Consider the following 220774-nt stretch of genomic DNA (forward strand, 5'->3'; position numbering starts at 1 on the left):
AAATCGTATCTAAAAGTAATGTCCTCTTTAAATCTGCTAAGAATAGGTAGGTATATTTTTCCTTTTGGTTTGGTCGTATTATTTATTATAAACAATTTTCTGTTTTCTACGTCCATCAGTTTTGTCAATGAAGAATATTTTCAATCAGCTAATAGCAGCTAAAAAACTTATTATTTTGAAGTCTTGTCTTCTTTAAATCTGCTAGGAAAAGGTGGGTATATTTTTCCTTTGGTTTCCTCGTATTATTTATTATTAACAATTTTCTTTTTCGACTGTTTTCATATCACAAATGGTTATTTGTGCTTCCAAGTTCATCAGTTTTATGATAGCAGTTAAAAAACTTATCATTTTAAAATTTTGTCTTCTTTAAATCTGCTAAAAAAAGGTAAGTATATTTTTCTTTTTTGGTTTGCTCGCATTATTTACTATAAACAATTTTCTTTTTCAACTGTTTCCATATCACAAATGGTTATTTGTGCTTCTAAGTCCCATCGGTTTTGCCAATGAAGAATATTTTCAATCCGTTGATAGCAGCTAAAAAACTTATTATTTTAAAGTCTCGTTTTCTTTAAATATTTTAAGAAAAGGTGGGTATATTTTTTCCTTTATATTTGCTCGTTTTATTTATTATAAATAATTTTCTTTTTCAACTGTTCTCATGTTACAAACGGAAGTCCATCAGCTTTGCCATTGAAGAGTATTTACAATCGGCGGATAGCAGCTAAAAGAGTTCGTGTTTAAAAGCCTTGTCTTCTATTAATCTGCTAAGTAAAGGTGGGTATATTTTTCTTTATGGTTTGCTCGTATTATTTATTATAAACAAGTTTCTTTTTCGACTGTTTTCATATCACAAATATTTATTTGTGCTTCTAAGTCTATCAGTTTTGCCAATGAAGAATATTTTCAATCAGCTGATCAAAAATTGCGTCACCAGTCACTATTCTTGACAATTAGCAAAAAAAAAACGAACATTCCATTTTTTAGAAAATATATATATATATATATATATATATATATATATATATATATATATATATATATATATATATATATATATATATATATATATATATATATATATATATATATATATATATATATATATATATATATATATATATATATATATATATATATATATATATATATATAACTATATATATAACTAGAAAACTATGTTTTTGAGGTTAATTTTTTTTGTATGGCTCGTATTTAAGGTTTCGCAGGTTTCAAATTTGCCAGAGAAGTAGAACTTCATACCCACATCTGAATTGTAAAATTTGGGCGCAATTAAATCTCGCAAAGGGTTTAAAAAATATTTTTGAATCTTTTTGCTTAGAAAAAAAATGTTTTCTCGAAAACTGTTTAACCGATCGGCATAATTTTTAGACCAAGAAACGCGAAAGATCCGCTACCATAACCTTTACTTCAAGCATTTTCTCGATTTTAGACAGGGTTTTTCAATGGCAGACAAAAATCTAAAATTGGTGAAAACTAGGGCTGTTTCTTTGAAATATTTTAGAATTTTTGTATCTATATCATCTATCGCATACGTTGCCCGAGATATTTCAAAAAATCTATACGAAAATGACGCGATGACGTCATTTACTATCACGAAGTACCGCATAGTTTTGGTTAGTTAGTTTGAAAAAAAGTATTTTCTTGAAAACCATTTACTCTATTTAAAAAAATCATATTCCCGGAAACGTGGGAGATCCAGGGCTATAACTTCTACATTAGGCATTTTTTGGATTACGGGCTAGGTTATTGACACACATCTTCAGGGTTAATTTTGAAAGATATAAAAAAAAGTGTAAATGCAAAAGTTTGAAGATTTTTGCTCTATTATCTTATATAATATAATTAAATAATTTGAGGACCAAAATATTGTCACACGGAAGACCAGGACAATAGAAAGAAATTTGATATATTATTGTACTTTATTTTCAAAGTAAATTATTATACTATTCATGACTTCAATCAATCCAATCAAATCCTGAATATTCTATACCTGACGTTGAAAAGTTGTCCAGTTCCTTCCAGTGCAAAATTTAACCGATGAACAATATCAAGCAGCGTCGCATTTTTGAAAAACTGCTGCTAAAACAAGCCGTCTTTAATTTTTATGGAAGGGTCTAAAATGTGAGTTGACAAAATTACAAAAGAAACTGCTACGGATGAAATAATTACTGAAATGGGTCTTCAAGTTTTAAGATTGCCATAGAATTGGTGTGGGCTCAGTGCAAAATACGATGTTGCTGCTGCAGTATCTGTTTGGAAGGCAGCTCTCCAGACAGTTGCCAAAGAAAATTGGATCATTTTCTGGTGGTAACAGTTACAACTTTGACTCTGATGATGAAGATGTTTCATCGTAAATATAAATTAAGTGTAGAGAAGTATTTAAAAAAAAAATAAAAATCGCGTATGCAAAAAGACCATATTTCAAAAACCGTTTAGAAGACTGAAAAAATTCTTAAACCAGAAGACGCAGAGGATACAACTTCATAAACTGTTTTTTCTTAGCTATTTTTGAAAAATATACAGGGTGCGCCGCAAATTCAAAAAACTGAAAAATAGACGTCAGTTTTTTTTTACATGATGATATAGCTCGTATAGACAGGTTTTTAAGTGTGGCACAGGGTGTTAGCGATGTGCCGTGCAAAACGAAAAAACGTAATAAGTGCCCTAAATTTGCAGCTACCGACTTTAGACTTGGGAGAGAAGTAGAAGTAGAAAGTAGAAAATAACGCGAAGTATTTTCTTAAAATTTTTGAATATTTTTTTTTTGGTTATTTTGGCTTCCGGAACAACATCTTTTCCACCAAAACCATTCATCCGATGGGAAAAATTTTACAACCCTAATACGTTAGAGATCTGGCGCTATAACTTTGTTTCACTCATTTTTTCGATTACATACAAGGTGTTTCATTAAATTATTAACCTTAAATCAATATTCGTACAAAAAATAGCTAATGTGTTCAAACAGTGTTATAGGCTACAAGGGCTACAATTTTTGTATTTACGATTACGATACAAGTATTTTCTCGCAAACTATTTATCCTATTGAAAAAATTCATATACCGGAAAATGTGGGAGATCTAGGGCTATAACTTTTACTTTGGGCATTTTTTTGGATTATGTACAAGATACGTCGATTATTGGTAAACAAACAAAAAGATCCTGAAATTGCCGTTATCGTGGCTTAATAGCTTAACAATAGGGTGGTCGGACCAGAAATAGAACAGTTATTAGAAAATATGGCAATTATGCACATAATGTTCAATCGGTTACCGATTATCTAAATAATACATAAAAACTTTGGATAGGTAGGCAAGGAACCATCAAATGGCCTGCCAACAGCACCGACCTAAATCCTTGTGACATTTGTTTGTGTGGTGATAATTAAAATATAAGATTTATTATAGTAGACTTGAAAGTTAACAAGCGAGTTACAAGTGACAAGATTTAATTGAATAATATAAATTATTCGCCGTTTTTCTTCCTCAGTATAAGTTATTTAACTTAGGCTGCAGCAAAGAATATAAGATGGACGGGAAGGTCGCGTATACTGTTACGAATGCCATCTATTATTTGTGTCCAAGTACTAAAGTACCGTCATGGCGGTTTAAAGTAATGCGTCACACTGAAAATACTACAGTAACTTGTGATAACAGCACTTTATTTGTATTTTAATTAAAAAAAATTTAAAACTATTTCGACATTTTTTTTTCACATTTCACCTTTCAAACTTTAAATTGAATTGAACAGTACGTCCCGCGAGTTTTCGGTTTTCGAGACTGGACACACTCACTAGAGGGCGTTGAAACTTCGTGTTAAAATTGCCACTAATGGGAGCATTCCACTCTACCTTATACTCTTTGGGCTGCAGATCTTTAGCTTTGACTAGTTGTCAAAAGTAGAACATTGTCAAAAAAAACATAGATAATATGGTTGCAAAGCAGACTTGACCATTTTGTCCAGAAAGCGAACGATAATTATTTTTAAACTGAAAAATCTGAAAAACGGCTAAATGAAATTCAATAAACTATATGTTTTTGAAATCAGAAAATAAAGATGTATCGTCGTGTGTTTTTTCTGACATTTTCATAAGATAATAGAGCAAACATTTACACTTTTCAAAATTAAGCCTGTAAGTGGGTGTCAAAATGCAATGAATAAGCCTGCGCAAAGTGTGTCGAACGCAGACGAAAAATCTAATGAAAACTGTAAATTATTTCCGGTAAACGGAAAACTATAAAACGCGGTTGGTTTAAACAGTATCGTGAATTGTGTCCAGAAAGGGTTTCAGGTTTCGTATACCATACAGGGTGCGCGAGATATTTGTGGATATTTTGTAACTTTTTTGTAACTTTAAAGTGAGACGCTTTATACAGGGTGCAACGAAATTACATCGATTTTGCGAAAACCAAAACCAACCAAAACTTTGTGCGGGTCCGACTAGCTTTGACCTAAAAATCGGGACTTACTCGACCACACCCTGATGCTTTTCGATGAGACGCTCGACTTTTTCGAAAATGTCGGCGGAATCGTTTGCGCCGATATCCCGGAAACTAATCTGCAAGACCCTGAGCTGCGCCCCAGCGTAAGTTATGGTACTTACGAAGAAGACCTGCGCAGCGCTGTTGGTGAGGGCTGCGTTATACAGACAATACGCGTAGATGACGTTGGTGCCGGTCCTGTGTTCGTCCTTGTCGAACGGAAACCAGTTCCAGTACAGTTCGGGTTTCGCTATGGACTCGTTCATCTTCACATTCATCCGATCTATCTTGTCGCGGACAGCCAGATTAGCGACGAGCATCGATAAGGCCACCATGAACGACATGAAGAAGGCCATGACGTTGATGACGCGTGAGTATTTGATTTGAACGTTATAGACGGCTATGGATTCGGGGTTGCCCGACGAAAAGATGATTTTTTCACCGTTAATTGACTCGTTGACGAGCCGTTTCACCTTCGCGGTCTTGCAGATGGTCAGTTTCGCTAGGATTATCACCCAGATGATGGTAATGCCCATACTTTCCGACAAAGTGTTGATGTTTCCGCCGTTGGCGACGATGATCACCATTCCTACCGTCAACGAGGCGGTGAACGTGGCGAAATTGACCTGGTGATATACCGAGTACGCGTAATAGGCGGCCTTGAGCCCTGAACTTTCGGTGAACTCGAGTTGCCACATTCCCGTCGCTATCATGAGATACTTAGCGAATTTCATTAGTTTTTCTTCCGCCATCTTGGAGCGTCTGCGGTAAAACGTTCCGGTGTGGGGATGTCAATTATTAAATTCGTTTTTATCTTCGCGTTTTTGTTTTCAGTTAATTGGGGGCAATTTTCTAGAGAAAAAAACGTTTTTGGTGTACCGCGTGGAGTCAATTATTTTAATTGTCTGCTTAAATTTTTATTTCATTTTTGTGGGTTGATCCGACGTCATACGGACGATATTTGATATTTTCCACTTTGCCACACATGTAATGTATTCTTAAGTCCAACAAAATAAATAATTCCACAGCAAAAAAGTATTTTTTTTATGCTTGGGATAATATCGATGAAGTATAAATCAGTCATCGCACCAATTGCACCATTGTAGAAGTCCTAAACATATTCTGAAGGTTCATGCCCAAATTATAAACTTATGTCAAACTTGACTCCTGAGATTGGCATTTGGTGCATTCAGCGGATCCACCATTATGTCAGTTATGATCTCAAATTTGCTGGAATAACAAACAATAAAATTAAAATGTTTATACTGCACCTACTTATAATCTTGACGCTCTTTCCTCTATCTAATGGTATCGGAAAAGCGATGGTAGGTCATAACCTTCGCTGTGAAAATTTCAAAACAAAAATAATTGAAGCTAAATGGAATGAGGATATTTTGAAGTATCTACGGATAGACCTCAACTATCCCAGAACTAGGTAGGTATTTAAAATAAACATTTCCGGTTGAGGTCGATATTTTTTGGTCCACCTTATATTTGGCAAGAATTATCGGTTCATTAATTGAAAATTTCTTAGCCAGTGTTAAAATAAATATCGATACTATATCGACGTTTCCCCTCAACAAGTCTGGCCCTCGAAGTAGTAACTTCGAAGTATCTGCGGATAGACCTCAATGCCCTTCGATAAAGCAACGTAGGCACTTAAGAAAAAATAAAAACGGCAGCTGGATGCAAAATACAGCAATACGCAAATAAAGGCGTTTTGTCAATATTTACGACAGAAGAAGGCTTTAAAAAAACAATCTTCAGGCAAACTTTATCAAAATTTTGGTCCATAATATTGACCAAAGTGTCAGTCAAAGGCGTGTATCGTGTGGATGCTGAAAAATACGCGAGAGTATAATTGATTGCATAGACTCAGTACACATGCCAACAAAATTACGTCGCAACTGCAGCTTAAAGCCATTACGTAAAATAACCACTACCGTAAGCTAAGCAAAGAAATCTAAAGTGGTCAATAGGACACATTGCTGAAAGTTAATGGAATTGAATCGCCAAATCATATAATATTCAATAATTTAAGAAACCTATTTGTTTGACCCCCATGTTGTTACTCTTGAAAGTTCCTGAAACAATGTATAAGCATAAATAAATCAAACTAAATATTACCGTAAACTTTATATTTACAGAGATAAATTTACTTAAAACCTATAACTAACATATTAAGCTCGGTATTAGGAACGCAATCTTCTAAAAGGAAACTAAAGCAATAATTATAATTATATATTAGGGGGAATATAATTAGGACCATTACCAAAAAATGCACCTCAGAATTTGGGTACTTCGCATTGGTACTTCGATTTTTTGAAGTATTTTAATAAATCAGATAAATAATTACTTAAGTAAGAAATGAAAATGAAAGGTTTTTTTTTTAAGTGAAATTAAATTTCTTTAGAAATAATTGCAGTTTGTAAGAATAGTTTTTATTTTAAGAAAAATCAGTGGCGTGCCATCAATGTCTGTCAAAATAGGCAGGAGTATTTTTCAAAATAAATAAGAACTAAAAAATTATATATATTCACATGACAGTTGTTTCGACAACACCGTGTCTCTATCAAATGTAACGTACTTATTACTGTTATGTATGACTGTGTCCGTGTCTGTAGTATTTTTAAAAGATTTTAAAAAGATGTGTGCTAAATTTCATTAAAATACCTAAAATTACAATTGCAGTTCCTTTCTGGTGGCAAATATAAATATGTCTCAATTCTATGCAATCGAGATAACTGCATGTGGTTTCAAGACACCTCTGACTAAGTGTTTGGAAAAAGGTAATCCCCACTATCTACGAGAGTGTTTTGTTGTCACACGCTACTTGTCTATTTTTAAGTCACTTGTTTACGCTCGCATTGGGTCAACAATGAAACGAATCGATATAAACAAACAGAAAAGTTTAGATATTTTGTCACCTCCAAGTTTTCGTTTTTTTCTCCTTAAGAATACTACTCAAACCATCAAGTCGATTTATGTTTGACTCACTTTAACTAAATTTACCCGAATTTTGACGAAGCTTCTATTTATAATAATTATAGTTATTTATTAACATGTATTTAAAAAAAAATATTTTGGTTATTAAAATTAATTATGTTTCAGTTATAATAATATGCGATAGAGTTTTTTGGAATTTTTAAACGGCCCAAATAACCACAATTTATAATTAGAATCTTCTTCTTCTTCCAATGCGTATCCATTAATGGATGTTTGCGATAACATTTTCCATTGCTTCTCTGTTTCTTGCGATATGTATCAACGTCTGTACATCATGCAGGCCAGTCCACTGTCTGATGTTTCGAAGCCACGACATTTTTTTTCTTCCGATCCCCCTCCTGCCTTCGATCTTGCCTTCAATCAACAGTTGTAAAAATTGATATTTTTTGTTTCGCATGATATGCCCCAGATATGCCGTTTTCTTCTTCTTAATTGATTCAAAAAGTTCACGTGGTTTGTTAACACGTCTTAGAATTTCATCGTTGGTCAATCTAGCCGTCCAGGGTATCTTGAGAGTTCTGCGGTGTAGCCACATCTCAAAGGCCTCTAATTTGTTTATTGTAGTTGTCTTCAGTGTCCACCCCTCCATGCCGTAAAGGAGCACCGACCAAACGTAGCATTTCACGAATCTCATTCTTAGGTCAAGGTCAAAATCGGAGCAGGTTAGCACTCTTCTGAACCTCAAGAAAGCTTCTCGGGCCTGTTCTATACGGTATTTTATTTTGTTGTCCGATGTCCAGTCTTCGAAAAGCCAGGTACCCAAGTACTTGAATTTGTCCACTCTTTCTATGGGTCTAGCGTTAAATGTTATGGTGGAGTTTTGAAACGTGTTTAGATTCCTGGATATGATCATGAATTTTGTTTTTTTGGTATTAATAATAAGCCTGTAATCTTCACATTTTTTTGCATTGGTCTTCTTAGGCAGGGGGATAAAAGTAGAGGGCAGCCACTGTTTGGGATAATGACCTGTCTCATAGATAGTGTTAAATATTTTATGTAGTCCTGTGATGCCTCTTTCATCGAGTAGTTTAAGCATCTCTGAAGGAATTTCGTCTGGGCCAGCCGCTTTGTTGTTTTTTGAGTTACGTATAGCTTTTTCAATCTCGTCTTTAGTAATCGATAGACCAGTTAGGGTGTTATCAATACTAACTGGGGGTCTTTCATCGTCAAAAAGTTCTTCTATATACTTTTCCCAAACATTGATTTTCTCATTGGTATCGAGGGCTATATGGTTATTATTATCAACTGTTATATTTGGTCTCATTTTTTTATATATGCCAGCAGTCTCCTTCAGCTTTTTGTGCAGATTGAAATCGTCGTGCTGATTTTGTAGTTGTTCTATCTCAAGGCATTCCTGTTTGAGCCATTCGTTTTTTGCTATTCTAATCTTTGATCTTATAAGTCTTTGAATATCTTTGTACGTGCTGCCGTCTGTTTCGTTTTTATGTTTTCGACGTTCATCCATTAAAAACAAAATTTCATCGGTCATCCATCTTTGTTTTTTGTTCTTTGCTTTATAACCTAATCTGTTTTGCATTGAGTTTCTTACAATGTCCATCATCCCTGTCCAAGATTGCGTAGGCTCTTCCCCAATGTTTGTTGTTATTGTCTGGATTTGTGTGTTTATTTCGTCGCACATTTCAGCCTTTATTATTGGATCCTTAATTTTTTCTAGTGCTATTCGTCGATGTACGGCCGACTTTCTTTGATTCGACAAAGCAATCTTTATGACGGCTACTAGAAGGCTAATTAGAATACCAAAAAAAAATACAGTACTATCAGCCATTGCCGCTACCAATTAGCAGGTATTAAATATTTAATCTCGCAACCGTATGAAATGTAAATACTGGAACACGATAAGAATAAAACACGCACCATCTTGTAGTAGGTAATTACAAAATAAAAAGAGTTAAGCAAATGTAAAACGTCAAATTTTTGGCTTTCTGTAATAGATATTAATACCACTGGAAAAAAAAGGGATGTTACAAAAAAGAAAACTCCCAATCAGATTATTCGTACTCCAATTAGTAACTAATCTGTATAAAGAGCATTTCAATGTAAGTGCACCATCTATCATTGTGTACATACTTATTATTATACCAGGCGTTTGTTAAATAATAGGCCACAAGTTAAAGCATTGAAAACATGCTGTTAAGTTTGAAAGTTAAAATTAGAATTAGGTAGAAGTAAAATACTGTGCAAAGCACAATGGAATTAACAACAACACAATTAACAACAATCGACTTTTATTTGTGTTGTCTTGTTTACACCGAAAGCCAACACGATGAAGATTGAGGAAGGCTATACATTAAGATACTCCCATAGCTTGTCTCAATAAGTACGAAAATGAGGAAGAAAAATACACGCAAAAGGGGTTGCCCTAGTATATACGAGGAGGTACCCATAAAAAACAGGAATTGAATTGCCGCGCGCATAGCTTGTATAGTACACCTTCCTGCCGCTAGGTTGTGAATAGTACAACTTATTGCGGGTTCAACGCCACCTTCGTTTTAAATTTAACTTGTTTTGTTCACTTGCAGTGCCATTTTTTGTTAACGCTGTTTTTTTGTTACTTCGTTTTTTTCGATGGCAAGTTTAAAAGAACAACGTGCAGCTGTGAACTTTTGTTTTCTGCTCGGTAAAAGTGCTGCTGAAACTGTTTCAATGTTAAAAACAGCTTATAAAGACGATGCGATGGGAAAAACTCAAGTGTACCAGTGGTTTGTTCGCTTCAAAAATGGCGACGAGTCAATTGATGACCGACCTCGTTTTGGACGTCCATCAACAGCTCGAATCGACGAAAATATTGAGAAGATTCGAGAGTTTGTGCTCTCAGACCGTCGACAGACTATTGAACAATTATCAAAGATTAGTGGATTGTCTTGAAGCACGGTTCAGCGAATTTTAACCCAAGATTAGGGAATGAAAAGAGTTGCTGCCAAGTTTGTTCCTCGTGTTCTGACTGACATGCAAAAAGAACATCGAGTTGAAACATGTCGTGCTTTGAATCAACAGCTTGAAACGGATCCAGATTTTCTTTCAAAGTGACGAGTCATGGTGCTATGGTTACGATCCAGAAACGAAGCAACAGTCCAACCAATGGAAGACGTCACTGCCTCCCCGTCCAAAAAAATGTCATCAGGTCAAATCAAACATCAAAAGGATGCTGATTTGCTTTATCAACATCATCAGCAGGTGAGACCGTTAATCAAGCTTTTTATCTGGAAGTTTTAAGAAGATTGCGCAACAGTATTCGACAAAAAAGACCCGATTTGTGGCGGACAGGGGACTGGTTCTTTCACCACTTTAATGCACCTGCACACACACCCATTTCTGTTAAGCAGTTTTTGGCTAAAAATGCGATGGTTCCTCTGCCCATGCACCTTACTCGCCTGATCTCGCTCCGTGTGACTTCTTATTTCTACGTATGAAAAGGGACATGAAAGGACAGCGATTTGACAACATTAAAGAGGTCAAGAAAAAAACGAGGAATGAGCTGTCGGCTATAGCCAAAGATGGAACAAATGTATTAGTTGTAATGGAGAGTATTTTGAAGGGGATAAGGATAAGTGGTTGATAACTATGACTAAAATGTATTGAACATTTAAAACAAGTAAACAAAACAATTAAAAAACTCAGTTTTTTTTTAAATAGAAGATCTTGTATTTAGCACTTTCATTGTATTCATTTTGCTCAAAAACTACTGCAGACACGTTTTGCTCGCTTGTACTCGAATTTGTTGACCGTGTGGATTTCCCCTTGAATTCTCAGTAGTACATTGCGGAAATCAGTTAGTACAGGGTGGACCACTTTAGAGGGGCCTAAACCTTATCTCGAAACCTACGGGGGTTACAAAAAAAATTAAATACAAAAGTTGTTTCTTTTAAAATAACATTTATTTCGTTATTTTAATAACCGTCACTTTTTTATATACAGGGCGGTAAAACAAAGTTATATTTTTTAAATAGAACAGCCTACATTTTACTGAATTTTTGGATAGTCATTTGAATGACAAATCCAGCGATGTATGTATGGGTCTGCGATGCACCGTTTCGAATTTATTAGGGACCATATTTGCCCAAAAAAAGCATCATTTTCGTAAAAATATTAGATGGAAGAAAGTTTGCAAAGTTAATAAGCAACTCAACAATGATGGCTTAAACATAACCTGAATTCTGAAGATGATCGCTAATAAGATCGAAACGGCGCGTCACATATCCATATGCAACTTTTTTTACCACCCTTAATAAATTAATTATTTATTATTAATTAATTAAAATTAATTAATTAATAATCGGTCATTTTCTTTTGAATTTTTTTAGTATGCCAATACGCATCTTGTACTCTGGCTTGTATTTTCACTATTTCTTCGAGATTGGCATCTTCCCCATGATACATAAAAAAAAATTCTAGCCGCTTAACTGAATATAGGGCTCGTTGAATGGTTGGTGGTTGTCCCAGATCAACTTCTTGATCTTCTTCTTCCTCTTGGTGCTCTTCCTCACCCTTTCTTGTTTGTTGTAATACGGCTTCCTCTGTCAAGTCTGCTGTTGTAGGCAAATCCTCATCTATTACCATCAAATCTTGTAACTCCTCACTTGTAGATCCACTGGCAGATCCAAATGCTGTTCGCATTGTGTTTGCGTGAAGATAGGAGTGTTGAATTATTTCTGATGTCACCTTTTTCCCAGCTTTACTAACAAAGTTGACGGCATCTAGCATATTAATAGAAAATTTGTCTTCGAACTCGATCATTTCCATTAAAATGTTTTTCCTGTATCGACTGTCAGCCAATGTGCAGGGCAGTTATCTAAGAGAAGTAATATTTTCCTCCCCTTTAATTCTGCATCCAATTTCCGTATATTCTCTTCAAAAATTTGCGATGTCATCCATGCAGACTTCTTTGCCTTATAAGTGACCAGCAAATGTTCTTAAAGCATTGTGGATTAGTTGATTTTCCAATTACGACTAGTTTTCTTTTTTCTCTCCCACTCATATTGGCAGCTACTAACACTGTTATACGTTCGTTAGAAAATTTTCCACCCACACACTTTTCGCTTCCAAATTTAAGAGTTTTATCTGGAGTCATTTTGTAATAAATACCAGTTTCGTCAGCTTTAAAAATGTCGTCAGCAGGGTACTTTTCTGCTAGTTTTACATAGCTTTGTATGGAGACCTAATAGTACAACAAATTTTGTTCGTAATACAGAGTTTCGCTATAGGAAGTTTTCACTGTCTTTATATTTTTTTTGTAATCCCCGTAGGTATGAGCCCTTCTTAAAAGGGCCACCCTGTATTTACAAACCAATTGCATTTCGAAATACATAATGGCACTTGAAACTCTTTATCATTGCGACATTTGGGAAATGAAACACGAAGATCAAATAAAAGATATACTCGAAGTGTGGGTATATAAGTTCGAGAAATCGATTTTCTCAAGTATCGATCCGGTCTAACCGACGCAATCTTTATCGATATGTTGAGCAAAAGTGTGTTCCTTTTGGCGGCAGTTTTAATCTCTCAGGTGGGTTACGAAACCCCCTACGGTTTGTTGTGTTAAACGTCGTGCGTTTTTAGGGATTCGCCGTGGAAACTTCGTCGGCAGATGGTGCGAAAGATGAGGTCAAGAAGCTGTACAACGAACTTCTCGAATATATGGGTACTGCCATTAGCAACGCGAATTCCACATTGAACGAAGCCCTCGACTTGATCAAACAGGAAGCTACCCAGTTGGAAACGTCAGCCAAGGAAAGTATCCAGGGCGCGCTGGACAGTTTCCAGAAGGAAATCGACGAGATTAACGCCAAAGCCAAAGAAAAAGGTTCTTATCGTCGAGATTTTGATATTTTCAAACATTTTTATTATTAATATCAACGCCATAAGTTCGCAGTCAAGGCCAGTTGGTTTTCGTTGGTTACTTCCGTCGTCAGAAGATCAAGAGATCTCGAAAATTTTGAATCCCGCAACGACGAGAGTGTCTTTCTTCATATTCATCTCGTTTTCCTCTCATAATATGTCCCAAGCACTTCTTCATTTGTTGCACATCTCAAGTGCTTCTTATTAATTTTTAGAATTTACTTTTAACGCCTGGGCCTCTACACCATACAAAAGAACTGACCAAACAGAGTTTTAGTTTGAATTTGAGATTTGTGAGGTTTTTTTATAGTTTTGTTTTTTATTTAAAAAAATAAAAATTCGCGTTTTTTTTTTCATAAATGTACAGCATACGCATAATAAAAAAAACTGAAAAATTGGTCCCCTTAATTTTGAAAATTGGCTGTAACTAAAAGACTGTGTTTCAGATGTTAGTTTCTTTTACACGACGATATAGCCCGTATAGATGGCTAAAACATTTCACCTATTGTACAGGGAGTGCCCGATATTCCGTGCTAAATGAGAAATGTGTTAAGTGTCCTAACTTTGCAGATATCGACTTCAAATTTAGTAGAGAAGTAAAAGTCCCTGCCCCGCCCAGCGACGATTTTTCGAAAGCAATTTTGTCTGCTCTGTTCCATACCCAATCACTTTTTGTCGGTCCCAATTATGATGCAACATACAACCCAGATACTGCTTTCCTCGTTCAATATTCTCCTGATTTACTAGTATTGTCACACGTGGATATTAGTCCTACTCACCGACCATACACGTAGTTTTTTCTATTAATTTTCAATCCTAACCTTGTGAAATATTAATAATAAATGTATCCAATATACTGAGTAGCTAGATTAACCCCTGGAATTTTACATTCTTTTTCTTTAAGGTTTCCATTTGACCTCTGAAACACAGAACACGGTTTTTTTCAAAAAAAATTGATGTCAAAATTTTGTTTTTCATCGCTTTTTGCGCGGGAGTCAAACGCCTTTGCCGCCTAGGAGTCCAGATTTCAATCGCATTGATTTTCGTCTTTCGGAGCACATGTAGTGTATGAAGATGTAGCACAGGATTGAAAATGCTGTTTAAAAGTTCAGGGTGTTAAACCTATTGGTTTGATAGAATAAGAAGAAAATAGAGAAAAATTAATTAAAATAAATAATAATAAAATGACTTTATATAAGTGAAAACGTGGGAGCTACAGTAGATTTTTAAACCCACTGACCTGGTTAAATTTAAAAATTTGAAATAAAAAAAAAATTAAAAACTTTAACGGTTATTTCTAGGTTACCTGTTTTATATACCCATGTTTCTCTTATTCTACCTATTCTACTGAATATACCACTTTCCATAGAAAAGTTTGGAAGCTATTAACAAAATGAGATTATAATAATAATATATTTACCAAACAAATGTTAAATAATATACAGTTATTATACTTTCTTTATACTAGATAGTTCCAGTATATATAAACAATATATTAATTGAACCAAAAAGATTAAATCATCAGTTAAATAAGTTATTTAAAAAAATCTACCTAAAGAATAAATTAAATGCAGTTTTATACCTATTATTTTATTCTTTTTTCATATACTAACTAACAAATACATATTTCGAGAACCTACGAAGTCGTGCATAAGTTTACATTTTCTAAAATAAACTAAAAGAATTTAACTTTTTTATATCTTCAGGTTAGTTGGATTTAAGTATGTCGTCGTTGTTAAATTTAAATTTATAACACTACACCGGTAATTAAGAGTCTATTACTACCCTGTTTGTATACATAGATGTCCGAATATTGTCATATTTTGTAGTTGATACAGGCACGGTGTTGCCTGTATTAAATAACTACGAAAATCTGAACATTTTTTGTTCTAATTTAATTGTATCAAAATCATTTCTAGCTGAAAATGCTAGCGGGCCTTCATGAAGCTATAGAATATCCGTTAGGTACTTTAAAACCTATAGAGGTTTATAAACATCGCAACAGTAATAAAAGTTTTGTAACTATGTTTTTAAGCAGGCAACAAATTATACAGCATAGGTTTTACAGATAAAGTAGTCTTGCAGACGTCATTGCAAAACTGCTAGCCGAGGGTGGGGTGAAAAGTTTCCGGGCTGCCCGAGAGGTGGCGCCACTATGTCTACCTAATCGCTGACATTGGAAAAATTGGAATCATCAATTACTTCGATTTCAAGGGTGTTTCACCAAAACAAATTAAAGAAGCTCTACACTGGGACGTGTGAGCACCTCTGACGAGCCTCGCTCAAGGTTGAGGTCACAACTTCAAAAATGATTGAGAAAATCCACCAAATGGTATGTGAAGAATGCAGGTTGAGATAGCTCTGAGACCTGTAGGATATCAGCTGAACGTGTGCGAAATATTTTGCACAAGCATTGGAGCATGGATAAGCTGTGTGCAAGGTGAAACTTACGAAAAAACATGTCCACTGACGATTCATAACTGTTGATGCGACTTGTGTGCATCACTACACTCCTCAAAATAAGGTCAAAACAGCTGGTTGCTAGGTGCACTAACTACAAAGGAGTTATGGCTAGTGTTTTTTAGTTTGCGAGAGGAATTATAATCAATGATTACCTTGAAAAGGGTTAACACTATCACTGCTCAATACTACGCAGAGTTATTGAAGTACGAGGTGCAAATTAAATGACCTCATTTGTGAAGCGCATTTCCAAAGTTAACAAATTGAAGTTTGATACCGGAACCTCAATTCTCTCCACACTTGGCCCTCAGCGACTATTACCTGTTTCCTAACCTCAAAAAATGACTTAACAGTAAAAGTGCAAAATCAACATCTTGAGGGGCTTGAGGAATCTACGTTTAAAACTGATATAACCAAATTAGAACACCATTTCGAGAAATGTATCAATGTTGATTGAGGTTATGTTTATGTGTTTCCTGGTCACGCCGGAAACTTTTCACCGTACCCTCGTAAAAGCTATATTGGGGGTAGGCATAAAACCTTCTGTTTCAGGCATCAACTTGGAAAAGTGCGCGAAATACGAGACGCAATTCAAGGAACTGCCCGACACGTTGATGGACGAGCTGCTGCAGTGCGTCAATTCTCAAATCTCAACGGCACAGGGCTACATTACCGACGGCATGAACAGAGCTCAAGCGATCCAAACCGATCTCGCGTCCGTGGGCGACGAAATAGACAACTGCGGCAGCGGCCTGAAGCAGATCACTTGCCTGGCCAAGCTCAGCGCTAAGATCGAGAGCGATATCGTCGAAAGTCCGAAGAAAATCTCGGACGACGTGACCAAAACCAAGGAGCTGATCCAGAACCTGGGCCCCAACATCGAAAACTGCGCCACCGGCAGCGTCGAGAAGGTTCCGGGCCAAGCGGGCGACATAGTGAAGCAGTTCGCGCTATGCGCGGCTCTTTGAGGCGTGATCGTGATTGCTTGTGATAATAATTAATTTTGTGCCATGTATCGAAATAAAATAACGCCTGTAATGTACCTGTATTAGTTCGGAATGGTTTACCAAAGCCCACAAAGTGGATCCCAACGGTGTACATCCATTATTTCAGCACCACCACATTAGAATAGAATCAATCCCGAATAATGCTATAGTCCGTCTCAATCTTCATCGTGTTGGCTTTCGACCGACCATCCACAAGAAAATTTTAACGATGTTATTAATTATTATTATTGGGTAAAGCCATTAACAAAAAGCTATTCGAACTCTAGTGACAAATCAGGGGTGGGCCAGGTGTATTTATTACATTCTGATATTGTTCGGTGTTAACCATTTGTGGCACTGTTGAATATTATGCATTTCGAACAAACAACAACGACAAAAGGCACAGGCACACATTTGGAGATTTAATTACCTTCAAGAAATTAAAAGATATAGATTACACAACAGATCTATGATTTACATTGATAGAACATGGTTATGTAATGTAAAATGTTATGTAATGTAATTATGTATAGATATTCCTAGCTATGAATTTATTCTATATATTTAATATCATTGTTTTTTGTTAGTTCAATTAAATAAGTTTATAACCACCTCGGCTTTATTCAGAAGTATCAATGTACAAGCGATATAAATATATACAGGGTGAAATTTTGCCTAAGGATATTCAAACTTAACACTGGTAAACCCGTGTTGGGGCACTTTTATAAAAAATAATAATATAAATAATAACAATAAATAATAATAATCGAATTTGTTCATAAAAATTACAGTATAGATGTACAACAAACTCACAGATTAAGATAAATTGTGTGCCAAAAAGAAGGTAAACATATCATTACCTACTCTTCCCAATGCAATAACAAACCAATAATAAATAAGTAAATCATAAAGAAGAAGAAAAAAAAGACAAAATTATATCCGGCCCGTGAAAATTTTAATTTGTTCATGCATATCACAGTTCAGCTTGAATATATTTTTAATATTTTCTAAAATAAGAAGAGAGGGTTTTGCTAAACCATATAAAAAACGATCCAAATGACAAAACATGTTCAACCGCTGACGTTCATTAATCTTATGTGTTATATGATCCGATTTTTTCAGGTTTAAAGAGTAAATTGGAGTTAAGCAATTGCTGAGAAACATCCTTTAGTAGAATTATATCGGAAGTAATGGCTAACTAAGTGATGTTCTTGCCTGAGGTTGTACATTTAAGTGCAGATTATGAAAAACACCATCCACCAGAACTTGTTGTGACCTTTCACAAAAATAGGATCTGACAAGATTTAATGATTCATTCTCAAACTCAATACTTAAGTTTGGGTAATCGTATCGAATTCCTTGTAGTAATCGAGCAATACTTGGAAAAACGTTTATTTTCAAAAAAACAACAATTAAAGCATACGAAATATCACATTCGTCGGGCGTTTTATGGTTAAATTATAGAATAGTTGGCCCTGGACGCCGTCCGCATCACGGACGAATGACAGTCAGCATTCCGATCTGTGCACGCACTGACCCGTTTTCTCATTCAAAACGTAGCCCGGTTTGCACGCGCAGCCGATTTTGCAAATCAACACGCAGTAGTTTGTTTTTGGTCCGTGACAAGTTTCAGGACAGGCGGTGCCGCAAGTAGTGAACGCCTGGTTGGGACCGTCGCATTGCTGACTGGGCGGTGGGGCTGAAAAAAAGGTGAATTTTTTGTACGCCAGTTGTAGAGCTCTCCAAACCTTGTTTCAGAAATGTTCGTCGAATAACGAAACAGACGATATAGGATTTAAAAAAAATCTGTCTGGAAAAAAGCAATTAGTAAACCTATTGCAAACTTAGCAATATTTAGAAAACAATAATCTTATACTACTAGCACTAGTCGGCATTGTAAATTTTGATTATATTTTAGTATACTTATAAATTTATTTAAAATTTTTGTTATATGAAAAATTATGAACATTAATTTTATTTTAAAGAATACTGGAACTATTATATTAACACATAAAAATCTTGCAGTGACAAAATATTATTTACGATTATAAAAATAATGTATAATAACATAATTAATTAATTAAAATTATTATTTTATTAATTTTATCTGTAAACATAAATTTACAATATGCACATTTCGTAACATCTGGTGCCATTCTCAGAAAAACATAGTCTAAAAATTGTTCTTTTTTTGGATAGGGTCAAGCACAGTCTCCATGATACAACGAATCTGTCAATTTCTAACTGTCCTAGAAACCTGGATACTAACCTAAACTTTAGACAACTACAATCTAAAGAAAACATATCAAACTTTTGTTTCCACATCGTCATTTGTTAACAATACATCAAAAAACTCACTGAGTTTGACTGAGTATCTTGTTTTAGGCAATTTCAATTTTTCAGATGTAGTTTATGGTCCACGTTTGGATCAGAACGATAAAAGCAGAATCCAGACAGTTCAGAAATCCCGTTTGAGATTCATTTATGGCGCCAGATTGGCTTGACATGTACTTGCATTTTTATTTGGCGAATCGTATCAAATAAATATCATAATTAGTATTTAAAAAATTACTAATAATATTTTCAAAAGTTACCGGACAGTAGGTAGCTAAAATATCAGTACAAAGCTGGTCTAACTGTGAAAAACGAATAATAAAAGAAGAAAATATTTATCGAGAACGATTAGTGGTTGAGTTGATCATTGAACTAGGTGACGACAGTAGCGATAGTGACTATTTTTTCAGTGAATAATACTTTATTATTATATTTAATATTTTGTATATTAATAAAATGTAATGAAATAGAACGTAATAAATTGTTACTTTGTACTAATTTTTTCTCGGCGAAAAAGATTGAGAACATACTTATATCCCGCTTGTTAGAGTACATAGATAAATTCCTAAGACGGTCCAGGAGTGGTTAAGTGTAAGGGTCAGCTCGGCAGGGTGTTCCATAGGGGGCAAAGTTAATCGCAGGGTCGGTTGTAAAAACTATATTTTTGGTGGAACTATAATAATATTTTCTTCAATCTTGACAAAACAAGCACTAGATTAGCGATTGGATCAACCACTTACCTGCGAAAGCACTATACAAAACCAAAACTTTCCCCGTTTTCGAGGAAATCGATTTTTTTTTCTAAAGAGGTTCTAAATTTAGCGAAAGGAAGAGGTTTATCACTTACCGCAGCTGATTCCAGCCAAAAGGCAGCAAAAAAGAACCGCTGTTGCCGTCTTCATGTTGAACATGGCCGACATGGTCCGCGGACGCGATTTATATTGGAACCTCGCGCGTTAAACCGAATAAACAAATCGTTCAACAACAATCGAGACGCGTCAGGACGATACCGGGGACTTTTCTCCTTGCGTAACTGTTGCCTTGAACTGCCGGTATCTCGTCGGGATTTCCTTCCCTGGTCACATAATCATTTCATTTTTTTATTTCATTTAATTTATTAGCATGTTACAAACATATAAAATGTATACAACCAATTATAGAATCAGTCGTAGCGATAAAATATAACATGGAATTACAATTTTATAACATAACATTGAAAACATACAATGTTTATAAAACACTTAGACGTACCTTAGAGCTGCACGAAGATTATCACATCACCGAAAAATGACATTTTGAAAAAAGATAAACTCCTCCAAACTGTAAAAGGAATGCTTTGTTGAAAAGACTTTGACTAAGTTTTTGAAGCTGTTTATTGGGAGTTGTTTTGTCTCAGGCTCAACTTTGTTAAAAAAATTGATGCAGCAGTAATTTGAACCTAACCTAATTGCATTAAGACGGAAGAAATCATTTCTAAGGTTGTCCTCCTTAAGTGTATAAATGATTTAAGCTCCGAAAACTACGATCTAACATCGTCTATGTATTTTAGGTTTGTGATTATTCTAATTACCCTACGTTGTAGATCAAAAGCTCTTGCAGTACCTACCGACTGGCTTCAGTTTATCAGATCATAAAGCAAGTGAGAGCCAATTAGAGAGCCTGATATGCTGTCAATAATATGTTACAATTTACAGTGCCCTTTAGGCTACGTACTAGAAAGATATTTTTTGAAATTGTTTTAGCCATTTAGTCTAGAGTCTAAATGAATTGACAAGAATTTTGCACTTTATGTAGTGTCATCTGCAAACAACGCCAACCAACCATTCAAAAGCTCCTCAGGAAGGTCGTTGATATATCTGAGAATGAGGGTAGGTCCCATTGCTCTACGCTGCACAACTCCATTCCTCACTAACTAGACTTCGGCTGAAGATTTCAAAATTGTGATATTTAAATTTTTTTAGTAAAATCGCAGAATGTTGTACTCGTAAAGTTGTCTTCTTGTCCTTTAAGTATAGCTTTAACCAGCTTGGTGATAGCAGAGTCGGTTGATCTCCCTGCTGACCGAAATAAACACTAACATTCTCAAAATGTTTATTAATTCAGTTTTTTTATACTGACTCAACGATTTTTGATATACAACATACAATAGAAATTGGTCTAAAGTTGATTGCGGTAACTTCCCCACCCCAAGCACCCCAAAATATTTGGGTACACTCCCTCCTTTATTAGGGCATTTAACAAATGAATAAGAGGCTATATTAAATAATTCTTTATTTGCTTAGATATGCCAAAGTGATATTGGCTATTTTTACTTTTTAATTTATCAAAAACATCCCTAACGTGAGCATTTATTTTTTAATCCCCCTCTATCCCTACATAAAAATGAAGTCGGTGCTAAATTATAAAGTCAGCATTATGTCTCCCTTTAGGACCAGTAATTTAGGTCATAAGTCTGATCTTTTATACCCAACTCTACTGCCACCTTGAACGAATTATAGTTTTTGACATATTTAACGACAAAACACCTTCCAGGGAATTCTCTGGCGTCTTTTGACACTGATGAATAAAATACCGAGAATTTAAAATCTCAGGTTTGATTTATTTAAGCTAAGCGGCATCAAAGCACGAACACAATGAAATCATTGATTGATTTTTTATCTATAAAACAAGGTTTCACAGAAACAATACAAAACAATTTCTTATTATATTACACTAATATTAGAGATTTTATTTGCGACACAGTGAGCTCAGAACACATATTCCGGTGTCGTCTCTGACGTAGCCCGATTTGCACACGCAACCGACCACGCACCGCTTCTTTGGGCAGGCGATGCCACTGTTAAAGTTTGGTGCGCAAGTGTCTGGACAAGGCGACGCGCATTCAGAAACCACCTCGTCTTTCTCGCATCGCAATTTACCTTAAAAGAAAGGCGGATCTTTTAAAAATGGGTTTTGAAATAATGACAGCCGCAATCTACTCACTACTCGCGACTAGCACCGTCAAAGCGCATAACAGCCAGAAATACGTCGGTTTCATTTTTTTGAGGCGCCGCTTGAATTCGCTGATGATATTTGTATGTATTAATTGCGATAAAATTTCGATACGTAGCAAAAAAGGGGGGTCATTTGGGTCCCAGCCATAAGACGTTGATAAGGTTGTTGCCATTCACGTTATCGCATTTAAAGTATTTCGCAATCGTGGCTCAAACCATAGCAATTTCCGGTTCACGCCATAATTTGTAGTCGAGTGCGACATCTGGGTTGGATAAGAAAACTACGTAGTGTGCAAGTTGTGTTGTATAAGCGACTCTTCTTCTTTTTCGTTTCACGTAATGCGAGCAAAGCCATCAGAGTGATTTTAACCATGTTCGTTTAATTCAAGACTCTAGTGTCTGTGCTAGCAAATGGAAATTCTCAAAGTTATTGTATTAGTCAATTCTGTGTGTTTCAGATCTCCATTTTTCAATATAAACAGTTTACCGGTTTAATCGTGTTTGTAATGTATCTTTGAGTGTAAAAGTGTCGTACGACGCTGCTGGTTTTGCTGTTCTCGCCAGTTGGAGGCCCGATGGTCTAGAGAGCTGTTCTTTTAGCATTGGTTTGAGACTTGTTTTGTCGAAATATTCAAACGTTTTTTCTTTAATGCGTAATCTTCCATTTTGTTAAGTTTGCTTGGTGGTACTCTTACACATCAGCGCAATCGTAACAAACAAATTTACTATAAAAATAGCTACACCGAACCGTTAAGAAACACGATTCTAATCATCTAAAGTGTGGGTGGTTGCGAAAAATGCAAAACTTATGCTTTGATACGCGTATTAATTCGTAACTATTTTACAATGTGTAGTAATCGAAATACTTTTCTTATTAGTTGCTTTGTAACCAAGGTGACGCACGTGTGTAAATACCAAATATTATGTAGCGTTATTCTAGTGTTCTCGTTTAAAGAGGAAGTTTGTGTTATTTTTCTTTTGTACCCCGTGACGAAGGTTGATCTTTTTCAATTTTGGTTAGTTTTGGTTCGCCTTGACGATGCTAAACGGTACAGAATATCAAGCATTTACACACTTGCGTCACCCTGGTAACAAAGCAACCAGTAAAGAATTTCGATTACTACGCATTATAAAGCACGTATAAAAGTATAACTTTAGATGATTAGAATCGTGTTTCTTAACGGGTCAGTATAGTTGGGATTTCGCTAATGTGAACCAGCCGCAGGAATTTCGACATTTGACAGGTACCGAATGTTTCTGAAGTTGACGTGTTCTGGTTGAAAATTGCTTCAATTTTGTGTGTTACGTAGTAAGAAAAACCCGAATCGAAGCTCAACAAGTTTATTAAACTCTCAAATAGCAACAATTTTATCACAGATACGATGGAATAACCTCATGGCAAGGCAAGTTTAAATTTACATTTTAAGCGATTCAGTAAGTACTTCATATGCACCAAAATACTGTAAACATTAATACCGAATTTTTATAACCTTGAACAAGAATAAAGAAAACCAACGGTGGGATCTGACAACCCCAACTAAATCTTTAATATCCGCATGTGCAGGGAACACGCGTCGGCCTTTAAAACGCTGAAACATTCATACAACTCAGAAATGACATCTGTGCGCATGGACTTTTTGCTTTCCTCAATTAGCTGCCTGATATATTTCTCGCTTTTTATCCCGCAATCTTCAAAGTTACTAGACCGATCGACTATAGGTAAACTAGGTGGCCCGAGCGCCCTGACCATCTCGCTAAGCCTCTGTAATAAAATTGCACGTAAATTAAATAAAATGAATCGGTGATATGAAATTGCACCTCATTCTGATCCATATAAGTCGTGACGGCCACTCTTAAGTCGCTACACAGCCTCTGCAAAAAATACTTGTCGCTTTTCAATGATTTCATTTCGTTTTCGAAATGACGCAAGCGATCCTCCACCGACGGCCCAGGTTCTTGCAGGTCCGAAGGGAAGCCCTTAAAATAGCGTTAACTTACTTTTCGTTAATAGTTCAAATGAAGCAATCTTAAAAAATTAACGCAGGAAATTGTTCACCTTTTCATCGCTAACCGACCGTTCCCGCTTTATATCTATTTCAACGCTCTCCGACTTTTGACCTTCACTCTCGAACTCGCGTGGTTTACTATCGAACAGCCCATTAGTTAATTGCAACTTTTTAAGCTAGAAATAATCCAAGAGTTTTTACACTCACCCAAAGCTTTTCTCGTCAACATACCTCCGCACTAAGCCGCGAGTTTTCATCTTTTAAAAATTTAAATTGTGTTTGATAATATTTGAGCTCCTCTACCGAACATTCGCCCAGGGCCTGATATTCCAACTTTTCCACAGTCTCCTTCAGCCTTTTGTTGTCATTGTCGTAATCTTTCAGGAGTTTTTCAAATATCTCGAGCTGACACTCTTTGGACCTCAACGACAACCGCAAACAATCGTTCTCGTCAAACAAACGGCTCGAATGTTTCTCGACCGATTGCCTTTCTCTCAGATGCTCTTTCACCATGCCGAGCAGAGCCCGACTGACCGATTCGGCCCTAAAACAATACTCCGGGTGCTAAAAGTTACGTCTAGCAAAAAAACTGCCCCCGATATTTAGCGATCTTTTCAATTGCAAAAAAGGAGGAAATGTCCAATAAAATTGGTGGCTAAGTGAATGCGATAACGCCTTACATGCTTCTCTAATTCTCTATTCCGTTCAGATTGTACCACGAAGGCTTCAAAAATAGTCATGAAAATAAAACCACTTCTATTCTCCATTCAAGCCCACTGACATACAAGTTTTTCATAACGACTCCATTACGTTCATACGTTCAGAAAAATTGTTGCTTTGATTTTAATATATAAGGCCTATTTAAAAGATAAGTTAGTTCCCTAAATACGTAAATACTTTATCTTTCTTTTGTTATTTTATTTCTGTTTAAGCCGGATTCTCTTGTATCTTGGTATAATTTTTCAAAAAAACTTCAACAGGCTACTGTAATGCTATTTACAAATCTTCTGGATTCCTCCTGCGTCAGTTATTGTTGAATCGAACTTGTTGACGTTTCGCCCATCGTCCTCCTTTCTTCTTCAGAGCTTAAGTGAAACTGGTTCTGAATCCAATATGCTGACGTTTCGCCCATCATCCTGTTGGCTTCTTCAGAGCTTAACCGAACCTGTTTGAGAACTAGTTTAAGTTGAGCTCCGAAGAAGAAAACAGGATGATTGATGAAACGTCAGTAAATTCGACTCAACAACAACCAACGCAACATGAATGCAGAAGTTTTGTAAACAGCTTATTATTAAAAATCTGATTAGAGTAAAATGCATGGATTTCGTATTATTAAAAATCTGATTAGAGTAAAATGCATGTATTTCGTATTGCAAAAAAGTATAATAGACAAATGTATCAAGTTGAGTTAATGTTGAGACTTCACCCTTTGATAATAATGTACTGTATCCTGTGCATCATGTATATTTCTGAATGTATTTGGATTCTCAATAAAGACTAGACTATTATTATTATTTGTCTTTCACTTATAGATAGATTTATCGAGGTGGGTTGATGTTGAGTAGCTGACCGAGTCAGCTAGATTTCACGCTTTGATAATATTGTACTGTACCTTATGCATCCTGTATATTTTTGAATGTATTTTAATTCTCAATGAAGCCTTATTATTATTACTATTATTATTATTATTATTTATCTTTCACTTGTGTAGAATTCTCATACGATGTAAATATAAGGTTGAAAATTTAAAACCGCAGGCAGAAAATGATACTTTTAAGTATCCAGCATAAAAAAGTATATGTTTAGTGATAGTAGTGACAGCGACACATGAAATAATATAAATCTGTATATTATAATACATTAATGCAGACATACCAAGTAGACATAAGTAATATTTTAAAATTTGTTTTGTTAAACTTATTAAATTAATTAAACTCAGCTCTACACAACAAACCGGTACCTGCGTTTAAATAACCAAACCCATTTATATGTGAAAAAACCACCTTTTTGGCAATCGATTAGAAAATATCAAAATTGGCATGAAATTTTTGCAACTAATTTCACGCATTTGCAGTATCTCGCAATCGAAGACTCACTTTTTCAATTTGTTGTCCATTTTCCGTTCGTTAACTCTACGAGCAATTTCTTCCTTTTTCTTAATTGCCCATCGCTTCTCCAACCTAGCGATTTTACGTTCGCACCAAGCCAGTTTTTGATTAATCACCCCGGGCAAGGCTTCCAACTGGACGGATAATAACTCAAAAACTTTCAGGCAATTGAATCCGTTTCCCTTCCAAATACTCCCCTTATACAGTAACTTCACCTTCGTGTCGTCCGTACTACTTCCCAAGTAAGTCTCGTAGTCAGTATCAATTAGGTTGACATTATTCTGGAGTTTGGTTATGATCCCGTTCTTCTCCAACGTCTTGGTTAGCAGTTTTGAGTTTTCCAAAGACTGGTGCAACTGGACGTCTTTTCGTTTCAGCTCGGTCCGCAAAATTTCGACGTTGTCTTTAAGGTCGACTTCGGCTTCCTCCTTATCTTTAAGAGCCTTTTCCAGAGTGCCCAGTTTGCTTTCCATATCCCCAACCAAGTCCCTATACTGGGATAATGCGGCATCGTACCTTGCGATATCTCTGGTTTTCTCTAACAGCTCAACCTCCGTTTTCATCAATTTTCCGTTGCGTTCATCGATTTGCCGCTTCAAATTCTCGATCTGAATGTCTTTGTCCTTCGATTTTGCTAGTTCGCACACAGTCCAGTTATCCCTCATAAACGAATCTTGTTTCTCTTTCTCTAGCTGGAGGATGCGTTTGTTGGAAGCACGCAATTCCGATTTTACCTAGAACCCATTTTATACATAAAAACCCTTCCACCATTCCAGTATTTTCATATACTATGCCTATACTATTAATCAATATGGCTGTTTTGCCAATAAATTTTATGACAAGATCCGCATTTTAACGTGTAGACACTTGATTTTTGAGATTTTGGACATTACGTTTTATTGTTTTTTAAAAATTTTGCTATTGTGTTGTTAGTTCTGAAAGCTATTTTCAAACCACATTTTGACAAATGTTTTGAAACTTTCACTGGGTTCTCCCATGTATGTAATTGTTCGTGTTCTGTTTTAAGGTTCGGATAAATAGGGTTTACTGTTGTCTGGATTTGTTTTTTATTTAAAATTTTATCTATAATGGACGGATTGTAGCCGTTGTTGAGTGCAATTTGTTTAATGATATTAAGTTTTGTTGTAATTTTCTCTTGACAGTGGCATATTAAGAAGTCTGTGTGTACAAGAGTGAAATTCAGCCATTTTGTGCGTATAAGGGTGATTTGAGCTGTTATATATGACTGTGTCCGTGTGTGAAGGTTTATGATAAATGGAAAAATCTAATTTGTTTTGCGTTTTCGTAATAGTTAAATCTAAAAAATTAATAGAGTTATCCTGTTCAATCTCGATAGTGAATTTTATACGATTATACGTTCCAACAAATGTGATGATGTCTTTGCTTGCTTTGTTGGAACGGACAGACAATTGAATTCTTTTTTAAATTAGATTAACTCATTAGAACGCAAAACAAATTACATGTTTCCATTTATCATAAACCCTCACACACGGACACAGTCATACATAACAGCTAAAATCACCCTTACACATACAAAATGACTGCATTTCACTGTTTTATACACAGACTTCTTAATACGCCACTCTCAACAGAAGATTACAACACAGAACTTAATATCATTAAACAAATTGCACTCAACAACGGCTACAATCTGTCCATTATAGATAAAAAAACAAATCCAGACAACAGTAAACTCTATTTATCCGAAACCTAATACAGAACACGAACAATTTAAAACATTTACATAAATAGGAGAACCCAGTGAAAAAGTATCAAAACATTTGACAAAATGTGATTTAAAAATAACTTTCAGAACTAACACAATAGCAAAATTTTTAAAAAACAATAAAACGAAATGTCCAAAATCTCAAAAATCAGGTGTCTACAGGTTGAAATGCGGATCTTGTCCTAAAATTTATATTGGACAAACAGGTAGATCCTCCAAGAAACGCATTAACGAACATAAAAGAGCTTTTAAAAACAAAAGTCTAGATTCCAATTATGCTACACACTTAAAACACAGAAAAACACATTTTTGACGACAATTTTGATATTTTACATACAGCCACAAAAAGTAGAAAATTAAATTTATTGGAAACCATGGAGATTATAACAAAATGAGACATTCAAATGTATTGCTTAACGATCAGTTAGATTTAAATACCTCTCCTTTATAGAACTTAAATTCTCACAACCTTAGTTAAGACTTTATTGTCATTTTTCGGTATATATAGTACCGGCTAGTTTGTAAATATTTCATTTGATAAAGACACGGTGTTGTCGAAAAATTTCGTGAAAAACTGAACTTTTAGTTCTTATTTATTTTGTTAAATGGATTTTCATCAAGTAAAAGCCACTTCAGTTCAAATTAATTATTTTTTCGTGTAATTTAAATAAAAGTGTGGTGTTTGCTTCCCATAGAATAGTTTAATACAGCTTATTTATTATACTACATAGGTAAAGTTTAATTCTTGCAAAACAAACACTATTCCGAATCTTTGACGAACCAATTTGAGTTTGTGGACACTGACAATGGAACTTCTTTGTTTACACATATACTTAACATTTCTAACCTCACTTTATAATAAGATAAGTTGCAAACCTATACATGCGGCAAATAAAATATACCAAATTTTTACAGGTTTACATTTTAGAAAGAAGACACTCCTATTATCTCAATAATCCACAGGACAACACTTACCCGTTCATAACTTTGCTTAAAACCTCCCAGCTGGCTTCTGATAACTTCCACTGTACTCTCTATGAGTTGCTTCTCCTCAATTCCGCTTTTAATTTCCACCTTCAACTCATTCAAGTCATTTTTCAAATTTAACACTTCAATACACTTCTCGGAATTATCTTTTAGCACCTTGTCCAAATTAATAGCCAACTCTTTCTTAGACCTGTGCAGTTCATGATTAACACCTTCCTGCTCACTTAAACACTTTTGTTGCACCAAACACTTGGCCACTAACTCTGAATTTTCCAATTTTAACCTCTCCAACTGCCTTTCCAAATCTATTGTCCGCTCTTTTGCCATTGATAATTCAGCACTGAGATCTTCAGACTCGGAACAGTGTCGTTCAAAGTCAAGCGAGGTATCAGGCACTAGAAAAAAAACATTTTTTTTCTCCATTAACTGATCATCCTCTTTTGAATTATTTAAACTCATTTGAAGGTGCTGGTTTTGCATCTCAAGCAGTTTAATATTCAAAATTGAATTTTTCTTGTTTAATTCAACAATTTTTATGTTATACTCTGAAATTTTGCCCAATAGAACACCCTTCTCGGCATGGCCAGCTTTTAGCTGATCCTCATACCACTTTTGAAGTTTCCCAAGTTCATCCACTTTTAACAACGCTTTATCCAGATTTTTCTTAACCCTAACATAGTCACTCATGTAAGTCTGTTTGTCAACCTCCAGTTGCACAATTTTATCTTTAAGTTCTCCAATTAAGCCAGTTTTGACCCTCAAGTCGCATAAATATTCCTTTAACCTATTTTGCAAAGTCACATTTTCTGACTCGACCTTTTCATTGGTTTGTTTCAAGACATTACATTCACCAATCAAAGGACGTAAACCATACAATTCACTTTCCAATTTAAATGATCTGTTGGTTTTATTAGTGTCTAAAAGTCTACTGATTTGTTCATTGGCTTTAAGCAGTTGGTCTCCCAAGCTAAAGTTATTTTTGAGTAGGATATCTATTTTGTTGCGCAAATCTTGTATGTTCTCGGAATGACACCGGTCAAAGATGCCAGATCCATCGAGGCTCGAATCCTCGTGGCAAGTGCTCAACCCGGACGTGTTCGATGATGTTAAAGTTGATTTCAATTCAAAGTCTTCCATGATATAGATAATATGCTAAAAATAGAGCTTACGTCAAAAAATTAGCCTTGATTAAAAGGAAACTTGCGTACCATATGCCATTTGTTGCATGAGAAACCGCAATTAACGGTAAGTAATAAATCTTTTTTTTTTATTGAATGAGCTTAAACATTTCTCTTTAATGAATTATTGACGATCCAAGGTCAGTGTCATTGTCTTAGTGGCTAGAATGTCTATTTTCTTCTTTTTTTAGAGCACCCTAATTTTAATTGTAATAAGAAGAAGAAATCGTGTGAAATGTAATTTATGGCCAAGTTGCCTGTGTCAGTTCGCCATCATTGGTAAAAGGTGAAAGTTAGTATTCTGTGATCTAAACCGCACTTTGAAAATGTTAGGTCCCCGCGAATCTGGTGAATTAATCGCAGGTTTAGCAGAAAACGTAACAATTAATAACGCCGCAATCGAGAAGCTAGGCGATGTTTTAGTAGACCAAATAAGCGCTGGCCGATTGATACCGGATAATTTCAGCCAGGTAGAAGTGCACCCCAAGGCGGAGGATAACCACGCTCTTGCGTGGATTTTCATAGTCGACACCCTAAACTTTTGCTTTTGGCATCACGAACACGAAGAGGGTTGGAAAGTCGACGGCTACACGGGCTATTTTGCTCTATGCGCCGCCATAAACAGGGCCCTAAAAGAAAAAGTTGACATTTTAAACCCAATGTTTTTTTCGGTTATTACTGACCAACAGTTGAGAAAGGTACTACGGGGCGATACTGAAGTGGAAACGCCACTTCTGTTTGAGAGAGTGAAATGCCTCCGAGAAGTGGGATCAGTTTTGTTAGAGAAATTTGAGGGCTCTTTCCAGAATGTCGTGAAACAAGCCAACAATGATGCTAAGCAGTTATTGAAGCTGATTGTGGAAAACTTTAAATGCTTCCGAGACGAGGCGGAATATAGAGGGCGCAAAGTTGCATTTTACAAGAGGGCGCAGATCCTCGTCGCCGACATTTGGGCTTGTTTTCGAAATTTAAAAAATATCAATCAAATTACTATGTTCGCCGACTACAGGGTGCCGCAAACGTTGCTGTGGTTCGGAGTGTTTACTTATAGTGAGCGTTTGCACAAAAAACTATCGGAAAACGTGGTTTTGAATTGCGGCGAAAGTGACGAGGTTGAAATCAGAGGATGCTCAATCCACGCGGTCGAACTTCTCAAGAAATACGCAGTGGCGAAATTAGGTGCAGAGGGAAAAATCAATTCCGTATTGATCGACCACTTTCTTTGGGACTTTAGGCGAAAACACGCTGGCGATATTTTGAATAAAGGTCTGCCTTTCCATAAAACTTTCGGAATTTATTATTAATAAATACCAATGTGTTTTTACTGATTCTACATAATATATATCTTTTATTATTATTTATCGTTTTCCCATATGAAATCTACACTCGGACACTTTTACGCATGGACCGCCAATGGCGGAACGTATGTAACCATCTTCGCAGAAACACGCCGGGTTGCACTGCTGAGCGCAATTTCCAAAATGGCGGGCGTTGCATGTCGCCACGCAAAGGGACCCGCAAGCGTTATATACTTCGTTCGGCCCGCAATCTGCAAAAAGTGAGAACCTTTTAAATGTCTTCGAAAAAAAGTTACAACCTTCTCGTAGTACTCCTAATAATGCTTCTTATTAGTTGGGTCACGAGAGATATTGGAGAAATAAATTTAATTCCTGGTGGAACACGTCAAAAAAAGGTGACCGGCAATGGGCGAATGATCTAAGTGATCCTGCCCAAAGGTTTGTTAAAAGTATAAGAAGATATAAAAAGTTGAAAAACCGATAATGCCATGAAATATTGTTTTTTTCCCTGTTAAATAATTGAAATTGCTTGGTCGTGAAAAAATAACACTGAGCGACTCACCGACGCCATTGTTTACGCCATCAGATGCCACCGCGGAGACGATGGCACACACACACAAGACTGTTAGAAAACCTAGATTCATTACGCTCTTTATTTTTTGCCGGTAGCCAAGAGGTGTATGCGTCCAGATCGACAAAGTCACGGCTTTTTGTAGTGTCGTCTTTGCGGTTTCTTGTCTCGTCTATTAGCAATTATTTTCAGCGATTCGCGGTGTTTTCCGTACCGCTTAATAGATCTATTGCTCGTAAATCACGCGATTACGCGCGAACATGCATATTCATGAGTTTTGCGATTAATATCCAAGAATGTATGGAAATATATGCCCATTTTTATATAGAGTAATTGCGATTAACGCAATATTTTGGGTCGTCCGAAACAAGGATATTTACATATCTAACATGTCCGACAAATAACAGTCGTAATTAAAAATAACGCTCCGTACGGCGTCAAGCAATTCTATTTAAAAAAATTACCCTGCAAAGAGTTTGTTTTTTTAAACTTATAGGTTTAACATCGATGAACAAAGTAAATAAAGCCGCTATTACGAAAAATGGCGATTAAAATGACTTTAAAGTGCAAACATATTTGGTCTAAATAATTGATAGCTCATGGTGGGAAATTTCCTAGAAAAGCATTCAACTATCGCAGGATTAGCTTTGACCTTTTTTCACTCCACAGGCACGAGCATCAGCATATACAACGAACTTTGTTTTTCAGATGCAGGGGGAAGCAAAATGTCAAAATTGACACCTGACCAGATAATAAAAACAATTTCTACTTAGGCCCGAGGATTCACTGACTAATACTAATAATAGGCGTAGGTATATGTTTTTTCTCTTTTACAGAATGATGTTCACGGTGGTCATGTAAAGAAGTCTGCGATAATCGTCAGATATACACTGAATGTTACAATATCATCTGCATATTACATATCCAACCAGATATATCCATATCCATAAAATGATGTGCTGCAACCACCTCTTGGGTCGCTTTCTAGGCTAATCGCAAGCCTTAGATTTTGCAGGAAAAATGCTCGCTTACTGGTTATTTTGGCGATGGCAAACCTATCGAGCGTTTGATGTTTTTATTTGGTTGGAGTGCGTTCATTCGTGTAATGCATGTTGATTATTTCTTTGGGGCCTTAAATTGGAATTTGGAATTAGGTGGGCGCATAGTTTTTGTCAAGTGAGAGTTGTAAATTTGCCCGTTACACAAAAGAAGCCGATGTTCGTCAGTCTGTGATATAAATTCGAACTTTTCCAGAGTGGCATGGTGATCATAATATTTTTTCCCAATAGAAGCTAAGAAGAACTTTCCAAAGTTGTTCTGTGCACAAGCGAAACGCATCTGTATTAGATGCGATAAAACAAGGAAACTAGACAAAACATAAATTGATTTAATAGCTACAAAGCAGGCAATTCATTTCTTACCTATATCGTTAATTACGCAAAAAAATAAAAGACTCAAGATCTAATTGCTATATTGTTTACCGGATTACAATACACGATATTTGTAGAAATTTAGAACTATATGAGATATGTTAACCCTACACACCAGGGTGATGACGTAAGCGAAAGCGAGCCAAGGAATAGGCGCGAGAAACAAATTGGTTCCGTTTAAAAGTTGCATAGAATTATAACCTAAAAATGTTATGTAAATATAGTACACGGAAGCGGCGAGCCAGAATGTGTTCCCCAATAAAATAGAGACGAACCACTCGTGATTAATGTAGCCGTTGTAGAAAAACAACTGTATGCAATGTAAGAGAATAATAGGCGGAAAAAACGCGTTTAAGTGTATATCAAACGCCAGTCCCCATTCGACGTCCTGAGGAGTATTTTTCGGCTTTAGAAATCTATTCGTCAAGTACCATAATAGGGTCGCAATTAATACACCGAGCCCGACGCAATCAACGAAAATAACTAGCATTAAAAATTTCAAAAACTGTAAGAAACCGAGTCCTAACACTACTGCAAACCCGACCGATGTTAAAGCCAACGCACAGGAAAACAGTATTAAAAAAGCCGGGTCATCTCTCGCGTATTGCGACTTTGAGTTTTTTCTAGCTCGGAACAACTTGGTCAGCTTTTGGGGCGCCACGAACAAATAAAACATCTGCCACAACGCGAACTCAAAGTCCATTTGTTCAAATTTAAGTATCCGCCTTAAGTAGCGACTGGTTTTGTGATAGGCGGAACTTATCTCGTACTGGGACGATTGCAGAGGCACCATTTTATCCTCTAATACGCGGCGCCACACACTGATTGATGACTTTGATCAAATGGGGGTTTTCCAAAGCAGCAGCGACACGTTCCTTATCGGCCAACTGTTTGTTGACCTGCTGCTCCGCGTTGTGGGTACCTGGAGTAACCTCTACCTTAACTTTGAATCTGACCGGCAAGCACCTCAACAATTTCACACGTATAGATAGTCCTATCAAAGTTGCCATGCTACAGTGCGGAATTGTAGGGGTGAAGTGGACATGGACATCATTTTCATTGTTTTTCACGTGGATTAAATCTTCCTGGACAACGTGCAATTCTTCCAACGATAGTGGATGCTCTGGATCGTTTATGGAACGGATCAAATCTAAAAATATCCTGAAGGCTATATCAATATTTACCGGCACGTTACTCACCGAAAATTTCTCTGCGATCGAAGTCGTCTACGACCGAATCGTCTTCTTCTTCTAAGGTGGTGCTTCTATCCTCGCTTTTGCCAAACACCGAAGGATTCTGGTTTTCGAGCTGGTCACCTAAAGGCATTGGAGAAATTACACTGCTCTTGTCGACCAAAAATTATGTTATTAATGTCAGTTAACTAAATGTCAATTGACAAAATCTCTTCTTTTTTGATTTAAACGCTCTAGTCTGAACTGTTTGGCTATTTGTCGGAAGAAGAAGAACTCTGGATTTTTTGTTGCAGGGGGTTGTGTTGATGACGTAATCGGGTTACCCTGATTGAACGGACCTCACGCTGTTGAATTATTTTTATTGACTAGAATTTGTATATACTTATTATTTGCCAAGTTGTTGATTGACGTGTTTTTTGTTTTAAAAGTATTTTTTTACTTACTAATACTGAAATAATTAAAAATATAAATAATTATGTAATCGAAAATAATTCGGTCACACTTTTGCCATTTCTAGTTGTCGCCATTACGTAAAGCACTTCGTCTATTCCGGTTTCTGCCTCCCACTGGACCAACATAATAAATTATGGTTGTACGAAGGTCTTTTTTTTTGCGGCATTATTTTTATTTTATTTTTGCTCGCGTTCGAAAACAAAACCGCAGGTGGCTCTCGCTGACAGTAGAGCAACCTAAACGAATATTTTAATGGAGCGAAAATACGTATATAGTCTTCGTCTACAACTTAAAATTGCCATCGAAAACTTTATAGGAGGCGGTTGTCCGCTCTTGTGGTTGGCTCTGAAATAATTAATTTGCATAATTAATGGATGCAAATGGCATGCCAAATAAGAAACGTCCACGCTTATCGATAGTTGTTATTGACTTTTTAGCGATTTTGTTTGAAACGGATTTCAGGTAACGAGTGGGGATAATATTTGCAATAAAGTTTTAACGAATGTAAACAAAATCAGCCAGTCGCGTCTCGTGTGCTGGTGAGGTCGCGAAGTGTAGAACCGATTTTGAGATTTCTGTTGAAGGTATGACCTTTATATAAAGCAACCGCTTGCAGGATAGGGCTTTAATTTTATACACCTAAAGCTCCTCTTTATTGCTATTAACTTGATCTATGGGCAAGCTTTGGAACACCACACTATTTATAAATAAATACGTAAGTCTTTATTTTAAAGCACAACAAAATTCAAGAGAAAAGAAAACTAAAGAAAAATTTTTCGATTTTCATCTTAAGCGGAAAAAATTTATTAAAGTTATAATATCTTAAAAAACTAATAGACAATATAATTAGAAATATATAATAATTATGAATTAAACATGTAGGTTTGACTTAATGACTTTTATTGATATCTAAAGCATTCAAATCTCATTTTTAGTACTACATTTTATGTGTTTTTTTTTAATCGTTTAACGTTGAACTGTGCCAGAGTTCTTTGCTTAAGTGAGTAAGAATTGTTGTTGCACACTTTGAAACGAAAATAATTCAAAAAAAAAAATCTGTTTTGTATCTAAGACTGAACTTAAAATGGTGTCGTAATTGGGGGTTATTACGAGGCAAAATATCGTTATACAGATATGTTAGTTTTTTGTTTAATACAATTTTATGAACCATTTTACTGTCTCATAATTTATGAGAAAAATTGTTGTCTTTGTCTGATACCACAAATGGGTCTGAGACGTGAATTTCGTACTACCTGAATTCTCAAGTCCATACGTAACATCTGACATTATCAAAGTTTAACAATTTTTTTAAATTTTTAAGTTAAATATCGCTGTACTTGATATATTTGTTTCGAATTCATATATGTCATTTATGTCATTAAATTTATTTTCTACGAAACTAGTTTTAAAACCCATATCTTGTTCATCAGCTCTCATTTTAAGTGTTTATTGTTGGGATATCCGAAACAATTGAATTGGAAAAAATGTTGGAAATGTGGTATACTAATTATGAAAAATTTTATTTTATATTTTATACATTATTATTGTTATCTCTAGGGTCTATACTAATATATTTCTATGAGTATCTAGGCACTAAATATCGCGGATGAGTAAATTTTAGAACATATATTTTTGTAGGTTGGTACACTGGGTAAAGTTCGCCATATTCTACTGAGTATATACATAGTTTCAAGTATATAAGTATCGTCATTCCCAAACCATATGGCATTATGTCATTAATTATAACAAAACCCATTTTTAAACGTCAATTACGTTATTATCAGGTCAAAAAAAATTGTTAAAAATGCATCATTCGTTTGCAATATTTTGTATGTAATGTAATGTAAGTCTTGCTTTTTTCCTAGCAGCTGATTTTCAGTTTTACTGCGTTCGAAGTGTCTCAGGTTAGTTTCTCTATTACCTAATTAACAAGCGCAATTTTTTGAAAAGTGTAGCCTACAGCTCTACCGTTTGATAACCACGACCTCTCAGTAAGCAAAAACGATGCGTTAACATTGGATAATACTTGATTTAAAGGTTACCAGCTATGAAGCCGGTCTTGAATATGAGTCATTATATGTATTATATGGGTTCGCGGAATACCATATTCGGACATACGCCAAGACTTAAGAGTGTTGTTAATTGTATAAAAAATAACAATTGACTCGAAACGCAAACGTTCAACTTATACTTCGTGCTGTTGTGAGGAGTGTTGCCTACATTCGAATGATTGCTATGGTAACCACATAAGATAGGCAAATAATTATCAGACAACGGATCATTGTCGTAATTCAGAATTATATTACGAGGCTTTTGCTTTTGAGCGTTGTTTCTAAAACTACAAAGCATAATGCTAAGTTGAAATACACAATACAAGACAATAAATACGCCGAGTTAAATTTCCATGTTTTTAACGTAAAAAAACCCGGTGCTGCAAACATCGCCCAAATCTGTCAAGATATTTGAGTCACTTTAAAACGGAAACAGCGCTTAATCAATTGATTTGTGATTTCAGACGATGGACGCGTGGACTACAGTTTCATGGTCCCTTTTCCTCCTAGTTATAGCGCCGGCCACAGGTGAGCCCTCTTACTATCGCCAGTACAGAGTACTTACACCGAGATCCGGATACCAAACCTACACCGATTATTACTCTTACAACGTCAACCCGTACAGATATTACGGTGCCGTAAGCGACGACACCGTGTACATAACCGACAAATATGGCAACACTGTGCCGCAGGCCGCCGCCAGATACAGGAGCTACGGCAGAGGTTACCGTCCGAATCGCATTTGTCGCGTTAACTTTCGACCCCCATCGTCCGACTAACTACAATCGTTTGTTCAATTACTCGACTTTCTTGTCGTAACGCTCAAGGTCACGCCCACCTTAGTCCTCCATTATACAAAAACAAAACAAACATCACCTGTCAGGAAAAAATCTGTGTGGGAAGATTTAGGCTCCTTGGGTGTTGTGACGTCAGCAAAAAACGTTCAGAAAATGACGCCAGCTTGTAGCCATAACAAAAACATAGTTTTAGGTTAATGTGGTAACCATTTAGATGGTCCTTAACTGCATCTTCACCCTCTCTGGCTTCGAGTATCCCTAAGTTCTAGTGGTTGTTACCTTCTTGTGATCGAGCAGATCGTCTCAGAGATGTGAACTTATCATATTTGTAAATTGGTGGGTGGTTAGTTAGATACTGCCTCATCTGCTGCCTTAGAAATGCTGTGCAATATCGCTAGCCCAGTTACACTTGCCTAGGAGGTCAAGTTACGATTGGCATACAATATTTCATAACCTATAAGGTATATTTGCTGATTATATAGGAATCCCAACTATGTCTGACAATGTAGATAGGTTTTAGTCTTTAAAGCTGATCTATGACATAGTCGTCCTATAATGCACGTAACATGTGCGTGGGGTCAGCGTTGGCGCCAATGATTGACGTACGGTTACCAATTCATTTAAGGCAAACCTACACACATACGTACACAGCAAACACAAAGTAATGCTACAACATTAAGACTAAGAAAATCTATTAGTGATTAAAAGAAACCCGCTTAAGGGTTTCCCGAGAAATTTTTCCTCATAAACGACCATATTTATTTTTTAATTATGCATTGAAGTGAGAAGTTTCGCATCAGCTAGCCAACGTTTCGCTACCCATCAACAGACGGCAGCACCAAATTAATTTTTATAGTTTTGGTTAATTCTGTGAGTAAAGCGTACCTTAGGTATCTGGACCAAGACAATTTGTACTATACTACTAGAAAATCATGGGCTGCGGCAAATAAGCATTAAAGTCTTTGGTTTTCGAGTGTCTGTAATTCTGTAAATCTTCTTTTAGTCAGAGCAGATAGTCTTAGATATCCTTTTGTTTTATTCCCTTTTGTGTAATGAGGTGAGCAGAAACAGCAGTCTTCATAGAATGAATAATCACACTATAGTGGACTATATAATCCTGTATTACATGCGGATGAGACTCAAGAACCAATTCATTTTATTTAACGCATATCTAGACACACACATACACACATAATCACACTGCACATACGAACTAACGCTGTGAAGCATGATTTCTAGTTTCAGCAATATTCAGTATAAAATCTGTCAATAGTTAAAAGCTGCAGAAACCTAAGCAATTGTCGAGTCTCCCACAAACTAGTTATTTTATAAAGACTGCTTAAGAAATGACATTTTCCACTTAAGGGCACATGTTTTCTAACACGTTTCCTCTTATGTAAGTTTGCCATTGCAACTAAAATATCCACCTAAACTTACTTTATTTTTTTAAAATGTGTCTTAGTTTATGAGGCTTCAAATGAAAACAGGTAATTATTTTTTTATTACAAAGTACTCGTACTTGTAGTCATTCTGTATTTAAAAAAACTGGAAAAACTTCCCTTACGATGATTCCCACCTAACTGTTACTTTTTTACTCGAAATTTCTATGATTTTGTTTTCTATGTTTTCTATTTTACTGTCAAAAAAAAAGCCCTTCAGGCTTCAAAGCGTCAAGAACGGGATTTCAAATTTTCCGTTTCACGGTACTGACAAAATAAAATTGAGTTCCAAAACCATATAAACTGCACTATTCCATCAACTCAACGTTCTTAAACAGTACTCAGAAGACGTAGTTTCAAACGGTTCACTAGACGTTTCGCAAATCTCGAGATAGATGGCACTCCAGTCATATAAATTTAAATTCAAAAATATTGAACCAACATTCAGCGTTGACTTAAAACATTAATCAAAAAAAGTGTCCATTTTTTCAGTTTCAATGATTTATTTAAATAATTTATACCGACAAAAAAATTTTTTAGACAAATTTCAGAAATAGCTGATATATTGTAGGTTCTTTCTGAATGAGAAATTATATTATATAAAAAATATGGTTAAACATTGACAAATAAACAGTCACAGATTTCTAACTAACCAAAGAAATTGCACACTGCTAACCACAGTTTCATCACGACCAAGCGACGTCTCGCTACTCATCAGCAGATGGCAGCACGAAATTTCTTTGGTTGAATTTCTTTTAGCGTACTTAGTTGAGAACCTGAATGTAAAAAAAATGAAAATCGTGCTTTATGTACCTGGAGTAAATCAATTAATACTTCTACTAATAGAAAAAACATGATTGACCGCAATGTTGTGTGGAGAATATTTTAAATCCGCAAACGCGTTCCCCAAAACAAAGGTTACGTACTTAATTTTGAAAGACGCTCCATAAAATATGTCATTAGCTTGCGGGAACGGACAGTAGCGCTTTTCAACTTTTTAACTGCGATGTTTCCTGCTACTGTCGCTTGTCGCTGAGGCTATAAATCAGGTTTTAAGCATCCCAAAGTCCGAAAACGACGCAACCATAACCTCATTCTCACGTAGCGATGGAAGTGGGTTGTTCGACGGGAACTTGTACTTGCACGCCCTCTCCTTGCGGTACTAACGCTCACTGTTCGATTATCGGAGGACGTCCGGTGTGCTCCTGCTTCAAAGGATACTCCGGCGATCCCCTGTCGGTGTGCACGAGGTAAGAAGGCCTTGGCGGCGGCCGACCGCTGATATAACGAATTTTTGAAAATTCCAGGGCCGAATGTCTAGCGAACGACGAATGCAGACACTACCAGACTTGCAGTAACGGCAGGTGTATCGATCCGTGTGCCGGTAGTTGCGGCGTCAACGCGGATTGTGAGGTTAGGAACCACGTGCCGGTGTGCAGTTGCCCCCCGGGATATACCGGCAGTCCTTTCGTGTCTTGCCGTCGATTCGATCCGAGTAAGGAGATAAATACCCACGGAATTATAATTCGCACCGGAAATTTGAGTTAAACGAGGCTTTTGCACAAATCGGCCGCTTCGATAAAGTATCATCATCGTTTTAACGTGGCTTTATATCGATTTTGGTATACTTGAACCGGAAATATAGTGTTTTTATCGCAGCCCCTTATAGAACACCCTGCCGACCATACCCTTAGTTAATCAAATGGTATCCATAAACAATATTAGACATTTCTTATAAAGAGAGGTATGGGGTTTTCCCGACAGGCGAACTATGTCACCCGAGCCCGTGCGGTTCGAATACGAATTGCGAAGTTGTCAACGGGGTACCGACCTGCAAATGTCTGCCCGGGTTCCAAGGTTCGCCGCTCGCCGGGTGTCGTCACGAGTGCGAGAGTGACTCCGAATGCGGGAACAATCTGGCGTGCATCGACTTCAAATGTCAAAATCCCTGCAACAAGCAATGCGGCGAGAGTGCGGACTGCGAGATCGTGAGGAACCACCAAGCCGTGTGCAAATGCCCGAAGGTCAGAAAATTACGATAAGTATTTTAGGACCAAACTGCTACCGCTACGTTTTGCAATAAAAAAAAAACTGGGATTGGGATTTACGACTCCCGTCGCATCGTTTGGCTTACCGCAACAAGGGCAGAGCACAGAGTGTCCCTTTTTGTTGTGGTTCATTTATTTCATTCCCGTTCGGTGGCAGAGTTAAAAAAATCACACATTTCTTTTTTTTTATTAAGATTAAAGCTTGCGGGTTTAAAATAAATAGCGTTAAACTGAGACAGCATTAAGCATTGTCTTACTGTACGAAGACATCTTATAAAACTTCTGGATTCCACCTGCGTCGGTTTTTGTTGACTCGAACTTGCTGACGTTTGGTCAATCATCCTGTTGGCTTCTTCAGAGTTTGACTGAAACTGCCTCGTATTTTACTCTGTACCTGCCTTTATATCGGGTGGGTCGGAGCTAAATGAGGGACATAGACCTCGTCTCGGATGGCTGATTGCCATATTGGTGACAGGTACAGAGTAAAATGCGAGCCAGTTTCAGTCAAGCTCTGAAGAAGCCAACAGGACGATCTGCGAAACGTTAGCTATATCCACTCAACAAAAACCGACGCATTTGGAATCCAGAAGTTTTATAAAAAGTAAATTTTTGAGGTGTCGACAGTATAAATTAAAGATATCTCGCTGTACTGATAAATCAGCTTTTTGTTGGTTTATTCATTCTTTCAATTACTCGCAAATCCCGAACCAAGCGATTCGACAACAAAATATTCCGTTTTCGTTACTTGGCTGGCGCGTATAAACCTGCCTTTAGGATGCCTCGATATGCGATTTCAGAATTATTTCGGCGACCCGTACGTTTCATGCAAACCCGAGTGCTACGGTGACGTAGACTGTCCTCGGGGCAGGCCCGCGTGCTTCTACGGCATTTGCAAGAACCCGTGCGACGGAGTGTGCGGTGCCGGTGCCAACTGCGAACTCAGAGGCCTGACTCCCGTGTGCTCTTGTCCCAAAGACATGACGGGTGATCCGTTCGTGAGGTGTAGGCCCTTCACGCCTGAGGATTTGTGCGAACCCAATCCCTGCGGCGCCAATGCGAGGTGCGAGCCGGGATTCGAGACCCGAACGGGTAAAGAACGACCGGTCTGTTTCTGCCTCACGGGGTACACCGGGGACCCCGTCAGGGGCTGCCAGAGAGGCGAGTGTACCGAAGACTCCCATTGCCCTCCTAGTCAAGCTTGTATCGAATACAGGTACGATTTTTATCGGCGATTTTATTATTTATTTATTTTATTGCTTATAAAAGTAAGTTTATGCTATTATAATACTATACTATTATAAATTAATTTACTTTTTATGAACTTTATATCTATCTTGGAATACTCATCCACTGTATGTCGATAGAATAGATAGTGTCCAAAAAAAGTTTTTTAGAAACCATAATTTTAGATATAATAGAGACAGACACTACTTTTCATGTGAAAATAACCTACAGTGCAAAAAAGGTAGACTGTGGGCCGGGTATAATACAACCAAAAATATAGTGCATTTATTGCTTTGACGTTTTAAGTATTTTACAGTACCTTAACCGCAGACCTTCGCAGTACCGTGGTAAAACTCATCCCAACAGATTTCTTCATTTTTTTTAAACGTTATTTGAAACGTAAATTTGATTAAGCATTGAGCGCGGGGTATTTTCTAATAAGTAGAAGCGTTTATTTTAATATCAGGTGATATGTTTCGTTATTAAGAGTTTAATCTAAATTGCAATATGTTCGTATATATTACGGACGTATTTGACTGTGATCCTTCCAGTAAGTATTTATGTACCTGATTTTCGCGATTTGTTTTAATCAAATTCATATCGGATCAGGTTTTCTAAATAAAAATTACCGTTATTATCTTGGTGGCAGATCGTAGCAGATAAATGTTATATTTTCGTGGTCGTAATACTCCAGCAATTGTATTGAGATTATTGGTAAAACGAATCCTGTCAAATATAAAATTTTGTAACTACAAAAACTTAGATGTTGATATATTTTTACCCAACAAGACGACTTATTTGTATAAAAATGTCAAAAAGCAATTAATCAGTACTAGACAATCATATAACAAAAATATTTAGTAAAGTCAACATTTTATACTGGATTTTTTTATATTTGCTTTTCATTGGCATTTCATTTAAATAGTAGTAAAATTTTGAATTACACACACTAGTGCCAAAATTTCACTCATCTATTTTAGAGTTTTTTGTCTCTGATATTATACTAAGCCGCTCTTCTGTGCGCCGTTTGCATTTGATAAAAGGTTAAGTTTGCTTCAACTAGACCAAATTTGTTCAGTCCAGTGCGGTTCCAGGAGGATCCCTAATAAATAGTCGTAAACCAAAAAGCATTTTTAAAAATGCTTTCCATTGATACCAATTGTTATTAAAAAAACGCTTTTTTTTTATTAAAATCTATATCACAATTGATAATATTTTTTAATTCGAAGATGTCAGAACCCCTGCGTGGGCCAGTGCGGAACGAACGCCGAGTGCAACGCTAGGAACCATGTGGCCGTGTGCACGTGCCCTTCGGGTTACCAGGGCGACGCTTTGTACCAATGCAACCTTAATAGGGGCACGTCTGCTGCGAGGTATTTGAGGTACAAACGGACCTCCGAGGAAACTCAGGGGAACGCCACAACAACCATCGTCGTTTAAGTGACAACAATTTTTTGTTAATAACATTAATTAATAATAAAGTTAAATTTGAACTTCGTTTCTAATTCCTCCTTGCCCCACAAGCCGCTATAAGTAGCTCAGTCGCGAAAAGGTTGAATTGTATTAAAAATTGGTGACGCCGCGCCATCTAGTGATGAAATCACGGAAGCAATAACAATGGTACTCGGTTTACTATACTATGCTGTGACAGTTAAGTTATCACTCCATTCGCTGATGCCAAATTCGCGAAAAACCATTTTAACAATAATGAATTGGACAATAATTCAACCACCAACGTTGTTTACTAATATGTCGAATGTCAATATTTTTATTTGTCAAAAAAATTATATAAAAATTTCTCTTTTTTTGCCGACTTGTCAAAAACGAGTGGACTAAAATATAATGTGTGTTATATCATTGTAATCGGAATAGGATATTCTATTAAACACATATGTCATATACAGGGTGTTCCATTTAAACAATATCTTTTTATTTTTTTGTTTACCTTGATACCTCTAAAAACAACAGAAGTTACAGCCAATTAAAATGTTATCAAGATAAATTGAACCCACGGTACAATAGTAAGGTTAAGTAAGTCTGTTTCTTTAAAAAACTGTCTTGCTAAAAAGTTGTGAACGGGGAACTCTCGCGTCGATTTTTAATTTTTTTCTGTATTCCGTGACGTTTGAACTTCTGGGAATAGACAGTGAGTATCTTTAAGAGAATCGTGAATATTCAGAATACATTTCTGTCATATATTGAACACACGTCCGTGAATATATGACAAAAATCAGCAACATACATTTTCTTTGATAAATAATACATTCATAATGTAGGTATATATTAAAATACTCCACATTTTTCTGTAAAAATTTGTTGCGGTGGCATTGCTTTTATTTTGGTACTGCGCTTGAGGTGCGTAATATTCTTTTTTTTATTATTTTATAACCTAAATTGTCTCATAAATGTCATAATCGCCATAGACTGGCTTTTAAAATGTGTTGATCGGTTTCGGCAGAAATAACCAATGTTTTAAAAAAATGAAGTCCAAATACCACCCGCATTAATGTTCAGCGAAAACTGTTCGTTTAGTGTGCGCCATCTAATGAAACAATCACGGAAGTATTGTACTACCAAAAATATAGTGCATTTATTGCTTTGACGTTTTACATATTTTACGGTACCTCAACTGCAGACCTTCGCAGGACCGTGGTAAAACCCATGCCAACAGATGTTTATTCTGCATTAAGTAGATCTTGCCTGAGATGGACCGTAACGAATATTTGTAGACTAGAAATTTTTATTTGAAACGTAAATGCACCGTTTTAAATTTGATTAAGCATTGATGCTGCGGGGTATTTTCGAATAAGTAGAAGCGTTCATTTTAATATCAGGTGAAACATATCGTTCTTAAGAGTTTAATCTAAATTATAATATGTTCGTATGTATATATTACGGCGGTATTTGACTATGTACGTATTTATTCTACGTATTTATTCTCGAGCTTTGACCCTGCGAACTGCTTTCACTGGATAGTTCAACGGGTAAGTTTGAAAATAATCTTTATCTTGTGTGCCTATCGATTAGCAACATTTTTCTTCATGTATTTTTGTGTCTTCTACATAGTTTTTCGATTTGTAAACAACAGTCTTTTTTAAGACTATAGAGTATATTCGTGGTTCGATAACATTGAATGTTTAATCCGATCGATCCGATCCGATTTTTCCTGAGTTGAAAGCGCATATAAAATGAAATAACGACACCTAAATTTGGTGAGCAATAAAAGAAAAACATATTTAGGTGACGACAGTAGCGATAGTGACGATTTTTTAAGTGACTCATACTTTATTATTATTATATTTAATATTTTTTATATTAATAATGATACTATGTAGAAAGGTAATGAAATAGAACGTAATAAATTGTTACTTTGTACTAATTTTTTTATGTATATGTTTTTGGATTAATGGGCAAAGTTAATCAGAGCTGTAAAAATACTATATTTCTGGTCACGGTATAACAACTATTCGACACCCCATAGAACCTTTATCGGTCGAAAAGGAAAAATGAATTCGACTCCGTCAATTATTAATGTTTTATTAAAAACCGTATAAATTATTCGAGCGAAATTTGACGAATATACAACAAAGGCACTTGCTGTTCATGTACAAAAATGGCACGGGTTTAGTGCGAATATTAACAATGGATTTGACAGAATTAAAAAATGTATTATATATATATATATATATATATATATATATATATATATATATATATATATATATATATATATATATATATATATATATATATATATATATATATATATATATATATATATATATATATATGTATATATATATATTAACAATAAACCGAGTGTAGGGGATGACATTTCAACCGAGATTCAAACCACTACGAATTAAACCTTAAAAACAAATCAACTAAACGTTAAAAATAGCCTTTCCATAATAATATGTTGCTCATTCTCCGCGTATATATATATATAACTACGATAGGTATGTTTCTATAAAAAAAAATTAATGTATCACAGTCGACAAGGTCGGGCAAGAACATCTAGGATCGGCTCAAACTCTTCGCCCAAACTTTTTACGCCCACAATATTTACACAACGGTACAGGGTGGCCCCCCTTTTGCCAGGACCAGTTATAATATATAGGGTGTTACGAGATTTATGCACTAAATATACACCGATATTTTGTTCACCTGTTTCAAGCGATGCGATGCAAAATATTTTTCTGAAAAAATTACTGTCCTGTTTTAAAACAGGAGAATTTGTGTGGAATATTTTTTTTATTTTCATATATTTATCGCAAGTTGGTTCGAATATCTGACGAAAGAAATATCCGGACAACTAAAACAAAGTACGTAAAACTGGCACACACAGCACAAACGAAAAGAATACTTAGAACAGAAATGAGAACATTCAGATCAATGCCATAGAAAACACACCAGGAAGTTCCTTTAAAGGATTGAGAGTCTCAGGAAAAAAAAAAGGAATTGGCCAAAAAAGCCTAAGGCTTACTATGAAAAGTTTTCGGTTTTCGGTTCGGTTGGTCTTTGATTGTTACAGATGAGGTGATGGTAAACATTGGAACAGATAAAGCTGAAATAAAAAAATAAGCCGTAATCATCAAAATATTGTCATCTTGTTTGGACTAACAGACTAATAATGTCACTGGAGAGACCAGAAAGAAATTAATGGTAGAATGGCATATGAAAAAGTGTATATATAGCAACTACCTTCCTATAAGTTTAAGATCGAGGAAAAAGGAGATGAAATCTAATTTCTGTACATTGAATATTTTTGTTTTTTTGAAAATTATTTACTTTCATTTACTATTAGTTACCAGCCTCGAATAGAATAGTAGAATCGTTATTCCCCACAAATTTTGGCACGCACGTCACTAGTGGTATTTTAAAAAATATTTCGCATCAAAAAACGCTCGTTGCTTGAAAGTGTTGTGAGAAATGTGAGTCTATTGCGGTTTGAAAATTACGGTAAAAAAAAAGGACTTATTTTAATATTCCGAATTTTGATATGTGCTTATATGTGTAGCTAGTGCACCTTTTAAAAGTATTTTCGAATATACACGGTGTGCCATACTATCGGGGTCAATATCAAGTTTGTTATTTTAAATGGAACACCATGCATTTTTCGATTCTTAATAAAATTCTGAACAAGTTTTGTTTAGCATACGCCATATCTAAAACGAAGAGACACTCAATACCGGTAGAGAATTTGGAAGCAAGATTATACAGGAATTACTCACCAATAAAATATTTTGCCATGGGTAAGCAGTGTCTTTATCATATTTACGAAAACAATTTGGATCTTGCAGTCTAGTAGGGAGTTTTCACCGTTAAATTTGACTGTACGGGATAATTGGCCACCTAGATCGCCCGACCGCAATCCTTTGCATTTTTTTCTATTTTTTAGCGTGAAATGGAATACCGATAATTATCCCCGAAGAACTGTTAAATAAACAGTAATAAACCAAAGAAAAAATAAATGTTTTTTTTAGTTCAAAAAAGAATTGTGCTCAAATTTTCATAAGCATGTAAATTTTTGCTAGTGATGGTCCTCAATAATTATTACGGAAACAGTTATTCCGTTATTATATCTAAAAAATAATATTTTTTGCTCAGAATTGAATTTCGAACTTTTTAAAATGAAAAATCACATTAGATAAAAAATTATTCTCAACTAAACTTGGTGCACAGAAAAGTGCACGTATATACTCACACTAAAATTCGGATTATTGAAATACGTACGTCCAGTAGGCTAGTAGTCTATACTGTGGCGCATTTTAAAAAAATTGATGCATTTCGTCGACACGAGATAGTCAGACCACCCTGTATAAGAATAATAATGTATAATATGTACAAATATACGGGGTGTTTTTTTTAAGCGGCTTTGCGAAAATTGTATATATGCATGTCGTATAAAAAATACGCACTGTATAAAAAATATGTCAGAAATTTGATAAAAAAAAATTAAAAAAACACCCCTCTCAACGCATGCCATAAACAAACCGAATGGCACTCATCGTTATTGTCAACATTTGACAGGTCCTACGTATAAACCTAGTTAAGTAACGGATTAGTAATTCAGAAGGGAAATCACCACAGCCTTTGTCCAAAACAAGTACAAAAGGCCCTTTATGCGCTCATCCCTGTCCGCGCGTCAGTCAAACATTTTCCCCATATAGCTATTAGATAATATGGTTTTCGTATTTTTTATTGAATGAAAATAGGCGATAGGACTTAAAAAGTGTTCCGCCTAAGTATTTCGACTATAAGTGAAATATCAACGTCGTAGTAAATCACTGAACTGAACTGAGCTGTTGGTGAAGTCACGTGATACACCGCGTGCCAAATAAAACGACTATACGATCTAGGAAATACGAAAAAAAGTTTCTTACAAAAGTTTCTTGGACCCTCCTGAAGATTTAAAATACATAATTTGTTGATACAGGGTGTCCTAAAAGTGTCCCCCGCGACACCAAATTTTTGTAATCCTCGGTTAAAATAAAGGTCAGTCTCTTAAGAAATTCCTATTCGAATTTTGCATAGTTTAGGCCGAAAATGAGGTCATGTGTTTTTTTTTTTTCATATTTTGATTGCCTTATGTCCGAAACTGTGCAGTTTCACTCAAGTTCTGAAGAAGCCTCCCCGTTTTCTGCTACGTTCAATTGTTTTTCTTACTTTCTCTACTTGTACCTCACCGACGGCGAGTACTCAATTTAGATCGGTCTGTGCATATATATCTAGTAGCTATATGATCTTGCCCCCGGAAAAAAAGTCTCTGTACCACTCGGAAAAAACGATTGCTCACACTAAGGCCTCGTCGGCGCCCTTTTGAAGGGGCTGCAGCTCCCGTCTCAGTCTGTCGAAGTCGTTGTAGCACTCGTGGTCCGACTCCTCCTCCGAGCTGCGCTGAACACGCCTCCCGGAAGACTCCGGCACGCTGTTCTCGTACTCCGGGCAACTGGGCAGTCCGACAGTTTGACAAGGCACGTCGTTGTTCAAAAGGTACTCCGGGTTGTCGATGTTGCTCTTGAAGAACTCCGTCGAGTTCTTCACGTCTATGACGTCCAAGTAGGTGGAGGTGGGCTGGTTGCATTGGGGCGACGGCATCAGGTAATCTTCCTCGTCTACAGGCAACTCGAGCTTCAGAGTGCCCACTTGGGCCTGGGACTTGACGGAGGAATCGTACTCGTCCGAGCCGGTGTCCGTTTTCGCCTTGATCGAGTCCTCGCAGTAGCGGACACTCGAAAACTCGGACGCGGTGCTGGGCTCGAACGACCTCCTCCCCTGGGTGTACCTCAGGAGTCTCTGGTTGAAGTGGTTCTGGCTGTGGGGGTACATGGACACGCTCCCGTCCGACGTCATCTGTAAGCTCGAAGGCCAGTAGCGGTCCGGCGCGGGCGACGCCGACGTCAAACCAGTGCCGTGCAGCGGGGCCCTCGATTTGGGCTGCATGTGTTCCTCGATCTCGGATATCTCGATGGAGTCGGAAGCCAGACTTCTCATCATGTCCCTTTCGCTCTGCAAATGACGCGGGACGATCGTTCACAGCCGAAAAGTTACTCGCAATACGAAAATACTCTATTTAACGAAGCAGAAAACTTCATATCAACATACGTCCCAAGCGTCTTAGCTTTTGAGATTCATTTTAATGAAATTTGGCACACATGGCACAAAAGGCATTGAAAGGAAATATCGAGAGACATCATAAAACTGTACATTCTAATTTTGAAAAATCATTCCCGCTACATTCCGCCGCCAGAAACAGTTAAAAACGCAGTTAATTGGACAACAATCAATAGTTTTAAGAACAGTCAACAAAAATAAGGCTGCAACTGAAGCATCGTACCATGTGTCCCAGATAATTGCATAAAAGAAGAAAACTTATGAAATAATAAAACAGGCCGTTTTAGAAGCTGCTGATTCGTTATTTGCCAACTTTAGAAATGAAGATGAAAAAGTTTCAGCTATAAAATATATGCAACTTTCTGCTAATACAGTGATGAGACGTGTCGAAGTAATGAGCAATGATATTTTTTTTACAGTTAAGAAGTGACTTAGATAACTGTGTTAATTTTTCACTTGAACTGGATGAATCAACACATGTGGCTGACACCGCCCAGATGGCAGCGTCTCAACTACCAAATGGATCCGTTATTAATAATTTTTAACCAAATTTTCCTATATATAATTAATAACAACCTTTTTGAAAAAAAGTAGAACACAGAAACTAGATAATTTGTTGAAAGTGTCCTTCACCTTGAAGGATACACGCTTCAGTTCTTTTCCTTATGTTTGTTTACGATCCTTCAGCTCTTCTACGGCGTTGACTGGGGTATGATAAACCAGACTTTTAAGATGTCTCCATAAGAAAAAGTCCAAACTATTTAAATCTAGGGGGCCACGGTTGAGCTCCACCGCGATCTACCCATCGGTTATTAAATGTGTGATTCAAATATTCTTTTACTGAAACATTAAAGTGAGCAGCCGCGCCGTCATGCATGAACCACATTCTGTTCCTAATTCAATATGGTACTTCTAGCAAAATTGGCAAATCTTCTTCTAAAAACCGTTATTACCATTTAGCCGTTCTGGCAGGAAAAAGTGTCCAGTAAAGTAATTTCCAACAATTCCAGCCCAAACATTTGGATGTTTCAATTCTACAACTGCATTTCAGATTGCATTTCTGAAGTTTCATCTGTAAGTGCTATTTATTGGTCAAACAAGGGATAATGCGCAATTCTGTCCAAAAACCATTGACCAAAATTAACAAATGTTACTAATTTCTAAGTATTAGGTTCAAGATTTTCACCGATAGAATTTAAAACTGCTTCAATTTCTGTAGTTCTTGCAGTCCGAAGGGCCGCTTGAGTATTGGCGCTCAAAGTACCTGTTTCAGCCAATCTTCGATGTGTATTTGAAAATGTTCGCCTATCTGATATCACTATATTAGGAAAGCGCTCTTAATATAACCGCACTAACAAACCATACATAAAATGTATATCTGTGAAATCCTCATTAGAAAACCCGACCATTCTTTTGGAAAATAACGATGCCCTGTATTTAAAACACCAAATTAATCAGACGTGAATAACTAAATTTAGAAACTGATATCAAACAACTGTCAAAAAAAACACTCTGACAAAAGAATTAAGAATTCTTATAGACACAGCCTACTACAACAGCTGTCGCCGCTTCTCAAATCTTAGCTTCCAACGCTTGCGATCATTCCAATCATGTGTTTGTGGTCCTCTATCCACCATTGCACAGTTCACTTCTTGCTTCCACGATTTTTTTGGTCTACCTCTTTTTCTACGATTGCTGGGGATATATTGTAACAGTCGTCTTGGCCATCGCTGATCATTCATCTTTTCCATAGTTTTTAGGATGCCCATTTCATTATTTCTCACCAACAATTCATTTCCATAGCTTTTAAAAAATCACATGCCGCTTATTAAATTGGCATTTGCAGAGCTGATTTATCGAAATTAATACACAGTTCTCAAGAAAAAAATCGTATTTGCTTGTCAGCACTTAAACAACAAGGTAATTTTTGTAATTATAACTAGGACCAATTATTGTGTATTTTCTACTTCTTTGTCATCTTCGGTTAAGTCTACAAAGGTTTCCCAGAATAATTTTCGATTTTTTGGCAATATCCCACTGAATTTTTCTAAAATATTAGCTTTTTTTACGCTGATAATCCTCTGCATGCGGCTTAAGAAGTTCTTCTTTTTTAATAACTTTATTCACAAAGAAATAAAAACATATTTGAAGGTGTATTGGCCGGGTGCAATATCTGAAAGGTATGGCTGATTGTGTGAGCCTTTAATTTTGTTTAGGTCATCATATTTTTCCAAAGATAAAAGTCAATGACATTTATTTCTTTAAAATCGACATTGCCTTTGCAATAGCTTCCAACTACACCAAGAAAATCACCAAAATCATAATTCAGCTATCAGCTGACATAAATGTGCGTCGAGGTTAAGTTCTGTGTTACCAAATTAGCATTACCTAAGTTATTTTAAAATTGATGTCGTAAAAATATGAAATTTTAAATATTACGTACGTACGTATTGAAAATTTCAAATCAAAATTTCTCGACAACTTAAAAGGTATAAGAAGAAGAAAGAAATGATTTTTTATCAAAAATCGGCACACACTAGGTACAATTTGCCCCAAAATTATTATTATTAGAAATAATACCAATTTGACAATCTCGGTAAACTTTCGGACTAAAGCGACAATCCAGATCTTGCTCCCATTGACACATTTTTATGGTTTTATGGGAATTTCGAACATCTTTTGTTTTTTGATAACACTTAAGTATGTAATATTGTTATTTTTTTGTTATAAGTAGCAGGAAAGTAATATATAAAATCTCATAATAATCACCAATATTACACAACAGAAAAACTCGTAAATTTTATTTTCTAAACTATATTTACTGACTGAAAAAAAAACTAACAGTTACGTATGCATGTTTAAACAGTTTAAAAAAATGTCATCCTGTCAACATTTGACACGTAAAATTTTATATTTTCGATTGCACAATCCGAAAGCTACAAGTGTATGAATGCAGATGAATGATCGTCATTTCGAACCTGTTTTTTTTTGTTTTTTGATAACACTTAAGTGGGTAATATTTTTTAAATTTTTGTTATAAGCAGTAACTATAAATGTCATAATAATTACCAATATTATACAATAAAAAAAACCCGTAACAAATAAATTCTTTTAGTATATTGTAAAAAAAAGCAACTGATATGACTTCCTTACATCCAATATTAAATAAAATGTGCGATATTGCAAAATCCGCAAAAAAAAAACAATTTATATATACGCAAGGTTATTTCAGTTTAAGAAATGTCGACCTGTCAAAATTTGACATATCTAATTCTTATTTTATATTTTCGAACCTTTTTTTTTGTTTTTTGATCACATTTAAGTAGGTAATATGGTTTATTTTTTGTTATAAGTAGTAGGTAAGTAATATGTTAATAAATGAAAATATATTTAACTGAAAAACTCATAATAATTATCAATATTACAAATTAGAAAAATAACTGGAGTTTTCATGACTAATTTGATTTTTGAAATAATATTTACTGACTTCCTTACATCCAATATTAAATAAAATGTGCGATATTGCAAAATCCGCCAAAAAAAACAATTTATATATACGCAAGGTTATTTCAGTTTAAGAAATGTCGACCTGTCAAAATTTAACATGTCAAATTTTTGTTTTATATTATGAATGGTGGTCATTTCTAAACTTTTTTTTTTGTTTTTTAATAACACTTAAGTATTATTCTTTAATTTTTGTAGTTAAGTAATATATTAATAAATGAAAATATATTTAACTGAAAATCTCATAATAATTATTAATATTACAAAATAGAAAAACACGCAACAAAAAAACTCTTTGGATTTATTTAAAAAAGGCAGCTGATTTAGTTTTCATTTCTAATTTGACTTTTGAAACAATAGTTTCTGACTTCCTTACATCCGATATTAAATAAAATGAGCGATATTTCAACTATTGAGTTTTAAAAAAAATGTCAACATGTCAAAATTTGACACATAAAATTTTTATTTTATATTTTCGTTTGTACAATCAAAAAGCTACACGTGTATGCGTGCAGATTAATGGTGGTCATTTTGAACCTTCTTTTTTGTTTTTTGATAACACTAACAGTAATATTGTTCTATCTTTGTTATAAGTAGTAGGTAATTAATATGTTAATAAATGAAAAGATGAAAAACACGCAACATATAAACTCTTTTGGTATATTAAAAAAAAGCAACTGGTGTAGATTTCATGGTTAATTTCATTTTTGAAACAATAGTTACTGACAGATAAAATGTGGGATATTTCAAAATCCGGATTTAACAAAAAAGGCCCAACTGTCAAAATTTGACAGATAGAATTTTCATTTTATATTTTTGATTGCACAATCGGAAGGTTAGCTAAAACGCTCCAACTTCATGGTAGGATCGATATTAACAACGTTATCCATTTGGTATCCAACATACAAATATTCGTGTGCCAATTTATTTTCTCACCAAGCAACCAATTTTGTCATTTGATAGCAACCTGCTTATCGTTAAACAATAAATAAAAGCGTCATCGATAATTTTCGAAGGGCCCAAATCGACGTCTCACCTGCAAAGTCGCGTAATTCTGAAGACGCATGAACCGGTCTCCGGGTATGGCCAGATACCGTCCGGGATCGGTCGCCATCTTTGAAAAGTCGTCCTCCAACTCTTTGAAACAGGGCCTGCTCTCAGCGTCCAGCATCCAGCACTTGATCATGATCATGTAGACGTCGATGCTGGCTATCTGGGGCTGAGGTAACCGTTCCCCTTTCTCCAACAGTTCCGGCACGTCTCTGGCAGGCACGTTCTCGTAAGGCCTGCCACCGAAAGTCAGCAGTTCCCAAACGGTCACCCCGAACGCCCACACGTCCGACTTGTGGGTGAATATCCGATGTTGGATGCACTCCAACGCCAGCCATTTAATGGGCATTTTACCTCCCGCCGCTTTGTACTCCTCCTCGTTGAGGTCGAGGAGTTTAGCCAGACCGAAGTCGGTGATCTTGACGCAGCTCGGTTTTTGCACCAACACGTTCCGCGCGGCTAAGTCTCTGTGGACCAGTCTCTTCTCCTCCAGATAGGCCATGCCCCTGGCGATTTGGGTGCACCAGTTGAGGAGGGTTTTCGAACCGATCCTCTCGTGGTTTTTTCGCACAAAGTCCAGGAGACACCTGTAACGTTGGGCCCATTTATAAATCCAAATTGAAACCGAGAAATATTTAAGCAAGACTTCTGTTGAAGAGCTCTGCTGTACACTCAACAAAAAAATTGAAGGAGAAGGTAAAGTTTGTCATCTGTTATTGACATTGAATGAAGATTCTGAAGCAGTAATCAATGCAACGAGTACCAAAGGGTAAAAAAGGGCTCATTCGGGAGCAACGTTCAAGACGGCTCCATATAGTAGAGTAGATGGTGGGAACTCTGGGCGTTTCTGGTATTCTGAAGTTACAATTGGAACAACAAACAATGAAGAAGTTTGATACGCAAAAAGGCAAAGAACAATCAAGGGTCTGTGTTAGGGGAAAGACATTTCTATGGAAGCATAAAAAAGTTGAAAGTATGTTACTGAAAAAATATTTCAAAGTAATTTTCAATAATGAAAGATCTGCAATTGGTTCAAATAGAAATTGCAATGTCTATTGGGATTCATATAACGACATATTTTTCCCAAACATTGATTTTAAGCAAAGCAAAGAAAGTGAATGTAACTATTCTGCAATATTTGGTATGGGAGGTTAGGTCACGTGGATAGACATAGTCTAAAAACTATGAGAGATGGATAGACCATAAATGGAGGGTCCATAAAATATAATAGATTTTATTAAATTAATAAACGCGAGTCTAAAATACAAAGGATCAAGTTAAGTGGGGAATTGGTGTCAAGTTTCTTTAAAGATTTTTGCAGTTTGGGTATACGAAAAAATAGCATATCAGAGAGACTAGAAACCTATTAGATAATGTACGAACAAAATCGCCAAAAACTAATTTTCGGACGATAAAATAAATTGATCCCAAAATCATGATTTCTCAAAGCTATTTTTGGAAGTTTTTGGAATTATATAGATATTAGATTTAATTTACTTTAAGAAGAATTGTAAAAATAAATGAGCAGTAAATTATGGCCGCAGGCTGAAGATTCGATGAGCTATAGATTTGGTTGTTAAATGCACTCACCCAAGGGGCATCAGCTGCGTAATCAGCATCATCTCGGACGTCATGCAGACTGCCAGCAGCTTCAGCAGGTTCGGATGATCGATGCTGGCCATGATGTAGGCTTCGGACAAGAACTCCTTGCTCGTGTTGGCTCCGGTATCAGAGCGCAGCACTTTGATGGCCACCGGTATTTTGGCCGAGTGTTCCCCGTCCATGGCCCAAACGCCCTTGTAGACCGTACCGAATGCCCCGTAACCCAATATGCTTCCCTTCCTGATCTCCGTTTCCTTGATGATCTTCAGTTGAGCAACGTTGGGCAGCACGTTGCTAGGTCGTAAGGGCTCGTTATCCTCCAGTCCCGTCAGGGCCATCGTCATTTTATTGATCTCGTTCTCCTTCATCTTCTGCTTCCGCTGGCAGTAGAACAGCACCCCGATGATGAGCGTGATGAAGAATATACCGATGACGGTGCAGACTATGAGGATGACGACGTATGTCGGACTCCTGGATGATATCAGGCCGTCGTACGTGGGCTCGGGCTTGTCTGAGCAATAGGAATCGGATTTGTCCGGGTACACTCGGTGCGGAAATTCTGGCGGACATGTCGACACGCACGTGAAGGTGTTGTTGGGATCGAGCCAGCCGTCGTCGTACAGCTTGTAGTTTTGGCAAGTGATGCAGTTTTCTGGGCCTGGACCCGTGCACCCTCGACACTCGGCGTCGCAGGCCATGCAGATGTGAGTCGCGAAGTCCGGATAGTGATCCATAGCGCACTCATCCTCGCACTGCTCTCCCTTCTTGAAGTTCGTGCACTCCTGACAGATCAGCTCGTGGAATCCGTAACCGGAGCACTTCTTGCATCTGCACACGGATCGGAGAGTGAATAGATACGCCTCTCTCTTGCCATAAGGAACAAAAACTAGGCGTGCATTTTCTCGAAAAATCCTAACAAATGCTCAAATTGAAATGAATAAAACCTACGCTCGTATAAAAATTTTGTATCTCGGCAACGGTCTTTGCCTAGTTTTTGGAATAAGCTACGCTCCTCCATGAGGCACCTAAGCCCGAAACAAGAAAATTGTCCGAAATTTGAACCTACGGACTTGATATTAGGAACCTATTTGAAACTGGAGGGCTAGGGGGTCAGAAAGTATTAAAAAAAAAATAAAAACCTCGTTTACGGAAAAAATCAATTCACGAAAACTGTTTTTACAATCATAAAAATTCTTCATAATTTTCAAATATTGACGATTGAGCTTAACTAGAAGCCCGTGCGTCAGTTGTCAATTCCCGTAGGGACAGCTAAAGCTTCTCTATTTAAGGTTTTCACATATTGTACAGAGTGTTCGGGATATTTTGTGCTATAATAAAAAACGTAATAGATGTCTGGAATTGGCAGCTATCGACTTGATATTCGGCATACATATAGAGTTTAGATCCCTAACGGAACTTGGGGGATCTGGGCTGTCGGAACGTATTTTTAAAAAATTAAAAATTTCGTTGGCAAAGGTCCAAGAAAAAAATCAATTCTGTGCTATAATAAAAAATGTAATAGATGTCTGTAATTTGCAGCTATCGACTTCAAATTTGGGAAAGCAGTAGAAGTCCATATCCACACCTATATTGTAGAAAATAGGCGCAATCAAATCTCTCCAATTGGGTTATTTTGGCTTCAGGAAATAAAATATTTTCTCGAAAACTATTAAGCACATCGTCAAAATTTTTTAACCGAGAGACTCGAAATATCCGGTGCTATAACTTTTATTCCAAGCGTTTTTGTCGTAAAAGCAATTGTTGGTATATTTTCAAGCATGGACTATCCGTACATTTGCTTAGATTAGTTTTGTTGTGGTGTTTGTCCAGTTTCCATCCAAAAATTGGCTGAGCTTTTGAAACTCAATAAAGTACGCAAGGGATGTTCGGAAGAAAGTTAGCGAAAATTGGATTGTTTTTTTATTTTTTTTATATTTTTTATTATTTCTATTTTCGGGAAGAAAGGGGTGAAACACGTGGTGGTTCATTATTGGTTCATTTGGTTAGTTTGCAGTTGGTGAAGGAATTCGTGTTTATCAAACGTATGCGAGTTGTGTTCAAAAAGTAAGGCGGGCTATACATGTACACATGTCCCTAAAATATGTTCACAGTTTCAGCCAGTTTGCACGTTTACTTTTTTTGTGAGACGGAAGCGTTAGACGTATTTTGTGTACTTGGAAATTTTCTGCTGTCAGAAAAATGGGACAACAGCAAAACAATAAATAACAAAAATTAAATACAGTCATGCAAAACACTTCAATAACTGATGAAAGCGTTGAAGAAGTGAAACAAGTGGTGTTGAAAAATCGTCGAATCACTATTAGAGAACTGGCTGAAGACGTTGGCATGTCTATTGGCTCGTGTCATGAATTTTTTTCCGAAGTTTTGGGCATGACACCTGTAGCAGCAAAATTTGTTACGACACTGCTTAATTTTGAACCTGCTCGCTCATCGTTGCTTGTGTCTAACTTTTTGGCCAAAAATAAAACCAGAATCGTGCTTCAGCCACCATATTCACCGGTCATGGCCCCCTGCGAATTTTTCCTGTTCCGAAAACCCAAGAAACCCAGGAAAGGAAGGAAGTTTGGAGCAATTCAGGAAATAAAGAAAACTTCACTGGAACAACTCAATGATATACCAGAAAGTGCTTACAAAAAGTGCTTCTAGGATTGTCGGCACAAGTGTATTATACCTGGAGAGGATTACTTTGAAGGAGACAACATTAATTTTGATAAAAAAATAAATACTTTTTGATAGAACTTAAAAGTCCCCTTATTTTTTGGGGGGTGGGGCGATATTATAAAGGGTTGTTTGCAAATGAAGATTTAGCAGCAATTTAGCACTTTAGACCTCACTTACCTGGGGTGGCATTTCCTGCATATCGCCTTTCCGGAGAGCAGCCTCAGGAACGACTCTTCCTGTATCTGAGGCCCTACGTATTCTACGTAGTAGCCGTCCGGGCAGGAATCGTTCTTGTGCAGGCAAACGTCGACGGTGGCGTTTTCGTTCATGATTGCCAGTTCGCAGGACATGCAGCCGTTCGGTCCCACTGTGTTTCTGGGGCCCGTGCAGCCGTCCACGCAGGTGCTGTGACAAGGCTTGCATATGCCACGCTCGACGTACTTGTTGGAGGGGCACGATTCCACGCAGAAGGGACCGTCCTTGAAGTTCCTGCAGCTCGTGCAATTGTTCGCTCCCGGACCGTGGCAGGAATCGCCGCACTGCTCGTGGCAAGGCCTGCACTCGTTGTTTTCGGCGCGGTAGATGCTGCGCAGGAGACGTTTTGAATTAGTACGCGGCTTAATCGTAGTGGGGCGCAAGACACTCGGAATTGGAATCAGATGACACGCGGTCTCGATCATTTGCCACCAGGTGGCGCTCAGAGTCGCATTGCAGCTTACATCATGCGATTTCGTTTATTTGATGGCTTATTGAAGAAAGTCGATATAAAACACGCTTTTAAGCGCATCGGTTGGTTGTTTAATTGTTGGTTTCCGCAGTAAGTATTGACTACTTTACACATATATGGTTTGCATCTAACAGCAAATCAGGCGAATTTGTTTTTAAGCTATTAAAACGTTTCGACAATCAACAAAGTTACAGACTACAGAACATTGTATCGTGCATTCAATTAATTTATCTTGAGATATCAAAGTAAACAAAAAAAAAACAAAACGGGCTAGTAGCGAAGTTTTTTCCCGAGTGACGTAAAAAACAAAACACTATCAATTTTCTGACATCTTATTCCAATCACAATGATGTAACACACTTTGTATTTGAGTCCACTTGTTTTTGACAAATCGGAAAAAATAGAAAATTTTTTACTGACTGCAACAACAACAATTATTTATGAATTAAAGTTGAACAAAAACACTAAAAATGACAAGACACACTAAAGTAAAAAATTCTTTAACTATTTTTCCACATTTTCCTGAACACATTTCTCATACACTTTAATTGTATGACGTCTTGCATTTAGTAACATTTCCGGATTGTCTCTTAACTGATTGATTACCTCTGAAGTCCTTTGAAGAAGTTCCACGCCATTATTGCAAGGACTTCTGTGCACGTGATTTGTTACGTGCCCCAAAAAGAAAAAATCCGTTAAATTAAATCGGAGCTGTTGACTGGCCAATCCATAGTTCCGCCGTTCCTTATCCAACCCCTGGGATATTCCATGTTAAGAAAATTTTTAACTTGCACAACATTGTGAGGAGGGGCACCGTCTAGCCTGATACATTTAGGGGTAAATCTTCTACATATTGTTCTATTTGGAGCTCTAAATATCGGACCCACAATATGACCATCTACCATAGATTAAATGATTGGTACCCCTGGATTTTTATTTCGTGTATTTGTCTAGGATCATCGGCCTATAAAATGTTTTTCAAAAAATTTATTATTCTCATTATGTCTCTACATATACTCTAATAATAGAGGAAACTGGATGTGCTTGATATAAATTAAATTAACATTTGCCTACTTTTTTCATTTAAAACATTATGTTTCCGGCATACCTTTTTAGCATTTGATACGCTACCGTTTTCTGCAAATTTATTTGCCAGCCTTGGAAATATCTGTTTTGAAGGAGCTCGGCGCTCTGGATTAAGTCTAATATACTGACGACAAGCTGTCGTTGCACTTTTATTATTCAGAAAGTATACTTGAAGCATATTACTCCTAAATTCGCGAAAAACCATTTTAACAATAACGACATGGACAATAATTCAACCATCAACGTTGTTTACTAATATGTCACATATTTTTATTTGTCAGTCAGGGCACTCTCTGAAATTTATAAAAATTTCCTATTTTTGCCGACTTGTCAAAAACGAGTGGACTAAAATATAATGTGTGTTATATCATTGTAATATATATTATATACAGGGTGTTCCATTTTAAAAAATATGATGTACGCTGATATGTCAGAAAATTCATAGTGTTTTATATCTGTATATTGGTGACAGATAAAGATTGTCTGGTTGCCTATAGATTTCTACAGTTTCTCGGATTTTTTGTTGCTTGCATGATATGAGAGGCTGCAAACTCCTGGTATCTCAAACGGAATTTTGTCTTTGACGGATCGAAGATGTTAAGAGATTTTTGGATTTGGTTATGACGTTAGATTTCTTTTGAGATATGGTCTGCGATGTTTCGAATGTAAGGAAGGACAACAGTGGCAAATGCGGGGTTACTTTCAGACTCATTATTATTGGAAGGTTGTGGTGAAGTGTATTTTGTGATGGAACGCTTAATATCTTCAATGTGAAAATTATTATAGAGAAGAGCAAAGGTAAGGTGTTTTAATTCTGGATCCAATGACTCGGGCTAGGACAGTTTTACAACTCTGTAAACAAGAAAGTTGAAAACCGATGATTTTTTTACCGGATGGTGATGTGATAATGCCTTAAGATACACTTTATTGAAAAGAGACGATCAAAAGGACTCACCCAGGTTCGGAGGAGCAGTCTTTCAGGCACTTGTCCCCCAGCTTGTAGTGGGCGCACGACAGACACTGCGTAGGGCCCGAGCCCCAACATCCGTCCTTGCTGCACTGCTCGTCGCACACGAACCCCTTCTCCTTGCACGTCTTCATGTCGCTGTTGTTCGATACGACGAACGACGGCTTCTTGATGATCTTGTTCCAGTTTACGCCGCCCGCGAAACACAAGTGCTTGTTCTCTAAAATGGCAACGCTGCCCATGTCGATCTTCTTCAGCGATTTCAGCTCCAAGGATTCTAAGGACGTCTTGACGATGTATAGTGAGGACATCTCGTAGAGCGCCCGACCACGAATCACCTCCAGGTTCCTGAAGTACGACAGGTTCTTGAATCCCGGATGGTACGCCTGTATGTTCAGGTATCCCGTCACTTCTTTCAGCGTGCTGAACACCTCGAGCCTGTCCGGATGGATCGGCGTGTACCTCTCGCCGAACGTATAGTTCGGATAGACGTGCTGGTAACCTTTGAAAGTATTCTCGAGGATGCTGAGCGAGCCCTCGATCACCGTGCACCCCTGGAACTTGTCGATGTTGCCCGAATGGACGGTCGTGTCTCCTCGGCAACTTTTCGGACACGCGCCGTCGCACAACACGCACTCACCGTCTACCGCTTTCTTGTTTAACGGACACGTCCGCACGCACGCGCCGCTGTCCTTTAGCAAATGTTCGGGACACTTCTTCACGCACGTCGCGCCGTACGCGTACTTTCCGTTCGGGTTCACTTCCCACGAGTATGTCGTCGGGTTGTAGATCTGCATCGGCGGGCAGTCCATCGTGCACACGCCGTCGTCGTAGAAGTTCCTGCAGGCTGAAAACGCGCCGCAGTTATCAAAAATATCGATTGGGGGAAACGCCGCGCGATCCGGCAACGTCGCGCCGACTGGCCCGCCCGCGAGCTTCGCTCCCCGGATTCGCATTCGTACTACCTTCATATCTCGCATGGGAAACGACTGTACAATGCATGGGAATCTCGGGGGCCATTAGAGAAATGGGGACACTTTACAAAAATGTTTGTACGGATTGCCATTGAGGTGTGAGATCCAATCCAATAAATTCCTTACCTCCAATAAATTTGTAGCTAGGAATATCTATACATAATTACATTTTTTTCTAAATGTCTAAATCTAATTCTGTTTCACTGTCAGAATGATCACTGAGATAAATTATAATATAATTTTGGTATATTATTAATTACATTTTTTTGTCAAATTTATAATATTGTGAGTTAAAGTAGCAATAATATGGAGGAAGACGTAAAACAGTATGCCCAGCCTATTTTTTAAAATATAGTTTTGAAACCAATTTTTAAAAAGTTCGGACTTCTATTCCCATCATAATCCAACCTGAAATCCTTAACATTGTTTGCAGACAACAGCAAGCAGTTTGGGACAATTTGGATTTTTCTCAGAATTTTACAAACTTTTTTTCTTAGTTGGTTGGTTAGTTAGTTGCTTAGAATTCTATAAAATTTTGTCCATTTTGTCGTTTTTCTGTGTCGCGAGGTCTCAAAAAATTTGGACACACTGTATGCCTACAGCAATTTCCAATAATTAAATACAATCTGTAGACTTTCACCTTAAAAATGGCAGATATGTTTCGTTTGGTTAGTTAATTGCATAGCAACTAAAAAACAAAATCCTCTTCGAATGCTTATATACAAAAGTTATTTAAAAAACCTACTTTTAAATTTATTGAATCAGGGTTTTTAATTTTTTGTACTCCATCCATTTTTTCCATGTGAATTACAACTAGATACAATGTTACGATGTTGTAAAGGATTATGTTGTCGGTCTTTAATTTATGTGTCAGATAGTTGTGTAATAGTTACACTGGAATGATTTCCATCTGAAACCAACTTCAGGAAAACTTTCATTGGGAACATCTATTCACTGTCTTTTTATTTTTTTATATCTATCTTGACATACTGATCAACTGGATGGAATCCGATTTATCGGTAAGTCGATAGGATAGACAGTGTCCAAAAAAAGCTTTTTAGAAACCATAATTTTAGATATAATAACTACTTTTCGTGTAAAAATAACCTACAGTAGAAAAAAGGTATACTGGGGACAGGGTATAATACAACCAAAAGTATAGTGCATTTATTGCTTTGAGGTTTTAAGTATTTTACAGTACCTTAAACGCAGACCTTCGCAGTACCGTGGTAAAACCTATACCAACAGATGTTTATTCTTCATTAGGTATATCTTGCCTGAGATGGACCGTAACGAATATTTGTAGAAGCTTGAAATTTTTATTTGAAACGCAAATTTGATTACGTAAGACTATAGATAATATTCTCGGTAGATAAGGATAAGATAACTTAGGAGAAGAACTAACTCAGCCAATAAAAAAACCATTTGCCTTCGGAATCTCAAAGAATTTCGAGAGCAAAATAGGCCAATACTGTATTTAGACGAAACATGATTCAGATTGAGATTGATGATTGAGATTATCCCGGTATCATTGTATATTTAACCCATAAACGTAATTCGGCAAGAGGTTTGCTATAATATCAGTACAAAGATGGTAGAACTGTGAAAACGAGTAATATAAGAAAATATTTATCTGTGAACTAGGTGATGACAGTAGTGATAGTGACGATTTTTTAAGTGCCTGACATTTTATTATTATTATATTGAATATTTTGTATATTAATAATGATAATGATAAATTGTTACTTTGTACTAATTTTTTTATTGCTGATTGTTGGGCGAAAAAGATTGAAAACATACTTATATCCCGCTTGTTAGTGTAGGTAAATAAATTCCTAAGACCTAGGTGTCGTTGTCGGTTATAAAAGCACTATATTTCTGGTTCGAGTATACCTCCAAAACAAATGTACCGTACCTATGCAATCGTTTTGTCTGGGTCCGGTGCATCCTCCGGCGCAGAAAAGATGGCAACACTCTCTGGGATTGGGTCCGAAACACCTGCCCTGATCGCATTGCGGACTGCACGTTTGCTTGGAGAACTGCTGGCAGTTCTCGACCCCAGGACCCCAGCATCCACGCGGGCAATCCTTGTGGCACGCTGAGCATTCCCTCTCGTCGGAGGTGAAGTTGTAGACGTACATAGACTTTGCTTTCGGATCGCTGATGATCTCGTTCCAGTCGATGGTCTTGATGTGGCAGAGGTTGTAGTTGTTGATTATCCCCACGCTGCCGGTGAGGATGTCCCTCAACGCGGGCAGCTCCAAGTGGTACATCTTGTTCAGGGTGATCGCCAGGGCGAACTCGTCCTCGTTGAAGCTCATCTTGAACAGCGTCCTGCCGCGGATGATTTGAAGCCTTGGCAGCACTATGTTGATGTCCACGTGCGATATCAGCACGTAGCCGGTCACCTCGCGGATGTACTGCAGGAAACTGAGGTCTAGGTTCGCGTCCTGCAACCACGTGAGCTCGAGGTTGCCGTCGACGTACGTGCAGTTGGTGAAACGGTCCTTGAGGTTCCTGTAGTGGTGTTCGCGATTCGAAGGCACCGACATACGTCCGTTGGTCCCGATGCAGACTGAAACGAGGAAAAAATTGTTATTAATATCGAGAAGAAGAAAGAAACTCAAACTCAACAACATATTTTGATGTGCACATCAGACAGATCTGGTAGTCGAATCTTGGACCTCCTTTCTTTTTACTGATGATTGACGGTTTGCCAGACGTAGTTCAGAACTCTGGGCCTGCAGAGTATATTGCTCACCATTCAAAAATGAAGAATGCTTCTATATGTCAAGAACAAGGAAAAAGTAGAACGTTGATTCTTTATGTACAATTGACAACGAACCATTAACCATATAGACTGTTAGGATTTGTAATTAGAAGCTCATCCATGTTTACCACAATAAAAACACCAGATATGGTGTACAATGAAAACCAGTTGGGAAAAGCGCAAAAGTTCTTATAAAAAACACGGTGAATACATCTGTAATCTCTGTTATCCGACTGCCACAACTGAATTTGAATATGTTCCTCCGCACGCCAAAAAGTTAACGATCCTCAATTACTATTTCAAATAGTGTTGAACTGTGGTACGTATTTTAACGTTGGAAGAAGAAATGTATTTGTCCTTCGAAGAAAGCGTAACAACTTAGGCTTAACCAGAAACCAGAAACATCAAGAAAGGAATTAAAGGAAGGAAAAAAGTGGAATTACAAATTAATCAAAACCAAGAACTTTAATATAAGCAAAACAGTCATAATGTTGGCTTTGTGTTCTCCAATACCAGTATTTGGTCAACAAATCCATCTTCAAAAAGTGCCAGAAGAAAGGAAAAAGGTCACGTCTCTGAATGAAGCAAATACAACGCAGATGTTACGCGATTAAGTCAAATGGTGACGGTAATGACTTTTTATGATCCACTAATGTGAATCATCGATTTAACCATGTAGATTATAAGGAATGGACAGCAGCCATATTTAATATTTTTCGAAGAAACTTTCGCAGGCAATACTATTTACAAATATTCTGTTGCTGAATCGAACTGCAGAGCGTCTTGAAAGGGGAGATGTTATATCAGCGTTAAGTCAGTCTGAAGTTGATTTGAAGGAAAATTAGGGTTGTATCAAACAACAAGAGACAAATTCTTTCCTCTGGCTTTTGTCCTCATTCCTGGTAAAGGACAGAAGATTAGGGAAGCTATCTCAAAGTTTTGGTAATATATTTTTTTTGTTTATTTAGGTGGGTATTAAATTAACACTAAGAAAAAACAATGTCATTAAATATATATAATCTTTAACAGTAACTGTCGAGTTTTTATGTACGCGGACGACACGTCCGTGTTGGTCTCCGGGAATGACGCGCAGGAGCTGATAAATAATATCTCTGTTGCTGTTGAACAGTTTAATAAATTTTTCAAGCCAAATCATCTAATCATAAATTTTCAATTTACTGGCCAGTCCATTAGACCTTCACATGACTTATCCTTTAGATTCTCTGGAACATCCTTAGAAAAAAGTCAGAGCACAAGATTTCTTGGCTCCTACATCACCGCGGTGGGGATCAGGACATACATAGTGTTTGTAGCAAACTAAATAAAACATTTTTTGCAATATTAACAATTAGAGACTCATTTCTCGAGAGATCACTATTAGTCTTCTATTATGCTTCGGCATACTCCTCAATTTCTTACAACATTGTGAACTGGGGGCAAGCTAGTGATGCTGAAGGGGTGTTTGTACAGCACAAAGAATACTTAGGGTAATTTTTAAACCTTACTGAATCAGATATACTATTAAAAATTACAAGAGTGTTATAAGAAAATGATCTGCGGAACAAAGATAAACGATATCGTGGCAGTGAGAGTCTGTAGGGGTGGCTGAAACTCTCTGATTGAACATTACGAAAAAGTACTTGAAAGTACTGTCAATTTTTAGCCCGTTAAGTTTCTCGATTTTGTGGGAAATCCTATCAAATTTACGCAAGACGAAAATAAATCTCCAAAAGCCGTTTTGAATTTTTTGCAATCTATATTTATTAATACATGATCAATATCATTTTCTGACACAAATTCCTGGATTTCAGTTTTTGAACTTGATGAGGCTGACGCTTTTCATGACAATAACACTGTTCTATTTTCAAAAAGTTCGGCACATTACTACTCGTCTTTTGTCTATTTTGCGGTACATAATGAGGGTGGCACGGCTTATATTTAAATTGGTTTCGTCTTCTTCTAGCTTCTATTCCAGTTTATCCAAGGTGAGTTTGTAAATCACGTTTATTCATTTTCTTCAGTTCTTCACTATTAATCGACCTTATCTACGATATTTAAAGCTTCTGGTTGGATAAGTCCTCTGATGATTAAAGTTTCTTACACATTTTTCACAACCTGTTTTGGTCAGTTATGTTAGAAAGAAAGAAATATACCTTGCCCACCCCTGCCTTTTCACTCAAGGGAGAATATTTTTTTTGTTAATGGCTTTACCCAATGACAATAGGTAATAAGATCGATTAAATTTTATTGGTTCACCGCGATGAATATCTGGACAGAATATACCTTACGTACTGAATTGTTCCAAATAAATAAACGTTATTAATGCCTAGAAGCAGCTTTTGTTCAAAGAACCCCAGATTAAAACAAAAATGACGTAATGTAAGCACCATCGGACGGGTTATTAACATCGATCAGTTCGATGAATGACGGCGGACAGCCGAATTTAATAAAACGCGCGCGATGAGAGATGAAGGCGATAGCTTTCAAACATGGCCGGCGTAAAAAATTGTCGTGTTTCGCGCTAGATGCTATCGCGCAGTGACAGGTCCGCCGAAAAAATGTGTTTTTGGTGACGCGTCGGGAGACCGCTGTTTGAAAGCGCGAGACGACACGAGTGATTGCTCTATACAGGGCGAGTTAAAAGTTTAAATGTCTCCGAAGTTTTTTCTTTATTTGCCGGGGTAAATCTGACAACACCGCTGTTGCCAATTTTAATTTGCAACTAATTTTTTTACTAAATTCGATATGTGCAATTCATTGCATCAAAAATTGATAGGCCGTAACGAAATTACGACGTGTAACGTAAATCCGGTAAATATGACAACACTGTCGTTAGCATTTTTGAATTCTGCACGTTCGAAAACTACCACGTATTGAATTTAATCGTCCCAGCTTTGGCATTTTTGGAGACATTTAAACATTTGCAGTTTACTTTATTGTTACCTACACAGTTTGTTAATAGATGGCGGGCCTCGATTTGGAAAATAAAGCGCCAAGAACTATTCTGAATAAAGATGTGTTAGTAAGGTTAGATTAGACGGCAAGTGTAAAACCCTACAATTAGTTTAAAACCAAACATTAGCATAATTACAACGTTTTTATTTTAAATGGAACACGGGAAACGCTAAAGCACTCTGGAATACAGTAAATATAACAAACAAACAAACAATGTAATAGAAACAAAAAGTGCAGCACAAGTAACAACTAATAAAGATTTTAAAATCGAAGAAACTTTTAACAACTGAAAAGTGAGGACAAAAAACAAAACAATCCGCCTCCGAAAAAATAGTACAAATTACAGAATCGCTGAAATTAAAAAAAAAATCACCATGTTTTAAACGGAAACACTACAACCTAATAAACAAAATGTCCTGAAGAATTTAAAATCTCAATCGCAAAACCGATATATCAAAAAGGCGACAAAAATCTCAAAAAAAAACTATCGACCAGTATCACCTATAACCAAAAATTGTTGAGAAGGTTCTTAAAGAAAGATTAGAGGACAACATAACATTAAATAAACATCAATATACATTCAGGCAAGGTAAGTCTATAGAAAACACTTTAACGAACAGTTACAGCTTACTGGAATATAATATATAATATAAGTGCATTGCTTCTCGATCGCTCTAGATATTACAAATAAATTTAAAACACAAATAGGCCAAAGATCTTAAGATCATCTCATAAGTAAGTAACTTAATAATATAAATTCAAAAAGGACAAGACGTAAACAAATTATTATAAAAAAATATATATACAAGAATAAATAACAAGCAATATTTTTGTGTTTCAAAATGTTTATATTATTTAGTTTGCGTTTATTAGTATCACTTTCTGTAATATGTGGTAGCGAATGTGTTAAAATTATTACATATTATTATTATGTTGTAATATCTTACACCCAAATTTCAGTGTATCTGACATATGGAATATTATAAGTGGAAACTAAAGACCGAAGAATATTCAGTTCAATTCAATTATGCGTTTCACAAAAAATGTGGGCTTGACTTCTAGGATCATTCGCCCAATGCGGACTTCCGTCGAGGATCTTCGCTTTTGGTCATGGACCAACACGTACAAAGAAGACATATAATATTTGCTCAACTAGCAAAAAACAATTTTGACCGATGCCAAAAAACCGACACCCCCCGCTTCACTTTAAAATGTTCACTAAATACTGAGAACACTAAATCCACCTAGTTGAGACTGATTTAAAAATTTTTTTGGACGATTACAAAGGATTCTGTATGGAGCGAACGGCGGTTAAACGGCCGCGTGCAATGCTCCACCACAGAATCCACCGAAGAATATCTGTAATTTTTGTCAATAGATTGTTCTTCTGGGGTACGTCTACCATGGACACTCGCCCATCGCGGACCCCATAGATCCCTTATAGAATGATGATACTTCAATCAAATCGATTTTTGACGTGTGTTTGTTGATTTATGAAGATTTATTGAAGATATGTACGGAAAACCAGTACTATGATATTTGGTAAGTTTCTGCCTTTTATAAAAATTAAATTATTAATCGAATGAGAAAAGAAATTTTGTAGAAGAGCAATTAACTAAAATATTGGTTAGATGTTGTATCACTACAAGTGTTGTCTAATTCAGATGTGCACTTTTAAAATTGTTGTAGGTAGTTTATTGCTCCATATAAGTAATTAACTCCATAGGAAAACTACATTTGCAAATGGAGTTACGGGCGAAACAATCTTGATATTGATTAAATCTTACTTTTTTGTGGAAGCTATTCTAAGAATAGTGAAGTTTGTTGTTGCCCAAGAATCTTCGAGAATCTGGATAAAGAATCCTCCAATATGGATTTTAACCTTATCCAGATGACTTTGTTTTTGCCTAGTGAAGAAGTTGTTAAAAGTACATCTTATGTCCGTGTCAAGAGGTTATTCGGTGAAGAAGATGTCATTTTGTGAGGAACTTTAGCAAACTAGTGACAATATGTTTTACAAAATTATGTCAAAACGAGAAATAGTTCCGAATCATCAAAAAATATCGGTAGTAATATTGCAAGTGGGTTTATTGTTACTATAGTATAATGTAATTGAATGCCACAGACCATAAACAAATCAGGAGGGCTGAATCCTAGTCAGCGACAATTTCACTTCTTTTGTCTTGCTTGTGTTGGTGTTGGAGGTATTTAAGGAGATGCGTCAATTAACCAAAGCTAACGTCTTCATTTGGTACTGAGCTGAGGGTAAATGAAGGCTAGCGTAGAGGTCGGTACATTTGAACTACCGTACGTGCCTGACTTTTCAGATTATGCCTAAAATATATGGCGGTATAAGACAGGTATAATGACATGCACATATATAGTATATATAGTTCAAAACTACCGATCTGAATGATCCGAGCAACGCCATACGTACTGAGGTCTAAGTTTTTTTTTATTGTCATTTCCTTTGGAAGATAGCAATATGCTGAAGTGGGGTGCGAAGAAAAGAAATATGCCGGTTATTCTTTTAAACCCCTTCAGTCGTCTTAAATCCTCAAAAAAATTGATCTTAAATTCAAAAAATTGCATTGCAATTTTAATTACCGTAATTTTGATTAATTTCGGACCCTTACAAAAGTAAAGATGTCCATGCCCATGGACCCAGGACTTGACTCTTTATCAGCGATGCTTGTAGGTACCTTTTTAGATTTTTTTTTTGCATTAGATCCTTACTTTTGTACCTACTAGTGTTCTTTTCCCCGTACGAAAGCGTATAATAGGCAGGTGAAATTTCAGTCTGCCAAATGCCAACGTAATGAAGAGCCTTTTTTACGCGCTGTGGGAAGCGGCCAGTTCAGGTACAAAAATCCGTCGAGCAAAATTATCTTTTCACAAAACACCGGATTATCCGGATGTATTCACCCGTATGCACCGTCCATGATAAGTTTGAAGGTCGTAATTACTAACAAAATCTAAGGCTCCACAAAGCTGTTCCGCACGCTGCGGTCCTAAAAAACGCGCAGCTCTAAAAGTTGCTCTGAAAGCTACAAAAAATTTGATATATTAATTTTTTATTATATTTATATTTATATTATATATTTATATTTGTATTAATATTTATTATATTTTTTTATGACGCAGGACAATGTTTTGACGATGCCTAAGAATACGTAGGCCTAAATTTCTAAAAGGGGTCTGTCGGAGTGTAAAAATTCCAGAAACTGAAGAAACAGTTTTAAATTCTATTGATGGATTCTGAACTACAAAAATTGGAAATAATCTGAACATCTCGCACTTCTTGGTTTGGAAAATTTTGCACGATTTTCTCTACGAGTCCAGACGTTACTTTACTTACGTTACTTACGTTTGACCAAGAAATGCTATTTACAGATGAAGCTAATTTCCCCAGAAATGAAATCAATAAACAGTTTTCGATAAACGTATGGGCTGGAATTGTTGTAAATTACTCAATTGGACCCTTTTTCCAGCCAGAGCTTTCAACAACTTATCTAGTTGCTATGCTCTACTTTTTGTCAAAAAGGTTGTTATTAATTTATTAACAGACAATTTTGTTAAAAATTGTGAGGGCTACCTTCTATTTTTTTTATGAAGGATCCTTACCAAAACTACATCCATGTAGTGGCGACTTAATTAACCAAAATATTTTTCAAAGAAACTACGTAATGCTTTTTACAAAACTTCTGGATTCCTCCTGGGTCGGTTTTCGCTTAGTAGAAATCGCTGACGTTTCGCCAACATCCTGTTGGCTTCTTCAGAGCTTCTAGCTTCTTTATTAAAACTCCTTACAGGGAAAACTGACAGTTTCGTACTTAATTCCTTTCACTTTGTTGATCAATTAAAAAGCGTTACATTAGATAAACAAGATATTCTAGTTAGTTTCGCCGTAGAATCCCTCTTTACCAAAGTTCCTATTCCTGAAACTCTCGACATCATTTCAGATATATTAAAATCCGGGAATCTGGAACCAAACCTTCTCACCTTAATTGAAAAATGCTTATCGGAAAAATATTTTTCTTATAACGGTCAAATTTTTGAACAAACGTCGGGAACAGCTACGGGCTAATTGCCTTTGAGAAGAAAGCTCTCGACACACATCTTGATACACAGTGCATGTGCCAAATTTCATTAAAATATCAGCGGTGATACTACAGATATTAAAAGAATATATTTTATTTTTGATAATTTACCCGCCATGTATCTCAAAAGTTAAGACCTTTAGGGCATATGAAGTTTTCTTTTTAATACGACTTAAAAATCGCGCTCTTAATTATTAACTTAACTACCAACTTTCGTAATAAAAGCTTTATATACGAAATGATACAGAATTAAATTCCAAACCCAATAAAAGTGCTAAACACAGGATGTTCCGTTGAAAAAATATTTTTTATGGTCATTTGAAACCGCCCTGTATTATATATTCGCGCCAAAGATAGGTGAAAGCATTAAATATTAACGACTTACGGGGATCCATAGTAAAAAAATACTTAAAACAAAGAATTTTTAAAAATATTCATAGCATTCTATTAAAAAAATAAAGTTGCTTGGGAGCATCCGAGATGGACCTCCCGGTACGTTTTCTTTAATTAGAATGCCAAGAGAGAGAAATTTTGTAAGTTATTTGTTTTTATGTTTATTTTAAACAAATAGGTACGGTAACCTTATCCAGAGGACTTTGTTAGCCTAGTGTAGTTAAAATTACATCTTATGTCCGTGTCAAGAGGTTATTCGGTGAAGAAGATGAATTTTTAACAAGATTAACAAAGCGAAATTCTTCAAACATCATTTTTTGAGCAACTTCACCGTATGGCTCAGCGAAGATCAGAAACTAAAATTAATAATCAAACCAGTGACAAACATGGACAAAACGGGAAATAATAGGAAATATGGGTTGCTATAACAAACCAAACAGCCTCTTCAATCTCTTGGAGATCATCTGCAGAACCTTAGGCTTGCCGGTTATTCTTTTAAACCCCTTAAGTCGTCTTAATTCCTCTAAAAAAAATGACGTTAAATTAAAAAATTGCATCGCAGTTTTAATCACCATAATTTAGGCTTAGCATTGTTTTCATCAGGTCAGGTCAGGCACCGCACCAATCATAATAATAATAATAACATTTATTTTCCCGAAGACAACTACATAATTGTTTAGGAATAGTCAAAATACATAATAGATACAATATAAAAAAATATTTACTGAAAAAAATTCGTCTAGATTATAAATAGTTGGCCGAAAGCGTTTTATTGATTGAAACTTCAGCTTTTCAGAACGCGGCCATTTTAGTAGGAACCCACCGATCGCCTTAAATAGGCGAGAAAATACGCGCGAGCGGACCAACACCTCGCAATACCATCCCACGCACGGATCCCATGAATATTCAACGTTTTTACTTCCGTGACGTATACTGGACGGCGATTTTTCCATCGGCGGAGCTTTTTACAGAGTGAGGCCGGACCAGAAATATGATCGGGCCGTTATTAAAATGACCGTAAAAGTCAGTTTCTCGTTTAGATGTTTTTCTCTTTTGTTGTGTAGTCCGGGGTCCGAGGATTCGTGTTACCTGGGTTTTCGAGATGGGCCAGCGATAGGTGTACGTACAGGTAACAAATTTTTATACACCTCGTCGGACAAGGCGTTCGAAAAGTTTTTGGGGCGCGATCGCAAGAAATAATTTTCCCGACAAGGAATAAATTCAACGATATGACTTTTTTTTATTAGATAAAGGACTTAAGGCTAAAAGGAAAGTTGATTTCAGGCAAAAATTGCTGTCTGGCTGTTGTTATTAATGTCTATTATCCCGAATTTATAACACCGCTGATCATAAATTAGTTCATTGCATTTTGGATTTTCGGAAAAAGCTTTTGGAACACAAAATCGTTGTTTTAGAAGTGGCTCGGATTCATGGGAAACGACTGACATGGTAAAGTGACGCTTCCCGCTAGATCGGTGAGTAATTAGGTATTTTACAGACGGGAGTAGAAAAACATATTTTTGTTTGTCAGTCAGGGCACTCTTTGAAATTAATTAAACAATTCCTATTTTTGCCGATTTGGCAAAAACGAGGCGAATGCAATATAAAGTGTGCCAAAACAAAAAAGTTACAGCCAATTAAAACGTTAACAAGATGAATTGAACGCAATTCGATGAGAAAAGTAGAATGCTTAATAATTTTCTGTTTCATGCCTCAGTTAAAGAATCTCCTAGACGCAAATCAAAGGCTCCTTGCTCAGAAGCAAAAAGATACAGCTTTGCAAAGATTTAAAAATACTACGGATAACGATGATTGCCTTCTATTTAAAAGCCTGTGCAATTTAAACAACTCCAAACAAACTTGAGCTGCTCTAATAAACTTTAATATTAACGCAAAGACACTACACTTCCAAGTAGTTTGAATGACCCCAAAACCATTAATAAGTTTTTTGTGTAGTTTCTTCAAAACACATCCATTATACATATAATATTTTCATATATAATATTATTTGACGTTCTTAAATATAAATAGGAAATTAAATAAAATACCACTGGGCTTGACGAAATATGTCCACTTATGACGGACTATTGTAGCCCTATCATTGATGTCACTGGTATTATTAATTTCACCAGATAGCTGGAAAATGTCACTTTTAAAACAATTAGCTAAAAATAATACCCCGTCCAATTTTAATGACATCATTAAAAAGTATATTATTTCCTACGTTTTCTAAAATTTCTTAAATTAATAAATAAATAAGTATAAAATCAAGCCATGTCAACTGACAAAAAACTAATGAATGCCCTAATACTTTCGGATTTTTCGGCATTCGATACGGTTAATCAAATATTATTAATCTCCAAGCTAAATTTCTATGGTTCTTCATCTAATTCAGTGGCTCTCAACCTTTTTGGGATCACGGAACACTTTTAAGTGGTCTCGATTTTAGCGGAACACCATTATCATAAAATTTGTAAATCTAATGTAAATCACACAAAATAATTGGAAGATTAATATTTAATTGAAATAAAGATATATATTACATGGTAACTTATTTTAATGAGAAATTTGCGCTTGACGACCTTTACAAATTTCCTCAAGGTTGGGTCTTATGTAAGAGAGCGCTACTCTCATTTCTTCTTCTAAATTGGTAAGTCTTTATCTTTTTTTGCTTTTAATATTTGTTAGAGTTGAAAATCCAAGTTCGCACAGATAGGACGTCGAAAAGAGCAACAAGATATTCAACGCTCGTTTTGCAATAAATGGATGTTCATTCTCGATGGAAATCCAAAACCTTTCCACTCCTTCTTCTTTGAATTTTAGTTGTAACGTTCGATCCGTTAATATATTAATAAACTCATCTGCTTCCTGAATAGAAAAATCTTGGTTCATTATATCAAATTCACCAAATGGATTTCGCGCCCAATCAAAGTCTTCAATATTAAGAGATGGAAAGTAATGAGTTATTTTGTCTTGCAATATTGACAAATGCTCTGCCACATTTGAAATCATTTCGTTAATGTTAACAATATTTTCCGTTGCTAATAACGGAAACATATCAAATTTGCGATTTTGAGCAATACGATTTTTCCAAAGCAAAAGCTTTTTCTGGAAAGCTAGCAATTTGTCTGTGAATGTCAGAATATTTTCATTTTTTCCTTGAAGAGATGTATTGACTGAATTTAAGTAGCTGAAGATATCGGCTAAATATGCTAGCTTAGTACACCATGCATCATTTTCCAAATATTTTACGTATACATCATTACCCTCTTGTCTAAAAAAAACTAGCAATTCCTGTTTCAACTCATGAACTCGGGTTAGCACTTTTCCTCTTGAGAGCCACCTCACTTCAGAGTGCAAAAGCAAACATTCATATTTGGATTCCATGGTGTTACAAAGTTGTTTGAACATACGGGTTTTTAATGGTCTCGATTTAATATAATTCACCATATGTACGACTTGTTCCAAAACAGACTTTAAGTTTGCTGGTAGACTCTTCGAAATCAAAGATTCCCTGTGCAGAAAGCAGTGAGTAGAGACTATATTTGAATTTATTGCTTTAACTCGACTACAAAATCCCTTAATACTGCCACGCATGGCTGGAGCTCCATCAGTACAGATTCCTGCGCAATTTTCCCAGGATAATTTCCATTCTTCCAAATAAGATGATACTGAATTAAATATGTCTTCTCCAGTTGCGTGACCAATAAGTTCCTTGCAGAATAAAAACTGATTTATTATTTCAGTGTCGTCAACAAAGCGAATAAATCCGATTAATTGGGCTTTGCCACTTATGTCAGTGGATTCGTCAATTTGCAGCGCAAAATTTTTTGTACTTAATTTCGCCGTCACTGCGTTCTCTATAAAACCTGACATATCTATAATTCTTCTTTTTATCGTATCGTCCGAAACGGGAATTTTTAGGACGTCTCGCTGCGCTTCATTGCCAAACATAATCTTAACAATTTCTAAACATGCGGGCAAAATTAGCGATTCTGCGATATCATGCGGCTTTTGCTTCAATGCAATTAGTTCTGCCACTTTATAAGAAGCGATTTGCGCTTTATCCGAAATTGTAACGCTCTTTCGAAAGCATGTTGCTTGCACTTCTTGATTTTTCAGCAATCTTTCGAAATAATCTTTACGTTTCGAAGTTAGACAAGAATGTTTTGTTGAAAGGTGTCGCTGTAACTTAGCTGGGACCATTGCACTGTTAGCCAATTTTTCACCACATACAATACATCTCGGAATAGGAACATCTTGACTACCGCTCCATGTAAAACCAAACTTCAGATATTCTTCCGAATAATGCCGAACTGATTCGGATATCTTTTTACGTTTATTTTCGGCATTTTTGTTGCCTTGCATATCTCCTTCAATTGAAAAAGACCTGCTTGTACTCGCCCCAACATTAACCTCACTTTCAGTCTTTCTTTTCAAAAATTTGTCCATATTTCAGATTTAAAAGTCTTGTATAAATGCTAAAATAAGCAACTAAAAAAGATATGAATACTGTTAAAACTACACAACTTGCATTTCATCTTACCAATTTCCAACAATATAAAATATATATATACAATAAAAAACACACTCACGAAAACTCGATTATATATTAAATTATGGCTGAACCGCAGATCGAAATTGCGCTTTTGTTATTTACGTACGAAGAAAGAGAAACAGCACGAAATCAACACTACGTAGCGCTCCCTGCGTTATCGAGTACACTAGAAATTTAGTGGTATTCCCCGGAGTAACTCCAAACGACGTAACTGCGTCGTTCGATAATTACACTGTTAATATTATTGACTGTTCCGCGAAAATTTAGAATAATATTGAATATTTTTGCTAAATTTCAAATAATTAACAAAACTATGTAGTATTTATTTTATAGTAATAAAAAAATTTACTGTTTCTTATTATATTATATTCAAAATTTTCGCGGAACACCTGGGACAGCTTCGCGGAACACCAGTGTTCCGCGGAACGGCGGTTGAGAACCACTGATCTAATTCATGTAAACTGATTGAATTTTATCTTTCAAATCGATATTTAAAGCTACCCTGAGGGCAGATGTTCCAAGTGATCTACAATTTTGGGACGCGCAAAAAAGAACAGAAAAATAATCTGAATCGCGCCATCTATCGTCCTCAAGCGCGGTTCCTTAAATCACGGATTATGTTAACGCGGGGTCATAGCAGAAAAGAAGAAGAGAGCTGTCAAGTCTGTGGTGAAAATTCGGTCGATTGACATTTTAGAAGTAGAGTTTTTTTTTTGGAGTCGGAACTTACCAGTAGGAACAGCCGAGATGAAATAAAAGGAGGAATAAATAAGTCAAATCACGTGCTCTCTGAAGTCAATAATTTGAAGGATACATATGGAGAACAAGTATGATATTAATGTTGGAAACCGTGTTAAAAAAATTTAAATAAATCCGAATAAATATGACTGTTTTCAGATGCCTATTATTAACAACGATTAAGCGTTTGAGATATGGTTTAAGGAACTCCTCCGAACTTGATGCAACCAAATCTGCAACTTTGGCAGCAACGATTGGCAAGCATTGCAAATTAAATTATGAGTAATTCATTGGGTATAGATATGTTTACGCAACGCCTCTTACTATGCCATCTACAAGGTAGACCAATAAAGTAATAAAACGAAATAATATGGCTAATTAGTGTATTTATCAGGCATAAAGTGCTAAACAGTACAAAGTGACACTGTAACCTTACGCCTATAAGTAATATGCAAGATCGTAGAATGGTAGCAGAAAATTTTGCGAAAATTAGGTTAATAAAGGTCTCTAATGGAAGTTCATATGGAAATTGTTAATTTTATGGCACCAGATTAAACATTTCGCTTTCACTATAATGAACATAGTTGTATGTTCTCTAGGAGCAATCCGTTGAATAATACATTTATCAATTCGCGTCCAGGTGAGGAACGTTATGGTGAATATTTTGTTTCTATGCCTTGCGGAGCGTTTTTCCACTAAAATGTTATTCCTCTCTTTTGTATTTTAACCAATACATCAGTGCAACAAATTAGACTTCGCGTTTTATTACATCTCTGATGCTTCAGCACGGAAAATGTGTATCCTACCTTCATGCCTGTCACGTGGAAATGCGATTTAGAGATTTGCTCCACCCTGTATATTGAAACGCCTGCCGCGTATACACAAATCCATTAGTTCCGCCGAGAGAATGTGCGCGCCGGTCGTACCACGTACGACAGAAAGTGATCGGTTGTCAATGGATGAAAACAATCTTCAGAGGCTTTCGATAAAAATAAAAAACAAAAACATACCGTTTCCTAAGTTATAAGTCTTTGCATCTTACTCTTTGTGAAACTATAAGATGTCGCGCTAAGAAACATCGCCATAATCGATTGTTCACTTACGCGGATTATTTTTAGAACGTAAAAATAACCCGTTATCGTAAACCAAACAAGATTCGGCTGCTGGAGTAAAAAGATACGTGTGCCTGTCGAGTTTTAATAGCGTATATCACGATACAAAACATTCCCGCGCGTATATGTTTACGTTTATGCCGCCGGCGATGATTTCTAATCATAAAATTGCGTGTTTGGCCCAATACGCAGCTGCGCAGATTCGATTCGTTCCCACAGAACGTTGCAAATACTATACCGGCAGCATGGATTTATTCCACTACAGTTAATACGTGACGTAGCACTAAATAGCATTTTGATAGAGATCGATTGCCGGATGGTGCTGCCGTATCACGGCCGATCCCGTTTTTCTCAAAATTAAAACCCAACAGGTAAAGAATCCATCTTCAACATTCCGCCATCTGGCGTTACACCGCTAAATTAACAAATTGCAGTGGAAGTTCCTACGCACGTTAGATGGCGCGATTAAAGGAGACGGTATAATTTTCTGGTCGAAATGTTGCTCAAATTTTAATGACGAAACAAGCATAATCTTACTTGCGTCTGGTATTTTTATTTTACGAGGCTTTGCGTGTTGTTTAATGTGAGATAAAAAATGGATTCATCCAAGTCTTGAACATACATCCACGCATTGCAACCAAAATTTAACCACAGACTACTCAATCAGTTTGACAGATGCGTCTCAGCTTATACAAGGTGTCCCAAATAGGTGGTGCCGTTTTGGCGAATTCAATTAACAAAATCTCAAGATTTTCAAATGGAACACACTATATATTTATATTCAGGCATCAATTCTGGGCCAAAACATATTAGGTATTTTTTAATAGCAAAGACATGATACTACTTCTTTTAAAGCTATAATACTTCACACTTTTTATCTAGAAATAACAAAAACAACAAAAATAAACAGAAATGTAAAAGTTTGTCATGTCAAAATATATAATTTCGTGAAAATCTGAACTTTTAGTTATTATTTATTTTGATAAATGGATTTTCGTCAAGTAAAAGCCTCCTCAGTTCAACTAAAATTCTCACAACATTAATTAAAGTTTTATTGTCATTTTTCGGTATATATAGTAGCAGGTAATTTGTAAATATTACATTTGAAAAAGACACGATGTTGTCGAAAGCTTAAACATTTACTTATTTCGCCTGCTGTCGCGTAACTATTTGGTCTAATTAGTATGCGCCGATTGTATTTTCGGTCGGAAGGGGTTAAATGGGTCAAAGGAAGCAGAAATATTTATGAACGCCGTAAACAAAATCGAAATTGTTGACGTAGTAACAATAGAATTAACAGGAAGTTCATAAAAACGTCGAGTCAGCAACATACATAATTCTCGATCAAAACGCAATATAATGCTTAGTTCGGGCATAAATTTCAACAAAATAACCATAAGTTTGGGTAATAACGTTCGCGTGATACGTTAAAAACTAATGTTTTCAGTTTTGAAATCAGTGAACTACGAATATGTATTTTTTAGAGGTGCCCGTGTTTTAATAATTATCAAATCACTTGCAGCAGCCTCCAAAAAAATATACTTTTTAAACATTTATTCCTCCATAATAATAATTAAATTTAAGATAAGTTAATTTGTAGTAATAGGAATTAATTAATTATTTTTTCTGTGAATTTAAAATTTAAATTTTAAAAAAATTTAAAATTTAAAAAAATAATCATATAAATAAATAATCATATCTTATCACCAAATCACCAATAGGTTATTAAGCCATGGACTCTTATACTTTTTTGATAAATAGAACCAATTCAAAGATATTCGAGATCAACAATGGAATAATTTAAAGAAAAACAACTTTTTGTTCTGAAGTTCTTTATTGACTGAAAAATAATTATCGTGAAATGTCTTCCATTATCCTTATAGAAAATTTAATGCTCTACAAAAAAAGTCTTTTGTGGTTTATCGATTACTGGAAGCATTTTGAAGATATTTGTATTGGAATCCTAATGGTTAGTTTTTAATAAATATTTTTAATTTATTCATTAAATTGACGAGTTTTCACAACATTCATAAAAATTGGAGTTTATTTTGATAAAATGATTCATTTAAAATAGAACTCTTTTTTTTGCCACAAATTTAATGATTTAATTTTTCTTGTCTGGGGGTTTTATATGGTTTTATGTCACCTCATTTTTATTTTATATTTAATAAAATTTTATATATATTATAAATATAATATAGTCATTTTCCTTTCAAATCTTTGACCTGGAATATCTTTTTTCTTCTCCCGTCTGTAAAATACCTAATTGCACACCGATCTAGCGTGCGGGAAGCGTCACTTTACTAAGTCAGTTTCCTTTCTCACGAATCCGAGCCACTTCGGACATTTCCTAGATTTTACCGCACGGATTTGTGAGCAATCGGATGTTTTCGGAGATATTTCCCACGTTTTGAATTTTGACGTTTGTCAATTATGACGGTCATGTCAACCAAACCAAACCAAAACTAACCAAAACTAATGGTCGTAGAAAAAGTTCGGAAATCTTTTTAACTCACTCATTTATTAAAAACTCGTGAGTCGAATGCCGTTTACCGCACTTGTTGCGTAATATGCTATTAATTTATCAAAAAAGTATAAGTGACGATTTTTGCAAAGTGTTCAATTTCCTATTAAAATTGGCTTAATGGTGATGAGATATTATTTACATATGAGACCAAATTCAAATCCCTATCGAAGATTTTTTTATATGGTTGTTATATTGTCATATTTTACTGATTGATGATTGCAATATCGTATTAATTTAGTCCCTTTGATCTCAATATTGTTAAGAGTAAAAATAGGTATATGACACGCTTAATAAAAGTTGAAATTTTTATAAAATAAAAAAAAATCGAGATTGCAAATATTTTTCGAAATTTCGTGAAAATCTGAACTTTTAGTCCTTATTTATTTTGGTAAAAAAATGTCCTGGCATTTTAAACGGATAGATTCGTTATCTTTTATAAGAATGAAATATGTGTCTTGTAAATCGAAATGGAACCAATACCGCTAGTAACCTCAGTAAACTTTTTTGCGACCAGTCGAAGAATAAGCAAAAGAAAAAGAAGAAGAAGAAACCATGAACAACTAAAATCTACCGCAAAAAACATCCGCATTCACAATATTATTTAACCCCGTAACTTAGCAGAACCGACGTTTAAGCCAAGTTTAATAAGCGGTAAGCTAAACTGCGGTTATCTGCTGACTGAGTTCTATTAAAACCAGGCCTAAAAGGTAGACGTTCGAACGAAAGTACCTCCGCGTCAGATCTACAAACACCTGTACGATATGTCGAGCCGATTCGTTACGCCTGACCCAAATCGAAGCAATGTGCGACTGCTCGCAGCGGCAGAGAGGAAAATACCTATCCCAGGCATTGTTATTCTTCTGAAACGGCGCGACGTTGCCGTTTGACATTACGAGAGAACAAAAAGCGTCCAATTCGGATACGACCTCACGGCGCAACACCCACAGGCGTGAAAACAAACGTAAAACTATTGCGCCATCTAGCGCGAGACCAACAAACCATAGGTCGCCATTTTGTTAATCCGTTTTTAATTTCTTGATTTTGCGAAGTAATTTTCGTCAAGATAACTGTAATTATCAATTTGTAATTGTAAAGTAAGCTGACTTTTGTAATTGGGCGGACTACGTACATTCAATCTTCCAAATTTTTTGTTGTTATGTTGGTACACATGTCTTATGAAACAGAAGCGGGAATATTTTCTTACACAAGTTCGTTACATTTAGTTATCGGTATCGGCCTGTGTCGTGGTTCTGTTTGCGGGTCATAATCTTGTTAATCCATTTTGTCCCAGGGTGGCGTTAATTCTATGATTTTTTTTGTCACATCCAGGAAATATTTTTGCACATCCATTTAGAAATTTTATTATTATTACTTCTAAAGGACATATGACTGAATCATCCTCAAGGGCATGCAACCGTTATCTTTGACACAGAATTCATGTCAAGCATGTCTAGAGAATTCAAATTCAAATGCAAATATCCTCTATATATAAGCCAATATAATTAATTAATACTTTCCTGTAGGTTCAGACATAAATAAATAATAAGCTGTACCTATACTGTACGAAATTCGCTTCCTTGAGAAAAAAGATCACTTTGCTGACCGCTTCGAGTCGAATTGTTATTAAAGTTTGCTAGCAACTGTTTCGAAAAAAAAAAAAGAAAATCGATGGGGCTTGGTAAGAGTACGGAAACTTTTGGAGCAGCAGTTGCCAATCGGGTTTTGTAAAGAAGTCTCGCAAATAATGCAGCAGTAAAGAATATTTCTCGGAAATGCGAAAGCCCTTTAAACAAAGGAATCGGAATTATCAGGTGTGCAAACCTGGTGCATAGCGCGAACGCGCTTTCCGTTTCGTTTCGAGGAAATGCCAGTCAATATTTGAAGTAAATATTTAAATACGTTTTCGATTTAGTCGTTTCAATGGTCACGTCCTGAGCAACAGGGTGATTTTGAAAATTTCGCGCTTTGCGGCTAAATTTAAGATGACATAATTATGAGAAAGTTGTATATTTTAAATGGGGGCATCCTGTATGATAAGGGCTTTCCGAATATACAGGGTGTTTTGTGATTCAATGTTAGTTAAGAATGAAAAAAACGAATTAATTCACTGAAGCGTCATTTTTTCCTTTTTTGAATTTATTTAAAAGGAGGATCTAATTAGCAGTTTTTTAAACTAAATGATTATTAGGAAGAAGCGTATATAACATTTTATTGTTCCAAAAAGTTCCAAAAAGGCTGTTAAAAAGTAGTTATTAATGCAGACGACATGTTTCACCCTTCGGATGTTTTTAGTTTATAATAAGTGTAAATTGACCTAAAAAATGAACAAATCGACTCGACTAGTTCATTTGCTTGGTCAACCGCCTGAACGGGCAAATTTTCCATACATTATGCTGCCGTGTCCATTGCAAAATATAGCCTCCCAAATAACAGTAATCACGAACAATTTCGCGAGGTTCTAGTCACGCGAGTCGGTTCTTCGTGCACTTAAAAACCGAAATTGTGCTGCCAAAACTGCCCGCGAGTATATACGCACTCAAATTTCCCAAAAAAGAAGAAGAAAACGCTGGGTTTCGAGGTTGCTTCATTTATTAAATCTTAAAGTGACTATATACAGGGTGGTTCATAAAAATCTGGAGACTGAAGCTCGCCGTGCTTCATACAAATACCGCCTGATTTCAAAGTTTACTGTTTATTCTGAAAGGAAATAATTCGCATTCAAAGACATTTAAGACATTGTATTGCAAAATAAATTAAGATGGTGAAAAATTCAATTTTTTTGGTTTTATTAAGTTTCCATTAATCGGTAAATTGTAGTAAAAGGTTATATTTCTGTGTTTTTTTTTCTTCAAAATTTACTCCGGCCTGGAAAGATATTTAGAAAAAAAAAGACCACCTCTCTTTACATGTTGGCATTGTAGCTTTCTCCACATTTATAAGTAATAGCTTGTGTAACTAAAATATAATCTAAAATTCAGCTTTGAATATTTATTTATTTTTTTTATTAAATATAGTTCGTGAATAAGTTCAAAACAGATTAAAATCTTAACTTTTTGGTTGCGCCTAGCTTTCTTAAAACTAGAGATGAAATAATTCTGCTTTAATATAATACAATGTAACGTCCAACTAAACGAAAAGAAATAAAAATATACTTCAAAACAACGCAAGGTTTTCAAATATAAACTTACAACAACTTTTATTCTTAAATCTAATCCAATTATTTTTATAAAGTTCTTTTTGTAAATTAGTTATTGTTCTAGCGGTATATAGATGATTTTTTTCATCACTACTATAGAAATTTTTATTGTTAAATATTGTTTTTAATGCAAAATAAGAGAATATTTTCTAAAAAAAATCGAACCAAAGCCAAAAAGGCACCATTCAGCGTCTTCGTTAAAAAAGCTCCCTTCAAAAGTCGCCGATTATTCAAATACGAGAAATTTTCTAACGTTTTAAAATATACACGATATAAATGTCAAGTTTTTTACGAATCAATAAGATTGATTGAAAGATTTTAAGGATCGCTTTATTTTCAATAGACAGGTCGTTGAGACTACAAACAGAAACGGGTTTTCCTCATTTTGATAGAAACGTTGATCGTTAGTGCGTGGAAACAATTCTTTTTTGGTGAAAATAATGAAGTGACCCCTTGACTTTTAGCAAATTCAAAGGATATGTATTTGCGTTTTTTTTTAGCAATTACAAAATATTTTAAAGCCACTATAACACGCGTTTTTTGCAAGAAAATTTCTGTTTTTTAAAAATGTTCATTAAAAATTGTATAAATTTATAAATTATGTTTTTAATGTTTATATTTTCTTTTTAGGCGCTCGAATGTCAGAAAGAGAGCGAGAAAGCATTTTTACTGATTGATAATGCTAGAAGTCGTTCAGCAGAAGATCATTTGATCAGTGATGATGGAAATATCGTAGCTCAATATGCAATCCCGCTCATTAAAATATTTTACCTTAATACCTTATAAATTCATGTTTTGTCTTTTGATGAAACTGACATTTCCAGCACTCTAAAAAACATGAATTTAAGAGACGCATTATTCCTATTGGCTAGTTCATCGGATAGAGTAAGTCCTGATTCAATTCAGAGTTGTTGGAACAAAAAATTTTTTCATTCAGACCTTGATGAGTCAAACTCAGGTTGTGAGCCTGAAGATTTGATCCCATTGTCTTTACTTATCCAAAGATCTGAAAAGTAATCCTTTCCAACGAGTGGATCGATGCCGATGAACACCACTTACCGCTGTACAAAGAGAGTGGCAGTGAAGAGGGTGACGAGGAAGGTGTCAGAAATGAACTGACCACAAGAGAACGCGCGATGAAGTATGAAACAAACAAAACTTACAGGTTTTTTCTAAATCTTAGTTTCAGAAGTCCTAACACGTGAACACGTTAGATTTTACAATAATGTAAACCATTTAGTTAAAAAATAATGCAATTGCATTATTTTCGTTGTCGTTTTATGTCGGTAGGTGTAAGAAGTGCGCGTGGGTGTATTTTTTATTTTATTTTTTAATCCGGATGTTTCACTAATCCGGATTGCCTCGGTTTTTATTAATCCTGATTACCGAAGCTCTACTCCATATTCTAGAGAATCGATAGCAAAATAAATGAGAACTAAAAGTTCAGATTTTCACGAAATTATATATTTTTACATGACAATTGTTTCGACGACACCGTGTTTTTATCAAATGTAATATTTACAATCTACCTGCTACTATATATACCGAAAAATTAAAAGTTAAAGTTCGACAAATTAATTTCTAATACAAAAATATCTAACAGCAAGCCAGTTATCACAACAGGTTCATAAACCTAACAGACACAACAGTTTCTAAAAATGAAATTTAATTTCTGGAAAAAGGTTTCAACTTTAACTTACAGCACTCGTATACTAAAAGAGAATTAGACTGTTTCGGGATCGAGTGTGAATTAGGAATTAAGGACATTAACGATTCTAATTTAAACAAACATGTATTGGCGAATGTAATAAACTCTCAATTAATAGATAACAAACAAAGAAATTTCGCAAATGCCACTAGTAAAAGCTATCAAAAACAAAGCTCCTGAAAATTACTTAATATTTGCAGATAAAGGGAGACAGTCATAGCTATCGATCTCCCAGAATATATTTCAAACACAACAATTTCCTTAAACCAGAACTTTTCCAATGTATCAAACACGATCCTACCGAGTTATACCAAAGACAAGTCAAGCAAGTAATTACTAAACCCACACTATCTAGTGACAAAGACAAATATTTTTTAAAAAATATGAATCCACAACCGCCGAAATTTTATTCTTTAGTTAAATACTTGGAAACAGGTTAACCTATTGGTGAAACAAGATTTATTAGATTGCTTAATAGTATCTATAGACCAAAATTATTTTGAATTTAATGGACAGATTTACATGTCTAAGGAAGGTTTGATTATGGGAAACTCAGTTAGTTCTTTGTTAGCCGAGATTTTTATGGATAATTTAGAAAATGTCATACTAGAACATCCATTAAGTAAAAGTTTTCTATGGTGGTATAGATAGGTGGATGATGTCTTTGCTTGCTTTGTTGGAACGGACCGACAATTGAATTCTTTTATAAATTACATTGACTCATTACATAATCGCATAAAATTCGAAAACGAAAATCAAATTAGATTTTTCCATTTATCATAAATCACCCTTATACACAAAATGGCTGCATTTCACTCTTTTATACACAGACTTCTTAATACGCCACTCTCGACAGAAAATTACAACAAAGAACTTAATGTGAACCGCAGCAATCCGTCCATTATAGAAAAAATTATAAATAAAAAACAAATCCAGACGACAGTAAACTCTATTTATCCGAAACCTAATACAGAACACGAACAATTTAAAACAATTACATGCGTAGGAGAATCCAGTGAAAAATTTTCAAAACATTTGTCAAAATGTGGTTTAAAAATAGCTTTCAGAACTAACAACACAATAGCAAAATTTTTTGAAAAACAATAAAACGAAATGTCCAAAATCTCAAAAATCAGGTGTCTACAGGTTGAAATGCGGATCTTGTCCTAAAATTTATATTGGACAAACAGGTAGATCCTTCAAGATACGCATTATCGAACATAAAAGGGCATTTAAAAACAATAGTCTAGATTCTAATTATGCTACACACTTGAACACAGAAAAACACATTTTTGACGACAATTTTGATATTTTACATACAGCCACAAAAAGTAGAAAATTAAATTTATTAGAAGCCATGGAGATTAACCAAATGAGACATCCAAATGATTGCTTAACGACCAATTAGATTTAAATACCTCTCCTTTATTGAACTTAAATTCTCACAACAACATTATTAAGGTTTTATGGTCATTTTCGTCATGTAAAATAATTTCGTGAAAATCTTAACTTTTAATTCTTATTTATTTTGATAAATGGGTTTTTGAAGTAAAAGCCACCACAGTTAAAAAATCGATAGCAATGACTTCCTTTATATGCTCTTGTAAATAGTAAATGTATTTATTTCCGTCGCTGTTTAGGACTTCGAGAGTAGTTCCAATCCATAAGGCAGGTGATATAAATGATGCTAACACAACTACAGGTCGATTTCAATCGTGCCTTTGTTCGGAAAAGTTTTTGAGATCTTACTAAAAGATCAGCTAACTTCTTATATTAATAAGATCGAAGGTCTTTGTGCTGGTCAGTTTGGATTTAGGGGAGTGTGCTCGACGATCCAAGCAGTGTCTAAAGTTGTGAGTGGGATAGTTGAGGGCCTCGAGCGGGGTGAATTAGTTGGTTTGACCTTGTGTGATCTCTCCAGGGCCTTCGACTGTGTTTCTCACCAGCTTCTTATTAAAAAGCTATATAGATTTGGTATACGAGGTCTGCCCTTAGATCTTATAGCGTCCTACTTGCAGGGCCGACAGCAGTTTGTAGAATACCAGGATGACCGTTCATCACTTGAATCAGTAGTAAGCGGGGTGCCCCAGGGTTCCGTCCTGGGCCCGCTACTATTTACAATGTACATAAATGACCTTTATCATTTCTTGGCCCCCAATCACTGCGTGATGTTTGCCGACGATATATCCTTCACTACATCTGCTAAGAGTGTTGAGGAGTTGTCCGTTAGGGTTGGCATGTTGGAGGACAGGGCTAATTTCTGGTTCGAACATAATTATCTTAAATTAAATTTAGACAAGACCCAGAGTATTGTGTTTTCCTCCAATTGCTTGGTAAATAGTGGACAGTCCGTCGAGTTGCTTGGCATTAGGATCGATGATAGTCTAAATTGGAAACAACATATCTCAGACCTGAAAAATAGATTGTCCAGCAACATATTGGTTCTTCGACGACTGAGAGGCCTGATAGGAACAAAGACTCTGCTTATGGTCTATTTTTCTTTGTTGCATTCGCACTTATGCTGTGGCACGGTGCTGTGGGGTGATTCCTCAGCTGCTGTGGAGATTTTTAGACTGCAGAAAAGGGCCATTCAACCTTATTTTAAAAAATTTAAAGTGATGCCCCTTCCTTGCATCTATATATACTACCAGTTATTAGAGATACATATCGATGCGCTTTAAAACTGTGTAGTACTGTATAATTTTGTTTGTATTAGATGTGTGTTTTTATGTTATTTTTTAATGTGATTTTATTACACTTCAATATAACTTCTGACTTGCTACAATTGTACGTTCCTTTTGTACGAAACGTAGTCAATAAATGAATCTATTTATCTATCTATTATTTTAGGAAGCCTTATTTTTAAGTCACCTTAAAATAATGGCGAAGGTTGTATTTTGGCGAAGACTTTTCCTTATTCCGTCATCTTCTCGTTTTCGAACGTCCTTCTGGGTTACGCTGAGCGGTAAGAGATTGCATCTCCTTGTATAGCGAGTACAGGTAAAGTGAAGGTATTCAAGATTGTGGCGCCGCGTTGGCGAAGCCTGCGATCATAACGGTAAGTCCGTCGTCGAAGATCGCCAATAATCGGCTTTCGGCTCGTTCAAATATCTCCCAACTGATTTGAGAGCGTTCGATGCGATTCGGAATTGTTTGTTGATGTCTAATTAGAAGAAACTCATCGGAACACTTTGTAGGACTCCAGAATTCTTTGTTGAGATTGTTAAATTACAAAATAATAATAATAATAATAATCTTCATTTTCTAAATCGACAGATACAATGTTTTTATAGGTAATTGCCAAAAAATAATATAAAATAAGACTACAAACAGTAATCTATATACAAGAAGGGGAAAAAGACTAAGTAAAGTGCTCTTCTACTGAGTACAGGCATTTATTCATAAGATATTCCTTCAACATTTCGTTTTTTTTTTTGGATTGTTTGAGAATGTTTCTGGTTACTGTCTCATATAAGGATCTTCATTTTGTTATTATTACTCTCAAGTTGAACATTGAATATTTTGTATAAAACTTCTGGATTCCTCCTGCGTCGGTTTTTGTTGACTCGAACAAGCTAAATTTCGATTTGTGGTGTAATTCATGATTTTTTTTTTTGATAAATAAAAGATATATTGTTATTTTTCAAAGAAACTTCCACAAGGCTGCTGTAACACTTTTTATTAAACTTCTGGATTTCCATTGCGTTGGTCATCCCGAAAATTGTTTTCAGTTAAGCTCTGAAGAAGCCAACAGGATGATTGGCGAAACGTTTGCTAGTTCGAGTCAACAAAAACCGAGGCAGGAGGAATCCAGAAGTTTTGTAAAAAGTATATATTATTATTAATTATTTAACCACCGAATATATGAAATTGTCCCCAAAAATTTTGAAATCGGTCTCCACTGAGTAGATTTAATTTTTTTAGTGTTTAGTGCGTTTTTTGCTATCGGTCAAAGAACCTTTTTTTTGTTGAAATTCCATTTTGTATATATTAATCAACCTGGGGGATGATGGATTGGTCCAGACCCTTCTACTAGGAAAGCATCCTTTAGGATTTTTGCAATGAAGAGCGGAGCCCTTATGGAGGTGGATACTGAAGGGGCAATAAGTTTAACATGTGTTAGGTATGGTCTGTTCATAGATATAAGAAAGTGACCAATTGCTTTTGAATGGGATCATCCAAGGGTGGTCATTAACATACAATGCAACAAGATTATTACCTAAAGTTTCGAAATTTAAATTCAGGTAAAATTGTGGTCCGTAACAGAAAATAATTTCATTGAACGTGGCCACATTGACGAAAATTCCAACGTCAACTGTATGAAAAATTGTGAATAATCCCATTTCAGCGAGGAAAAAAAGAAGCGATGATGACATTTTCTCGAGTGTAGATGAAAGTGATCAAGATAAAATACGGCGTAAAATTTACATTAAACATTAAACCGGTGTTAAATGTGGCAGAAGTACCTTATGGAAGTGTATTCAACACATGGGTTTTAGATTAAAAAAAATTAACAAAAGGCAAGTTTTAATGGAATCTTTTAGAATACGGAACTGGCGACTGGAATATCTAGAAAAAATTAGGATTTACAGAGAACAACAAAGGTCAATTATTTACTTGGATGAATCCTGGTTCGACACTTATGATACCCCGGAAAATGGTTGGGTTGACTCAACTAATAAGTGTGAAATAAACGTGCCATCAAAAAGAGGTAAAAGAATAACTATTTTGCATGCTGGCTCTAAAGATGGTTGGAATCAAAATGGACTTTCTCTGTCTGCGAAAAATATTAAGAATTCTTCTCTGGATTACCATGAAGACACCACCGCTGGTTTATTTGAAAGTTGCTTGACTAAAACCCCTTCTATTCTAATTCTAAGCAAAGTACGGACCTGTTCGGCCATATTTCATGCGTACAGCTTGACCGCGTTTTTCCTTAATTCGTATCAGTTAGTCACTTTCTTATATCTATGAACAGACTTTACAGCGAGGATATTTTAACAGATCGCATTTTTATGCACGACAATGCTAGGCCGCACACCGCAAGGATCGTGCAAGAGTCATTTAGTGACCAGCATGCAGTCCCGACCTCAATCCGATCGAACATTTATGGGATGAGCTAAAACGGAGAATTCGAACTAGACTTCCTACCCCAACCTCAATCCTAAAGCTTATTGTTGCAGTAGAGGGAGAGTGACTTAAGATTACACAAGAAACAATAGCGAACTTGATCAGAAGATATGTTATTAGGGCAAGAGGGGTTCATTATTAAAAAATAAGTGTTGAGTTGCTAATTGTCGATAACCCTATTTGTTGTTAGTAATACAAAAAAGTTAAACTTAAACACATTTTTTGTTAATCTGATCAGTAGTTTCTAAAAGAAAGATCAAATTCAAGTCAAAAGCTCACAACGGGTCGATTTCTATGCCAGCAAGTTTATAATAAATAGGTGTCTTTCGGAAAAAATAATAATATACGAGTAGCGTCCACCTTTATATTGTTTTGGTTTGCGTGAAACGGACCCGTGGGCGAACTGGTCGCGTTCTACAGTACACTATACGTGACTGCGACACTACTACGGCACATTCCGCGGCTATAACATAATAGTAACGGGCGTTTTGGTTAAAAACGACTCGTTACGTCACGAATCGCGAAAGCTTCGTCCCGAAGGGCCTTAAAGATTCCGAAAATGCACGCGGAAGTAGTACCCGCGGTACCCACGCGTTCCGCAGGCTCTTACTTTTCTCTTTGGCACCCAAATCTGCCTCCTTGTCGGACACTATCGGCCTAATCCGCATGTTGTTTTGGTGATGGTAGGACGCGTTCTTCCTGCGCGCACCACCGCACCCACTAGTCCCGACTAGCACCAACACCAACGCGAAAACAATGGAGAATCCAGCGGGCATCAAACCGACACTGGGCGACATCTTCGACGCCTGCCTTAAGGGCCCGTCACATGGTAGCGCGAGCGCGATCTGACGTCCACGGTATACTACAGTCGACTGGCCTACGCGACAACACGGTTACCTTTTCTTACCTGAACCGTGGAGGAAAAATTACAGGTGGGAGATCGCGGTGGTACCGACGACGGTAACTATCGAGCGGCACGTGCGGTACCCGTTAAAGGGAACGCGCGTGGTTACATAAGTTTTTAGATCGGTACAGCGCCGCCATGAGGTTTTACGATCGATTAATCCACCCCCCTCCCCACCGACGGATGATTCGGGTTACCGTGGACTACCCCGGCCGTCGCGTTGCCTGAGTATACTTGACCAGAAATATAGTGCTTTTACAACCGACCCCGCGATCAACGTTGTCTACTCTTTATTACTGTGTATCTTGTGGTGCTGATAAAGTTCCTTGTTTCGTGCTTTGGTTAAACCCATGTCTCTTATTTTTAACTTCGCCCTAACAACAAACACCTTCCCAGATATCTGGAAGGAGGCCAGAATTACTCCCGTCCTAAAGAAAGGAAAAGCATCTGATATATGCAACTACAGGCCTGTATCGATAATATTTCCAACCCAAATGAAGCTAACCCACAAACAACATGGTTTCTTTGAAGGTGGCTTGCTTTGCTGAATTCACTGTTAAGGCTTTGGACGACGGGAGGCGCCCAGAGAGCACAAATATCCCCAGTATATCCGGTCAATGTCCCATTTAAGTCGCATGTTTAGTTGCTGATTTTCTATACACGATATACCACAGATATAAATAGATGGATAGAACATTAGAATAGAAATAAGGGAAAAAAGTGAAGAATCGTAAAACAAAATGAAATCTAAAAAGTTAACAACTGAGAAGGAAAATACTTAAATTTTTTACATTTGTGGTGTTTTGGGGACCTTTTATTGGCAACGTTTTTGTGCACATCTATATCGACGTCAGTGTTGGCAAGTCCTAAAAAAAACCGGAATCAGATGGTTAAAGTTGATATATGAATTTATGAAAACAAAAAATTATAATTATCATGTTTCCATAACATCGCCACAGAGTACACCATAGCCAAGAGCAACGTGAAGATGTTCAAGATTTTTTAGGTTTGTTCCAACCGAGCCTCAAATGCTAGAAGTGGAGAAATTCTGCTCAGAACATGAAAGACACGAAATACTCGGGTAGATATTGTTTAAATTCATGATTATATCGCATACTGGTTCTATTAAGTGGTTTTCACTCTGACTCTCTTCAAACTATCATCCAGAGAAAAAACTCTGGATTGTTCCAAAAATGTAAAGAAAAAAATTTTTAATTAAAAAAGAATTCTACAACTGCTCAACAGAACTTACATCAAGGAAGTTGCTCAAAGCAAAACCTAATCCCGACATAGTAATTCTAAAAATAACAGCTGAAAACCATTTCGAATTCCTCTTTACCAATGTCCCTAGTCCTGAAACTTTCAACATCTCAACAACAACCTGGAACCAAACCTCCCCATCTTAATTGAAAAATGCTTGTCTGGTTTTGGTTTTTTTTGCTTGTAACTCAAAACAGTGAAAATAGATATACCATCGTTTCGTACTTTCAGATGGTGAATTAATTGCTCAAAATTCCCACGTAACATGGATTTTTATATCTTGCCAATTGGCCTTATCTTACATATTCGCTTACATAAGTAACAAAGATTTTAGGTTATTGCCGCAAAATCATTCTCCATAAACGTCTAATAGGACACTGTATGTTGAAAAACAAAAACCTCAAGTAAAATACTGCATCTCCGAGCAAAGAGTATCGAAATTTGTTGCCCTCGAAGATGAACCGGCCATCGTATATTGCATGCCAAAGATCACGCTATAAGTACTGAGTACCTAGCAAATTACTACGTGGTTGCTGTCTCCGCCTCTCCTTCCCCACCGACCGCCGGTCGTCACGAGTCAGATTGCATTCTTCGCGGCGTCGGGTCAAATTTTCTTTGTTTCCAACTATATTAAAGGTACGTTTTGACCGCCCACGTATCCGAAATATCGAGTTCTGGCAAAATAACAGCCTTCTATTAATAAATAATAATACTAATAATACGGTATAGAGGTAGAGCGCGCTTGGTACAAAAACGAGCCCAAAAGCATGGGATACGCAAGTACAAACAGACAGAACTGTGATGCCAAATGAACCAGTTATGATAATAAAATATGTTAGGAATAATCTATGCCATACCATCAGATGTTACAACAAAAGAGAAGGAATTCGAAAAACTCAATAAAATACCAGGTAACAGTAATAAAATATGATTGCGACACAGCAAAAAGCTGCTCTGGATGATAATGCCTTTGTATTCCTTATTGAAGCCAATACCTGCACTTACTCATATCTCAGTACGGTTATTTGTCTTTGCCAACATAGCAGTACAAAAAAGAAGATAACAAACATATTTTTGAATACAAACGAATTTATATCGATTTGAGAAAATGGGTAGTGAGGGGTAAAGACAAGAAATGTTGGAAGAAGAATGAAAAAAGGAAAGCAAGCCCTTAACTTGGATTGTTTAGTTTTTTTTTCAAAGAAACTTCCACATGCCACTGCAATAGTGTTTACAAAACTTCTGGACTCCTTCTGATTCTCATATTGATGAAAGGTAAAGACTTGTTTGTGAACAAGAGAGTTGATAACCGATGATTTTTGGTAATTGTGGATTTTTTTGTTTTCACCTTTTTGAATTTTGGTTTTAAGTTTGTGCAATAGGTTTGTGAAAGTGGTAGATGAAGGGAAAATAATGCGTATATCGCTAAGCTAAATACAAATAGGCTCCTTGCACGGGACATTGGAAGAAGGGTGATCGGTTTTTTTTTTTTTTTAATTCATTTACGTCTTATGTCGTTCAAGTTATCGCAGTGTCAACACGGACGGCCCTGTACAAACACGGGAGATAACATTTTTATGTAAACAGTATATCAACGCAACGGTCGTTGTCGATCCACAGAAACGTCGGGAAAAAATACGTCTGGACTGGCATTGTGCAAGAGACGTGAATTTTACGCGATTGTTTTACGAATAACGAAATTACAACAGAAACACAATGCTGGAGTTACTATATTGATGATTTTTAGTTGTAGATCTTTGGACTGTAACTACGCCAAGCATCGATCGATCATGTACACTTGCCAGAATTGTCTACATTTTGCCTACTATAACACAAACCTCCAAAATAGTAAAAAAAAAATTGTCGTTTCATAGTCTCTTATTATTCTTAGAAACATTTAAGATATAATAATAATAATAATAATAATAAGTTCAAAATAAACCACTTGTTATTCATTAATGACTTAAAAATGTATGCAAAAACTCGATCAAAACTGAACAGTCTCATTGAAGTATCAAGAAAGTAAAAAATTGAACCATCAGGTGAAAAAGAATATTTTGTAGGCATGTAAACCTAGAACCCGGCTGTTTATACAAATATCTTGGTATACCACAAAACATGAAAGTAGACCATTCCCAACTTAAGCAGCAGTTCACTAAAGTGGCTTTATAAGGACTATCTTTCTTTATCTTCAAATTGAGGGCTTTATACTCGCAATACAAGACAAGGTAATTAGGACTAGAAATTATGAAAAACATATATTGAAAATCAACAAATATGAACCATAATCAAATCTCGAGCAGACCAAATATTCTCTTCATTAATAAACAGGAAACAAAGAGACATCGTTGATATTGCCATACCGCTGACCCACAGTTTGAGATCCACGGAAGCTGAGAAAGTTCAAAAATATGACGACCTGGCTATCCAGCTAAAACAAATATGGCGTCTTAACGAAGTAACCATTGGTTATGTCAATGAAGGGAATTGTTACAAAAGCTATAACACTTCAGACATGTCACATTGTCCGAATTTCTTTCAGCTTAGGCGAAGTAATAATAATAATACTAATAATAATAAGAATTCATACAACAAGCCATAAAACTTTTATTTCTTTTCTATTAGAACTAACTGTACGAAAGGCAATGATGTGCTACTTTTTTGCGAACCGAAAGGTCCCTTGTCGCTTTTGAGATGCAGCGCCTTTTAAAAATTGTAGTTTCTTATATCTTGTGTATTTCGTAACTTTTTCCATCTAATCTGAATACACTTCGTAAGCTTCCAAACTTTTGCTTGGCCTAGCTTTATTGTTTTCAGCTGTAAATTATTAAAAATGCAAAATTTTGAGTTCAATGAGAATAAAAAAATATACAGTGTGCTTACATTTACTCCGAATTCTGAAGAGTTGTGTTTTTTATTGAATACTGAGCAAAAATTGCAGCACCATCGAACCTCTTTACAGTTATTAATTTAGTTATTCTTAAGAAACCATTATTAATATACAGTGTATTATCCCAAATTAATAATACCTCCGAAATTATTTTAAGATCTAAATTTATTTTAGTGGCGGCATTTAAAGCTTCACTAGCAACAAAATACAAATATAACTGAGTATCATCGGCGTATTGATGAGATTTACAAAATTTAATAAAAGTAGAGAAATCAGCTGTATAAGCTGAGAACAGAATAGGTCCCAGAATACTCCCCTGGGGAACACCATTCTCCAAAGCAATGAAATCTGGTTCAATTGCTTTCTGCGCGAGCTTGTGTTCCGACGGTTTGCCGCTCGGTAGCGATGGTGGACCGAGCTCCGAATATCTCGAGGAACATACGCGCGAGGATGCTAGAAGGCGAGATGAGGCGAGACGAGGACGACGGCACGCGTTAAACGGAGACGGGACATAAATAACAAATAACTACGGGAGATTTCAACGTCCGAGCAAGAAACAAACCTCTCGCCTCTCGTGTTCCGTAAGCGATGACGTAGTACGCGCGTGCGCGTCTCAAAACAAATTCGTTTTCCCGCGTCCGGGCGAGCAAACAAGAAATGTTTTTGTTTATGTTTTTTTAAAGCCTTGCGCAAAATTCCACGACCAATTTCATGTTTAATGGCGCATTATTCCTGAGTTCATTTTAAGGAAAAAACTTCACGCAAACGTACGTCTTAAAAGGCTCAAATTTGCGATACAGGGTGCTAAAATATTTAGAAAAAAATTTCTTTCTGTGCACCAGGAGACACTCTGAGGGGCACTTTTCTTTATTTGTAAGACATTTAAAAAGCATATTTAGAGAATACTTCAATGAATCTCGTTATTTAATTCGATTTAACTCTTCCAAAGTTAAATATGAGATTTTTCATATCTTTACCTGTTTTACAGAAAATGGCATTTTTCCCAATTCGAATCTAAACCAAAAGACTGCTTAAAATATGACAGTTTGATTAAATAGACAGCACCGACCACGCACAGACAAATCTCACACTACATAGTGTGATATAGATAATATAATAGCACTTTATTTCTAGCAGATAACTTGACCCAATTACAGGAAATATTAAATATGAATCAGGATAGGAACCGTCCTCCCTGAACATTAGATACTTCAGTAACTTTCTATGCACATTCTCAATGGACTGAGTGTGGCAGTTATTTGTTATTGATCACACCAGCGAGCCATAGTCAAGCTTGGACCTAACGTAACAGTTAAAAGTAGCTGAGCTACTGCACTGGAAACCATTTTAATAAAGTGAGGCACAAAAGAGAACGTCTGGTCAAGTAAAATCCCAGATCCTTCGCAGTGGCAAGTCTCGTCAAGATAATAAAACATTATGGGAGAAGAAACCACATTACACTTGCTGATGTTAAGATGCAATTTATTTGTAGTACAGTAGTGCAGTGCAGTCCGTGCCGGTTTCAATGCATTCATTCATGGTTTTAGGTCATCTGCATAGGCAAGCGTGTCGCAGAGAGATCATCTATAAATGTATTGAACAGAAGTGGTCCAAGGTTAGAACCTTGAGACACACCAGAAGTTGGAACAAAAGGAACTGATCTAAACCCCTCAATCTCAACGCATTCTCAGACCTCAACACTGTAATCATCGAATCCGAGAAACCAAATTTTTGAAATGTTTTTGTAATCAGTAAGTGATGATCTATCTGGTCAAACTCTTTGTGGAAGTCAGGGATTATAAGTTGGTGATACAAGAACTTTTTAGTCAGTCAGCGGTCAGCTTGGTCAATAAATGAATAGAAAACACTGACGAGCTGTTTTTTGACATGTACCTGAAAAAGCGGCAAAGGTAGTCAAATCGGAATGTTTAAAGAAAAGAAGTCAAAAAGGTTTTATTAATATCCGCCCTCCGGGGTTTTAAATCATTGCCGCTGTCTGGTCTGGAGGACCGTCTGATGCCCCGACCCCCAGTCGAGAGGGTTTTTAGGGCTCTCGGTAACAGATCTCGTCCACAAAGGTATTATTTGCTTGTTTAATTTTAATTTTCTACCTACTTCGCGGCGCAAGGCCAGGCGAAGTGGTTCTACATTTTTTTTTCAATTTTGGGGTAAAGTTTGAAAACAAAAAATCTTTTATTTTATTTACAAGTCTTCTGGATCCCTTCTGCGTATCTCGACAATCTGCACAGGTCTATATTCAAAAAATTAGATATTTTTTTAATCGATTGTTATTATTTGCAAAGGAAAGGATATTTGCTGATAACCTGATAACCTATTCTGTTTCTAATTAGCGTTCATGGTTATTGGTTGCATTTTTTTTATTTGTTGTTGTTTTTATTAAGCACTTTCTGTTTAAAAGATAAAACAAGTGCGGCAAGTCATTTCATAATAGGTAAATGTAAAAGAGTGACAGTGACATACAAATAAGAAAAAGCGAGACTGTTACACTAACTAAAACTAACCAGAACATTTTTACATATTTTTTAAATTTCGTATTACTCAGTCAATTCACTTTTGATGGTAGTTTAGTTTTCTTTTTTCGAAGAAAGTGCGGTTGATAATCATGATAAAAGCAGTTGTGCATTTGTTAATAGATATACAAACATGATTTTTAATCTTTTGGTGAACATATTTGATAAAGACAAGGTGTTGTCGAAACAATTGTCATGTGAAAATATATAATTTTGTGAAAATCTGAACTTTTAGTTCTTTTTTATTTTGTTAAATGGATTTTCATCAAGTAAGTTCTTTGGTGAGAGTAAAATGGTGCTTTTATAAATTGGCCAATTGAAGCAAATTATTGGTAGCTAATGTTGACAATTGTAATGCATTTACAAAAGTTTTCTAGTAGAAGTGGGAAACATTTTTGAAAACTTACCTTTTTAACCAATGAAATCCCAAAAAAAAAACAGAAAACTAACAAGCGAATCCCAATCCAATGAGGTCTTACGTAAGGCATTTATTGGAGGCAATTTTGATGGTAATACTTTTTACAAAACTTCTGGATTCCTCCTGTGTCGGGTTTTGCTGAATCGAACTTGCTGACGTTTCGAAAATCATCCTGTTGGCTTCTTCAGAGCTTAATCCAGAAGTTTTGTAAACGGTATTACTGTAGCCTGTGGAAGTTTCTTTGAAAAATTATTTTGATGGTAGTTTAATATGCAAACATAGATATAAGGATTTTTTTTTGGCATTTAGTATACTTAATTTCTTGTTCCAAAGGAAGTCACCTTTTCCGGTGGGATAATCGTGATAAAAGTTGAGCATAAATGGTTATTTGCTCCCATGTAATTAAATAAGATGTTTATTTGCTTTCTTAGTTGCAATAATATATTATAAGGTTTTCTTATCCAAATTTACCGTAAAACTAAAGTAAATGGCACTTTTATAGGAACAAATGGCTCAGTCTTTCAATCATTCTTTGGGTAAACTTAGCAACTTAACAACGTCTATTAAAAATTATTTACACCTATACCGAACTAAATTTAGGAATAATAAAACTTAAAACAAATCCGTCCCTTTGGAAAAAAACAAAGCTTCCTTCTTAAAAAAAACTAACAGTAATCAAAATTTTCAAATAATTAACAAATATAGAGTCACTGTTTACTTTGGCCATGTTACTTATTCTTCGAATTCACTTTGGCCAGGTTAGCTTTTAGAGCTGCAAGCTTCTTGTTGTGTCCGCATCTATTACAGTAATCGCCGTATAGAGTGCAATCTTCGTGTAACCAGAGTTTACACATCAGGCACTGAATCCAGTCCGCCGTGGATTTGGTACTTGCATAGTCATCGAAACATTCTCTGCATTGAGTATTTTCTTTATCAGATTTAGTCTGGTCAGAATCTGATTCATCGAACTCTTGTTCGCTTTCAGAGCTAAACCTCGGTCTTTTCTTTTTAGGAACTGATTTTTGGTTGTTTTTTCTAGGTTTATCTGGTGTTTGCTTCTTAGCTTTACCTTTCAACTTAGATTTCTTAGAGTTAATATGTTCTTCTGAATTTAAAACGGCAGCACCTTGCTTGCCTCTTTTGTATAACGGAACAGGAATTTTCGGGATAGGTGAACATTCGTTAAGATATTTATTTGGAGCTTTGCAAAGGGCTTCTTCAGACCAAGCAGCACGAACGGGTGCCAATATTTTCCTTTTATATTTGCGCGGCATTTTGTCTAAAATAAAAAATGAAATTAGGCGATACGCTGCATTATTCTTTACAAGTACTGTGAAGTACGACATGTAAAAGTATAAACAGCTCATAAACCAACTGGAAAGTCAATTTTCCCACTAAGTTGCATATTAACTAGATAGGTTATTTAAGTCATAGAGTATATATGCCTCTAAGGGCGTCTATACTCAGTCAATAGTGGGGCCTCTATCCTGTTTAGTAGGGATAGACGCCCCAGCAAATAAATAAAAATACTTAAATAATTTCGTAATATTTCGTATATTTAAATAACAATACACACTTAAAACTTACCTTCGAAAACGAAAGTTCTGAACACGTCAAAATGTCACTGTCACAAGAATCATGCAAGCGCGGTAAAATTTTTTAACTCAAGCGGCGACACGTGCAGAACTGTCGAAACGCGTGCGCAGACTGCGCTGTGCGGGGCGAGGTTCGTCCGAGGAACTTGGTACTAGAGCGTGAACTTGGTTTTAAATTCTCCTTTTTTAAGGTGCGGCGTCTATCCTCTAAGGGCGTCTATCCCACTTTTATCCTACAAACATGGAGGTATCATGATTTTAAATCTTTTAAGGATATATGTACAATGCTCTAGATAACCTGCGTTCGCTATTACTCTAATTACATTCTTTTGAAGTTTGAATGCTTAATTAGCTGCAGAAAAGTTTCCTCACAAGACAACACCATATGTTAGGTGCAAATGAAAGAGCGAATGATCACCATCACCAAGCTATTATATCGATAAAGAGCTATCGGGAGGTCAGAAAGAAAAGAGGAAAAGAAAGATATATTATGTTCTTTGGTTAAAGTAAATTGGTGCTTTTATAAATTGGTCAATTCTAGCAAATTATTGGTAACTAGTGTTGACAATTTTAATGCATTTACAAAAGCTTTCTAGTAGAAGTAGGAAACATTTTTTAAAACTTATTTTTTTAACGAGGGATATCCCAAAAAAAAACAAAACAAAAAACTAATTAAAACTAACCAAAAACTGTGAACAATGACGTCTTACGCAAGGCATTTATTGGAGTCAATTTTGATGCAAACAGAGATATAACGATATTGTTTGGCATTTAGTATACTTAAATTTCTTGTTCCAAAGAAAGTCATTCTTTTCAGTGGGATAATCGTGATAGAAGTTGTTGTTAACTATTTTAAAGTATTCATAAAATTTTTCTTAATTGGTTAGAGTAAATTCGTGCTTTTATAAATTACCATGCAAGCAATTCAAGCAAATTATTGATAGCTAATGGAATCATTTTTTGAAACCTTTTTTTTAACCAACAAAATCCCAAAAAAGAAACAAAAAAATATCAAAACTGACAAAAAAAACTGCGAACAAGCCCAGTTCAATGAAGACTTGCGGGAGGCATTTATGGGAGTCAATATAAGTGTCACTTAAAAAACTGAGCGACCCTAATGTAAAACCTTTTTTGACAAATTATTGTAAGAATAATATTGTAATTGTAAATGATATTAAAAAAAAGTAGTTGATAAAACAACTGACCATTGCGTTAGATATATTGCACACGCAATGATTGGAAACCAATGAATACAATGATTACGGTAATACCTAAAAATCTGCGTTTTCTTTACTAATTTTGTAAACTGCTTGCGTTGAATCGACAAAACTACGGAACATCTTTTAAGATTCAAATTCAGCAGTCGCAAATGTTTATGTGAAATTTTTAGGCTCTTTATAACCTGTGACGTATCACTAAATAACATTTCCATTTCAACGATTATTTAAAAAATTCTTGGAGAAAGAAGGATAAGGATATCTAAGAATGGAAGATTATTATTATTTCTAATAGGGATTCTTGACCACGAGGCCAAATTTAGTCTAGATATATTAAGTTCCCATAAATGTTCTTCTTGCATTAAAAAATATTTCTTAGAGCATATTTAGATTCTCCTGTCCAAGACGATAGATCAAGCGAGCGAGTTGAAAATGACATGCGTACAACTGCAACTTCGCCCACGCATCCGAATGTCGTAATCATTCATTCAAGGATCACAAACGTGGGCAGGTCGATGCAAATTATGAACGGTTTCTTGAACCGCGTCATAGTTAATTAAAATATAAGTGCATTTTTGTATAGAATCGATGCTGGCATTATATGGCAACACTTATACCCACGTGTCACCCGAAAGCACTGAAACGCTTCTAGGAGTCTGTCCCACCAAACCACCTTGCAGTTTCCATTCTGCGAAAGTCGATCATCTATTTAACAATAAAAATAATAATAATAAACACATTTATTGTTATGCGAAATCTCCATGTTATTACACTACAAAATAATAGGTTGTGCAAATGGACACTGTTTAATACGAGGTGTGTTCAAAAAGTAAGGTGATTTTTTTTGTAATGTTGCTGCAAAACACTTGAGATGTTGATAACGGCATATGGTGAATCTACTTTGAGCAAAAAAAAATGTTTATAAGTAGTATAAGCTGTTCCAAGATCGCCGAGAAGACGCCAATGACGAACAAGGTCATAACTGGTGAAGAATCATTGGAATACGGTAATGACGTCGAAACCAAAGCCCAGTCTAACGAAAACTCAAGAAACCCATGAAAGGAACGATGTTTGGAGCGATTGAGCAGGTAAAAATGGCTGGAAAAACTCAAGGCTATACCCGAAAGTGCCACACAACATTAATTTTGATGAATAAATAAGTACTTTAAAAGGCACCTTACTTTTTGAACACATCTCGTATATCTGTCAACATAGCAGAGGCATTACATTTAGTAAACCCTTCCTTGTTTGTCGTACTGTACGTAATTTTCTTTTTATATTTGTCATTTTACGTTACCTTACCTTATTTTTTGAAAACACCTCGTATATCCCATATTTACATTACTCTAAGAATAAAAACAGCTAAAAGTTCAGATTTTCACGAAATTATATATTTTGACATGACAATGGTTTTCGACGTGTCCTTATCAAATGTTTGATAGTTCTTATTTATTTTGATAAATGAATTTTCATCAAGTAAAAGCCTCCTCAGTTCAATTAATAAAAACAGCTGTAAATAAACAAAACTGAATATGTCCCGCAGAGTTTATTGAACATTAATCGTTAAATATTGTATTCAACAAAGAGAGAAAACGTAGGAGGAAGGTGAAATCACCGACTTCCAAAAAGATATTTTTTATACCGCTTTTTAACAGTTTTGGTTGATATTATGAAATCGAAAAGACTTAAATCATTTATTTTATGTGCAGTGCTATGTTGTGGTTTTTTTGTTTCTTAGATTTTGTGCGAAACGTCATTTTCTTCGCACTGGTATACGAATTTCCGTTTCTTATCTAGTTCCATTTTAGCTGCTTCCATTATCCCTAGTCCTATTTCTCTTAGTATATTCGCTATGTTCTGATCCCATGTTAGTTGCGGTCTTCCTCTATTTCTTCTCCTGAACCTTCTCGCTCCCCAGATGAGTTTTGTTGGTGTCTTTTTGTCCATTCTTTTTAGGTGTCCGTACCATCGTACTTCGCATTTCTAAACATGTTTGAGAACTGGTTGTACTTTCAATCTCTCTTTAATCGAGTCATTTCGGATTCTGTCTCTAATTGTGACTCCTATGACCTTTCATAGGTACTTCATCTCCATGATTTGAATACTATTTTTTGCCTTTTGGGTCAGTTACCAGTTTTCACATCCAAATGTCAAAATTGGGATGAATATTGTTTAGTATATTGTAATTTGGGTTTTAGTTGATATTTCCCTCCTTCGTATGAAGCTTGATTTTAAAGTGTGAAATAGTCTTGGGGCTCTCTCGAATCTCGCATTTAGTTCTGCTTAGAGACAACCGTTGCTACCTAGTTGTATAGCCAGGTATTCACGTGCTCTATTTGTTTCTTATTTAATTCGATGTTCAGAATTCCATTTGTTTTGGGTGTAACATTAATTTTTTTTCTTCGTTAATTTTATGATTTTTCCCATATAGCCTGATGTTCCAGATTTCCAGGTTCTTCTTAAGTTCCCTTTAATTTCTTGCAAACACAACCACATCAATTACTAAGAAACCGGATGTACTGGTTCTTGTTTTTTTTTATTACATCGTCCATTTCATCGAGTTTCGAAAGTAACAAGGGACCCAAGATGCTACCTTGTGGTACACAAGCATATGGTTCGGAATTCACATTGACACAGAACACCTGTTGAACCGACCATGGACATAAAGTTAAGGCTCAGACCAGTCGTATCGCGGCACACGAAAAATATATAAATATAAAGTACCCAAGGGAGCATACGCACACCAATTGATGCTACGTACGCAGCAGGTACGAAAAAATTAACTTTGTGGACTTGCCCAACCAATACCTAAGCAAAAAAGGAATACTCTATTTCAGCCAGGTTTAATGATAGATCAGCTAAATACTGACTGAAACCCTTGCTCTAGTAAGATATTTCTGATAGAGTATCCATGACACTTTGTTTCAGGTTTCATCCGAAAGATGGATGAACTATTGTAAAGAGAAAAGTTGACCATCTAATATTCCCCCGGATGTTATCGATACGTATGCATTAGACTCGGAGGAAAATATTTTTTCCGAGTTTTTGTTCTCCTTCTTTGCGTTATGAATTTTCGTTGCGGAAGCATTGGGAGTTTTTTAAAAATAAACCCATCTAATCGATATTTGTTCCGTAATGTAGCTAAGACATACGGATCATTTTTGATTACGTCACTATACGTGACGTAGCTGTATAACTGTTCTGACTGAAGTTGAATAAACCCCCATACACATCGAAAACCTCTCATTTTAAAAAATAATACGTTCCACTTTTAAGCACCTTTATAAAAATAATAATAAAATAATACAAGAAAATCATGAAAATTTTGTTTGAGTTGACGTTAGTACGGGCACATTAAATATCGGTGATGATACCTTATTGCTTCGTATACTGAGGCTTTGATAGCGATTAATCACCTAAAAATGTTTCGCGTTGCATTTTAAAAATTTACTTGACCTTCGTAGAATGTGGGCGACATGGCAACGCCGCACGCGCCAGTGAAATTTCAACGCCTATCTAGACTGGAGCGTGCCCCAAGAATTTGAATTTTTAAGGCGGGAAAAACGCGAGTATTTCGGACGAAAATAATCTACAAAGAATTCGCACTGTGCTTTAATCTACTATTATTTTATTTTCTTGGCTTTATTTATTTTATTTCTACTCAACAAAATTAAAATTAAAAATTCGGTCCGCCGCCACTGTCCTTGTTTGTGGTTTGTTTCGGGCGGTTTAATGGTCGTTGCTAATAGGCTTTTAACCAAATAATTACCTCGGAACGTAGGAAAAGGACCAGCACGCTTTTAAAAAATATTATTGGGATTTCGGTTTAACTGTTATTTATTCAGCTTTTCGTTATAATATCAAAACATACTTGTCCTTTTTTTAGCTAGCGTTTTGGGTGAACAACACAACTTTTCTTGTGATGTTGTTTCTAATTTTTGAACACCCTGTATACTTAATTGACATATTTATTTATTTAATACTCATTATTCCGGGTATACAGTGAGCAGCTCAAAAAAAAATCAGGTATTATAAGTGCATGTACACACAAAGTTCCCTTTTTTCTTTCCACTGGTAATTTGTTGTTATTGATTTGTTACAAATAGGGTTATCCTTTCTATAATAAGATAATATTATAATATATAATATTACTGTCAATATTGTTAATAATACAATTTTCTTAGTTTCTTTAGTATCACATTCACTGTCTTTGCCGTCATTATTTTTTTGCAGGTATTGTTAACACCCAATAATACAGCAACGAAAACGACACTTGATGTAGCTCCTTACAATATTCATTTTCTGTGCGTCTAAATTAAATATTTTTATTTGTGTTCTAATTAGTTTGTTTATAAACATCGTTATTTTTTCTACTATGAATTGATAATGGAAATAACTTTATTTGCTAAAGCTCTTGGTTATTTAAATTTTCCGTTCTTCCATTCAACTTACTTTGGTAAACCTTCTTGCGTTTAATTTTCTTTTTTTATTTGAAAACCACCAGTAGATAATATAAATATGTAATATATATTGATATTATTAACATTGTTAATAATAATAATTTCACACAAGGAAATATCAAGTAAATTTTTTTAGAGAAAAGCGCTTACCGTCATAAAATGAAATCCTTATTGTTTTCAAAAGTTTTACAACATTAAATCTAAGTTGTAAACTTTTGTTCATTTTTCATATAATTTAATGTTTGCTGTTATCACGTTTGTATCGTTTAATATCAGCGATGGAAATTTTAACTATACATTTGTGCGGATAGAACCATGATCTAATCAGTTGCAAAATATAAGGATCGTTGACTTGGTAAAGAAACAACCATTGACAATTAGGAGAAACTGCTATTCTACATTCTACAAATTACAAGAGAAACAACTATCGATAGTTTGAATCGACCTCACCAATCCGAAAAAAAGTCAATAAATAATAATAAAATAATAATAAAATAAAATAAATAATAAAATAAATAGATGCAAATATATCAAGTAAGCTTTTAATATGTTTATACTGTAAATTGTAATCTTGTATTTTCATGTTTTTATAAAATTATTTACACAATTAAAATTGTTTTTACAAAATTAAATTCGCAATGGACGCTTTCTTCCAATTCTTTATTTACTTACAAGCAATGGAATATATGCTACGAAGTTTTTCTTTATTCTTTTAAATTTTAAAACCGTTAATAGCATTTCATGTATTGTTTATCCCGGGTATGTAATATATATTATATATTATTGTTAATAACAATTTTATTTTCTTAGTTGTAGATTTTCATAATTTACAATTGCTACTTTTATTTTTACAAATAATAAAATATAATTTCAATATGCTTTTTATGAAGCTTTTGTCATATTTTTTTTTTAAATTTTCAAACCACTAGGAGTGGTGTGTGTAATATATATATAAGTATTAATAAATAAATAATACAATACAATACGTAGTGGAAAAAAAAGGTCGGCGGATCAGAGATCGCGTCGCAATTATTTGCAGCGACAACATAAAACACGTTTTTTCGCCATGAGCTGTCAGAATTTCGTCAAACTGTTTAATACAAATAGATCGGCGAGCTGCGAGACAATGCTATCGAACGGTTTAATCGATAAAACCGAATCGTAACATTATACAGAAACAGAGATAAACACGAAAACAACGCTGCAGACCTAAACGTATCGTACCTCTGTCAATCGAATCGATTTTCATTCGATATATAGATATTCCGGTCGATAAAGCTCCGGGACCCTCGAAAATCCCCTTCTACGGCGAAAACATTGTTCCCGCCGTCATTTAATTGCAAGGTATCATTTATAAATTACTGTTTTTTTATAGAACTTTGGCTTCGAAAAGTTCCGATTTTTGGTGTAAAAATTGAAAAAGATTCCGGACAATATCATCAAAATTTTAAAATCGACGCCACTTAAACATCTGTTCAAGGCGTATTGTATATATCGTGATAAATTTTCCCTATATTTTTGTGAAATTGCGCGTGAATGAACTTTTTATTCGCCGTTCTTGTTGGTTTTCTGAGTTGCGTAACAGATGAGAACTAAGAAAAAGAAAAAGCGAGGAAATTAAAGAGAAAAAAACAAAAATATTAAAGAAAAAAAGAAAAAAAATGCTTTTCATAGTTAAAACTAACCACATAAAAAAATATATATTTTTGGTAACATTTATTTTTGTAATTCGAGAAAAATAACGGAGGTTGGGCATATAGGTATATAAAACAAAAGGGCGAACTTTTGGGCTGGTTTTTAACTATAACGGGTACTAAGAGAGATTGGTGCACTTTGAACAAAAGTCATCCCATATGTTCCAATATGTAGAAACAAATATTTTATTAGATCCGGAATTTAAAAAAAATTATCAAAGACGTGAAGAAATATAAATCATCAATAACAGCGCTGGAAAATTGAAATAAATTTTCACTAGCAAGTTTATCATTTCAAATCATTTTAAAAATTGTCTATTTTCTTAAAAAGCCGATTTTAATTAATAAAACATATATTTCCTTCTACAAAACCAACAACAACAAAAAGCAATTGAAAATTATTTAGTGTTGATGCAATTAATGCAATTAAGTGTGACGATACTGTGTGGTATGATTACACGATTCTATAAAAGGTTTTTGGTTTTTTGCCCTAAAGTATAATATATGATTTTTCCAGAATACCTATTTTTGTCTGCTTTTCTGATGGTTATAGTAAAAAATACTCATTCTTATATGAATTATATATAAAGTAGGGCACCTATGAACATAAAGAATATTAAAACCTATAAACATATTTATTTGGACAGTTTTATTTTTAATTAAAAATTAGACCTACAGATTTTGAAAACCATCGGCCTCCTAAATACAAAGGCAAACTTTTTTGTTTTTATGCCTTAAAATCAGTAGGTAACATAAGTAGTTTTAATTTAGCCATTCAGTTATTTAGCCAAAAAAAAAAAAAAACGCCGTTTACGAAAGACGGACAAGTATGAGCGACAATGTCGCGTAGTAAAACTAGTTTTGGGTGTGCGGGGAGCAAACAAACGGCCCATAACGGGTCGCGGCACGTGTGCAACGCCACAAGCTTTGAACGATAGGAACGCGTAGATTTTAGAAAAGACGTGGGCCGATCTGCGCTCCTTGTTGCCGAACACCGACCAGTTCACCGAATTTTATTTAGGACGATAAAGGTTCAAGTTTTCAAATCAGAGTCGTTACAAAGTCAAAACATTCAAAAAATCATATAATGAAAAAACTACGGCTGGCTGTTATATTGCTATTTTTCTCTCTCTTTGCCTTTAATGAATGTAAAGTTTTGTAAATTGGTTAAACCGTAAATAAATAAATAAATAAATAAATGAAATATTACGATTTCCAATTTTTGTTACATGACCTACTACTACTCGAGTTCCGAACACCCCGTATAAAGATTTTCATATTCGTCGTTCCGTATCTGGAAAACTGGATAATGCGGAGCGGCAGCAAATAACAGGCTCGAGCTAAACGCTTAATAAACCGCCTGTTTGAACGGTCCGATTTTTTTTCCCGCCTCTCGAAAACTGGATCCCCGGGTTCGTTAATTACGCGGCAAGATTTTAGATAAACGATCGTCGAACACGAACTATTAGGTTCGCCGCGGTAGATTGTTCGATTCTCCCGAACAACACGAACTTCTGACGTATATTGTTGACACGAGGAATGTTCCCGCCGACCTCGTACCTGCACGGAACCTTAGAAACCGCCGTCGCCAAGATCTACAGAGCGTTCGGCGATGCGTTATGTCCCTTTTGTCGTTTCTTGCCAAATTTTGAATTCATGCGTATTTTTTTTATTTTAATGTATACGATTTTTAGATACTGAATTATGTTTATTTTTTACGACACATAAAAAACGTATTTCGCATTCAAATCCAATAAACACTTTGCTAATTTTTAAAAGGAAAATTGGACGTGTTTTTGGTTTATTTATTAACAAATTCATAAATTATATTTTTAATGCGTTTTTAGTCACAATTTCTGAAATATTAGTCAGAATTTTTGGAAAATAAATCACAATTTCCAAAGAATACGTCAAAATATTTAAAAACTTAGTCAAAAGTTTTGGAAAATTTCGGAAAGAAGCCAGTTTTTTTTAAAAATAAGTTAGGACATTCAAAAACAATTGTTCACAAAGTTTTACAAAATGCATGAACAAACAACATAACTATAACCAGAAATCAACATATAGGCAAAATTAAGATGAAGCAGTGATTTATAACATAGTTTTAAAGTTATTGAAATTTTCGGAGAGACCCTTATACAGAATAGAATTTGTCATTTTGTTAGAGCAATAGCTGTCTACCAAAATAAAATCACTGCAACAACAATTTACATTAGGTTCACAGGAGTGTATCTTTAAGATCGATCGATTACTTGAAACTCATTTATCTTAGAGTTCAGTAAGTTATACAGGAGGGTGGAGCAAAATTTGAGATGAGGTGTTGCAATACTGATATATAAAAGGTATTTGGTGTACATGGAAAGACTATGGCCTATTCTACATATAAATCCTACTTTTTGCGAAAATTGTCTCATTACATAATTAGCATGCGGCAGTAGCGTTAGTTCTGAGTCTAACATGACTCCAAGGTACTAAATTTTATTTTCCTGTAATAGCATGTCATTATTTATTGCAATTTTTATATTTTATATATCAACAGTACTCAATTTTTGTTTTTTTCCCAAAAATACAAAATTTAGATTTTGACGTGTTAATACTAAGTTTGTATTTACATAACCATTCAAATCGCTGTTAATACTATGTTTCATCTGATCTATGTCACTACCAACTATATATAACATTGTACCATCTGCGAATAATTCGATTTTGCTATCGTTAATTACCTATGTCATTAATATTCAATAGGAATAATAGAGGCCCCAGTATAGTTCCTTGCGGCACTCCACTGGGTTCTGACCCAATTTAAAACTGAACCTCGTATGCCTAGCTTTTCCATTTTTCTTAACAACGTAAACCTATCAATACAGTTTTGAAGAAATTGTCACGTATCACATATAGTAGATCAGAATTCCTAAAATGTAAGCCAGAATTGTTTGAGCATTAGTCAGAATTTCTGAAAAAAAAGTCATAACTCCTGGAAAATAGGTCAGAATATTTTGAAACTAAGTTGGAGTTTTTGAAGAATTAAAAAAAAAATAATTTATTGAAAATAAGTTCGGATTTCTAAAGAATAAATCAAAACATCTGAAAAACTAGTCAAAATTTCTGAAAAATAGGAATTTTTTGAAAACAACTTACAGTTTCCGAAAAATAAGTTAAAATTTTTAGTTAGAATTTTTTGAACATATTTTCCAAACAATAAGTCATAATATTTGAAAAATTTCGGAAACAAGCCAGAATGTTTGAAAAATAAATTAGAACTTAAAAGAATAAATGAAAACATCTCAACGCAGGTCATAGTTCCTAAAAAGTATGTCGGAATTTCTAGAAAATAAATCAGAACTTCTAAAATATAAGCCAGAAATTTTGGAAAATAGGTCAATATTTCGAAAAAACGAGTCTGAATTTCTAAAGTAAGTAGGACTTTCGGAAAAAAAGTGTGAGAAATGTTGAAAAATAATTCAAAATTGGGGAAAAACAAGTCAGAATTTCCCAAAAATAATCCAGCATGTCTTAAGTATAAATCAAATGGAACGGAATTTCTAAAAAATAATGCAGAACTTCTCTCTTAATTCAGAATTCCTAAAATATAAGCCAGAAATTTTGGAAAGTAATTTTCGGAAAAACAATCTGAATTTCTATATAATAAGTCGCCTCGAACATTTGCCTAACTAAATTACCATGCTGGATAAACCCCCGTTTGAACGGCCCGATTTTTCCCCCCTCTCGACGTATATAGTTGACACGTGAAATGTTCCCGCTGACCGCACGGATCTACAGGGCGTTCGGCCGATAAACGCGCGTGGAAACAAAACGGCGATGCGGGAACCGGTAAAAATTTAAAATTACAAAGCCGAAGGGTCCGTAGGATAAATATTTATGGCCGTCGTGAGTCAACTTCGATAATTATCTAAAATTTTCCGACACGCCTGTCCTGAAGCGACGAATTTAAAATCTGACGCCCTCCTCCGTCCTCGTTTTCCTCTCGGCGACCGGCCGATCGTGATTTTACAGAATCGCAAGGGAGAAGTTTGGAACGACTGTAAATTATTTGCATTAAATTAAAAAATTTGGAAAGTTATTACGAAAATTGTCTCCTCCATTAAAATATGGCGAAATTTCGTCAGACAAGCATTTTAGACTTTTTTCAAAAACCTAAGGAATAATGCATTTTTTTTAATTTTTACACCATGTATATGTTGAAGATAAATTCATAACTACATAAAAATGTTGCCAGTTTCTGTTCCGTTTTCCTCTTATCATTGATCATTGATTAAAAAAAGTACTGATTTTTTTGTTTGTTTTTTTATTTTATTATATTAATTTCCTAGTTTTTTTAGTAGCAATTAAAAAATATTTTAAAAAAATATAAAACGCTAGTTGGTTCAAAACAGTGGAACTAGTGGAAAATAAGTGAAAACATTTAAATGGTTGGAAGAAAAGAAAATAACATACAACAGCAGATAATAAGCAGCAAGAAACGAATACAGCTAGGTAAATAATATTTTGTTTTGTTATTATTTATTTCATTTTTACATGTCCCTTTTGTCGTTTCATGCCAAAATTTAAATTCATTGATATTTAATTTATGTTAATGTTTATAATTTTTAGATACTTACTCTTATCTTTACGATACACAAAAAAATATTTCGTATTATAGCAAAGAATATACACGATTTTTACCGTTTTTAACAGATTTTACACTAATTCTGGTATAAACTTATAAATTGTATTTTTCATGTATTTTTAGGCACTCGAATGTTGCTTGGCCGTTCCGTACCACATCGTCTACCTCGAGTTTCACAACACTCGCGAAAGATTTGTCAAGCCTTTGGAAATCTCGGCAAAGGCCAAACAAAGAAGAGGTTTAAACAAAGGAAAAGAAAAAACTGAAAATCATCCTAATTTGAGTAGACTCGTAATGCGAACACGAAAAAAAAAAGATTGACAAACAAATAGCAAAGACCATATTCCCTTATTAAGTCTTGGTTATACGCGGCCATAAAGAAAGACGTTATCAACAAGATTGTTAATACTGTAGGACAATTGAAATATTTTCATCCCATTCATTTTTCATCATCATTAAACAATACTCGATAAAGAATCTATAGTTACCGACGCGAATCGCGCCCCCTGGCGGCCCGATTCGAAACTACGCAACGGCGCCGTAAATCTAGAAACGTCGCGAGACGTTCGAGATCGTTCCGATGCGAATTCCAAGCGGCATGAGAAAAACGAGCGGAATTTCTTCGTAATGACACTCCTGCCCTCTAGCGGCCGGCTACTAAAAAGGCGGAATTTAGCAGGAAAACACGCACGGAGCCGGCGTACATAGCCGCGTAATTGCGACTAATAAATAATTGTCCGGGAGTTATGCTCGTTACGAAATGATTCTCTTTTCGAAAAAGCGAGGGAAAAAAAAATTGACAATACGAAAATGTTTCGCATTGTTTCGACAAGGACTTTTGGTATAGTCCCTTAGCAGCTTTTTTTTTATTTTTTTTTTATTTTGTCCTTTTCAGGCGAAAGGAACAATATGTTTATGATATGTGACTGTAGATAAATTATGCGGTTCGGGTTCTGTTTATTGGAATTCCTCGAATTGCTAACTATCGTATTCAGGTATGCCTTGAATGGGGTTGAAGGGGGTAAAACATTTCTGGCCTGTCCAAGAAGAACGATGTTGTTGCTTTATTTTTGAATATAAACTAAGACACATTTCTCATAGCTGAGTTCTAACAGGGGTACCGCAGGGTTCGAACCTTGGACCACTCTTCTTTGACATTTTGATTAATTATAAATTATTTCGAAAAAGTCGATGTAGACAAGGACTTAAATTAAGTAATCAAATGGTCAGAAACAAATAAACTAAATTTCAATATCAGCAAATATTGTGTCATGACATTTAGCAGACGTTCAAGTCCCATCATGTATCAATATAGAATGAAAGAAATTATAATAGAACGAAAAACAGAAATGAAGGATCTTGGTGTACTTTTTGATTCCGGATTAAAATTTAATAAACACATAGACAGCATAACAAAGAAGTTTACAAAATTTTAGGCTTTATGGTTGGAAATTCTTCGGGTTTTCGAACAAAAGGAAAAAGGATTGTTCGATTTTCTGGAGCCCGTACTATTCAGTATATTAAAACGAACGCCTTATACTTAACAAGTATGGGCCCCAAATCGAGAACAATCTAATTCCCCAGCAAACAGGATTCAGACCTGGGAAATCCTGTACTGGTCAGGTACTAAGCCTTACCCAACACATTGAGAGAAAGGAAACAACGGGGGCCGTCTTAATACTACCAGTTGACGAAAGTGATAAAAACAATGCTATCTAACAGAAGATACTATGTAGAGTTCCAAGGAACAAGAAGCCGTTGGAGGAACCAGAAGAATGGCCTTCTCCAAACATGCTAGCACCCATGCTTTTCAGTGTTTATACCAACGACCAACCAATCGGCCCATCAACAAGAAGCTTTATATAAGCCGACGACGTAGCTATCACCTGCCAGTCAAAAAACATCGCAGAGATAAAGGAGCAGATAACAGAATCCCTATCAAGACCGAATGATTATTACAGATCAAATCAGCTCCGCCCAAATCCAGCGAAAACGCAGACATGCCTATTCCACCTCAATAACTGATAGCCGAGAATTGAAAAGCAGACAATGTGAAGACACCAGACATCCTCCTGAAATGGGGATATGTGGAAGAGGAAACGTGTGAATGTGGAGAATCCCAGCACCTTCTAGCGTGTCAATCCCTACAAGTCAGGTGTACCATCCGGGACCTTTGGGCGTGCAATGAAAATGCTATGAAATGCGCCAGACACTGGAGTGATATATGAACAATATTTTATAATCTCTAGTTACAAGTTGTAGTTCAGACACGATTAAATAAATTTCAAATATCATAATCTCTGTATTGTTGACGAAACCTAAAACTCTCTCACGACACAGTTGACGATACTGTTCAAATAAAATTATCCCATCTTTAACGGTTTTTCATTTATCGCCAATAATTTAGCCACAAAAACGGAAATTTTTAGGATGAGGACGTGAGCCTGTTGATTATTTTAATCAATAAATAAATTAGTTATACGTAAATTCGTCAAGCTCTTCAAAATACCGATAACTTATTCGTTGGTCTTAAATCTTTTCCCGCCTAGCCATTTTTGAAGTTAGGAAATAGGCAATAGTCGCTGGGGGCTATGTCTGAAGTGTAAGCAGGGGCACTGGGGCTTAAAGTAGGAGTAACATTTTCTGCCCTGACCTTGGATTTTCTTGGTTCCACCACAAACGCTCTATGGGTTGGTTAAGCATGCAACGCTGTGTATGTGTGTGTGTTTGTGTATTATGGTGATGGGTTTTCATTATTTGACGATGCTTTCGTCTGACAGTTTTGAGTGGAATCAACCCATCCTTTGTATGCAAGGTCGTGTGTATCAAACCATGTTATATTGTGGATCTGCTGTCTAATCTATATCTTTTAATTTACACCATATGGTATACATTTATATTAGCTTCATCTTCTTCTAGCTTCTTTTTCAGTTTATCCAAAGTAGGAACAACTTCGCTTTGATAAAGACATTATGTTTTCCTTCTTCCTAGCTCAATTGATCACAATTGTCTATATGGTGAGTTTGCAAATCACTACGTTTATTTCCTTTCTTCAATTGTCTTCTATGAATAATAATATTCTTTATCAACGATATTGGATTTTTTGTAAGTAAGATTCCTTTAAAGCTTCTGGTTTTTTCGAAAGTATACGCGCCCGGCAACGAAGCTCATATCTCGGAAACGGTGCGTCGTATAGCGTCGCCATTGGTAGAGATGGAATCAGCGTCGAAAAAAAAAACGACTAAGACAAGAAATGGTGGCGATTAGTGATTGGCATCTGTCTTTATTTTGCGATTTTCGTCTGTTTTTCGTACACCGTTATGAAACACGATTTCAAAATTGGGACAAATATGGATGTTAGTCCTCTAACGGAACTTATTGAAATTGGGGTGAAAAGTATTTTTTAAAAATTAAAAACCGCATTTACAGGGTATCGATCGAAAACATTCTTGGACCAGAAAACGTGCGAGATCATTTCAGATGATTTCTTGTAGCCTTGTAGCCTTCTCGTTTTGAATTCCACATTTAAATAATACTACGTCCGCTAATAGTCGTGTCTCAATAGAGACTGTTTCGGTAACCTTAAACTTTTCCATGTAGGAAGCAAAAGAAATCTAAACGCTGCCCACTTATCCACTCGGCGTATAGTGTATCCAAAAGTCGACGAAACGTTGTACGTTCCTGATTTAATTGACCAGCAGCGACGCCTGCATAATTTTGCTGACCCACTTCGAAGCGTTTGGGTGGAGAATTAACAATGCAGATCAATGGAAAATTCATATCTGGCCGAATTTTAATAGTAATAAGTATATAATATCAGTATTATTTTCTTTACCGGTGAAGTAACTGCATATATTTTTCATATATATTAGATACTACTATTATGTACCGTGCGTTCACTTTATTTTGATAACATTTTAATTGGTCGTAACTTTTTTGTTTTTAGAGATATCAGGACAAACAAAAAAAACAAAATGTAGGGTTAATAGCCAAGTTTTTTCATCATATTTTTTTTTTAATGGAACACTGTATATTATAGAAGTGTTTAATAGAATATCTTATTCCGATTATAATGATGTAACTCACGTTACACTTTAGTGCACTTGTTTTTGACAAATTGGAAAAAATAGAAGAGAGTGCCATGACTGAAAAATAAAAATATGTTTATGTTTGACATATTAATAAACAACGTTGATGGTTGAATTATTGTCCAGGTGGCCGAGCTCCTTCAAAACAGATATTTCCAAAGCTGGCAAAGAAACCTGCAGGAAACGGTAACGTATTAAATGCTAAAAAGATATGCCGGGATCATAATGTTTTGAATGAAAAAAATAGGGCAAACGTATTATTATTCTATGAAGCACATCCAATTTTTTCTATTACTAGAGTATTTCTCGGGATCAATCCACTCAGTTCTGAAAGAATATAAATATGATGCATTCAAATTTCGTAAAACTCAAAAACTAAGTGCAGAACATTGTCAAAGGAGGATGATGCAGTTTAGTTTGGATTTTTTAAATGGACATAATGCGAATAACAGTTTTTGAAAAACATTTTATGGACTGACGAAAGTTCGTTCACTACAAGAAGACGTAATAGAATGCAATATTCGTCTTTAAATGATCCTAGACAAATACTAGAAATAAATACCCAGGGGTACCGATCAATTAATATTTGGTGTGGTGTCACAAGTGGGCATATTTTGCGTCCGATATTTATAGATCAAAAGTTAACTGGAGATCATTATTTCCAACTCTTAGAGCGCCAAATAGAACAATATATAGAAGATTAACCCCTAATTATATGAGGCAAGACGGTGCTCCTCCTCACAATGTTGTGCAAGTTAAAAATTTTCTTAACTTGGAATATCGCAGGGGGCCGATAGATAACTATGGATTGGCCAGCCAGCACCCCCGACTTAACTTTAATTAATTTTTTTTGGGACATAAAAAATCACGTGCACAGAACAGCTTATAATAATGACGTGGAACTTCAGCAAAGCATCATACAATTAGAGTGTATAAGAAATGTGTTCAGGAAAATGGTGGTCACAGCAGTATTTAGAATAGATTAGATTTTTTTTACTTTAGTGTGTCTTGTCATTTATAGTGTTTTTGTTCTACGAGTGGACTAAAATATAAAGTGCGTTACATCATTGTAATCGAAATAAGATATTTTCTTAAACATATACATAATATACGTTTAAAATAATATGATGTAGCCTCAGAAAATTAATAGTGTTTTGTTTTATACGTCACTTGGAAAAAAACTTGGCTACTAATCTTACATTTTGTTTTTTTTACCATGATATCTCTAAAAACAAAAAAGTTACAGCCAATTAATATGTTATCAATTATCGCACGGGACACCCTGTATACGAACGTTCAAGGAACATGAATTTTATGACTATACAGGACAGCAAATACGATGCTGATAACGCGTTAGAGCAAGAACAAGCTCTATATTTCAACTCCCAACCTATCTCTCCTTAATTTTTCTTTATGTCTATATTTCTGATCTTTGCCATGAAAAATATTGAGTAGTAAAGGCGGCGTGACACTATATCGCAAGGACCAGGTTATTCCCCTTCTATGGCTGCACGATCGGCGAAGAAGATAATCGCCAAAGTATCTATCGCGATCCTGTGGTCACGACGAAAGCTTTAAGAAATTTAGTGGTCGTATTTGCACGATATCCAGTCAACCGATAGTTCGTGACTTAAATCCGCCACCTATCGAACAAATTTCAGTAGTTTGGCAACGCTGCCTCAATTACAGGAATTACAGGAAAATAAACGTTTTCGATGCCGCAATATAATTATTTTATAAATATTCTGTAATGATGTTTCACAGCTAATATAACATTTTGAATTATATATATTTTCACGTATTGATTCACGGATGGAAAAATGTGATGACACTATATTCCGAGATATCATCCGTTCGCTTGTTGAACTCCGACTGGAATCCTGCAGACGTTTCGCCAAAATCTCATATATATATATATATATATATATATATATATATATATATATATATATATATATATATATATATATATATATATATGATGACACTATACTCCGGGATATCATCCGTTCGCTCGTTGAACTCCGACTGGAATCCTGCATCCGACTGGAATCCTGCAGACGTTTCGCCAAAATCTCACTTGGCATCTTCAATGCTCGCGCTCCGAAAACACTTCGAACACTGGGAGGTTATGGGCGGTGCGTGCGGTATTTATACTCTACGCCGGAGATGGTAACGGTGCTGCTTGTGCGTGGGGGGAGGTGGCTCCGCCCCCTGAATTGTCGCGTTGTTAATTTCGCCCGATCGTAGTTGCGATGTCCCCGTTGGCTGCTGCGCATCGCTCTGCTGTTTGATTATCGTTCTCCACGTGTTGGATAAATGCAAAGCGTCGTCTCTCGTATTGAGGTGTCCGGACTTTTCTATTTCGATGGCCTCTCATATAATCCTAGTCCTAAAATCAGGAATATTAGCTATTTGTTTGCAAGTGCCGAAATCAATTTTATGGCCTGTCTGATGTTGGTGCTGAAACAAAGCAGATGTTGTTTGTTTGTTTCTTATGGCTAAACGATGTTCCTCGAGCCTGGCTGAAATCCTTCTGTTGGTCTGTCCCACATACGTCAGGCTGCACGATCCGCATGCTACACTGTATACTCCTTGGTTTTCCAGAGTAATTTTTTGTTTTGGGTTTCTTAGTATTGCTCCGATGGTATGGTCAACGAGCGAACGGATGATATCCCGGAGTATAGTGTCATCATATATATATATATATATATATATATATATATATATATATATATATATATATATATATATATATATATATATATATATATATATAACATGTTATCGTATAAAAATAAAAATATTTTTCGTGACTCTTGCAAAATGTATATTCTGCAATGATGTTTCACCGGTAATATAACCTTTTGAAACGATGCTTATAAAATAATTTTACAGTACTGTCAAAGAACACACAAATGGTGTTTAGAACCATCCGGGACCTCGATTTAAAAACTGTTATGTAAGGTTTTTATAAAATGGTAAATATTGTTAAATACATTATTGTATAACTTTCACCTTTTCCATGTATATAATTTCCATGTTTTTTTTTCAATAAAAGAGTTATATTAAAAAACGTTATATTGCACGGTATATAACCATTTACATAACCATTTTCAACTTCTCACCACGAAAACGGCCTCGCTGCAGTTGGGTAGGTATACATAGGCGATCGCCGCGATAAAGACGGGTAACTTTACCTGCAACAAAAAACCTGAGTGTTAACAAGCTCCGAAACACCAGAAATAAAAACAACACGATAAAGAACCGGTGCCCTACAGTCCGTCATATTTTAAACGCCGGGTTTCAAATACAGGGTGGATCCTATCATAGATGCAAATTTAAATTTAAATAAAAATTTATTAAAATAAACTTGCGCGCACACAGGCGAATTTGATTAAAATGCTGGCCAATATAATTTATCTTAAAAAAATATCTAAAAATGATGAATAATGAATTTATTTAAGAAAAGTGTAAATTTTAATGATAATACAGTACTTTGCACTATTATTCCGCTACACGTAAAAATATACAGTGTGGTCGAAAAGTCGTACCTAATTTAAATACTGATTAATATTTTTTTTTTTAGAATGACGGTAGAACATTTTTAATTTACTTGTTCACATTTTTACGTAATTCATTTATTTTTCAGTGACAGTTATTAAAACTTATTTCAACAACACCAACAATGTGTATTATTGAAGAAAAACATAAAACAGTTCTAATTTTAACCTTGAATTATGATAATGAATACGTAATTACAAAAACAATATTACAAAAAGATAAATCATAAATATTTTAGAGAAAAGGGGTAAAAACCAAGATGAGATATTGATATTTGGGTACTTTGAGTATTAAGAATTTCGCAAGTATAATCTTATTACTTATGGCAATAAACAAGCAGAGCTTTTTATGACAAGTCTTTTTATGGACTATTGAAATTTGTACAATTGCGTCTATGAAAATCTAGTACAAATACATATCTCATAATTCCTGGTCTATTATAAAAAAAAAAACTTTCTGTGTTATAAATTTTTAAAATGACTCAGGGCAAACACAGTTTTTAGACTGTCATGTATGCTATATGTCATCCATTAGTCAAAAAACACTTAATAACTTAGGATATAAATATTTCTTCTCAAAAAGCTGCAACATTGCCATTAGTATTTTTGAATTTTGCATGTTCAAAAATCCTGAAAATCCAGCACTGACAGCACTTCTTAAAAAATAGATACCCATTAAGATCGCAAATTATCGCATATATAAGAAAATATATCTTTTTAAGGACATATTAAACGAGAGTTCTATGCTAATTTGAAGATGGGGAAACCCGGGAAATGTACTTTTTGTCCAAAGAAAACGAAACATTTATGCATTTTAAGAAGCCAATGTGACATTAAAACAATTCATAGATGACAATAATTGCGTAGATAATAATAATTATATGCTTGTAATTACCACTAGCAATAGGATCCATACTATAATTTGATTAATTGAAAAAATGGTTAAATACACACTGATGCACTCTGATTAAATGAATACAAATTAATAAATTTTCAAGTTTCAATGAAAATATGGCGCGCCAATCAAAACAAAAGTTTGTTTATTTATAATAGCCAGGTAACTAGATTACTGAAATATTATGGATTTACCTCTAGATTTTTGGAGTTTCTGACTTCTGGCCAGCTTTTAAGGAAAATTCGCCTGTGTGCGTTGTAAGCTATTGACTTCAAGTTCTTTTTTTTTAGAAACTACTGATCATATAAAAAAAAGCAATTTAATATGCTTTAATACGAGTTTACATTGATTAAAATGTAGTTCTGCTTTTTAGGTTTCAAATAACTGCACGAATCAAATTAACTTTTTTTTTATTATTAAAAACATTTTTTTTCGTCGGTCATTACCAAAAGCATTTGAAGTTTGCGGTCCGCTATTATCTGCCAGGAAAAAAAACCCTTGCAAATATATTTCCTTCGCACAGAACTGCAGCTCGTGCCATTTAGGTTACGAAAAGCAAATTTACGGATTTTCACAAATACCAATTTGATTTTAAACTTGGGCCATTTTTACAACTAACTGTCACTATTTTTATTTCTTTATATGATCAGCGTTTCTTATAAAAGTGTTCCTTTATAGTCTTTTCTTTTGTTTATTTTTTTAAAATTCGACTTTTCTCAAAGGTTTCAAAAATGTCAACCAAATGTCGGATCAAATAGCTATTTATTTTTTATTATACAAAAAAAAATGCCGTTCTTTAGTAAAAATTCAGTTAACAAGGCGCCTCAAATAATAAAATAAATATAATACGTGCATCACATGGGAACATTGTTTCTTAATGATTTTCGGAAAATTTTGATACTGGCGATAGTTTGCGAATCAAAATAACAATCAATAATCAATTTTTCGAAAATTTTGAAACTTTTATTGTGTTTGATTTTTGGGTTTGATGATTTTCTTTGCAAATGGGTTTAAAAGAAAATGCGTCAAAAAAGGTTTTTTAAGAAATTGGTGGATTCTGTCCGGACTGTCAACCTTTTCCGCAAAAAATAACCTATTTTTTATATTTTATTACTACAAGCAATCGATTATGGTTGTGTGGATTGATTTTGTCACAATTGATAGACTGTCTTAAATGAAATCCATGCAGAGTATCACTTGATTAACTAACTGTAGATTCGTTGGATAAAAATATTAAAGTTTGGCCAGAAAAATGTGGATTCTTCGAAAATTCTATTCCAAAAATGACTCCACATGAAGTTATCTCCATTTTGTAAAAGAAGCGGCCATTCCAAATAGAATATGACATACCATCGACCCAAGTACAGAAAACTGACTCCGTGACCATAGACGTTCGTCAAACAAAAGGTTCAATGCCAATTCCTTGAGTATTTTACTCAGAATCATACAGAAACAAAGCGTTGAAATGGCAGGTCGCCAAAGAATAACAGACTGACCTACTTTTTGCAACACCAAATTTGAAACTATCTAAACTAGACTAACCAACGCAACCGAGCAGTCCTGAGTTTCTTGCAAGCAGTATATCGCCAATGGTTTCGCATTAAGGCCGCAACGGCAGCGGCAAAAATTATATTTAACGATTATGGCCATTAATACCTAAGCCATTAGTTATAATTCGTTGCTTTTTGTTCGGTCGTGTATCGAGGAACGCTAACCGACCAGGATGACCTCGGAGCTTGATGTTCGAGGTGTTTTTTGTGTACCAAAGTGCCAAGACGTTTTGACAAGGTATTTTTCATCGCTGCACCGAATAAACGTGCATATTTCTTACTCCGCGGTAGTCATTGTTTCAGTAACGTGGCAACATTGTTTCCCGTTCTTTGGTCGATGATCATTATAATTAAATATCATTGAAATGTTATTATACGAGGTTAGCGCCAAAACTTTCCGGCCTGACATAGATGCAGCTCCATTATAACGATAAAAGTCTTGGGACAAATAGTTTTTTATTGACCGCATTTTAAACAAGACGTGTCCGAGAGCAGTCATAAAGTTTTTGAAAAAAGAAGGGTTAGCACCTAAAATTATTAAAGAAAAGCTGGATGGTGTGTACGGCCAAAGTTCTCTTTCGTATTCTGTAGTGAAAGAATGGGCAAAACGTTTTCGAATGGAGCGGGAGTCCCTTGAAGATGATTCAAGAACTGGTCGACCAATGGAGGTCATAACGAAAGATTTCGATTGTGGACGAGGTGGTATTGAGTGATCGACGTTTAAAGGTCCAGGAAATCTCAGAAATTAGCTAAGCTTTCTGATACAAGTGTCCGTCGAATCATTTAGGTATACATAAGATTAGTGCCTAAAAACCTTTCGGCTATTCAAAAACAACGCCGTGTCGAGCGTGCGCGGTCTTTTTTGGAACTCTGTGAGTCGGAACCGAAGCCTGTGGTAGAAACTATTGTGATGGTTTTCTCTTATGACCCTCTATCGAAAAAAAAATCAATGGAGTGGCATCGTAAGGATGAAGCACCTCCAAGAAAATTCAGAGTCTGGCAATCAACAAAAAAGGTGAAGGCTACGATGTTTTGAAAGAATTCTTTTGATAGAAGCACGGTCTGTTACTTAACGAAAATAAGACGCGACTCATAATTTTTGGTAAAGATAAAGGAAAAATAATTAGTCTAGACGCTGCCAAAATTTACTTAAATGACCTTCTCTTACGGCCGGTTGCCGAATGCAAAAATCTGGGTCTGCATTTGGATAATAATCTGCTTTTTGAAGGTCACGTAGCTTCATTGATCCAGAAATCGTTTTACAAGCTTCGGATTCTCTACTGTAATAAAGATATTCTGGGCACAGCTTTAAGTTAAAACTTACCGATTCCTTATTTCTCTCCACAATTTCATACTGTATGGTAGTTTACTGGCCTGCCCTACTTCAAAAGGACAAGGTTAGTCTTCAGCGTCTTCAGAATGCCTGTCTCAGATTCTCATAAAATATTCGTAAATTTGATCATATATCTACTAGCCTAGAGGATTCTCGCTGGCTAACATTAGACGAACGTTTTGAGTCGCAGGTTTTAATCTTAATTAAAAAAGTAATATCTCTCCAACGTCCGACGTATCTTTTTGACAAACTTACTCGTGGATCAGATATTTATTCATTCAAATATACTTCGGCACAGTTTAAGCGCAGTTTTACGTACAATGCTATCAAGGCTTACAACCAACTCCCTCTCCAACTGAGATCAATCACCTCGCTAACTTCATTCAAACAAAAACTTAAGCAATACATTTATCATATTAGAGACCGATCATAAAACTAGTAACTCTCAAATTGTATATATGTATTTCTTTTTTGAATTCACTCTAGCTGTGTCTACCATTTTGAATGAATGTCTATATAATTCATTTGCTATATTTTATTTTATAAATTGTACCATATACTCGTTTTAGGGGGTTACATGAAAGCAACTATGTTGGATGCCGCCCCCACAGTTATATATTTTTATAAGATATCTCCGTCGAACCCGAATAAAGGCTCTTTATTATTAATTATTATTATTATTATTATTATTATTATTATTATTATTATTTTTAAGAAACTAATACCACTGTCAATGGTAAATATTACGCAACATTATTACATAAATTGCCCGACTACATACGTGTAAAACGTCGGTGTGCTGGTGTTGCACAAGCTGCCATTTTAGAGTGTGGGTTCCAACAGATAGATCATCCTCCCTATAGTCCAGATATGGCCCTCGGCGACTATTATTTGTTTGGATATTTGAAAAAGCACTTACATGGACGGCGGTTTAATGAGTTAAAAAAGGCAGTTTTAGTTCATTTTGCAGACAAACCAAAAGAATATTTTTTAAAGGGATTGAGTTGTTAATAAAGAATAAATAATAAATGAAAAATAATAAGAAATTGTTACTCTACCTTGTTTCTTTCATACATGGTTAATTATGAAAGATAGAAAATTAATGTAAATGTAAATTAAAAAGTTTGAAGATTTTTGCTGTATCATCTTATGCAAATGTCATAAAAAACAAATGACGATCGCAATACCCTATATATTATTAGCTTAAATCGTGGATCTTCCTTTCCTGATTTCAAAAACATACTCTGAGATATTTAAAAATAATTATCTTTCGATTTCGACAAATGTTTAAAAATGGTCAAGTCTGCCTTGATAGCAACCATATTATCTATGTTTTGCAATTGATTAAACAATGTTGTACTTTTGGACAACTAATCAAATCTAAAGATCTGCAGGGTAAGTTAAGTAACTTAAGATATTCCAAATGGGTTATACTGAGGAAGAAAGCAATAAATAATAAAATTATATTATTCAAAAAATAAAAATATCAATAGTTAATGTTAAACATGCTCCATTATTTTCTATACATAGGGCAATATTTCCTTTAAATTTGCTATTAATTAATACACGAGGTCATGAAATCAGGGCTTTCTCTGTAAAACTTGCCCAACATTGTGAGGAGGGGCACCGTCTTGCTGCCATATAATCAGCGCTGATATATTTAGGGGTACATCTTGTATATATTGCTCTATTTGGTGCTCTAAGAGTTGCAAATAATGATCTCCAGTTAACTTTTGATCTGTAAATATCGGATCCAAAATATGCCCATCTATGACCCAACACCATACATTAATTGACTGTTACCCCTGGGTTTTTATTTCGTGTATTTGTCTAGGATTATTTAAAGATCAATATCAAGATCAACCCGTATATATATATATATATATATATATATATATATATATATATATATATATATATATATATATATATATATATATATATAATTTCAAAACTGGATTGACCCCCGAGAAATACCTGTCTCTTCATATACTCTAGTAATAGAGGAAACTAGATGTGCTTCAGAGACTCCTACTGTGCCTTATTTTCTTCATTCAAAACATTATGATTCCGGCATACCTTTTTAGTATTTAATATGTCACCGTGTTCTGCAAATTTCTTTGCCAGTCTTGGAAATATCGGTTTTGAAGAAGCTCGGCGCTCTGGATAAAGACTAATATACTGCGGTTGCATTTTTATTATTCAGAAAGCATACTTGAAGCATATTACTCCTTTCATGGATGGTAAATGCGCGAAAAACCATTTTAACAATAATGACTTGGGCAATAACATAACTATCAACGTTGTTTACTAATATGTCAAACATAAACATGTTTTCATTTGTCAGTCGGGGTACTCTTTGAAATTATGTAAAATTTATTTGCCGTTTTGTCAAAAATGAGTGGACTAAAATATTTTTTTGTCTAATTTGATATCTCTAAAAACAATGAAAGTGCAGCCAATTAAAAATAGAAGATAAATTGAACGCACGCTCTCCCAATTACAAATATCACATTACTTCTTGACAACACCTCGTACATCACACCCTGCTTAAGAAGTACGTTATGTGAAAATACGATTTCGAGAAATTAATTAAAAATAACGATTTTTTCGATTTTTTCCATAAACTTCGTTGCCCTTAAATTAAAATCTTTGTGCTCTCGTTGTGTTGCGATTTATCTCTCACAGATAATTTAGCAAGCGTTATCGCGGTTATAAGGAAACGTGAGAAACGGCAAACGCTACGTCTCGTCCGACTGTTTATTTTTTTAATATTTGCCTTAGAGTCTGAAGATTTCGGGAAGTATAGCGCGACATCTGGCCGCAAACAAAATATTGCTCTGTTTGGTACTCTGTTTGTTTGCACGGGCCTTAAAGGTCGCGTAAAACGGAGCATTATTATTTATATACTTATTTATATCTAAAGCGACTAAATCCGATAACGTAGTTGCGGCGGTACCGAAACGCAGGGCTACGAACTCGCGTACTACCCGAACGACCTTCTAACGTTCCGTTTGCTCGTGCGATTCCAAACATTCCGAGCGTTTCAGAAAGGCCACGCGTCGCGATAATCCAAAATGGCGCGCCAAAGCATCCCACTTTGTCAGGCTTATTTCCAAATTTACAAAAAAAAAGTAAACAATCATGCACGCAGAACGCAGACGACAGGAAAGAATACCCATGGACCGGATATACAGTGTGTCCCACTTAAGAACTGTACACTGTTGTAAAATCTTTGTTTATGGTTCAATTTGAAAAAGGCGATGGGACAGTCGCTATATCTCGCACTTTAGACGCGATGACGTCATTTACTATTAGGGCGTATTGCATCGTTTCATAAAAAAAACCAATTACCCTATTCAAAAAATTTATGGACTGTTAAACGTGAGAGATCCAATGTTATAACCTCTATTTTCGGCATTTGTTCAATTATGTACAAGGTCTGTCGATCGAGGGCCTGAATTCGAAAAGACTCTGAAAATTGTCGTTTTCGCGGTTAAATAATTAGCTGTTAAGGAAAAACCATAAAACGCGGGATAATTTCAATAAAATCATACAAATAATTTTTTATAAAAATGTATACGGGATGTTTTCAAATTGAATGTTTTCAAAATAAAAAATATTTTTTTAATATCTGTAATATCACTTTAGATATTTTAATGAAATGAAAACATATGTGCTATGTATCAAGAGGCAGTGTTCAATGTTTTTTAAAAATACACCAGTGGCGTATGATATTTTGACAGTAGCAAAATTTGCCTAGAGATGACAACCTCCCAAGATACAAAGTCTTCGTTTTGTCTATAAAAGATTTATGGCCATTCAAGCAAACCCTAAACTGTAGGTTGGTTAGTTTCTCGGCATCGCGTTTACTGCCCCTACATTAACTATTAACTTACGACGGCGAGTTAGCGTAAAAGATTAGTTTTATTTCCAGCACGCGTTCCGAGCGGCCTCATCTTCGTTTAAGAAAATGAAGAAGGTTGCGGTGCGAAGTCGACCGTCCCTGAACTTCCGTCGCCTTTCTCCTAATGTTGTGTGCCCGAGGCGATGTACCACTGATTCGAAATTAGAGATAGACGGCAGCAACGCTCGCTCGTGGTAAATATTAAAGGTTTTGCATTAAACAACTGAAATTTTTACAACAGTATAAACCGAACGAGTATCATAGGCGTGCATTTAGGGGATAACAAATATTTATTATTATATAACATATATTTAATAAGGTTCAATGCCTTGAAATTTAGGAAAACAAAATTGAATTTTTTTTTACAAATAAATAAAAATAATAATATAATAAAAAATACAGATAACTATTCAGAATCAGATTACCAGAGGACCAACTAATTCTTCAAAAATATTGTCTACACTCCACGTGTTCCATTTCATCAAAGGCTTATTTTTTAAATTCAGTTCTTATAATGTATAATGCATTATTTTATTCTGTCACAGAGAATATGTAGGTAGTTTTTTTGCCAGTCGGGAATAGTATGACGCATTGTACATTTTCCATCATTAAAAAATAAGACCACATCTTGCAAGCAGATAGTTAAGTTTTATTACAGAAATTATATAAATTATAGGAATTGGATACAGTACCTTAAGTAACAATTTCTAAGAAAAATAAACAACTTAAAGGATTTTAATGTTTTTTTTGAGCGTTCTCTTCTAAAATAAAATCGTTTTTTCGAAAATTTATCCAAAGTATGGCACTAAATTTTTGACTTACAATGAGAAGTGGCAAGAAAGATCCGATTATAATAAAATATGCAAAAAATGAAATTGAAAATGGCACAAAGAAGTACGAAAGTTATGTACTGAATTAAACTCCACCTTTTATTTAAGGTCGATGGTATGGAGCTTTACCGGTGAGATTATCCCCACTTCGACGATTCGGGTTGTTCTAGGCTTTTTACCGGCGGCGACTTCAACGGTCATTTTGCGAACTAACCATCGCTACGGCAGTGGCGGGTAAATTCCAGTAACGTAGTCGGTCGTAACGAGATTGGCTTAGCTGTGTTTTTTCCCCAGTGAATTTGCTTTAAATACACGTTTTTTCCAAGTGGCGATTATTTTTCTGAAATTTATACGCAAACGCTTCTCGCAAAACAAAATTTTATTCATTGTTCAACTTCCATTTTACTTCGTTGATTTTAGAAGTTCCTAAAAATTATTATTAAACCAATATAATAACCACATCCAACAATGGCATTTTTAAAACAATCTGCCCTATTTACGTAATAATACCTTACAGTATTATTGTGGTTTAGAAAATGGAAAGACGGCGCTTATGAATAAAGAAACGAAGAACCACGAGCGCTGTCTGACAGCTAATATCAATGCATAAAGAAGAAGAAGCGCTGTTTGACAGTTTACGCGGTACAACAAAATCCTGAGAAACTACCAAAGATTTTGTTTAATTTCAATGTGTTTTTATCACCTTGTCCTTTGTTAGTGGTATATTTTATCTTAATTTGAACGGTTTAATTAGTGCTAGAAGTGCGTTTTTTGAACCATAGGAGTCGATTAGTTGTGCAACTTGAATATCCGAAAAGAATCTGGACGTAATATAACGTTTTATCAGTGAGTACTTTTCTGTCTATCGTTTCAACTATTTTGCACCTTAGATTCTTAAGTTTAAACGTCCCATTGTAAGCAAACTTTAAATGGCGCCCTAAATTTCTGCATTAAAAAGTAATATTCCTAAGATTTTTCGACACCATGTACAATCGTTTTCCGAAGGAATAAGGATTCCAATTTCAAGCGCCGACCGCGCCATCTCTTAAGCGGGCGCCCAGCTCGCCGGCGAATGGCCAGCGGCGACACCTAGCGACCACACGTCTAATCTGTGGGAGCAACGCGTCAAGACCGGGTCGCGTTCCGTCCTCACTCGCTAGATGGCGACGCATTAAACCGCCCTACCGCTTTCCAATCAACTTGCGACGTTTAAAATTCCCGACACGGCCGGTGGATTTAATTGTTATTGTTACACCACTTGTTATTCGGAATAATTTGAATAATGATTATGGCATCGATCGTTATGTATAAAATAAGTAAGCCCGTAATCAGATCGTTGTAAGTTGTAACGCAAGGGGCGCGGGTTTAGTTTTAATCGGAGGAAAAGTCATTTCTGTCGTTGCCCAACGTTCAAGGCAAAAAGCCACAATTCCGCGACCTCTCGATGGTACCAGACAATGGCCGATCTAACTTAGAAACAATTACGGAACTTCATGCATGGCGGATTGTCTTAAACTACCACTCACCGGCGGTAGACGACTTATATCCATTTTCGGTTTAACGTAGTGGTTCCAGTGTACGGTACGCGTAAACAAAAGAATATATATTCCAAAAGGAAAAAGCGATACTAGCAAAAAATGTTCTGCGTGTTTTTAATGGGACGTTAATAATATAATTGTTTTCGCAATTTTTGCAAATAATTTACAAAACTGCATAAGGGATGAGTTGTAGTTTGGCCAGGGAACTGTTTCATTTAAGCAAGTCAGCTAATGAATGTAATAGGTGGTATTCTACAGTGTTAAAAATATTTTGAGAGGCATTCCGCCATCCCAGGGTGTGGATGATGTCACCGATAATATACCAACTTATGTAGAAATAGATCAGTTTAATACCGTAACTATGCAGGACTTAATAAAACACTAAACGAATTAAAAAATGTGACTGGTGATGAGTGTGGTACCTCAAAGAGTGTTCCCAACACCAATGTGCTAAAACAGCAGCAGAAAAGTCATTGTGACGTAAACAATATTTTAGTGCCTAACCAGTCGGGCTTTCGCTTCCAAACATTCATGTGAATCTGTCATTGTGACTGTCTGTGATGATTTCTTGAGGGCCTTGGAGGATGGCAAATTTGTGTTGGCTATATTTTTCGATTTTAAGCGTGCTTTCGAAACAATAAGTAGAACAAGACTGTTAAGAAAATTGTACAAAATTGGTATTAAGGGAACATCGTCTTCCTCAGGGTTTTGGGACCATTGTTGTTTCTTATATATATAAACGATATCGTAAATATTTTAGATGATACTAAAGCGGTATTATTTGCGGATGACATGCAAAGAAAAAAGAATGCTGATCTGAAGAATGCTTTTGAATGGCTGTGCAATAATAACCTTTGTATAAACACGGACAAGCCAAAATTTTGAATTTTTGGGAAACGACATAAATTGAGTAAATTAAATTTCGATGTAAACATTTAAATTAACAACAAAAAATTAATTCGTGAAAACGAAACGGGTATTATATTTTACTCAAATTTGACGTTTCATACACATGCCGATTACATAATGATTAAATTTGCTAAAAAGATTAATTTTATATCTAGAATAGGAAAAAATTTGTCAATTGACACCAAAAACTTATTACCTAGCTGAAGATTATATTATTATTAATATTTACAACTTCTGTATTTAACAATTTCTCATAATTAAAGTTTGAAAAGAATGTTGTTAATAAGAAATAAATTTTTACCACTACCCTAGAATAAAAACCAATGGACGGCAGGTAAAATTCGTTTTAAGAGCGAACATGCGCCCGATCTCGAGGCGTATGAATTTACGGTGCATGGGAGATTATTATAAAAAACACAATGGAACATCAACCGGCAACACTGTGAGAAAGTTTACGCTCGACAGCACTGTTCGAAGGTTCGTCGAAGAAATTCCGCGGGGCTCCGCCCAGTCTCGATATAATAACAATTCGACATTTCGGAAAAAATTTTGAGTCACCATCAACATTGATTAATAAAAAATTCTGTATTGCTCCAGACTAATGGAAGCTGGCAAATGTCCGGTATTAAAAAGTGGCTCCACTGTTGATCGTATTAAAAATTATCGGCCTATTGGTGTCCTATCGACTTTTGCTAAAGTTCATTTTTTTATATCTGTTATTATGTTATTATTAGATTATTATGTTATTATTAGATTATTAGATTTTGATTTGAAAATTCATTAAAATTTGGATATAGATTTTTGAAATAAACAAGTATCTTTGCGAATTGTGTACGCATAGAGGTGGCATTTCTCTGAAGATAGCCAAACTAAAAAACTCATTGGAATCCACAATTCGAATACAAATTACTAACGAATTACACAAAATTAACAAGGAATGAGGATCTTTTATGAACTTGGTGCTTAGCAACCAGTTACCTCCATACGACGTTGAATGGAGAGTTTAACCTCCAGAGTAGCACTTAGGTTCCCGTAGACAATATATCTACCAATTTGAACGTTCAGAAAGGATATCTGCCTAAAATAACCGGAAGAGATAAAATGCACATATAAGAGAAGATTTAAAGATGTAATTCATAGAAGAGTTCATGGAAAATTTACAACTTATCTGGTGGGCCATTTACAGGTATTAGGCAGCAGTGTACCGGTTGAAAGAGTCTGGCACAGTAAAATGCAGAAAAAAATGGAAAAGAGAATGAAACGTGGGGCAGCACATCGGGAAAGATTTTGAAAAAGAGAGGAAGGACAAATACGAAGAATTAAACTAAAAAAAAACTCTCAGAAAGTTTGCAATTTCATTTACAAACAGTCGGGAGACGGAAGGAATCCAGAAGATTTGTAACCAGGAGGTCAGAACCTATATTTTATTTTTGGCAGCCATTCGGAGCACTTGGCTCATTATTCTAAGCACCTAGCTTTGGTTAGTCCTATATTACCCTTAATCGCCAGTACTTCCTCGCTTCTTCTTCTTCAGGGTTTACTATTAGACCGTATTCTTGATCGACCTTAACTAAGAACTATTTGAAATAGGCATTCAATCAATCTAACTTCCAGATCTTTGTGCGAAAATAGTTCTATTAAACCGATGAATATCAAATAATATTCAAAATTTTTGTTGGCTTCAGCCATTCAAAATATTTCAGAAAATTCAAAAAATATTAACAACTTGCAGAAAAAATAAAATATTCTCAACCAAGATTAAGGCTCAATTATATTAGATTTTAATGAAATTATTTCAAGAAATAGAAATAATTTATCAAAAATTAAATCTTTCCAATTGGTTCTCCTGGTACATGATGAGCTCGAAACATCACTGACATGGGTGTAGGATATTACATGCGAAACATCCTTAAGAAACTCGCGGATAATTATTAAACTCGTCGATATAGGTACAGGGTGTTCTGTACATAAAACATAATATTTTAATTCATACAACAGTAGCCACCAATTTTTTTGGATCGCCCGGTAGACTGTCAGTGCTTCTAGCCAATCGCATGCAAATGAAAACGTTTCGCATTCTGCTCGTAAATCAGGATTTATTACGCTGGCAATGTAGACAAGGTGGTTATTATATAAATGTTAAGGACAAACAAGGTTTTAAAACGTATTTCGCTTGATACGCGATTTAATTGTAAACAATGCGCTTTATTTGCATATAAAATTCCACCGAATCCAATGCTTCGCAAGTGGTTTTGCGATTTAGTATTTTCCATGTATTTAGAGTTATGCCGAGTAGTTGTTTTGGTAAGGTAATTATACTGAATATACAGGGTGTCCCAAAACTAGACTTCGATATTTTAACCACGTATTCTGTGACCCAAAATACGGATTAAAGTTTATATAAACTAGGGTTCAAAACGTCTTAGTTTTTAACATGCAGGGTGTTAAATTTGAAGAGGTGATGGCGATTTTTTGTAAATATTTTCGAAACACGTAAATATTTTTAAATAAAATTTGGCACAGTTACTAAACTTTTTAGGCTCTATTTAACGAACTGAAACTTAGTATTGGATTGTCTTCAGTGGTGGGTAACACAGGAGAGGCGTGGGAAAAATTTGGCCCAAATTCTTTGTTCGTCGAATTTTCGTAAACTGGACTGCAGAATTTGAAAACCTGAAGTTTTTTAAGTCCTGACGTACGTCGCTAGAACACACCGTTTTCGAAAAAAATGCTTTTGAAAATTGAATTACAAATTTTTTTATTTTATTTTAATGTTTACATCCAGGTGCAGATAATCATTAGTACGCCTTGGAAGTTAATGACGCGTGAAATTTGTTTGTGTTGGCGGGCCAATAAAAATTAAATGGCAATTATTCGACAGCTTTCAATTTTGTCCATTGTTGATAAAAAATAGTTTTCACTTGGAGTGTTTTTATAAATCTTTTTATTAACGAAAGACAAATAAAATTATCAATTGCAAAGCTAATTGTTCTAATAAAAATTATAAACTTTACATTTTAAAGAAGGCGAAGGCGAAGAATAATAATACTTATCCGTGGAATCATACTGCACAGGATTGATTTCAAACAGGTAATGGTACAACTATATTCGCAATTTCTTCCCAATTCTAAATCTAAAATGAAAAGCAAACAAAATAAATTATGTGTTATGTAGAGTCGAGTTTTCAATTCTCCTCGTATATCTCTTGGAACTGAGTGTCTTTTTGTGAGACGATCTAATTAATATATTCATCAATTTTCATTTCATACTTCTATTCATCTCTCGAAAATATCTTTGGTTATGTTGTATGAAATTTCGCTAGATTTGCATAGTATTTTTAATGGTTGGTTATCGGCAGGCAAAGTAAAACCAAGGTTGGTTATTGGTGTTTTATCATTTTTTAATATTCCGTGGTCTGAGGCGTACCAATATTGAATCTAGCCTATCGCGGATGTCTTTAAGTTTTAGACTTTGATTTTATCTTTGACGATAACAGGAGTTCTGTCAAGAGGGCGCTGTTGGAAATCTTAAATTTTCCAATGTCGAATCGACGTTTTAGTCGGATTTTCGTCGACAGGACGAAAATCCCAAACGACATCGTGGGTAAGTTTCTGTCTGGCGAGATGTTAAACAATTATTTATTCTATTTTTTTTTACTCTTCTATGTTCTGTTTTCGACACCTGGTTCTTGGCAACTACATATTGGAGTTGAGATAGTGAAATTTTCTTCTGTGACCTCCCGATTTGGCTTGCACGTTGGAGCCGAAACATGTTTTGAATTATTTTCTGATTTTCGATTCATTGAAAAGCTGCTCTTGTCTAGTCACAGGATTAAGAATAATTTTTATGTTGAAATGTGAAATTTCTAGTTCCATAATATCTTAATTTACAACATGGTTCTTAAAAAAAATATTTTTTAAGTGAATTTAATTCACGATGAATTCTGTCTCTCTCTCTGTATACATCTACTGCTTCAACAAAGTCTTCGTCATCCAGGAGATTTTCTCAGATCCATACAACCACAGTTCTTTTCACAGTCAGAACTGAATGACTTAGTGAGGGACTTATGTTTACTCAGATGCAAAATTGAAAGACTGAATTTGTTTGTGAATTTGTTAGAGAAATTTCGGGAAATGGGATGCAATATGAGTATAAAACACCTGGACCAAAATTAATGGACTTAACTATTGTTTGAGACTTTGTTACTCAATATAAATATAAAAACAATGGTTATAAATACTTTTGATATTGTTAGAAAAACCGTGCGTGATAGAGAAATCAACTTTCAAAAATTTTAAAATGGTTGGCGTGAAGACCCGTAGTTTTTTCTACGGTGACATGTGTTCGCGTACAACAGCATGTGAATATAAATTCCGACGTATTCTCTGGAGAACCCGAACTTAACGCGGGTCCTCGGGTTTCGATAGGGGCATTAATGATGGAAGATAAAGACGTTTTAATAATAAGGTGCGGGACCGCAAAAAAGAACCCACGAAGACGTAGCCGTCATTACGGGACGAGAGTATTTTACCCACGGCAACGGCGGAAGCAGCGCCACAGCTTACGGGAACTAAATTTAATTTTTTTCCTTCAAATTCTTCAATTGTAAGCAAGCGGGTTTAAAAACCCGGTTTCTGCAAAATTGTTTTATGTTTTAACGCGTTCTGATAAACTTTGAGTCGCGCCACCAGATGGCGCTTTCGATGGTTGCGCTATGGGCGACTCAATTTCTAGTGCTTTCGCCCAAATTGTAATGGAGGATCTGGAAGAATCAATATTAAGTAGTATCACTTTTGACATTCCATTTTTTTAGTGATAGTGTGGCCGTAAAAATGCATTTTTAACTCTGAGCGATAGTACTGTAACGTAATGTAAAATGACCCTTATTTTTTACGAACCATCTGGATTCCTCCTGCGTCGGTTTTTGCTGAGTGGAACATGCTAACGTTTCGCCAATCATCCTGTTGGCTCTTCAGAGCTTGACTGACTGACTTGCTTATAGATTTCTATAGACTCTCGGATTTGTGGGTGGTAGAAGAATCGATTGCAGGCAAGAATTTTAGTTTTGTCGAATAAAATTATTATGTCCGAGTTCGTGATTGTGTTCTGCTGATGGTTTTATTTTGATACGTGGTCAGTGATGTCAGTGGCAAAAGTGGAATTGCTTTCGGTCTCATTGCTATTAGAATGTTGTGGTGAAGTGTGTTTTGTGATGGAACGCTTAATATATTTAATGTGGAAATTATTAGAGAGAAGAGCATAGGTAAGATTCTTTAATTCAGTGGGTTCAGTGACTCGGGCTGAAATAGTTTTACGACTCTGCAAATAAGAGATAACGGATGATTTTTGGACCGGATGGTGATGTGACAATGAATTAAGGTATCGGTCTGTGTGCCTAGGTTTTCTGTAAACACAATGACCCAATTTTAAGCCTGCTTTACTATTGACAAAAATATCTAATAGAAGAAGAAGAAGAATTTTTTATTACACTAATCCGGAATATAAAAATCGTACAGAAACTGCAAGTGCGCATTTCAATAAGCAAAGGATTTTAATTTAGATTTTTTATTTCGATGGAATACTCGTCCACACTATAGAAACAATTGTCAATAAGCAATACTTTAATATTTGTTTTGAACACCTCAAAAGCCATATGTCTGTACCTATTTGGCAGCATATGGTACAAGTTAATGTTTAAAGAATTTCTGTCTGATGTAACAAGTCTGTACTTTGGATAACTATGAGACACACCTTCAAATTAGTATGTTTGTGAATTTCAAAAAGATTATGGAGAATACATATACAGGGCAGTGTCATTATCTTAATTTTTTTAAAAATATGGAGTACAGTGTTGATTAGCCCAAGCAAGAATTCTTATAGTTATTTTCTGTATCCTGAATAATATTGTGCCATGTGATATGTGGGAATGAAATAAGCATACACTGTCATTAGGGTATTTTGGTCTCCCTAATTTGTCTAAGGACGAACAAGCTGGAAGATAGTTTGCTCTTAAGAGATAAAATATGATATTTCCAGTCAAATCTACTGTCAAGTGTAATGCCAAATAACTTAGTCGACTGCCGTTCGCCGTATTTATCTAGCGAAAACAATATTTTTTGAGTTTTGTCCGTATTCAATTTCAAATAATTATTTTAAAACAATTGTTCGCATTGCTCTCCGGTTCCCCAATGACGTTGTGCAAGTCATTCCAATTTCGGACCATATAAGGTAAAACTGGCATCGTCCGCAAATAAAGCACATTTGACGAACCCCAAAAACGGCATAGATCAGCAACATACAATATAAAAAATCCAGTGCCGAGAACGGACCATTGGGGGACCCCACTGGATACTTTCCAATGGGGTCCCCCAATGGTTAGAAACCGGGGCGCCAGCTAGGACAATACCCCAACCTATACTATAATTTAGTGATAGTGACTAGTGTCCTTGCTCACTAGCCACCAAACAAACTCACAAAGTTAACAAAGTTCTATGTAAACAAATAATAAATACATAAGACAGCTTGGTTACGATCGATCGTTTACAAATAATTATTACAATAAAAATGTTTACCCCCTAACTGAGCTCTTTTATTTATATTGATGTTTAAAAAGTTCAAATTTATATTTAATAGTCAGAAAATTAACCGGAACGTAAATAAAATGGCTTATCTGTGATCCTCCAGTTACCAGCAACGAACGAGTGGGGCAAGTTTCTAGGACAGCTGTTCTGCATACTGCCTACGGATTCACCAGTCAGTGGGATAGGCACGAATGCTTATCACTCTTGGACGAGAAAATATGCACTAGAACGTCCGGAACCGAGCTAACTTGAAGACTCGGTAATTCTTGGGTTGCAGAATTCAAAACACGTGCCGTCCACGAAGGGACCAAATCCAAATAAACCGGAACTAGGGAACTCGGTACCAAATGGGACACCAAAACCAGACCAATAATCAAAAACCGATACCAAAAGAAAATCCAAAACCGCCTGAAGATCGTGGGTGGCGGTGAAGAGTGCCAGGTGCTAGGTTGGTTAGCTTTAATCCAGCCTAAGCTGTAATGTTGGGCAAAATACTACCAATAAAACGACCATCCGCAACTTCTATACGATTTAAATCCGGTTTAATCCTCGAGATGCCACAAACTTATTCGGATTGAAATTTTGCAACCACTTGCACCGGCGGAAATCGTAAAGCCAAAAAAAAAAGACCGATCATCTCGTGCAATCCAACCGCATTCCGCAGTAACACCCTAAATTGCAGCAAAAATGCAAGAGCTTACACTTATTTATATTTATTTTAGGGCAGGCAAACCACCCCAAGCAATAAAGCAGTTACAGTGTGTTCGGACAGAATGAAGTAGTGAAGAATAATTAGCAGTGCCAGTAGTTTTGATGATTAAGACAGTGTGTAATTGTGAGAATTAAACATTCGATAGGTAGTCTCCGAGCGTTATTAACCTACGTGTGAGAAATATAAGTATATAAGTCGAAGTAAGGTGTCTAGAGCTTTCTTCTCAAAGGCTTCCATCTTTGATGACTGATGATAGTGGACAATCCTTACTGTAAGAAAAATATTCAATTAAAATGGAAAGGCTTATTCTACAAACGCGAAATCTGAGAGACTGGCGGAACGTCAGCAAGTTCGGTGAATTTAAATTATTTCATAGAAGGTGGTGGTTACGAAGCTAATGAGCGGACATCGCAAGGAAGCTAAGATATTCCCGAAGTCACTTTCTTTGTTACGTCGTGCCTTGAGGCCGTCTAAACCGCAAACGGCTACCAGATTCCAACACGGGGTCCCACGATGATGATTCGGTCGATGTTTTAATAGAATCTCGGATAAGGGTTCCTACGTGACGTTTCAATGTAACCGCGTCGAGAGGCGTGAGTGCGATGAAATCATACTCGAGTTCATCGTGTCCCGGAGATAGCAGCCTTTTTTCTAGACAATACATTTCGCGCCCTTATCGCCTGAACGCACTTTTTACGGACCAAGGTTATCGGGGGTTGGGATTGAAAGGCAAAACGATGCTCCAAAACCTTTAACGCGTCAGCGTAAAAGTGCGAAGGCCTGCTTGAATATTTTAATAGGGTAGGGTGGTGCAAAGCGGTCCCCCTGATGCAAGGTGCCCCCCCGCCCGCTCCTCCTCAAAAATTAATCAATTTTTTTTTTCGTTATTGCAATTATAAATTCTGGTGTTTTGTACATTTTTAGCCATTCCAAAATTATTTTGAATTTAATAGACAGATATACATCTCTAAGGGAGGTTTGATAAAGACACGGTTTTGTCGAAACAATTGTCATGTCATAATATATAATTTCGTCAAAAAATCTGAACTTTTAGTTCTTATTTATTTTGATAAATGGATTTTCATCAAGTAAAAGCCACCTCAGTTCAATATTTCATATTATTCATAAAATCCTGGATTCTTCATGCGTCGGTTTTTGTTGACTCGAACGTTTCGCCGTTTCCAAAACTGTTTCAGTTTCAGTCAAGCTCTGAAGAAGCCAACAGGATGTTTGACGAAACGTTGGCTGATTCGCGTCAACAAAAACCGACGCAGGAGGAATCCAGAAGTTCTATAAAAAGTATAAAAAAATCATAATTAATTTATTGAAAGTGTTATTTTTTGTATAATTCTATGGCCCGAGCTTTCGAAAATCTTTAATTAATATAAAAATAGTTACAAATGAGTAACTCTTTTTTTGTTAAATACTTTTTAATAAATAATTATAATTATTATATATAACATTATAAGTATAAAAATTTGGGTAGATTTACTTAAAGTTAGTCAAAAATAAATCGACTTGATTGTTAAGAGCCACAAAAAATAACAAAAACTTAAGTGATTACTACTCTCACCTGTATATAAGATTATTGCAGAAAGAGTATAGCTGAAAAGGCCAAGTTGATCCTGAACAGATTAAAGACGTAGTCACAATTATGGAACTCACCTGCCTGACGGCAATGAAACTCAGGTCCGATAGGTATAAAACGACAAAATATTGCTCTCAAAGGTTTTGGTAATAATATATTTTTTGGTTTGTTTAGGTGGGTGGAAAATGGCGACGATGGGACATTGCCGACCATCTTTTTTTTTTCGATTTTCGACCGTTTTTTGGACATTGCTATGAAGTGTCGACTTCATTTTTGGCACACATGTGAAGCTTGGTTCCCTGACGGAACCTATTGAAATTGGGGGGGCTGGGGGGTCGGGAAATATTTTAAAAAATTAAAAATTGCGTTTGCAAGAAAACATTCTTAAACGAGAAGACGCAGAAGATTCCTTAAATATTATTAAAAATGTACAGGGTACGTTGCAAATTCAAGAAAACTGGAAAATGGGTCCCCCATTATGGAAAAGCTATAACTATAAGACCGTGTTAGCGATATAGGCCGCATAGACAGCTAAAATTTTTGTATTTAAGTTTTTCAGCTGTTGTACAGGGTGTTCAAGATATTAAGTGGCATATTCAAAAATTAACAGGCGTCTTAAATTTGCAGCTATCGACTTCAGATTTTTCAGAAGGGTAGAAGTCCACACCCGCATTTCATATGTTGAAAAAGGACTTACTCAAATCTCGCAAAGTATTTTTTTTTTAATTTTGAATTTTTTTTTGGTATATTTGACTTCCCCATAAAATTATTTTCTTGAAAACTATTAACTCGATCTCCCCCAGGAAATCAGGCGTTTTTTTCCATTATATACAGGGTTTTCGGTTATAGACAAAAATCTAAAAGAAACTGAAAATTTCTCTTTTCGCTATTAAATTATAAGTCGTAAATTAAAATCCGTGAAAGATATTGCCAATTGCTTTAAACACTGCTATAGGCCACATTAAGAGCTACTATTACCACGTACTGCATGGTTGCAGAAAAGAAGTGTTTTCTTGAAAACCGCTTACTCAATTGAAAACATCGTATACAAGGAGACGTGGAAGATCCAGGGGTATAACCCCTATTTCGAACATTGTTTGACCTGTATACAGGGTGTGTCGTTGATGGGTAAAAAATCTAAAATATCCTGAAAAATTCCGTTTTTGTGGGTAAATTATTGGGGATAACCGTTAAAGATGCGATAATTTGATTTCGTCAATTATACAGGGCGCGTGAGATATTTGAAAAAATATCATTATTTGTACAAATTTAAATATTTAACAATAACTTTTTCGAAACGCATGGTAAAAGCGATTATCCAACACTGCCACAAATGGTCAACACTCAAGAAATATATCAGAAATTTACCTGGCCCACCCCTGCCCTGTCACTCCAGTAAGAATAATTTTTTTGTTAATGGCTTTACCCAATAATAATAGCTAATAACACGATGAAGATCGAGACGGGCTATACCGAAGACGATTCTGAATGTGGCAACATTGCACGCGGCAGTTTTAAAACGATATTGCCGAATCTATCTGGGGCAAAACGTGTGGCAGAAGATTTAAATATATCTGCCATAATTACGGCCGGATCCGGATCAAAGGCGCGTTCCAAATCATAGGCTCGTGACAAGAAGTATTTTGCGTACCTAGCAATTAAAAACGCGGAAGAAGCTTTCCGGCTACGCGGCCGGAAACTGCGAGATAAAAACGGCTTTTCTTTTGACAAACTGCGTATTTCAGAAAGCGCGACGCGAGAGCAGACCTCGGCATCGAACGGGTATGGTAACAAGTTACGCATCGAAACGAGTTAATATCGAAAAAATCGAGGTTTCATTCATTAACGTGCAAGCTTCGCATCCTGTCGCCGAGAGATTTTACGGTAATTATGGCTGCTACGCACGGTGTTCACGGCGACAAAAAAAAAACGATCGAAATTGAACATTTTTAATTTATTTCAGATCCGTGAATTTCATGTATTTGTTTACTTACGTTATTTTACAACTTTTGACCAAGCATTGAATTAACGAATTTATCATGACCGAAGAAGAATGATTTCCTAAAAGTATATTTTCTACTCCCGTCTGTAAAATACCTAATTACTCACCGATTTAGAGTGAAGCGTGAGCGAATCGGAGCCAGTTCGGACATTTCCGCACGGATTTGGCAGCAATCGGAGGTTTTCGGAGATATTTTCCACGCTTTGAATTTTAACGTTTGTCAATTCTGAAGTTCGTGTTGTTTTTCGAAAATGTAACCCAAAACTAACGGTCGTAGAAAAAGTATAGTATAGTATGCAACATGTTTGGTAAACTTTTTAACTCACTCGTTTATTAAAAACTCGCTCCGCTACGCTCCGCTCGTGTCAAATAAACTCGTGAGTCAGATGCCGTTTTTCTACTCCCGTCTATAAAATACCTAATTACCCACCCATCTAGTGTGAGGGGTGCGTCACTTTACCACGTCAGTTTCGTTTCCGACGAATCGGAGCCAGTTCGGACATTTCCGCACTGATTTTACCGCACGGATTTGGCAGCAATCGGAGGTTTTCGGAGCTATTTTCCACGCTTTGAATTTTAACGTTTGTCAATTCTGAAGTTCGTGTTGTTTTGCGAAAATGTAACAAAAAACTAACGGTCGTAGGAAAAGTATAGTAGGTAACATGTTTGGTAAACTTTTTAACTTACTCGTTTATTAAAAACTCGCTCCGCTCGTGTCAAATAAACTCGTGAATCAAATGCCGTTTACCGCAATTGTTGCATAACATACTATTTTGTATATTATGTCAAAAAGTATTTTAGTTCAAGTAAGCAATAATTATATTCCAAAATTCTGTTTTTGTCTACCATGTTCTGGAATAGTATTCCTAAATAAAAATCACAATTATTTAGAATTAAGTTTTTTGGACCCTCGTCTTTTTCCCGTCGTAGTCTTCAAATATTTTGGTACGGTTGTTTTGTTGATTCGTGCCAGAGACTGTCAATGCCGATTTTCTGGATTTTCTGGGCAGACTAGTAAAAATCGTTAAAGACAAATCACCAGACGGAAGACGGAGCGTGGGACGACCGAGAAAAAGATGGAACGACGATCTCAATCCAGGATGAGAGGCGACCGGCCATAGGCCTACTATACAAGAAAGAAAAAGAAGAAGACTCTTTAAATATTAAATATCGCCGCAGGTACAATACAATTTACAACCAAACCAAACAGGAGAATCAAAAGTATCAAGAAGAAGTGAACGTCAAAGAAATTACAAAACCCGCCAAGAAGGATTCCGATCGGCCTTAGACGTTGTGAAAATACCCTCCCAGATATATTTATGGACGTTCTGTATACATAGTCGAACGTATAGCGACTGGGTGGGATTTCGCTGACGTGTGTGTAGATAACCGGCATGCTGACTTGCCTGGCGACGCAAGAAATATGGTATTTAGGCATAAATCTAGTACGTACGTGACATGTGAAACTTCTAATATCTATGAAGTATCGTATTGTATGTTTATCTATTATAAAAAAAAACAAATTCAACATTTCGCAAGGCGGGGGCCCGAATGCCAAGACTGGCGCGTGATTACATGCACATGTGCCACATGGTTACAATAAACGATTTACCGCTTTAATTGTAATAACGATACGTGCCGAATCTAGACGCGTTGTTTTTTGTGTTTTAGATCAATTTCTAGCTAAATGTATATCAAGTAATTGTGATCCTAAGCACATTGCACATAAAAAAAGTACAGAGGCCACAACAATGGGATAGGCTCACAAAGAAATGCGTTTTGAATGAATACGAGAGATGCGTTCTGCTGTCTTCTATAGAGCACTTGTATAAAGTTCGAGAATCTCGTGGTGATGTAGATTCAAAGGGTGAAAGTTGAGGGTCTATGTCTATGTTACGATGATTAAAAAAAAGTGATGCAACTTAGTTTGTTATTAGGATAGGAGACAGACATTATAAACAATTTTTAATGTAGTTAACAACCATAAAACCAATAAAACTAACAAAAAATACAGTGTTTTATAAAAAAAAAAACAAATCTGTTGTCGCGTTATAACTAATCTTCGTCATAACTCAATTCACTAAGATGTTTTGAAACGTTTCCGAAGATGTTTAGTCCGTTGGGAGCACGACACTGATTTTGACTTCTTCAGTCAAAAGAAAAACGTGTTAACAATCAACAGTCGGATATAAACAAAAAATGTTATTATTTCATATTATTATTAAATGTTTCATAATGGATCTTACAAAAAAAAATCAACGAAATTGTACACATGTTCGTATACCTTATACCTTATAAAAAAATAATAAAAAAATTTAATAAAAATAAAGTATCTATCCTATTTACAATAGTTTTATGTATAAACACTAATTATTAGCTCGATTTTCTGTTTTATTAAAATTTAAATAAGAATGTGTTATTTTGCACATGAAAAAATGTGTTATTTTATACATGAAAACTAAAACTGTGAATTTTTATTATGGATCCTGGAGGTGGTTAATAGTTAATGCTTTGACCCGTCTGTGACGAAAATATATTATATAGGGTGGTCATCATCAAACAAATGTTTTTTCTATTTGAAAAATTCAATTTTTTTTTAAATCGAAGGCAAGTATTTTAGCACTTTTATTGGGTTTGAGATTTAATTCTCTATCATTTCATATATAAAGGGTGTTTTCTAATTGAATGTTAACAATCAAGATGGCAATAAGTCCTAAACGTTTTAACTTTTGAGACTTTTGTGACGAAGTTTTCAAATATAAAATATACATATATATTTTAATATCTTTAAATATTTTAATGAAATTTAGCACATATGTGTTCTGTATCAAGATGCATTATTTAGTGTACCATTTTTTTTAAATACACCAGTGGCGGGCGTACGGAATTTCGCACGTCTATTTTGGCAGACATTGATGGTACGCCACTGAGTTCTCTTCGTTAATATGACAGCATGCACAGAATTATTGTCGTGATTATTTATTAATTATGTAGTAATTATGTATCTCTTTTATTAAAGCACTTGAAAAGTACGAAAATAAATTTAAATAAGAATCGATAATTATTTATCTTGTTGGGATGTTATATTATTTCAATAAAACTATAAAAATAAAATTTTGTTTTACATAAATATTTTATTTTTCACAACAAAAAGTTCTTGCTTTAACCAATGCAGTGACGACTTAATTAACCAAAATATTATTTGTTCATAGATAGTCAGTGTCACGCCACTGATTTCCTTAAGAAGATGACATTTGCATTCATTTATTTATTTTATTAATATAGTCCGTCTCATGGTTTTCACTTAAAAATTAAAACTAATTTCTCTTCATTCTGTCATATTAACGATATTGTTATGATCATGCAGACAAGAGGCTTATATTTTTTTAAGCGGAAACAGACACAGATTGAAAAAAATCAGAAATTAAATTTCTTTAAAGATGATTGGAGAATGTGTGAATAATTTTTATTTTAAGAGAAATCAGTGGCGTACCATCAATGTCTGCCAAAATGGAAATGCCAAATTCCGTGCGTGCGCCACTGTTGTATTTTTAAAATATTGTGGTACACCAAATAATGCCTAAAATGGTATTACAGATATTAAGAACATATATACATATATGTTCATGTGTTCTCTTAATAAAATGGTTATGGCCAATTTTATGCAAACTCAATAAAAATGCTAAATTTCATTTTTCAAGTGTAAATGAAACAACTTTTTTTCAAAGATCTGTTTTTCCGCAAAATAAAATATACACTATATACCTGGAATCCTGCATCCGACCGGAATCTTATATATGTTTTTATATATATTTATATATAAACTACTACCCAGAATTTTTAAAATTTTCTCGCGAGTTTGTCTCGGTCTTTCGAGCAACCAACAAGGAGTCAAACCACCTAATCAGAGGTTGTAGCACGTAAAGTTCGACTCGTTATCATTCGTGCTTTGCATATGAAATCGGCAACTTGTAACTAGCTTTTCTCAGCAGATCGGGTTTCGTTCGGAGTACTGTTTTGAGGCCGTTCTCCGTAGAACGTCCGCTATACATTATTTTAAATAATTTTACGTCCATGGGCGGGTAAACGTCTTTATTCGATGGGTTTACTAATCGAAACGCTCGCTCCGCCTCATAACAATTCTCGTTTCTGCATTTTAGTCACACACTGATTTATTAATTTCAGAAGCAGAAAATATAAGAGGCAATGCGATAAATGTCCAATTCAAATGTCACATTTTTAGAATGAAATTTTAATTTTATGTAAAATATAATGAGAATGGTTTATTATTATTATTATTATTATTATTATTATTATATAACAATGTGCAAAAGAAATAATGAATTGGTATTAATAGAGACTTGTTAATTTGTTTAGTAAGGCGTCAGGACAGAGATATTTTATATTTTTTGTGTAAATAATGGTTTATTTATCTTAAATTTGGTGTATTACAGATATATTACAGATTACGGCCCTGTATTAAGTATTTAATTTATTTGATTGCATTGAATTGAATCATTTACAAAATACTTTTTTTTTTTGAAAAGTTTTAGTCCTAAGGTTACCCAAAAGTGTAAATAGTATCAAAGTTGCGTAGTTTTAAATTCTCATTTTTTATTCTCATATTTTAGCAGTTTTGAATTCTAATTAAAATAAAAGTTAACGTATTTTAATAAATAAAGTTTTGTTAAAATATCACTTAATTTTAATAAAGGCGACATCTACCGCCAAGCGTGACCATAGACCATATTTCATTCTACAACGTTATTAATTTTAATGGAATACTATATTTTTTAACTTACTAGGGAATCTACTTTTACGTGAGAAAATATACTATTTACAAAACTTGAAACTGAAACTGATACCGATTCGTATTCTATTTAGTTTAGCTCTGAAGAAGACAACAGGATGATTTCCGAAACTTCAGCAAATTCGACTCCCGAAGTTTCAGCCTGTTCAAGTTTCTTTGAAAAAAGAAAAGGTGCAGAATAGTATAAATTTCTTTTTCATAATTGAAATACGTCTTAAATTTTGATAAAATTAAAATTATTTTTAAAAAATAGGCAACCAAAATCAATTACGTTGACCGTAGAAAACGTTTATAAAAATACGACCCTGACGCTTTTAACACTTTTGGGACAACCTATACAGAGGGGTCCACTGATTAAAAGTCCATAAGTAATTGACGGAGTTGTCTGATTTTCCGTGAAAGTATGGCTTAAAGTCCAACTTAAACACAAGACCGTAGGTGTTCGAAATGGTCACCATTAACAGTGTTCCCCATAGGTAAAAGTCCAGGGGAGTTAAGTCTGGGGAACGTGGTGTACATCTTTCGGCTTTGATACTCATTGCTAAGTAAAATACTACTCCAAAACAAGGTCCAATCAACAATATAACTGCAAGTTTGACTAGAACAATCACAAGGAGTACTCCTTGATACTTACAATCCTTGTAAACCTGGGAAAGTTTTCGTTTGTCATCACGTTTAGTGAAAACAAAATCGCCGCAGAAAGTGGGGAATTACCAGAATCATTTCAGCTGCAACAGGAAGAATTTAAACGATAAATCTGCGGGATATTTCTGGGAGGTCTGAAGGCATTACGGGAAATCTTTGAGAATTACCAGGAATTCTGGGCAACTATTTTGTAATTGCTTGTTGGATTCGGAACAACTTGGGAAGAAGAGATATTGACTATTCGCCGACTATTTTAAGTATCACGTACCTTGTGTGAATAACTATTTAGTATAAGTTATTGGACAAGTAATCCAAGTCCATCCCATTTTTTTTGTAGGCTTGCATATATGTCTGTTTCCTAGTTTTGATATATAATATAATATAATCACTTATCCACGCAGTGTCATTTTTTAGTTTACCGAAAGATTAAATTGTAAGGTAGCAATGGATAACATTCCTTGTCAAAAATGGAGCTGCCAGGGTGGCTGATAGTTTTAGAAGAGCATCCATATGCGGGGGTCACATCACTCCTTTAAACTAAAGAAGAAACTCTTGATAAAATAGGCAATGCAGTGTCTTTTAGGTGATCAGTTGTATCTATCAATTAGTTCACAAGTTATGGACTTTTAAACAGGAGATAAATTTTCTAAACTCAGTTTTTAGAGGCATTCGAAGTTATTAAACTAAAGAATATATCATTATCCATTCATCCATTATCTCCAATATTCTAAACTCATGCGACGATAACCTATAGTCCTTAGAGCAGCCGGTCCGATTGTCTATTCTTTTCTAAAACTTTTAGTCGACAAAGTCCGTGCCTGCCTAAAGCAGTCTAGCCAGTTTTATATTAGCGTTATAAGATGAACGTCGAAAGGCAGAAATTCAATATTTTAGTTTGCCAAGTTCTCCGGTAACACGGAGAATTTATGTTTCTCTTGATTTCTTCGCGATGAACCGGTATATTATGTCCCGGAGGAGTGAGCGACAAGGATGTCTGGTCGGTGACATTTTTCAAGTGAAACGTCGAACTTGATTGATACACTCACGTGTCGTCCGTGAGGTTTGAACACACACCTCATGGTTTTTAATAATAACAGCAACTTGTATTACAACTGAATGTAAGACTCGATGCCGTAGATTTCGATGTAGTGTCTACACGTACAGGGACATTTTGGACACTTTTACGGGGTATCTCAGTTATTTTTAAAGCTAGCGAGTCTCGGTTTCGGCGACGCTGTGCTACTTTTTGATTTTCCGCAGAATCCATTGGCGTACTTTGTTTCTTATTTGCTCTAATGGTTAATTAGTTATGAAGCAGACATATATAATGGAACACCCTGTATATTATTTTTTCAATTACTAAGAAATCATTTCAGCTTTTCAGGCACATATGTTATATTACATTAATATATATTAACATTAATATGTGGGTGAGAAAGTCTTATTTGGTTTTGTGCCATTAATACAGACATAGAAATTTCAGTTCACTTTTATTATTAATTAATATTATTAATAAATATATTATAATATATTAATAAATAAATATTGCAAAAAATTCAAAACAGCTGTTGCAGATTTATTTTCGGCTTGCGTAAATTTGATAGGATTTCCCACAAAATCCAGAAACTTGACTGGCTAAAAATTGACAGTACTTTCAAGTAATATTTGGCTTCTCTGGTTTCAGTCCGTCCTATTTACGAGTTAAATTACAGTTAATGTTCAATCAGTGGCTTTAAGACACCCCCTACAGACTCCCACTGCCACGATATCGTTTATCTTTGTTCCGCAGATCATAACGCTGTTGTAATTTTTAATAGTACAACCGATTCATTAAAATCACATTCAATTAAATTCTTAAAAATATATTTCAGGTTTGTAACTTCTAACTTCTCAAATAATTTGATTTTCAATGTTATTCTTTTTATTTTTACTTTTTATACTTTCTATTGTTCCATATTTATCTATTATATTATATTATATTTCGAAAGCTCTTCTGGCTTAAGGCTAAATCCATAGAGAGAATTATCACAAAAATAACTCTTTTGATAAATATCTTCATTTTACCGCTGGTATTACGCAAAGGGCTAAAAATGTACAAATAACCAGAATTTATAATTATAATAACGAAAAGAAAAATTTTGGTTAAGGTGCACCAGGAGTGCCGCCTTGCTAAACCCTTCCCTATACCTGGACACATTTTTTGGAAGGCCTCTGATAACCGCATGATTTCTGCTTCTGAAAAAAAAGCTATTGGAGGTCAACGAACAGCCTCTATCGGTTCACGGTCTGTCAATTCCGCACTTGTATGTGCACCCAAACATTATGCAAATATATATTTTTTAATTGTTCGTCTACCGTGTAATGTTTTAATATCCGAATACCTTTCGAAGCAATGGACGGCTGGATTGGATATCAATGCAGTCGGCACTTTCGTTAAATGTGGACAATGCTGGAAAAAATACCCCTGTAAAAGGCCGCCCCATCCCACTTCTGATTGTTGAAAACAATTAATAGTAACTTGATAGCCTTGAGTCGTGAGCCGAGACCGAAACAGGAAGAAAAATTAGAAGACTGTTGTCAAAAATTAGCCAAAACTGTTCTCGATGTTTAAATTCTACAACTGCATGGGTTTTTTTTATCGCCCCAAGTATGATTATTGTGAAAATTTTATCTGCAAATAGTATTTCTTGGTCATGGGTACAATAGAAAATCGTGCCAAAATTTTCCAAACCAGGAGGTGCGAGATATTCCGTTCAGGCTCCGGATTTTCATTAATAGAATTTAATATTGCATAGGCCTGCCACTGGTGTATTTCAAAAAAATAAATAATGCCCTTTGATACACAGTAAATGTTCCCCAAATTTCATTATTACATATATATGCTATTACAGATATTAAAAAATATATTTTATCTTTGAAAACCTCACCACTCTGTTTCTCAATAGTTTACCCAAAAGTAGCATAAACTTAAATATTTGAAACTTGCTTTTATTTAGGCGCAGCCACACGGTATATCATTTGGACAGTCAACGAAATATAGGATGTCGTATTTGAAAAAATGGGCACATTTTTAGCGCCCCCGTGTGTTACAGAGTCAATTTGCCTACGTCAAGCTCATGAATTTAAATATGGCTATACTAAAGATTTAATTTGATAAATAGATAATATCGGGCAATTAAATTTTCAGTATGTACTTTTTTTTTGTGGTTTCTTATAGACCGCAAGTTTCTAATTTAAACGCATAGCTGATATCCGTTTTAAGCTGGGGGGGGTTTGACTTCCGTCTAAATAATAACATAAAAACGATTTTAATTGCACGTATTTTGTCATTAAATAGCGTTGAATATAAACTAGTACTAACGTTCAATCGATTTCTGTTATGTTTAAAGAAATAATAAGAAGAAAAGCAGCCGCGGTTTTGCTAAGCAAATATTTTTCGCAACCGCCGCCATAACCCACTGTTAAAAAAAATATATATAAATATAAAAAAAGATGTGGATTGTCTGAGCAGTATTTACACTTATTTATTGCATCAAACATTTACAAAAAAACTAAAACTCCCAGATTGTTATTCAAGAAAAGTCCTGTAGTGTTGGTTTAGGGGTAAAATTTCGGTGGGTCTGTGATCCAGTCGAATACTGAAATATTGTCTGTGCTCTTCACCATGGTTAAACACAAATTTGATGTTAATGGTTGCTGGTTGGTTTGTCCCTTGTATTCTTTGGTTTCATAGCGTGATGATTCTTTGGTCTGTCAGTATATATAATAATGTAAAATGATAAATATAATAATTGCTAATCCATATCAATGACTGTCGTTCCTTATCTGTGAATTATAGTAATAGTAATTATAACGGTTATAATAATATAAATACATGGTAATATATGATAATGTGAGAAATTAAGGCTAATTTTAAAATCCTTAGTTTTTGTTATCGGTTTTCAGCCAAAACCATTTATCTGTGAAAGGACTGTACATCTAGAAATGGCTACTTATGACAAAAATGGTGGGAAAAATGAAGCGTCACGCTTTTCATTATGGTCGTAGCTAGCAGTACTACGGAGTACTAATATGTAACGTTGCATTCGACGAATGTCGACGGTCATTATTGGTAATGAACATATGGAAAAATTAATCAATCATCCTGTGGACGATCTTAACACATGGAAAGAACAGTGCACAGTGAGTCAAACTTAATATCACACATGGTTAATATGGTTGAAGTTAGCGATTTATCCGTTATATTGGTTCTACCCTTAAAATTATAAAAAATAAACCTCAGCACTGCGTGAATTATACCCTGTGATTAAAAAAGGGATTCTGTCCACATGGGACAAGCACGGAATATTAAGGAGTTTATGCGTCTCTTTATACATATCAGTGACAGTTCAGTATCAGTGCCGATCAGTATCGATCAGTAATACGAATTTAAGGAGAGTTTATTAATCTGTATAGAGTTTTTAGAAAAATTCAGAATGTCTCAAAATTCTTCCATTCTTCTTATTTACAAATCTTCTGGATTCCTCCTGCGTGGGTTTTCCCTCCTGTTGGCTTCTTTAGAGCAAAACTGACAGATTTTAATACTATAAATACACCTTTTGGGGGATAATACCCATGTATAGTCTGTCTCAATCTTCATCCGCAATTATGGAAGTTACCTGCCAACGGCAACAAAACACGGATCCGATAGGTATTAAAGGACAGCACATTAACATAATTTTCTTTTGTTTATTTAAGTGGATATAATCTTATTAAATTAGACTATTTATATTGTCTTGTATACATTTGTACATTTTCCAGCTCTCAATTGGTATGTTATAAATTACATATTTTTGTCAAATTTATAATATCTGGGACTTTTTCTGCTCTGTTGGACAAAGCTCGGCAGTTTCTAACATCCATTAAGTTTGATTCTTAATAAGTGATCAATAAAAGTAAAGTTAATGTTATACACAACTCCATTCGTTGCACTGGCCAATAATTTTTATCATTTCGGTGCTAATACCTCCCACTGTCTACTAGATTTAAAAGTGTACTTTAGTTGAAAGATATTTTTTTTTTTTTGCGAAGGATTGCCAACAGGGACATTCTCCTTCTACCTGGGCCTCTTCATCCTTCTACTTTGCCCTGCATGATGTTTTGTAATAGGCGATGTTTATTTTCATTTCTCATGAAGTACCCAAAGTATTCAAGTTTACGTTTTCTAATTGTGAGTAAAAGTTGTGGCTTTTCATGACCTCGTTATTTGTTGTGTGATCAGGTATCTTCAGGATTCTTCTCCGTTTCTCCATAGCCTCCGATATTGTCCAATTCTGCACTCCGTAGGGAAGCGTCGGATAGATGTAGCAGTTTACTATTCGTTTTTTCAGCTCCAAACTGAGGTCTCCATTGATGAGTAGGTTTTTCATTGCATTGAAAGTGCTTCGTGCTTTTCCTATTTGGTATTTGATCTCCACAGAATGATTCCATACTTCAGACAGAGTGCTTCCTACCTTCTCAGCCGTTTCGACTTCGTTATTGATGAGCAGTTGTGTATATGATATTGGGGTTTTGCTGCCTAAGTTCTAGACCGTACTCGTTGCTGGTAATATTAAGAGACCTCACTAGATCTTGTAGGTTCTCCAGACTGTTAGCTACCAAAATAGAGTTGCTCATATTTTCTCGATTTATCTTTATTCCACTCCGAATTCCATCCAACGCTCTCCTAAAGATGTCCTTAGAGTAAAGGTTGAATAACAGAGACGACAGCACACATCCCTGTCTTACTCCCTGACTGCTTTCTGTCCCCAGTACAGGTTGCTGATAATTCCCATGTCCTTGGTATCAATTCCTATTCGCTCCACAGATTCCATCATTTTACCGTGTCGACACATATCGAACATTTTCTAAATTCTTCACAGGACTGTGCATTGGTCTTTTCTGGAATAATCCCAGTGTTGTAAATTTTATTCGAGAATTGTGCGAATGTTCTGAGACAATCTTGTTCAATGACTTTTATTAATTCCACTGGGATGTCGTCCGGGCTCGGTGCTTTTCCACTTTTTGCCGTCTTGATGGCGTATTGCACCTCTGAAATGGTTATAGCTCGGCATTCTGCATTTATAGATCGTGTGTCGTAATGTAGTTCTGGCACACTTTTAATTTTTCTTCCACTTCATAAACTAGGTTGCCACTTTGATCTTTTATGTTTGCCAGCCTTCTTTTTCCAAATCTACCAGTCGCTTTTTTTATCTTTTCGTGTACATTAAAGGTGTCATGTCGTTTACTAAGGTCTTCCATTTCTGTGTCGTGAATTTCTCTTTAGCACGCCTAATCTCCTTTGTTTCATTAGGTTCAATTGTGTCATCCAAGGGTTTTTGGATTGATGTGTTACAAGTTCTTTGGAGTGTATTCTTTAGAGCACACCACTTCCGTTTCCTCTGTAATTTCGATGTTACTTATTTCTGTGCAAAAAATGTCCTGAATATCTGCTTTTACTGATGTTTCCTTAAGTTTTTTAAAGTCATACCTCAGAAACAGATTATCGGCAACATTTGGCCTACTAATGAGAGTGAGTTGGTGAAAATTATTCAAACGGCGGCAAATCGAATAAGCTAAATACGATTTCTGTTGAAACAATTAATTCGACGCTAAAATTTACTTGTAGACAATGGCGTAACGCTATATAACGATTGCAATATAATTTTGCAGGCCGAACCGCTCAGCGGGTGACTAAGGCGTCGCAAATTTTGACGACTATTGGAACAATTAAATTTTTATTGCTTCCAACTGCGGTCGGAGATTGTAACAATTGCCACGAAGATCGTTTGTTGTTGATTTATTAACAATTCCGTTGCCAAATAACGTCGGTATCGTCGGTAGATGTTGCGCAAATTGTAAATATAAACCTCGCGTCGCTAAAACTTTGATCGATTTCTAAGTTCAATTTCTCGCGATATGCTCACTAAGGTTTTTTTCCGAAATGTAACTGAAATCTTCCGAAATGATGCTAAAAATAACATTTGCATTTTAACTTAAATTACAGGCACGTATAGAGTGTTTAAAGTAGGTGTAGTACGACCAAAAATATAGTACATTTATTGCTTTGACGTTTTAAGTATTTTACAGTACTTTAAACGCAGACCTTCGCGGGAGTGTGGTAAAACCCATCCCAACATTAAGTAGAAACTTGATTTTTTTTTTTTGAAACGTAAATGGATCGTTTTAAATTTGATTAAGCATTAATGCTGCGGGATATTTTCGAATAAGTAGAAGCGTTTATTTTAACATCAAGTGATAGGAGTTTAATCTAAATTAATATGTTCATATATATTAGGGAGATATTTGAATGTGATTCTTCCAGTAAGTACGTACTTATGCACCTGATTCCCGAGCTTTGACCCTGCGAGGCTGTTTTCACTGGATAGTTCAAAGGGCTTCTCTATTTATCTTACAGGTAAGTTTGAAAATAATCATTTTTGTCTTGTGTGCCTGTCATTCTGACATTCTTCTTCTTGTATTTTTGTTTGGTTTGTAAACAATAACAAACAAAAAGGTAAAAAAGGTAAATAAGGTACGTCATAAAAATACAGATAAATATTTATTAGAAGCTCAGACCGTGAGAAAATAAAAATAAAACGTGTAAGAAAAGAGTTTATCTGCCCTTTTTAAAAGAGTTGTGGATGTAGTGGCGAATTCAAAACTTCCTACAAAAAAAATGTGAGGCGAATTTAACACATATTTATTTTTATTTACAAACAAATTGTTGCTCGTGTATTCTAAATTACAGCATTATAGGAAAACGATCAGCCGTGGAGATTCAATGAAAAGACAATCCTGATGTCGATACTTGGTCCAAAAATTAAATTCCTGGAAACAAAAAACTAACCAAAAGTATGTTACAGTATTTGTTAACCTTAAAATATGGTTCGAATTGCATCTTTGTAATTTTCCATAATACTTTTAGAGTTTGTGGACTAATATCGACTAATGTCGACCTTTTGACTTTTCATTTGCTTGAGATTTTGATTCTTCTTATTTTCTTTGTTCGTTAGTAGTTGGTTTGAGGCTTTAAACACCCCGTACAAGCTGTTCGATGGTTAAAGCCGCAATTGAAACTTCGACATTGAACGAAGACAATGGGGGAATACAAAATTTCGTTTATTGGGTCAGTTAGGGAAACTAGGGGATAACTTCTGTCGTTAATCTACAATTGAAAGTGCCGACATACGGGTGGTGTTAATCGAAAAACTTGACCGGTCACTCTGTAACTCGTTTTATGTGTGAATTATTTCGGTATTGGAGCATTTTTAAACTCTGTAAAGGCTTGCGGATACGTTCGATGGAGCCGAACGTATCTCCGAACTTCAAGGCAAAAGATCGCCATGAGGTTCTCTCTAAAAATCGCATCCGTTGCAAGTATATATTTCGTTTGTTTCGAGCGTCGATTACTTTACTGAAAAGGTTGTAATCTATTATGTAATGGTTTTGTGTTATTTAAAATGTTAAATTTTTATGTTAAAATTTCATGGGTAAACCAAAAATCATTGATTTTTTAAAATTTTATTTGCTTTTTTTAAATTTCATAAGAATTTGTATTTCCAGTTTTTTTCTAACATTTACAAAATATTTCAAGGTTACTGTAAACAATATAGTACAATATAAATTATTATTATTATTAATATTTATTTCATTATTTGATTTCTGTGGCGATTTGTTTTGTTCCCGATCTACAAATAGTCGTTAGCGAATACGACTCGTGTATTTAGTTGGTGGTTTGTAACATCTGTAAGAAAGATATTCAATTCAGATTCCTCCTGCGTCGGTTTTTGCTGAGTCGAACTTGCTGACGTTTCGTCGATCATCATGTTGGCTTCTTCAGAGCCTGACTGAAACTGGCTCGTATTTTACTCTGCTTATATATTGTTTGAGGAGGGCGAAGCTAAATGAGGGACATAAACACCGGCTCGGATGACTGATTCCCATATTGGTGACAGGTACAGACCTGAGTCGCGGGTCAGATTGTTAGTTTGTTTATAGATTTTTATAGACTCTCGGATTTTTCGTTGGTAGAAGAATTGATTACATGCAAGAATTTTATTTTTATCGAATAAAATTTTATGTTCGGTTTCTTGATTGTGTTCCCTGAGCCTAGTTGATATTTTCCGTCCGGCATCTACCGAAGATGTTGAGAGATTTTTGGACAAGTGGTAAATCTGGTTCTGACGTTATACTTCTTTAGAACTTTTGATATGTGGTCAGTGATATTTTGAAGGACGGCAAGTGTAGGATTGCAAAATCAATTTTTGCTACAATTCCAGCTTTCGATGCAATGAAAACTTTGAAGTGAAACAAGCCTTTTAAGTGATATTTATGAAAAGGAAAATGTGTAAGTGTTGGGTTTTCCTCTCGATTTCGAACAGTTCAGCCAAAATTGGCTTTTAAGTTTCTTATTGTAGCGAAATCTACCTTAAACCGGCAGATATCGACTTAAACCCGCCGTTTTTATAACAACGATAATCATAACACGAGCAAAATTTGATTTGCTCGTGCCTAATTGCCTAAAGAAGATATACGGGGCCCTTTTTAAGCCGCGAGTGAGCTTCCTAATCACGTGTTCTCTCACCTTTATTTAATTGAAACCGGGGGCCGACAACAGAGCGGATGTTGACCAGACAAATCTCTAAACTGTGCGGGGTACATGAGAGGTTCTAAACTAGGCTTAAATAGATTTCAGCTTCACGCTTCCAGCAATGCACAAAAGGGAGGAAAGCCGAATAAATAATCCTTTGGTTCTCCCATATTATTTTGTGATGCAAAAAGACAACTTATCTAATTTAGACATTACCATCCGTTTCATACATAAATATACCTACGTAGGGTGGTGGACATTATTGGAAATTGTATCTAGGCGACTAACGAGTATGGCTAGAATAAATGCTTAAATGACATTTTCGGTCGACGTAGTTTTTCAAAACAGTGCCATAGTTTGAGAGCCCGTCACAACAGAAGCCAGAAAGGAAGAAAAAACCCAGGTCAGTAAATACAGTTTTGTAAAAATTAAGTATTGCAGATTCAATAATAATAATAATAACAAAATGGCTCTAGATTCGTAAATTTTACGTGAAAATTTTCAACAGAGTCTGAGTGGAAAATCACTTTAAAGCAAATGCAGTTGCCTGAATAACAAACGTCTATTTAAAGAGAGAAATTTCCTCTAGAGTGAGAAAGAAAATAAAAGAAAATTTTCAAAGAAACTTCCAGAGGTTACTGTAATACTTTTTACAAAACTTGTGGATTCCTCCTGCGTCGGTTTTTGCTGAGTCGAAATTGCTGACGTTTCGCCAATCATCCTGTTGGCTTCTTCAGAGCTTGACTGAAACTGGCTCGTATTTTACTCTGTACCTGCTTATATATTGTTTGAGGGGGCGCTATTGAGAGGTCTCGGATGACTGATTCCCAAATTGGTGAGAGGCAGAGACCTGAGTCGCGGTTAAAATTGTTAGGTTGTTTATAGATTTCTATAGACTCTCGAATTTTAGGTAGAAGAACTGATGCAAGAATGTTAGTTTTATCGAATAAAATTTTTTCATGCCCGGTTTCATGAGTGTGTTCGGCAACAGCTGATTAGTTTATTTGTCTTAGTCGTAATTTTGTCTTTGACGGACCGCAAATGTTGAGAGATTTTTGGACAGGTGGTAAATCTGGTTCTGACGTTATACTTCTTTACAACATTTGATATGTGGTCAGTGATGTTTTGAATGTAAGGAAGGACCACAGTGGCAAGTGTAGGATTGCTTTCGGACTCACTGCTTACGACTCAGCAAAAACCGACGCAGGAGGGATCCAGAAGTTTTGTAAAAAGTAAAATAAAAGAAATACTACACGAGCTAGAAGTCCAAGAAAATTCTCTTCGGCTTCGAAAGCGACTAAAGCAAAAGTGGCGAGACCTTCAAGATAAAATAAAATTACCCAGAATAATTTTGTAATAGTCTATCTCCTGGACCTGACAAATCCAAAATTGCAGGATAAAAGCTTTCAATTCGACATATGAACAGATCACTAAATACTAATCTTAAAACGCTCCAGAGAATATGGAAAATAGAATTCGGGAAGTGCACAGAAGAATAATAACTTTTATGCTAAGGAACGTCCACAAAAAAATATACAAAAAAAGCTAAACATGGCGTATCAAAATAAAATGGCAAATATACTACATATATGTAGTAATAGATATTTAGTATTATGTACTTTCTACGTGAATTTAAAATTTAAATATTTAAAAATATATGCCAAATAAACTTAAATAGATTCAAATGCCGTTTACCCCAACACTTCTTCCATAATAAACCATTGCCATTGGAAAGAAAGTGTCTTCACTTATTTATAACAATATCGAAATACATTTTAAGTTGCTTAAAAACCGTCCGAGGTCTAAGTCTAAGTTAAAAAAATAGGACTTTCTAGTCTAAGGACAGCGTTAATAGAAAAAAAGGACTTTCCTTAATATTTATAATTGTTTTAAATCCATAATTAATGTTTAAATTGTTTTTTTTAACATTTAAAATAATATCTGAAATCAAAATAAATAAGAACTAAAAGTTCATAATTTCATGAAATTACATATTTTTACATGACAATTGTGTCGACAACACCGTGTCTTTATATTTACAAACTACCTTCTACTATATACACCGAAAAATGACCATAAAACCTTAATTAATGTTGTGAGAATTGAATTTCTCATTTTCTTAAGCTAGATAGCTTCCAATAAATTTTAAATTTTAATTTTCTTTTTGTGGCTGTATGTAAAATATCAAAATTGTCGTCAAAAATGTGTTTTTCTGTGTGTAGAATAATTAGAATCTACACTATTGGTTTTAAACGCTCTTTTATGATCGTTAGTGCGTTTCTTGAGGGATCTACCTGTTTGTCCAATATAAATTTTAGGACAAGATTCGCATTTTAACCTGTAGACGCCTGATTTATGAAATTTTGGACATTTTGGTTTCATTGTTTTTTAAAAATTCTCCTATATGTGTTGCTGGTTCTGAAAGCTATTTTTAAACCACATTTTGACAAATGTTTTGAAACTTTTTCACCAGGTTCTGCTATGTATGTAATTGTTTTAACTTGTTCGTGTCCTGTATTAGGTTTCGGATAAATAGAGTTTACTATTGTCTGGATTTGTTTTTATTTATAATTAACGGTCTTATCGCTCCCTATTAGTAACGAACAAACTATAAGGTGGCACACCATTGAAGGATGAACGTGGGAAGAAACACCTGAACGGGACAACAGCGAACTCGTACGCAAAGCATGCAAATCTCAGGTAACTGACCGTCCGTATACTTTATAATTTGAAGATCGATAAACCGTATTAGGTTAGGACTTGTTTAGTCGCGCTGATTATCTCTCGATGATGCGACGAGTAAAAACTACAACTCGCGGAAACTTGAAGACCTGACGTTCGCTAGTCCGGTTTGACGACCTCGTGCAACAAGCCAATCGATTATTTCAACGAAGCTACAGCGACCCGATTCTCTCACGCATCAAAAAAGCTGACGCTGACCACAGACTACTAAAGTATAGTCTCTCTCAATCTTGTCAAAAACGAGTGGACTAATATATATGTTACATCATTGTAATGGGAATAAGATATTCTCCATTATATACATATATAATATACAAGGTGTTCCATATAAAAAATATGATGTAGGCTTATAAGTCGTAAAATTGATAGTGTTTAGTTTTATACGTTGTTCGGAAAAAAACTCGGCTACTAACCCTACATTTTATTTTTTTGTTTACCTTGATATATCTAAAAACAAAAAAGTTACAACCACACCAAATGATATCAAGATAAATTGAACCCTCGGTACAGTGAGTCAAAGTTAATAATAATAATAATAGTAATATTTATTTCAAATTTGTTACATATTATAACAAAGTGAAATGTACGTACGAAACGTAAGTCTATCACAAATAAATTCACTAACCTATTACATATTGCATATTAAGGTAGTCATTAAAGTCAATAAGGTTCTAACTGGATTAACAACTGTTTAATTTGCGTCTTGAACTAAACCACTATCCCCATATCTTTCCAATTTCCTTAACAGTAAATCTCTGTCCAGACAGTCATAAGCCTTGGTTAGATCCAAATATATCCCCGTTGTATTTCTCCTTTTTCAAAAAATTGCAACACTATTTTAATAAATTGGAAGATTACTGTTTGAGTCGATTTTCCTTTTAAAAACCCATGTTGATTATTGTTGATTACAATTTGTTAGAAAGATGATTAGGCGTTTATACATAGCCAATTCAAAGAGTTTAAAGAATCCAGGCCTATAACTGTCCAAGTCTTAGGGGTTACCCTTCTTAAATGATTGTTTCACTAGTGATATTTTCAACCCGTCTCGAAATTCTCAATTTTTAAATTATAATGACTCAACCCTTAAAATTATAAAAAAAAAACGTCAGCACTGCGTGAATGAAACCGTGGGATTAAAAAAAGGATTCTGTCCAATAGGGACAGTGTAGGAGAATATTACACAGTAATCAGTAATACCGATTCACGGAGAATTTGTGTAACAAACTTCTGGATTCCTTCTGCGACCACTGTTTATAAATCGCACGTGCCGACGTTTCGCCAATCATCCTGTTGATTTCTTCAGAGCGTAACTGACAGATTTAAAGTCAACTATATTTTATTTTTCACTGATACTATAAGTAGACCTTTATTCAAATTCCCTTGGAGGATAATAACCGTGTATATCAATGTTCACCGTGCTAGCTTTTGCCCGCAGTTATGGAAGTTACCTTCCGACGGCAATAATGTAATTACGTTTTTTTTTGTTTATTTAGGCGGGTATTATATTATTAAATTACACTAAGAAAAGCAATGACATTAAATATATACTATAAATTCATACCTGGGAATGTCCATACATAATTCCATTTTTCCAGCTGTCAATTGATATGCTAGAAATTATTTTTTTTTTAATCAAATTTATAACCGTGTGACTTAAAGTAGGGGTAACATTTTCTGGTGCATATGAATTTAAGACTTCCAAAAGTTGCGCTTTTCTGTAACTGAAATCAAAATAAATATCATTTTTTAACAAATAGACCTGGATTTCAGTTTTTGAAGCGTGTATATATAATGCGAAGGTGCTTTCGTCTTAATTTGTGTGTGGAATCAATCCATCCTTTGGATACAGTGTCACGTGTATCGAACCATGTTTCATCAATGTAAATTAAGGATCTGTTGCGTAATCTATATCTTTTAATTTCTTGAAGGTAATTAAATCTCCTAGTGCATAATCTGTGTGATTCCATTATTACTTGCCTTTTGACTATTTTGCGACACCCAAATCGCATTTTATAAACAACTCACGGTTCATATTTATATTGTTTTCATTCTTCTTCTAGTGTTATTTTCAGTTTATCCAAGGTAGGAACAAATTCGCTTTGATAAAGCAAACATATTTTTCTTATTAGGTCCTGATCACTATTGTCTATACATTGAGTTTGAAAACCATTACGTCTATTCCTATTCTTCAATTCTACTGGTGTTTTTGTAAGTAGTAAAAGTTTCTTATTAAATAAGTCCTCTTACTGATTAAAATTTCGATGCGACATTCTTGTAAAATAACTTTTCTGAAATGCAAAACCAACACGATGACGATTGACACAGACTATAGACAGAAGAAGGACGACAGTTTGACAGTTGCAAATTTTAAGGTGAAAGGCAAAGGATGTGCTCATCATATGCAAGGCAGATAATATTAGGAAAAAAAAAATTATCATGAAAGAATCATCAGATCATCAGATACTTCCACAGTCTACTCTAATGGATGCATACAACTGACCGTCAGTAAAATAATGGAAGATATTCTTACGGACGGATATCAAAAAAAGTCCTACGTCATCTATGGAACGCAGCATTAAATCTGATTTTAAAGGTTCATCTCTATTAGAATCTGTTACCTATCTAAAGTGAAAATTCCAGTTGCAAAGGCGATTTAATTTAAGTTTGTTACTATCACTAATTTGTCCGACCCATACTTAATAAGTTCATAAGACAAATTATTCAGAATATTGAAAAACATGTTTGAAAGAGCAATAAATGGAGAAACGTTACCAAGGGAGTGGAATACGGCATATATAAGCTCTATTTTCAAGAAGGGGGATCGTAGGAAGTGTACCAACTACAGAGGAATTAGCATTATATCAAGCATGGGAAGACTATATGGAAAGATAATCGAAAACAAAATAGAAGACCAGATAATAGGGAAAATAGGTGAAGATCAAGCCGGTTTCACGGCAGGGAAGTCATGCGTTGATCAGATATATACGGTAAGGCACACTATCGAAAAGAAAAAAGCTAAAAACAGAGACATCCATTTAGCATTCATAGATATAAGAAAAGCTTATGACTCTATACCCAGACAACAACTTTGGAAAGCAATGGAAGATATTGGGATAGAAAGAGAACTAATAAAAGCCGTAGATACAATGTACAAGAACAACGAGTTGTCGGTTAAAATAGGTAATAGGTACACAAATCGATTCACAACATCAAAGGGCCTACTACAAGGATGCCCTACATCAACAACGTTGTTTAAAATCTATCTTGAGAGGACGCTAACACAATGGAAAAGAAAATGTCAAGGTATGGGAGTCCCAGTACGCGACGACCACTTATACACCCTAAGCTTTGCCGACGACCAGGTGGTCATAGCCCAGGATGAAGACGACTTGAGTTACATGCTCAGAAAGCTGAAAGAGGAATATGAGAAGGTAGGTTTGGAAATAAACTTCGAAAAGACAGAATATCTAACAACAAAAGAAGGGGAAATCGAAGATTTAGAAATAGATGAAAACACAACCGTAAAAGCAACAGACAAATTTAAATACTTAGGGTGTACAATAACAAAAGATGGATCAACAGAAGAAGAAATCAAATCTAGACTAGGTCAGGGTAGAACATGTATAAAACAACTGAACTCCATTATATGGAACAAGAAATTAACAAAGAAAACAAAAACAACAATATTTAAGACAATAGTAGAAAGTATAATTACATACGGAGCAGAAACCTGGCTATTGAACAAAAAGAACAAATCTAAAGTAACCGCCGTCGAAATGGAATATTGGAGAAGGTGTTGCCAACGAACACGCATGGATAGAATACGTAACGCAGAAATCAAGAGGCAAATGAATGTAGAAAAAGACTTATTAACTACAATAGCAGAAAAACAGCTTAAATGGTATGGTCATGTCAGACGAAGTGACGATAGACGGTGGATAAAGAAAATCACAGAGTGGAGCCCTATGGGACGTAGAAAGAGAGGAAGACCCAGAAGATCGTGGAGGGATGAAATAGATGAAGCCATGGAGGAAAGGGGGTTGGAAGACGGAGATTGGAATGACAAAGATAAATGGAGAGTCTGGTTGAGAGAGGGAAAACGGCGCGAGCTGTAACAAACCCCATATATATATATATATATATATATATATATATATATATATATATATATATATATATATATATATATATATATATATATATATATATATATATATATATATATATATATATATATATATATACTATCACTATAATTACTGCCTGAACACGTTTCATTTGTTTAACGGTAGCTACGCATTTAGATCAGCACTCTTGGCAAATTTGAACAATCTTTATAAAAAATTTACAGTTGCTCTATTTCTATGCACGCAAGTTTATATTATTTCTTAAATAGCATCTTTTACACTTGGTACACCTTTTAATAAATTTACAGTATACAACCAACTATAGAAAATTGAAGTATCATTTACCACTTGATACGCGCTTGGCAACAAAACTTATATCTCGGAAACGGTAGGTCCTGGGGGACCGCCATTGCTACGGAAATGATCAGCGTCGAAAAAAAAAACTTTTTTTTTGGTTCTCCGTTATCCGTTCTCCGTTTTTCTGTAGACCTGGCATTAATTGGCTATATCTTTTGAACGGTTTGCAACGCGGCCTTTAAATTTGGCTCTTTTTAAGCTACAAAAACCAATAAAAAATGAGTCTGATCAAACCATCTTTTTTTTTTAGATTTTCAAATGTTTTTTGGACATTGGACATATTTGGCACATATATGCAGCATGATCTATTGAAAATGGGGGGCTGGGGGGTCGGGGAGTATTTTAAAAAAATTAAAAATCGCGTGTGCAAGGGTCTACAAAAAAGACCATTATGCAAAAACCGTTTGCAAGACCGAAACAATTCTTGAACCAGAAGACGCAGAGGATATGGGTTCCCCTATGATTGAAAATTGGCAATAATTTAAAATCTGTGTTTTAAATGTCAGTTTCTTTTACATGACGATGTAGCCCATATAGCTAAAACTTTTGGATTTAAGGTTTTTACGTATTGTACAGGGTGTTGGCGATACTCCGTGCAATATTGAAAAACATAATAAGTGCCCCAAATTTGCAGCTCCCGCCTTCAGACTTGGGAGAGAAGTAGAAGTCCGGACCCGCATTTAGACTCGTTAAATTGGGGGCAATAAAATAACGCCAAGTTTTTTTTTTAATTTTTGAAGATTTTTTTTGTGGTTATTTTGACATAAGACCCTGAAAATTCTTCTTTTCTTTGAGGGAGTAAATTATTAATCGTAATTCAAAATTCGTACAAAAAATAGCTAATCAGTGTTATAGGCCGTATCAAGGGCTACAATTCCTGTCACGTACGCTGCTCGAGATATTTCTCTAGATCCGACGACGTCATTTACTATTACTTACTTTTTTGACTTATTAAATATTTCATGTGCCAGGGCCCACATCGCTTCTCTGTAGAACATACGACGTCTCGTTCTTTAATATGCAACCAACATTGCACCCCACAAAGAGGCGCCTTATTTGTCTCGCAGTTCGCGTCTCATCAATTACCCACAATACGTCCGATTGGTCAACAATTTTCGAAAGAATTCATATCGGCCGGGTCTGGGACCATACGAGCTCTAATCTAATCGTCCCTAATTGTTTGACAATGCCCAGGCAATCGCCGACGGCGTTGCCACGTCGACAATTTATAAGGGTCATGTTTTCGTCGTATTGGCAACACTGAACGAGGAGTGTTGCGGAATTTTCGAAAATGAAAAAGGGCTAAATAAAATTTCATTTTTTACTTATATACCGTACCTTTAAAGGGCCGACAAAACAAACATAGTGATGGATTTTAATTGAACGCTCCCATTTGGTTTTGGAAAAATATGAAAACCGAGGGGCCAAATGTTCAGTTAAATTAAGATCTGTTATTAGACAAAAAAACAATTTTTTAAAATATCAAAATTGTCGTCAAAAATGTGTTTTCTGTGTTTAAGTGTGTAGCATAACTAGAATCTAGAGCATTGTTTTTAAACGCTCTTTTATGTTCGTTAATGCGTTTCTTGAAGAATCTACTTGTTCGTCCAATATAAATTTTTGGACAAGATCCGCATTTCAACCTGTAGACACCTGATTTTTGAGATTTTGAACATTTCGTTTTATTGTTTTTTAAAAATGTTCCCATTGTGTTGTTAGTTCTGAAAGCTATTTTTAAACCACATTTTGACAAATGTTTTGAAACTTTTTCACTAGGTCATCCTATGTATGTAATTGTTTTGGATTGTTCGTGTTCTGTATTAGGTTTCGGATAAATAGACTTTACTGCTGTCTGGATTTGTTTTTTATTTATAATTTTATCTATAATGGACGGATTGTAGCCGTTGTTCAGTGCAATTTGTTTAATGATATTAAGTTCGTTGTTGTCCTTTCTGTTGGCGTATTGAGAAGTCTGTGTATAAAAGAGTGAAATGAAGCCATTTTGTGTGTATAAGGGTGATTTGAGCTGTTATGTATGACTTTGTTCGTGTGTGAAGGTTTACGATAAATTGAAAAATCTAATTTGTTTTGCGTTTTCGTAATAGTTAAGTCTAAAAAATTAATAGAGTAATCATGTTCAATCTCGATAGTGAATTTTATACGATACGATGTAATGTGTTAATGTAATTTAAAAAAGAATTCAATGTCCGTTCCAACAAAGCAAGCAAAAACATCATCCACGTATCTATACCACCATAGAAAACTTTTACTTAAAGGATATTTTAATATAATATTTTATAAATTATCCAAAAAGTCTCGGCTAACAAAGGACTAAGTGGGTTTCCCCATAATCAGACCTTCCGTAGTCCATTAAATTCAAAATAATTTTGGTCTAAAGATACTATTAAGCAATCTAATAAATCTTGTTTCACCAATGGGTTAACCTGTTTCCGAGTGAGGGTGAAATCTACTAAACCTCATCCACATCCCTAAGTGGAATACTGGGAAATAAGTTTTGTACATCAAAAGACAATAGTGTTGCGTTAGAAGGGATTTTGATATCTTTAATTTTGTTGATTAATTCAAAAGAATTTTGTATTGCAAATTTTGGTTTAGAATCTGTGTGGAACTTTAAAATATTTACTAAATTCGTCGAGAGTTTAACTTTTAATCAATAATAAAAATAATAACGAATCAATAATTAATTAAAATTTATTATCGAAAATAATTAATCGAATTGCTGCTATTGGAGAGGATCTTATATTACCGAGGCGAAATGTATAACTATGCAGTCATAAGGGGACAGACATGCAGTAAGACTTTAATGTCGTAGCTGAAATTATTTCAGTAAATAGTAACTTTCATTTCAATATTGAATAATATAATAATAAATAATCAAAAAATCAAACAATAAACAAATAACAAAATGAATTATTCAAAAGGTAAGTGTTGAGATATTTATTGTTCATTTTTTTATTTATTTTTTATATTATCATATTTATCTAATATCAATTGCAACATGGCATTTTCATTATAATTCTCATTAAATATTTCAGAAAAAAAACTTCCTTATTCTGTTCCACCCTATGAAATTTTAAACCTTAATCATTTTTTTTGATTTAGTTGTACAAATCGACTTTTATTACAGTCAGGAAATAGTCCCCGATGTTATTTGACCACTTGCAGCAAGCATTGAAACTGATTTTCGTTTTTCGACAAATACTGAAAGACCAATGCTACTTCACGCTCTGCTACGTCATTTACAACTTTCGTTTGTTTGAAATACCCTTCATTTCCCTTATAACTCTCATCAGAAGCCCACCATGCAATGTCAACATAAAGGAAATCATATGGTAGGTCAAAGATTTTGGAGAAATTCAATGATTTTTGAGAAACGAAGTCACTCAAATCCTTCCGAATAAACGAATTGGTGTTCTTTTGATCGACTTCAAATCGTTTAACCGTAGAATTTATACCATTTCGAATATCTTTGAAATGGTTAGTATAAGTATAAGACACCGTTTTTGCGAAGCGTTCACTCTACTTTAAAAATATTGGTGATTGTTTTTCCTTGGTGTAATTTAATAAAATTATACCCACTTAAATAAACAAATATATATATATATATATATATATATATATATATATATATATATATATATATATATATATATATATATATATATATATATATATATATATATATATATATATAATTATATTTCGAGCAGAAATATAGTGCTTTTACAACCGACCCCGTGGTTAACTTCGTCTACTGTTTATTACTTCAAAACAGAAAACCCTGCCGTATCCATTCCAGGACCGTCCTAGGAATTTATCTACCTACGATAACAAGCGAAATAATAATATTTTTTTACATTTCTACATAAATATAGAATGGTACGGGGGTAATCTCAAGATTTCATGTCCTTTTTGTTGTGCTATAGAAGCGATTTTGTAGTCTTTACAAAAAAATTTTATTTTTAATAATTCCAGAAGTTGTTTTTTCGTTGTTCCTCTATCCAGCCCCGCAGGGTTAAAGCTCGAGAGATCAGGTACATAAATCCGTATTTACTTTAAGGATCACAACCAAATACCTCCCTAATATATACGAACGTATTGCAATTTAGATTAAACTCTTAAGAACCATACATGCAGCCTGATGTTAAAATAAACGCTTCTACTTATTCGAAAATTCCCCGCAGCATCAATGCTTAATCAAATTTAAAACGGCAAACGTTTCAAATCAAAAAATTCAAATTTCTAGAAATAATCGTTACGGTCCATCTCATCCAAGAATAAACATCAGTCGGGATGGGTTTACCACAGTCCTTTGAAGGTCTGAGTTTAAAAAACGTCAAAGCAATAAATGCACTATATTTTTGGTCATATAATACCAAAGCATTGGAGACAGACTATACGCTTAAATAGGTACCGCCTGGATATACTACTTTCGAGTGCGTTTGGCAACGCCGTTAAGATGTCTTCCGCGGCATTTCCCACGCTCCCGTTCGAAGACATCTGGTAAACACCACGAGTGGTCGGTCGGGTGGTTCTTGGATGCTGACGCCGGTCGCATATGCTCATTGTCAGCCTTTTTTTTTAAAGATGGGAGAGAAACGGTTTTCGTGGCTGAAAGCTTCTTTTTTATGAAATGAAAAGCGGCTCAAACGTAAATGTCATTAAATACAGCTCGATTTTAGAAATTTTGCACTTTCAGTAGTCTCGTAACGGTAAGTGATACAGGGTGACTTTAAAATGAAGCATATTCTTGTTTTCTTATTTTAAAAATATGGGGAGGGTGTTTCATTAAAAGAACTTAAGGTTACTTTGGGTATTAGAAAATTGTGTTTTGAAAAAAAAACACTCAAAACCACTCTGTACCTAAATAATCCTTTTTTGTTTTGTTGTGCAATACAAACCTTATTTGTAACTTTGACGAGTTTTCAAATGAACACACTCACGTTTTAATTCACCCTGTAGATAAATAGAGTTTTCTAAACAAACACCGCTGTATTTTTCGTCCCAATCTAGCCCGCTGTGAGCCGACCCTATATAATACAGTGCGTCCCACTTAAGAACCCTTGTAAAATCTTTGTTTATGCTTCGATTTTGATAATTTTTTTTTGTTGTAACGGTAAGTGATACAGGGTGACTTTAAAATGAAGCATATTCTTATTTTTTTATTTTAAAAATATGGGGAGGGTGTTTCATTAAAAGAACTTAAGGTTACTTTGGGTATTAGAAAATTGTGAGTTTTGAAAAAAAAAATACTCAAAACCACTCTGTACCTAAATAATCCTTTTTTGTTTTGTTGTGCAATATAAACCTTATTTGTAACTTTGACGAGTTTTCAAATGAACACACTCACGTTTTAATTCACCCTGTAGATAAATAGAGTTTTCTAAACAAACACCGCTCTATTTTTCGTCCCAATCTAGCCCGCTGTGAGCCGACCCTATATAATACAGTGCGTCCCACTTAAGAACCCTTGTAAAATCTTTGTTTATGCTTCGATTTTGATAAAAAAAATTTTGTTGGATAGGTCGATGAAAAATGCACTAAAACCTTGTTTTGCTTATTGCTTCAACTTCAATTCGTGGACAACATGTGATTTTTAAAATCTTACGAATTTTATTATACTAATTTTTTAAGGGACATTTATTTTTCAGTATCATCTTAAAACAACAACATTAATAAATCTTTTATTGGATGAAAATTAAGAATTACTTTTAATTAAAAAAAAATACAGCGTTCTAAAGTCTGTTTAGTTCATATCTAATCATTTCTAATCATATTTAATTTTAGGCATATCCAACAAAAATAGAACTATCAAAATCGAACAATAAACAAACATTCCACAGGAGTAATGCATAAGCAATATTTCGAGCACCCTGTATTCGAAGATCATGGAAATTAGTACAGTTGGAATTTATTTAGTCCTGAATAAGAATTCATTGACGTTATATTCTTAAAGACATCCCTAATAGCCCAATAGCCTAATAGAAACACAAGGTTTCAGTGCGTTTTTGAGAGATCTATGAAAAAAAAACTGCTGTTTCCAGTAATAGCAGTTATATCTGGTGAATCACTAGAAATCGTTACCTCATCCGTCCAAGTAACTTTCCTGGCAAAATCGGGGTCTTCTTGGCATTTATTTAGGTAACACCTGCAATGTGCACGTCTTGGAAAAAAATCTCGTTGCCGTAATTGATGCACCCGTCGGGATCGATAGGACTTGTGTTTTTTAAGCACACGCACGGCATTGCTGCCTGGAAGTCCAGTGTTTCTCTCCATACCCCTGGCCGACGTATTCGGGGTATTTCTCCCAGAACCGTTAATTCTTCCAACTCGCTATCTCTGGTCAGGCTTCTATGCGTCCTAGCGTGCGGTTTTGTAAAGGATCCGTATTCTTGTAGATGACGTTTTAAATATTTTTGAGCTGGGTTGCCTTCTTTCCGGCTATCTCTGGAAATATAGATTTAACGCCGTCTGTCGATTTTCGTTACTTTCAATATAACATTTTATCAGAAGACGGCACTTTTAACACTTAGGCTTGTGTATCATGGCAATTGCTTTAATCTGATCATAGCTACCTAGATAGATACCGCAAAACTGCATAGGTCAGAGTTAAGCACAGCCTACTATGGTAATTATATCTTTTTAGCTACTTAATAAATGACAAGAAATTTTATTAGAAAACTAACTTTTTTTAAAAAAATTGGGGTATTCCATATAAAAAAATGGAACTGGGAACAGGTAGATTTGCTCTTAAAAAACCTCCAAAAATGTTTTAAATAAAAACCTTTATCTTTGACATATCACGATGCGGTTTTTGGTTTTCGATTTCTCTGGAAAATCGAGTCCGTAACATGCATATTAGTTTTGGGCTTACTATGCTGCAAATGCTTAAAGCCTCGAAGTCTGTACAGTTAAAATATTGAATACAGAATTGCGTGGCAGGTATTCTCCATACACCCCATCTGTCTGGGATTTTAATATCTCGCTGGAGTTTCCGTTTTGAGCGTACCGGATATCCAGGTCCTTTAAACTCATCAGCATCTCGATTTGGCCCTTCAGGCATGTGTTCGTTGTACCTTTCGCCATGTGCCGCTGTTATTTCGCTTCAAGGTGAGTGGATTTCCTGTGCCTATTCTAAGGCTTCCAGGTATGACGGTACTTAATTAATTCGATTATTCAAATTCAAATTATCCGATAAAAATAAAATACTAAATTCGACGTTTCGACCTAAATAAAAATTTATAAAACATAGTTTTAAGTAATGTAAAATGCAAAATCGAAAAGAATAAGTTTTAAGAAAATTGTTTAAAAAGACTCAACTTTACGGTAAAGTCAATTTTCAACCAACATCGAATTTCGCATGATGACGTCATCGGCATGTTTTTCAAATGGCAGCCTCCATACTCGATTTTGTCTAATTGTCTAAATGCCCATATAAAAATGTAGATACCTTGCATAACAAAAAGAATTGTGAAAAAAATTGTTGAACATTAAGCCAAAAGAATTTTTTTTATTTAAAAATATCCTAAAAGAAAAAAGTTGTTTTGAAAAAGAGTTTGGGAACAAGTTCATGGTTGGAATTTAAAGATTTAAAGACATTATCTTTGTTAGTTAAATAAACTGAGATACTGGCTTTTCTTTACGATACGAGAATAGAAAATATAGAGAATAAAATTAACCTGTTCGACTCTTTTTCTTAAAAGTTATTCTTTTTTTTTTATTTTACTGAATTTATTGTGTAAGAAGTTTCGACATCGTATAATTATGTATAAAACATTATATTTTTCTTGCATAAATATTTCAGTAGAATATACTTAAACAATGCAAAATGTATTATGGCAAACACTAAAACAATCCGGCATCGCCAAATATTTTTTTTAATTTTCGAAAAATTTTTTGTCGTCATTTTGGGCTGTATAAAAAAATTCATATCTCGAAAAGTATTAAACCGATCGGCGAAATTTTTGAACTGTAAAACGCGCAAGGTCGAGGACTACAACTTTTATTTCAGGCATTTCTTCGATTATGTACAGGTTTTGTCAATTGTGGACAAAAATCTAAAAGACCATGAAAATTGTTTTTTTTTCTATAATAAGTCACAAGGCGCATCAAGAGCTACAATTTTTGTAATTGCGGTTTTCGTCTGCTCGAGATATTTACACCACTGGAAAAAAATCACGGACCAGGATATCCAGGGCTACCATCCCTAGCTTTAGCATTGTTTCGATAATTTACAGGGTGTGCCTTTAACAGCCAAAAATATGTAAGAGTCGTTGAAAATTGCTGTTTTCGTGATTAAATTATTAGCCGTGTATAAAAAGCTATAAAACATGGGATAATTTGGTTTAAACAGTATTAAAAATTGTAGATGTCATTGGAAATCGCTATTATTTGTGCAAATTTTTACCTATGTTTGCGGTAACTTTGAAGTTCGACGAGATGTGGAGGACACTTTATGCAGGGTGCATGCACAATAAAATTACTTCGATTTTGCGAAAGTTCCATAGTGGTCCAATAGAAAAACAAGACTAGGACAAGAAACCGCGAAGCGGCTAGTTTTCCTGGTGTCATTACTGGTTGATGATGCATGAGAAAAATGAAATTGAGACTATTTTATCAAAATTTCATCATAGTCCGGTTCTATTTGCGAAGCAGAAATTCTTAAAACTGATGAAAGGTGCTCATCTGTGATACTGTTTCTTAAAGAAGTTTTCAAAACAAATAAGAACTAAAAGTTCAGATTTTCACGAAATTATATATTTTTACACGACAATTGTTTCGACAACACCCTGTCTTAACCTTAATTAATGTTGTTGTGAGGATATAAGTTCAATAAAGGAGAGGTATTTAAATCTAATCGATCGTTAAGCAATACATTTGAATGTCTCATTTTGTTAATCTCCATGGCTTCCAATTTAATTTTATACTTTTTGTGGCTGTATGTAAAATATCAAAATTGTCGTCAAAAATGTTTTTTTCTGTGTTTAAGTGTGCTGCATAATTAGAATCTAGACTATTATTTTTAAACGCTCTTTTATGTTCGTTAATGCGTTTTTTGAAGGAGCTACCTGTTTGTTGAATATAAATTTTAGGACAAGATCCGCATTTTAATCTGTAGACACCTTTTCGAGATTTTGGACATTTCCTATTGTCTTGTTAGTTCTGAAAGCTTTTTGTAAACCAAGTTTCGACAAATTTTTTGAAACTTTTTCACTGGGTTCTCTTATGTATTTAATTGTTTTAAATTGTTCGTGTTCTGTATTTGGTTTTGGATAAATAAAGCTTACTGTTGTCTGGATTTGTTTTTTATATGTAATTTTATCTATAATGGATCGATTGTAGCCGTTGTTGATTGAAATTTCTTTAATGATATTAAGTTCTTTGTTGTAATTTTCTGTTGAGAGTGGCGTATTAAGAAGTCTGTGTATAAAAGAGTGAAATGCAGTCTTTTTGTGTGTATAAGGGTGATTTGGGCTGTTATGTAAGACTGTGTCCGTGTGTGAAGGTTTATGGTAAATGGGAAAATCTCAAAAAATTAATAGAGTTATCTTGTTCTATCTCGATAGTGAATTTTATACGATTATGTAATGAGTAAAGTAAAGACATCAGCTACGTATCTATACCACCATAGAAAACTTTTACTTAAAGGATGTTCTAGTATGATATTTTCCAAATTATCCATAAAAATCTCGGCTGACAAAGGACTAAGTAGGTTTCCCATAATCAAACCTTCCTTAGAGATGAAAATCTGTCCATCAAACCTGTTGTAAAATTGGTGGTCGGTATGCTTTGTCATAACTGGCTTGCTGTTAGATATTTTTGTATTAGAAATTAATTTTTCTAAATTTAGTTTTTGTCTAAGAATTTTTTTATGAATGATAGACGAAATGTCTGTTCGATCTTTATAATCAAATGTGTCAAATTCTATGGGATTAAGACTATGAGACAATTCAGAATGTGTTACCTTTACATAAATGTTGTTTGTATCCCGTTTTCTGCACTTGTGTCCTCGTTCTTCCTTCGTCCATTTCGTCTGGCCTTTTTAATTTGATAAACTTGGGAAAAAACATAAAACATATTTTGCAGACATCTGCTAAAAAACCAAACAAATGCAAATATATTTTTGGTCGTATTATAACCCCACATATATCACTTCGAGTCGGTTGGAGTGCGCAAATATATTTTTAACCCATCGGCTTGACTCATCGGTAACTCATATGAAAACTCTAGACGCAACTAGATTCAATTAATCGTTCGTGACGCACGTAGTTAGACGCGCACGTTATCGGATTCTAGCCCCGAGGGGTCAGGAAAAGGGCGGCAAAGGTCAAGAAGTCAATTGGTGGTTCGTATGCAGTGCGTGAAAACGATACCTTAATTTTATCATTAAATGTCGTTACTCTGATCTAGTTCCGCTCTATATTCCGTAACGCAACAAAACGTCGGAAAAACACACTTCCAGTTCCTGCGACGCGCGCAGGAAATATCAGTCCGATTTTAATAATAATTATAGCGCCTACGAAATGCGAACAGTTGGCAACATCCTTCGAGATTTAACTAAATACGTTAAAGAGATATATAGATATGTTTGCTTCTCAGGCGGTTCGATCGAAAAAAAGAGCGGAATTTCCTGCGCTTTTTGCGATACACGCGTTCATTGAGAAAGTGCCGATTGCAGAAATTTCAACGTGAAAAATGTTCTCTCTCGCTCGTTTGATTCGGATTGATTCGGACCTCAATGTTCAATGGATGGTTTTTAAGTTGTTTGTTCTAAGCTCTTAGCGGCCTTGTTACTTTCGAAAATCGATGAAATCGAAATTTTCGAAAGTATCTACGCTCGTATGAAAATTTGATATCTCGGTAAGGGTAGGTCCTACGGGATCGCTATTGGTACAGAAATCACCGCCGAAAAAAAAATTTTTTTTGTCTGTTTGTCCGTTCTCCGTTCTCGTCTTTTGGTTTTTCGTGAATAACTTTCGAACCGTTAACCCTCCACGAGGCACATAAGCTTGTAAGAAATAGCCTGGATCCGATGCCGGCATCCATTGCTATGAAACACGATTAGTGTCTGAAATTAGAAGCAATCGACTTCATATTTGGCACATATATCCAGCTTTGCCCCGTAACGGATCCTATTGAAAATGGGGGGGGGGGGGGGCTGGAGGGCCGGAAAGTATTCTAAAAAACTTAAAAATCGCGTGTGCAACTGTCCACAAAGAACATCATTTTTCAAAAACCGTTCACGAGACCACAAAAATTCTTGAACCAGAAGACGCAGAGGATACGGCTCCATAAACTTTTATTCTTGGCCATTTTTCAAAAATATACAGGGTGCGCCGCAATTTAAAAAAAAAAAACTGAAAATTGGGTCTCCCTATTATTGAAAATTGGCAATACTTTTAAATGTTTTACGAGGGCAGCGCCAAAATTTTCCGGCCTGAATATGAAAGAAACAAAGTAGAGTAACAATTTTTTATTATTTTTATTTATATTGTTTTGCAATTTAATTTTGAATTTTCAGTGTTTTATCAAAAAAAAAAAATAGTGGGGCAAAGAAATGATGTCTCAGAACAAAATCTTATTTTGTTTTTGCGAAGTTTAAAATTAACTTGTTATCTTCTAATGCCTTAAAATGTAATCAAATAATCGAATTAATCAAATAACCAAACCTATTTATATTGTTTTGCACCTTAATTTTGAATTTTAATGGTTATATTGAAGAAAAAATAGTGGGACAAAGAAATGACGTTTCAGAAGAAAATCTTATTTTGTTTTTGCAGTGTTCGAAGTGTTTTCGGAGCGCGAGCATTGAAGATGGCAAGTGAGATCTTGGCGAAACGTCTGCAGGATTCCAGTCGGAGTTCAACAAACGAACGGATGATATCCCGGAATATATTGTCATCACATTTTTCCAACTTGAAGTTTGTGCTTCGAAATGACTTTACTTCTTAAAACAGGAATGGTGTTGTCAGTAACTCGGAAAAATATCGGTTGAAAGTCAAAACTGTGCTTAAATGCTTAAAAATAAAAGAAATGAATATGGAGTACAAAAATGTATCGATTTGCCTGTATTTACATTTTAGTCTCGGGTCCGGGCAATAAAAGTGTCGTAAAATTAAACATTTCTTTGAGGAATCATCGTAAAAGTCGAGAAGTTCCATAAATCATACTCCAAGACTAAATATGTCGATGTCCATTACAAATTTTAACTGTGCTCAGAGACAGAATTTTCCTTCACCCAAACAGTTCTGGTCGATAGTAATTTCGTAAGTCGCCCGTAATTTCTCACACCAAAGGGCAACATTTCGAAGGGATCACCTGCCCCGGCCGTGTCAGGCGTTCTCGAAAATATCGCGTTTCATATTAATATTTAAGCAATTTTTTCGTCCTTAAATGTTATCAGCTGCCTTTGGTTCCCATGACCCTAAAATGGTGGGTTTGATGTAATTAAAATTAAACGATTTAAGGTTTGAAGATGAAATCAACTTCCCGACGATGTTTAAAAACGCACAATATACAGGGTGTTTCTTAAACGTTCAGTTTTTCATTCATAATTCTTTGGAGACCTGATGAGCTCATGCAATTTTAAAAGTCTTTTTATAGAAATTGGTATACGAAGCTGATAAGGCTGACAATGATTACCAAAGTTTTTTCATTTATTTCTTTACTTTAACTTAGATCCCAGAAAGACTGGTTGCTCTCAAATCTTTCTCCTCCAAACCGATTTTCGAGGTGAGGAAAAGGGGTGTAGTCACGTGACACGAGTAAGTTGGATGAGGAAGCAATTCCAATTTGGCGAATGTGCTGGTAGTCGTTTTTCGTTCAACTCTTTGCTTGAGGCAGACGATTAAAGTAATATATACCTTCTCTATCCCAAACAGCCCTCAAAAGTTGACTAAAATTGCCCTTTCAGTTGAGTATTACATGTTTTTGCATTCGCAACCTGGCCAGTAATTTTCATTATTGCTCAAAAAGTAAAACACTTATGTCTTTACATTTGTAATAAACTAAAATAATAGAAAATCTGATAAATTATCCATCATGTTTTTTTTTACATGGTTTTTGCCTCTAATTATTATTAACGGTTGTCCTATTAAAATATCTGAAATACTCTTTGAAATTAAAATTGCAACACCTAAAATTACACTTCAAAAAGTGGAAAGAATATTGCTATTATAAATTCAATAAGATTTTTTAAAAAATGGGACATAAACATTGAATTTTTAAAATGGTTTATTCAAAATTGTGTATCTTAATATATTTAAGTTGTTTTTTTCGTAGCTAAGGGTGCGTTTAACTTATTTAACTAAAAACTTCGATCATAATTCTTAATTTTATACCGACAAAACAGAAAAAAAAAGAGATAAAATATCTTATAATTGAGTGAACACTTTTTAAATCAACTAATGGAAAGTGATAAAACTAAAATTCACGATTTCACATATAAAAAAGATTTCGCAGATCTCACGGAGCTGGGAGTGCAAAATTCTCACTTTGAAACAGTTTTGAAGAGCTTTTGCTCGGATTTCTCATCTGCAAAATGTTATTTAAAATATATGATGATATATAATATTTAATACTGTTTACAAAACTTCAAGAGGGAACCAGAAGATTTGTAAATAGTAGTATCGTCTATCTCAGACAGTTTTAAACTGCCGTCTTTTATTTCTACTATTTCAGGTATTTTCACTTCTATCTACAGGACATCCATCTTCGAATGTTTGTAAAAATGTTAATAGCGTTTTCTTCGAACTTAACTAAAATTGTCCTTTCAGTTGAGTATTACATGCTTTTCTCATTTTGCTTTTTGCAAACTGGTCAGCACTTTTTATTATTGCTCAAACAGTGAAATACTTACGTCGTTACGTAATAAACTAAAATAATAATAAAATCCGATAAATTACCTAGCATGGTTTTTTTACATGGTTTTTACCTCTAATTATTATTATTATTATTAATGTTAAATCATTAAACAATGTACTCTTTGAACTTAACATTAACAACCTTCGGTTCCTGTCATCGTTCATACGCTTACCAAGATGGTCGAACTACTCAAAGTTGTCCACTCTGTAATGCATTAATCGCAATCGCAATCAGTTTTTTTTTTTGCAGCAAAAACCGTCGCCATATTTTAATTCCCCTGACTTCCAATGTGAATTCCAATTAAATGCCCGAAAACACCGTACTTCTTGCTGTGTGTTTGTGTGTGTGTGTGTAGACGTTATTCTTACAAGTTTTAAATGTAATATTCCGTACCAGCGACCTCATTAATTGGGCAATTTACAGCGGCACGCAGCTGTTTGACGAGCTGCCTTAATTAAAACTATTGTTTCAGAGCCGAAACAGTGGATTAGTTACTTCTAAATCTAATTCTCGTGCAACGATTTTTTTCCTGAGGTTCCTCCTGTGATATCTTTACGCGGAAATTACAAATTAAACAATTTTTAGTGTTAGATTGTCAGCCATTACAGTTTTAGGCTGAATTTTCTTATTATTAATCGTGTAACTATTTTCTTATTATTTTTCACCTTGTCTTTTTTTAAATTGCTCCAGTAAAAGTCCGTTTTCTTATTTGTGGTAATTTGTAATTTTTTTTTTTGAGGCTTTTGAGTTGCAACTATTTTTTAAGGTGTTTTTATGGTGCTATTTTCTTTATTTGCTAAAACAAACATGAAACATGGAATAAAATACGATAGGATCAACAACTATCACTTTGCGAAGCAATCGCTGGATAATCAGTCGTTTTTTTTTGCTTTTTGCGAACAGTATCTCTTTCAAAATTTTGCCTGGAGTTCGTCACTTGCTGAACATGTGTCTGTTCTTGGATACCCAAATGACAAATTAAACTTTCTGTTGAAAATTTGCCACTAAACAAGTTGAATATTTTGGGTAATGCTCAAACTTTCTGGCAAATATTTTTTCTTCGTGTAAACTGTAATGGGATAATCCACCCATCTGGAAACCTATAGGAGATACGAAAAAAAGTTTCGTATTTTAAATCTGAAACCCTGGAATTCAAAAGAAGACGTATGCTTTCTGCAAAAGGCAGGCTTGCTTCTACTGTCAAATGAAGAAAGGTCAGATTGAGTACACTCACACACCTATATCCGATGAATTTAGATCATATGAGGAACTAAAAAATAGGATTTCTGGAAAAACTCCGCTTGAAATAATTTTTATGTTTTTTGATGACGAAGTGATTAATTTGATTTTAAATCTTTGCTTTGCGACTTTTAAAAACTGATAAAAAAATTACTCAAAGACATCTTGCACCTGCCAGATCATGATTGTTCATGCTAATAAAGCCCGAAGGGGATGTAGAATCTGCCACAGCCACACAAAAGTGTAATGTGCATTTACATACTTCATGCTTTGTAAAATATCACCAAAAATGAAACCGGGCGTTACCAGTGGTGCGCTAAAATATTATGCATTTTTTTGTATCAAATCAGGTTCTATTTGGAAAACAATCTACTTTTAGTTGTTTTCTGCCGAATTTGAATTTTTTATACATTTAGACTGTAAACTGTACTTTCATATCATAAGGCAATACATCTTTATTTGAATACAGTAATCCCAAACTCATGTAACACTGTTTGGAGACATGATCCAAAAACCTGATATCCCATCAATATATAGACCAAGATTTTTAACAGACTTTGCAACTTGAATAGATATTTGGAGTTGATGTAGATTTTCTTTCTCTTGGAAGCAAAAATTACAAACATTACACTTTGATGTCCCTTCTTAAAGCTCCCTATACTTTCTAAATCCCTATTCATGACGTTCGCTGCATATTCATAATTGTCGCACTCAGGACTAAGATGCAAACTGTGCTTGGCACTGTGCATAAATCGAAAATAATAACGGTCCCAATAATGAGCCCTGCGGCACCCCCGATAAAATATCTAGAGATGACGAGAGGTGATTTTTTAACGGTTTTTAACGTTCTTTCATCAAATACAACATACCGATATTTGGCAATCAACAATTGATGACTAAGAGTATCGAAGGCTTTTGTGAAATCCAGTAGAGCCCAAGCTGTCGCCATAGACTCGTGACATTCAGAGCCACATATTCATTTATCTGTTCGTATACTACTTTTACCAGAATTTTGGACGGAATCAATCAAAGTCAATTGATGTGTACTTTTTACAAAACTTCGGGATTCCTCCTGCGTCGATTTTTGGTGAATCGAACTTGCTGACGTTTCGACAATCATCCTGTTGGCTTCCTCAGTTAAGCTGTGAAGAAGCCAACAGTGCTTGTGGAAGTTTCTTTGAAAAATCAATTGATATGATTAATATCTCTTTCCACAAAGCTGGGAAATATCCGATTTCAAGGCAACAGTTCACTAAATGACAAATTATTTTTCTGGGATACATAGCTTCACCATCTCCAGTGTGATTCCGTCCATCCCCATAGCACCAGATTTTAATTCCGATACGATTTCGGTAATACGAGAAATTCCAAATGTTAAAAAAAAGTTTCCTGAAAAAAGATCGCCTTTATTTATTTGCAACTAACTTTTTAATGGAAAAACCGATATGAATACCAAAAACGGGTAAATACCCATTGAAAATATATATACTGGGTATAATTTACACATCACAAACTCAGTGTGCTATTTCCATAGCTGTCAGTGACGTCACTCGTTTCAGGCAATCGAAAAACTAGACCAGAAAACAAATTATCGTGGTGTGCCGCTAAGAATATCGTCGGAACTTATTCGTTATTTAAGAACCCGCGCTCACCTCTCTCGTCCCTTCGTTGAGCAAAAACTACCCCGACGACCAAAACCAGCCCCACGACAATCCTAAATTCCATGGTCGCGTAGCGAAGAAACTATCCGGGAATCACCAAAACGAACGACGCATCTTAACGAATATCGCGTACACTCGCGCTCCAAACGAATCGAAGAAAACTCCGACGACGTAAACAAAACAAACGAATACGCGCGTAAGTACGGGAAAGCAAACGCACGCGACACATTCGCGAGCTTGCGTTGCGGCGCTTATAACCGGAGGATCGCGGTCGGCGTGGCGCTTTGCGATCGCGCGCGAACTATCCCGACGATCGCCGAGCGGGACACGACGCAGAACAACTCTCGCGGACGCAACAGGTATGTATACTCTGGTCGGAGCAGATGTGCGGTTACGTCACACAAGTGATCCGTATGTCTTAGCTATGTCGCTGCCATTTGCGGATCAACTAAATCAAAATTCTATTTTGTAACGGTTTTTGCAACTTGCTCGTGCTATAAATGGCAGAACCTACTAGAAACACGGTCATAATGAGATTGTAGCGGCTTGGTTAGAAATAGAATAGAAATAAATTGTATATTGTTATATTTATTTATTAATTTAAATACACTGTTCAACAGGATAAAACCAACTACAGAACAGGGACATAAGTAACAAAAAAAAATGCAAAGGGACAGCAATATGCTAATGCAGTGATGGGGAAAGTACGGCCCGCGGAAATTTATCAAGTCAACAACAATTATTTCAGAGAGCTAATCACTCTCAAAGATGCGCTACGAAAGCCAGTTATGTGTTGGCTTATAATATTGCTAAATCTAGTAAAGCATTTTCAGATGGAGAATTTATATATATAATATAATTTATATATGTAAGTGCATGATAGATGTGTGCGATATTACGTGCCCTGAAATCAAATCAAATATCAATTAGATTTTGCACAATTAAAATAGTCATTTTACTTTTGCTTCATTATCTTTGTCACAATCTCGTCCAGTAATACTGAGTTTAAATGTTGGAATTTCCATTATAAACGAACTTTGTTTAATTTACAATGAAAGAAATAAATGAGAGTTGTTTCATATCAATTCTAAATGCGATATTTTTAACGTGCAACATAGAAAACTCGAAATACTTTTGACAATATTAATAAATATTAACTTTTGTGCAATGAACGAATATTAACATTGACTGAAGCATAGCATAAACACGGCTTAACCATAATGTATTTACTGCGCCATCTAGGCTTAAATAGATGAAGATGCGGCAAAATAGTTTGTAGTTATCTTTTTCTGTCTCTCCAGTTGATAAATATTCATATTCCTAACATTTTGTCTATTTCAAAACATAGATTTATAAGTATAATCCACCCATAAACACCCTAATCACCTGTCAAGAAACTGTTGATTAACTCGTTATATACTTAATTGATGTATAACAGTTAAAAGAACAATGGTTCCTTCTGTCGAATTCGTGACAGCTTTGCATTGCAGCAAGATGCATTTTTACGTCAATTTTGGAAAATACTTTTTGAAAAAAATGTCAGAAATATAATTTTTCACAGGCATTTCATAGGTTGATAGATGTCACTATTGTTTTTGCCAAATAATTTTTATGAAAAGCAAAAGGTTTAGGTTGTGCTATCAACACATTGGCTAGTATTAATTTGGGGATTATTTTATTTACAACAATTAAAGGAGCGAATGAAATCCAAACTTTTGTTCGCAATTTTCTGTTACTACTGGCTTTTGAGTAAAATTCTGCTTAACTACTTGTAAAGCAGCTATTTTTTACATTGGTGGATACGGGGATAAAACTGATCAGCTGTGTGAGGTGTAAACTTTTTAAAAATTGAACTGAGGTGGTATTACTTGATGAAAATCCATTTGTCAAAATAAGAACTAAAAGTTCAGATTTTCACGAAATTATATATTTGACATGACAATTGTTTCGACAACACCGTGTCTTCATCAAATGACATTTGTCGTTTGTCGTTTGAACAATTATAAAATGTTTTCTGGTTACGTCGGGATAATAAAACAAAAAACGAAATTTTCTCAACAATTTATTAAAATCAATGAGTGCTCAAATAAAATTTACGAAGTGAGGCACAATACGCTTTATATATCATTTCATATTTTTATATTTTTATTCACATGTCGTAACGGAATACATCCCGAAAACAAACTAACTAAATCCAACAACTCCTATATCGATACAAACGAGGCGTTCTATATTATAAACTGAAAAATAAAGCTTCAGTTTTTTAAAGAGGATGAAAACCCTACACTGTCCTAGCGACGAGGAAAGCAACGACCTACTAGCTAGCTAACGGCGTACAAAATATTAAACACCCTGTACGTATTAACGAAACCTCCGAAAGATGTAAAAGTTGTACCCTAACAAAGCGACGGGCTAAATTGGCTGCATTTTTTGTTGCACACTGGCTGTGACAATTATCATCGCGATTTCGCTTCGATGGTGTTTAGTGAAATAAAAAAATAGAGAGACCCTAGTCGGAGTCCGGAAAAATTATTGCGTCCGGAAAATCAATGAGACCATGGAAAATGGTCGTGATGCATCGACTTAGCCTTAGACGATTCCATCAACCCATGGGAGACTTTGGGATCTTTTTGTTTTGGCAAAGTATGTTAGACTGTGCCAAATTATTACGACCGGTGTGATTGGATGTGACTTCTGGGGTGCCGAGAGGTCACTACATTTCACAGACTTCTACAGTTAGTTCGCCCTTAAAATTGTTGGCAAACTGGCAGATCATCAATGTCGATACAAATGTAATAGTTTCTCCAATGAAGATCTATAACAATATTGAAATTTGGGGTCTTAATTTGCAGTATTGCCAGCAAAATAATATTCATAATCCTGTTAAAGAGAGCTGTTGCAGAAAATTATGAAGATGTTTCAACTCAATTGAAGTCTACGTCTCTTTGCTTTTGACAGTCTCATATAGAAGTGGGACGTTAGCGTTTTGATAACGTTTCTTACTCTCCTCGGTCTGTTGAGCGACTTTGTTCGTCACAACCCAATACCTCACATAACTCAAAGCTTCAAAGCATTCGAACAACCAACAACCGGCAACACCACAGGCCTTGGGATAACCATTGAAATATTAGTTAGGTTTCAGATTTTTTTTTTCTTCTTTGAGTCGCATATCAGACGTTGGCAACCTTCAGTAAAGGTCCAATTCACTATGGCTAAATGGAATTTTTAACCATGAAGGGCGTTTTCTTTCGGACTCGCAAAATTTTTCCGGACATGAGAATTCCGCTGATTTAAACGGGACCAACACGAATTTATTGCATGTGTGTGTGTCTGTGTGTGTGTGTGTGGGGCAGTGGCCAACGTATATAATATTTCTGTATTGAAATTTATCACAGTCGATTCACCTCAAACCTTAAAAAATACCCGGATATGTCGAAATGGATATGAACGGGAACTTACCCATTGCGTCAAGCCTCCCCCATCCCAAACAAAAAAAAAACTGCGATATACAAATTACCTCCGTCCGTCGTGTAAATTTCAATACAGAGGCTTTGAAACTTTTTTTTTTTAGCAGACAACGGCCGCGATCGGGTTCTCCGTTATGTTAATGATAATGCCGAGCGGCCATTTGTGGCCGCCCGAATGCAGCTTGGATTTGAACATCTCCTCCAGCGATTGTTTGCGGAACAACGCCATTTTGGCGGGAGACAACGGCGCCGCTGAAACAGAATTCGATTAGGTCAACGGCCTGTGCCGCGCGACGTAGGCCCGATCGTATCGGGAGCCCGCGATTGGCCAACGTTTCGGACGACACGAATTTTGACGTTTTACTTATGAAAATCTGTGTCTTTTAAGGCAAATGCAGCGGCATACTCAGATTTTTTCTACAGTTCACCGTTTTCTCACTACACAACACGGTACGCCACTGATTTCTCTTAAAATAAAAATTATTCTTACAAACTCCAATCATTTGTAAAGAAAATTATTTTCTTGATTTTAATTTAGACAGATGTTTCGAAATTTTCTTACCAGGTTTTCCTATGTACTTTATTCTTTTATAAATTTTGGTTTCGATAGATAGAGTTCAAAGTCATTTGAAACTACTTTATGGTAATAATCTTATCTATCAAAGAGGGGTAGTAATCATTGTTAAAAGCCATTTAAAATTCGAAAGTTACTGTCGTTTCTGCTCAAACCGGAAGTAACTACATATTGCCAAAAAATTGAGCATTCAGCCTATATTAACCCTTCCAAATTTGAAATTGCCATATGAAGCCGTTTAGAAGTTATAGAGTGCTCCCAGTTTCTTGTGTCACCCGGTATAGGTCTCAGAATATTGTCATATTTTGCATTTGATAAAGGCACGGTGTCCCCGAAACAGCTGTCATAAAGCATTAAAAACTGTCAAAATCTGAACATTTTTTGTTCAAATTTAATTGTGTTAAATGAATTTTTATCAAGTAAAAGCGACCTCAGTGCAAAATAAAAATTATTTTTACAATCGTGCTCGTAAATGAACGCAAATGTCATTATTTTTTTAAAAGAATATCAGTGGCTTAAAAATAAAAACTAACTTTTCTGCAAGCTGTCTCAGATTTCAACAATATTGTTATGTATTTAAAAATGATTGGAGTTTGTGAGAACAATTTTTATTTTTAAGAGAAATCAGTGGCGTACCGGCAACGTCTGCCAAAATAGACAGTTTATGAGAAAACGGAGAACTGTATAAAAAAAACAAAGTACGCCTTAAAGGACATCCTAATAACGTTGTTATCCGAATGAAAGATTTTCATAGGTAAAAAAGTCATCTCAAAATTGAAGACGTTCATACGATGTTTTCTTTTGAAAATGTACAACAAAAATGTATATGTATTTTCCCATTCCCAAAATTAATACTTTTTACAAAACTTCCGCGTCGGTTTCTGCTGAGTCGAACTAGCTGACGTTGCGCCAATCCTCCTGTTGGCTCGTATTTGATTCTGCACCTGCTTATATATTTTTTGAGGTGGGCGGAGCTAAATGAAGGGCATAAACACGGTCTCAGATGATTGATTCCCATATTGGTGACAGGTAGAGACCTGAGTCACGGTTAAGATTGTTAGGTTGTTTATAGATTGCTATAGACTCTCGGATTTTTCTTGATAGAAGAACTGATTACATGCCTTTTAGTTTTATCGAATAAATTTTTTGTATGACCGGTTTCGTGATTTTGTACGGCAACAGCTGATGAGTTTATTTGTCTTAGTCGTAAGGCCGTTTCGTGTTCTTTGAGTCTAGTTGATATTTTTCGTCCGGTCTCTCCAATGTATTTTTTGCCGCATATGCATGGAATACTGTAAACTTCTGGCATCTCAAATGGAATTTTGTCTTTGACGGACCGAAGATGTTGAGAGATTTTTGGACAAGTGGTAAATCAGGTTTTGACGTTGTATTTCTATAAAACTTTTGATATGTGTTCAGTGATGTTTTGAATCTAAGGAAGGACCGCGGTTGCTGTCGGCCTCATTGCTATTGGAAGGTTGTGGTGAAGTGTATTTTTTGATGGAACGCTTAATATCTTTAATGTGGAAATTATTAGAGAGAAGAGCAGAGATAAGGTGTTTTAATTCCGGGTCTAAGAAAATCTAATAGGGTTTCTTGACCATGAGGCCAAATAACAATAGTGTCATCGACGTAGCGTTTCTATAATTTTGGTTTTAGATGAAAGGTGTCGAGAGCTTTCTTCTCAAAGGCTTCCATAAATATATTCCTGATGACTGGTGATAGTAGAGAACCCATAGCTGTTCCCGACGTTTTGCACAAAAATATGTTCCCGACGAGCATTTTTCAATTAAGGTGGGGTTCCAGATTCTCGGATTTTAATATATCTGAAATGATGTCGACAGTTTCAGGAATAGGAACTTTGTGCTGACAATAGGTCGAAGGGGTAATCCTGGTTTGTGAATCTTTGGAATTGCGTAGAAACGAGGAATTTTAGAATCAGGAGGGGTAACAGATTTTTTCAAGGAGTCTGATAGGGAAAAATTTTATTCGATATAACTAAAATTCTATAGAAATCTGTCACCAATATGAGACGGAGACGGAGTTTATGCCCCTCATTTAGCTCCGCCCCCTCAAACGATATATAAGCAGTTTCAGTCAAGCTCTGAAGAAACCAACAGGATGATTGGCGAAACGTCTCTCGGCAAAAACCGACGCAGGAGGAATCCAGAAGTATTACAGTAGCCTGTGGAAGCGGGAAACCAACGAACCGGTTGCCGAAACGTTGCCCGACCGCCGCTACTGAAGTAAAACGCCATTTTTCGGTGACGCGGGGTAAAGGTTCCGTCCCACCGAAAAAATAAAAACCAAAAAAAAAAAATGCGTTTTTAGTTATTTAAAAAAAAAACCTTGGGCAAACAAAACCTTGCCGCCAAAATACGAGCACGTGTATAGGTGTTGGTGTGCAAATTAAAAGAAATCAAAACATGCAGCTGTTTGGTTACAGCGAAACGGAAACGAAATAACGGAAGACATTTTAAGCTAGCTAAGGGAACTAAAAATAAATATTTGTAGGCCGATCTCTCTCTCTATCTCGGCGATAAGACGGCTGAACCTCGTCCGAAGGCGCTGTCTGTTCCGGGAGTGTAAAATGTAGGGAGGGCACCTTACCCGGACGTTGTTGTACAGATGACCACCAGAGGGCGGAAAAAAAAATAAATTCGAAGTTGAGTAGCGAGAAGAATCCGACAATTTTTGGAATCGACGTTGACACTTCGGTGTTAGTTTAGCCATAGACGAGTTATACCCGCGGACTAAAATACCCCAGCATGCATGCACCTCCCTAATTTTTTTTGCTGTATGGACACGAATATCCGGTTTTCCCTGCTTTTTTAAAAATATTTTCTAATTATAAAATTTTTTCAAATGAATTTCCGCATTTTTATTACGACTTCTAACACGGCCTCTAACCCAAAAAACCCTTGCGTCGATGATTTAACTTTCACTGTAAACTGAGAGTCGAATTATATAAGTATTTCGGATCATGAAGAAGAAGAAGAATTTTCCTAGGTGTTTCTTACTTTCTTGTGGTCACCACAAAAATATTATTCCCTTCAGATGTAAACTTGATAGAACCATAGAAAAGAACTTCTTGGGCTAGTAGTCAAGCCACAAAAAAAAGGTTATGCTGTCAATGCGCCATCTTTCAATTACAACCCTAATAGAACTATTAGGCCCTGTTACATAAACCTTAAACCTAACCAAAGTTCAGCAGGAAAAACTTGTTGGGCTAGTAGCTAAGTTTTGGTTAAATAATAATAATAATAAAAATTAATAAAAGAACGTAGTTTCTTCTGATCACAACAAAATGAAGATTGTTTTCATTGTCTAATCACTCTCAGGTGTAACCTTAATAGAACCATCAGAGCTAGTATAAATATATCAAAAGCTAACCGAAGAACCTAGGCTAGCGGATAGGTTTTATTTAAACGTGTGTATATAATAAAAACAAAAAAAAAATATTTCGTTTTGACCAGAACAAAAATAAGGTTATGCGGTCATTGTCTTCCCTTTTTTTAGTTATAATCTACATAGAAACACTAGGCCCAGTTGTATAAACCATAATCAAAAGCTAACCAACGTTCAGCGAGAAAAACTTGGGCTGGTCGCTAAGTTTTAGTTAAATGTTAGTTAAAAGATAAAAAAAACTGTTTTTACCATTGCATCGCATGGTCTCTTTCAAGTGTATGGAGGCAAGTTTGTTTTGAAATATTTGCAAATTTTTAATAACTCACTTTTTTTGGGTAATTCTTAGTATACGAGTGGAAGCAGGTAAGGTAAGCAGGTAAGATAGGTCTTAACGATCGGGTCTTGTTATCGGCCAATATCCAGGGTAAATGGCTGGAGAATATTTTCCCGCAGCGGTATAACTCGGAAGTGTTAGAATGTTTAGTGTGACGCGGTGTGCCGACTGGGTCGGGTATCGTTCAACTTACATGAGAGGTGTTTTTATCTCTGGATCGCACCGACAAGCTTTACTTTGCACTCGCGGTGACTAACGAACCCACACTCACACAGCTAGAACGTCGCCTCACGTGTACGGCTAAAACAACACGATTCCTCAGCAATTCGGACTGAAACTTTTTTGTGTGTGTTACGTGACGAAACGCCCTCGCCGAAGCACTCTTTAACAATGGCGCCTTGTACAGGGTGGCTCAAATTCCGGCGCTCATCAATGGCAAATATTCGGAAAAAAAAATCGATTTCTATTGTTTCCTGGCTTTAACACTTTTTCTGCTCCGTAACTCAGTACGATCAACTAATTTTTTTTAAATACGGACCCGACTTTTGAAACGCTATATATTGTGACTCTGATATTTGCCGACGTTTCGTGCTCATAATTCCGCCACCAAAATATTTTATATTCATTTAACCATAATACGGCCCTAAATGATATGTTTGGGCGAGAAGTTAAAAAAAAGAGTTTTTATCGCAATTCATTTGATATCTAACAGATACTGCAAGATTGATACCCATATTAAAAATAAACAGGATTTTATCACTATAAGTGTTTTTTTCTGCCTCGATATATTTTCTAGTTTTGCTTTGAATTTTTAATATAGTTCGATGAATTGTTCTCGCAGGAATGGCAGAAACCTCCCTTGTCAAATTCTGGCGGGCCATCTCACAAAACCATTGTTTCCTATCAAATTATTAGGGAATACATGGTTAAGGAATTGTTGCGCAATACCGTCAAAGGTTGATTGATTGTCTAGAGAGTCTAAGACATCATTCCAAAAGTTAAGGTCCCCTCCCTTTCTCCCTTCCCTTTAATTCGTACATTCTGGTTTATTCTTGGATCATCCATAGACCAATAATGTTTCTATTGAATCATCCGCTAGTTGACTGAATATTATATTATTAAAGAAATCTGCATTTTTACCTATTTTTCGAACTAACTCCTAATTATCTCCAAGCCTGCGAATTTTAAGCCCTTTGTATGCATGTGAATGTAAAGTATTTAGTATACGTTTTCTGTTGAGTTCATGAGCAAATTGTCTATTTGAATACCTGGAGTTGATGTTCACCTTAAATAATAACAACAACAAAACAAACTAACAAAACTTAAAAAATGCATAGGCAAGCAAGAAAATGCATCGAGACAAAATGATACCTCTTGGAATACTTATGGTGAATTAAATTAACGAAATGTAACGAAAATGTAATAATTTAAAAATGCAGGGCCGTATTATGGTTAAATAAATGTAAAATGATGATATTTAAGAGCGATGAAAGGATTTAATTAAATTGAAAACAGGCCCGTATTAAAAGGAAATCAGTTGATGATGGGCGCCATAAGCGAATTTATTTTAACCAAAAGCCAGAAGACAACAGAAACCAAAATTGAAAAATCCATTTTTTTTTGTGGAACATTTTCGGAAGTATTCGGACTTTTTAAAAATGCAAAACGGCATTTTATGGAGACGCTGAGTATGTACACAATAAAAATTTCAGAATTTTAGTTTTCAAGTGTAAAAAACACCTGATTTGACGCAAAACAAAATGGTCATTACTCGCAAAAACTACGCAAAATTTCGTATGACAAAAAATCAAGCGAATAATCACAATTTTTGAAATAATATTCATAGAATTCAATTAAAAAAAAACAAAGTTGGTTGCCGTCCTGGCACAACGGAACACTCTGTATACATAAAAAATACTATAAATAAAATTTGTATACGTTATTTTTTTAGTTATACTTCTACCTTAAATGGACCACCCTGTACATTTGGTCGCAAAATTGCGAGATTAAAACACTTTCCACAACCTTCATAGTTGTGCCTTTGCGTATTGAATGCGTTTTCAGGGTTTTTTTTTGGTGACATTTTTCAATACAAACTAGAAATAAAATATGTATGTCGATAATAATTGAAATCTTAAGCAAAAAACTTTGTTGCAGTTTTTACAAGAAGTTTTAAGACAATCCAAGTAGATATTGTTTTGAGGTTTGGTATGCTGCCATAATTGACCCTGACGTACAGCTTAAAAATGTTTTGGCATTTGCAATGTTGCCGGGTCTACCTGAAAATGGAAATTTCGATTTTTTTTTTCTGACAACAAGATGGCCGATACGCGTCGGAACAATTGGTGAAAATTGTCAATAAAAGACTATATAAGTCGGGGCCATATACCAGCTTTCACAAGCCTGTATGAAAATTGCCGAACTTGTAAAGAAAACCACAGCACTATCAAAGTGTTTTATTTATTAAGAACCAAAAGTTCAGATTTTCACGAAATTATATATTTTCGACAACACCGTGTTTTTCTATGTCAAATGTCCAAACAATTGTCATGTGAAAATATATAATTTCGTGAAAATCGGAACTTTTAGTTCTTATTTATTTTGTTAAATGCATTTTCAACAAGTAAAGTTGAAAAAGTAACGTCACTTTTAAGTTGCATCGAAAAGTATTTATTTATTCATTAAAATTAATCGCGTCCTCCCTCGTATCACTTGTAAACATTTTTTTTTTGCTCAAAGTTTTGTAGCACTGTATGTCTTTTTTTTAAAGCAGAAATTCGCCGACCACACAAAACACGTCTAAAGCTTCTGTCTCACAAAAAAAAGTGCAAGCTGGTTGAAACTATCTTAGGGGCATACCAAAAAAAACATATCCAACATCGAATGTACGTAGCCCGTAGAATTACAAATGTCACCTTACTTTTTGAACACACCACGTATATCAGTTTTGTAGAAGTCTTAACGATATAATTATATCCTTTTTTTGTAATTTCTGATGAAGAAACGTTTTTGAAATCAATGGTCAATGTTTAGAGTTACCTCGTTAGGGATTTAAATTAAAAATATAATGGAACTTTTTGTTTTAATTTTCACCGCCTGAAACGCGTCCAATCACGCTTACTTTCTCAATAAAATTTCGATTCCGTATATTGGCGAAGGCGCGAAGCTGAAAAACAAACTAAAAAAAACAACTTTACGAAAATTTAAATCAAGGGCTTAAAGGCTTGCTCATGGAACATGTATGTGCACGTGGATGGTTCGGTATACAACTGGAGCAGGAAAACCAGTCCGGAATGGTTGATACAAAAATCTCGCGTCTCTAAGTTCGACACTTTATATCGGTATCGTTATAATATATCGGATTAGATATAACTTTAAAATTTGAAATATACAAAACGACCACGACGGAACTGGGAACTTTGGCAAACGCTTAAATGACTCAATATTTCTCCAAAACCGGATCCAACTTCGGACTGGGCTTTACCGAGGCAGCTGCTGAACATAAAAAAAAACAACAACAACAAAACGAACGAAAACGACAACGGAAAACGGCCAAAGAAAAATGAGAACGGAATAACAATTAGAACCAATACATACCGTCCGCGTAAATTGTCCAACCAATGCAAACATTGTAAAATAAACGAAACTCAGTGTATTTTCGTGTTTGTATTTCTACTTAACATATTATATTGTCGACGAGTCGTCGACATAGAAAACGACTCTACACGCGTAGCCCGTCGCATATCCATTTTTCGTAGCACTCAAGAAACAATTTCCAGTCGACACAGTTTTAAATACTCTGTATGTAGGTATTTTTAATTAAACATTTCCCACTTGAAGCGATTTTATCAATAAATAAAATATTTAGCATTTATCCAGACTGAATATTCTCCAAAGTTTTGTGAGACTTATAATAAATCAGAAGGTTTTTTCAACTTTTACTATTTTTTAGTTTAATTTACTATTAATATAATATTTATTTTTTGTACCCTTGTATATGGCACGGTAAAAGTTGGCACAGTTGGTACAGTCTGTCAAAAAGGTAGTTTTAGAAGCAGGAAACTATGTTAAATAAGTCTCCATATACTTTAATAAATCACTATTCCGGACAGCGGGTAACAGCGTTAATTATCAATATTTTATCAAGTCGGCTTGTATCAAATTTCGTTTAAACAAATGAGTTTTACTTGTTTATTTTTGACGTCACTAAAGTGAAAGCAAAATGAGCGTTAAAAATTGCGAAATTTAGAGATGTTGGTAAAATATAAATAAAATCCACCGGATCTTATAAAGTGTGGCCACGCTCTGGTCGTCTGCACGAAAAGAGTCTTCTGTTGTGAAAAAAATTAGAATTAATTCAAATAAGTGCAAGAGCAGGTTATAAATGCCGCGTTGCCAAAAAAAAAAACGAAAACAAACGCAGGGAGTTTTGGGAAAACGTTTTCGTCAGTGACGAAACAAAAATTAATCTTTTTGGGTCAGATGGTGGGGATAAAAAACAGCTCTGAACATACATCGAAAATGTCTGTCCTGCGGTGAAGCATGGTGGAGGTAATGTTTTATTTTAGCTTTTTTTTTGACGGAATCATGGACCAACCTATTTGAACAACCTAGAGAATAATTTAAACCAAAATGTTGAAAAACTAGAAAGAAAGAACTATAAGAATTAAAGAGTGGGAAAACATATCGCCAGAAAGCTTGTTTTAAGTCTTACAAAAAGACTTAGTGCCATTATCAAACCAAATGGCAATTGCATAAAATATTAAGCCTTTAAGAAACTTTTTAATTTATCATAAGAAATAATAGTGTGCGGAGACTTATTTGACATAGTTTCTTGCTTCTAAAACTGCCTTATTTTTTATTAATAGTAGAAGAGGCCATGTGATACCTCCTTTTAAAGGTCTCTTCACGATCAACACGAATACCAATTTGATTAGCCAGTTTTTGCAAGAAAAAATTTTACATAAATGGACCTTTAATAACAATTTAATTTAATACGATTATTGTAAGGTTGCCTGTGAATTAGAGATCACCAGGTCGTGTTACATTGCTTTGACAGATCTTTTATTTACATTTGTATTTGGTTTTGCTGTGTACATGATTTTGCGTTATCCGTCACTGTCAAACTGTTTGCTATGAGCTGATTTTTAAACCATTTTTCGCGATAGTCTCCGCCTTCTTCCAATTGAAACCAACATTTCTTACGTATTGTCTTGTGATTTTTGGGTCCATTTCAAAGAGAAAGTCTCATGTGAACAAATGTCCTGAACTAGATATTTTAATGATATTTGGCACCACAATGATGGCGCGCCACTGATTTTGATAGTATGAGCAAATGACACCGGGAACGACGTTTTCCTTATACCCAAAGTGGCCTTGAACAAACTGCATGTAGAAGCTTTCTCAAACTCGATGGCCTATGAAAGGTATTTTTTTGAAATATTTGAAATATTATTTTGTTTACAGCTTGCCTGTATCATATAGATATAACATGTTCATAATTTTTTGTAATTTTTTGTAAACTCCCTGTATGCGATAACTTAAATCTTATGTCATAATATACAACAAATAGGTTGAGAGATTGGTTAGTTATATCGGAAAGTGAACGACAGTAACGGGGGCTACTGGTAGTCAAACGAAGAGACCTAGATAAAAGGAACCAGCCCCTTACATAATAGAAGGAGCTGGTCAATGATATTAATGCTCACAGTTAAACAGCCGTTTTTGGCAAAGGCAAGCTTCCGTCTGGGTTTACATGCGGAGATGTGCTACCAGAAATGCAGAAAAGTTAATGATAGCTTCCACGCGGTCTACAGATGTAGAGCATTTACACACGAGTTAATTCGTTGTTAGAGTTCAAAGGGAAGACGCAAAAAATAACGCAAGCACTGGAGCTTCACAAAAGAAGGCCAACAGGCCACAGAAACACCTTGCTTGCTTGCTTGTTACTTTTGAAGATCGATGAAAGGGAATTTTTCGAAAGTATCTACAAAAAACATCATTTTTCAAAAACCGTTTACGAGAACAAAAAAATTCTTACGCCAGAAGACGCTCCATAAACTTTTATTCTTGACAATTTTTCAAAAATATACAGGGTGCGCCGCAAATTCAAAAAAACTGAAAAATGGGTCCCCCTATTATCGAAAATTCGTTATAACTACAACTACGGATCTCACTTTCTTTTATATTGCGATATAGCCCGCATAGACAGCAAAAACTTTTGTATTTAAGGTTTTCACCTATTGTACAGGGTGTTCCCGATATTCCGTGCTAAATGGGAAATGTGTTAATTGTCCTAAACTTGCAGATATCAACTTCAAATTTACCAGAAAAGTAAAAGTCCGTGTCCACATTTAAACGGTAGAAATTGGGTGCAATCAAGTTTTACCAAGTATTTTTTAAAAAGTGTTTAATTTTTTTTTTTTTTTTTACTCCACAATCCTTCACCCGGTCGGCAAAATTATTAAACCAGTACACGCGGAAAATCCAGTAAAATAACATTTGTTTCAGGAATTCTTTCAATTATATAGAGTGTTTTCAAATTATAGGCAAAAATTTAAAAGACAGAAAATTGTTCTTTTACAGAATAAATTATTGGCGTAAATCAAAAATCGTAAAAAATATGGTTAATTGGTTCAAAAAGTATTATGGGCCGTATCCAGATCTACAATTTTTTTATTTGCGGTTTACGTCTATCACATACGCTGCTCGAGATATTTGAAAAAAACCATATCGAAATCGCTATTTCGAGATCTGTCAAGACGCGATGACGTCATTGATTATTACAGCGCACTGCATGGTTTCAGAAAAAAATATTTTCTCGAAAACCTCTACTTCGAACATTGTTTGAATTATATACAGGGTGTGTCGTTTATGGACAAAAAATCTAAAAGATCCCAAAAATTTTCGTTTTTGTGGGTAAATTATTGGCGATAAATGATTAACTTTGGAGATGGGATAATTTGATTTGAACAGTTTCGTAAACTGTGTCGAGAGGGAGATCCGGTTTTCGTCTATAATACAGGGTGCGCGAGAAATTTGAAAAAATATAATTTTAAATTGCAATTACCAGTACAAATTTTAATTTTTACCGAGGTTTGCCGTAACTCTGAAGTTCGACGAGATATGAAGGACACTTTATACAGGGTGAACGCACAATAAAATTACAACGATTTTGCGAAAGTTCCTGAGCCCTTTAACTGTGAGGATTAATATTTTATATTAATATTTTATTATATTATATTATATTATATTAATTAATATAATTAATCGAATAGGAATCGCAACTAACTAAAAACCAAAGTTTGGTTAAAGCTAAATATCCTAGCCAATTTTACATTCCATTTAGTACGTTTACATTTACTAGTACGGTTCAAAAACTTGAACATTTGAAGTACTTTTTTCTAATATTTCTTAAAAGAACCTTTTTTGGATTTCGGAAGAAGAAGGAATGTGTGTGAAAAAGTTTTACATGTCCATGATTAATGCTTTTCTCGAAATATTTAAAAATTATTCTACCTAGTGGCCATAAGCTGCCATCTTTAAACGTTATTCTGCTTCTTCTGATAGACCACCTAGTTTGGGAAACATTAACTTTTCTTATTTGGTAAAACGTTTTGGAATTGCTGATATATGAACACAAATTGACGAAAGTGGTGACTAAACTAATTGGTCAGTCTAACGAACCAAAACTAATTGGTCAGTCAATGATATACGGGGGTTCCCATCAGAAGTTTCATGAGATACCAAAACTGGCAACATTGAAATAGCGAAAATATTTTTATTATTACGGCCACCTACCAAGTATTTTGTTTCTCGCACAACTCCTAATGGAAAAATCCCGCACAATATATATTTTTTTTGCAGAAAAACTGAAAATTTTTCCGCAATACCTGGGCGCAAAATGGATATGCCACGTGCGCGGCGCACCAAATATCCAAAAAATCCCAAGATAACAATAATTACATCATTGCGAAGCGGTGTACCTGAGAGCGTGGTAGCGATATCGTTACAAATACTCTTGCGGCAATTTTTAACACGTTTATCCCCCAAAAAAATATTTTAATTACGGTACCGCTAGCAAACAACTGATTCGCTACGCGCGTGTGTTTGTGCTTTCGGTCGGAACGACGCGTTCACTTACCGTATCCCTCTCCCTGTAGGAAAAGGCGAAACGCCTCGCTGACCTTGCCGGGTTGCTCCTCCAGCACCATGCCGCAGTCGGATATCTTAAATCCAAAAGACCGACCTCAAATGTCTACCTCGCCCGTACTCTGTCTCCAAGTATATCGTTTTGACTTGACTTTTAAATCGATAAGTACCTAAATAAGTAAGCGTGCATTCAAAATCTTATTCCGTTTCACTCTTAAAGATTTGAGAAAACTGGCAATCGCATTAGCTTCGCCCGGGTTCGTGTCTGATCAGTAGGATGCTTCAAAAAAAAAATTCTCAATTTTTTTTTTTAGCTCTTACCCTCTCAAATGTTTCTTTTTGATATAAAAAAAATCCTCACCAATGATGAGTCCTGTAGCTCAACGCTAAGGGTCGCTATTTTTTTTTTCCCCAGCATGGGAAAAATTCTTTGTTCACTAAAATTAAATTTACGTATAATGTTAGCGATTTTTTACAAACAACCAATTTATATTGTTAAAGTTAAGTCTTTAAGCTTTCCATGGCCATGAAAATATACATGCTTTTGAAAGACATGCTGACATGTATGGTACGATGAGGCAGACCTCATCGTACCATACTATTCCAGACTGAAGACCTCGGCAAAGAATAAGCCTCGCACCGACTTGTACAATGTTCTTCCTCAACATATCAGAGATTTACCACAGTCTAAATTATCCATGGAAATTAGACTGTTTCTTCTGGAGCATGCTTTTTACTCAATTACAGAATACACCCAGTAGTTTCAATTATTATCAGTAAAGTGGCTGAAAAGAAAATTTATTTGGTTGGTTTTTCATGTAGAAAATTAAGTAAACGACAATTACCGAGTATAAGAAAAGTTTTACATTTATTTTTCTACAAGCATACAGATTCTAACCTCACAATTCGATAGTGTTTTGATGAAGTGATTACCATCTGTCAAACCTATTACTAAAATGAAGAAAGGTTATCGAGAGTGGTAACTTTTGAAAAAAAAATAAAGAAAATAAAACGCAGAAACAAAAAATAATTAGCATACATTTAAAAATCGCCTTGAGAATTTGTTTGTTATATATAATCATAACTCAGCACATTCTTTAACAGAAGCTCAGTCTAAATATTTAAATGAAGAATGGAAAAAGTCAAATCGTCAAAAAATTGTAATCGATGATTACATGTAATAATACATATTACATCATAATGAGTTCTGCCACCCGCACTACGTGCTGACAACCATTTTTGAAATTTGTAATCCATATGACTATTCCCTGATTAAAAAATTGAATTGAAAAGTTGTGAAAATAACATTTAAATACTTCTGAATATTTTAAATGCCTTCTCTTATACAGAATTGAAATTGTCAATTTTTTTAGATTAATTTTTCTAATCAGAGTTAGTTAGGATCAAAATTTTGAGAAATTGTGTAGATAAAAAATTATTAAAAGCTCTTTCTGAAAAATTCAAAATTTACTAATTTTTAAATGGCTGTAATTAATCTTCTTTTAATGATAATCATACTTTGTTATATGGTTTTGGAAAGCTTAAAGACTCAACTTTTTTGAAGCACCCCACGGATCAGACTTCACTGGCTCCTTGGTGAAGCCCTTTAACTGGGCGCTTTTGAGGTAAAAGTATAGCCTTATTCTGTATACTACCCGCCGTTTTAGTTCGGTGTCCTTTAACTGTAAGCTTTTTATCACGTTTTGTCAAAAGTTAAAACGATATACTTTGAGACATACTCTACTTCTTGAATGAATGAAATGCAAAACTGTATAGTGCCTTCACAGATAAATTGTTCTTCCTTACTGCACGCAGTAAGAATACCTGTACCAGTCACAGTGTATAGACAAAAGTTTTGGAAAAGTCAATGTTGTAAGCGAGCAATATAAAAATAATAATAATAAATCAGTACTGTTTAGAAAACTTCTGGATGTCACTTGGGTCGTCGGGTTTCGCGAATCATCCTCTTGGCTTCTTCAGAGCATGACTGAAATTTTTTGAGGAGCATGGACTTTGACTGATTAGAATATTGGTGAAGGGTACAGACCTGAGCAGCGGTTAAGGTTGTTTGTTAGTTGTCCTTTTAGCCTAGTTGGTATTTGCATGAATTGCATGTTGAAAGATCTTTGAAGTGGTAAATCTGGTTTTCACGTTATACTTCTCAAGATTTGAATGTAAGGAACGACAACGGTAGCAAGCGAGGAGTTGCTTTCGGACTTATTGTCCTTGATTATGGTGAAGTGTATTTTGTGATGGAACACTTAATATCTCAATGAGGAAATTAGTAGAAGGAATTGTGGGTTTCTCTGATGAGAACGTTTGGATCCAGTTTCTGAAATTTTTTACACATCTGAAATAATGTTGAGTGTTTCAGGAATAGGGACATCAGTAAAGAAGGATTATGTCGAAACTAACCGAAATATGCTGTAGGAATTAAATACAAAACTACCAGCTGAAAAGTTAATAATAAATCAGACGAATCATCAAAACATCTGAAAACAAAAACGCTAATTTATAAAGTAAAGGAAAAGGAAAAATATAGAAGAAGGAATCTGTGTTTAATTCTTTAATAACTCGCGATTTATTTAGCTTCCCGGCCTCCGATGTAAATTTAACTTTTATTTGAGTCTAGACTTAAACCACAAGTGTAAACAGATTTACTTGGTGCAGATACTATTTGATATTTGACAATATTGAAATAATCATTTTAGCGTAACGCAATTTTGCGAGTGTAGAGACCGCTTGAACTGCAAAACAGAGGGGCGGAGAAGCGAGGACAGAAAAACAAATACTATACACCACACTCAACAGAGTACCGGTACCAACCACAAAAGAACCTTTATTTATTTTATCGTTAAAGTGACGGGGCAATCGTTCTCCTGCGAAAGCAGTTTCCCAAGTCCAAGAATCAACTTTTACTATTCAAGTGTATAGCTTTGGTTTGATAGTTTTTATTTTGTTATTGTGTTTTCATCAACTGTCACCAAGATTGGTATGGTTTTCGTACAAAGCCCGAGCAAAAGGACGCCCAGAAAGTCTTAAAAAAAGATTTGTCCATTTCGGGACTTTCTGTTTGCGTATACTGTTAAAAGATTGGTGAATGAACACCCAGAGAGTCTTAAAATATTTGTCCGCTTCGGAAGTTTCTGTTTGGTGAATACTGTTATAAGATTGTTATGGTTTTGGTAGAAAGCCTCATCAAAATGGACTCCCAGAAAGTCTTAAAAAGATTTGTCCACTTCGGGACTTTCTGTTGGAGTATACCGTTATAAAATTGGTATGGTTTTCGTAGGAAGCCTGATCAAATTAGACGCCCAGAAAGTCTTAAAAACATTTGTGCATATTGAAAGTGTATACTGTTATATAGTACCCGCTTTACCTTCATCCACGACGAGTTCGTCGGGTCCAAACGGCCATTGAACGTAACAGTGTCGTCCGCGTGGGGGCTATATGCCGCGGTGATGTTCATCACTGGCACCTTGAGCGTGTACTGGTTCTTCTTGGTGCCGTCCAGGTCGCGCTGGATGTTAAGGTCCGTCCGTTTCACGTAGCTGTCGATGAACAGCGCCAGATTCGTCGGGTTCAGGTTCCGCTCGAAGTAGTTCTTGTAGACCTGCACCAGGTCGTGGTTCCTTTCCTCGTTGTTCTGCAACGGAGCAGTGAAGTGAGCCTGTGCGCTTCCAAAACCACCCCGTTGCTAACCCGTCCGAAATGATGCCACATGAGGTAGTCCAGCACACCCTGAGTCATACCCTTGGATCGCAAATGTCTGGTGTTCAGCTTTTGGTAGCCCCACTCTATCCATCCAGGCTGAGTGCTGACACAGTTGATGAGACAAAGGGCGGATACGCGTTCCGGATGGCCTAGCGCGTAGCGGCAGAGGATATTAGCGCCGGCCCCCACTCCGAACCCGATGAACTGTTTCAGGCCGAAATGGGTGGTGACGTAGTTGAGCTGGTCGGCCAGCTCGTCCATGGTGGGATACACGTAGCTGGAAATCGATCGGTAAAAAGGAAACCTAACGGTTTGTAGACAATGGCCTGCTGACGGCTTCCAAAGTAAAAGGGAAAAAGAAAAATTTATATTTCGGGATTTGTAATGGAAGACTATAAGCTACCAACAAATATAACTTTATTGTTTTTCAAAATATTCACCCTGATGATCAATACAGTTTTGCATTCGATTATAATATAATATAATAAAAATAATGAGGCGTTGGAATCCGCTACTGTCGTGTGACGTCAAACACCTTTTTTTATGCCCTCACCTACGTTGAACAGTTATTTCGCCCAACCCACTGGTATTGCGAAAAGGTACATTAGATCAGAAACTTAAACTTAAAGCTTAATGCGAACTTACTCTTCCGGCAAAGTAGCCGCGCCTTCTTCTTGACCAGGCGCGTTCACGTGGTAAATACAAAAGTTCTCGATTAAGGCTCGCATGTCGATATAGTTGAAGAACGCTTGGAAATTGGAGATGTCTGGAAACACAGAGACAATGACGTTATTTAAAGTCTGAAGAATGGGCACAGCTTACAGTTAAGGCCTAGGTCGTGGTAAGTGACTATGGCAGGTTTATTCCGGTTGCCTTGCACTGCTACGACGACATTGCCTCGATCTGTCTCGACCGTTTCCTCCACGGCGATCGAGTCCTCACGCGACATCGACCTCGCGTGAGGAAACTGGAGCTTTATATTCTTCAGCTCGATGTCGTCCATACTGTCCGACGGCATAGTGCTGCAAGTGGAAGACTCTTGTAAGTCTCACGCAGCGATAATACACGAATCAGCGTGCGCAGCGTGATTCGTTAATAAGCGTGAGAAACTATTGCCAGTTTTTAGGTTAGATTTTTTGCCCAAAAGCATTCGATTGAGCGACAATATACCAGAAGCGTAATTCCAATGTAGAAACGAATGAGTCTATAAGTAGATGAAATTATTTTCACAGTCTTGGTGTACATGATGGTCACGTTATAAAGTAACCGACAACTAGCTGCATCAAATTCTAGGTTTGTTCGCAAGTACTTGTATGAAATAAAATTGTTCGGAAGCATGCGCGCTTGGCAAACGAAACCTTTTCAAAAATTGAACTGAGGTGGCTTTTACTTGACGAAAATCCATTTATCAAAATAAATAAGAACTAAAAGTTCAGATTTTCACAAAATTATATACGTGTCTCTATCAAATGTAATATTTACAAACCACCTGATACTATATATACCGAAAAATGACATTAAAGTTTAATAATGGAGAAGTATTTAAATCTAATTGATCGTTAAGCAATACATCTGAATGTCTCATTTTGTTAATCTCCATGGCTTCCGATAAATTTAAGTTTCTACTTTTTGTGGCTGTATGTAAAATATCAAAATCGTCGTCAAAAATGTGTTTTTCTGTGCTTAAGTGTGTAGCATGATTAGAATCTAGACTATTGTTTTTAAACGCTCTTTTCTGTTCGCTAATACGTTTCTTGAAGGATCTACCTGTTTGTCCAATATAAATTTTAGGACAAGATCCGCATTTCAACCTGTAGACACCTGATTTTTTGAGATTTTGGACATTTCGTTTTACTGTTTTTAAAAAAATTTCCTATTGTGTTGTTAGTTCTGAAAGCTATTTTTAAACCACATTTTGACAAATGTTTTGAAACTTTATCACTGAGTTCTCTTATGTATGTAATTGTTTTAAATTATCCGTGTTATGTATTAGGTTTCGGCTAAATAGAGTTTACTGTTGTCTGGATTTTTTTTTTGATTTGGCAGACAACAGTAAACTCTATTTATTCTAAACCTAATACAGAACACAAACAATTTAAAACAATTACATACATAGGAGAACCCAGTGAAAAAGTTTCAAAACATTTGCTATTACGACATACCGCATGGATTCAGAAAAAAATATTGGGAGATTCAGAGCTACCACCTCTATCTTCAGCAATTTACGTGTACAATGTGGCTGTAATGGGCAAAAAACTTGTAAATGACACTGAAAATTGCCATTTTGGTGGATAAATTATTAACCGTTAATGAAAGAGGCAGTGAGAGAGAGAGAGAGAGAGTGATGGGGTGGTGGGAGAGCGGAAAGGGAGGAAGCAGAGGGGAATTTTAATTTAACTTAATCTTGCAAATAGTAACTATTTGCAAAACATTTTGCGTTCTGCTCTTGAGCTGCTGATACACTGCTTAAGAGGGGGCATTTAACATGTTCTAGGATAAATGATTCTTATTTTGGTGAACAGTAAAGACACGATTCGGTTTGATTGTTTAGATATTGCTATGGATTGTCGGATTTTTTCAGTAAATCTGGTCTTAACATTAATTTCTTAAAAACTGATATGTGGTTAATAATGTTTTGGATGTCAAGAAGGATTACAGTGGTAAGTGTTGGTTTGTGGTGAAGCGTATTTTCTAATGGAACACTTAATAACTCAGTAGAGCAGATGTTAGGTATTTTAATTCTGGGATGAACGGATGATTTTCGTGCCTGATTTTCTATTGATAAGAATTGAAAAGAATCAAACGTATGTTAGGGTGTGTAGGGTTGAAATGACTATGAAGATCTTGGTGGGATTCTTGACCATGAGGGCAAATACCAAAAGGCGTCCATAAATATATTGGCGATGATAATGAGAACCCATAACTGTTCCCGATGTCTGTTCAACAATTTGACAGTTATCAGAAAAATATATTCCAGACAAGCATTTTTCGATTGATATGAGAAGGTTTGGCCCCAGCATTTAGATATGTCTGTATGTGTAGGTTTTCTGCAACCAGAATGGCTCAATATGATGTTCTACTAATAAGAATGTCAGAGATTATGTTAGTTTCTGATGTAGCGTGTGACGTTATATGGACAGTGTCGAGGGTTTTCCTCCGATAAATATATTTGCTATGACTGGTGATAATGGAGAACCCATTGAAAGTTTATATTCCAATTAACAGTTAACAATTCAGTTAACTTTCATAATGTAACCTAAAAGACAATTCCGGGACTAGCATTGTTGTTGTGTTTAGTTAATGGTGTATAAAAAATATCTTCACAAGGAGGTAAATGAATCTGAACGGAGCTAACTGATGAGGCAATTTCCATAACAACCAAATTGTTGTTAGAAAGTTCACTATCTGAATGGTACTTTTCGCCTACAATGGAAAAATACAGTTTTCTCGTTTTGGTTTGGTTATAATTTGAAGTTGAATGTGTCAAAACCTCTCCACAACTCAAAATATTGAGGCACTTGACGCGTGACAGGCAGGCCTCACCTATACTAAAGGTTTCTTTCCAGTAACCAACGTTCATTAGATCAGGAGTGCGTTCTTCATTCTGTATTGGACACAAAGCATCACCAACCACCACAAACGCCGAACTTTTAATATTCGATTCGTCCAACACTGGGTCAAGTTCGCACTATATAGATTTACAGCAGTCTCGAGTTATATCTGCTTCGCCACGAAAACGGTCTCTGTTATAATAGCAAATTGCAAGTCGGTCGGTTGGTTCCCCTTCCAATTGCCGTCGTTGGATGCGGGCCAGAAGTTATTCCGCAGATTCGTTTTTCATTTTGAAAGAAACACGATTTTACCGCCCGACCGGGTTTTCCGAACAATCGGAGACTTCCAGGTGTGTAACGACGAGTAATATCGATTTCTGATAATAAATTACCTCCTGGTGGGAACGTATAGTTCACTATTTATAAGCAAAACTAATGCGTTTTAATACCGAATGCGGTTTTCTGCAAAAGACCCCACGTCAGTCTTTGTTTTGGTAAAAAAAAGTGCTCTTTGAGCATTTTACTGCATGTTATTAGATTATTAGATTTCTCTGCTTAGCAGGCATTGGTGATGTGATATTGGTAGAGACGAACTTTCACCTAAGCACAAAAATTTTCGAACAATGTGACATGTCTCGAGTATTATCGCTTTGTGTTTTTCTGCATGTCAAGTTTGTCCAGGTTTTTCTTGAAATTCCCTCCGTTGACATAACCAATTACCATATTTGTTTTAGCTGGACAGCCAGCTCTTTATATTTTCGAACTTTCTCAGTTTCATGGCAATATCAATGATTGTCCCTGTTTTTTCAATGTTTATTAATAAGAAGAATTTCTGGTCTGTTGTGAGCGAACGTTCTATCTGAACGATCCCCGTATAGCAGATGCGACCTATTTTCGAGAATTGATTTTCGTTCATATTTAATAAATAAGCATTATCTGCTAGTGCGCTACACCCATCAATGGATTCTTCAGTATTGTGTTGATTTTCAATATATGTTTTTCATAATTTCTAGTTCTAATTACATTGTCTTATATTGCGAGAATAAAGCCCTCAGTTTCAGGTTAAAGATAGCCCTTATAAAGCCACTGTAGTGATGATATTTTGCCGATGAACGTATCTTCGAGTGTTAGAGGGTATTTACCATGAAGTCCTTTTTCCTCCCGTAGTGGTGATATATCGGTTACTATTGGCATACCTAAGTTGAGTGGTGTGAAATTTTTATCAGCATTTCTTGTAGACTGGATGATACAGTCTGCGGATTCTAGTAATTTCGCACTAATTTTAGAGGCCTGGGAGACCTTCTTTTCTAGGAATATAAAGCCGTGAAGTTGATGAGTTGGGATATAAACATCTGAATTTGACTAAATCTGGCAAGTTTGGACCATTTAACTATTCCAAAGGAGAAAATGGGTACCGCCCAACTATTAGTTGCGGCGATCTCGTTTTTGCCGGTTAGTTGGTGTTCAACACTTTAGTCATCCCTTTTTTGAATTGAATTGCTGTAAGTAAGATATAGTGTGGACAACCCCTAGTCAACCTCAGTGCCATGCAAAACCGTTGCGTATCTTCGGTGTAATTGTTTATTTCTCCACTTCTCTTCAAGCATTTGAATATTCTTTTTTCTTTCAGGACTTGTAGAAGTCAGGTTCTTGTCAGCTGCCACAATCGCTCCGTTCAGATTCGCAGTGGAGTTAAGTGATGCAAGTATATAATTTCTTTATTTGGACCGCAAGCTTCATTTCCAGGTTCCCTAATCTCTCTAGGCAAATAAAGTCTGCTGCTTGATGATGACGGGAAATGAGCGCGGTGTTCGGCCATCTTGGTTCTCATTTTCCTATCTAAAGCCGGCAAATCTGTCTATTTTAAAACACCAAATGTGTGTGTCACCTGCTTATAGTTGGGCGGTAACGTACAAGAAAGTTTATTCGACCATCCAACGCTTTGCTATAGTAAATACAAAAATTTGCAGAAAAAGGAAATAATGATATAATCTATAAAATACACAAATAGAAATATCAAATTAAGACATAATGCATCGAAAGGATTTATTTTTAGAAGGATATTTTTAAACCTCGCTTAAAATACGCGAGCCTTTAGCGCTTAATTTTAAAAATTTTAATTACACTACGTATACAGGCGGTTTGATTACACACGCCACCAAAGATTTTGTGATTTGGGAGTAAACTAATAGAAAAACGATGTTTTTTTTTGTTTTTATCACAGAACATTTTTAAATTAATCATTGACATGTCATAGTTGAAAAACTATCTATGAAACAATAAATAATACAACATCGAGGGAAAGAAAAAAAAATCTAAATCAAAAAATTAAAAAATTAATAATAATAATTGATGGGGATAATTTAAAATATTGGCGAGATAAAATGACTTCTAAAGAAAATGATTTAAAATCGCCGTCGCTGCAGTATGAAGGCAAATTAAAATAATAAACAAAAACGAATGGTAAAAGTTGTTTTTACTTTATAGTTATAACATAGAATTCACTAATAAATATTGTAAAGGTATATTTATCAGTCCAAAATAAGTCTGCTTTTCCTATAGACATATACAATTGCTTTTTTTACTCAGAAACCTTTTTGCTGATTGTCCAGTGGCGTCCCAGAACGTGATGTAGTTCATTTCGATTGATTTTTAAGTGAAATCGTGTTAAGCTACTGATTTTTGGAAGGTTTAGTTTTTTTTTTTTAATCAAAAACTAGAAATAATTTTTTTTTGTTACTTCCGTTTATTTTGAATGTAGATTTTTACAAAACTGTTCATACTTATTTTTTAGTTTTGTAATTACAATAACCTGATCGATTGCCGATTTTATATTTTTTTTTAACGAAACTAAATACGAAAAGTATAAAATGGGAAAAAAGTGGTTTTATCTTGGACTGTTTGATAAAAAAAACTAACTATTGAATCTTTAAAACATCAGTGCCGTACAATGATTTTACCTATATCACCATCTCGGAGGCCACTGAAATAATTAGTAATTAAATATGATATATAAAATAAATAATTTTATTTTAATTACCTAGAATATCATCAGGTTTTATCAGATAAAATACAATCAAATTAATTTCTGGCTCATTATTTTGTTTTCTTTTTTTTTAATTCTGTGTTTCTCTATTTAACGTCGTATTTATTTATTTTTTGAGCAATGTACACTATTTATTATTATTGTTTTCGTTATAATAAATTCCCCTTGTATAAAATAATAAAATATATTGTATTTTTCCTATTTCCTTTCAAAAAGTTGGAATGAAAATTTCTTACCCCAGAAGGGCGGCTTCTTCGGCGACTCCCGAAGCTGGCATGGTTCTGATCGTGCCGTTTGGGTTCCTAAAATAAGAGGAACGGCGAATCAATACCGAGTAGTCAATAATAACAGGAACTCTATATATCTCCTCCCCGGTGTACAAGCGATTACACCGATTATGGCCAACAGACAAGAATTAATTTCGATCGCGTCGACGCGTTCTAAAATATATATTTATACGCTCGCACCATACATCCCAATAAAAAACCACTTGCATTTTATTGACCTGTATAATTAATAAACGCCAGTCTCCGTATTGTATTTATAGGATATATTGACGCAATAACGGGCGAATAAAATAAATTGATTTTGAATAAACCGTGAGGCGATTGAAAAAACGATTCGTTATTTGTGCGGGATCCGGCTCGAAGGACCAGCGAAATTGCAAGGAGAACGCCAAGTGGTTTCTTTAAAGTGTGTCGCCCATTTTTATTTATTTATTTATTTGATTTTTTACTTATTATGTTATAGTAACAGTACGTTACTACAACGTTACGTTATAATAATAGTAATAGTAGTATAGTTACCTGACAAACGAAAAATGTTTAAATTTTCACAATTATGACACTTCACTATCTAGTCGTTAAAAATAGACTTTACAAACGAGATTTGCTAAAACTTTATTTAGGTGCTTCTTCTCATACTTGGAGATATCATAAAAAAAGTGATCTCAGATGCTAAACAAATCCAAATCTCTCAAAAATTACATCCAGGAAAATCGATTTTCCGGCTTTCCAGGAAAATGTTATTTGGACAGATGAAAGCACAATGAATATGTCTGGAGCATTGACAACACTAGACAATTTGACTTTCTCGGATTTTCTTTGTAAATACTTAGTTGAGAAGAAACAACTTCAATTCATATGTATAATATTCTGGTGTATAGTAATCCAGTTGTGAGACTGCCAATTCCTAATACATGACCCCGGATATTTATTAATAAAATAAATTATTAAAAATAATAATAATTAATAAAAATTATTAATTTTTATGATCGTGTTGTTTTTGACATTATGTACCTGGAAGTCATTTTCAGAAACCAACACCGACGATTTAGTTGGAGTTAACCGCAGTAGATTATGGGATGCAATTTTGTAAAAGTTCTTTAAATCAGTGTTAATTTTAGTCTCAGATTGCGTCATTTTATGACCTTGAAAAGAAAATTAAATTTGAGTGTCGTCAGCGGTGATAATTTCAATATTTTAAAGCCTTTACAAAGTCAAACGTATAGATTGTATACAACAAGGGATCCAATATGCTACCTTGTGGTACACCTGCATTAAAAAAAAATTGATTGATTTATTGATGCCCTAGTATGCCCTAGATTTTTTGCATAATTATCACAGACGTATTCCTTTTGCAGTTTCAAGCTTTGTAGAACCTCAATTAATTGCTTTTTGGTATAATCTTCGTGAAAATAAATGTCGTTATTATGCATGTAGTTTTCGATTGTTGCTTTTGTGTCACATGAGGAAGGGGTTTTAGTAAACATTACAATGACGGTATTAGGAGGACTGTTTGGAACTAGTTTGTTTTTAAACCAACTTTCAAATAAATCAGCGGTGGTGTCTTCATGGTAATCCAGAGAAGAAAGTTTGCACAATTCAACACGATTCAACACACGCTGTATTACACACGAAATAATATATATAATTTAAAAAAAGTCTGACTCTTTTCTCCAGAATTTCTGACTTAAGTGTGACCTATTTCTCAGAAAATCGTCGACTTAATTGCAGTAGATGATCGGATGCAATTTGTAAATAAAAGAAAAGCCTTTACAAAGTTAAACGTATAGATTTTATACATCTGCATTAAAAATTATTTTTAGATTTTTTTTTTATATATATGGTTTCTCAAAATTTCTGACTTAAGTCTGACTTATTTCTCAGAAACTACTCCACTTGATTGCAGTAGATGATCGGATGCAATTTTTTAAAAGTTCTTTAAATCAGCGTTAATTTTAGTCTCAGATTGCGTCATTTCATGATCTTGAAATAAAAACGAGTTTTGCAATTACTAAATGGAGTTACTGTTATATAACGCACCTAATGAGTTCTTATTTTAGGTCACAAATTTACGTTCATTATTACGACAAACGTTAATATCATTAATGTTGTTATGACGAAAAACCAGGTCGTGACAATGGCCGTTAATATAAACGTCTTACGAAGTTTCCTTCGCCATGCTTGGCGGGAAACTCCATAAAATCAGGCCGCCACGGGGACTCGTTTAAACGGGCTTAAATATAAAACTCCCTACGTTGATGACGAGTAAAATAAAAACGCAACAGTAACCGCCGCGGCGAAAAAAATCAAATCTATAACCACTTGAACGAAAATAAACATCGGACGGTAAACAATCCTGGAAGTCGCGTGCTTTGCTGTAAACAAATTTTTGAAGAAAACAGGGAAACTTGGCCCGTGCCAAGTGCTTAAATTCGCTAAAATTATGACGAGCGCAACACGGGTTTGAAGAAAAATACGTTTCCGTGGAACAAGATGCATCGAGATTTCACTCATAATAATAATAGTGGATAACAGTAATAATAATAATAATTAGGCAAGAGTGGTATTTTGAAATTAAATTTCACATTTAAAAATATTTAGTAGTAAAATCAAAGTAAAAAAAATACGGCAACTTTTCAAAAAAAAAATTTTTTTGAATTTTGAATAGCCAAAAAATAATGAATACGCCAAATGTATTTATTTTTCAAGTTTCAAATTCAGCGTATTTTTCAACAATATATGTTTTTGTATTTAATTTTCCAAGATTTTATTTTAAAAAAACATTAAAAATGTGATATCAGTTTAAGTGCTAGATCCATAAGTAAATATAATTAGCAAAAATTATATACTATTAAGTACCAAGTTTAGATAGACACACAGAAAAAAAACTCATAGAAAAATAATTCGCTAAACAATGTGTATTAAATATTTTTTGTTCATTTTAATTATATTTTGAAATTAAAATTTCCTGCTATATGTGTGAATCGTTTTGTAAATAAAAGAAAATGTCAAAAAAACTACTTTTTATTTCAAGCTTCAAATTCAACGTTTTTCAAAAATGTTTTTTGAATATAATATCCAAAGATGTTAATTTTAAAAAATTAGAAACATGATATTAGTTTAATTTAGCTTAATATTAATTAATTTAATTAATAAAAATAACAAGCAAAAATTCTATGCTATCTAGGCCAAGATAAGCATTTTAATTATATTTTGAAATATAAATTCTGTGATATATGTGCGAATCGTTAATAATAATACTAGCAATAATAAATAATTAGAAAATACCGTTTTAATCGCGAGCGGTATTTTGAAAGGAAATTTCACATTTAAAGATTTTTAAGAAAAAAAAAATGTCCAAAAATGCGGCAACTTCTCAAAAAATCGAATTCGATTTTCGAAACGATTTCTCTGAATTTTGAATAGTCAAAAATTGATGAATACGCAAAATACATTTACTTTTCAAGTTTCAAATTTAGCATTTTTCAAAAATACATGGTTTTCTATATAACTTTCAAAGATTCTATTTGAAAAAAAAATCAAAAACGTGATATTAGTTTAAGTGCACGATCCATAAATAAAAATAACAAACAAAAATTCTGTACTACCTAGTGCCAAAAAATGAATATGCAAATACTTTTTTTTTCAAGTTTCAAATTCAGCGTTTTTCAAAAATATACATATATTTAATTTTGTTATATTTAATAGTCATTTAAATCAGACACCCAAATTATAAAAACAACACAATATACCGAATATTAAAATAAATAGTTTCATGAAAGAATAAATAAAATAAATATGTAATAACACATCAGTAAATAAATAAAATAAATACATCGAAAACACATAAATAAAGTAGATGCGACAAAAACAGAGCAAAAGTCACCGTTTTTTTTTTTTTTTAATTTACCGCCTTTGGACTCGCAATAAAACCTACACAAAGAAGAGAAAAGGACTTACAAAGGCGTCGGTAAACAGGCAGATTTGGATTGGGAGCCTGTTGAAATAAACTGAGCCAAGAAAATATTAAACATGCGTTTAAAAATACTTATCGTGTGCCCTGGGCGACGACATTTTCTCGTGTGTACGTACATTCGAACTTAATTTCATCTAGGAATTAAAATGGTACCAATTCTGAAACTAAATATCTTTAGAAATGAGTGGAAATTGTCAAAAAAAAAATCATTTTAAGGAAAATCAGTGTCTCTTGATACATGGTACACGTGTCCCAAATTTAATTAAAATATCTAAAGTGGTACTAAAAAAAATATATTTTATTTTCGAAAACTTTATCATCCTGTATCGTAAAAGTTTAGGCGATATGACGTTTTCTTTTTAAAATAAGATTTCTATTTGAGAAAGCAGAAAAAAATTGAAGCCTAATTGATCTTAATTAAGTAGTAGGAGTCTCCCAAATTGCACTTAATATTAAACGAGGCCCGCTTTTGCTTCGACCGCAATTAAACAAAACGGCGACGGACTGACGTAAATTAACTGAAATTTATATTCGGCCCAGTGTTAAAATATCGCCATCGGAAGAGGAAAATCGATACAGGGACTTGACTTACGGGGTTCTTTCGCCGTCTGGATTGAATTTAAAGCCAGTAGCACTGCAGTCTCGTTAATTTAAGTTGTAAAAGCAGCAAATTACAATATTATACTGATACCGGTTCCCATTGCGTAGATGAAAGGTCGGAATATACTGTCAACAGAGAAGGTAAGTCTCTCTAAATATTTTTTATTATTTTTGTGTTGACGATAAGTATTTTTAGATGAAGCCATGAACCCAAGTTACACATTCGACCGAGTTGCCACAGTGGCAAAATCAACCGACTGGTTTGAAAAATATCGCCTTTCTGAAACGTAATGAACTTTTGGTTGATGTGCCAGGAAGTGAGCCGATCGATTACTTTTTCCTTTTGCTGGATGAGAGTATTTTGAGTAAAATAGTATAACAAACGAACGACTATGCTGTTGAAGTCCTTGGTACTGCGAAAACACCAGGTTCGCGTATTTCCCAGTGAAAAGATCTCACTGTTCCTGAGCTGATATCAGGATTATTGGAAAAAGAATAGATTGCTATTTCGCCAATATCTAAAAAATAAGCGTCATAAGTACTGCATAAAAATATATATGTTGACGGAGCCCAATGGTACGGTGCTGAAAATCCTTGTTTACACTGGTCAGTTGGACGACATGGGAGGTAAAGGGCATGCAAATAAGGTGGTATTCCACTTGCTCCAAGAAAAATTAATTCCATATTTATGGACAATTATTCTAACAGCTTCAGTTTAGCTCTCCAATTAATGGAAGCAAATTCTTTCCGTACTGGCACGTTAAGATTGGACAGAAAAGACACTCCAGAAGAAGTGAAAAAAACTAAACTAAGTAACGGCCAAACAGTTTCCAGATATTCCCATGGAGTTATGATAGGGAAATGGAGAGATAAAAGAGACGTGTCCCATATCTCAACAGAGTTTGAAAACAATGTGCTAAAAATAACGACTAAAAGAGGAGAGGAAAAGATGAAGCCCCTACCAATACTAGAATATAATAAGTATATGAGTGGGGTTGACCGACAAGATTAGATGCTGTCGTATTATCCTAGTTCACACAAAACCATCAGATGGTACAAAAAATTAGCATTCCATATTTTTCAAATGGCTTTGTTAAATTCGTATTTTCTATACAACAAGTTGCTCTGGGAAAAAATCCAATTTCTATGATTTCAGACTAAAAGGGATAAAAGCATTGCTTCCTCGGGAATCAGATTCTTCTCTTCTTAGATCTAATAAACCGTCCAAAGAACATTTGTCTCATAAAATAACCGAAAAAAATGCAACTGGAAGAGTAATAAGAAAAAGATGCAAAATGTGCCATCAAAACAAAATTAGAAAAGAATCGCTCTACCATTGCGAGACTTGTCCAGGTAAGTCTCGAAATCTGCCATAAATTTGTATATTTCCCTTCTTTATTATTATTTTAAGTTTTTTATGTTCTAATATTTCCATAGTTTGTATGTCTTAGTTGGTATAATAATAAAACACTTTTTATATTAGTTGAACAATTATTCCTTCGCTCTGGCGACATGCGCATAGAGGAACGGAAAACCGTTCCCAGTGCTAATGTCGCCTATGCACGACATGTCAAAAATGACAGGTAAACATAAGTGAAATATTAGCGGAATTTTAGAAAAGAATGTCAACAAAGCTTGAAAAGTATTTCAGCACCTGGGTGACGAACCTGTTAACAATTCGCAGCGAACGTGTTAACCAGCAGACGTCGTAGATCCAGTACTATTATTCTTATTGCAGGCTTTTTTTCGATTATATACAAGGTTTTTCAATTATAGACAAAAATTTCGTAAAATATATGGCTAATTGGTTTAAACATTGTTATTAACAATTGTTAAATAACAATAGATAATAACATCGTTTTGTTTTATTCTATTCTTCCGCAACATAACCGGGGAGGTGGCGTACGCAATCGAAGATCTTTGCATAAACGATTACAAGCCAAACCAAACCAGAAACAAAGGAAAGCATGCGTTTACCTGGAGACGATGACTGGGCCCCTTCCAGAACCGCCCACATGCTCCAGCAGCGGCGCCGACGTCAGTCCGAGGGCCCTCTTAAAGCCGTTCAGCAGGCCGGCGGCGGCGATCGAACCGCCCCCCGCCACCGTGGTGGGGCGGTATACGCGATCGCCCGCCTCCCGGACCAACAGCGAGCGGTAAGATGCGTCGCCGCCGCCGCCGCCGCCAGCGTTTCCGGCCGGCATCGCGTCTGCGTGCACTGCTCGACGGCCGCGACACGCACATAGTAGGTATCGAAAATGCTCCGGTCATTAGAGAACGAATAGGAGGGGCAAACAAAAACAAAACAACGCACAAACGAGCTTTGCGAATGCGAAGGCGAGTCGAATCAAGAGAACGCTCTTATTTAAAGGGTTTTTTTTTTTAATTCTCTAGTCATATTATTATATTTGAATAATGGCGGCGATGGTCAGAAATTAAGCCAGTCATATTTAATTCGGCGTACAAAGTAACCCCGAGCAAACTATGTAACAATAATATAATAAATATAAATATAAAATATAATAAATAATAATAAAATAACATTAATAATACACAAAGTTGGTCGTATACACAACGCAAATGTGGTGTTTAAGATAAAGGGTAGTGTGATATATATATATACGTGGGATGAAAAGCCAACCATTACGGAGATATCGCGCTACAAATATGGCGGGAAAATAATGTTTTCATTTTTATCTAAAACAACAAAATTTAACGGAAGAGTTACTATTATAAAAACTATGTTAAATATTATTGAAGTATGCATTTTATTATATAAAAAAATATGCCGAACTATCCGAAAAAATAAAGCTCGAACTATCCTTTACAGTTCTTCGGAAATGCAATAACTGTTTACTTGTACGAAAAAAAAATATATAGAAGCTTTTTGTATAATATAATACAATTATTATTCTGTGCACAGCCATGAAAACATTGATAACTAAATGTTTGTCAAAAGTTCGCAAAAGAAAATTGTGTCTAAAACGGAAAAACTTCGCTCAATATCTACAAAAGTTTTCCGAGAGCATTTTAGTTTAGGAATTAATGAAATTGCGTATAAAAAATTCAGATGCTTAAGATGGTCCCATACTTAACCTCAATGAGTACGACCTTGAGGAAAAAAAGTGAAATGCAAAAAGCGTTTAACCCCAAGTATATATTTTATTTATAGTATTTTTATATATACAGGGTGCTCGGTTGTGCTATAGGAGTAAATAATTTAATTCTTTGAAATGAAATGTTATGAATATTTTTAAAAATCCATTTTTTTTCATTTGCACACAAAATTTTGAGCATATTTTGGAAAAACAGCAGAAAATTGACCATAAATTCTAAACTATCCATTTTTGTAATAAGAGCTGAAATAGTACAAAATTAAACTCCAAACTCATTTGCTAAATAGAGAGAATTCCATAAAAAAGAGTTTTTTTAATAAGAAAAACGTTTTTGGTGGTCATTTGTGACCACCTTGTGTAATACATACGTCAAAGCGTTGAACATTAACCACTTCCATGGATCCATGATAAAAATTCCCAATTTAGAGTTTTCACGTGCAAAGAATTGAAAGTCTGAGGAAACCAACAGAAAGATTGGCGAAACACTCGATACAGGAGGAATCCAGAAGTTTCGTAAATAGTAAAAGAAAATGGCTTGAACAAATCCGGTTACACTTAAATTGTGGGTTTTCCCAATTGCATAGGATCTACCATAATCATTGTATCGATTGGTCTCCCCCAAGATTCCTCAGATCAATGCGTGTGCAGAGTTGTTTTATCAACCACAAGATGAAAATAGATTCCTCCCACTTTTTTATTTCCATTTACACCTTTTAGAGATGCAATTCAAAGCTTCCACAACAGACATGAAGATGATGAAGATAATCCGCCTTAAACAGAAATTAGACATCAATATCAGTTTGCCGTTTGGTCTCTTTCATGTGTCAAATAAACAATATCCCCGGATATTTTCAGTACAGAAAACGGAACATAAAGCAAAAATAAAATCGATAACGGCAACGAAAAAATTCAGAACTCGGGGAAATAATGCTCCAAATTACCGCGGATCTTGCTTAAATAGTCTCACGTGCGATTAAACCGTTTAAATTAAATAAGCGTCCTCTCGATTATCGTCTACAAAACTCATACGCGACTGAGGTAATACGTGCACTTGACCACACAACAGTACAGCCGCAGTTGTCGTGAAATTTGGGAATCCGTGAGTACAGTTTCGAATTCAAATCATCATACGGGCCGGTATCGATTCGTACTCGACTTCCTACTTCCCAGAAAACACGACAATACCCAAATATCTAACAAAAATCGTGTTCATACAAAAAGCAGGGCGACTTGCCTAAATCGCAGCGGTTCCTACCTGATTGCGATTGAAGTTTTCTTGCTCCTGCTTGCCGAATAAACGCCACTCAACGAAAACACACACTGCAACCACTTCCCTGACGTTTTCGCTGGTAAAATATCATTACTTGTAATGCAAAAGAAGACGGCACAATTGGTTGCTAGGCGATCACGTGACCGAGCTTCCTTTGATTGTCAGGCTCCATTGGCGGGTGCTCGGCTGCGGCTTATAATTTTATACCATTGCGGCGCTTTTTCGTTTGCCGGACAATAGAAACACTATCTGGTAAACGCGGACGAGAGGTTTGCTTGGAAAATGACAAAAATGGTTTTTAAAAAGGCACAAACGCCAGCTCTCAGTTAATCTAACGGCACGCCCCTGCGAAACGTCGGGTTGGAAGCATCGATTCCAGCGCTGTGGCGACATCTGAGTTCCTCTTCGTGCAAACCGGCAAAGATTTCTGTTTTATTTCTCGTCGTCGCTGGTAGATGGCGCGGATAAGTAAAAAAAATATTGCATATTATAAATTTAATTTATTTCAAGCACATACCTAACGAGTTTTAATGACAATTTCTTTACTGTTATACCACAATATTCGCATGCCAAATCGGAAAAGATTTATACAGGGCGTTCTTTTAATACGAGTGTTTTAATGCACAAAACAATATGCAGAATTATTTTTTTTCTTAAATCTTTTATAAAGATTATATAAGTGTGTGCGGCGTTGGAAAGGAGTTTTTGCTCTTCCGTTGTAATTTTTCATCGCGAAATCGAAGCGAAATACAGAAACCCAGCCCCAAAACATTTGCATTTTTAATGAAAAATTATTCTGTCGTCAAAACAATTTGCAAAGCCCAAAAATACATAATTTGAGGGTATATCTTTTATAAAAGAAACGCGCAATCTTAGTCTTAGTCTAAAATACGAAAAAAAAATATCATGGCCCATGAGGGGATCGAACCCGCGACCTTCGCGTTATTAGCACGACGCTCTAACCAACTGAGCTAATGGGCCAATTATTTTACTTTTGTAAATAAATTTATATCCACAGAAGCCCTCAAATCCAAATTTCTATTTGCGACTTTAGCCCAGTTTCCAGGAACTCTTCAACTTTAGCGATATTATTAAGCGAACATATTTTTCGAACGGATACCCGATAAAGATTCTCGATCAGAGTTTCCGTGAGACGAATTATTTATGGGGAGCTTGGAATTCGGGTTCAAGATTTGCCTGCAAAAGTTGTGGGAATTTGACTTTCGCGAAGCTGCAACGACCCTCGAGGGAGCGTTTCGCGAAGTTTATTGCCGCGTAAAACATACTTACGCATACTTAGCGAAACGGCAAGTTTAGTTCGATTTCTCGCAGCTTTTTACCATAGATAAGCAGATTGGTTAGTTTTGGTTAACGTTAGGATGAGCGCCAATGTTTGGGTTATCGTGGTGCACCGGCGTGCTGGTTTTTGGAGGACGACTTACCCGTCGGTGTCCGCGAAAGCCATATTCAAGTACCCGTCGAGGTATTTGAAATGCGGTGTTTTCCCGTACGAATTTAGGTGGTTTACGATCCGCTCGTATCTGCCATCGCAGTGTTGTTTTGTTCTAAAATTAGTTGTGTCCTTTTATTGAAAAAGTTTATTCTTTCTCAAAGGTTTAATTCTACAAAAACCATTTTTGAATAAGTGGCGCCGTAAAATTAATTTAAGTAATGAAGTCGTAAAAATTGGTATTGTTATTATTGCTATTTATAAATAAAATTATAAAAGCAAAATGAAGTTTTATTTCGCAACCACTTATAGCCACCTGTCTATATGAAAAATGTGCTGATAATTCGGTTATTTTCAATTGTAGGTTCATATTGCATATAACATTTGTTGTTCTGAACGTTAATATTGGTTAGTATACAGGGCATTCCGTTTAAAAAGATTACATTTCCCTCCTTTTTTGTTCTAAAGCCTACATTCAATTGTTTTTCTGTTTTCACCATCGTAATCAGTCGAAAAAATGCTATTAGTTTGCTAATTTAAACGACTTTGCATCTCTACTCATAGCAAAGTTACCAATGATGAAAACCTAATTTAGATCACGGGGTATATATGTGTTTTTCCAGAAAAAATAAATCACAGCTCTGTGTGTGTTTTAACCGTCTTCAATGCTTGAAAAAGTGTATGATGTGGTGATCTCAGAACCTGTAAAAATGATCAAAAAAGCCCAACAACACAAGTTGTTTCTATGCAACTTTTTTGGAATTCATAAACGTGTTTTACATACCATAACCTGTACCTAAGTCTTACTGTTTTTGACATTCCAAATTTTAGGTCAAAAGTGAAGTTTAGAGGTCTATCGATATCTCATAAGTCATTGTTATATGAACCTAGCCAATTTCAGTTATTTTTAACAGATTCTGAGATGAGTTTCCGTTCAGTTTTTGAGTCATATACGACTTACCCGTATATTTCGGTAAGCAATTGCCTGGCTGAGAGCGGTTCGGTCATGACGGAAGATTAAACTTGAATCTCGCGGAACAGACGCTAACAGCGCACCAGATTAGTAGCGAGTGACCGACCTTTTAGTGTGATTGTTTATTTGTGATATTATTATTGCAAGGATTGTACGCCGATTTCCGCCAGTTGGGTAATTTCCTTGTAGGTGCGGCGTCGGTACTCTGTGGTGCGCAGTGCATGTCTCACGTGCGAAAATAGCAAATTTACAGAAAAAAAAAAGGGGAAAACCAAGTTTTATTTATTTTCGTTTTTATTTGAATCTGAGTACGAAAATTATTGTACTGTAACAGAATATAAATTTTAAAAAAACTCCTGCATAAAATTAACGAAACCAATATGAATTTGCCACCTTTTTTACGTTGCAATTTTTTTTTCTGAATTCATCATCCGATTTAAATGACAATGCCGATTTATACAGGGTGTAATAAAATATTTCTTATCGCCCTATGGAGTATGCTACCAACCGAAACGTGTATCAGTTGACATTTGAATGTAACTCAATCTTTCGCCAACATTTTCTTCTTCTAATGATTCAATGCATTCATTGTTAAAGGATTTCAGGTATGGGCTATCGAATTTCTGCTCGCTT

General features: G+C 35.2%; 10 protein-coding genes, 1 long non-coding RNA gene and 1 other non-coding gene across 21 annotated transcripts in view; 4 read left to right on the forward strand and 8 right to left on the reverse strand.

Moving 5' to 3' along the window:
- LOC132698134 (odorant receptor Or2-like) overlaps positions 1-958 on the reverse strand; it is a 2036-nt gene extending 1078 nt beyond the window's left edge. The window contains exon 1 of the mRNA XM_060664033.1: positions 1-958. This exon is cut by the window's left edge and continues 629 nt beyond it. The gene's annotated coding sequence lies outside the window, so the exon portion shown is untranslated.
- An 11970-nt stretch (positions 959-12928) lies between these two features.
- Positions 12929-17268, forward strand: LOC132698237 (uncharacterized). The gene is made up of 3 exons (XM_060664198.1): positions 12929-13029; positions 13083-13326; positions 16374-17268. The coding sequence occupies exons 1-3, from the start codon at positions 12982-12984 to the stop codon at positions 16787-16789; spliced, it is 708 nt and encodes a 235-aa protein (XP_060520181.1). The 5' UTR covers positions 12929-12981; the 3' UTR covers positions 16790-17268.
- Positions 17269-18185: 917 nt separating this feature from the next.
- LOC132698677 (venom serine protease inhibitor-like) lies at positions 18186-22181 on the reverse strand. Its single transcript, XM_060664870.1, has 3 exons — positions 22124-22181; positions 21877-22059; positions 18186-18506 (listed from the first exon to the last, which is right to left on the reverse strand). The coding sequence occupies exons 1-3, from the start codon at positions 22176-22178 to the stop codon at positions 18316-18318; spliced, it is 429 nt and encodes a 142-aa protein (XP_060520853.1). The 5' UTR covers positions 22179-22181; the 3' UTR covers positions 18186-18315.
- Positions 22182-22552: 371 nt separating this feature from the next.
- On the reverse strand, positions 22553-30329 carry LOC132698392 (paramyosin-like). The gene is made up of 7 exons (XM_060664419.1): positions 30191-30329; positions 28971-30134; positions 26237-26982; positions 24372-24684; positions 24191-24316; positions 23953-24111; positions 22553-23896 (listed from the first exon to the last, which is right to left on the reverse strand). The coding sequence occupies exons 1-7, from the start codon at positions 30191-30193 to the stop codon at positions 23672-23674; spliced, it is 2736 nt and encodes a 911-aa protein (XP_060520402.1). The 5' UTR covers positions 30194-30329; the 3' UTR covers positions 22553-23671.
- A 64-nt stretch (positions 30330-30393) lies between these two features.
- On the forward strand, positions 30394-31591 carry LOC132698164 (queuosine 5'-phosphate N-glycosylase/hydrolase). Its single transcript, XM_060664090.1, has one exon. The coding sequence runs from the start codon at positions 30487-30489 to the stop codon at positions 31462-31464; it is 978 nt and encodes a 325-aa protein (XP_060520073.1). The 5' UTR covers positions 30394-30486; the 3' UTR covers positions 31465-31591.
- Positions 31592-33467: 1876 nt separating this feature from the next.
- Positions 33468-34252, reverse strand: LOC132697976 (protein unc-50 homolog). Its single transcript, XM_060663781.1, has one exon. It carries the CDS (start codon positions 34250-34252, stop codon positions 33515-33517), a length of 738 nt encoding a protein of 245 aa, XP_060519764.1. The 3' UTR covers positions 33468-33514.
- Position 34253: 1 nt separating this feature from the next.
- Positions 34254-34906, reverse strand: LOC132697977 (MIP18 family protein galla-2). Of its 2 annotated transcripts, none has more exons than XM_060663783.1 (2): positions 34659-34906; positions 34254-34582 (listed from the first exon to the last, which is right to left on the reverse strand). In XM_060663783.1, the coding sequence occupies exons 1-2, from the start codon at positions 34783-34785 to the stop codon at positions 34254-34256; spliced, it is 456 nt and encodes a 151-aa protein (XP_060519766.1). In that variant the 5' UTR covers positions 34786-34906. The 2 variants fall into 2 exon arrangements, with proteins under 2 accessions (XP_060519766.1, XP_060519765.1); XM_060663782.1 differs by having other exon boundaries at positions 34254-34609; positions 34659-34865.
- A 696-nt stretch (positions 34907-35602) lies between these two features.
- On the forward strand, positions 35603-44157 carry LOC132698377 (neurogenic locus notch homolog protein 1). 2 transcript variants are annotated; one of them, XM_060664394.1, is made up of 7 exons: positions 35603-35689; positions 37621-37879; positions 40498-40642; positions 40700-40887; positions 41157-41416; positions 42238-42653; positions 43894-44157. In XM_060664394.1, the coding sequence occupies exons 2-7, from the start codon at positions 37624-37626 to the stop codon at positions 44102-44104; spliced, it is 1476 nt and encodes a 491-aa protein (XP_060520377.1). In that variant the 5' UTR covers positions 35603-35689; positions 37621-37623; the 3' UTR covers positions 44105-44157. The 2 variants fall into 2 exon arrangements, with proteins under 2 accessions (XP_060520377.1, XP_060520378.1); XM_060664395.1 differs by having other exon boundaries at positions 37621-37684.
- Positions 44158-46185: 2028 nt separating this feature from the next.
- Positions 46186-182471, reverse strand: LOC132697785 (epidermal growth factor receptor). Of its 3 annotated transcripts, none has more exons than XM_060663425.1 (7): positions 182219-182471; positions 64789-65448; positions 61888-62746; positions 59297-59704; positions 56426-57265; positions 54822-55422; positions 46186-50176 (listed from the first exon to the last, which is right to left on the reverse strand). In XM_060663425.1, the coding sequence occupies exons 1-7, from the start codon at positions 182289-182291 to the stop codon at positions 49460-49462; spliced, it is 4158 nt and encodes a 1385-aa protein (XP_060519408.1). In that variant the 5' UTR covers positions 182292-182471; the 3' UTR covers positions 46186-49459. The 3 variants fall into 3 exon arrangements, with proteins under 3 accessions (XP_060519408.1, XP_060519407.1, XP_060519409.1); XM_060663424.1 differs by lacking the exon at positions 182219-182471 and adding an exon at positions 92671-92940; XM_060663426.1 differs by lacking the exon at positions 182219-182471 and adding an exon at positions 79398-79479.
- Positions 78196-79391, forward strand: LOC132697786 (uncharacterized). Of its 2 annotated transcripts, none has more exons than XR_009618304.1 (3): positions 78196-78489; positions 78547-78726; positions 78782-79391. It is a non-coding gene; the product is annotated as an uncharacterized LOC132697786 (long non-coding RNA). The 2 variants fall into 2 exon arrangements; XR_009618305.1 differs by having other exon boundaries at positions 78196-78476.
- Positions 182472-184276: 1805 nt separating the features above from the next.
- LOC132698711 (protein NDRG3) lies at positions 184277-217856 on the reverse strand. Of its 5 annotated transcripts, XM_060664913.1 has the most exons (11): positions 217704-217842; positions 215310-215550; positions 208709-208774; positions 202698-202897; positions 202521-202641; positions 201864-202152; positions 201541-201807; positions 198154-198238; positions 190278-190310; positions 189856-189876; positions 184277-185946 (listed from the first exon to the last, which is right to left on the reverse strand). In XM_060664913.1, the coding sequence occupies exons 2-11, from the start codon at positions 215534-215536 to the stop codon at positions 185795-185797; spliced, it is 1461 nt and encodes a 486-aa protein (XP_060520896.1). In that variant the 5' UTR covers positions 215537-215550; positions 217704-217842; the 3' UTR covers positions 184277-185794. The 5 variants fall into 5 exon arrangements, with proteins under 5 accessions (XP_060520896.1, XP_060520892.1, XP_060520895.1 ...); XM_060664910.1 differs by lacking the exon at positions 189856-189876 and having other exon boundaries at positions 185806-185946; positions 190204-190310; XM_060664909.1 differs by lacking the exons at positions 189856-189876; positions 190278-190310 and having other exon boundaries at positions 217704-217841.
- A 769-nt stretch (positions 217857-218625) lies between these two features.
- On the reverse strand, positions 218626-218699 carry Trnai-aau (transfer RNA isoleucine (anticodon AAU)). Its single transcript has one exon. It is a non-coding gene; the product is annotated as a tRNA-Ile (tRNA).
- Between the last annotated feature and the right edge of the window lie 2075 nt (positions 218700-220774).

This window comes from Cylas formicarius, unplaced genomic scaffold, assembly GCF_029955315.1.
Source record: "Cylas formicarius isolate icCylForm1 unplaced genomic scaffold, icCylForm1.1 PGA_scaffold_2__14_contigs__length_35257938, whole genome shotgun sequence".
NCBI classification, from domain to species: domain Eukaryota; kingdom Metazoa; phylum Arthropoda; class Insecta; order Coleoptera; family Brentidae; genus Cylas; species Cylas formicarius.

Excerpts from the sequence above, each read along its gene's own strand:
- LOC132698237 (XM_060664198.1), top strand. The coding sequence starts at position 12,982 with ATGTTGAGCAAAAGTGTGTTCCTTTTGGCGGCAGTTTTAATCTCTCAG. Across the intron at positions 13,030-13,082 it reads CGGCAGTTTTAATCTCTCAG|GGATTCGCCGTGGAAACTTC; the intron begins GTGGGTTACGAA and ends GTGCGTTTTTAG. Across the intron at positions 13,327-16,373 it reads CGCCAAAGCCAAAGAAAAAG|GCATCAACTTGGAAAAGTGC; the intron begins GTTCTTATCGTC and ends CTTCTGTTTCAG.
- LOC132698677 (XM_060664870.1), bottom strand. The coding sequence starts at position 22,178 with ATGAAACCGACGTATTTCTGGCTGTTATGCGCTTTGACGGTGCTAGTC. Across the intron at positions 22,060-22,123 it reads GACGGTGCTAGTCGCGAGTA|GTAAATTGCGATGCGAGAAA; the intron begins GTGAGTAGATTG and ends CTTTCTTTTAAG. Across the intron at positions 18,507-21,876 it reads TGTTCTGAGCTCACTGTGTC|CCCCACCGCCCAGTCAGCAA; the intron begins GCAAATAAAATC and ends CCTTTTTTTCAG.
- LOC132698392 (XM_060664419.1), bottom strand. Across the intron at positions 26,983-28,970 it reads TTAAGCAAAGTTATGAACGG|GTAAAATCGGAATTGCGTGC; the intron begins GTAAGTGTTGTC and ends AATGGGTTCTAG. Across the intron at positions 23,897-23,952 it reads CTTATATGGATCAGAATGAG|AGGCTTAGCGAGATGGTCAG; the intron begins GTGCAATTTCAT and ends ATTTTATTACAG.
- LOC132698164 (XM_060664090.1), top strand. The coding sequence starts at position 30,487 with ATGTTAGGTCCCCGCGAATCTGGTGAATTAATCGCAGGTTTAGCAGAA.
- LOC132697976 (XM_060663781.1), bottom strand. The coding sequence starts at position 34,252 with ATGGTGCCTCTGCAATCGTCCCAGTACGAGATAAGTTCCGCCTATCAC.
- LOC132697977 (XM_060663782.1), bottom strand. The coding sequence starts at position 34,785 with ATGCCTTTAGGTGACCAGCTCGAAAACCAGAATCCTTCGGTGTTTGGC. Across the intron at positions 34,610-34,658 it reads CGATCGCAGAGAAATTTTCG|ATTTGATCCGTTCCATAAAC; the intron begins GTGAGTAACGTG and ends GGATATTTTTAG.
- LOC132698377 (XM_060664394.1), top strand. The coding sequence starts at position 37,624 with ATGGACGCGTGGACTACAGTTTCATGGTCCCTTTTCCTCCTAGTTATA. Across the intron at positions 37,880-40,497 it reads ATACAGGAGCTACGGCAGAG|CGATGGAAGTGGGTTGTTCG; the intron begins GTTACCGTCCGA and ends ATTCTCACGTAG. Across the intron at positions 42,654-43,893 it reads CAAGCTTGTATCGAATACAG|ATGTCAGAACCCCTGCGTGG; the intron begins GTACGATTTTTA and ends TTTAATTCGAAG.
- LOC132697785 (XM_060663424.1), bottom strand. The coding sequence starts at position 92,857 with ATGTCGCCCAGTGTCGGTTTGATGCCCGCTGGATTCTCCATTGTTTTC. Across the intron at positions 62,747-64,788 it reads CAGACAAAACGATTGCATAG|CCTGCAGGAACTTCTACGAC; the intron begins GTACGGTACATT and ends GCGCGTTTTCAG. Across the intron at positions 50,177-54,821 it reads AGAATTACGCGACTTTGCAG|AGCGAAAGGGACATGATGAG; the intron begins GTGAGACGTCGA and ends CGTCATTTGCAG.
- LOC132698711 (XM_060664913.1), bottom strand. The coding sequence starts at position 215,536 with ATGCCGGCCGGAAACGCTGGCGGCGGCGGCGGCGGCGACGCATCTTAC. Across the intron at positions 202,898-208,708 it reads GAAGAAGCCGCCCTTCTGGG|CACTATGCCGTCGGACAGTA; the intron begins GTAAGAAATTTT and ends TTCCACTTGCAG. Across the intron at positions 185,947-189,855 it reads GACCAGCCCAAGTTTTTCTC|CGGCGCCGTTGTCTCCCGCC; the intron begins GCTGAACGTTGG and ends ATTCTGTTTCAG.